The sequence below is a fragment of the Macaca nemestrina genome, chromosome 11 (assembly GCF_043159975.1).
Source record: "Macaca nemestrina isolate mMacNem1 chromosome 11, mMacNem.hap1, whole genome shotgun sequence".
NCBI lineage: Eukaryota > Metazoa > Chordata > Mammalia > Primates > Cercopithecidae > Macaca > Macaca nemestrina.
The window spans coordinates 130,776,178-131,064,535 of NC_092135.1; the positions used below are offsets into that span (position 1 = coordinate 130,776,178).

Genomic DNA, 288,358 nt, shown 5'->3' on the forward strand with positions numbered 1-288,358 from the left:
GCAGAGATGGTGCCGCTGCACTCCAGCATAGGCAACAGAGCAAGACTCCATCTCAAAAAAAAAAAAAAAAAAAAAAAAAAGAAATGAGAACTAGAGGGCTGTTTTTCACTCTATAGGATTCAGAGTACTGAGCTTATCTGTTGCACTCCCCTTCCCTTCTGTGAGGATGCCTTCAGCTGCAGGGAAAAACCACAGCTTCATTTCTTTTGCTTCTTAGATCCCTTGAAACTGTGATGAGAGCCAATGCCCCTCCCCCGTATGTATAATCCAGGATATTTGGGCTACCCATGCAAGGACCTCTGTCCCAAGAGAACACCCTTTGCTCCTCAGGAAGGATCATTCTGTGTTACACAAATCCAAGACCTATGCTTTGCAGACATCATTTTTCTAGCTGGTGTCACCCTCTAGTCTCCCTACCAGAGGGGACGGACATGAAAAAGGAGTAGAGATCCTTACCATATGATACAGCAATCCTACTCCTTCCTATTTCTTCAGACTACATGAGTGCTTATGTCCACACAAAAACCTGCACATGAAGCTTTTATTTTTTTATTTTTTTTGAGACAAGGTCTAGCACTGTAACCCAGGCTGGAGTGCAGTGGCGCGAAGATGGCTCACTGCAGCCTCAACCTCCTAGGCTCAAGTGATCCTCCTGCCTCAGCCTCCCAAAGTGCTGGGATTGCAAGCATGGGCCACTGTGGCCGGCCTGCACATGAATCTTTATAGCAGCTTTATTCCTAATTGCATAGACTTGGAAACAATCAAAATGTTCCTCAATAGGTGAGTGCATAAACGATGATACATCTGCACAGTTGAATATTATTCAGTGATGAGAAGTATTTACCAATAGAAAGAAATGAGTTATCAAGTAATGAGAAGGGAGGAAACTTACATGCATACTGCTAAGTGAAAAGCCAGTCCTAATCTGGGTGTGGGGCACTTGTTCATGGTGTTCTAGCTGCTCGTGGCTGAAGAGGAAGGATAACTGGAGCCTCGGAGTTCGAGTGTAGCCTGAGCAACATAGTGAGACCCCATCTCAAAAAAAAAAAAAAAAGCCAATCTGAAAAGGCTACATACTATTTGATACCAACTATGGTATGACATCCTGGGAAAGGTAAAAGTGTGAAGACAGTGAAAAGATCAGTGGTTGTCAGCAAGGAGAGGGGGAGGACTTTTAGGGCAGTAAAACTTATTCTCCATGATGCTATCGATGCTGCTGGATGAATGTCATACATCTGTCAAAACCTATAGAATGTGCAACACAAAGAATGCACCCTAGGCCAAGTGCAGTGGCTCATGCCTGAAATCCCAGCACTTTGGGAAGTGGAGGCAGGAAGATTGCTCAAGCTCAGGGGTTCGAGACCAGCCTGGGCAATATAGTTGTACCCTGAGTCTACAAAAAACTTTTAAAAAGCCAAGCTTGGCTGGGAGTGGTGGCTCAGCACTTTGGGAGGCTGAGGCAGGGGGATTGCTTGAGCTCAAGAATTTGAGACCAGCTGGGGCAATATGGTGAAACCCTATTTCTATCAAAAATTCAAAAAAAAATTAGCTGGGCATGGTGGCAGCCACCTGTGGTCCCGGCTACTCAGAAGACTGAGGCTGAGGTGGGAGGATTGCTTGAGCCCAAGAAGTGGAGGTTGCAGTGAGCCGAGATCGTGCCACTGCACACCAACCTGGGTGACAGAGTGAGACCGTGTCTCAAAAAGAAAAATAAAGGCCAAGTGTGGTGGCATGCACCTGTGCTCTCAACTACTCAGGAGGCTGAGGTGGAAGGATGGCTTGAGCCCGGGAGGAGAAGGTTGCAGTGAGCCAGGATCATGCCACTGCACTCCAGCCTGGATGACTGATTGAGAGCCTGTCTCGAAAAGGAAAGAGAAGAATGCATCCTAATATTAACTATGGAGTTTAATAATGCGTCAATATGGGCATGTCAATTGTAACAAATATACCACATTAAAATAACATAATAATAGGGAATGGGGAGTTGGGGTGAGAGGGGTACATAGGAACATGTACTTTTGGCTCCATATTTCTGTAAACCTGAAACTTCTCTAAAAAATACAGTCTAGGGTGGGTGTGGTTCATGCCTGTAATCCCAACACTTTGGGAGGCCTAGGTGGGCGGATCACCTGAGGTCAGTAGTTCGAGACCAGCCTGGCCAACATGGTGAAACCCTGTCTCTACTAAAAATGCAAAATATTAGCTGGGAGTGGTGGTACACGCCTATAATCCCAGCTACCCGGGAGGCTGAAGCAGGAGAATCGCTTGAAAACCAGAAGGCGGAGGTTGCAGTGAGGTGAGATCGTGCCACCATACTCCAGCCTGGATGACAGAGCAAGACTCCATCTCAAAAAGATAAATAAATAAATAAACATCTAATGGTGAAGGAGACAAGAAAAAAAAAGCCTATTAATTTAAAAAGAAGGAAGAGAATGGAGATAGCAGTGTCATTACTTGAAGCATCCGTTTGCCTTTCTGGACAAGTGGGCCCACGTGAGAACTAAAACTCTTGATTGCTTGTTACAGACTGTGAAAATAAAAATAAACGGCCGGGCGCGGTGGCTCAAGCCTGTAATCCCAGCACTTTGGGAGGCCGAGACGGGCGGATCACGAGGTCAGCAGATCGAGACCATCCTGGCTAACACAATGAAACCCCGTCTCCACTAAAAATACAAAAAAATTAGCCGGGCGTGGTGGCGGCGCCTGTAGTCCCAGCTACTCGGGAGGCTGAGGCAGGAGAATGGCGGGAACCCGGGAGGCGGAGCTTGCAGTGAGCCGAGATCGCGCCACTGCACTCCAGCCTGGGCGACAGAGCGAGACTCCGCCTCAAAAAAAATAAATAAATAAAAATAAAAATAAAAATAAACAAATAAGGCTGGGTGCAGTGACTCATGCCTGTAATCCCAGCACCTTGGGAGGCTGATGCAGGTGGATTACTTGAGGTCAGGAGTTTGAGACCCACCTGGCCAACATGTCAAAACCTCATCTCTGCTAAAAATACAAAAAAATTAACCGGGCATGGTGGCATGTGCCTGTAGTCCCAGCGACTCGAGAGGCTGAGGCAGGAGAATCCCTTGAACCCTGGGAGGCAGAGGTTGCAGTGAGCCAAGATCACGCCACTGCATTCCAGCCTGGGTGACACTGTCTCAAAAAATAAAAATAAAAATAAATAAATAAAACTTTTGATTGCAAGCAATAGAAAATCCAACACAAAAGGACTTCAGACAAAACAGGACACATTGGACCATGTCACTACAAAGGCCAGGGAGAGGATGTCGTTCCTCCCTCTTGGCCACAAAGTCCCCCAGAGGCTGCTCCCTTGTGCCTCCCGCCCTCTGTCTCCAGTGCCATGATCACAGCTCAGACCTTCATAGGTTCCTTCCTGGGTCTCTACCGTGGGCTCCTCACTGGTTTCTCTGCCCTCATTATAACCTGATTGTCTACTTTGCAGCTGGAGTAATCCTTAGAAAATGCAAACCTGTTCCTAACATCTCCCCTTCAATTTTTGATTCCCCACTTTCAGGATCTGGCCCCAACTCATCTCTCCAGCTCCATCTCTTGTCCCTCCTCCCTGTCCTGTCTCCTTCCAAACTCTATACTCCTGGTATGTGCAATGCCTAACCGATCCTAGAAAATTCCACACCTCCAGGCTTTTGCATATGCAGTTTCCTCTGCCTGGCACTCCCTCCCTCCCTTCCACAGGTGGGCTACTTCTCACTGTTAAAGACTCAGCTCAGAGATTATCTTCAGGAAGCTTCCTTGATGCTCCCAGCCCAGGTAAATTGTCCCTTCTCAGGGCTCCCATTTCCCCCTGAGTTTCTCTCTACTGTAATCCTGACAGCTTGAGGCAGTAGCCCTCTTTTTACTTCTCAGCCTCCCTGTTTGGACTGTGAACTCTTTGCAGGGCAGGAAGTTTGCCTTGCCTATGCTATAGGCCCAGCATGCTGCGTGGCATGTAGCAGGCAACCCTTGCATGATGGTTTTACAAGGACATGCCAGGTTTGTTAGAGCAGACAGATGGGCAAGGCAGGATCATTACCACTGATGTCAGAGATCTTCTGAGTACTCCACCATGAGAGCCTGAGGGGCCAGCTCTGAAAGTGGAGACTGGCTGGGTGCGATGGCTCATGCCTGTAATCCCAGCACTTTGGGAGGCCGAGGCGGGCGGATCACCTGAGGTCAGGAGTTCGAGACCAGCCTGACCAACATGGAGAAACCTCGTCTCTACTAAAAACACAAAATTAGTCGGGTGTGGTGGTGCATGCCTGTAATCTCAGCTATTCGGGAGGCTGAGGCAGGGGAATTGCTTGAACCCAGGAGGTGAAGATTGCTGTGAGCTGAGATTGTGCCACTTGCACTCCAGCCTGGGCAATAAGAGCGAAATTCCATCTCAAAAAAAAAAAAAAAGAAAAGAAAAGAAAAGAAAAGAAAGAAAGGAAAAGAAAGAAAGTGGAGAGAGCAGAGCTTGTGGGAATATCTTTCTCACTGGAAGAGAGAGAGGTCACTCCTCAGGGCCCTCCTTTGACTGAGCAATAGGAAACACAACACACCAATTAGTCTTGCCTAGGCCCTGGAGGCTGTGTGATGTAATGGAATTTGGACTCCAACACTAGGCAAGTAATTGAACCTCACTGAGCCTCCGTTTCCTCACCTGTAAAATGGGCACGATGATGACCTACCTGGAAGATTCCATGCCTGCCATATATTTAGTGCTCAGGACACATGGGTCCCCTTTCTCCCCTCCCTCCTCCACTACTGTAACTCTGTCTCCTCCTGAGCCCTGAGTCTCCACAGTTAGGTCCAAGAGTCTTAGGCCAGGGTAGCCCAGAAGTGCTCAGTCCTGGCTGCTGTCTTGGCTACAAGTGCAGATGCCCATGGACCCAGGTTCTCTGTTATTTTGAGACCCCTTTCCTGACCAGCCCAGGGAATTTCTGCCATCTGCCGGCTCACTTGCATGCTCCTGGCGGCTGCCAGTTACTGAATGTGGCCTGACAGCTGTGGCTTTGTCGCTACTCAGATTTCTCCTTGTCTGCCTGTCCACAAGGCCAGATGCTGGCACATCCCTGCCCACCTGGACTGACTGTACTATACAAGAATGATGATTCCATAGCTGCCTTCTGGGTCCTGTGATGGCAGTGGGGCTCTCAGGAGCCAATTCAGAATTCTACAATTTAGAAAGTCTGGGCATGGTGTCTCATGCCTGTAATCCCAACACTTTGGGAGCCCAAGGCAGGAGGATTGCTTCAGCCCATGACTTCAAGACCAGCCTGGCCAACACAGCAAAACCCCATTTCTACAAACAAATACAAAAAAATTTAGTCGGGCATCGTGGTGGGCACCTGTAGTCCCAGCTACAAGGGAGGCTGAGGCAGGAAGATCACTTGAGCCTGGGAAGTCAAGGCTGAAATGAGCTGAGATCACACCACCACGCTCCAGCCTGGTGACAAAGCAAAATTCTATAACTTAGGGAGGCACTAAGGATGAGACCTCAGCAGGGGTCAATTTTTTTTCCTCCACTCCTTTCCAAAACCAGTGGCTTTTGTCATTCTGCCATGGGGTGTTGAGCATGTACATTGCTGTTGCCATCTTGTTATTAGTAGTATTTTTTCTTTTTCTTTTTTTGAGATAGGGTCTCGCTCTGTCACCCAGGTTGGAGCGCAGTGGCACGATCTCAGCTCACTGCAACCTTCATCTCCCAGGCGCAAGCGATTCTCATGCTTCAGCCTCCTGAACAACTGGAACTACAGGCGCATGCCACCATGTCCAGTTACTTTTTGCATTTTTGGTAGAGAAGGGGTTTTATCATGTTGGCCAGCCTGGTCTCGAACTCCTGAGCTCAAGCAATCCGCCCACTTTGGCCTCCCAAAGTGCTGGGATTACAGGTTTGAGCCACTGCACCTGGCCTCTATTTTTCTTTACAGAGTCAATCAAGTTAAAGCTGTTGCCTTGTTGGTTTTTTACTTATTTTTATTTTTGTAGAGACAGAATCTTGCTCTGTCACTCAGACTGGAGTGCAGTGACGTGATCATAGCTCACTGCAGCCTCAAATTCTGGGACTCAAGCGATCCTCCCACTTCAGCCTCCCAACTAGCTGGAACTATAGGCACAGGCCACCATGCTTGGCTAGCTGTTACCTTTTGAAGGGCAATTTGGTAGACTGTTAAAATTAAAAATTGTATTTGTATTATTTATGTTTATGTTAACAAATCACATTGTGACTTAGTGGCTTAAAACAATGATTAATATTTATTATCTCACACAGTTTCTGAGGGCCAGGAATTTAGAAGCAATTTGACTGGGTAGTTGGTTTGGGCTCAGGGTCTCTCATGAGGCTGCAGCAAAATGCCAGCTGGGACTACAGTCATCTGAAGGCTTGACTGAGACTGGGGGACCTGTCTTACACAACTTACTCCTGTGATTGATGCTGGCTATTGGCAGGAGGCCTCAGTTGCCTGCCATGTGAACCTCTCCATGAGGCTGCTTGAGTGTCCTCACAGCATGGCAGCTGGCTTCCCCCAGAGCAAGTGATATGAGAGAGTAAAGGGCAAGCCTTTTAAGACCTAGCTTCCTGAATCACACTCTGCTATTCTACTAGTCACATAGGTCAGCCCTATTGGCAAAAGTCATTGGGAGTCATCTTAGAGGCTGGCTACTTTGGAATCAGTCAGAGTTCTTAATTGCAAGTAACAGAATCTAAACCAGACTGATTTAAGCAGAAAAGGAATTGATTGAAAAGACAAGGAGGAGTCCCCAGAATCACCAGCAGGGCTGGGGGGTGCAGGCTAAGGAAGCAGGCAGGAGGCCAGGAGGCTGGGACAGCAGCCAAAAGCACACCATGGGAACCAGTTGCTGCCCTGGCTGACAAGCGTGCTGTGGTGTCCTGCTTCTTCAGGTCATTTACTCCACATCAGAATCTGAGTCTGAGCCTAGTCACATGCCCACATGTCAGGAGTGGGACAGGAGAGTATCTGGGCTTTTTGTGTTCTGTAAGGGGAGGCAAGCTCTGCCAGCCACCAAGATTCTCATTTTCCACAAACATGGGAAAGAATTTCAGTATTTCAACTGAAAGTAATTCACTATCTTAGTTCAGCAGAACTGTCATAAAGAACGGCAGGTGTCCACTGCAGAGATACTCATGAGCTTTGGCCCAGAAATGTATCCTATAGGTATGTATAAAAATGAACAAGGATGTATTTAAGGGAATACTCATTACAGTGTTGTTTGTAATAGCAAAAATGCTGGAAACAATCAGCATATCCATCAGCAGGGGATCGGTTCAGTATATTAGATACATCCACGTAAGCGTGCACTGATAAGCAGCCACTGAAAAAACATGGATGCCACCAAGACATCTTGTTTCTTGGAAACAGGCCAGGAGCAGAACAGCATGCACAGTAATGCTCAGGTGTTCCGTTTTGTTTTGTTTTTTAGCTGGGAGGAATAAAGTCATGTGTATTAGTCCATTCTCATATTGCTATAAAGAACTACCTGAGACTGAGTAAGTTATGAAGAAAAGAGGTTTAATTGGCTCATGGTTCCACAGGCTGTACAGGAATCATGGCTGGGGCAGGCCTTAGGAAACTTACAATCATGGAAGAAGGTGAAGGGGACGCCAGCACAAAGCAGGAAGTGCTACACACTTTCAAACAACCAGGTCTCCTGAGGACTCTATCATGAGAACAGCAAGGTGGAAGTCTGCCTCCATGATTCAATCACCTCCCACCAGGCCCTCCTCCAATATTATGAATTACAATTCAACATGAGATTTGAGTGGCGACACAGAACCAAACCATATCACTCTGTCTCTACCCAAGTGGACTGTAAGCTTTATAAGGTGGGTGATCAGGTGGATTTGGGAGCAACCATTGAATCTCCAGCACTTAGTGGTACTGAGAATGAAGGAAAATGCCATACTTGTTTTGTTTGTTTGAGACGGAGTTTTGCTCTCGTTGCCCAGGCTGGAGTGCAGTGGCATAATCTCGGCTCACCGCAACCTCCGCCTCCTGGGTTCAAGTGATTCTCCTGCCTCAGCCTCTTGAGTAGCTGGGATTACAGGCATGTGCCACCATGCCCGGCTAGGTTTTTTTTCTTTTTTTGTATTTTTAGTAGAGATAGAGTTTCTCCATGTTGGTCAGGCTGGTCTTGAACTCCCGACCTCAGGTGATCCACCTGCCTCAGCCTCACGAAGTGCAGGCGTGAGCCACTGCATCGGGCCTTTTTTTTTTCTTTTTTCGCTCTGTTGCCCAGGTTGGAGTGCAGTGGCATGATCTTAGTTCACCTCAACCTCTACCTCTCGGATTCAAGTGATTCTCCTGCCTCAGCCTCCCAAATAGCTGGGACTACAGGTGCTCGCCACCACACGTAGCTAATTTTTGTAATTTTAGTAGAGACGGGGTTTCATCATATTGATCAGACTGGTCTTGAACTCCTGACCTCAGGTGAGTCACCCGCCTCGGCCTCCCAAAGTGCTGGGATTACAGGCATGAGCCACCGCACCTGGCTGGAGAATGCCATACTTGTTAATGCATGCAACATTTTTGGGGAGACCACACAAGAAATTGATGGAAGGAGAACCTGAGGGTCCTAGATAGGTCTTGCGGCAGGGAGGATTTAAATTTTTTCCTTTATATGTGTTTGAATTCTAAAAACTATGAAACCATAAACATGTATTGCTTTAGTACTACAATGACTACTACTACCACCACCACCAGCACCTCAATTGTTAATAACAGTTAATAAAAAAGACAGGGGGCTGGGTGTGGTTGCTCATGTGTGTAAACCCAACACTTTGGGAGGCCGAGGTGGGTGAATCACCTGAGATCAAGAGTTCGAGACCAGCCTGGCCAACATGGCGAAACTCTGTCTCTACTAAAAATACAAAAATTAGCCAGGCATGGTGGCACACACCTGTAATCTCAGCTGCTAGGGAAGCCATGGCAGGAGAATTGCTTGAACCCTGGAGGCGGAGGTTGCAGTGAGCCAAGATTATGCCACTGCACTCCAGCCTGGGCAACAGAGTGAGACTCTGTCTCAAAAATAAATTAACAAATTAAAAATAAATTAAAAAGAGAGGGGAATGTCTGACCACAAAGAAAACAAGAAGAGCACATCCCACTTGAATGTGCAAGTGGGAACCCTCTGGGATAGCAGAAATATGAAACCCTAAAGATGGAAAATTCTCAGATAAAAATGAATAACATTTTGGGATGCATCATGGGACATTAGTTGAAAGGATACATTTATTGTATTACAAGGTTTTTTTAAAAAATGATTTGATGTCTTGTACATTCAGAGGTTGGAAATGAGAACAGAATTAAAAATATGCAATTACATTTATAATAAAAATGTTTTTCTAACATAAAAATGGGTTTCTTTTCATAGTTATTGTCTGCATAGCCTTTCTTGTTTGTTCAGTTCTCCGGTACAATTATCTTTTTTTTTTTTTTTCCACCTAAGCTGGAGTACAGTGGCATAATCATAGCTCACTACCGCATGAAACTCCAGGACTCAAAAGATCCTTCCACCTCAGCCTCCCAAGTAGCTGAAACTACAGGTGTGTGCCACCACACCCGGCCAATTTAAAAACATTCTCTTTATTTATTTAGAGATAGTCTTGTTCTGTTGTCCAGGCTGGAGTGCAGTGGCACAATCTCGGCTCACTGCAACCTTCACCTCCCAGGTTCAAGAGATTCTCACGTCTCAGCCCCCAAGTAGCTGGCATTACAGGCACACACCACCATGCCTGGCTAATTTTTGTATTTTTAGTAGAGACGGGGTTTCTCCATGTTGGCCAGGCTGGTCTTAAACTCCTGGCCTCAAGTGATCCACCTACCTCAGCCTCTCTAAGTGCTGGGATTACAGGTGTGAGCCATTGCACCTGGCCTAAAAACACTTTGGTTTTTTTTTTTTTTTTTTTTTTAGAGATGAGGTCTAACTATGTTGCCCACATTGGTCGTGAACTCCCAGTCTCAAGCAATCTCCTGCCTCAGCCTTTCAAGTAGCTGGCATTACAGGTGCAAGAATCTGCACCAAGCATGGGGAACACAGTTCAATCCATAACAGTGATGTTCCAGCTACTGTTGGTGTAAACAAATTACCCCAAAACATAGTGGCTTATAACACCCATTTTATGATGCTGACGGTTTTGGTGGATCAGGAATTCAGAGAAGGCACAGTAAGGACACTTGTCCCTGCTTCTTGATGTCTTAGGCTTTGACGTCTGGGTGTGACTAGACAGCTCAGGGCTGGGATCATCTGGTGAGATTTTTCACTCAGACGTCTGGTTGTTGATGCTGTCAGCTGGGACCTCAGTTGGGGCTATTGATGGGACAACAACGTGGACCTCTCCGTGTGGTTTGTGCTTCAGGCAGCTTCAGGGACTGCCAAACTGTTTTTGCTTCAAACAAGACTGTTTCAGGAAGCAAGGTGGAAGGCATATCACCTCTTATGATCTAGCACTGATGTCAAGTCATTTTACTTCTACCACTTTCTATTGGTGATAGTGTCCAAGGGACCGGGAATTAGACTTTACCTCTAGAAAGGATAGCGAAGGTGCTAGAGAAGTATGTCAAATGGAAGATATTCTTGCAGCCATCTTTAGAAAAATACAATGTTACAGGTGATTTTTTTTTGAGACAGGATCTTGCTGTCTTTTTTTTTTTTTTTTTTGAGACAGGATCTTGCTGTGCTGCCCAGGGTGGAGTGCAGTAGTGTGATCCCAGCTCACTGCAGCCCTGATCTCCCAGGCTCAAGCAATCCTCCTGTCTTGGTCTCCCAAAGTGCTAGGATTACAGGTGTGAGCCACCACGCCCAGCTATGTGCTTATGACAAGTTAAACTTGTTTTGGATTAAACTCCTTACCTTCCTACCATCCTCAAATGATCTATTATTCTCAACTTCTGTTTCTATAAATGACGCACTATAGCTAAAACTTTATTATCCCTGACAAAAGCATGCATCAGTCTATTGTTGTAATTTAATACCACTATTTAGTGAAACACTGGAAAGACAGTTACTAAAAGGAGAAGAGAAAAGAAAAGCCCCCTTCCTAAAGAGTAGATAATCAAGTATCAATTGGGTTTTATTGGTGTTTGTTGAGCATTTACTGTGTGTCAGGGTAATAACAGCTGCAGAGGTTGCTGGATGGAATAACGCAGCACGCACAATGGTTAAAAGCAGGGATTTTTTTCAGCCTTTTTTTTAGACAGGGTCTCACTCTGTCACCCAGGCTGGAGTGCAGTGGCACACAATCTCAGTTCACTGCAACCTCTGCTTCCCAGGCTCAAGTGATCCTCCCACCTCAGCCTCCCGACTAGCTGGGACTACAGATCTACATTACCACGCCCAGCTACTGTTTTTTGATATTTTTAGTAGAGATGGGGTTTCTCCATGTTGGCCAGGCTGGTCTTGAACTCCTGAACTCAGGTGATCCGACTGTCTCAGCCTCCCAAAGTGCTGGTATTACAGGTGTGAGCCATCATGCCTGGCCACCTGTATATATTTGTCTCAAATTGCAGAACTGTGCAGTAAAAATGCTAAATTTTACTGTGTGCAAATTATATCTTAATTTAAAATAATATACATATAGGCAATGTACAGATGGCATGACAAGTTGGTTAGGGACATGGGCTCTGCAATCAGCCAGCCTGGGCTTGGAAATCCTGGTTGAGATTCGGAGACGGTAAGCACTTCTCTCAGAAGCCTTGTTGGATTGCTCCATAGCTCTCTCACTAGGATCACAAGAGACAGTGCAAGGAAAGCATTTAATGAGGTGGTCAGCACATAACAAGTATTAGTATTACTTTTTTCCTTAAAAACAGCTCAAGGGGTAAACTCTTTGGTCTAATGGAGGCACAGAGGCAGTAACACATGGACTGGCAGGAGTTGTAGGTTGGGAAGAAGTGGGGTAAGTGTTGGGAATGGCATTGCAACAGGATGGAACAGCATGCGCAAAGGCTAAAACAATGTCTTGTTTATGAATCTTCTGAAATGGTCCTATTTGGACCACTTAGTTCAGGGGGAAGATCAAGGAGAGGAGAACAACATGGATGATGGGGTAGAGTTCTTTTGATTGTTTGTTTTAGAGACAGGGTCTTGTCCAGGCTGGAGTGCAGTGGCACAATTATAGCTCACTGCAGCCTTGTATTCCTGGGCTGGTGATCCTCAGCCTCCCAAGTAGCTAGGACTACAGGTGCACGCTACCATGCCTGGCTAATTATTTTTTATTTTTATTTTTTAGAAATGGGATCTCTCGGCCGGGCGCGGTGGCTCAAGCCTGTAATCCCAGCACTTTGGGAGGCCGAGATGGGCGGATCACGAGGTCAGGAGATCGAGACCATCCTGGCTAACATGGTGAAACCCCGTCTCTACTAAGAAATACAAAAAATAGCCGGGCGAGGTGGCAGCGCCTGTAGTCCCAGCTACTCGGGAGGCTGAGGCAGGAGAATGGCGTGAACCCGGGAGGCGGAGCTTGCAGTGAGCTGAGATCCGGCCACTGCACTCCAGCCTGGGCGACAGAGCGAGACTCCGTCTCAAAAAAAAAAAAAAAAAAAAAAAAAAAGAAATGGGATCTCTCTCTGTTTTCCCACGCTATGGGGGTAGAATTCTGCAGAATGGGATTGTTAAGGGCTCCTTTAAATTTCTGTATTTCTAACAAGTCTCCACATGATGTTGATGCTACTGTACCACTTTGAACAGTAAGGGTATAAAAGTGAAGGGAAGAAAGTGTTTCAGAAGGCCAGGTGTGGTGGCTCATGCCTGTAATCCCAGCACTTCGGGAGGCCAAGGTGGGAGGATCACCTGAGGTCGGGAGTTCAAGACTAGCCTGACCAACATGGAGAAACCCTGTCTCTACCAAAAATACGAAATTAGTCGGGCCTGGTGGCGCATGCCTGTAATCCCAGCTGCTCAAGAGGCTGAGGCAGGAGAATCACTTTAACCTGGGAGGCGGAGGTTGCAGTGAGCAGAGATCGCGCCATTGCACTCTAGCCTGGGCAACAAGAGCGAAACTCCGTCTCAAAACAAAACAAAACAATACAAAAAAAGAAAGCGTTTCATAAAGTAGGAAGTGGTCAATCATACTGAAGACAGGGAAACACGAAGTCAAGATGAGGACTGAAAGACTCCAGTTATCAACCTGTAGGATGGGGTGTTCTTAGGGCAAGCAACAGGCAGATAGGAAAGAACAGAAGCCACCTAGGAGTGGTTGATGATTGCATGCCAGGTGTGGAACTGGAGAAAATGCATATAAACAATTCTTTGGTGCAACCTGGCTTTGAAAGGGAACAGGGTCGCAGGAGGGAGAATTGGAGTTTGTTTTGTTTTGTTTTGTTTTGAGACGAATTTTCACTCTTGTTGCCCAGGCTGGAGTGCAATGGCATGGTCTCTGCTCACCGCAATCTCCGCCTCCGGGGTTCAAACGATTCTCCTGCCTAAACCACCCGAGTAGCTGGGATTATAGGCATGCACCACCATGTCCGGCTAATTTTGTATTTTTCGTAGAGACGGGGTTTCTCCATGTTGGTCAGGTTGGTCTCAAACTCCCGACCTCAGGTGATCTGCCTGCATCGGCCTCCGAAAGTGCTGGGATTACAGGCGTGAGCCACCATGCCCGGCCGAGAATTTGAGGTTTTTGTTTTTGTTTTAGACGGAGTCTTGCTCTGTCGCCAGGCTGGAGTGCAGTGGCGTGATCTCGGCTTACTGCAACCTCCGCCTCCCCGGTTCAAGCGATTCTCCTGGGACTGCAGACGCGTGCCGCCACACCCAGCTAATTTTTTTTTTTTTTTTTTTTTTTTTGTATTTTCAGTAGAGACGGGGTTTCACCGTGTTAGCCGGGATGGTCTGGTCTAGATCTCCTGACCTCGTGATCCACCCGCCTAGGTCTCCCAAAGTGCTGGGATTACAGGCGTGAGCCACCGCGCCCGGCCTGAGAATTGGAGTTTTTAACATTCCATTTTAAGACAGGAGACAAAAGTAATCTTTAAAACTGACAGGAAGGATCCTGTAGGAAGGAAGAAGTTGGAGACACAGGCAAGAATGGGATGCCTAAGGATAGAGTTGCTAGATTTAGCAAACACAGGACGCCCAGTTAAATTCGAATTTCAGAAAAACAACGAACAGTTTTTCAGTGTGTGCCCCAAATATTGCTGGGTGTCTTATATTTTATCTGTCCATTCCAAAACAGTTCATCTCTAGGTAAAAGGGCTATAGCCTCAGATGTCCTAGGAAGGAATCAGAGCGCTCAAGTCCTTCCCAGCTGTCCCAGTACAACACTCTGGAATGAATTCCCAGTTCTACCAGAACTGTTAACAAGTAGAGAAGCTGGTTTGAATTTCAGCTTTTGCGGCTTTCCCATTCTCTCTAGGATGGCAACTGGGCAGGAAAATGCCGGACTAAAAGCTGTGGAAAAGTTCTAATTTGAAAAACCAGTCCGTAGGTGATGCAGAGGCTTTTGAACTGCAAAAGGGCTCTGGGCATACAGGACAGTGAGTCACAGGGTGCCTGGTCCAGGCCCAACTCTGGGCACCAAGTCCACTCAACTCAAGGGCAGGTACCCAAACGCAGCCAAGGGGTCAACAGGCGCCTGCGCATTGCCGCGACCCCGCCCTCTTCCAACCTTTCATCCGGGTCTCGGGCAGGGGCGTGTCTGGGCAGAGGGGCGGGTGGCGGTGGAAAGGAAGGATGTCGTGGGAGACTGGAGAGTGGGGAGGGAAGCGGGAAGGGGCGGGGGCGGAGCAGGGGGCGTGGCGGAGCGAGCGCGCGGTCACGTGACGTACGTGGCGACGTGTCGGCCATCTTGTGTTGTTGAGGCTGAGGACTGACTTGGGTTTTGAGACTCCCTGTCCCGGACCGCAGGTAACGAGCCATTCCGTGTCGCTACCCTGCTCGGCTCTGCTCCGCGCCCTGGCCCCGCCGCCTCGTCCTGGGCCGTCTGTGCCTCCGGTCCGCGCTCGTGTCCCTGCCTCTCCTGCTTGAGCTGGCCCGGCCGCATGGACACCCACAGGCCGCTCCGGCCGGCTTGGGCCGTCAGGCGACGGGACAGGTCAGGTGCAGGGCCGGAGAGAGCCTCCTCTCGGGCGAGGGGCGCTGGGGGCGCTGAGGGCCCTGGCGCGTCACGGCCGCAGGGATCCGAGGACCCCCTTGGCCAGGGCCTCTTGGCATTGCGAGGGGAGCCGAACAAGGCAGGAGGGTGGTGGGGTGGGCAGTGTCAGGCCGGCTTGTTCGGAGCCGGAGGGCTCGCCTTCCTCTGCCTGCTTTTCCGGGCCAGCCACTCGCCCAGCCTCGGGGTGCCCCGCTAACAGCTGCTGCGGCCAGACAGCTGCTTCTGCCGGCTCTCCTGTCCACACCTAGCCCCTGGGAGGTGCGCTCCTGCTTTCCCCACGGAGCATCTGGACGAAGGAGACTCCTTCCGTGGCGAGAGTACTGGGTCTGGACCAGGCCTGAGGCGAGGTGGAGCCACCATGATCGGAACCTTGGGACCGAGGCTGGGAAAGTAGAGCCCATGGCAGCCTTGGGGACCCGAATGTTCACATCAGGTTGAAATGGGCATTAACCTTAAGTGTCAGCAGTTTCCAAAAGCACTCTGAATACTTGTTTTGTGACTGAAACATAAATCAAGCGAACATGGAATGGGGGCCTGAAAGAAGCGGAGTGTATGATCGTATTCGAGAAGCAATAACGTTGTTTTGCAGTTAGTTATCTAGTACCGTGTTTTTTATTTTGTTGTTTTCATTTTCCTGCAAGTCAAAGCACTTAAACACACGTAGTCTCTGTGTAAGAAAGGTAAGTATTCCAGTTTAACTTGCAAGAAATTGAGTATGGGGCCAGAACCTGTGAACATCTTCCTATCTAGTGCTGTATACCTTGAATTAAGGCAGTTTTGATTCCCAGTGTTGTGTCTGGGGAAGGTATTCTTATATAGTATTTCCTTTTTAGAATCAAATGACTTCCTAGATTAGAAAAAATTTTTTGTCATTCTGTACTTTAATTTTGATCCTTCTAATATTTGTAGCTTTGGCCTTACAAATTTTGTCCATTTTGCCTAGAACACAAATACTTTCTCTTATTCATTGATGATTTTACGTGTTTTACTAGTTAGTATAGCAGTTTCTGGTGTGCTCAAACTGGAATATGTACTTTGCTTTTACATCAGATGTTGACATCAGAAGAGCACACTAGAAAAGTATTTAAGAGTGGCACGTAACTGGAAAAATGTCACATGGTGTTTCTTTCGAAATTTAACATCAATGAATACACTGGTGATGGTAGTGATTCACCAGAAAGGAGAAGGCTTCATGCCTTTTTGATACCTGACAAAGCATTTGAGAGTCTTGAGGCTGGAGAGGGAGAAGGGACTATGTGCTTCCATTCATTTGTTTATTCATTCATACATGCGTTTATTTGACAGATACCCTATTGAGTACTTACTACACCGTTATGTGCTGGGAGCAAAACAGACCAAACAATTCCTGTCTGTATGGAATTCATTTCTAGACAGATAGGTAAAATACATGATGTAGTGGTAAAATACATGATGTAGTGGTAAGCGATGTGAAGGAAAAAAATGAATCAGGGAGATAGAATAATAGGGATTTGGGGAGGGGTTAATTTTAAGTGTCCCGAGAAGGCCTCATGGAGAAGCTAACACTGGAGGAAAAACCCAACAGAGGTGAAGGTGCTGTTTCTTTAGCTTTACTGGGGTAAAAGTGCTCTAGGCTAGGGAGCAGCAAGAGCGAAGACCCAGAGACAAAAACTTAGTTGGGAGCGACTCAGGAGTAGACTGGGAAAAGCATGGAGGCTAGCCTAGGCCGAGAGGCAAGGGTGAGAGGGAGACTGGTGGGAGATGTGTGTACTTACCTCTTTGGTACTAAGATGAGATGGATTATTTGCTCTCCTGAATTCTTTTTTCTTACCTCTTGTGATTCTTGGAAAGGGATATCAGATTCTGGAGATTTGGGCCAGCAGTCAGCCTATGCAACCCCCTTCCCCTATGTAATTCCCCTCCCCATCCCCTAATTTGGAAAAATTTAGGATGCTCAAATATTTCAGGAAATTACAATGAATTATCTTTCTCAAAAGTAAATGTTTTAAAATGAGATTGGTGATAAACTGCTTGAAAGTGCTTTTCAAAAGCACTTGCTTTACAAGAAGGGGTATCTTTGGAAATTTCAGGATATTTGCAAATGTAGGGAAATGAGAAATTTTCCGTTGGCATTTAGACATATGATTAAGGAACATAACCAGGAAGAAAGGTGGAAACAGTGTATTAACTCAAATTATCCTTAATCTGGTTAGTAAAGAATTCCCTTAATAATGTGCTATCCAGCCCAGAGACTCTTCCTCTAATTCGTGTGCATATCCTTTACATTTTACACGTGTAGAACTTTGTGTGCTGAGTTTTTTATTCCTCCACTTTTACCTTTCAGACTAGTTCTCTAATCTGATACTTAATAGACATTTTTTTTTTGCAAAAAACATTTTCTGATTTCCTTCCAGCTTATCTCTATATTATTTTTACTGAGCTTTCATAAATGTCCTCGTCATTTTAGTTCAGCTGAGAAATTTTAATATTTTGGGTTTGAAATGCTTTTGCTGGTGAGATGCACATGTGAAAAACACTTTGGAGTAGGTTTACCTCAAAATCATGAGAAGATGGGAATTACAAGGTCAGTGTGTGAATGCAACTCCTTGTCTAAAAGGGAGGCATAGTGATGGTAGTGATGAGGTAGGGTTTTAACTAATTGCCTTTCTCCCTCTTGTTTTTCTGTTGTGTTTTTGAAATGACATTTCCAAATTATAATGTCTTTGATGTCGTATCAGCTCATTTGTTTTCATGACTCTGCATTTTAGTACTCCATATGTCTATTCTCTTTTTGTTGACCTTCACGTTGGAAGATGAAACTGTTGATAGTGATTGCTATCTGGGAGAACCTTTTTGGTTAAAAAGATTACTACTGTTGCTTTTATGATTGCCCTTCTATGGGATCTTTGACTTGTGCCATTTTCAAATTCTGACTTTGTTTGCAATTCTCCATTAGCCTCTGCTGATTAAATTTTCCATACTTTCTGTTTTATTCTATTTCTTATAGATTATAGTGGGACTAGTCTCATTAGGTTGAATCTACAGCCTATGTTGGTGTTAACCCAGGTCTCTTAGAGGCAAGTCAAATGTCCATTTTCCTTCAGTTTAAATTACCATGACATATTGTTTGGTCATTGTTGTAAAAGTCTGAACTCAAGCTTTTTTTCACTGCTTGACTCCCACTAGGGTTTTATGGTGATAAAGTCCTATGGTTTTTGCATGGGAGAGTATTTAAGAATAAAAGGAAAAATATATAAAATGAAAAAGAAATAAATAGAAGTTTAAAATAAGGTTAAAAAGTTCTAGAGTTTCCATTGGTTTTTAATGCTTTGAAAAATTACATCTCTTTAAAACTAGAGATTTTTATTTCATGTATAAACTTGCTAATAGGTAGCATTGCAGTGTTTCTTGACCAAATATTGTTTTTACATTTTATTCATGCTCTCAGATGAATGAGAAATATACTAAATTAATTATGTAGGAATGTAAAGTGATACGTTTATTGAATTGCCTATAGTTTTGTGTGAGGTTGAAAGAGGAGAGAGGTTTGAAAAACAAAGAATGTTCTCTTAATTGGCCAAACTTCATTTTATAAAAATATTTCAAAGTATTACATACTTCCCTACTTTAAGTAAATGAGGAACACAATTTTCTATTTTCTTATTAACTATGGGGTTTCGTTACCTTAATTATTATTATTTGAGATGGAATCTCACTTTGTTGCCCAGGCTGCAGTGCAGCGGCCTAATCTCGGCTCACTACAGCCTATGATAGAGCAAGACCCTGTCTCTTAGAGGGTTGAGGTTGCAGTGAGCCGTGATTGCACCGCTGCCCTCCAGCCTAGGTGATGGAGCAAGACCCTCCAAATAAGACAGAGTCTTGCTCTGTCACCTAGGCTGGAGCGCAGCGGTGCAATCACTGCCCACTGTAACCTCAACCTCCCAGGCTCAAGCCTTTCTCCTGCCTCAACTTCCTAAGTGGCTGGGATTACAGTTCCATGCCACCACATCTGGCCAATATTTTTTGTAGAGATGGGGTCTCACTGTGTTGCCTAGGTTGGTCTTAAACTTCTGGTCTAAAGTAATACTCCTGCTTCAGTCTCCCAAAGTGTTGAGATTATAGGCATGGGCCACTGTGCCCCACCAAGAATGCAATTTGAAAAAGTCACATCCACCTCTGATTTAATTTTGCAAAAAAAGTAGCCATGTTATAATTTCCAAAGGTCATATAACTTTACCCACTGAACTGTGTAATTTTTTAAGGGCAGGAGGAAAGGGAAGGAGAAGTGGATAATAAACTCTTCTATGGCTGGGTGCAGTAGTTCACACCTATAATCCCAGCACTTTGGGAGGCTGAGGTAGGAAGATCACTTGAGCCCAGGAGTTTGAGACCTGCCAGGGCAACATAGAGAGACCCCCATCTCTAAAAAAAGATTTTTAAAAAATTAGCTGAGTATGGTGGTGCACGCTTACAGTCCCAGCTACTCAGGAGGCTGAGGCTGGAGGATTGCTTGAGCCCAGGAGGTCAAGGCTACAGTGAGCTCTGGTTGTACCACTACACTCCAGCTGAGGGAACAAAGCAAGACCCCATTTTGAAAATAATTGGCTAGGTGCAGTGGCTCATGCCTATAATCCCAGCACTCTGGGAGATCAAGGTGGGCGGATCACTCAATGTCAGGAGTTCGAGACCAGCCTGGCCAACATGGCGAAACCCTGTGTCTACTAAAAATACAAAAATTAGCCAGGCATGGTGGTGCACACTTGTAATCCTAGCTACTCGGGAGGCTGAAGCAGGAGACTCGCTTGAACCTGGGAGGTGGAAGTTGCAGTGAGCTGAGATTGTGCCACTGCACTCCATCCTGGGCAACAGAGCGAGAGTCTGTCTCAAAAAAAAAAAAAAAAGAAAGAAAAAATCTCTGTCTGTCTGTCTCTCTACCTAGTGGCTTTCCTGTAGTTAATGGAATTGTCAACTTTAATTGTTAATTATTGTTCTTTGACTTTGTATAGCAATAAGGTATCATTTGATTTTAGCTGAGAAACTACTTGAAGATACTATACTTAAGTTCACTCCTTGTCACTTGGAATATCACCAACTTGTGAATTTTTAAGATACTGCCCCAACAGAGCATTAAAGGCAGGTTGTGATTTCGCAACTGAAAGCACACTTGGAGCTTTGCTCCCTGGACATTTTGGCAATAATCATATTTCTGAGGGTTCAGTGATTATTTGTGTAGGATGCATATTGCTGTGATGCGGCTTTTGTTTTTCTGTTAGATATATATTTTTTGAGATAGGGTCTCACTCTGTCACCCAGGCTGAATGGAGTGGTGCAGTTGCAGCTCACTGCAGCTTTGACCTCCCTGGGCTCACGTGATCCTCCTACCTCAGCCTCTCGAGTAGCTGGGACTACAGGCATGCGCCCCATGCCTAGCTAATTTTTGTAGAGATGGGGTTTTGCCATGTTGCCCAGGCTGGTCTTGAACTCCTGGGCTCAATCGATCACCTGCCTTGTCCTCCCAAAGTGTTAGGATTACAGGCATGACCCACTGTGCCTGGCAGTAGGTTTTAAAAGTTAATACCAAGTCCCTATAATGGAGTTTTGAATGAAAACCCCAAATAATCACTTCCCTGAAACCTCATGGTGGTCTTCATTTGTCAGCTTCGTAAGAATCACTTGGGACTTTTGTTAAGAAATATATAGTTTTCATTTCCATTGTAGAACTACTGAGACTTTTAGATGTTAGGGAATCTAGTTTATAAATACACCAGCTGAGCTAATCTTTTAACCAGGTTTGGAAGCCATTTTCTGCAGAATATATTCATGATGAAAAATTGTGCTTTTAAAGTTTCCTAAGAGGTTGCTGGGTGATTTATATTAATATTTTTATTATTTACAGTGTTAAAAGGATCTGAACAAAGTCTGCTCAAATCTCCTGCTGCGAACCAGCAGAATTTTTGAACAGGTAAGTGTGGAAGGGAAGCACAAAGCCTGAGGGCTTTTGCAAATAGGTAATTTCTGCTTTTAGGTTTTAGTTATTTTTGCCCTATTATTTCTCCTGAGGTTTTGGGTAGTGAGTAGAAACCTCTTCCCTGGTGCCTGTCAGATCCTTTATGAACAGTAAGAGTAACGTACCCTTTCTGCATTGATCCTGGTGTGAATTTATGTCTTAAACTGTCATAATAATTTTTTGTTGGCAAGAAACAAGGAGGAATGCTTTGGAGGCAGGGGTACTCTAAAGAACCAAAGAGCAGTTGACTTCATGAGGGATGTGAACCAGAAACTGGGAAGCTTTCAGGAGCCATAGTACTTGTAGATAGCACTTTTCTACCAGCTGGCCAGTGTCCTCTCTTGTCTCTTTTTGTCCTGCTTTAGTTGTGTTTGTGCATTCTGACCTTTCCCCCTTTAACAAACACAAACTCATGGTAGCAAGTGGCCACTTAATTCTTGGAGCCACATATGAACTTAGGCTCTAGTGCCAGTAGCCAACGGATTGCTAACACAGTGTTCATGTTTCAGATTCTTGGGAGGGGAGATTTGACTGGTTGAACTTGGCTCAGTTCTCCATCATTGATGAGACCAGTTATGGACGTAGGGTTGGAGTCTAGAAGTGCACACACAGTTAGCTGAAAGGTCCCACTCCTCATGGCGGGGGCAGGTCTCAGAGAAGGTAGAATGGTGACTGTTCTAGGTAGACTCCCAGAGAAGCTTTAGACATTTTTCCTTTTCTAGCATTCTAGAAAAATGTCCTGTGTATAGCTCTGCAGTTTCGATTTCTCTGTTCTAAAGAGTTAATGTATATGCCTATCTATCTTTTGGTGAATGAGGCCAGTAGGTCTCACCAGGCATACTTGTTGAAATTTATTAGTGCTGTTTTTGTTTGTTTGTTTGTTTGTTTGTTTGTTTTTTAGACAGTCTTGCTCTGTTGCCTGGGCTGGAGTGCAGTGGCACAATGTCAGCTCACTGTAGCTTCTGCCTCCCAGGTTCAAGTGATTCTCATGCCTCAGCCTCCTGAGTAGCTGAGATTACAGGTATTCGCCACCACATCCAGCTAATTTTTAGTAGAGATGGGGTTTTGCCATGTTGGCCAGGCTGGTCTTGAACTTCTGGGCTCAAGTGATCCACCCGCCTCGGCCTCCCAAAATGTTGGAATTACAGGTGTGAGCCACCACACATGGACTTCTTAGTGCAGTTTTTTAACAAAAATTCTTGATTTTGGAGGTTCAGAGGAGTGGCTGGGTAAAGGTTTAGCAAGCAGACATAAGCAAAGGAGAAGCTTTATGTGGACAAATTCGTTGGTTATTTCCATTGTTTGTTTTTTATAAATTTTAACTTCTCGATACTTTTTATAGTATTAAGCTACACTTGAGTATTAGGAAGCCATATAGAATTCGAAAGGTCCAACTTTATAGACTCTATTCACATTATTAGAGTAGTAATGGGGACCGTTACATTTGGGAAAGGATCAGTGAGACAGTGTAAACTTTTGAAATAATACATTTTTGTATTCCAGAATTATTAAATAATACTGAAGCAAACTTTTTTAATGGAACATTTTGAAGTCCTGTGTATTTTTTTTATTTTTGTATTTTTTTTTTTGAGACAGAGTTTCATTCTTGTTGCTGAGGCTGGAGCACAATGGCGCCATCTCAGGTCACCACACCGTCCGCTTCCCCGGCTCAAGCAGTTCTCCTGCCTCAGCCTCCCAAGTAGCTGGGATTACAGGCATGCGCCACCACACCACGCTAATTTTGTATTTTTGCTGGAGACAGGGTTTCTCCATTTGGTGAGGCAGGTCTCAAACTCCCGACCTCAGCTTATCCGCCCGCCTCGGCCTCCCGAAGTACTGGGATTATAGGCGTGAGCCACTGTGCCTGGCCTTAATTTTTGTTTTTTGAGATGGAGTTTCACTCTTGTTGCCCAGGTTGGAGTGCAGTGGCACGATCTTGGCTCACTGCAACCTCCGCTTCCTGAGTTCAAGCGATTCTCCTGCCTCAGACTCCCAAGTAGCTGGGATTACAGGTGTGTGCCACCACACCCAGCTACTTTTTAATATTTTTAGTAGAGACAGGGTTTCACCATGTTGGCCAGGCTGGTCTCGAACTCCTGACCTCAGGTGATGCACCTACCTCGACTTCCCAAAGTGCTGGGATTACAGGCGTGAGCCACTGTACCCAGCCCCTATTTATTATTGTTTGTAGCTCGTATATACTTGGTGACACCTAATTGCTTAGCTAATATTTTATTACTTACATTTTACTGTATTATTATGTCTAGATTTTTGATGCAAAGGCTAGGAACTAATAAAAGTGATTTATTATAGAGTGATATGTCTAATGACAGCCCACAAATATGACCTCTGATTCCTCTTTTTTTTTTTTTTTTTTTTTTTTTTTGAGACGGAGTCTCGCTCTGTCGCCCAGGCTGGAGTGCAGTGGCCAGATCTCGACTCACTGCAAGCTCCACATCCCGGGTTCACGCCATTCTCCTGCCTCAGCCTCCCGAGTATCTGGGACTACAGGCGCCCGCCACCTCGCCCGGCTAGTTTTTTGTATTTTTTTAGTAGAGACGGGGTTTCACCGTGTCAGCCAGGATGGTCTCGATCTCCTGACCTCATGATCCGCCCGTCTCGGCCTCCCAAAGTGCTGGGATTACAGGCTTGAGCCACCGCGCCCGGCCTGATTCCTTTTTTTTTAACCACGGTTGTTTTTAGCAGATGGTAGCTGAATTCATTTTTAAGGTAGAAGAGTTCTTTCTTATATTGTACGTTTTCTTAAATCTGGATGTTGACATAAGACGTATTCAGAGCTTTGTGAGGTTTAAAAGGATTTCTGCATAATTTGTGTAAAATTTTCACGGGCTGGGTGCGGCATGGCTTACATCTGTAATCCAGGCATGTTGGGGGGTTGAGGCTGGAGGATCACTTGAGTCCAGGAGTTTGAAACTAGTCTGGGAAACATAGGGAGATCATGTCTCTACGAAAATAAAAAAGTTTGGCTGGGCATGGTGGCTCACGCCTGTAATCTCATCCCTTTGGGAGGCTGAGACAGGCGGATCGCTTGAGGTCAGGAGTTTGGGACCAGCCTAACCAACATGGTGAAACCCTGTCTCTACTGAAAATACAAAAATTAGCCGAGTGTGTTGGCACGCGCCTGTAGTCCCAGCTACTTGGGAGGCTGAGACAGAAGATTATCTTTTGAACCTGAGAGTGGAGGCTGCAGTGAGCCAAGATTGAGTCACTGCACTCCAGCCTGAGTGATAGAGCAAGACTCTGAGCAAGACTCTGTCTCAAAATAAATAAATAAAAATAAATAATTAGCTCCGTGTGGTGTAGTGCATGCCTTGGTCCCAGTTCCTTGGGAGGCTGAGGCTGGGAGATCCCTTGGCCTGGGAATTTGAGGCTGTACAGCGCTGCGATTGCACCACTGCAATCCTACCTGGGTAACAGAGCAAGACCTTGTCTCAAAAAAAAAAAAAAATTTTTTTTTTCACAGGATCTAGGGAATCCCTCTGTGGAAAACATTGGCTTATGGTAAGATTATCAAATGATGTGGCAATGTTGATGGCATTGTATTTTTTCCTAAAATATTTCATTTTTGCTGATTTTATTCTTTTCACCAAAAGGAGGAAGAAAGAAGGAGAAATGTTTATATTGTTCAGAAACAGTAGGAAGAATGATAATATTAGCAATATGTTTTCTTCTGTGGTGATATTGTGGCTAGTATCTTCTTTGGGAACAAAGTGCCTTTTATTCAAGTTCTGGGCATGGAGGAAGTCTTGGGAGCTCTGGTCTCTTCAGTATTGGTCCTTGGGTTATACAGATTGACGAGGAATTGGCAGAAGTTTTTGAGGTTTAAAATTCCTCCTGTACAACAAGAATTTGGTTGTACAGACTGACAAGGAATTGTCTTGGTACTTTCTATTTGATAAATCATGGCTTAGGTCTCCAGGAGTAGCCATAACCAGGGGCTCTCATGATCAGTTTCTTGGGAATTGATGTGTGGTGCTCCCCAAACCATGACCAGATGTTTTTGGTTAACTGGATTAGCAGCCGTCCTTCAAGATCAGTGAATCAGAGAGCCCTTTAGTTCTGGAATCTGACCCTCTTCTTAGCTTTTTATATTACTTCTACCATTGGGATTTTTTTTTTTTTTTTTTTTTTTGAGGTGGGGTTTCGCTGTTTTGCCCAGGCTGGAGTGAAGTGGAGCCATCTTGGCTCACTGCAGCCTCCATCCCCTGGGTTCAAGTGATTTTCCTGCCTCAGCCTCACTAGCAACTGGGATTACAGGCACGTGCCACCATGCCTGACTCATTTTTGTATTTTTAGTAGAGACGAGGTTTCATCATGTTGGCCAGGCTGGTCCCGGACTCTTGACTTCAGGTGATCCACCTGTCTTGGCCTCCCAAAGTGCTAGGATTACAGGCATGCGCCACCGCTCCCAGCCTTTTTGTATATTTTTTTAATTAAAAAAAACTTTTTTTGAGACAAGGCCTTGCTCTATCCCTCAGGCTGCAGTGCAGTGTTGCAGTCGCAGCTCACTGCAGCCTTGACCTTCTTGCACTCAGGTGATCCTCCCACCTCATCCTCCTGAATATAGGAGTACAGGCTTACGCCACTGCACATGGCAAAGTTTTCTATTTTTTATAGAAACTGGCTTTTGCCACATTGCCTAGGCTGGTCTTGAACTCCTGGACTCAAGCTATCCTCCCGCCTTGGTCTCCCAAAGTGCTAGGATTACAGGCGTGAGCCTCCATGTCCAGTGTTTGTACCTTTATTAATGAAGTTTCCCATAATGTATTTTATAAGAACATACACTCTTCCTTAATTGAGGGCAACTATATTGTTTAATTGTGTGGTGCAAGGGGGTGGGAGTTTGGGGACAGTGAACAGAATGGAGATTGAGAAAAGGAAAGAAAAGTGACTTTGTACAAAATGAATTCTTCTGAAAATTGCAAGGAACTGGGGAAAAAAGCAATATTGAGTACCGTATCAGTATGTAGTGAAAAGCTTGAGGGCTTTTGAGCAGGGAGATGTGGGTTTGATCTTTTGTCGCTTGGCCAGGTGCAGTGGCTCACGCCTGTAATTCCAGCACTTTGCGAGGCTGAGTGAATTGCTTGAGTCCAGGAGTTCAAGACCGGCCTGGGCAACATGGCGAAACCTCATTTCTTTAACAACAACAACAAAAAAGTAGCTGGGCATGGTGGCATGGGCCTGTAGTCCTAACTACAGCCTCACTGCAGCCTCAGCCTCCCAGGCTCAAGTGATCCTCCCATTGCACTCCATCCTGGGTGACAGAATAAGACCCTGTCTCAAAAAAAAAAAAAAAAAGAAACCAAAAAAAATTTTCTGGCCAGGCATGGTGGCTCACGTCTGTAATCCCAGCACTGTGGGAAGCCCAGGCAGGTGAATCACCTGAGGTCAAGAGTCGGGACCAGCCTGGCCAACATGGAGAATCCCCATCTCTACCAAAAATACTAAAATTAGCTGGGTGTTTGTGGTAGGCACCTGTAATCCCAGCTACGCAGGAGGCTGTGGCACCAGAATCTCTTGAACCTGGGAGGTGGAGGTTGCAGTGAGCTGAGGTTGCACCACTGCACTCCAGTCTGGGTGACAGAGTGAGACTCCATCTCAAAAAAAGAAAAAAAAATTCTGTTACTTATTACATGTAACTTTAAACAGGTTAACCTTTTGGAGCCTAACTATCTTTATCTGTAAAGTATGTCCTATGGTTATGGTATCAATGAAAAATCTAAGTATAATACCTGGCATGCACTAAGTAGGCCCTCAGTGAGTGGTGGCTTTTATGTTGCTGTTACTATGTAAATAGGTAAATTTTGATTACAAAATTTCATCTTTTAAATTGATTTTTTAGATACAGGGTCTTGCTCTGTCATGCAGGCAGTTTGCTGCAGCCTGGAACTCCTGAGCTAAAGTGATTCTCTGACTTCAGCCTCCTAAGTAGCTGGAGCTATACACGCGGTCCACCACACCAAACTAACTTTTATTTCATTTTACTTTTTAAAAATTTTTTGTAGAGGCCGGGCGCGGTGGCTCTCACCTGTAATCCCAGCACTTTAGGAGGCTGAGGCAGGCAGATCATGAGGTCAAGAGTTCGAGACCAGCCTGGCCAACATGGTGAAACCCTGTCTCTACTAAAAGTAGAAAAATTAGCCGGGTGTTGTGGTGCGGGCCTATAATCCCAGCTACTTGGGAGGGTGAGTCAGGAGAATCCCTTGAACCCGGGAGGTAGAGGTTGCAGTGAGCTGAGATTGCACCACTGCACTCCAGCCTGGGCAACAGAACAAGACTCTGTCTTGCAGCGGGGAAAAAAAAATTGTAGAGATGAAGCCTTAAGCCTGGTCTTGAGCTCCTGGGCTCAAGTGATCCTCCTGCCTTGGCCCCCAAAGTTCTGGGATTAGAGACCTGAGCCACTGTGCCTGGGTTACAGCTAATTTTTTAAAAGTTATTTATTTATTTATTTAAGACGGAGTCTCACTCTGTTGCCCAGGCTGGAGTGCAGTGGCGTGATCTCGGCTCACTGCAAGCTCCTCCTCCCGGGTTCACACCGTTCACCTGCCTCAGCCTCCCAAGTAGCTGGGACTACAGGCGCCCGCCACCACGCCCGGCTAATTTTTGTATCTTTAGTAGAGATGGGGCTTCACCATGTTAGCCAGGATGGTCTTGATCTCCTGACCTCTTGATCGCCCGTCCTGGCCTCCCAAAGTGCTGGGATTACAGGTGTGAGCCACCACGCCCGGCCTAAAAAGTTGTTTTAAGAGGGGGTCTCGCTGTGTTACCTAGGCTGGTTTAGAACTCTTAACCTCAAGCAATCCTCCCACCTTGGCCTCCCAAAGTGCTTGAGGTTACAGGTATCAGCTACCATACCCAGCCATCTTTGTGAGTTTCGAATAGACATGTCAGTGAGTTCTGTTTGTGGGTCTTTTGTCTTTAAAAAAATATTTAAACCCAGCAAATATTTGAATGATTGCCTTGTGCCAGGTGCTGGACTAGCCCTGGTGGTTGAGCAAAACACATGCTGTTCTGTCTTCACAGGCCTTACAGCCCAGTGAGAGAGGCAGCCAAACAATCATTTAAGTAAAATCCAAAATGTGAAAAGTCTTTTTGTCCTTGGAAAGGGTACAGTTTGAAAACACTAGATACTTTCTGAATAAGTGTCACGTTTTGGATCTTGGTGTTCTTTTTTTTTGGAGATGGAGTTTCGCTCTTGTTTCCCAGGCTGGAGTGCAGTGGTGCGATTCTCGGCTCACTGCAACCTCCATCTCCTGGGTTCAAGCAATTCTCCTGCCTCAGCCTTCCAGGTAGGTGGAATTACAGGACCATTACATGTCCGGGTAACTTTTTGTATTTTTAGTAGAGACAGGGTTTCACCATGTTGGCCAGGCTGGTCTCGAACTCCTGACCTAGGTGATCCACCCACCTCGGCCTCCCAAAGTGTTGGGACTATAGACATGAGCCACCACACCTGGCCAGATCTTGGTGTTCTTATTGTCAGTGATATTGTATGCCCTTTGATATGCTCTATAGGGTATTTATGTATGTTTTAAGTTTATTTATGTGTTTTTAAGTTTTTGTTGTTGTTGTTTGTTTTTAAAGAGAGTGTCTTGGTCAGTCACACAGACTGGAGTGTGATGGCACAGTCTTGGCTCCCTGAAACCTCTGCCTCCTGGGCTCAAGCTATCCTCCCACCTGTACCTCCTGAGTAGCTGGGACTCCAGGCGTACGCCACCATGCCTGGCTAATTTTTTTTTTTTTTTGGTATTTTTTTGTAGAGATAGGGTTTCACCATGTTGCCCAGGCTTTATTTTTGGTTTTCATTTTTTCTTCTTTCTCTGAGATAGATGTTAATCAACTTTTTGATCTTAGGACCTCTTTACCCTCTTAAAAGTTATTGAGGGCCCCAAGGAGCTTTTGGTTTTTTAGTTATATCTGTTTATCATATCAAGAAATTTAAAAAGTATTAGTTCATTTAAAAATAACAAACTCATTACATGCTAACATAAATATATTTTTAGTATGACATAACTATTTTCTACACCATTTCTAAAAATTTGTTGATAGGATTGGCATTGTTTTACCTTTTTACAGATTTCTTTTATGTCTTGCTTTATGGAAGGCAACTGGGTTATATTTGCTTCTGCATTCAGTCTGTTGCTATTTATTACTTTGGTTGAAGTATATGAAGGAAAATTATCCTCACAATGATATTATATATATATAATATATATATAGTTGTAATAGAGAATTTTAATAGCTTTTACAGATAATTGCAGATATTCTTTGATATTACACTAAAATTTGACTAGCAGTGTTTTTTTTCTTTTTTTGTATTTTAAATTTTTATTGCTTTACTTTAACACTGGGTAACCAAGTAGTGTTTTTTTAAAAGGTTAGTTGTGATATGAAATCTGAGTTATATCAATAGTTTGCCCTCTGTAAATATAAAATCCATTTGTCTAGCTTCCATGTTGAATGGATATCTTATACAGTATCAAAAAATCACTTTCATTGAAATCAGCACTTATCAGAAAAGCCTTTAAATATTGGAAAACTTTCTGACTCATGGTGACGAATAGAAACTTTAACAAAATTCTAAGTTTTGCTTGAAAGGTCAAATTTTTTTTTTTTTTTTTTTGAGACGGAGTCTCGCTCTGTTGCCCAGGCTGGAGTGCAGTGGCCAGATGTCAGCTCACTGCAAGCTCCGCCTCCCGGGTTCACGCCATTCTCTTGCCTCAGCCTCCCGAGTAGCTGGGACTACAGGCGCCCGCCACCTCGCCCGGCTAGTTTTTTTTTGTTTGTTTGTTTGTTTTTTTTTTTTTTTTTTTGAGACGGAGTCTCGCTCTGTCACCCAGGCTGGAGTACAGTGGCCGGATCTCAGCTCACTGCAAGCTCCGTCTCCCAGGTTTATGCCATTATCCTGCCTCAGCCTCCCGAGTAGCTGGGACTACAGGCGCCCGCCACCTCGCCCGGCTAGTTTTTTGTATTTTTTTAGTAGAGACGGGGTTTCACCGTGTTAGCCAGGATGGTCTCGATCTCCTGACCTCGTGATCCACCCGTCTCGGCCTCCCAAAGTGCTGGGATTACAGGCTTGAGCCACCGCGCCCGGCCAAGGTCAAATTTTATAATTGGCCACAAGTACTCTGAATTGTTTTTCTTGAAGTCTCATTCGTTTTGAAAAAAAATATCTGCTACATACACAAGTCTGGACAGCCGTATTGTGTGCAGCTATTCTTTCAAGTCAAAATTATGTTCTGTGGAAAAAAGCAACTAATTGAGCTTGTAACCCAAAACAGTTGCATTAAATATCATTCTTCATGACTTTGTATGCAGTAGAAATGCATATTTCCCATTTCATCATGTAGAATATTAAAAAGATGTGTTCCTAGGGATCAAGATTAATACAATTAATATTTTTTACTCCTTCGTCATGGGCATTCATAATAAAAGTGGCTTTTCCCCCCTCTCTCTTATGAGTATGTGCCACATGGCAGTGAAGAATACAGTGACTGCTGGTACAGTTTGTTGCAATTAACTTCAGTCATGCTGTAGTGCCAGCAGTTTTCCCCATCACTATACAGTCTGTGCAAGTGTCAACACATTGAAAAATGCAAATAATATTTTAGTTTTTGCAATAGAAAATTCTCAAACTAGCAAATGAGATCACAATAGTATTTTGTAATAGTATTATTAAGAAAATACATCATGGATGCCCTGAAAGAGTTTGGAGGTCCATAGATTGTACTTTGTAAACTGCTGCTTTGAGGAGTAGAACACTTTTCAGTGTTACATTTACATATGTTACATTGATTTTTTAAAAACTGATTTTAAAACATAAGTGTTTGAAATTAGAATAAACACATCACTGAAGGTTTTTAGATATTACTGAGAATTTTTAGTGCTGAGTAGATAAGAATTTGTTTATAAGTTAGGATGAGTTGTAATTTTCTGCTATGAAGAAAATGTTCTATGAATCTCCACCATCCAGTACTGTAACTACTAGCCACTTGTTTCTGTTGAGCACTTGAGATACTACTAGCTCGTGTGACTGAGGAACTGCATTTTTAAAAAGTGTAGAAAAAAACTTTTTTTTTTTTTTTTTGAGAGGGAATCTTGCTCTGTTGCATAGGCTGGAGTGCAGTGGCACGACCTCTGCTCACTGTAACCACTGTCTCTCGGGTTCAAGCTATTCTCCAGCCTCAACCTCCCGAATAGCTGGGATTACAAGCACCCACCACCGTGCCCAGCTGATGTTTTGTATTTTTTATTAAGAGACAGGGTTTCACCATGTTGGCCAAGCTGGTCTTGAACTCCTGACCTCAAGTGATGAGATCGCCTTGGCCTCCCAAAGTGCTGGGATTACAGGCGTGAGCCACTGGGCCCGGCCTTAACTTTTAAATTGTAACTTTTTTTTAAAATAATAGGCTTTAGTTTTTAGAACAGTTGTAGATTTATAGAAAATTGAGAAGATAGTGCAGAATTCCAGTTATTAACATCTTACATTACTAGGGTACATTGTTATAATTAATAAACCAATATTGATACATTGTCATTAATTAAAGTCCCTCATTTATTTACATTTCCTTAATTGTACCTAGAGTCTTTCTCTGTTTCAGAATTCCATCCAGGATACCACGTTATACCTAGTCATGCATTCTTAGGCTTCTCTTAGCTATGACAGTTTCTCTGACTTTCCTTGTTTTTGATGACCTTGACAAGTTTGAAGAGTACTTGTTATTTTGTAGAATGACTCTCTTTTAGAATTTGATGTTTTTCATGATTAGACTGTGATTATGGATTTTTAGAGAAAGATTACAAAGTGCCATTTTCATCATATTGAGAGTATATATGTCATCATGTTTTATCATCCTTGATGATGTTGACCTTCATACGTTGTTAGGTTTGTCCACTGTAAAGTTATTCCCTCTGGTGCCTTTGAAGAACTGATTTTTTTTTTCTTTTTTTTTTTGAGACGGAGTCTCTGTCTGTCATCCAGGCTGGAGTGCAGTGGTGCGATCTTGGCTCCCTGCAAGTTCCGCCTCCCGGGTTCACGCCATTATGCTGCCTCAACCTCCTGAGTAGCTGGGACTACAGGCACCCGCCACCATGCCTGGCTAATTTTTTCTGTATTTTTTAGTAGAGATGGGGTTTCACCATGTTAACCAGAATGGTCTCAATCTCCTGACCTCGTGATCCACCCGTCTCGGTCTCCCAAAGTGTTGGGATTACAGGCGTGAGCCACCGCACTGGGCCGAGGAACTGATTTTAAAATTTTAGTTAATCTTAATTTAACTTTACATAGCCATATGTGGCTAATGGGTGCTGTGTCAACAGTACAATTGTAGATAATGTTCTTCAGTTTTAAATTTTAGCTAAAACTTTAACATCTGTTTTAATACCTTTAAAGAAGGCAATTTAACATAAAAGAAATATTAAAGCTTAGTCTTGGAATACATTGTTTTTTGGGGGGTGCAGTCTGTTTACTTTTAGTAAGTTTAGTCTTTTTTAAAAAAAGTTTTCTGAGGTAAAATTTACAATAAAATACCTTCATTTTAAGTATGCTCATTAAGTGTACATTTTGATGAGTTTTCAAAAATGCACACACTGATGTAACTATTACTGGAATCAAGATAAGTAACATTTTCATTATCCCCAGAAGTTTCCCCCAGCTGTTTTGTAGTCATTTTTCCTCCTCTACCACTATTTTCTGTGACTTACTGATTAATAGTTGCATCTTCTAGAATTTCATGTAAATGGAAATCATTTTTAGGTCTGGCATTTTTTCCCCCTATTTTAATACTTTTATGTTCGGGGGTAAATGTGCAGATTTGTTACATAGGCAAATATGTGTCATGGGAGTTTGTTGTATAGATCAGTGCCCATTAGTTATTTTTCCCAATCCTCTCCCTCCTCCCACTCTCCACCCTCCATCGTCTGAGAGGCCTCAGTGTGTGTTGTTTCCCTCTGTGTGTGCATGTGTTCTTATTATTTAGCTGCCACTTTTAAGTGAGAACATGCAGTATTTGGTTTTCTGTTCCTGCATTGGTTTGCTAAGGATAATGGTCTTTAGCTCCATCCATGTTCCTGCAAAGGACATGATCTTTTTCTTTTTTATGGCTGCAGGATCTGGCATCTTTTGCTTAACATAATTATCTGTGATTCATCCATATTGCTGCATGCAAATAGTTTGTTTTTTAATGTCAAGAATATTCCAAGGTATGACTTTACAGTATTTGTTCATAATATTATTTATGAACATTTGGATTGTCCTCAGTTTTGGGCTATTAGAATAAAGCTGACCTTAATTTTATGGCATAGGTAATGATTCAGAATTGTATTGGGTTGCAGTGTTTATCACAATACTATAAATAGAAATTTAAATTCCTGTTAGGAAGGAGAAAAGGCAGCAGAGTATCTGTAATTTTTTTGAAGACATGCCATAGAAAGGATAATTCACATAGAAATAATGTTTTGCAAGGTTTTATGTATAGTGTATGGGCCAGGTAGGTGTAGACAATTCCTTGGACTTTTGTTGGCTTTCTAGGGGGAAAAAAAAGTTCTTTGTTAATTCCTTAGGTAAAATGTTTAGTAATAAAGTGAGTATTGAAGCCTAAGTTTGCTTCATGAGGTTTTGTCGTCAGTAAATGTGTTAACAGATCATATTTTAAAAATTACTCAGAAATGTTGGTGTGTTTATTAGTGGAGAGATTTAGTGTCGCCAGATTAGATGGAGGCGTAAGGAAAAGGTGTTTTCTGCTATAGTAGATGGGAGAAGACTTTCCTTTTTTTTTTTTAAACCTTAAAATTCTTTTTAAACCAAGTTAAAGTTGAAAAGAGTGATAACTTCCTATGACATTTATGTTGGGACTGTAAAAGTATTTCAGCAGGCCAGGCCTCTGCTTTTTGTGATAATTAAAATACATTTTGTTATAAAGTAATGAAAGAATATTATTGCAAGTTTTGAGAGTAGCGGGCAAGTCATTAATTTCACCTCACTAATATTCCTTTGTCTTGTGTTCTTTTCACCTTTTTTTGGACATATATATAACTATACTGTGTGCAGATGTTACGATAGCTGTCTTTTGTTGAGCGAATGTGCCACTTTTACAAGATTGCTTCCAGTCTTTTACTATTATAAGTAATGTGGGTCCCCCTCATGTTTGGACTTTTTCCTTTTCATCTTCTTACTTAGCTGTTTTCTGACATTTGAAAAAAAGCATTCGAAGATCTACATTCTTTTAGCCTAGTACATGAGTCTTGCTTCGTTTGAATGTAGACCTTTTTATGGTCTTAGGAGCTGACAGATTTGAAGATTATTTTGTCAAGATAATGGTGTTTTTTGTTTTGTTTTGTTTTTTGAGACAGAGTCTTACTCCATCACTCTGACAGCAGTGGCGCAATCTTGGCTCACTGCAACCTCCACCTCCCGCGTTCAAGCAATCCTCATGCCTCAGTCCTCCCTTCTAGCTGGGATTACAAGCATGTGCCACCACATCTGGCTAATTTCTTTTTGTATTTTTAGTGTAGAGATGGTGTTTCACCATGTTGGCTAGGCTGGTCTTGAACTCCTGGCCTCATGTGATCTGCCGCCTTGGCCTCCCAAAGTGCTGGGATTACGGGCATGAGCCACCGCGCCTGACCGGTGTTTTTTTGTTTTGTTTTTTAATGGCAAAAATTTAAGCAGGGAATGCATTTAATATGTCATCGGAAGACATGCATTTTAAATAGTTTAGCCGGGCGTGGACCGCGCCCGGCTAAACTATTTAAAATGCATGTCTTCCGATGACATATTAAATTAGACCATCCTGACTAACACGGTGAAACCCCGTCTCTACTAAAAATACAAAAATTAGACGGGTGCGGTGGCGGGTGCCTATAGTCCCAGCTACACGGGAGGCTGAGGCAGGAGAATGGCGTGAACCCGGGAGGCGGAGCTTGCAGTGAGTAGAGATCGCGCCACTGCACTCCAGCCTGGGTGACGGAGCGAGACTCCTTCTTAAAAAATAAAAAATAAAATAAAATAAAATAGTTTAGATAGCTTTGTTTCATGCTCACTGAAGTTTTTTTGATCCAGGGTCTCACTTTGTATCCCAGGCTGGAGTGCAGTGTCACGATCACAGCTCACTGCAGCCTCGACCTCCTGGGCTGAGGTGATCTTCCCACTTCAGCCTCCCCAGGAGCTGGGACCACAGGTGTGCACCACCACACCCAGCTAATTTTTTTTTTTTTTTTTTTTTTTTTTGTAGAAATGGGGTTTTGCCATGTTTCCCAGGCTAGTCTGAAACTCCTGGACTCAAGTAATCCAACTGCGTCGGCCTCCCAAAGTCCTGGGATTACAGGCGTGAGCCACCATGCTTGGCCTTGAAGTATTTGTAATTGCTAAACCATTTATGGTTTATTTAACCTTTATTAAAAACAACTGGAGCTGGGCCTAGTCGTTCATACCTGCAATCCCACTGCTTTGGGAGGCTGAGGCAAGAGAATCACTTGCACCCAGGAGTTTGAGGTTACAGTGGGCTATGGGTGCAGCCCTGCACTCTAGCCTGGGCAACAGTGAGACACTGTCTCTAAGAAACAATAATAATAATTGATATGTAAAATATGGTAAATACATGCACAAATGTGAAGTTTATCGTTCAATACATTTTTACATGTGTATATACTTTTGTAGTCACCACTTCGATCATGATAGCGAACTTTTCCAGCACTCCAATTCCCTCTCCTTCCTGTGTAGTAGTCCCCTCTTCCCATGATGAGTACGTTCCTGACATCTGTCACCATTTATTATCTATTTGTCTTAGTCTGTTGGTGTTGCTATAAAGGAATACCTGAGGCTGGGTGATTTATAAAGAAAAGAAGTTTATTTGGCTCATTGTTCTGTAGGCAGTATAAGAAACGTCTACTTCTCGTGAGGGCTTCAGGCTGCTTCCACTCATAGTGGAAGGCAAAGGGGAGCCAGTTTGTTTAGATCTCATGGTGAGGGGAGCAAGAGAGAGAGAGAGGAGGGAGGTGTCAGGCTGTTTTTAACAACTAGGTCTCTTGGGAACAAATCAAGTAAGGACTCACTCATTACTGTGAGAGTGGCACCAAGGCATTCATGAGGGATCTGCCCATAATCCAGACACCTCCCATTAGACCTTGCCTCCAGCATTGGTGATCAAATTTCAACATGAGATTTGTAGGGGTCAAATACCCAAACCATAGTACTCTTCTTGAACATCACGTAAAAGAAATCATACAGTATATATTTTTTCCTAGCCAGCTTGTTTTTCTAAACATGGTATCTGGGTGATTTCGCAGTATCATTGTGAATATCAGTAATTTTTTTTGTTATTTGTTTTTTGAGACGAAGTCTCACTCTGACCAAGCTAGAGTGCAATGGCATGATCTTGGCTCACTGTAACCTCACTACAACCTCTGCCTCCTGGGTTCAAGCAGTTCTCCTGTCTCAGCCTCCCGAGTAGCTAGAATTACAGGTGCCCACTACCTTGCCCAGCTAATGTTTGTAATTTAAGTAGAGACAGGGTTTCACCGTTGTTGGCCAGGCTGGTCTCGAACTCCTGACCTCACGTGATCCTCCCACCTCAGCCTCCCGCAGTGCTGGGATTACAGGCGTGAGCCACCACACCCGACTGGTTCTTTTTTAAAAATTGCTGAGTAATATTTCATTATGTGCGTATACTGCAGATTGATTTGCCTGTTGATGTACGTTTACATTGATGGACGTAATACCCAAATGTCAGTTTTTGACAATTATAAATAAAGCTACTATGAATCTCTTGTCTTTTGGTAGAAATAGAACTTCAGTTCCCTTGGGCGTATGTGTAGCAGTTTGTTATGGGATCACAGGGTAGGCATACAGTTTAGATTTAATGGATATTGCCAATTTTTTTGAAGTAGTTGAACTAATTTGCACTAATAAAGTTATTAATCTTGTGTTATCTTAATTCATGTCTGGCTAAACTAAAAATCACTGACTGCTGTAGTGGGGACAGAACTACTAATTTGTTTAGTATATGTGGAGAGTGCTAGAGGAGTTGGTCTTTTTTCAGCTTTTGGAAAAACGTAGGTAGGGAATGGGAATGGGGGCAGATTCAGGTTCCTTGGTATTCATTCTGTGTTAGTCTTGTGGCAGACTATACATAGTACTGGCTGGATTCCATCCCAAATTTCACCATATTTTTTCTGGGTAAGTTTTGTGTAGCTAGGAAGTAGAGATTTGTAGTAGCACTTTTTTTTTTTTTTTTTTTTTTTTTGAGACAGAGTCTTGCTTTTTTGCCCAGGCTGGAGTGCAGTGGCGTGATCTCAGCTCACTGCAACCTCTGTCTCCTGGGTTGAAGCAATTCTTCTGCCTCAGCCTCCCGAGTAGATGGGATCACAGGTGTGAACCACTGTGCTGGCCACATAATTTTTATAATAAAGATCCAGGGGATTTTCAAAGGTATGTATGTTTTGAGTTCTTAGTGAAATAGTGGTGGTAGCTAATCTGTCTTCAAGACTTCTGGGAAGCAGTATTCGGGAACACTGTCAAAGTTGAAGTATCAGACACTGTGCTGGAGTCTGACTCAGCATCTGCTTTGGCTTCTTCTTGCTGATTTTACCCACATGGGACTTACTATGTAGATTTGCTACCTTTTTTGTTGAAAGTGATTTCCTGAGATCAGAAGTTGCTTCGTTCCTCTAGGCTGTGCCAGGCTGTAAGAAAATGGCAGGCTAAGAGGGAGAGGTCAGAGTCTGTCTTTTCTTTATAATAAACTCAACAATAAGAAGGACCTAGGTTGATTTCTTTTTTCTCCTGTGAAAATGTACTTAGGCCCACGAAGTGATAGATGAGGTCCCAAAGAGGAGATGAACAGTCTTAAAGAGGAAGTCATGAAAATTATAGAAAAATATAGGGAGAAAAAGAAAAATCATTATACTAATAATCAGATAAAATAACTTATAGTAAGGTCTAAATTTAGCTCAGTTATTTAGAAGTTGACAAAAAGTCTAGCTTATATAATATTCACTGCCAAGTACAAGGATACAATTTATTGAAGAAGACAGCTTATTGGTATTATTGCATAAGGAATATATTACTTGAAGTCACTTATGTGTAATTTTGAGTAATGGACAAAGTCTGAAAAAGCAGTTATGTAGAAATATTCTCTCAGCTGTTTTTTTTAAAATTATACTTTAAGTTCTAAGCTACATGTGCACAACGTGCAGGTTTGTTACATAGGTGTACCTGTGCCATGTTGGTTTGCTGCACCCATTAACTTGTCATTTACATTAGGTATTTCTCCTAATGCTATCCCTCTCCCAGCCCCCCATCCTATGACAGGCCCTGGTGTGTGATGTTCTCCACGGTGTGTCCAAGTGTTCTCATTGTTCAATTCCCACCTGTAAGTGAGAACGTGTGGTGTTTGGTTTTCTGTCCTTGTGATAGTTTGCTCAGAATGGTTTCCAGCTTCATCCATGTCCCTGCAAAAAGGACATGAATTCATCCTTTTTTGTGGCCGCATGGTATTCCATGGTGTATATGTGCCATGTTTTCTTAATCCAGTCTATCATTGATGGACATTTGGGTTAGTTCCAAGTCTTTGCTGTTGTGAATAATGCTACAATAAACATACGTATGCACATGTCTTTATAGTAGCATGATTTATAATCCTTTGGGTATATACCCAGTAATGGGATCACTGGGTCAAATAGTATTTCTAGTTCTGTATCCTTGAGGAATTGCCACACTGTCTTCCACAGTGATTGAACTAGTTTACACTCCCACCAACAGTGTAATTTTTTTATTGTTGTTGTTGAGACGGAGGCTCACTCTGTTGTCCAGGCTGGAGTGCAATGGCATGATCTCAGCTTACTGCAACCTCCGCCTCCCAGGTTCAAGCAATTCTGCCTCAGCCTCCTGAAGAGCTGGGATAACAGGCATGAACTACCTCGACTGGCTAATTTTTGTATTTTTAGTAGAGACCGGGTTTTGCCATGTTGGCCATGCTGGTCTCAAAACTCCTGGCCTCAAGAAATTCACTCACCTTGGCCTCCCAAAGTGCTGGGATTACAGGCATGAGCCACCGCGCCCTGCCTCTCAGCTGCTTTTAAGTCATGTCTTTAAAATATGCGATAGAACTTTCTTTGAAGTCCTTATCCCTAGTGTTGGAATAGCCAAAGAGAAAAGGCCAGAAGAGGGAGGGAAGAACCCGATTATCTTCTCTGTCAGAGTTGCTTTCAGCATGAGAAAGGTATGCTAATAGAGTGGTCTCAGAACTAACAATATTTTGCCCACATTCCTTCAGAGGCACTGTCTTTTTCTGACTCCTTCCTCAGAGATGTGAGGGTAAGTTCTCAGAATTCCTGAGACCTGCCAGTTCCACTATGCGATGCATTCCTGTCATCATCTGTCCTTGTCCAGAATGAAAGTCTCTCTATTTATTCATCCTTTTTTGTAGTCTGATCTTCATACCAACAGAGTTTCTTCTTCCCTTGACCAAATCTCTTGTTTAATTCCTAAGACTTTCCTCTTGAATTCTCTGAAATGTTATTTTTGTGTTAAACCTCTCCCTCGTGTTCATAAGATGTTTTTCAGCTTTCTTGTGGTAACTGAAGCCCATCTGCCCTGGTAATCTTACCTTCCCTTTAGTCCTCTGAGGGTAACAGTAGATTTTTTTTTTTTTTTTTTTTAGACGGAGTCTCACTCTGTCGCCCAGGCTGGAGTGCAGTGGCCAGATCTCAGCTCACTGCAAGCTCCGCCTCCCGGGTTCGGGCCATTCTCCTGTCTCAGCCTCCTGAGTAGCTGGGACTACAGGCGCCCGCCACCTCGCCCGGCTAGTTTTTTGTACTTTTTAGTAGAGACGGGGTTTCACGGTGTTCGCCAGGATGGTCTCAATCTCCTGACCTCGTGATCCACCCGTCTTGGCCTCCCAAAGTGCTGGGATTACAGGCCTGAGCCACCGCGCCCGGCCTGATTTTCTTGCACTGTGATATGTCAGGATGCAGAATCAGGGTCTTCATCCTTCTCCATTCACAGGCTCATTCTATTCCTTGATTAGTGTGGCTCTTCTGCCTAGCTTGCTGCTGTTCCTCTATGCAGTTCTTAGTATCCTTTCATACATTTTCTAGTTTAGGTGATAGATCATATGTGGTCAGGTTAGCCATTTTTTCTCTATCTTTGTGCAAAACTCTCTTTCTTCTGAAGTTCATGCTGTCTGACAATGCATCTCTCTTCCCTTCCTTAGTATCAGAAAAGGACCCTGTGGTCTTACCCTTTGATTCATTGTTTTTTCTATTTTCCTCTCTGCCATTATCCTGAGGTTACTTTAGAGTCTATGTAGCTGATCCATCCAGTCCTCCCAGGTTCCTGGTTTCTTGTCTTTTACTTTAATCTCCAGTTCTGGTAGTGCATTCATTTTTGTTCCTACTGTACTTGCTTTTTGGCATTACCAACATCTTAAATTTGTCAACTCTCTTCTGTTTTTACACCCTTCCCCATAGTGTCTAAATCACACTTCTGCCAGCACTCTCTACTTTGCCTCTTATTCTTCCCTTTACCATGCTGACAAAACCCTAACCCTGGTTTCCTGTGGGCTCTCTGCCCCATACCCAGGCTGCTACGTTGGAGAAAGAAGCCCACAACCTTGCAGATTAGCTTCCCTCTTGTATTAGCCCATTTTCATATTGCTGTAATGAACTGCCTGAGACTGGGTAATTTATAAAAGAAAGAGGTTTGGCCGGGCGCGGTGGCTCAGGCCTGTAATCCCAGCACTTTGGGAGGCCAGGACGGGTGGATCATGAGGTCAGGAGATCGAGACCATCCTGGCTAACACAGTGAAACCCCGTCTCTACAAAAAATACAAAAAACTGGCCGGGTGAGGTGGCAGGCGCCTGTAGTCCCAGCCACTCGGGAAACTGAGGGAGGAGAATGGCATAAACCCGGGAGGCGGAGCTTGCAGTGAGCCGAGATCTGGCCACTGCACTCCAGCCTGGGTGACAGAGCGAGACTCCGTCTCAAAAAAAAAAAAGAGGTTTGATTGACTCAGTTTTTCATGGCTGGGGTGGCCGCAGGAAACTTACAATCATGGCAGAAGGAGAAGGGGAAGCAAGGCACCTTCTACACAAGGTGGCAGGAGAGAGAAGTGCCAACGGAAGCAGGAAGAGCCCCTTATAAAACCATCAGATCTGATAAGAACAGCATGGGGGAAACTGCCCCCATGATTCAGTTACCTCCGTCTGGTCTCTCCCTTGACACGTGGGGATTATAGGGATGACAATTCAAGATGAGATTTGAGTGGGGACACAAAGCCTAACCATATCACTTCTCTATCTTTATTGGGTCTTTAGAGATACTGTAGCTAAGTGCAACAAGGTGTCCTGAATTGGAGACTGGCACGGAACAAGGATGTTGTTGGAAAAACTGATGAAATCTGAATAAACTCTGAAATATAGGTAATAGTGATGTACCAATGTTGGTTTCTTAGTTTTGACAAAGTATTGTGTAACCTAAGTTGTTAACATTAGGGGAAACTGACGGTACTTTCTGTTTTATCTTTGTAACTTTTTAATCTATAATTATTTCTCAAGTTTATTAAAAAAAAAAATCTCTAGCATAGAACACAGCAGCTATCAATTTCTTTAGTTTCCTCAAACCCTACCTTATCTTCTGTGTCGTTTACCTACTTTTCTGAAAAGATGAAGCCATCAGTTTGATGAATTCCCTTCCGTTTCCTTTATTTTTGTTTTTGTTGGTTTATTTTAAAATTATTTTTTATGTAGGTTTTGTAGATATAGGATCTTGCTGTGTTTCCCAGCCTAGTCTCAAACTCCTGGGCTTAAGCAATCTGCCTACCTCAGCCTCAGTGCTGGGATTCCAGGCATGGGCATTAGCTTGGTCTCAATTTCCTTTTAAATTCCCCTACCCCCTTCAGTAAAACCCTACATAACCTTGGAAGCATTCTAAGTCATTTGGATCTACTTTCCTCTGGTTACAAGTAGATAGGAGTCGTTTTTGTTTCTATTTGTTCTGTGAAACCCTCATACTTCCTGCCTTCTCAGAGATTTCATTTACATGACATTTTTGTTGAATTGTTTCTTCACCTTTTGACTCTGCTAGTAATTTTTCATTGGGGATATATCTAAAATAAAAAAATGGAAATTTTCTTTCCATTCTACTTTATTTCTCTTCTCCCACAGCTAAGAATCTTTTTTTTTTTTTTTTTTTTTTTTTTTTTTTTTTTTTTTTGAGGTGGAGTCTCGCTCTGTAGCCTAGGCTGGAGTGCAGTGGCATGATCTCGGCTCTCTGCAACCCAGCCTCCTGGGTTCAAGCGATTCTTCTGCCTCAGCCTCCCAAGTAGCTGGGAGTACAGGCGCACGCCACCACACCCAGCTAATTTTTGTATTTTTAGTAGAGACGGGAGTTTAATTTTTAGTGGAGACAGGAGTTTCAACATACTGGCCAGGCTGGTCTCAAACTCCTGACCTCGTGATCTGCCTGCCTCGGCCTCCCAAAGTGCTGGGATTACAGGCGTAAGCCACCGTGCCTGGCCATTTTCTTTTTTTTTTTTTTTTTGAGATGGAATTTCGCTCTAGTTGCCCAGGCTGGAGTGCAGTGGCGCTATCTCAGCTCACCACAACCTCCGACTCCCGGGTTCAAGTGATACTCCTGCCTCAGCCTCCTGAGTAGCAGGGATTACAGGGTTTTGCCACCACGCCTGGCTAATTTTTTTTATTTTCAGTAGAGACAGGGTTTCTCCATGTTAGGCTGGTCTTGAATTCCCGACCTCAGGTGATCCTCCCGCCTTGGCCTCCCAAAGTGCTGGGATTACAGGCGTGAGCCACTGCACCCAGCCTTCCACAGCTAAGATTCTTAGTTTTGAGATGGAGTCTTGCTCTGTCACCCAGGCTGGAGTGCAGTGGTGTGATGTCAGCTCACTGCAACCTCCGCCTTGAACCTTCTGGGTTCAAGAGATTCTCCTGCCTCAGCCTTCGGAGTAGCTGGGATTCACGGGCGCCCGCCGCCATGCCCGGCTAATTTTGTTTTGTTTTGTTTTGTATATTTAGTAAGACAGGATTTCACCATGATGGCCAGGCTGGTCTCGAACACCTGACCTCGAGTGATCCACCCATCTTGGTCTCCTAAAGTGCTGGGATTATAGGCATGGGCTTGTGCCGGCCTCACATGTAAGATTCTTGAAAGAGTTGACTGCATTTGTGGTCTTCCCTTCCTCACCTCCCAGTCATGCCTCACTCCATTGAAATCTGGCTTTGTCCCCCACGGTACTCCTAACTGCATTCTTGCAGGTCATCAGTGAGTTCGTTTCTGAAGCCAATGAAGAATTTTCAGTCTTTCTCTTTTTTGACTTAAATATAAATAGAAACTTTTTTTTTCTTTTGGAGACTGTCTCGCTGTCACCCAGGCTAGAGTGCAGTGGTGCTATCGTAGCTCACTGGAGCCCTGAACTAGGCTCAAACCATCCACCTCAGCCTCCCAAGTAGCTGGGACTAAGGCAAGTGCCACCATACCTGGCTAATTAAAATTTTACTTTTTTGTAGAGATGAGCTCTCACTATGTTGCCTAGGCTGATCTCAAACTTCTGGCCTCAGATAATCCTCCTGCTTCAGTCTCCTAAAGCTTTGGGATTACAGTCGTGAGCCACGGCACCTGGCCTAATATTTGAAACTTTCAAATACTTTCCTTAAAAAAAATGTACCACTACCATCTTTGTTGTATGCACAAATTAGAAACTTAATAGGAAAAGAGAATTATCCACAATCCTACCACTTAGAAGTATTAACATTTTGGGGCATATTTATATATATCCAATGTATTTTAAAATGTTTTAAATATAATCATATTCTCTGTATTCTGTAACTTGCCTTGAACACTTAATATGTTGTTGGTATCCTTTCATGTTAGTGAAGTTTAGTTACTCATCACCTCACTCTTCCCTACTAGATCGAATTCATTCTCCTCCAAGTAACTATCCTCAGTCATCTTTCTAAAGTACAAATTTTATCCTGGAAATATGAAATGCAAAGACTTTTGTGATGTAGCCACTGTTTTACCAGTCTTCACATTAGTTTTTTAGCCTGTTGAACAAATTATCTTCCAAAAGAACGTAGGTCTTTCTCCTTTACCCTTTCCTGCACCTCTCCCTCTCCCCCTTTACCCTTAAAGACTGCCTCATTCTTAGTGTCTGGTTTTTGGAGTCCTTATAATATGATTTGACCTTGTGCAAGCTGCTTAACTTTTCTCTGTGCCTCATTTCCTCATCTACAAAATTGGGCCAAAGAATCTATGTCAAATTAAAAGAATACATATAAAGCACTTTGAACTCTTAGTAAGCACATAGTTAGCTCTCAATAAATGCTAGCAAATACTATAATTCAACAGATCTTCAGTGTTATGCTTCTCATTTTAGGATAATCTTCCCAGTATTCCCAGAGCTTACTTTGCATAGTTCATTGTAGTCCTTATCAGGTGGTACTCATTGTTTTTTTTATTAGACTGGCGCCTTGAGGGCAGGAGTTGTCATTGTATTCCTTGTTCATAATGCATCCAAGTAGTCTGGTTGGGGTTACCAGATAATATTAGCAGTATCCATTAGATTTTTGTATTGGATCAAAGAAATTATTTCATGGGATTCTGTTTAGAAAATCTGCTCTTACTTATATATTTCTGTATATGAAGTGTGTTACTCTGTAGAATAGGTTGGGGCTACTAGTAAAAATTTGGGACTGGGAGAGTTTAGGACATGGATCCTTTGGCCAGCCCTTCAGGTGGCCAGTAGTAGTAATGGCTTTTAACTTTTTGCAGTTTGGAGTTTAAAAGTAAGCAAGATGAGGCTGGTCACCATGGCTCACACTTGTAATCCACCTGTAATCCACCACTTTGGGAGGCCAAGGCGGGTGGATCACTTGAGGTCAGGAGTTTGAGACCAGCCTGGCCAATATGGCAAAATCCTGTCTCTACTAAAAATACAAAAATTACCTGGGTGTGGTGTTTGGCACCTGTAATCCCAGCTACTGGGGAGGCTGAGGCAGAAGACTTGCTTGAACCTGGGAGGCCGAGATTGCAGTGAGCTGACATTGCATCACTGCACTCCAGCCCCGGTGACAGAGCAAGGCTCTGTCTCCAAAAAAAAAAAAAAAAATTCATATGGGAGCACACCCTTCTCCCCATCCCCAAATACCCTTTGTTAAAAGTTTTAAAAAGAGTAAAGTAAATAAGCCACAGTGGTGCATACCTATAGTTTCAGCCACTGGGGAGGCCAAGGTGGGAGGATTGCTTGAGCTGAGGAGTTCACGTCCAGCCTGGGTAACAGTGAGACCCTGTCTCAAAAACATAAAAGTTAAAAAATAAATAAATAAAATAGTTGGTTTTTTTTTTTTTTTAATTTTTAAATAGGTCCTATAGCTTTTGAGGATTTGAGATTTCTTCTAGGTGAAAATTTATTTTAAAATATACGTGACAAGATTTCAAAAGTACAAAAAGGTAACTCAATGGAAGATAGATCTTGCCCACTCCATACTTCCAGTTCCTCTTTCTAGAGGACTATCACTTAGGTGAACTTTAATTTTCTGTAAAGAAATCATATTATACACTAAGCAACTGTGATTTTAGAATTCTGTCTAGTAGAGATAAAGGCATAAATATATGAATAAAAGGTTGTTTATTGCAGCATTGTTCATAAAGGCAAAAAAGTAAAAGTTATCCATTTCTATGGAATGTTACACAGCTTGCTTTTTTTTTATTTTGGCACAGAGTCTTGCTCTGTTGCCCAGGCTGGAGTGCAGTGGTGCGATGTCAGCTCACTGTAGCCTCTGCCTCCTGGGATCAAATGATTCTCATGCCTCAGCCTCCTGAGTAACTAGGATTACAGGCGTGCACCACCACACCCAGCTAGTTTTTTGTATTTTTAGTAGAGACAGGGTTTCAGCATATTGGCCAGGCTGGTCTTGAACTCCTGGCCTCAACTTGATTCACCTTTCTTGGCCTCCCAAAGTCCTGGGATTACAGACATGAGCCACTGTGCCCGGCCCATTTTAGCTTTTAAAAACTGCAACTTAACTCTGTATCTGTTTATTAGAAGTTTGTCCATGCAAATATATTGAGATAATTGCCTGTCTCAGAATAAGGTATATAGTATGATTCTTGCTTTATAATAGCAAATAGCTAATCCCCTTTCCCCACCACATATATATGAACATGTTTGAGTGTGAAGTATGGAGGGATACACACTGGTCTGTTAACATCTTTACCTCAGGAAATGGGAATAGCGGAGAGGCAAGAGGAATTGTGAACTTCTTGGAGGTTAGTATGGGTTCTATTTTAGTTATAGAGAATGTGGTGAGAATAGTACCTCGGGGGAGAAGATTAGAGTCAGTGAATTTGAGTTTAGTGAAAGGTTTGGGCTAGAGATCTCTACCTCTGTGGTCTTTCTCTTTCTTCCTGTATCAGCCTGTACAGTGATTGCTGAGGCTTTGTTCTTGTTCTTAAGATTTCTGCTTTGGGGTAGCCTTATTCAATTTTTGATTGTAACTTTATGGATTCACTTCCATTAAATCTGTATCTTTCTATTATGACTACTCTTCAACTCTAGGTCTTTTGGATACCTCCTCAAGCACCTTGCACTTATTTTGTTCAAAACCATCCTCAGTATTCATCCCCCCAAATTCATTTTGCTGTTTTCTGCTTCCTTTTAAGCTTTATAATACATGTTTGAAAAATACCCCCAACATTCAGTCCTGTAGATTCCATTCCATTTATGTTATCCTGTGTTTTAGATTTTCCTTTCCAGAGGGAGCAGTGCTTTTACTGCTTTGGGAACTATTTTATGGAGTGGGTGTTTGAATAGATCCTTGGTTTTGTACGAGCCATTCTAAGGGAGGGAGGTCGGGCTTCTGGGGGAAGGGTATGTCATAGCACAACTAAAGAGGAAGGAAAATTCAGTGGACAGTAGAAAGTTCTCATTTGGCCTTGAGTTGGGAGGTGAAACAATAGGAGATTGAGTTGGGGAGGGAGGCATGAGTTGTCAGATTGATGGTACATAGTAGGTGTGTTTGGACTTTTTTAGAGGAGTATAGGCCATGATCAGAAAGGTGCCTTAGGAAAATTGATCTTGAGGCCCAGTCAGGGAAGTGAATGAGAACTTTTGTTATAATAATCCAGACATGCATTAATAGAGTTTGGACTATAATGAAAGAGGAATGCAAGAGGCATCTTAAAGGAGAAGTAGGCTAAATTTGAGACAAAATGACTGGATATAAGGGATGGAGTAGAGAGAGTTTCAGATGATCTGGGCTTTTGAGACTGGCTGACCAGTAAACTGAAAACAGTAGTGCCTTGATGATGTGATCAGTTGTTGATCCCATGCCACATTGGTCATGGGAGAGAAAAATCAGATTTGTGATTAATTGCAGGGGTGGGATCATCTCTCCCAGCCAGTGGCCAGTTAGAAATTTGTGGGCAGATTTTTAATTGCTGTTGTTAAAATGACACTCCTACTCTCTGCATGTCCTCTTTGCCATTCTGTAATTTAGAGGGAAATAAAGATGGGCAGAGAAATACCAGGATAGTGCTGGTAATGGAGGAAAAGGGAGGTCATAGTTTCAACAAAAGACAGTCTGCAGAGGCAGGATAGCATGATGGAGCAGAGCGTCCAGAGTCTGGTTCAAATCCTGAATTGCTTTATAAACTCAGAGCCCTTTTCTTTTCCCTTTCCTTTCCCTTTTCTTTTTCTTTTCTTTTCCTTTTCCTTACTGGGTCTGGCTCTGTTGCCCAGGCTGGAGGGGCTCACTGCAGTCTCGACCTCCTGGGCTCAAGCAGTCCTCCCACCTCAGCCTCCCAAGTAGCTTGGACTACAGGAGTATACCACCACGCGCGACTAAGTTTTGTATTTTGTGTAGAGGTGAGGTTTTTGCCGTGTTGTCCAGACTGTTCTTGAGCTTCTGAGCTCAAGTGATCTTCATCCCTCCGCTTCCCAAAGTGCTGAGATTACAGGTGTGAGGCACTGCACCTGGCCTCCAGAGCTGTTTTCTAAAGGTCACAAGTCTTCTAGGAGTTTAAACTGAAAACATTTGGATAGTTGGAGCTTAAAATGTTGCCCTAAGCTCCTTTGAATACCTCATTACATCCTTAGAAAAGACTATTCAGAGATAATGCACAGTTTCCATTCCAACTAATTTATAATTTAGAGGCAGAGTGTAAGACCATGCCTCCAGTACATGTCAATACATTAAACCTGGACTCATTGAAATTGATTTGGAAGGAGCTGTCTGGGATGAGCAACTCAGAATTAAGAGAATACAGTATTTTTAAGTGCATAATTTAGATTTCTCCAGCATTCATGCCTCTTCGATTTCCTGTTTTGAATCATAAAGAAGAATGAGCAGAACACTGTTCTGAGTAATGCAGGTCTCTTTATTTGATAATTAAATCACTTGGTTTATAATTTTTAGGTTTTTTTTTTTAATTAACCTTTCAAGCTTTTATTTAAATGACATGATCCAGGATGGATTTTAGATTTTGTTGAAAGCAGCCCCATCCATGGACTGCATGCACATAGTCCTCAAAAGCAGTGATCTGCTTCTCCAGCATATCTGTTCCAACTTTATCTTCAACTACGCAACGTATTTGAAGTTTCTTAATTCCGTATCCCACTTGAACTAGTTCACATGAGCCCCAGACTAAGCCATCTGCTTGAATGCCTCTGATGCACTCCTCTAATTTCGCCATAACTGTCTTCTCATCCCAAGGTTTCACATCTAGTAAGATGGAAGACTTGATAAGTGCAGGTTTTTTGGCTTTCTTCGATTCATATTGTGCAAGGCATTCTTCCCTTAGCCTCTTCGCTTCTTCACTTTTCTCCTCCCATCAGATCCAAAGAGATCAATGTCATCATCTTTACTATTTAGCTCCTCTTCCTATAGTGTCTTCCACATCCACAGGACCATACTTGCCCAAAGCTTTCTTCAGTCCTGGAAGGCTGGCCTTTTCTTTTTCGTAAGACTTGATGTGATTATACCAACGAAGGGCATGACACAAGTCAGCAGGCGGTAGGCTTTGCTTCAAATACTGCCACATCTTCTTGTTATGGCAGATACCCCTCGATGTAGCTCTTGTCCACCAGGTAATTGTTGAGCACCTGGAGGCCGGCAGGACTTTTCAGGTCTCCAAAATCCATGGTGTCAGCTGTATCTGAGACCTGGGGAGCAGCAGAAAGAGCGCAAACTGTGGGCACCTTGCGCTGAGAAAGGAAAAAAATATTCTTAGGTTTTTAAGAGTTCTTCAGAAATCTTTACTTTAGGGGTCGGGTGCGGTGGCTCATGCCTGTAGTCCCAGCATTTTGGGAAGCTGAGGCAGGTGGATCACCTAAGGTTGGGAGTTTGAGACCAGCCTGGCCAACATGGTGAAACCCCGTCTCTACTAAAAATACAAAAATTAGCTGGGTGTGATGGTGCACGCCTGTAATCCCAGCCACTCAGGAGGCTGAGGCAGGAGAATCACTTGAACCTGGGAGGCAGAGGTTGCAGTGAGCCAAGTGCAGAGTGCCACTGCACTCCAGCCTGGGCAATAGAGCGAGACTCAGTCTTAACAAAAAAACAAGTCTTTACATTAGGAAATAATTTTCTTATGGAAACCATGTTGTAAATGGTAGTTGGTTTCCCAGCTCAAGACAGTGAAAAATCTTGTGAGCTCTTAATGGTTGTGCATTGTAGTAGTTTTGCAGTACTTAAAGATTTATAGGTGCAACGATAAAGTGGACCCAAACAGGATTTCCTTGCTTGTTGTTCCTTAGATGCTGCTTAAATCTGGGGCTTCGTTTATATTTCAAGACTGCTGCCTGTAGGGGCTTCATCTGTATCATTTGTGTTAATAGTGACCCTGGAGTTTTGTGCTTTGCAGAACCTATGTGGGCATATGTGATGGCCTTGTAATAAGTTAAAGGGGAAAATATTAAATCACTAACAATGAATTTAGTATTTTCACAAATAGCAAATACTTTGAATTTTAGTTGAGATTTACCTGCTTTATAAATGCAGTCTGATTTAAATCCTGACTTGCTTTATAAATGCAGAGCCATTATTCAATGCTCTAGAATCCTTTACAGGTTTGAGTTTAAAACGTTTGGCTAGATGGGGCTTAAAATGGTGGTAAAACCGTGCCTTCAGGATGTTTAGTATTAAAGAAAAACATTACAGTTGATGTTGTCTCTACAGCTCTAGTTGATGTAGTCTCTTCAGTTCTATTTGTCATCCAGATAGGTCCACATACTTTTCGAAAACACACTGAATTGATTTATGTTACAAAAGGTCATAAGGCTGATTTGTAAGCAGTGATACCTGTTTTAGTTTAACAGTGGGCACCTTTCCTGGGGTCTGATCATTGCTACCTTGACAAGTCATTCATTCATTACATTCAATTAAAATGTACCATAATTTTAATTGAATCTTAACATGTGTCAACTATAAGATTAATCATTTTGTGCATTACTGAGAAAGAAAGGAATACTGCCAAGACGACTCCGTTGCATCTGGCACAGGCTTTTCTTGTTAGAATTATTTTATATTTTTAAAAAAAGCTCTTTTAAACTTATTTAGCAAATAAGAATGGATTTTTATTATATAGTGTATCCTTTTATTGCATGTATGAAAATGAAAATAGAAGTAAAATACATTTGTTAAGATAGTCCTAAGATATCTGAGTATTTAGAGTCTGACTTTTCTAAATCGCTTTTCAACTTGGCGTTATAGAAGTCTCCTTGTGCTTTCTTCCTCCCTCTCCCCACCAGTCATTCAAAGTATTGGTGATGCAGTAGTTAAGACAATGCTCTATTATTCTGTCATCAATTTAAAAATTAGTCATTTGATGTTTGTGAAGATTTTAAGAGCAATATAAGCTGTTTAGTTTTTAACCCCTTTTAGTACTTCAGGGCTTCTGCATGTGGTCATATGGGTTGTGCAGTGTCATGTATCAATATCAATAGCAAACCATAACAGACTCCATTGGCTTGTATGGTTTTTCCCTCCTTTCTTTCTGAGGTCCTGTAAATCACTTGGAATCATTCTCTGAATGATGAATAGTTACTTCACTAATATTCCATGGCTGTATTTGCTGCTTTTCTGTTATACAATAAATTTAGTTTTGCTATAGAATCATATTATTTTGAAGACATTTAAAGTGGCAATTTAAAAATTGGCCCTTGTTCAGACAGCTGTAACACAACTCACACCCAGCCAGTAGCAGTTGTAACTTGGCATCAGTTTTAAGATTCATTCTAATTTCAGAAAATTAAAATGTTAAAGTGTGTTTTCTTTTTTTATTTTAATTTTTTTTTTTAAAATTGAGACAAGGTCTTGCTATTTTGCCTAGGCTGGAGTGCAGTGGTGCAATCGCAGCTCATTGTATTCTCGACCTCCATGGCATAAGTGATCCTCCCACCTCAGCCTTCCTAGTAGCTGAGACTACAGGTTCACACCATCATGCCCAGCTAATTTTTGTATATTTTTGTGGAGACAGGGTTTTGCCACGTTGCCCAGGCTGGTCTTGAACTCCCGGGCTCAAGCGATCCACCCACCTTTGCCTCCCAAAGTGCTGGGATTACAGGTGTGAGCCACCATGCCCGACAGTTATGTTTTCTTTGAATCACCAGTTGTTTTAAGAGGTGAGGAGGGGCTGGGCACAGTGGCTCATGCCTGTGATCCTAGCACTTTGGGAGGCCAAGGCAGGCGGATCATGAGGTCAGGAGATGAGACCATCCTGGCTAACATGGTGAAACCTTGTCTCTACTAAAAATACAAAAAAAAAAAAAAAAAAAAAAAAAGCTGGGTATGGTGGCACACACCTGTAGTCCCAGCTACTCAGGAGGCTGAGGCAGGAGAATGGTGTGAACGTGGGAGGCGGAGCTTGCAGTGAGCCTTGATCGCACCACTGTACTCTAGCCTGGGCGACAGAGCGAGACTATCCCCCCCCCGCAAAAAAAGAGACCAGGAGGGTACTAAGTTTACCTCAGTTTTAGTCTGGTTTGCACCTTTTGTGTGGTGGGGGAGCAGGGAGTCAGGGTCAAGTAAGAACATGATAATCTCCCTTGGAGTCTGCTTGGTTGACATAGGACTGGAAGTACCTTTCAGAAGGAAGGCAGATAAATGAATAGCTGATTATGAAGGTTAACACACTTTTACTTTGCTGTTTCTAAGCTTTAGACATTTGTAGTTTATTATTTTGTAGATCATTTAAACAGAGGCAACAGGGTGATAAAGGGAGAGACTCCTTAACGTGGTCCCCAGTGCCCTGTGTGATGTATATTAGAGATATTTTACAGTATACAGTTGTCCCTGAGTGTCCATGGGGTTTCGTTTTAGGATGTCCTTCAGATGTTAAAATCCTTGGATGCTCAAGTCCAAGGATAATGTAAAATGGCATAGTATTTGCGTATAACCTGTGTACATGCTTCTATATACTTTAACACCTCTAGGTTACTTATAATGCTTAATACAACAGAAATGCTGTGTAAATAGTTGTTCCGCTGTATTGTTTAGGGATTAATGACAAGGAAAAGAAGTATCTATATATGCTGGTACAGATGCAGTTAAAAAATTTTTTTCCATCCGAGGTTGGTTGAATCCATTGACCAGAACCCATGGATATGGAGGGCCAGTTATGTTTACAATTTTTATAGTATTTTCCATTTTTAAGCTCCCATATCTTAAAATTACTTTCAAAATGTCACTTGTGAAATTCGTTAGTTTATTATTTTAACTTGACAATCTGAGGCAACTTTTAAAAAGTTTATATTTTTTTTATTTAAAAACTTTTTTTTTTTAAAGAGATGGAGTCTCACTATGTTGCCCAAGCAGGTCTCGAACTCCTGGGCCCAAACCATCTGCCTGGCTTGGCCTCCCAAATTATAAATTTATTTTTATTTATTTATTTTGTAGAGACGGGTTCTCACTCCATCGCCTAGGCTGGAGTGCGGTGGCAGGACCACACCTCACTGCAGCCCCAAACTCCTGGGCTCAGGTGATCCCTCCATCTCATCCTCCCAGGCAGCTAAAACTACAGGCATATACCACCATGCCCAGTTGATCTTTAAATTTTTTTTTTAGAGACCACGTCTCCAACTCCTGGGCTCAAACAATTCTCCCATCTCGGCCTCCCAAAGCGCTGGAATTACAGGTATGAACCTGTAATACAGGTACTTGCCTGGTGGTTCCTGGCCTGATCCAAGATAATTTTTAAAAGAAGCACTAGGCTCGAGAGACTGAGACAGGAAGATCACTTGAGGTCAGGCCAGGAGTTTGAGACCAGCTTGAGCAACATAGTGAGACACACTGTCTGTTAAAAAAAAATCACTAGGGGGTAAAATGCTAAATGCAGAAAGTGAGGAGAGTTGAAGCTCTGTGATAGGTAAGGAGGGTCCTTATTTTAATAATCTTTGATGTACCTCATGGTGAGAGGGGAGCCATTACTAGGAAGTAATAGAAACTAAAATGTAAATATATTACCCTTCATTCACTCCCCATTGTTCCAGAGATAAAGGGAGAGAATCCTTAACTTAGTCCCCAGTGTCCTGTGTGGTCTGTTCCTACCTGTCTCTCTAGCTTCATCTTAAACTATGCCTCGTTCCCCCAGATTAACATAGAAAGGTGGGGAATCAGAATATAAGGGTTGATTTATTCATTTCGTTTTGCCTGCTATATTATTGTTTTAAGTAGTAATTTTAAAATCTCATTTTTGTGACTCTAGTTGAGAGAAGCATAAATAAAATGCTCTCTAGCTGTACTTTCTGGCCTGGAATTCCACATTTAATCTCAACTAATTGTATGGAGATATTTTTCTCGTTAACAGGTTTCTCCTCATAGAAAAATCTGTTGTAAAAATACGGAAAAGAATGGCAGCGGAAACGCAGACGCTGAACTTTGGGCCTGAATGGTGAGTTTTCAAAATCTCATCCTCTTTGATATTGGATGACTAATACAGTAGTAAAGTATTTGACAGGTGCTAGGTGGTTTATAAATGTGCATGTTTTTGAGACTTTTGCTTTATGTGCCTTGCTGAAAACAATGTGTTAGTTCAGGAATAAATTATATTTGGTAAATGAGTGTATTCTATACTTAATTAAAATTTTTTTTCTTTGTCTGGTTATATATGTAATGATGGCGGGAGTCTGACCCTCCTAGAAAATTATTTTCTGTTTATTTAAGTCGTTGTCTAGGTGCATATACAATTTTATGTAAGTATAATTATAACATTTTTATGTCTCTATGTTTTCTGCTACATTGTTTTGTCATTGCTATTCATAGATTCATTTGAGAAATAGTTTTCATTGAAGTACTATTTGAAAGATGGCCTAGGCAGGTAGTTCAGTGTTATACTAGCTGTTAGCAGTAGCCTGTCTAGGATTGAGTTAGCGTTGGACATGATAACAATTAATTGACCTTTGAGTCTCTTACAGATGTGTTTGGACCCCGAATATGGAATTCTCATGGAATTTTGAGATCCATCACATTGTAGTGTGACTTTCCCCCCTCCCCTCCTTTCTTTTTCCCCAAAGTCGGTGATTGAAGATCCTCTCTTCAGTGGCATCAATAATAATAATTAATTTTTCTATTCAAACCTTGGGCAACCCCTTTGGTAATATCAGAAGCAGTATCTAAAATAGATAAATTGGATTTATGTCTTAAACTCTTGGTTGTTCAGGTGGGTGTGGTTCAATAAATGATATAGACTTCCTAGACTTCCTGTAGTAACTCTGTTTGAGGAGTCTTATTAACTTACCCTATTAGAAACATTTCTTTTTATTAATATATGTGATCTTGAAGTTTTCTTAACCTTTATAGCCAGCATTTGGAGACTGAGGAGAAATCACTGTTTGAAGTTCTAAGAACTGATGGAACTCCTGTATTTTGAGAGTTTATTTAGAACATGTTAACCTAAGTAATGCTGTACTTGTTTCAGTTATTCCTTTATATTTTAAAAATGATTTTATTATCAAATTAATATGTTTCTAAAAAAATTAGAAATAACTAGTAAGCCAGAAAATACCATCGTAATTTCAACATCCATGGTACACACTGTAAATATCTTGGTGTATCGTTCCAGGTGGTTTTATGTATGCTTATTTGTGTGTGTATATATATATTTATTTTTTACAAAAATGGGATCATACTGTACCTTTAGTTTTGTAGCCTGCTTAAAGAAATAACCAAATCAGAAACATCTTTTTTTAATCAATAAATATTTTCTCTTGTATTAAACGGTTGCATTGTATGGATGTACCGTCATTTATTCAACTAGTCCTCTAGATGTGGCATATAGAAGCTGTTCTTGATTTTTCATTATAAAAATATTTTTAATGAACATTCTTATAGTTAAATCTTTATTTCTACCTTAATTCTTTTTATCAAGTGGATTTAAATTCATATAAGTTACTTTTTAAGCCATTTTGTGTGCATCTCATCCGCCTTTATCTAGAATTTGTAACTGCTTCTCTTTTATATTTACATACCTTCAGGTCTGTTTCTTTATAAAAACATGGTTAAAATTGTCAGCTAATTTAAGGAAGTTGTTTTTTTCAGCATCCTGCTGTTTATAGGTAACAGAAAGGGAACACCAGGAATTTAGACACATCAAAAGGGAAAAGAAAAACTGATGATGTTTTAGAATCAATATACATTCAGCTTGATGCCCTATAGTATGGGTTGGCAAATTGTGGCCTGTGGGACTGTAAAGTTTTTGTAAGTAAAGTTTCATTGAAAGACAGAGACGTCCATTTGCTTCCATATTTTCTGACTGCTTTCATGCTACAGTGGCAGGGTTAACAGAGGCCATTTGGTTCACAGAGCTTAAATATTCTCTGGCCCTTTACAGAGACAGTTTGCTGGCTCCTGCCCTATACCATGAGTTCTCAAGGTCATCTCAGTGTAGTATTGAGCATCTTTGAATAGCATCTTACACATCCTCCTTTTTATTGATACTCTGAAATTTTGTTTGATGGTATTTCACCTGAGTGGCTCAGTGTTTTGTACAAAATTTGAATTGAGGTAGCCTTAAACAGAGGGCAGTCACCATTTCCATGCTTAAACAGTAGACTCACCTAATTGTATATCTGTTACCTTGCAGACTAGAGCTTAGGAGCATTCCCTTAGTCATCTGAAATGCTGATGAACTGAGGAATGCAGGTGTAAGTAGGCATAGTGCCCTATGTGTATCATCTGTCACAATTCCTTCTGGCAAAGGGAATATATGAGGCCCTTTAAGTAATCCTGAGCTGGAAAGTTACAGTAGGTGTAGAGAGTACTACCTTATTTTTCTTCACATATGACGTTCTTTGTGAAACTTGAGGTAAAGAGCTGTGCCCAGGGTACTTGAGAATCAAGATTTAGATTGATGACATCGGACCAGTGTGCAATTAACTCTAAATGAGACAGAAGCACTAAGTGATACGGTGTTTACTAAGGTCATCATTTTTGTGAATAATGTAAAACATAATGTTCAATAAGGAATACTTAAAATGAACCAATTTATTTGTATCTTGGGGCAGTTGTGAAGATGGGAGAACATTTAAAATTTCGGTAGGGACAGACCATGAGTGGCTGTAAGCTTTAACTTTTTTTTTTTTTTTTTTTTTTTTGAGGTGGAGTCAGCCTTGCTCTGTCACCCAGGCTGGAGTGCAGTGGCGCAATCTGAGCTCACTGCAACCCCTGCCTCCGGGTTCAAGTGATTCTTCTCCCTCAGTCTCCTGAGTAGCTGGGATTACGGGCACCCACCACCACGCCCAGCTGATTTTTGTAATTTTAGTAGAGACGGGGTTTCACCATGTTGGCCAGGCTTGTCTTGAACTCCTGACCTCAGGTGATCTGCCCACCTTGGCCTCCCAAAGTGCTGGGAGTACAGGCGTGAGCCACTGCGCCCGGCCAAAGCTTGAACTTTTTAAGGTCTGTGGAATCATTAGGTCTTAGATTATTTTTCTACATAGAATAAAAAAATATATTACGTTATCATCAGAGCAGTTTAAAAGGGTATGATACATTCAATGCCAAGTATATCCTTTCTAGATATAAAGCAATAGTGTCTTTAAGCCTTTCCTCAAATGCTACCACCTTAGACCTTTCCTGACAATCTGTATAACTCTCCACCCTTTACTCCCTTCCTTGCTTAATTTTTTGTCATGTTTTTATATCAAAATGTAACATGCCAAATATTTTATACATTCATTTTGTTATTTATATCCTATCTTTCAACCCCCACTAGACTGTGAGCTCCATTGAGGGCAGGTACTTTGATATAGATTTTTGTACAGTTTGTTAACTGCTGTATCTCCAGTGCCTGGCACATAGCTACTGAATAAATATTTATTAAATGGATGAATTGTTGGAAAGTAAAGTTGTTTTTAATGTTTTGCTCTTGTAAATGATATGTATGTATACCCTTGAACAATTTTGTTTTTATCACTGATCATTTTATTTGGATTAATTTCTTGGAAGTGGAATTATTAAATCAAACGTTTTATTTTTAAGACTTTGGATGATATATGGACAGTTTGACCACTAGAAGGATTGTATGAATTGAATTATCATCTGTGTGTTTGCTCTTGACAAAACACTAAGCACCGACTTGATAATTTTTGTGGTGCTAAATTCCTTAGATTTAGGTCTTTTAGAGTTTTTTGTTGTTAGTTTCATTAACAAAATAAACACACTTATTCCAGAAAATCTGGTGGAAACAATACAAGAAGAAAAAGAAAAGGGTTAGGCATGGGCTGGGCGTGGTGGCTCACGCCTGTAATCCCAGCATTTTGGGAGACTGAGGTGGGCAGATCACTGGAGGTCAGGAGTTTGAGACCAGCCTGGCCAACATGATGAAACCCCATCTCTACTAAAAATACAAAGTTAGCTGGGTGTGGTGATGTGTGCCTATAATTCTAGCTACTCAAGAGTCTGAGACAGGAAAATCATTTGAATCTGGGAGGTGGAAGTTGGCAGTGAGCTTAAATCGTGCCATTGCACTCCAGTCTGGACAACAAGCCTGGGCAACAAAAGCAAAACTCCTTCTCCAAAAAAAAAAAAGAGAAAAGAAAAGGGTTAGGCATGGTGGCTGGCCCCCAGCTCCCAGCACTTTGGGAGGCAGAGGCACGAGGATCACTTTGAGCCCAATAGTTCCAGACAAGCCTTGGCAACACAGTGAGACACCCTTCTCTACAAAAAAATAAAAAAAAAATTAGCTGGGCTTGGTGGTGCATATGTTTGGTGTCAGCTACTTGGAAGGCTGAAGTGGGAGGATCATTTGAGCCTGGGAGATCGAGGCTGCCATGTTTGTGCCGCTGCACTCCAGCCTGGGTGATAGAGCAAGACCCTGCCTCCCAAAAAGGAAAGGAAAACAAAAAGACCAACAAAGGGAAAGATCTAGGTAGGACCCTAATCCTACCACCCAGAGTAGCTTTGCTAACGTTTTGGTTTGTATCCTGTTTGCAAATGTATCTTCAAAATATTTTAAAAAAAATATTTAGGCTGGGCGCGGTGGCACATGCCTGTAATCCCAGCACTTTGGGAGGCCGAGGGGGGTGGATCACTTGAGGTGAAGAGTTTGAGACCAGCCTGACCAACATGGTGAAACCCCATCTCTGCTAAAAAAAAGAAATTACAAAAATGAGCTGGGCACAGTGGTGTGCGCCTGTAATCCCAGCTACTGGAGAGTCTGAGGCAGGAGAATTACTTGAACTTGGTAGGTGGAGGTTACAGTGAGCTGAGATCATGTCACTACACTCCAGCCTGGCTGACAAAGCGAGACTCTGTCTGTAACAAACGAACAAATATTTGGTGATTTAAAACACTTTTGAGCATCAAAAATCTATTCAAGTCGAGTGTGGTGGCGTGCACCTGTAGTCCCAGCTACTGAGGAGTCTGAGGCTGGAGGATGACTTGGGCCTAGGCGTTTGAGACTAACCTGGGCAACATAGTGAGAACCCATGTTTAGAAACAAAAAACAAACAAAAAACAAAACAACAACAACAAAAACCTACCCGGATAAGTCTAGATAAGGACTTTATTATAGGGAGAATAATTATAGACATTATCTGGCTTTCTTGGAAGGAGCCAAGAAAGCTCCTTTGGGAGTTTCCTCTGTCTCATCATCTTGGTCTTAAGGAAGTTTTCCCAGGTTTTTCCTTGCAAGGATGAGGGAAGTACTTGTTTTCTTCCCCAAAGTATTTTATTTATACATTTGTTAAAATAGTTATGGCCTTGTGATGTACCTGTATATGTATTTGCGCCTTGCTCAAGAAGAGCTAATTCCATTAAGAAACGCACTGTATTTCTCTCTTTTGGTAAGCCCATTGTTGAGCTTAGTGTACTGGACATTGGCATTAATATTTAGTTAACTAATTTAGTTAATAAATGAATGTTGAATGAAGCCATTAGGGTCTTATGGGGGGCGGGTAAGAGAATGCAAACCTGAGATTGCTAGCTTACTGTCGATAATTGTGGGATTATGTGAAAAATGAGACATTCTGGAGGATGAGATGTGTTAATATTTCCAGTTTTCAGACAGGGTAAAATATTTCTATGTGAACTGAAGGAGTAGTAAATTAGATGTTTTTGAGGGTTATATTTTGGAAGAGAATATTTGTTCAGAAAACATTTTATCAAATGCTTGCTCTGTTTTATGTCTTGGGTTAGGTGCTAAGGCAATAAGGATGAAAATACACAGTAACTAGTTTTGAATTTAATGGGGAAGCTGACACTAAATAATTTCACTATGTCGTAATGCTGTAAAGGAATTATAATGCAAGCACAGGATATTCAGCTGCCTATTTGATTTTTCCACTTAGATTTCTTACAAGCATCTCATACTCCATATTTTCCAAAACTGATCTCGTTAGTTTTGCCTTTATATGTATTTCATCTTAATACCATATGTGCCCATTTGCTCAAGCTAGCAGTCTCAGAGTTATCTTTGATAATTCGTTTTACTTCTCTGTTCCTATATCCAGTCTGTCACAACATCACGTCAGTTTTATCTCTACAGTATCTCTGGAATCTGTTCATTTCTCTGAATCTCTGTTGCTATCACCTTAGTGAAAGTTGCCACCATCTCTAACAAATTTTGCACCAGTGGCCTACTGATGTTTCCTGGCTTTTTTTTTTTTTTTTGCTGGGGGAGATGGAATCTCACTGTGTCGCCCAGGCTGCGGTGGTGTGATCTCGGCTCACTGCAACCTCTGCCTCCTGAGTTCAAGCGATTCTTCTGCTTCAGGCTCCTCAGTAGCTGGGACTACAGGCATGTACCACCATGCCTAGCTAATATTTGTATTTTTTAGTAGGGATGGGGCTTTACCATATTGGCCAGGCTGGTCTTGAACTCCTGACCTCAAGTGATCTGTCCTCCTCGGCTTCCCAAAGTGTTGGGATTACAGGCGTGAGCCACTGTGTCTGGCTCCTGGCTTCCATTTTTATTTGTCTTCTATTTGTTTTCCTCACAGCAGCCAGAGTAATCTTAAAATGTAAATTAGAACAAGAATTCTCTAAAATCTCTTCAATATCTGTATGTCCACTTATATGACTTTATTATTTTCTTCCACTAGCCTCTTAGTTTCATGAAGGCTGTACAGGAACTTGTGTTTAGCAAGGCCTTGAGGATCTCAAATTCTCTTTTTCCCTCCCTTCCCCCTGACTCTTCTTCCAGCTCTCTATCCTCATTCTTCCTTTCTCCTTCCACTTAACCTCTCTTCTTCCCAGCACCTCTCTCTATCCTGTTGGTGATTAGGAAGAATATTCCTGCTAGCAGAAAGGACGCATGTGAAGATAAGGCAAGGAACTGATTTAAGAGAGGAACTTCATGATGCATAATGTTTACCTTTGTTATGTGAAGTGTGGGAGATAGGAGCTTGGAGGCAACCTTCTGTGTTAACAAGACTTGAATTTTATTGGTCATTGTATGCCAGTGAAAAAAGAATTGGGGCTGGGCGCAGTGGCTCACCCCTGTAATCCCAACACTTTGGGAGGCTGAGGCGGGTGGATCACCTGAGGTCAGGAGTTCGAGACCAGCCTGACCAGTATGGTGAAACCTCGTCTCTACTAAAAATAAAAAAAATTAGCCAGGTGTGGTGGTGTGTGCCTGTAATCCCAACTACTCAGGAGGCTGAAGCAGGAGAATTGCTTGAACCTGGGAGGCAGAGGTAGCAGTGAGCCGAGATTGGAGTGCACTGTGCTCCAGCCTGGGTAACAGAGTGAGCCTCTGTCTCAAAAAAAAAAAAAAAAAGAGAAAAAAAGAAATAAATAATTCTTAATAACGTAGGGGAGTAAGACTAGTAAAATCGTTTAGGATGCTTTTGCAGCAGTCCAGGCGGGAAATAAAAGTGTGTGAATAAAAATTAGGTTAGTTGGATCAGGGGAAGACTTGAGAGATGGAGAATTTAAAACTAGTAGGATGTGGTAGTTGGGTATGAGAGATGGTAGAAGGTGAGGAGTAAAGTATGAATCGCAGATTTTTAATCCAGTGGCTGATTAAATTGGGATATCCTTAACTGTGTTTGAGAATATGGGCAGTGAAGGGGTTGGATGAATAAATTGATGAGTAGGGTTAGGGTTTTGGGCATATTGAACCTGATGGGCTTTACATGGTTGTGTATGAAAGCCTGACTATAGGAGAGGTCACAGCTGGACTTGAGAATCACAAGCTTACATAGAGGTGCCTTTTGACTCCCATACCGTCACACTATTGATTGACTATCCAAATTGCTTTCATAAGCTGAAGTTTGGATTTTGGACACCACTTACCAAGCGAAGATTTTGGGAGTATCATGGGGATTTGACGGGCCTGCTGCTGCCACTTATTTACTACCCATGGTAGAACAGGGCCTCCTTTGTTAAACAGATCTCATTATAGGCCAGAAGGATGAAGGCGATGAGGACTGAAAATTTTCCTGTGAATTTGGCAGTGTTGAGGTTGTTGATGAGCAGTGCAGGAGCTAGTGGAGTGGCAGGAGAAGCCAGGCATGCTGCGTTTTGAAGTGACTAAGAAGCGAGGAAGTAGAGATGTTTCTGGATGAAGAGGAAAGATGAACAGTGCATAGCTAGAAGGGAGATGTTGCATCAAAAGTTTTAAACAAATGAAGAGATATGTTTAGAGACAGAAGAAAGCACATAGGGGTTAAATTTGTAGAAGATAGGGTTGTATGGAGGAGATAAAGATCATATATGGATTTTTTTAACTTTTAGGTTCGGGGGTACATGTGAAGGTTGTGTAGGTAAACTTGTGTCATGGGGGTTTGTTGCACAGATTTATTTCATCATCCAAGTGTTATGCCTAGTAACCAGTAGTTTTTCCTGCTCCTCTCCCTCCTCCTGCCTTCCACTCCCCAAGTAGACCCCAGTGTCTGTCATTCCCTTCTTTGTGTTCATGAGTTCTTAGGTGGATTTTTAGTGAAGAATATTACACAAATATGTTTTAGCTTTTCTAAGTATCTGTAGGTGAAGAGGGACTTGGAATTGAATTTGTCAATTGTTGAATCATAGTACAGCCATTATCCTAATTCAGGCAACTGTCTTTTAGTTTGAGTTACTGCCAGTTTGCCTCAGTTTCTTTTTATAGCACCTGAAGGAAATCTCTGATTGTGTTATTATGTTATTTTTGTATTTTTTATTTTTTGTAGATAGAGTCTCACTCTCACCCAGGATAGAGTGCAGTGTTGCGATCATGGCTCACTGCAGCCTCTACCTCCTGAGGCTCAAGTGATCTTCCCACCTTAGCCTTCCAAATAGCTGGGACTACAGGCATGCATCACCATGCTCTGCTAATTTTTTGATTTTTGGAGAGACAGGATCTCACTGTGTTGCCTAGACTGGTCTCAAACTCCTGGTCTCAAGTGATCTTCCCACCTTGGCCTCCCAAAGTGCTGGGATTTACAGGTATGAATCACCATGCCCGGCCTTTGTGTTACTCTTTTTTTTTTTTTTTTTTTTTGAGATGAAGTCTCGCCCTGTTGCCAAGGCTGGAGTGCAGTGGCACAGTCTCGGGTCACTGCAACCTCTGCCTCCTGGGTTCAAGCAATTCTTGTGCCTCAACCTCCCGAGTAGCTGGGACTATAGGCATGTGCCACCACACCTGGCTTATTTTGTATTTTTAGTAGAGATGGGATTTCACTATGTTGACCAGGCTGGTCTTGAACTCCTGACCTCAAGTAATCCACCCGCCTCGACCTCCCAAAGTGCTGGTATTACAAGCATGAGCCACTGCACCTGGCCTGTGTTACTCTTAATAGATCTGGTGACTATAAGAAATGTTTAGTCTTGGACATTGGAAAACCATTGGTGATACATTGGAAGGGACAGGGTGGTGAATACATTTGAAATTTTATTGTGAGCAGCAATTGAAGAAATTAGGAATATTAGGTCATGGGAAGGAGTCTTTGAGGAGTAAAGGTGATTATTTGCCAATACCAGAATGATTTTCATTTGAAAGAGTGCTTAGATGTGTACTCCTCTGGTAGAAACTGTTGGGAAACATTGGTTTGGTGTTAAGGAAGATATTTTAAAACAATTTCTAATAAAATATATGTATATTTTAAACTGTGGCTATTTTAAATAGAATTTTGAGACCTAATTGTTGTAAAGATTGTGGTTTTTTTTTTTTTTTTTTTTTGAGACAGGGTCTTGCATGGTCACCTAGGCTGGAGTGCAGTGGCTGTTCACTGCAGCGTTGACCTCCCAGGCTCAAGCAGTCCTCCCACCTCAGCCTCCTGAGTAACTGGGACCACAGGCATGAGCCACCATACTCGGCTAATTTTTGTATTTTTAGTCAAGGTGGGGTTTCATCATGTTGCCAAGGTGGTCTTGAACTCTTGTACTGAAGTAATCCACCCTCCTTAGCTTCCCAAGTGTTGGGATTACGGGTGTGAGCTAACCTGCAGCCGGTCAATTGTGGTCTTTTTAGTAATAAAAACCTCAGTTTGAATCTTTGTTCTGCTGCCTGTGACTGTGGACTAGTTGTTTAACCCTTCAGCTTTATTTTTATCTGTTACATTTGGGTTGTTGTGAAGGTTAAATTAGATTAAATGAGCTAGTTCCTATGTAAAATTTTCAGCTTCAGTGTTCAGTGGATGTTAATTCTACTTCTTTAGTAAAGAGCCCAACTTTACAGGAATCTAATAGAAAGCAGTTTCTTGGAAGGTACTGGAGTAGTGCCTTTCTTCTTGAAAGGAGTGATTGGACCACTCCTTTGTGGGTATGTTGTTTTCTTACCTGGTTGTTTAACCTGTTTTGTGGGGGTTGAACTAAATGACCTCCAAGCCCACGAATATTTGGAAAGGAAACAAAGAGTAGCAATGAGCACTCCCAGAACCCAGGTTGTGGTATTTCTATAAATGAAAGCGAATCCAGACCCCCTGGAAATGATTGATTTCAGGTCAGAGGCAAGAAAAATACAAGATGATCCTGGAACGTTCTGACATACCAGATAGAAAAGAAGCTGTTAAAGACTGCTAGGGTCATGTCAAAAGGACCCAGGAGCCAACCTGAAGAGTCTCCCACTTTTCAAAGATGAGACAATTGAAACACTGTTAATAATTGCTGTGGATTGAAATATATTGTTACTGTTGGACACTGTTGGACTGTTGTGCAAGTGAACCTAGTCATTATTTTGAAAACAAATAAGACTTAAGGCTTTTTCCCTCCTTTCTTGTATTAAGCAGTATCATTCGGTAACTAGACCAAGTAGTATAAGAGGAAAATTTCTTTTTGCAGAAGTATTCCAACTAATATATAAGGGAGGAATGAAAGAATATAATCACTTACAACCTTAGTGAACTTAGGGAACCAAGCATTGATCATCAGTTACTGCAAGTATCACAAACACGTCATCACAATGTGTGCCTCTTGATGGAATAATATACCCCTACATACGAAGTATTGCCAAAAAAGAACCCAAATTAATGAAAATCTCAAAATCTCTATACCCAGTCACCAATTTACATGAAATGCAAAAGACAGAAAAACGTTTAATTATATCATGGATAAAATCAGCAAAACCCAGACTTTAAAAAAATGTTTTGGGTCAGGCATGGTGGCTCGTGCCTGTAATCTCAGCACTTTGGGAGGCCAAGGTGGGAGGATTGCTTGAGGCCCAGTTGGACAATATAGTGAGACCCTGTCTCTACAGGAAATACAAAAAGTAGCTGGGCATAGTGATATGCGCCTGTAGTCCTAGTTGCTCAGGAGGCTAAGGTGGGGGAATCCCTTGAGCTTAGGAGGTCAAGGTTGCAGTGAGTTATGATCGTACCACTGCACTCAAGTCTAGGTGACAGAGTGAGACACTGTGGGGAAAAACAAATTCTTTGAGAAATAACATTCTTAAATATTTGTGTATGGAATGCTAAGCCAAAACTTTTCCTCAAAATAATATCAAAGGAAGCTTAGATAAGGTGGTGGAAAAAGCAGGATTCGCCATGGATTGTTGGTTTTGGGACTGAGTGATTGGTACACGGGAGCTTGTCATCTGCTTCTTGGTGCATTTATGAAAATACAAAAATTTTCCATAATCAGTAAAAAAAAAAAAAAAATTTGACCCCAACAGTCTCACTTTACTAATGCATATTTTTTCTTTAAATATTACTTTCTTCTTGTAAACACATTTTACTGTTTACTATGCATACGCTATTTTTAATGTGCACATATTTACTGTGCTTTACTTGGCCTTCATATTAATATTTAATGTGTCATAGTTTAATAGATTGTTCCCTTTTTTGTTTTGTGAATAAATCTTAGCAATTTGGGGCACATATTTCGATGCTTTTGTTGAATTTTCCCTCCATCTAAACGAGAATTAAAGTAGCTTGGTCCCTTTAACCTTTGATACCAGCTACTCCTGATGTTAGTTTTTCTACTTGCTGTCTGACACAGTGCTACAGTAGAATCTTACTTGCCGTTTTTTGCTGAAGTTTTCTTCCCTGTCTTTTTCCCCATAAAAATACATTATTTTAAAATTAAAATAGTCCCTTTTCCCCAAGTTCTGTTCTTTAGAGGCAACTTTTGTTATCAGTTTGGAGTATATTTTTTGTCTTCTTAGCAGTAAATGTAGTTTTCACTTTCTCTTTGTACTTTACTGCATTTTCAGATTCTCTACACTGACCATTAATTGCTTTTATTAAAAACATTGTGAAATGTTTCAGGCATATAAAAATATAAATTGTGATAAACACCTGTGTATTCATTGGCAAGCTGCAAAAATTAAACATTGCAGGTACAATTAAGGCTGCCTTTATAGTCTTATCTTTTGTGGATATAACCTTATTCTCAATGTTGTATTTGTCAATTTCATGTTTGTTTCTATGCTTTTGCTGCAGTTTGTATGTCTTGAAACAGTATAAACCTACTTGCAGATTTATGCATTATATATAAAAATTATTACTATAGGCTGTGTTTTGATTTTTGTTTTGTATAGCATACTTTATTAAATATTTTAGCCATTATCAAATTGCCAAATAGGTAATTAAATAACTATTATCAAATCATTCTTCGAAGTGATTGTTTCAGTTTATAATACCATAAACACTACTTGAAAGTTTCCATTGTTTTACATCCTTACCAATACCTGGTATTATCAGACTTATTAAGTTTTATGAATCTAGTGAGGGTAAGGTAGTATCTCACTTTTGTTTTAATCATATGTGCTTTTTAAAATTTGGAAAAATGTGTCCCTTTTTCATTCTCTAAGCTTCTGGGGGACACAGCCATGATGCCTTTTAAGTTGAGGAATTGCCACATGGTTGTCTAGTTATCTCTCAATAAACTGCCCTCTTAGTGTGCCATGACACACTAAGATTGTTATAAAGCTAGTCTGATACTTTGAGATAGTAGGATTTCTTTTTGCTTTTCTAAAGAACTAAAATGATTTTTTTTAACAGTGTATAGTATAAAAAGTCTGTAGCGCCAGAACATTTGACATATTCTTTGTCTTTTCTATTCTAGGCTCCGAGCTCTGTCCAGTGGTGGGAGTATTACATCCCCTCCTCTTTCTCCAGCATTGCCGAAGTATAAATTAGCAGATTATCGTTATGGCAGAGAAGAGATGTTAGCACTTTTCCTTAAAGACAACAAGGTAAGGAAGTAGGAAAAGAGTTCAAAATTATGAATGAGACTTTGGGATATATACCATGATGTATTGATACATGAAAATTGATTTATTTTACTAATGTATTGACCCATGCTTTTTCTTTCCACCTTACTGTTTCCCTGCTTTGAAGCCTGCAATGGTTAACAGAGGGTCTTCTGAGTGTTATCACACACTATATTTTAGGCAGCTTCATGGAAACAGGAGAGTAGTCAGCACTTACTGCCTTCTCTAGCTAACTTCCTCTTAACCCCCCTTTCAAGTCTATTTGTATCCTAGTTCAGTGGCTAAGAAATGAAGAATTTTTCCTTTCTCTTTATTGTACCTCTTATCCTACTTTCCAGTTAAGAGGAGGAGCACCTTTGACTATATAAAATTTTTGGTGGAGAGAAAACCTTAAAGTGTAACACTACATTTGTGTCACTTAGATCAAAACTGAAACAGTGTAAAGTATACTTTTATTATGACTTTTATCTTACTCACTGAGTGACTAGTAAGAAATAATATTTTGTATTTTTTCCCAATATGCTTTTTTTTTTTGAGACAGAGTCTTGCTCAGTCACCCAGGCTGGAGTGCAGAGGTGTGATATCGTCTCACTGCAACCTCTGCAACCCAGGTTCAGGTGATTCTTGTGCCTCAGCCTCCTGTGTAGCTGGGATTATAAACATGCGTTATCACACTTGGCTAATTTTTTTTGTATTTTTAGTAGAGATGAGGTTTCACCATGTTGGCCAGGCTGGTCTCCAACTTCTGCCCTCAAGTGATCTGCCTGCCTTGGCCTCCAAAAGTGCTGGGATTACAGGCTTGAGCCACAATGCCCCACCTCCAGTATACTTTGTTTTTCAGTGATCTAGAATTTCACATTTTAATGGTGGTTGCTAAGGACACATACAATTGCTTATAAAACTCTCCTTATCATCTTCTGCTTTGCATTAAATGTAGAGACTTTTATTCCTCTACTTTGTGCTCTGGAATAGCAGAGTTAGTGCTAAATCCAAAAGTGGCAATCACTTGAGAAAGCTGGGGAGTATTGACTGGGGTTTTTAATATTGACTCTCTCAAAATGTGTAAGGACTGTAGAAGTCAATTATGGCTGAATAAGCTTTAATCTGTATTTGTAATAACAATAAACAGAAGAGTATTTTTTCTTGGATTTATCTTCTTGTATTTCTTCTTATTGCAGGAATAGCATTAATCTCATGATCATGTGTTTGGTCCTACAGATACCTTCAGACCTTCTGGATAAAGAATTTCTGCCTATCCTCCAGGAGGAACCCCTTCCGCCATTGGCTCTGGTACCCTTTACAGAAGAAGAACAGGTTTGTAATTAGCTCTGAGCCCCAGCAAACCCTTATTCTTTTCCTGCTAAGGCATGAAAATAGGAAGTTACTATTTATGCGCTAAGGATTATCCTGCATCCTCATAGGTCTGCTTTCTTCTATTGGTATGTTGATGCTTATTAGTTGACTAGATTTTGCTGTAGTATCTAGCTGTTGAGTATTATTTGGAAACGTTTGTAGATCCTTAAGGACATTGGGAACCATTGTTTAAAACTTAAGTAGCACTTTTGGAGGCCGAGGTGGTCAGATCACAAGGTCAGGAGATCAAGACCATCCTGGCTAACACGGTGAAACCCTGTCTCTATTAAAAAATACAAAAAATTAGCCGGGTGTGGTGGCAGGTGCCTGTAGTCCCAGCTACTCAGGAGGCTGAGACAGGAGAATGGCGTGAACCTGGGAGGTGGAGCTTGCAGTGAGCCGAGATCGCGCCACTGCACTCCAGCCTGGGCAACAGAGCGAGACTCTGTCTCAAAAAAAAAAAAAACTTAAGTAGAGGAAGAGTGATTTGCGGAGAGGGGAGGAAATCATCTTTGCAAATAAACAGATGTTCAGAAGTAATTGCCAACTTGAATTCTTACCAGTGCATTTTACCACTAAGGGAAAAATGTAGATCTTCAGCTCAAAATGCATTCAAAACTCTTCTATCACCACTTTGTGTGTGTGTGTGTGTGTGTGTGAGAGAGAGAGAGAGAGTGATGTGAGAAAGTAAAACTTGTGGGCTGGAAAGTAGTGAATTTAGTGTTGTTCCTGTTTATAGTATACCTTGTCCTGTGCAAAGAAAATAAAAGAGTTTCTGATTTTAAGGAACTTAGGAGGAATGTAGAAAAATGGAAAAATAAGCCTTGTTGGAAAGCTTGAATGTTACTTTATGGGCATCCATATGGGAAGAAGAGAGTCCAGGGAGCCAAAAATATATCTGTTTGACTCTTAGGAAAAGCTAAAGCAAGAGGTAATAAAAATCTTTTCAAATACTCTATGAAATATTAAAATCCTGGGCATTTGAAAGAGAATTTTTCAAGAAGGTTTTAAACTATGAAATATTTTGAACTATAAAAATGTTGGGGCCAGACGCATGACTCACACCTATAATCCCAGCACTTTGGGAGGCCGAGGTGGGCAGATCACCTGAGGTCAGGAGTTCGAGACCAGCCTGGCCAATGTGGTGAAACCCTGTCTCTACTAAAAACAAAAAAATTAGCAGAGCATGGTGACACATGGACGTAATCCCAGCTACTTGGGAGGCTGAGGCAGGAGAATCACTTGAACTCGAAAGACAGAGGTTGCAGTGAGCCGAGATTGCATCACTGCACTCCAGCCTGGGCAACAGAGCGAGACTCCATTTAAAAAAAAAAAGAAAATGTTGGCATATGTCCTTTACACTTGGTACAAAAATGCAGAAGTGTGATACACAGGAAAATGCACCTCGGACATGGCTGTAGCCAAAGGTCTTCCTGGCAGAGGGGTAAAAACTGAGCCTTAGGGATTAGGGTAAAAAAGAATCCTGCAATTCAACTAATATTGTAATCCTTTCCATGCCAGCTGCCGCCTTTCCCAAAGGCAGCGAGTGTTGGCCATTTCTTATGTATTTTTCTGAGTAAATATGGAAATATATTTTCCTCCTTTTAATACAAGTGGTGCAGTTCTGTACTTCCAACGTCAAGTATTTTTATTCAAAGACTTCCCTGCAGTTTTGGAAAAATTTTTTTCCATCGTTTTTGTTTGCATTTCTTTGCCTGTAGCAGTAAACAGTTGTTTTTCAGATGTTTATTCATCATTTATATTTCTTTTAATATTTTTCGTACCTTTGCCAATTTTTCTTTTGGGATATTCATCTTTTTCTTGTTGGTTTATGCTATTTATATGAGCTCTGTGTGTGTGTGTGTGTTTTGTTTACTTATTTAGATTTTACTTTTTGAGATAGGGTCTTTCTCTGTCATCCAGGCTGGAGTAAAGTGAGGGTCTCAGTCTGTCACACAGGCTGGAGTACAGTGGCATGATCATAGCTCACTGCAAGCTTGAACTTCTGGGCTCAAGGGATTTTCCTGCCTCAGCCTCCTGCATAGCAGGGAGTACAGGTGCATGCCGCCACATTTGGCTAATTTCGTTTTTTGTAGAGACAGGTCTCGCTCTTGTTATCTAGGCTGGTGTTAAACTCCTGGCCTCAAGCGATTCTCCTGCCTCAACCTCTCAAAGTGCTGGGCTTATAGGCATGAGCCACCATGCCTGGTCTGGCTCCTCATATTTTAAGGTCATTGACCATAGCTGTGCCCAGTAAGTTTTCTAAATGTCAAAATTGCATTTATGATTTTATTTATTTCTTTTTCTTTTTGAGACTGAGTCTTGCTCAGTCACTCAGGCTGTAGTGCAGTATCACAGTCTTGGCTCACTGCAACATCTCCCTCCTGGATTCAAGGGATTCTTGTGCTTCAGCGTCCCGAGTAGCTGGGATTACAGGCATATACCAACACGCCTGGCTAATTTTTGTATTTTTAGTAGAGACAGGGTTTCATCATGTTGGTCAGGCTGGTCTCAAACTTCCTGAACTCAAGTGAATCCTCCTGCCTTGGCCTCCCAAAGTCCTGGGATTACAGGCGTGAGCCACCATGCCCGGCCACATTATGATTTTAAATACAAAAGCTAATTTTACGAGCTGCTTATACCAGTTTTATTCTTTTGTGATTATTCTTTTAATTTTTAGCTATTTACATATTATTTTTTAAAATTTCCTTTTATGTTTCTTTAAATGATTTCCTAGATGTCTTAGAGACTAAATGTGTCAGAAGAGGGAGAAGGACATGCTGCTACTAGTTACCAAAATGAGGTAGACTTTTATTCAACAGAATGAATAATTGAATTACCCAGAAACATCTTGTAACATTTTAAAGAAATTAGTGTGTAGTAAGTACAGAAATCACTTGGAAAATCAAAAATTATTTTGCAGATGTTGCTTGGAATCTGTTGGTTAACTGCAGCTGACCAGTAATAGTTGGTTAACAATTCAGAGAAGAATAAAATTCGATATACACTACACCTATACACCAAAATTAGTTCTAGAGCGACTAAAGGAGTGTGTTTAATTTTGTTCTTATGATGGAAATGTTTATCTTAAGGTCTGTATTCTGTGATCACAGCATCTTGATGCAAGGATTGGGAGGTTTTCACTGTAGCCACAGAAGATCATCAGGTCCGTTTTGAAGGCATTTAAAAATGCATCGTTTGGGATTTCCTGATGCATATTTGGTAGCCTTCATCATTTACCAAATATGTTGGAGTAGGACAGTGCTTAAAGATGGCAAAAAAGTCATCAAAAATTTGATGTTTGTCCTTTGAATGATCAGGTACCCCTTCAGAGATTAGTATTGACTAGATCTTCCTAGACTAGAGTTTTGTGTACTTTTTCTTTTGGTACTCCTAGGGAGGTAAATACTTTAATAACTTAAAGCAGGCTTCTTGCTGCATGTCTTTTTCCTGAAGTTAACTGAATATACTAACATACTCATTATACTGACATACTCATTCTCCTTCTCCCTCCATGTATCTATGTATCAAATATACTGAGGAAGAAAATGCATTACTCCTGCAATTTAGGTAACTGTTACAAGACTGGTGTATTTTATTTATTTGACATCAAAGAAATTACTTTATTTATTCATTCTTGAATAGATAATACTTGTATGTATACATAACAAAATTCAGAAAGCACAAAATGAAAAGCAAGTCTGTGACTCACCCAAACTCTGCCACCTATTACTCTTCCTCAGAAATAACCACTATTTCCATTTTCTTGTATTCCCTTCCAGGGGTGCTTACGGTGTCTGCAACTATCTGTATTTCCCTTAAACACTGCTTCACACACACACACATACACACACACACACACACACACAAATGGTAGCATGCTATGCACACAGTTCTATACTTGACAGCTTCTATTTATTTATTTATTTGTTTGTTTGTTTATTTATTTATTTTTTGAGACGGAGTGTCACTCTGTTGCCCAGGCTAGAGTGCAGTGGTGTGATCTCGGCTCACTGCAGCCTCCACTTCTTGGGTTCACGTAGTTCTTCTGCCTCAGCCTCCCGAGTAGCTGGAATTACAGACACCCGCCACCACGCCCGGCTAATTTTTGTATTTTTAGTAGAGATGGAGTTTTGCCATGTTGGCCAGGATGGCCCCGAACTCCTGACCTCAAGTGATCCACCTGCCTTGGCCTCCCAAGGTGATGGGATTACAGGCGTGTGCCACCATCCTCGGCTATTTTTTGTAATTTTAGTGGAGATGGGGTTTTGCCATGTTGGCCATGCTGGTCTTGAACTCCTGGCCTCAAGTGATCCGCCTGCCTTGACCTCCCAAAGTGCTGGGATTACAGGTGTGAGCCACCGTGCCTGGCACTTTACAGTTTTAAGCTAAGCGTCTAAGAGGTCATGACATACTTACTTAGCTTTTAGTATGTATTAGACACTGTTGTAAGCACTTAACATTTAATGTGTTGAGTGCTTGCAGTGACCCGTGAGGTAAATAAAAATATACCTATCTACATTATATAGATGAGGAAAATGAGGCACAGAGAAGTTGAGTGAGTTTAGGGGCCAGAATTCAGTCCCAGGGAGTTTGGCCTCTCCGTGTTCCTAATTACAAGTATGCTCCATATCCCTGTATATTAGGTTGACGGGACATTGCAGTTTTTGTTATCATACAGTTCTGCCTAAGAAATAGAGTTGTGGCTGGGCACAGTGGCTCACGCCTGTAATCCCAGCACTTTGGGAGGCCAAGGTGGGCAGATCACAAAGTCAGGAGATCGAGACCATCCTGGCCAACGTGATGAAACCCCATTTATACTAAAAATAGAAAAAATTAGCCGGGCATGGTGGCATGCACCTGTAGTCCCAGCTACTCTTGAGCCAGGAGAATCGCTTGAACCTGGGAGGGGAAGGTTGCAGTGAGCTGAGATCGTGCCACTGCACTCCAGCCTGGATGACAAAGCGAGAAAGAATTGTTTCTTTCTTTCTTTTTTTTTTTTTTTTAATCAGCAGTACGGAATTTTACATGTGGAAGACCATGATTTTTAAATTAGGATTGGCTAATACGTAGATGGCTTCCATATTTTGCCTTTATAAACAGTACTGTAGTTAATGATCTTTCTATTTATGTTAGTTTTTACTTGGGTAAGAAGTAGAATTGTGTCGAAGGGGATGGACATGTAAATAATTTTTAGAAATTGCCTTCTAGAGAGATTATACTAGTTTATACTTTCATCAGCAATGTATGGTGTTTGTGAAAATACATGAGTTTGAGGCCGGGCGCGGTGGCTCAAGCCTGTAATCCCAGCACTTTTGGAGGCCGAGGCGGGCGGATCACAAGGTCAGGAGATCGAGACCACAGTGAAACCCCGTCTCTACAAAAAATACAAAAAATTAGCCGGGCGCGGTGGCGGGCGCCTGTAGTCCCAGCTACTCAGGAGGCTGAGGCAGGAGAATGGCGTGAACCCAGGAGGCGGAGCTTGCAGTGAGCTGAGATCGCGCCACTGCACTCCAGCCTGGGCAACAGCGTGAGACTCCGTCTCAAAAAAAAAAAAAAGAAAATATATGAGTTTGTCCCCACGTGTACAAATGGGTGCATTTGGGTTTTATATATGTGATAATTTGGTTAATAGGTGTTCAACTGCATGGGATCCTAGCATACATAATGCAGTTAGCTCTGACCACCATTATTTCAATATTAGAGTATATTAATCTGGATTTTGGGACTTCATACTGTTGTTTAATTATAATAATACCCAGAGACATTATTCAGTACCCCACTGCTGACTCTGTTCTAAAAGGTAAGTTAATATGTATGTTTCAATCAGCTTTCTTTTTTATTAAGTACATTTTATTATAGTTTGCAATAGAAATATAATTTTTGAGTTTGGTGTCTTTCTCTTATTTTTGGTTGTCAATTATATCTTAAGTCTTTAGTTTTGAAGTTACTTGATTATATAATTATATACCTATGAACTGAAAAAAAAATCTTATTTACACTGATAAAGTTCCTAAAACTTATTGAACAAATTGTTGTGAATATTCTGAAAAAAGCAGCTAGGAGAAAATGACCTATTTATTACAACAAATTAAATAATGAAAGTAGAAGTTTTTTTTTTTTTTTTTTTTTTAGCAATTAGGTGTTGACTTCTTCAAAAGAAGGTGATATAGACATTATATTTCAGTTGATTTTGAATCAAAATAGAAAGTCAGTGGAAACCAGTTTGGACTAAAATATTAGTTGAATTGCAAGATTCTTTTTTACCTTACTTCTTTCTTTTTTTTTTTTTTTTTGAGACAGAGTCTTGCTCTGTCACCCAGGCTAGAGTGCAGTGGCGTGATCTCGGCTCACTGCAACCTCCGCCTCCCGGGTTCAAGCAATTCTCCTGCCTCAGCCTCCCAAGTAACTGGAATTACAGGCGCCCGCCAACGTGCGCGGCTAATTTTTGTATTTTCAGTAGAGACAGGGTTTTACCATCTTGGCCAGGCTAGTCTCGAACTCCTGACCTCATGATCCACCCGACTTAGCCTCCCAAAGTGCTGAGATTACAGGCATGAGCCACCGTGCTTGGCCTTTTACCTCAACTCTTAAGCCTAAGGTTTTCTTTCTGCCAGGAGAACCCTTGGCTACAGACATACCAAAGGTGCACTCACTATCTCTTTGTACTTGATCCTGTTCCAGATTGGCTGAAGTGCAAATGCAGGTTAATAACTGAGTGATTGGGTTTTACTTTAATTTATTAAGTATTCCCTTCATCTTCCCATTAATGTGTTATTTAGATGGTTGGTCTTATTTAGATCCTTGGCTCTTTCCCAGTCACTTCTGATTCCTGTCATTCTATTGAATACTACTTGGAGTTGCTAATTCACATTGATGTGCAGAATGTGTTATCCTCGCATCAGACCTTTTGGTAACTCCCTTTCATTTTCACCTTTCACCAGTTAAAGGCTTACAGGACCCTTTCAAACTAGATCTCTTTTGTAAAATTTTCTGTATTTATTCTGTTGTGTATTTTCCCTATCTACTTCTGCATACATAGAGCATTTAGTTTGTTTGCTTGTTTCCTCATCAAACCTAGCATAGTGTAAGACACTGGTTGTCAATTTTGTTGATCTGAAATGTTAATTTGCAATTATCAGGTAAAGTCAAGTTTTGGATCATCTCGTATGTTGTGCAGTTATGGTTTTCCATTGCTAGTAGTTAAAATTAGATGCCATTTTATAGATGCAGTGGGAATGTGGGGAGAAGCAACATGTAGTTTTATCTGTTTCATCCATTTTTTTCTTTCTTTTTTTCCTTTTTCTCTTTCTCTCTTTTTTTTTTTTTGGCAGAGAAACTTTTCCATGTCTGTAAATAGTGCTGCTGTCCTGCGATTGACAGGACGAGGAGGAGGAGGAACAGTGGTGGGGGCTCCTAGAGGTCGAAGTTCTTCAAGAGGGCGAGGTGAGCTTTCATGTGAAAAAAGTAATAATGGAGGAGGAGGATAGAGAACTTACTTTTAAAATATTTTAATGCCTGATTTGATAAAAACTGTTCTTTGACATTAACTGCATACTAAATGGCCTGAACATTTATATTCAGAACCATTTTTTTAAGGTATCTCCTCTATAATCCCTGATTTGCAACAGAGGAGTATAATTCTAGCTGTACAGATTTGAACATGAGGGAGTCTAGACAGTCCCAATTCACTCTGAGAAATCCATGTTCCTCATCCATGTTCCATGTTCCTCATCCCCAGGGAGCCTTATACTTTGGGAGCCAACGCTTCCTGAAGTGACTTAACTATGGAAGCAGCACTGAAGTACCTGCAGTCCTCTGTGACAGTTTCTGTGTGAGGGGCGTGTGCCAAGAGCTTCTCCAGCCAGAGAGGGGCTTTAACAAAAACCGCCTCATCAGGACTAGGTCCTTTAGGGGTAGAACAAAAGATAATTCTGCCACATTCATTTATTTAACCTATAGTTTTACAGATTTATGTCTTGGAAAAATAGTTCTTATTTTGATATTACTCGTTTCTTTGATATCTGCCCCCTATTTTGGGTTTGCTGATATTCTCCTGTATGAGGACATTCTTAATATTTGTAATATAAATATTTGCTTAATCATTTTGCCCTTACTTTGACTAAATCATAACAGTGGTCTAAATACACCTTGTAATTTTCTCTAAGAGACGCTTTAGAAATGGAAGAATTGGATGTCTGCAATGAGTGAGACCATTTTCTCTGCATATTGTGCCACCAAGATTGGCATGATCATGAGTATAGAATATTTAAATTCTTTATAAATAGAGTAATTTATCTACAGTCTTTCTAGAAAATGCATTCAATTGTGCATTCCTGGGAAGAAGTTTCTTTTAGTAGTCCACTCAGAATGTGGGAATCCAGGTGTGAAGTGTCTGATTCAAACTCTCCACTTGTTTTACTAGCAACTATTACCTAGTTGTGTTTTTTCCTACTGGCTTTATTTGTCCATCTTTAGAGAGTGTTTTTTTTTTTTTTAAACCTGAGGAGAGGTTAGACTAATCTGTAAAACTTACAGGAAATACCTGTGCAACAAAATTTTGGGTGGTGGGATCTAGGCATGTGTATGCTTCAAAAGCTCCACAGGCAATTCAGATTCATATACTGAGTTAGGTTCCATTGGTCCAGAATTTGAGATCCATGCATCTTGGTGGCATGGTGGTGGTTTCGAGTTGGGACTGACCACTTATGGCTCTGGCCTGCTACTTGGGCATTTCCTGTGTTTTTCCGCTGTGGGTTGGTGGCAAGGAGAGGTTGTACTTGGGCAACTTTGCCTCCAGTGCTTTTCAGGGTGAGCCAGGGAGAGATCGTCTTGATGAAGAAGTGTGAATAACACCGACTTTGTGTGCTGCAAATACCAACCAATCTCTAAACAGCACCCTCCCCCCCAATTACTTAATCGAGAAACAAGTGAATGATTGAATTTCTCCTTGCTTTTTGGTCTCTTTGAAATGAAGGGTTATCACATATGATAGAAGGCTTATTACATTCAGAATTTAATCAGGCTGTGTTAAAAAAGATAGATGTTGTGACATATGTAAGAAGTCGTGACTTTTTTTTACATACTGATGTTGAAGAATGGCATGAAACTAGTCAAGTGACTGAACTGAGTTGGTGTGAAAAGTACTTTTAACATTATGTCAACCACCTGTTGAGATCATTCTTTTTAATGATCTCAGTAGCTCATTTTCTAAAACAAGGTTGTAATTATAATCTGTGGTATTGTGTTTTCTACTCATTACCTAATTTTAACTTGCTGGTTAAATAATGATTATTGTGGTTTTTCTTTGTATAGACAGAGCTAACATTAGATGATTATCTTGGCTGTTTGCAACTTTCGGAAACTTTGATGTGGAAATTGACTGATTTCCAGACTGCTAAATATCATGTACTAGTAAAATTTAAATAAACTTAAATAGGTGGTAAGAACAACATGAAACTGTCATCTTATTTTATTTGGTTAGGTTGTTTAAAAATAAAGCGGATTGACACAACTCTCAACCCTTGTCTTCATCATTATTAAAAGGAAGTGTGTTTGAATTCCCAAAAAGAATAGGGTGAACTCTCAGTAGAACAGTTCTTTATTGAGTTTTACGATAGGTTCATCATGTTATATTTACTTCCTTATTCATATATGGGAACCATTCTATAGAAGAATAAAATTTTTTCAAGTTGGAAACCTTTAGAACCTGATCGTTGTAATATGTCCCACCATAAAGTTTTAGTATCATTAGCAGGGCCAGTGTCAGTGCTAGTCACAAGTGAGAAAATATTTTATATGTGTTTTGCTTGTTTTTCTGGTAAGCTGGGGGCTATTTTTTATATTTGTGTGTTTCTGGAATAAAACATTTTCTTCAAGGTGATACAAGTGTAATGGCCTTCCTGAGAAAATGGCTTTCTCTAAAAGGCGAGGAGACTTTTGTCCCCATCCGTAAATCTTCCTGTAGAGGACAGGTGTTATATGACAATTTGTATTACATTATTTTAGGATCTTAAATACAGTGTATACATTTTCTGAAGGGGAGAAGTACTTAAACTGTGAGTTGACTTTAAGTGAAGTTGACACAAGTGGAAGGGTAACTTTAAGATTATTATAGTTCCACCGTGCTTCTCACTTCCATTTGACAAATGAAGAAGTGGATACTTGCACTAGTCAAGAGGGTATCCATTGTTTCTAAGATTACCCACAAAATAATTTGGTGCATTATTTTGATATTTCATAATATAGCCATATAAAAGTACAACTGTATTCTGAGTTAATTCTTAATAAATTACAAACAAGAAATAAAATACTGCCTGGATATTTGAAGTAGTTAGCTCAATTATATTTAGCTTTGGGATGCATTCATCAAGATCCATCATCATTTTTCTTTGGGTCATTGTGCACTGTGAGAAAAATTGAGCTAAGGATGATGGCTAAGATTTCACCTGGTTATAAATACATCCTTAGACCCCCCCACCCCTCCTCCCCTCCTCTCATTTTCTCACCTGTGTATTGAATACAAATGTTTGTTGGGAAAACTGTACATAAAGTATAAACCTAAAAAGCTGAAAGTGCATATGGTCTTCTGCCTCCAGACCTAACAATTGGATATATAACCTTCCTGACCCTAATGGTGCAGCTATATCATTTATATAAATGGGGTAATTTTTATATGCATTGTTCTTCAGTATGTTCTTGTTCTTGAACAGGATAATGTTGGTACTTAATCCACTGTGGCATCATTGTGTTCTACTGTATCGTTTTATCAGAATTTATATAGCTCGTCCTTTATTGATTAGATTTCTAGTTTTTTTTAAATTACAGTGAACATCTTCATACATATATATTTGCATTTTTGTACAACTATTTCTATTAGGATAAATCCTAAGTAGAATTGTTGAGTCAAATGTCAATAGATCTGACCAAATTGCCTTCAGTAAAGGCCAGTTTACGCTTGAACCACCCGAGAGAACCTCTAAATCCTTGTACCCACACACTCTACCAGCTTTGTTTGTTCAAGTTTAGTCCTGATACATTTCTTTTTAATCTCAAGATTTGGGTAAACTGTACCTTTGGTTACTGTGGAATATACCCTGTATGGCGTTCATGAGATTTGATGGTTTTAGAATTGATCTATTAAGTTATCCTTTTTCTGGGATTAGATAAATTATTTTAACTTTTATGCTTGACTTTTTAACTTTAGCCCCTGTCGTCTTAAACTCTCTAAACCAAGATTTCTTCCATTTTTATGAAAATAAAACAGTAAAAAATTTAATCTACGGTAGTGTTTTATTGAACTTCTTAGAATTTCACTTTTCAACTTTTTGTTAAATAACTTTATACTTTCTTGTTCAGGACTGGGTCTATTACATTATATTACTTTAGTTTTTTAACTTGTTTTTTTCAGCCTCTTGTGGTCTACCTACTTCAATGCCATTGTTGGTGTCACAAGTCAAGATCATCAGGCCTCCTTCAATATTTAAATGTAGATGTCCTGCCTTGTATAGAGAGAACTTTACATGCTAATTTATAGTGGTGAATGTGTGCCACATGTTGACATCTATCATTTTTTTCTGTTTTCTTGTTTTCAGGTAGAGGCAGAGGTGAATGTGGTTTCTACCAAAGAAGTTTTGATGAAGTAGAGGGTGTTTTTGGTCGAGGAGGTGGCAGAGAAATGCATAGATCGCAGAGCTGGGAGGAAAGGTAACTAAAGGATCCACATATTGGCATAAAAATTTCTTGGCATATAAAAATCACTTATTTTGTGCTTTCTGTGGGGAGAAATGTTTTTGTACAGTTAAAGGGTTTCATTTTAAAAAATGCTCTTAAGTATTGAATATCAAGTTGTACGTTAGAAATTTTTAAATGATTCTTATTTAAAGGAAGAAGGATTCTAGATGGATAGGTTAATATATGAATGCCAGCATAGTTAATTTGATTTGGTATTTGATAGCAAATACCAAATTGTCATGTTATTGTTTGTTGGTATTAGTAAAAGTATCTTCTCTCTGTATTGTTTATGACTTTATATGAAGTCTATCAAGATGATTGGGAGCAATTGCACAAAGATGCATGTACAAGAATGTTCACTGTGATGATATTTATAATATAAAATAATTGGAAATAAGCCAAACATATTGATATTGCCCTTATATAGTTGTATATCCACAAAGTAGGATATTATATGAGCATTAGAGGTATTTTTGAAAATATTTAATGATGTGGGAAAAGATATTCTAAGAGCAGTATCTAAAACTGTATACTATGTATCTAATAAAAAAATAATATTTTGGGTCAATAGAAACAGCTTTTGGTAGGTGAGGGGATAGGTATTTTTCTTTTTATCTTTGTCCTTTTCTGTATTTTCCAAATATTAGGCAATAACTATGTATTTATTTGTTTTGTAATTTGAAGAGGAAATGCTTTTAGAAAAGTGGGAAAGTGAGTGTCACAAATAGGAAATCTATATCACTGTGAGACTTTGTTTGAAACTTATTTTTTCTTTTCCAGGGGTGACAGACGTTTTGAAAAACCAGGACGAAAAGATGTAGGTAAGGTTCTTACCTACACACATAAGGATAAATTTATTAAAAATGGACTCAGTTACCTGCACCTCTCCAGTAGATGGGGCTGCAGCATTTCCTGCATTTAAACTTCCATGGTTATTTGAAGTCTCTGCTGCATGAAACCAGAGATGAATACAGCCATTAGGATTTACTTGACTTACTTGGTCTGTGTGTTCTTTGCAAGGCATGTATTCTTTATTAAGGCCAGTTTGTGAACTGAAGACTCAAGTTAGGAAACAATCTACTAACTCTTTTTCTAGTGTCGATAGCATCTCACAGATGAGAAGAAATGGGCAAATGCTAAAATCTTTGCTTTTGTATCAGAGAACAAAGGCCAAAACTATGAATGTTCTTAATTTACTAATTTATTCATCTGGACTTTTTGCTGTATAGTCCTTTTTTTTTTTTTCTTGTGATGAGAACAAAAAAAATTAACTCAGATAAATTACAGTTAAGGTAGCCACTGAAGAGGAACATAATAAAGGAACAGGATTTCATTGTTTATGATGAATTAATCATAATTTATATTTAAATTTGTATTTAAATATGTAATTTATATTTAAAGAATTTATACTGTTAAGATGAGCTACCTAACTGATTAAAGGTACTGCCTTACAAACTACCAGTAGGTGTTAACATCTGAGAGAAAATAATGCCAATTCGTAGTACCATGAATTGGTACTATGAAAATTATCATTACAAGTTCCAAATCCTGCAAGTGCTAAAAAAGTTCTCCAGAGCATGATTATAACTGATAATGGTAATCATTTCTTGTTTGTGGTTTTTTTGTTTTCTTTTGTTTTGTTTTTGGAGCAGAGTCTCAAAGGCTGGAGACTCTGTCGCCCAGGTTGGAGTGCAATGGTGTGATCTTGGCTCACTGCAGCCTCTGCCTCCCGGGTTCAAGTGGTTCTCCTGCCTCAGCCTCCCGTGTAGTTGGGACTACAGGTGCGTGCCACCACACCTGGCTAATTTTTGTATTTTTAGTAGAGATGGGGTTTCACTGTATTGGCCAGGCTGGTCTTGAACTCCTGACCTCACGATCCACCCGCCTCATCCTCCCAAAATGCTGGGATTACAGGCATGAGCCACCGTGCCCGGGCAGTGGTAAATATTTCTTGTAAACGTATGTTAAATATGTAAATACCATTCACAGACTGATTTGCAGATTGTTTTAAAAACTAAGTAATTATAACAGCTTTGTATCACTGTTTCTGTTAAAAACTTAAAGATATTAGTAATTAAAATTTCTCATTTATGAATGTGGCACTGGGAATACATAGTTGTATTTACATTAATGAAAACCATTAAGGCCCAGTGTGGTAGCTCATGCCTTTATCCCAGTGCTTTGGGAGGCCATGGCTGGACAGCCTGGGCTACCTGGTGAAACCCTGTCTCTACAAAAAAGTACAAAAATTAGACATGCATGGTGGTGTGTGCCTGTAGTCCCAGCTGCTTGGGAGGCCATCATGGGATGAGAGGATAGCTTGAGTCCAAGAGGTTGAGGCTGCAATGAGCCGTGATCACACCATTGCACTCTGTAGGCCAGGTGGCAGAGTGAAATCCTGTCCAAAAAAAAAAAAAATTAAAGGTGTATAGCATGAAGAAATTTGGAACAGACTAGGTGGATAGTTTATTGTTAGCTTTAACCATTTTGTAGACTATTGGGTTAACATAATCATGGGGTGCTTGTCAAGACCTGTGCTCCCATCCTTGTCTGATTCAGTACTTTTGCCATGAATATGTAGAGGGGATGAGCAGTAGTTTAAAGAGTACAGGATTTGGAATCAGAAGATCATGGTTATTCTAAACTCTCAGATCTCATTAGTCTTGTAATAAAATGAGTGATAATGCCTTACAGAATTTTTAGGATTATAGTAGTTCTCCCACTTTATTTGTGGGAGATACATTTCAAGACCCCCAGTGGATACCTGAAACCACAGATAGTACTGAATCCCATAAATACAGTTTTTCTGTACATATATACCTATGATAAAGTTTAATTTATAAATTGGGCACAGTAAGAGATTAACAGTAATAACTAATAAAATAGAACAATTATAATATACTGTAATAAAAGTTATGTGAGGCCAGGCACAGTGGCTCACACCTGTAGTCCCAGAACTTTGGGAGGCTGAGGTGGGCGGATCACTTGAGATCAGGAGTTTGAGACCAGGTTGGCCAACATGGTGAAACCCTGACTCTACTAAAAATACAAAAAAAATTAGCCAGGCGTGGTGGTGAGCACCTGTAATCCCAGCTACTGAGGGAGGCTGAGGCAGGGGAGTCGCTTGAACCCGGGAGGTGGAGGCTGCAGTGAGCTGAAATTGTGCCACTGCACTCCAGCATGGCTGACAAAGCAAGACTCTGTCTCCAAAAAAAAAAAAAAAAAGTTATGTGAATGTAGTCTCTCTCTCTTTCTCAAAGTACTGTAATATTTTTGGATCACGATTGACCGTAGTTAACTGAAACTGTAAAGCAAAACTGTGGATAAGGCGGGATTACTGTAAATAAGAGCATATGAACTCATTCATTCAACAAATACTGAATTCCCACTTATGTGCTGGGTGTAAAATATTTCTTTAGAGGATATTGTGGTGTGCTGATCAGATTTTCTAATCATTAAATATTGTAAGGGATAGCTATGGAGTGGAACAGTAGGGACATGGGATCAGAATCAAGGTGAATCAAGAGACCAAATGTAATCAAATGGGGAGTTTTAACAGCAGAAATGAAAAGTCTTACATAAGGAAATTACAGAATTTAAGGAGTGGCTGCATGTAAAAGCAGCCTCCTGTGGAAAGATTACAACCGTCTCAGTGACTCTGGGCTTCATGTTCATCAGTGGTGTGCTGATGTCCTCTCAGCCATGGGCAGTATTTCCTAAAGTGTCCTCAGTGAGTCAGATGATAGGCCCATTGTCTTTTATGTTGTCAAGGCAAGTCTAAGCATTGTGTTCACTTCTGGGACCACACGTTGAAAGGGTCCACACATTGGAGTAGGATGGCTGGAGCATTTGAAGCCTTGTGATGGGAACTGTGTGAAGAAAATGGAGCTGTTTAGATAGGAGACAACATTGTGGACAGGGCAGAGTGGGGAGGAGGGCTTATAGGGTCACTGTCTATCAATACCTGCTTACTAATCATGATCATGTGAGTGAGGACTTAGACTTGATCTGTAAGAGTCTAAAGGGCAGAAAGAGGCTGACTGTTGGAAGGTTCAAGGAGGCAGGTATTGGACACAGTCTTAAAAGATCTAATAATTAGAGTTGTCTGAAAATGGCCTGGGTTGCCTTGGGAAAGTAGAGAGTTGCTAGAATAAGAATAGCCTGATTTTAACTATTCACACATATTCACACTTTGGTGGTTTGGAATGTTCAAGTTTAGTCATCGTTATTTGTGGTTTTCATATTTTAACTACATTAATCCAATGAGGGTAACTTTCTTAGCCACCCTCTATTAAAGGTAAAGGTTCTTTTCCTTACATCCCATTGGTATATATTTGAAAAGGCAAGTTCCATAAAACTAAACTGACATAAAGTATCTCAGAATATTAAGGATACTAACTTCTAGTTAGTATCTACTGTTATGTATTATAACTGCTAGTATACTAAAATATGGTAATTTCCACATGCATATATATTCTAATATGTCATAGTGACTGAATGTTTTTTGAAAAGATGCTCACTTCAGATTAACTGTGCTAAAAATTCTGAGCTTTTAGTTTTTGGAAGTAACCCACTTTTGTTGACGATAATGTAGATCTTTATAAAACATTGTTCATAATTATATCTTACACTCTCTAAGAGTAGCAATACTAAACTAGTTTGTTCAGACACACTGATATGTTGATCAGTGTGAGATCAATATGAGTATATTGTGAGATGTCCGATGACATCACATTAAGACAGTTAATCCCAGCACTTTGGGAGGCCGAGACGGGCGGATCACGAGGTCAGGAGATCGAGACCATCCTGGCTCACACCGTGAAACCCCGTCTCTACTAAAAAAATACAAAAAACTAGCTGGGCGAGGTGGCGGGCGCCTGTAGTCCCAGCTACTTGGGAGGCTGAGGCAGGAGAATGGCGTAAACCCAGGAGGCGGAGCTTGCAGTGAGCTGAGATCTGGCCACTGCACTCCAGCCTGGGCGACAGAGCGAGACTCCGTCTCAAAAAAAAAAAAAAAAAAAAAAAGACAGTTCGAGTACTGAAGGTTCCAGGATGATCTGTTCTTTTTAAAATTAGGAATTATGCTTACCATGTATTTGCTTCTTATGAAAAGAGAAATGGGTAGAATTACAGACATCTGGGTAAGAAGCTTACATAATCCCTGTGAACAACTGTAGGAGAATGTGAAGGTGGAAAAAGGTCTTTGATACTAGAGTTAGAATTCCTATTCAGTAGGAATTGATTGTGCACAGGGGGAGATCAGTTCTGGTGCTCATCTTGTAGTATAATAATGTAAGGGTGAAATGAAAGGATTATTAAAAAATAATCCAGATGATACCAGTACACTCAGCCCAGTGCAATACGAATTAGTGTATTTTGGTATGAAATACTTGTTAATAGACATAGCAGTTTTTGGTTATAGACTCTTCTGGTACTTGGTAGTATGGGCTTGTACATACATAAAACTAGGCCCCTAAGATTTTTGGTAACTACATGTCTCCAGTTTGTTGGAACTGTCATGCTATCTTTATCAGTTTCCAAAGGAACGTTTAACGTTAGTTCCAAAGTAGTCTTCCTGATCATGTATGCAAGACTCCATGACCAAGCGCCCAGATGATCCAGGTTAGTGAGCTGCACATCCAGGAAGACAGAGCAGCCATTCCTACCTCCCAGTAATTTCCCGCCTTTTTCCTTTTACTTCATTTTCCTCAGAGGATAATGGTCTTTCTATAGAAAACCTAATCCTTAACCTAGAAACTATGATTTGAAATAAGTGAAAGAAACAACGAACAGTCCTCCCAGAAGCTTTCTATCTCCTGCAAAAAAGTTTTGGATCGTGTTTCTTATAGATTTATAAAATGTTTATTAAATAACAGTAGTTTACCAATAGTTTTTTTTGGCATGTGTAGGGGAAGTCATATTTAGCTTTCAAATGCCAAATTTATGTGTAAACACTAAGTATAATACGAAACTCATTTGACTTGAATGGAACCTTAGATCCCAGGTTTTACTCATTCACTTATGTCACCCTGGGCAGCTTCACTTAACTAGCGAGAGTGTGATCTGTGTAAGTGATGTAGTCCCTTTAGGAAAAAACATACCATGTGAGTCTTCAATACTACTTTATTTTCACAGATTAGGTGAATCTTGTTAATTTATTATAGAAATAAGAATTCTTGCTGTCTTTATGTGTTACAGTAGTCTTGGGTTGGGAAAATCTGTTGGTCTGATTTCTACTTAAGAATGAATGTCTAAGATTTTCAAACAGCAAAAGCTCACAATAATTAAGTTTCTGTGTTCTTGATATTCTTCTGCTATTATCAGTCTTAGACCACTCCAGAGTTCTTCTTTATTTTCTTTTCCTTTCGGTCAAATAGTAGAAAAATGTGACTTGCTGCTGAGCCCTGCTCTTCACACCTGCTTGCCTTTACTCAGCTAGTATTTATTTCAAGAGATGATTCCTGCCTAGGTCATCACCAGTGGGGAAGGTTAATCTTTCATTTTTCCCACAGAAACCTGAATAAGGGAAATTTCAGAAAAGAACAGCCACAATTCTGTTTGAAACCTGATAGGGTGACTTTTGGTTTTTGTTTTGTTTAAGGACAGTTTCTGTTTTTTTTATTGAAATGAAAATCATGCAAATGATCATTTTAAACTGGACATAAAGGAAAGGGCTCGTTTTAGCATAGATAAAATAAAAAATGAAACAGGAAGCATAATTTTTATGGATTATTAGATTTAGAAAGAAATAATAGAGTTCATCTAGTCCAACCTCCTACTGGTGAGTAAACACTCATTTTGTGTTTATAGAAAAAACTATTTGAAGTTGGAAACAGGAATTTGGGTTTGAAAATGCTTTGTTGCCTAATTATCTTTTGCTTTATCTACTGTAGATTTTTTTTCCCTACTCACTGAAGTTATATCTAAGTAAAGCTTTATATCTATAAAGACTTAAATATATTTTTGTATTTATGAATTAGAGCCTTCATGGTGTTTTATGTGATCAAATCAATCATACATAGGAGGGGAATGTTTTTACTTAGGTTGCTAGAAGTCATTTAGATGAATCACTGTTTGATTATTATGAGGACAATTTTAAAGTAAATAAAATTTTGCATCTCCTTGCAATGCAAAATACCACCCTGCAGATTCCATTTGGGCTGGAGCTAATCTGATCACCTTTTGCCACAAATATATGAACATATGTATGTGTTTGGGTGTCATGTTGAAATGCTTTTAGGTTTATATATAAATCTGTACTTTGTTGCTTTTCTCGTTAATTTTTGTTCTTAGTTGTTAAAAATTAAGGAGGTAATACTTACTCAAGTTTCATAGTATAAAGAACCAAATGAATGATCTTTGTTGTCTTGAAAAAATCCCAGCTTTTAAAGGATATTCACTAAGTATAGTGAAGTCATCATTCCACCCAGGGAGCTAGGTTTGAAACTAAACTGTTGCTTCAATTTGCAGATGAAAATGAGAGATTAATGGTTGATTTTCTTGGAGTTCAGTTGTGTTAAACTTCACTGTCCATTTTGCCTTCATTACTAGTATCATACCACATTCTTATAAACTCACCAGCAACATTTCTGTATAAGTGTCTGTCAAGTTGAGTTACATTGATTTCAGCAAGTAACAAACTTTGTAATACAGTGTTATATTTCCAGAATGTGTATTGTTAGCTCAGCCATTTTTATGTGGGCGTAGGCATGATTACCATGATGTAATCAGAGAGCTGTAATTAGCATTGAAAAAAGAAAACATAAGATACAGTGAAGAAAAAGTAGCTGCATAACTGGCTGGGTGTATTTAATACATTAAAAAATGGATAAGTCTTATTCTGTCAGTCCTGTCTCAGAGATCTGAAAATTGTCAATGCTTTGTCCATTGATGCGGATATCCAGGTCAGTCCTGTTTGGGCTTTTAGAAACCAGAGGAGTTGGAAATTCAGGGACAGTCTTGTCAAAATTTTCCATCTTGATTTGATATTCACCTTTGGAACCTCGGGTCAACAGAGATGCAAAACAGTGATGTAACATGATCTCAGAGGGTAGGTAGGATGTCCTCCTTTGGCATATTTCTCCAGTACCCTCCTGCATTGCTGAAAGGAATACAACTAATTCAAAGTGGGAAGGATTTTCATGCTGGAGCAGAGTAGCCAGAGGACTTGATGGTGTAATGGAGTGATAGTAGGTTAGTGGAAAGATAAAGAATGGACATTCCTCAGAACTGATGCCATCAAGGTGGAAATCTACACTGGTCTGGTAGAGTTTGCCATTTTCTCTTTCCTGATAGAGTACAGCTGAGACCCGGACACTGGTTAGAGGACTAGGTCGGGTGTTGGCCACTTGGAAGATAAGATTAGGTTTGCCATCTATGTGAGCTACTACTGCCGTGTCAGTAAAGCGAATTGAGAAAGCTCGATTTTTTGGCCGGGCAATCTTCGCCACAAAGGCACCTAAATAAGAAATTATTGAATTTTTTTTAGCATGAAGACTTTAAACATCAATACTTTTTCTGAATGAGAAGGGTATATCAACTATTTACACATTTCTTGGTGCCATGCCTTTCAGTGAGTCAGGAATTGAAGTCATTGTTAATTTGGTTAGTCTTATTTGCCTGAAGCATTTTTCAAAGTATATTTCTGTTTAAAAACCATGATTTCAAAATGAATAAGCAAAATGATTTTGTTACAGAGAAATGTAAAACTTCGTCCTCTAGTGTCTTACCAAGTCAAAGAAGTGGTCACTTCCTATATTCCTGCCTGTGCTTAAGAAAAAGTAATAGAAAATAAATGCAACTTGGCTACAGCCAGATTAAGTTGAAGCAGAGACTAGGTTCAGAGTAGAATGATTTGGGATGGAGAGGGGACCAGTAGAATGAATGATATTTTGGCTGGGCACGGTGGCTAATGCCTGTAATCCCAGCACTTTGGGAGGCTGAGGCGGGCGGGTCACTTGAGGTCAGGAGTTTGAGACCAGCCTGGCCAACATGATGAAACCCTCTCTCTACTGATAATACAAAAATTAGCTGGGTCTGGTGGTGCATGCCTGTAATCCAGCTACTCAGGAGGCTGAGGCAGGAGATTGCAGAGAGCCAAGTTTGTACTGTACAGCTGCACTCCAGCCTGGGCAACAGAGCAAGACTCCATCTCAAAAAAAAAAAAAAAAAAAATGAGGGATACTTTGAAGAATTTTTAAACTTTGAAACGTACCTTTTCTGGGGCAAGGGAGGACTGACTATCAGGTAATTTCAGTGCACCTTTCAGGTGTATCTTCCTTGTGCCCTAAGCTATAGATAAGAGTTTCTTAAATCAGTTTTGTGCCACAGATTTTGTTGACAGGCTGTTGGTAAGGTCTAAGAAGTAAGTACTTATCAGAATTACGTTTTAAGTGCTTAAAATATAAAAGAAACCAAATTATTGAAATTCAGTTGAACATTTAAGAAATGATACCATAGTACCATATGTACCTTACTGATACATTAAATAACAGTCTAGTGGTGGGTTTATTACTGTGATTTTGAAGTATTCTGGTTTGATATGACAAAATATTTTTGATTTCTGTTTGAATCAAAGCTAGTAATACTGCTGATGATACTGTTTTTTGTTGCCTGTAGGAAATGCCAAGTTTCAATTAGTGGTTTGTGCCAAGAGATATAAGTTTTTCCCATCTAAGTTTATAAACCCCCTTAATTGTATCCAAAGAACTGACCCAGTGTAGGAACTCTTGTTGTAGAAGTTTGTGATTTGCGGGTTATAGAGCTGGTTGGTAGCACATTGGGATTTCATTCCAGATCATTCTGCATACGGCCCAATGCTTACCTTCTCAGATTATTATTGAATAGTATATTAAAGCCAAGTTTTCTTTTAAAAGTATGTATGTCACATAAAAGGGGCACTAGTCCTTCTTTAAAGGAAAGAGTTTTCTGTGTTCATGAGCAAAATTTCATAATCTTTGTGGACATATTTCCAGTGCATTTTGCTAAGAATGTGTGTACGTAACTTGTTCTCTACATATAATGCTGACTGTGGTGTTCTGGGCTCACTGGCATGAAGTAAATGTTGAAAAGATGAACTCATAGGAGGGAATTCTAGCCCAGTGAAGGAAAAAAGAACAAATTCCTGTGTTAGGTAAAATGACTGTCAAAATATGTATTGAATGTATTTATTCATTTGTTTGACAAAATGATTAGCTTCAGTGAAAACCTTTTAAACCTTTTGTTAATTTTTTTTTATATAGGATATGTCTGCAGTTTAGTGTCATACTGATCTCTTTTTTCTTAAGTAGTTCCAGTAAGTAAAATTTCGGCATTGAGACAGGTTCCTAATGCATTTCTCCTATTTTTTTTTTTGGCTCTAAACTGTTTCTTTTCTATCTTAGATGTTACCTGCTATTAATATAGATAAATTATTCTGTAACAGTATTACTTATAACTGACTATACCCTTTCCAAACACCTGTTTTTTTTTTTTTTTTTTTTTTTTTTTAAGAACAAAGACAAAATTACCTGTGATAAAAGCCTCTAGCATGAGGCCTAGGAGCATTTGTATGGCAAGTAAGGCGATTGCACTTGGACAGTCACCACTGGGGAACATGGTACCATAACCAATTGTGAGTTGTGTCTCCAGGGAGAAGGAGAATGCAGCTGTGAAACTGGTGATATACTTGACACAGATAGTGTGGTTTTCAGGTGGGGCATCATGATCTAGTTCCAGATCACCATTCATCTCAGCTAGAACATACCAGAGCACTGCAAAGACAAGCCAGTGGAGAACAAAAGAAGCAGAAAAGACCAACATCATCCAACGCCAGCGCATGTCCATTAGGATTCCCCAAGCATCTCGAAGATATGCAAGACCTCTTTGAGCGCCATCCATTTGAAGTGTGCTGTGGCCATCCTTGGTGACCATCCTCTGGTATCTTTGACTTAGGAGGGGAGCAATAACTTTGCAATTACTGCTGTCCATTTCAGGCTGTATTTCTCTGAAAACAAGAGTAAATTAGTAAGCTCTTAACTGTTTTACAGTTAATGTTTGTGAATTTGGAGACCTCATGCACTTTCTGCTTTCTTGGGAGTGCTTCTCTAACCACAGCTTTGCCAACTCTCTCGCTTTTCTCTTTATGTAAGGGGGCATTTACAAAGTCATTCATTTGGGAGCTAATAGTGTGTTACCTTAAAATATCTCTTCCATTGTTTCTTTGAATGACTGTTAAGATATTGTTTAACATTTAAACATTTTCTAAGTATATTTTAAAATTCCTGTGGGTAGAGATTATATACCCCTGTGTCCTCCTTGCACAAGTCCAGGTGTCAGGCATTTATTGATTTGACCAAATATTATGTGTAAAGACTGGCATTTCATAGTTAATTTATAATTATGCATTCATAATTAAAAGGAGTATGTTTAAATATGTAAGTGTTCTTCTGTGTAAATAATTAGAAGTCATTTGGAAGCTTATTTTTAAACTATCTGCAAATCTTTTGAAGCCAAATTTAGTGCTAGGACAAGGCTTGCATTTGTGGTAAGCGTTTAGAGGTCTGTGGTTCTAATGTATGCCTTATAATTAGCCTATTCAGAGTTTGATTTATTGATTTGTATTTTTAGAGGCAGAGTCTTGCTCTGTCTCCTAGGCTGGAGTGCAGTGGCACAATCATAGCTCACTGTAACCTCGGCTAATTTTTAAAATTTTAATTTTTGTTGGTACTGGGTCTCAATATATTGCCTAGGCTGATCTTGAACTCCTGTTCTCAAGCCTTCCTCCCACTTCAGCTTTCCAAAGCACTGGGATTACAAGGTTGAGCTACCACACCTGGCCTTGTTTATAGTTTTATGATTAGGCTTTATTTGTTTTTGTCATTTTGCAACCATGTTCGTGGATTCTTTCTGTCCTGGATGATAGATTGCTGTCTTTTTGCATATTCTAGGCTCTGATTAGATTGTGGGGTAGAAAGAGAATTGTTTTCTTGGCAAAATAAGAAATTCCAGGTAGACATTTCTAGATAGCATTAGCTTTAAAGGTAAGTAAACCAGAAGAAAAAGTTTTAAGAGTTTAATGAACTAAAATAATCATTAAGGGGTTAAATAAGAATTTTAAAAAGATAAAATTAGTATAATTAATTTTCTACTGCAAACAGTTTTCAGCAGTGCTTATCCTTTTCTCAAGGTGGTGAGTAGAAATCTAACGTATGCCTTCCTTGTAATCATCCTTGCGTATAAGAAAGGTGTCTTAAGACTTCAGTGTAGCAGTTATCAGGAACAGAACAGGAAATGCAGCTTTACTTCCCTTGAGTGAGCCTCTCTTCTTTGCTACAATCCAGGACTATGAGTTTATATTTGACTCTCCTTTGCTTCTTCCTTCAGAGGTAGATACCCTTGAGAGTGCTGCATACCCACTTCCTGCCTTTTAATGGGGCTTAGGAAGGGCACTACAAATGTGTGGAACTAGGTTGTTGCTTGGGTTTCCTAGTTCCTGTATCTAGGGACTTTGGGGCTTTAGAGGCTGCCTTTCTGTGTTGTTGGAATTGGATATTGGCCAGCTGGGTATATACAACTTGCTTCTTTTGCTCTGAGGTAACTTAACATTTATTGGTGATTAACTAGAGACATTTTCTTGTATTTTCTTCAGATTTGAGCTGATGAAACACTGGGATGATTTATTTATTTAGATTAGATGGCGATTTCAGTTTCATATGATAGACTTTAAAAAGTCTTAGTGCATTATTTTAATGTTTTATAGCTTATGACCCTAACAAGTTGTCATAATCTTTTAGTGTATTATTTTTTCTTGGCATAGCTACTTAATGACCCTTATTTTGTTGGATTATTTTTAAATAATCTAACCTGATCTCTATGCTTTGGAGACAACAACAACAAAATCTTCATAGGCACTGTGATAACTGCTTTCATACTGTATTATCTCTTAATTCTTTGGTATCTCAACTAGATAGCTATTGTTCCCATTTTCAGATGAAGTCACTGGTGCTCAGACAGATAAAATAAATTTACACAAGGCAAATTGGAGCTTTGGATTATTTGGATGATTCAAGTTTAGCTAACTTCAAAGCCAGTTATTTTTTTTTTAACTGCAGGAAGCGTTTGGTTAAATAAGTCTTTCCACAAATGATCGGTATTGCATTCTCAAGATAGTCTTTGACAGCCAAATTTCTAGCACCTTTAGTAGATGCCTTTCTTGCCCCTATAACTGTCTCAAGTATCTATATTAAACCATTGTTAACTTTATTCATGATTCTTATGATAGTAATGATTAATAATATTAGCTAATATATATATTGTTTAGCATGTGCCAGGAGTCATACCAAATACTTCATATGTACAAACTGATGTGAAGCCAGTGGCCAGTGTCTGGCACAGAGTAAGCTCTCAGTAAAGTATTAATTGCTTTATTGTTATTAAAAATGTGTCTGGCTCGCAGCACTTTGGGAGACCAAGACAGGAGGATTGCTTGAGTCCAGGAGTTTGAGACCAGCCTAGGCAACGTAGTGAGACTTTGTCTCTCTTTAAAGAAAAAAAAAATGTGTCTTAGGTTTCACAGTAGTAGAATAAGTACCACTGGTAGTCCCATTTTACAGATAATGAAAGTGAGGAACCAGGCATGGTGGCTCATGCCTGTAATGCTAGCACTTTGGGAGGCTAAGGTGGGAGGATTGCTTGAGGTTGGGAATTCAAGACCAATCTGGCCAACACAGCGAGACCCTGTCTCTAAAAAAAAAAAAAAAAGAAGGAAAATGAGGTAGTAAGTGGTGGAGATGAATCCCATATATTCTGAGTTCAGAGTTAGTGCCATATTGCCTCCAAAACAGACATTTGACCCTGCTTAGCTTTTGTAAATAATACTGTTTCATTTGATTAGTTTTGTTCAAGAGCCACTCCAGAATATTTGTTCTTCAGTAATGTTGGTTAGGTTCAGACCTGTTATTTGTAGGTTAAAAATAGATTTTCAGTGAAGAAAGACTTCTTTCAAGACTTGAAGATTATTACAGTCTGAATTATTAGATAGTCTAGTTGTGTTTTGCACATCAGTAAAATTAAAGCAATGTAGAGAGGAGAGTTATGACATAACATTGCCAAGTTTATATTTTGCCAGATGAGAAGACAATTTTAGAAGTATAATGCTGTCATAAATAAAATTATGACATAATAAAAGATTTTGACACTTGGAAGAAGGATATAACAATGAAAGGATATTTGGTTGCCTTCAGAATGGTGGGTGAACAACTTTGTCATTCTCCACTGTTGTTGCTTCCTGTCTGTGTGAAAATGCCCCTCATGCTCCTGGACACTGGTGCTTGTTCCACATGTGGAGTTACTCTCCTACTGAATGCTGCGAAATGCTTAGTGTTTCACAAAAGCTTGAGGAAGATAAAGCTCCATGATTCTTTTTTATTTTCAACCTACTTTATGAAAGTTCTAAAATTCCTTGCTTAGAGAGAGCGTTTCTGTGTAGACTATAACTAACAAAATTCATCATTCTCATTTGGGCCTTTTCAGGACTGTTGTTACTTCTTACCTACAACTTTTGTAGCACTCTTACTCTAGGCTTTTTACAATTTTATTTTATTTTTCTCTTGCAACTAAATACATGGAAAAACCTGTGAACAGGGAAGTCAAAAGGCTAATAATCAGAATAGTTAAGCAGCATTTTTTTTTTTTTTTTTAAACCTAACACTGCTGGATTTGATTTGGATTGTGCTGGCAAGTGGAGTAGTATAGAGAAGGAAGATTGATTTCTAATTCCCACTTAACCAATTACCCTGAGTAACTATTCTGTGGACTCCTACAGTCAGTGTGGTTTAGTGTAGAGAACGCAGGATAAGGGGATATGGCCTTCAGGCTCTGGCACTGTTGGTTACATAGCTGTGTTATTTTGGGCAAACCACTCAATCCCCTTTGCCTGGCATCCTTAGATTAAAACAAAGAAAGTGAAAAAAGAGGGAATTATGGTAATAAGATTTCTTAAAGCTCTACAGACTTATGTAAACAAACATATTTCCACTTCCTACAACGGATACAAGTTTCCTATATGATTTCTTTTATTTCTGTATAGCTTAATGTCTGCTTGTATAGTTTAAAAAATTATATTATTGTTACCTGATATTTAAGTCTCATCAACTGATCCCAATAGAAAGTGGAGTGGAAGGTTGGGGAGGTTTGCTTCTATTGCCGTGTGTGGGCTGTAAAATATTTCCCCATTTATAAATTATTTGGAGGAAAAATAGTACCTATTAAAAAATGATAGGCAGCTTAATTGATCATCAAAATTCATTCTACTCATTGGGTTGTAGCACTTACAATTATGTCTTTTCTATTGCCATGATATCAAATAGTATAGTTCATACTAAGGAGCCAAGATAAAGGCTATAACTAACAAACATTAAATGAACATGGTATTACTATGTATTTGTTCGCATCTGGTGTAAATACTTGATATTGAAAGTCTTATAATGATTTCTCCTGCCCTCCATAATTAGGGCAAACACTATGAGTTCTAACCCTATTATATAAGCTCAGAGATTCTGTTTTACTTTCTTAATTGCAGAAGTACCTACTAATTTCAGCAATAATTCCATGCTTAAAAACTTACAATTAGGATACTCATCACTTTCTTCTTAGATTAAAGAAATAAAAACAAAGTGGCTTATATCTTTTGGCATTTGTTTTTTTATGCTCATTTTGAGTTTTTGAAATTCCTTCCAAAAGAAAAAGACTTTTTCTCAAGCCACTGAATTTTTTTTTTCTAAGGCCTTTATCCTCTACTGGTATATTATAATAGAAAATAGTGTACACTTAAAACAGTTAAGAAGAAAATATCTAGTAATGCATTCAATATGGCTGTTATTCCATTTTTAAAATTTAAGGAAAAAGAATATAGAAATCTTAGTATACTACCCTATAGATAATGTCGTTGTTTTAAAAATCTATTGGAAGTAATCTAGCTCTGTTCCTATTCGCCAGTCAGTTTCTTTCCCTGTTTCCCATAAGGAAAGAAATAAGAGTGGATATTATTGCATGTACTCACCAGTTCTTTTGCTGGGTCAGCCTTTATGCCAAGGTAGGTCTTAAGGAAATTTATAGAGTCTGCCTTTTTGATCAGATAATTTTAATCTACAAGTCTAGTTTGTAGGTTCTCTTCTTGGACTGATTTTACAGCTTACATTCCTGTGTTTATAATGTTGTGGGGGCTGGTTTCAGCTGAAGTTGATGTGATTGGTCACTTAGCCTGCAGGGGGGCCAATTAGCTCTGATCATGTGGAAAAGAATGCTGGTTTGTTAGGAGGTCTTTCTTTACCCAACACAAACCTTAACAACTCTGGAGAAAGCCTCCAGAACTGACTTGGAGAAGGGGTGCATTTTTTCCCTCTAATCAGGACCGGTCTTTAGTAAGTTTGCATAATCTTACTTAAGAGTTTATTTGAAAGTTCAAAGGGATGAAATTCCCTGCAAGATTTATTTTCAGCCGTCTTTCCTTATATAGCATGTTGAAGTGTGAGATACTTCCTTTACTAATCTTTTTTCTTTTTTTTCCACCATGTGTTTGGGGAAGATTTATTTGGATAAAGACTTATTGGCATAAATTAATGCATTGATGTTCTTAGTTTTCTTCTCATGTGTCATCAGAATGGCTACCATTAGTTCCAGAACTAGTAATATAGATAATTTAGTTATCTGAAATCTTTTATTTTTTTGCTTAGGAAACAAACTTTTTTTTTTTTTTTTTAAGGCTGTATGCAAAGACCTTGAATAGAAATAAAATTAATTGTTCTGCACCTGACACTTTAAGAAATACACACCTGTGTGAAAGAACTGAAGAATTTTCTTAAGGCTTATTTTAGTGATGTTTAGGAGATGTTTCCCTGATCAGTGTGATGAAGTATAGTATTAATAAAATGTAGTGTACAATGTACAGAAAATGTAACACAACACTGAAATAGCGTTTAGCTGGAAAATGTGATCCAGCTTGTCGGAATCCTGAAACGTGCTGTGATATGGCTTTGTGCAATGCCTTAGTGAACAGTACTTTTCTCCTCCTCCGTTAGCTGCTGATTTTAAAACTTTGACCAGACCTCAGATCACATGTAAGAGGATCTGAGAAACAAAGACTGTGATTGTTCAAAGTAAAATCTTGGAAGGCCTGCTGGGAAAATTATTAATGTAGACTAATATAATGCTACTTAGAAAGTGAAATCCGCCTTTGTAGAATCCTCTCCGTCCCGCCCCCCCCATTTAAAAAATATATTAATTCCTTCTTTGTTTTATTAATACCAAATACTTCAACACAAGTTCAGACACAGCATTTAGAAATACTGACCTTCAGAACTAGGGAAGGTAAAGTATAAAGAAGGGATTTGTGGTGTGATGCTCATTCCCTGCTTGCACTGGTAGGAATTATAATGTATATCAATTCCCAGCTAACTAATTGAAGAAAAACAGAACAACACAACAAAAAAATACTAGAACAAGTATAGCATAATCCTGCTTATAGGAAGCAGAAGCACTTGAGTGTATCTGTCATGTGTTTTGAATATACATTATATATTTTTTATTTTCATTTTTTTAGACATAGAGTCTTGCTGTGTCACCCAGGCTGGAGTGCAGTGGTGTGATCACAGCTCACTGCAGCCTCGACCTCCCAGGCTCAAGTGATCCTCCCACCTAATCCCCCACCCCTGTAGTAATACCACCACATCTGGCTAATTTTTTATTTTTTGTAGAGGCAGGGTCTTGCTGTGTTGTCTAGGCTGGTCTTGAACTCCTGGGCTCAAGCTGTTCTCTCAGTGCAGCCTCCCAAAGTCCTGGGATTACAGGCATGAGCCACTTCACCTGGCCTGAGAATACATATTATAGTGGGCAAGACAGATAAGGATTTTATTAAACTTAAAAGTCTTTTTACATAGTATACTTGGTTTCAATATATTGAGACAAAAATGATTTGGCAAAATGATCTTCAATTAAGAAGGAAATGTCTTTAAGTGAAGCTTTCTAATTTCTGGATTTCTACAATTTGAAAGTCTTGCTATGGTCTATAAACAGTGATTCCTAACTGCTAACTGTGAATATTATAGACCAGCTCTGAAGTGCCCACTCAGGAGCATAGCACTCCCATTACAATAGCCTGAGCATTTAAAGTCATTTCTGGTTGAAGTTACCAGGTTAGCTGGTGTAGGGGAAAGAGAAGACCTTCTCTCTTCCTTTTGAAGGTTTGAATAATTGAGTCCAAAATATAAACCAACAGTAGGTAGACTTAACAGAAGAAAAACAGTTTACATGCTTATGCACAAGAGTCCCACAAAACATGAGACTCGAGGAAGGACCAGATGATTGAAGTTCTTATAGCATTGGAATAGGGATATGGAGGTCCTGGGGGAAGGTATTGACACGCTATGGGAAAATGAGGGGAGGAAATGTATGATGAACAAAAGTCGTCAAGTTGAGACAAAGTCTTTCAGGTATTAAAAATTAACTTGAGGAAGATTGTTACTGGACCTTTTAATCTCTTACGTGATAAGGTTAATCTTCCCTGATTGATGAAATTCTAGGGAGGGGACAAAGGCATTTTTTGAGTTAAGGGGGCATCAGAGAAGGCCCCTCCCTGTACTTGCTGTTCCTCAAGTTTTCTCAGTTTGCAGTAATGAGCATACCAAAGCAGCATATTTTGGGGTGGTATTTCCTGGGGCTCCTTCACTGAGATGACACGGATATTGGCACAGATGATATGCCACCTTCACCCAAAAACTCATGGTCCTTCCCATCTAGACAATTTGTTATTTCTGTTGTAGCTGTTTTACAGTAAGGTAATTGGAGATGGCTCTAAAACATTTCTTCTGTGAATGAACATAAATGCTAAATACCTGTTCATAGATTGATGGATTGTGTCTCCAAAATTATAATGATTAAATTAAGCAAGGTTCCAAGACCAGGTAAATTATTCTATATTAAGTCTAGTCCTCTGTCCCTAAAGACATTTGATTTTCTTTCCGACTGAAATAATTCACTATATATCTATAAATGTATCACATTTTTCTTGAGAACAATAACATCTTCAGTTGGAGTGTGATTTCTGGCCTATGTAAATAGGTAATCTCACAGCTTTAAAACTTTAGCCCTGGTCTCCATGTTCTTGCTTACATAGTGTACTTAGCTTTCTTTTGAAGATGTGTAGTCTCTTTCCATTTCCACATGTCCAAGCCAACTACTAATTGCCTTCCCACAGATTTCAGGCAGCCTCTGGGTGTGTACCAGCAGACAGCTGAGCATGAGGGCTGTAGGGTTATGGTACATATTCAAATGGCCTGAGGACCTTTTTCTGAGATTCTGATACACTGCAGCTTCTACAGTCTCTACTGTTTTTTCAGGACTCATATTAACCAGCTGAGCAGGTTATTTATTTCTCAGGGAGAAAGTTGTAACTCTCTTGGTATAGAATTTAAACTGCTCTGTCCTAGCCACCGTGAGTTTTGTGTATAAGTAATTGTAGGGGAGAAGGGTGGTAAATATCAACACTTGAGTGGGATGCCCTTTCACTGTTTACTTTGGTATTAGAATATTTTTTTGGTGTTGATCAGAGAATATATATCTGAATAGAGTAATACAAAGTCACTCCTTAAAAAATTTGTACATAAACAAGCTTCAAAGTCTGTCCCATAATTCCACTTTTGCTTGTGGAGATTGGGCAGTTGTAAGCTCCAAGTCTCACAGCTGTAGATTTTGTTGGCTGAGTGCCTCTTTGCTCCATCTGAAGTTTTCCATAAACACTATTTTTGGCCGTGGGTCAAACATGCACACAGGTGCCCTTTTACTGCTCTTTCTCCTTAGGAAGCCCACTCAGTTAGACCAGGCAAAAACCAACACTGCATTTTAATTTAATTTAATTTTTAGATGAATCCTATTTGGACTTAATACGCTGAGATTGTAACAACCAAGTGTTTATTACCACTGGGAAAATTATTTATATATGTAGTACATATGTATTTTAGCACCTTTACACAATTTGCTTTTAACATAAGGACAGAAAATATACGTTTTCCTCATAGTCATGTTTGCTGTATTGAACGGAAAAAAAGACATTTAAAATTTGTGTTTCTTTGCCTTTTGAGGGTCACAGACACCTTTAAAATTCTGATGAAAGCCGTAGACCCTTTTCCCTCAAAGAAGAAGAAAGCACGCCAGCACAGAGTGCACTTCCAGTGCAAGGCTTCACAGCCCTGAGCTCATTCACTGACTGTAGATTAGGAATATTTGGTCCAGGCATGAGTTTGTAAATAATTCAATACGGTTTACTTTAAAATCATCTTGTTTGTAAATCTGTTAAGATTTTAAAAATAAGTCAACTGAAATACAGTATTTGGTTAGTCGACTTAGTCATGGTGCTGACGTTACAGAAGGAGGAAGCCTTTGATTTTGAATGCTGAGGAAGGGCCATGTAACTCTCACTCAGTTTAGTCTTCGTTACTATGAATTGTTGGAATTTTTAGACGTGAAGGGAACTTAGAGGTCATCTTCTAAACTGCCCATGAATGACTAATATTTATCATTTATTTATTTTTATTTTATTATTATTTTTGGAGACAGAGTCTCGCTGTGTTGCCCAGGCTGGAGTGCAGTGGTGCAATCTTGGCTCACTGCAACCTCCATCTCCTCGGTTCAAGCGATTCTCCTGCCTCAGCCTCCTGAGTAGCTGGTACTACAGGCATACACTACCAGGCCAGGCTAATTTTTAGTATTTTTAGTAGAAACTGGGTTTTGTCATGTTGGCCATGCTGGTCTCAAACTCCTGACCTCAGGTGATCTGCTCGCCTTGGCCTCCCAAAGTGCTGGGATTATAGGAATGAGCCAACATGCCTGACCTATTATTTATTTTAAATTATATCAGGAATACATATACATATATATTTTTTTAAATTCAAATTACAAAGATGACGGTCTCCTTGGCACTCCCACCCACCCATCCAAATTTACACAAGTAAATCTGTAATCAATTTGGTTAGAAGGGATTTATTTTAATATTTTAGGGGATCGCTTAGATACAGTATAATTTTTAGTTATAGTAGTAGTAATTGGAAATGTGCGTTTTTATGACTGTGTTTGAAGTCACCTTCTAAATAATTTCTAGAATAAAATTTTTATATTGAGGAGGTTGGTCTTAACCATTTTTTTTTTCAGGAGCATACATTTTGAAATCATTCTGTGGGAAGATGAAAACAAATTTAGTTCTATGTCTCCCCTTTTTAGAGATGTTGACACTTTCCCCAAGATGTACCAGGCATGATTTGTCTACTACCCTTTTAGCTTGTTATACTTAAATCCCAGATCTCCTTCTTCCCATTTCAGTTTCTCTAGAATTTCTGGCTGCTTCCGGTGGGTCAAATTTATGAGTGAACCATTAAGAATCATTTAGTGTAGAAATAAACCATAGGTTAGGTGTTTGAACACTGCCTAGGTTCTGTTTCTGATTTGGTTATGATTCAGCTGTGTGGCCTTGGGAAACCACCTTACAGGTATCCCTGTCCTTGCAGAAGCAAGAGAGTTAATGATGGTTGACTTAATCTCTTGTGGTTATTATGAAGATCAGATGAGATATATTAACACATTTTGTCAGCTGAATTAGGTTGTTTATTTACCTGTGTGTCCATGGACCTGGAGATCAGGTGCTGGGTCTGAGCCTTATCTTTGTTTTTAATCCTGTGTCTCTAATTGTGTTTGTCTGTAAAGGAGTGAGTCATTTAATGATTGCTAGAGGTTTGAGTAAAACAAACAAGCAAACAAATGGTGAATTAGTACTATTTCTTTCTTAAAATTTTTTTACGTTTTAAAAATTATAGGTAAATATAGAGATGAGGTCTTATCATGTTGCCCAGCCTGGTTTCAAACTCCTAAACTCAAGTGATCCTCCCTCCTTGGCCTCCCAAAGTGCTAGGATTACAGGCACGAGCCACCATGCCTGGCTGGTAGTACTATTTCTTTGGAAAAATACTCAGTAGTAGTAAACTAAGTTGAGCATACTGCGACCTAGCAGTATTGATGCTAAATATATAGCCAACAGAAATCCAAACATATACTTACCAAACTCATGTCCAAGAATATTCATAGAAGCACAATTCTTATGATAGCAAAAAGGTAGAAAACAACCTAAATGTCTCTAAGCAGTAGAATAAGAGTAATACAGTGTGGTTTGTTTATACAGTGAGATCCTGCATAGCAATGTAAAAGACCAAAATATTCCCTGTAACAATGAGAATGAATCTCCCGTGCTTGCTTCGGCAGCACATGCACTAAAATCGGAACGATACAGAGAAGATTAGCATGGCCCCCGTGCAGGGAGAATGAGTCTTTCATAATGTTCAGCAAAAGAAGCCAGATATAAGTGAATATTCTATTTTATTAAAAAGTTTAAAAGCAGACAAAGCTAATATTTGGTGCTAGATACTAGGATACTAGGATAGTGTTTATCTTGGGAAGGGCTGATTTGGGAGGACACATGAAGATTTTTGAGGCTCCTTAAAATCTTTTTTAAAAATCTAAGGTGGTAGTTAAATTATATGTATTTGCTTTATGAAAACTCTTTGACATTTGTGATTAGTGTACTTTTAAAAAATGTTTTCTTAAAGAGGTGGGGAGATGAGTGAAGTCCATTTAAAAGTTCTTAAGGTCTTTTCACCCTTATGAAAATGAGCACGGCCCCTGGAGGCAGAACTTACATGGCTTGATGAAAAATGTGGCTGTACTAACAAAAGAGAAACAAATTTAAAACAACCTTGTGATTCTCAAACCGTTGGAAAACCTGTAGCTCATAAAGTTTGAATGACCAATTCTACATTCCTTGTTTCAAAAAGGATTTGAGGCAGAAAATTTGAAGATAAAGAGGAAAGCAACACCAAAGAAAGAATGATGAGATTTGGAGTCATTAGACCTGGTTTCAAATTCTGGCTCCAATTATTTTTTGTTTTGTTTTGTTTATTATTTTTGCTTCTTTTATTTATTTTTTAAGTATTTTGTTTTTTATTCTTTTTTTTGGCTCCAGTTCTTATCTGCACACCTTGACTAGTGAAGACCCATTTCCTCATTTGTGAAGGAGGGGGTGGAGGTGTTGTGGAGAATGAAGTAGCCTGAATTTACATGAATACTAGTTCCAAAGCATTCTACATGAATATTGGTTCAACCCATTTTGAACAATACTTGTTCAGAAATTTCTATAAAGGAGCTTAAATTTTGTTTCTAGGTGATTATTTACACATAATAACTTCTTTTTTTTTTTTTTAGTTTACTAAGTCAGATCTAGGGGTGTGTGTGTTTGTTTGAGACAGAGTTTCACTCTTGTTGCCCAGGCTGGAGTGCAATGGCACGATCTCAGCTTAACGCAACCTCTGCCACCCGGTTCAAGTGATTCTCCTGCCTCAGCCTCCCGAGTAGCTGGGATTACAGGTGTGCGACACCATGCCCGGCTGATTTTTTTGTATTTCAGTAGAGACGGGGTTTCTCCATGTTGGTTAGGCTGGTCTTGAACTTCTGACCTCAGGTGATCCGCCTGCTTCGGCCTCCCAAAGTGCAGGAATTACAGGTGTGAGCCACCACGCCCAGCCTCAGATCTTTTTTTTTACTTGTAGTGTCAATAAAGTTTACTTATGTACCAGTAACAATTACATACAAGGTTCAAAAATTTAGCTCCCTGAAATTCAGCATCCCTGAAATTCAATGAATAGGATTTTCTCATAACATGATCACATTTTTAAACAGCCTGTTTAGGGCAACAGTTGGAAATATGTGGTGAAGAAACTGAATAAATTATGCAGAAGTGCCGTTCTACATAATTTACTAAGAGATCAAGGCAGAAGGATCACTTGAGGCCAGGAGTTCAAGACCAACCTAAACAACATAGCAAGACCCCCATCTCTGCAAAAATTAAATGAAATGAAATTTTAAAATTAGCTGAGTGTGGTGGCATGTGCCTGAGGTTCTAGCTACTTACACAAAATAATTTCTAAAAGCTGCAATATAGTTTTTGATATATCAGATATTACATAATAGCCACAATAGATTTAGATTATGACTTCTCAGGTGATATAATTTGGATGTTTGTCCCCTCCAGATCTCATGTTGAAATGTGATCCCCAGTGTTGGAGGTGGGGCCTGGTAGGAGGTGTTTGGGTCATGAGGGTGGATCCCTCGTCCCCTCCCCACTGTAATGAGTTCAAGAGTCTGGGATCTCTGTCATCTTTCTGGTTCCCTCTCTCACCACGTGACATACTTGCTCTCACTTCACCTTGCACAACGAGTGACAGCTTCCTGAGGTGTCACTGGAAGCCATGCAGATCCTGGTGCCATGCTTGTATAGCCTGCAGAACCATGAGCCAAATAGACTTTTTTTTTTTTTTTTTAAATAAATTACCCAGCCTCAGGTATTCCTTTATAGCCATGCAAAATGGACTAATAAACCAAGGAAAGCCAGAATATAATTCTGACATTCCAGACACATCCTGCAGGTAAGAGCAAGGTCATAGATAATAAAACCCTTGCCTGGTGGTTGAAAACAGCAAACATTTATTATCTCAGTTTCTGTGGGTTGGGAATCTAGAAACATCTTATCCTAGCTGGGTGGTTCTGACCCAGGGTTCTTGTAAGGCTGCACTCAAGGTGTCAGCCCATGCTGCAGTCTCTCAAAGCTCAACTGGGGTTCCATCCACTTCCAGACTCACTCGTGTTTCTGGTGGTAAGCCTCAGTTCTTTGCCATGCGAGCTTCTCCACAAGGTCTGTGTCACTACATGGCAACTAGTGTCCTTCAGAGAAAGTGTCCAAGATGGAAACTGCAGTCGTCTTTAATATTGTAAGTGGCATCTCATCACTTCAGCTGCGTTCTGTTAGTCCAGCTCATAATTAGAGGTAGAGGATTCCACAGAGATCAGCAGGCTAGGATTGTTGGTGAGCTCTTAGAGGCTGCCCACCACAATAAGAAAGCAGCAGATCATGTCTTCCCATTCTTCCAAGATATTTTATCTTTCAATAGAATGATACCTTAGTAGCAGACTAACAACCATATGGGCAAGCAGGATGCTGAATCTCAATATATGTAAGATGGAATATAACAGAATGACCAGAAATTAGAATCTCATTTTCATATGCTGTTGTTCAATTTTTTTTTCACTTTTAGTATGGATTAATTAAAAGGATTGAGTTTGTCATTACGAGAACATGAACTTTTATTGTCATAAACTGAGGACATCAATGTATGTTATTCTGGATTTCTAACTATTTTGATGTGAGATTTTATGAATGTTATGAGTTATATATGTTAGCACATGTGGAATGGTGACTGAATAATTTGTTTGCACAATTTAGAATGATCTTGTCCTTTTAAAATAGCAGTTTAGTTTACTTGTTGTACCAGGCTCTCTTGACATTAATGTAACTTTTTAGATATTAAGTTAGATATACCTTAATTTTGAATTTTGTTCAAAAGCAATTTATGGTATGCCTGTATTGTATTAGGTGCTAGAGTAAATGAGGTTATACTACTTTTCAATTTTTATTTTTATTTTTGGGGGGCAGTGAGGGACGGAGTCTCGCTCTGTCGCCCAGGCTGGAGTATAGCGGTACGATCTCTGCTTACTGCAACCTCCGCCTCCTGGGTTCAAGTGATTCTCCTGCCTCAGCCTCCTGAGTAGCTGGAATTACAGGCACTTGCCACCACACCCAGCTAATTTTTGTGTTTTGAGTAGACACGAGGTTGCACTGTATTGGCCACGCTGGTCTCCAACTCCTGACCTGTGATCTGCCCTCCTCGGCCTCCCAAAGTGCTGGGATTATAGGCGTGAGCCACCATGCGGCCTACTTTTCAGTTTATAATCTGTTTTGGAATAAAAGAGGGCCTGACATGTACAGATACCATGTTTAGGCAGAATCACCAGTAGGTGTTGGTTATATAAAGTATGTTGTATAATGAAAAATATTGTATAATTTTAAAAAGTATGTGCTGGTAAGGAGGGATTGGCAAGATACAGTGTTAGTGAAAACAGCAAACAAAACAACATTTATAACATCCAGAGGGTGGCGTTTGTGCATGTGGATGAGGGAGCTATGTATACATGTGTAAGTGTACCCACAGACAGTGTTTGGAAGACTTTATAAGAAACTTGATGATGGTTACTTCTGGGGAATATGACTGTGAGGGTCTTGTGTAGGAAGATGGACTTTCCATTGCATGGCTTTAAAAAAAAAAAAAAACTGTACATAATATTTTTGTTAAAAAATAATTGCACAGTCTGTGAACATTCAGCCTTAAGAAATGTGTCTGATAATATATGCAAATACCCACAGTTATTTTAGTGATTTTTTCCTGAATATTGAAATGGACACATTTGCAGGAAAGCTTGATTTGAACTGTGAAGTTTGTTTTCAAAATCTTTACTGGCAGAGGCTCATGGTTACTTACCATATTATTTTCTTTATAGGGAGACCAAATTTTGAGGAAGGTGGACCAGCATCAGTAGGGAGAAAGCATGAATTTATACGCTCAGAAAGTGAAAATTGGCGCATCTTTAGAGAGGAACAAAATGGAGAAGATGAAGATGGAGGTTGGCGACTAGCTGGATCAAGGAGGGATGGAGAGAGGTGGCGACCTCACAGTCCTGGTAAGAATTCTGAGTAAAGGTCCATAGGGACTGAAATAAGGGGAAATTTGATGGAAATAGGGATTAAATGGAAAAGATAAACTGGCTTAAAAAAGGTGGGGGAGGATTCATATTATTTATGCTGTCACAGTTTTATTACTAGAAAAAATTGCAACATAAAAATTTCCTGCTACATCTGTTCAGTTGATTGAAATCACTTTTCTATTTTTCTGGGGCAAATAGTGTAGTTTAATGGGAAGCACCTGCTCTCAACTGCAAAAATGAGGGTTTCATTCAGTTTTGTCTACCTCTAAATCTTTGAATCTTTTTTCAGCATTCTTTAAGATTTATAAATGTATAAAAATTATACACTTGAAATATGTGCTTCCCTCCCCAACAGTGGGTGTTTTTCCTAACAAGAAAGGGTTTATTCTTCCATTTTTTCCCCTTGAAAATGTGATTTAACCTTATTTGAAGAATAAGCTTTAAAGCTAGGTCAGAAACATAATCACAAGTTCATTCTTATGTCCTTCTAACTTTAGAAGAAGGAGAGAGAATAGTACTGATTAGTGGTTTTTAAAGTTCTTCTGTTTGTCTCTTAAGAATGCTTCAAACTGTTCTTCTTGGACATTAGATATGCTGGTAATTGAAGACACTAGTGCTTTGTGTTAAAGTTCATATCCTACCACAGTGCTGATTCCATGCCTCATGATAATCAGATGCAACTGTAGTTCCAATCGTGGGGTCATGCAAAACTGAAGCACACAAAGTATGTGCATGCCCTATGAATTTCATGTGTATGACAGTATTTTATCAACCATGTGCCAGAGAGGCTTACCTTTAATACAGGAAATCATGATAATGTAAACTGTTTTCACTTTTAAAAATCAAGTTATTAGCAAAACCACTAGCTTAGATCTGGGTAGACATTATAACAGGCATTCAGAGTATTTTAAGGAAGTGGTAGGTAGATAGAAACATACTGAAGTTAATGTTTGGGTAGGGTTAGGATGCTTTTATACCAACTCTTCATGGCTGCCTCTTGGGTGGGTTTTCTGTCATTAGTGGGCATTGTTTACATCACAAGATCTAGACAATTTTCATTAGTCTGTGTCCTGAGCCAAATGGTATAGTTCTTTAAAAGGCATTTTATGCTGAGCTTGTCCGTAGGCAGAGGGTTTGTAGACTATGTTCCCAACAAGCATTCAGTGAAGAATGGATAGGATCTGGGTTGAGAGAGAAACGAAATTCCAGCTGGTCAAAAACAAACAAGGTGAATGTTTTGGAAGATGAACAATGTTTTTTGAGCCCTAATGTCTGATGTTGATTCTATTAAAGGGAGTTTATCAAAGTACCTCCCACCCAACAACTTAGAATTTGGATATATATTATTTTCTCATCTTTTCTAAATCTTTTTTTCCCCCTAATATTTGACTTTCATGTCATTTTTGTCATCAACTTGTGTATCTTCCAGAACTTTTAATCCATATACATATATGTTTTTTCAGTCACACCTGTGGCTGAAATCCATATTTTTTAAAAGATAGTTTGGGGGATACAAAGATATATGGGTCTGAAAAAACAGTGTAAATGCATTTTAAATAAAGAATACTATTCACTTTTTAAACCCAGTATATTCAAAGTATAGCCTGATTATAGCAGTTTTCATATGTTAACTCTTAACATTTGTTAGTTTATGGTTAATCTTTTATTAAGATTTGAGTAAAACTTTAAAGTATTTTAACTGCTTTTATCTTTATGAAAACAGGATCCAACTTTAGTTTAGATGCAGGGTCTGTAAATCAGCAGTCGGCCTTAATAAGTACCTTACATGTCTTACTTGCTGTATTTAGTTTTGTGAGTAAAATTTTATGAACTACTGGTAAGATAACATTATGGGATATAAAATAGGGCTTCCAGCTGGATGCGTATGGAGTTGGGACCATTAAGGACAGGAAGGCATCCAGTCTGGGAGCTGAACCTAAGAAACTCAGTAAGAGGAAGCATGAGCCAGGTACCTAGAAGGATAGATTCCTATCATGATGTACATTTAGACTGTTAGAAATGAAAGCAGTACAGAGGGCTCTGGAATTCATTTGATCATGAAGACTTTTTTCGCATAATGGCTCAAGGTTTCCATGTAAGCAGTCTGGGTATAAAATTCCTTAGTTCTCATAGGAATTAGTAAATAGTGTTTTGTTGTTGTTACATGAAGGGATGGGAGTGTGGGAATAAGATATTTTTTTTGTGAGTGGCTTATCAGATGCTACCTGTATTTGGCTTTTTAACATTTTGCCCTTTGTTTTCCAATTTGATTTTTAGATTGCTGGTTTTTGCAAATTTTGTCTCAATAGTGAGAACATTTAGCTCTGGCCACATTTCTTTTTCTTATCCCCCACAGAGAATGCAGTCAAGGATGGAAAATTCTAATAGGTTAAAGCCTGCTTTTTTTTTTTAAGACTCTTTAAGACTCTGTCAGAGTCTAGGTCTGTCAGATTTTAACAAGAGTTTCCGTTTCTTTTTTTTTTTAGAAAAATACCTTAAGTAGGATCTTTTATTATTAGGCAGTCTTTTTTTCTGTTGGGAAATGTAGATTTAGGAATGTCCCTGGGAGTGTTATATGGATAGGGAGAATTAAGAGATGAGAAAGAAGGGAAAGGAGAGTAAACATGTTATTGTGGAACAAGCAGCAGAGGGTACAGAATTGGATTTTAGTTCTACTTTGCCATATGCGAGTTACTTCTGCTGGCAAAGTTTTAGTTTCTCCTTAAACTATAAAATTAGGATAGTGGACTTTATAAAATCTCTGTGACAACTTTCAGCGCTGTAAATTTCATGAATTTTGGGGGGAGAATCAGAATTACAAGTGGGAACCTGGCATTAATAAATAGGCATGATGAGTTTGATATTATAAATCGACACAGGGAGCTGATTTTATCCATAAACGATATTTTCATGGGAAGAAAGAAAATGCTTTAAGATTGGGCAAAGGGAAGGTATAATCTTCAGTATGGAAGGATATCTAGTGCATTAAGTCTGGATGAGGATTTGGCGGCTAATTGGTATTTTAATCAAGTACCTAGGACTTATTAAAAGTGCTTACTTGGAATACAGTGTCCTTTAAATGTGCTTCATTTTAGATTTATCTTTTAAAGCTTTAGAGTATGTTGCATGGCTCAGTACTTAAGTACTGTTGTCGTCTCATAATGGTATGTATACTCTGAACTCTGAACTTACATTTAGTTGCCTAATGTTCTCTTTACTAGGTCAGTCCATTTGAGTTTGCAGTCACTTGTAGTTTTCTCCTTTATTTTCTATTCCTGATTTTCTTTTTCAAATACTGTCATAAAACTTTTCTAAGGTTTGTGTCCTCCTTCTCATCTCAGATGGCCCTCGTTCTGCAGGCTGGCGGGAACACATGGAACGACGTCGAAGGTTCGAGTTTGATTTTCGAGATAGAGATGATGAAAGGGGTTACCGAAGGGTTCGCTCTGGCAGTGGGAGCATAGATGATGACAGGGATAGCTTGCCCGAATGGTGCTTAGAGGATGCTGAAGAAGAAATGGGCACATTTGACTCATCTGGAGCATTCCTCTCTCTAAAAGTAAGAAATGTGTTTTAAATGTCATGACCAACAACCTTATACCAAAGCCAAATCTGCTGTTGATCTTTGGTTTTATTCTCTTGCTACAGAAAGTGCAGAAAGAGCCTATTCCAGAAGAGCAGGAGATGGACTTCCGGCCTGTGGACGAAGGGGAGGAGTGCTCTGACTCTGAGGGTAGCCATAATGAAGAGGCCAAAGAACCTGATAAGACAAATAAGAAAGAAGGAGAGAAAACAGATAGAATAGGAGTTGGTAAGGCCTCTTCTTGCCCTTTACCTTTTTTTTCCTCCATCAAACCAAAACTTTCCTAAGTTCAACTAAGATTACTTCGTGTTCCAGAAGCTAGTGAGGAAACTCCCCAGACCTCATTATCATCTGCTAGACCAGGCACTCCTTCAGACCATCAGTCTCAGGAAGCATCACAGTTTGAGAGGAAAGATGAACCAAAAACCGAGCAAACGGAAAAAGCTGAAGAGGAGACTCGGATGGAAAATAGTCTACCAGCCAAAGTGCCCAGCAGAGCGGATGGTATGTATTTGTGGGAATAGACAAGCTAAAATAGGATTCTGCTGAGGCCAGTGATCATTGATAAGATAGGCTTCTACTTATGCCTCCTAGAACTGCTTTTAGTGGGTGAATTATCAGAATAGATTATTTTACCAGTAAACCCAGTCAAGGAGGGCTTCTCACTTATGTGTCCGTCTCAGAATTTACCAAAACAGAGAATCTGCAAGGGTGGAGCTCTGGAATCTCCTGTCCTAAGGTGTTATGACATAGCCACCGTGTCATTACTAGTGAACTGGGTGTCAGATCCTTTGCATTAGTTTGATTCCCATATCAGACAGTTACCTTCCTTTCATGTGTTGACTGATTATGTGCCCAGCTTAAATTACCAGATGACACACCAAAATGCCATTGTTCTAAAAGAGGCCAAGAAGAGAACATATATTAATCTGTGGCACAATAAGCTTAAAATATATCTCTTTTTCAGTGTTAATGTATTGGTTTAAGTTGTTTATACACTTTATTAGGCAATATTAATGCTCATTTCCATGTTTCTTCTTGTACATATTAGAAAATGTCATTGTAATGCCTGACGTTGAAGGGTTGCTTGATTCATTTACCGTAAAAATTCATACCTTTTAACATGACATATGAGACACTGCACAATCTGGCATCTGCTTCCCTTTGTGCAGTTTCATTGCCAGCCTCTTTACCTCCCTCACATTCTACTCACCAGCCTCAAAGCCTTCTAGGTCCTGAAATATCTCCTGTTTTCTAGGGTTCATACCTTAGCGCATCGTTTTCTCTGTTCTTGAAACTCTCTTCCATCCAAAGCCCCCAGACTAGGGTAGGTGTCTTCTTCCTTTGTTTCTTAAACAATCAGCCTTATTTCTAACATAGCATTATAATATCATAAAGATGTTTATTACCTTTTTTCCCAGTAGACTGATACTTTGAGAACTCAAACCAAGAATTTTTCAATTTTTTAAATGTCTAGAACAAAGCTGATTTTTTTTTTTTTTTTTTTTTTAAAGAGATGAGATTCACTGGGTGTGATGGCATGTGCTTGTAATCCCAGCTACTCGGAAAGCTGAAATGGGGGAGATCACTTGAGCCCAGGAGTTTGAGAACAGCGTGGACAACATAGCAAGACCCCTGTCTCTAAAAACAAAATGAACAACAACAAAAATGAGACAAGGCCTCTCTATGTTGCTCAGGCTGGATCCGAACTCCTGGACTCAAGTGATCCTCCTGCCCTTAGCTTCTTGAGTAGCTCAGCAAGTACTTGAATCTGTACTCTACATAGCAGGCACTGTGAGACTGGTATATCTTTGAGACAGTTTGATTTGTAGTAGGATATGCCCCAGAACTACTTGTGGTACATTCTTTTGAATAAACATGCTTGAAGCCTTATTCAGGAGATTCTTGGATCAAGTCTAGATATGCATATTCTGAGACGGCTTCAGAGATGTACATTAAAGGTCAAAACTCCAGATTTATAGTGTGTAGGGGAGATAAAGCGTGCGTGTATCACTATTCCAGAGCACAAAGTAAGATAAGGGTTCACTGCTGGCAGACTCTTGGGATACTTCAGGAAGTAGGTGGTCTCTGAACACGTCTTGGAATAGTAAGTAGAATTTGGAGGTAAGTGTAGCTAGATGAATTGGGAGAAGGCATTCCAGTACTAGGGAGCAGTGAAAGCTGAAGTGAAGAAGTGGGACTGATCCAGGCTTGGGCAGGAAATCAGCTCTTGTTTTTATTTGATGAAATATGAAGTGTGAAAAGGAGGATATTGGGAAACATGGTTAGAACATGGATTTGACAGCGGGGTGTAGACTATCTTGTGATGACAGTTCGGCTTCACTCTGACCACTTAGACTCCTGAGCAGTCACTATGGGGTAGGTAGTAGTACACCTGTAAAGGGAAGTTGTGGCAGAGGAGATGTTAAAATAAGTATTGGCAGGACTCAGTCATTGACTGGATATCAGGTTAAAGAAGAGGCAAGAGCCAGAGAGGATTATAAGAGGATTATGGTGCCATTCTCATGAAAAGAAGAGGGAAGAGCCAAAGAGCCTGAGAGGATTAGGGTGCCATTCACCATAGAGTGGAAGTCGAGGAGCACACTGGGGAGGGAAGAGAATAAATTCAGTTTTGAACAGTAATTCTGAGGTGTTGATGAGAAGAAATTAAGTGGAGATGGCCAGAGAGCAGTTGTGAATGAGGGACTGTAGCTAGATGGGAAGAGTTTAGGGCTAGAGAGAGAATAAAAATTGAAAATTCTGCATGCACTTATTAGGGGTAAGAAGAAAAGTGGACTGAGATTAGAACTTTGAGTAAATCCCATTTTTAAAGGGTAAAGGAAGAGGAACCAGAGAAAAATCCTCAGAGGTAAAAGTAGAGATAGGAGAGTAGAGTGCAGGGAAACTAAGGAATGGTTTAGCTTAGAATTGAGTTGATAATGTCAGATGCTACTAAGAGATTGGATGAGGAAGACTAGGAAAAGCCATTGTATTTGGCAACTTTGTGTCACTGCTTATCTTTGAGAGAGGAACTTTACTGGAGAGATGAGAGTAGAAGTCCCCTTACAGCAGGTGTGCGTAAAGTGGAGACAGCATGTATAGACTATCCTTTTAAAAAGTATGGCAAAGAATGAGTCAGTGAGAGGAGCAGGAATTTGGAGAAGCTATCTGTAATTGAACAAACAAGATTTCAAAGGGGAAACTGTAATTATACCTAATTATTCCATCCCCCTTTTCCTTCTTAAGAGCCTGCACACTGAGAGGTTAGAAATAGGAACCAAGACAGAACCTCTTTTGTAATTTGTATTCCTATTGAGAAGAACATCCTGCGCTGTACAGGTAGACTCCAAGTGCTTCTCATTATCCTACAAGATGTAATGTATTGAATTATATTAATCATGACTTGAAACAGGTACTTAAGGAACATAATCATTGATATTTTCAGTAAAGGTTTTGATGAGAGATGACATATCTTTGAGAAGATTTAGGGTGCATTGATAACTATCCTTTACAATTGGAGACATGTTATGAAGAAAGGATTAGACTGATTGTTTTTAAGAGGTCAGCCTATAACTGGGTAGGTGCTCTGGTGACACAGGTAAGCCCTGGAGAATCACCTTTTAGGTACCTTTTAACTCTTACCTTTTGTCATTCTGTGTAGGTAATTTTGTCATTCTAGGAAGCAATATTACATTTTTCCATAGAAGTAGCTTCACTGTTCATGACAGGGCTCACATTTCTGTTGGACCCAGTTAGCTGGCTGTGCGACTTTATAATGTAGTTATGTAGCCTTCATACAAGTCTCTGTATTTCAAAGGATTTTCATCTTATTTTTTTCCCCCTAGAAATGGTTGCTGATGTCCAGCAGCCCCTGTCGCAGATTGCTTCAGATACAGCCTCTCCTCTTCTCATACTTCCACCTCCTGTTCCCAATCCTAGTCCTACCCTCCGGCCAGTTGAAACGCCAGTTGTAGGTGCTCCTGGTATGGGCAGTGTTTCCACAGAACCCGATGATGAAGAAGGTCTCAAACATTTGGAGCAGGTAGAAATCCTGTTAATTCTTTTTGTCTCCTCTTAAACTGCCATAAAAATTAGCAGGCATTACATGAATATTCAAATATAAAACTTTTGTCACTAGATTTTAAGTACTGGAAAAATTGGAAATTTAGTGTTTATTTGTATAAGTAATTGTCTTTCAATTCATTTCATGCTTATAAGTTTCTGCTATGTAGTAGTCATTATGTCAGGTTATTTTTTGCTCTTAGGTGGCCCCTAGCTATTTACTTTTCTTTTTTCTTTTTGGACATTAGTGGAATGCCAAAAATGGTGAGTACAAGCAGCTGTGGATGGTCACTGTATCTTCTGTAATTTTTGCTTCAAGTATAACGGGGAAAATAGTTCAACTGTCAGAGTATTAACATCTTATTCATGTCTCTAAATTTCCCCAAGATTGTGTATACCATTGTTATATGTAAAGTAAGTGATAGCTTGCTTTTCTGTGAAAGAATTTCTCTTCCCTTTGGGTTGGGATGGTTAGTGGCAGGAAATGTTGAAGAAAGGAAAAAGTGAGATAGTGTCTTAGTAAAACTTGTAAGAGATTTTATTTATAATTTATTAATTGAGCCTTTTGTTCTATTAACATTCTTTTTACAGGTTTAGTTTATACCGTTTAGAGTTGACCAATAGCTTATTAGTTTAAAAAGTACTCTTAGCCAGGCAAGGTGGTGCGTGTCTGTAGACCCAGCTGCTTGGGGAGACTGAGGTAGGTGGATCGCTTGATCCCAGGAATTCAAGAACAGTCTGGGTAGCATGATGAGACCTCGTCTCTATTAAAAACAAGCAAAGTACTCTTACTAGTGTTGATTTGAACCCTGGGCTTTGATCCAGAGCAGTTTTTGTTTTAATCTTAGTTGATTTGATTAGTAATTTTGAGACCTTGAGCAAGATTTGGCATCTCTGAGCCTTAGTTTCCCCCTCTGTAAAATGAGGATAGTACCTGTTTCATGGCATTGTTGGGAGAAGTTACCTGCCATGTCCTTTGCATAGTGACTTTCATAGATCAAGTAATCCAAAAAAAAAAAGGGAAGTCATTGTTACTATGTGTACAAGTACTAATTTAGGATCATTTGTTTCCTTGATTTCTGTTTTTCTGTTATTAGCAAGCTGAGAAAATGGTGGCTTATCTCCAAGACAGTGCACTAGATGATGAAAGATTGGCATCAAAACTGCAGGAGCACAGAGCTAAAGGAGTGTCAATTCCATTGATGCATGAAGCAATGCAGAAGTGGTATTACAAAGATCCTCAGGGAGAAATTCAAGGCAAGTTGTTCCTTTCTCCTTTAAGTACTGAAGTGTGTGCCATTACTTCCAGAATCTCTAAGAAGGGATTTGTTTAATTTGAGTTATAGTAGAAAAAGAAGTCAACAAGCACACGCGTGCACACACACGTAGACTAGAAGTGTTTCTGATTTCAGGTGTTTTTAGATTCCTTCCCGATTTTGGAATAATTGCATTGTACATACCAGTTGAGCATGCCTAATCTGAGAAATCCAAATTCCATAATGTTCCATTGAATGTTTCCTTTGTGTGATGCTCAAAAAGTTTCAGATTTTAGAGCATTTTGGACTTCAGATTTTTGTATTAGAGATAGTCAACCTATGTGAAAATAATTTGAATACAGCCTGGTGTGGTGGCTCACGCCTGTAATCCCAGCACTTTGGGAAGCCGAGGTGGGTGGATCACCTGAGGTCAGGAGTTTGAGACCAGACCGGCCAACATAGTGAAATTCCATCTCTACTAAAAATACAAAATTAGCCGGATGTGGTGGTGGGTGCCTGTAATCCCAGCTTCTCAGGAGGGTGGCAGGAGAACCGCTTGAACCCAGGAGGCAGAGCCTGCAGTGACCCAAGATCACGCCACTGCACTCCAGCCTGGGCGACAGAGTGAGATGCTGTCTAAAAAAAAAAAAAAAAAAAAAAAAAATTGAATACAAGGCAGAATGTGATGACAAATATGACAGGGATAATATTTAAGCAAATGTTTCAGACTTTTTAAAACTTAAGCAAAATGTTTAAGACTGTCAGCTCTGGCATCTCAGTTGGTTAAGGAGGCAGGTAACCTCCTCACCTTCTCTGTGTTTCCATTTCCCTGACTGTGAAAAGATGATGGCAGCAGTAGTGTTGGAGGACCTTAACTGTTTTGTTTTCAAGTGGAGTTGATAAAAATGGTAGAGAACTACTAAAAATGTCAGATAAAAGATAGTACTGTGTTACACATGAATCCCTTAGAAGATTTGTGTGGTGTATAAGTTCGATTAGAATGGGCACAGAGTGCTATCTGTCTATAAAGGATATTTGTTGATTCTTCATTTCTGCTTTTGAAATCTGTCCTGTTACCCTGAAATTGGTTGGTCACTTCATATTAATGTAATTTTAATGATAGCATTTTACTGTGTGCCTACCCTGTGAGCTCTCTCCAGTGAATTAACTCCCCATTCCACTCTCAATCTCCTTACCCTGCCTATTCTTCACAGCGTTTATTACTACCTGGCATTTTACATATTTGTTCATTGTTTACAGTCTGGTAAGATATATGAGAGCAGGGCTTTGTGTGTGTGTCTGTGTGTGTTTTAATCAAATTTATTTTGGGATAATCATAGCTATATATGTAATTATAAGGAATAATACAGAGAGATTACATATACCCTTTACACAGCTTCCCCTGGTGGTAACCTCTTGCAGAACTATAGTACAGTAACATAAATGGGACTTTGACATTTGTACAGTCAAGATTCAGAACATGGCTGATTGTGGTGGCTCATGCCTGTAATCCCAGCATTTGGAAGGCCAAGGTGGGTGGCCCACTTGAGGCCAGGAGTTCAAGACCAGACTGGCCAACATGGTGAAACCCCATCTCTACTAAAAATACAAAAATTAGCTGGATGTCGTGTCATGCGCCTGTAGTCCCAGCTGCTTGGGTGACTGAGGCATGAGAATCACTTGAACCCAGGAGGCAGAGGTTGCCACGAGCCGAGATTGTGCCACTGCACTTTAACGTGGGTGACAGAGTGAGATTGTGTCTCCAAAAAAAAAAAAGATTCAGAACTTTTCCATCTGCACAGAGATTCTTCAGGTTGCTCTTTTGTAGCCACCTGAGCTTCCCTTCTACCCCCGCTCCTTTGTTAGCCTCTAGCAATGACTCATCTGTTCTCCAGCTCTGTGTTTTGTCATTGCAAGAATGGAATGGAATCACACTTTTGGAGATTGGTTCTATTCACTCAGCATAATTCTCTGGAGATTAATCCAGGTTATTGCATATATCAATAGTTTGTGTCTTTTTATTACTGAGTAGTATTGTGTGATATGAATGTTATCAAAGTTTGTTTAACCATTCACCCATTGAAGGACATCTGGGTTGTTGAAGTTTTAGGGCTATAATGAATAAAGCTGCTATAAACATTTATGGACATGTTTTTGAGGGAACATAAGTGTTCGTTCCTCTGGGCTAAATGCCCAGAGTGCAGTTGCTGAGTTGTATGGTAGTTGTATGCTTAGTTTTAAAAGAAACTGCCAAACTGTTTTCCAGAGTGGCTATACCATTTCATATGCCCACCAACAATCTATGAGTGATGCAGTTTCTCCACATCCTTATCAGCATTTGATGTTGTTGCTATTTTTCTGTTTTAACCATTCTGACAGGTGTGTGGTGATATCTCATTGGGGTTTTAAATTTACATTTCCCTAATGGCTAATGATGTTGATCATCTTTGCATGTTCTTACTGGCCATCTCTTTGTCCTGTTCATTCAAGTTTTTCTTCATGTTTCATGTCTTTTTTTGTTCATGTCCTAATTGGATTGTTTGCTTATTTTACGTTTTTTTTTTTTAATTCATTTTAAATATTGTGTTAAAATACACATAAAATTTACCATCTTAGCCATTTTTAAATGTATGGTTCAGTGGTATTAAATACATTTTTAATGTTGTGCAACCATCATCCGTCTCCATAACTCTTTCATCTTCCCAAATTGGAACTGTATACGTTAAACGATAATTCCTCATTTCCTCCAGTCCCTGGCAATTACCATTATACTATCTGTTTCTATGAATTTTACTATTCTAAGCACCTTATGTAAGTGGAATTGTACAGTATTTGTCTTTTGACTGGCTTATTTCACTTAGCATAATGTCTTCAAGGTTCATTCATGTTGTAGCGTGTGTCAAAATTTTCTTCCTTTTTAAGACTGAATAGTATTCCCCTGTAGGTGTATTACACATTTTGCTTATCCATTTCATCTATTGATGGACACTTGGGTTGTTTTCATGTTGCAGTTATTGTGAATAATGTTGCTATGGGCCAGGTGCGGTGTGGTTCACGCCTGTAATTCTGACCCTTTGGGAGCCTGAGGTGGGAGGATTGCTTGAGCCCAGGAGTTTGAGACCAGCGTGGGAAACATGGAGAGACCTTGTCTCTATAAAAAAAAATTAAAAATTAACTGGGTGTGGGATGGTGTGTGCCTGTAGTCCCAGCTACACAGGAGACTGTGGCAGGAGGATCACTTGAGCCCAGGAGTTGGAGGCCACAGTGAGCTGTGATAGTGCCACTGCATTCCAGCCTAGGTGACAGAGCAAGACCCTGTCTTTAAAATAATAATAATAATAATAATAATACTGATTTGAACATGAAGGTACAACTATCTCTTTTGAGACCCTGTTTTCAATCCTTTTGGGTATATACCAAGAAGCAGAATTGCTTGATCATGTGGTAGTTATATTTTTAATTTTTTGAGGAGCTACCATACTATTTTCCACAGTGACTGTACCATTTTACATTCTCAAAAACAGTCCACAAGGGTTTTAATTTCACCAAATTCTCACCAACACTTTTTTAATAGTAGCCATCCGAATGGGTGTAAGGTGGTATCTCATTGTAGTTTTCATTTGCATTTTCCTAATGATAAGGAATGTTCAGCATCTTTTCATGTGCTTATTAGCCGTTTGTATACCTTCTTTGGTGAAATGTCTATTCAAGTCCTTTGCCTTTTTTTTTTTTTTTTTTAATTGGGTTGTTAATTTTTTTGTTGCTGAGTTTCAGTTCTCTATATATTCTGGATGCTAATCCCTTATCAGATACATGATTTGTAAATATTTTCTCCCATTCTTTGGGTTGCCTTTTTATTCTGCTGATAATGTCTTATCATGCACTTTTTTTTTTTAATTTTCAAGAAGTCCAATTTGTCTATTTTTGCTTTGTTGCCTGTGCTTTTGGTGTCATATCCTAGAAATCATTATTGTATCCAATGTTGTATAAAGCATTTGCCCTGTGTTTTCTTCTGAGAGTTTTACCGATTTAGGTCATGCACTTAGATCTTTGATCCATTTTGAGTTTTTGAATATGGTGTTAGGTAAGAATCCAATTTCATTCTTTTGCATGTAGATATCCAATTTTCCAAGTACCATTTGTTAAAAAGACTGTCCTTTTTCCATGGAATAGTCTTAGCATCCTTTTCAAAATATTTGACCATGTACTCTGGTTCATTTTGGGGCTCTCTGTTCTATTTTATTGGTCTATATGTCTGTCTTTATGTTGGCATTACACTGTTTTGATTACTCTTTGTAGTAAATTTTGAAATCAGAAAATGTGAGTCCTCCAGCTTTTTCTTTTCTTTTCTTTTTAGACAGGGTCTTTCTCTGTTGCCCAGGCTGGAGTGCAGTAGTATGATAATGGCTCACCATAGCCTTAAACTCCTGGACTTAAGTGATCCCACCCCAGCCTCTTTAGAACAAGCACACACCACCACATTCAGCTAATTATTTTTCTTTTTTAGAGACGAGGTCTCAGCTGACTTGTACTGGCTCATGCCTGTAATCCCATTGCTTTGGGAGGCTGAGACCAGAGACCAGAGACCAGAGGACTGCTTGAGTCTGGGAGCTTGAGATCAGTCCGGGCAACATAGTGAGACCCTGTCTCTCACTTTTTTATTGTATTTTATTTTTTGTTGTTGTTGGAGACAGAGCCTTGCTCTGTCACCCAGGCTGGAGTGCAGTGGGGCAGTCTTGGCTCACTGCAACCTCTGCCTTCTGGGTTCAAGCAATTCTTTTGCCTCAGCCACCCAAGTAGCTGGGATTACAGGCATGAACCATTGCGCCCAGCCAAGAGATCCCACCTCATCTTAAAAAGAAAAAAAGAGACAAATTCTTGCTATGTTGACCAGGCTGGTTTTGAACTCCTGGCTGTAAGTGGTACTCCCTGTCTTTCTTCTGCCATCTTGGCCTCCCAAAGGGGGATTATAGGTGTGAGCCACTGCGCCTGGCCAAAAAATTTTATTAATTACATTTTTAAATTGTCACATAAGAGACTGGGCGTGGTGGCTCATGTCTGTAATCTCTGCACTTTGGGAGTCTGAGGCGGGAGGATCACTTGAGTCCAAGAGTTTGAGACCAGCCTGGGCAACATAAGTGAGACCCTGTCTCTACAAATAATAAAAAATTAGCCAGGTGTGGTGGTACGCACCTGTATACCCAGCTACTTGGGAGGCTGAGGCAGGAGAATTGCTAGAGCCTAGGAAGTTGAGGCTGCAGTGAGTACAGCACTCGGCTTGAGTATCAGAGACCCTGTCTTTAAAAAAAAAAAAAAAAAAGACATATATATTATATATTTGCTGTATACGACATGATGTTTTTAAATATGCATACATATTATGGATGGCTAAATCAGTTTGATTAACATAAGCGTACTAATCATTTTTTGTAGTGAGAGCACTTAAAAATCTACTTGGCAGTGTTTTTTAAGAGTACAATACATTGTTATTAACTATAGTCATTGTTGCATGATAGATCTCTCTTGCTCTTTTTCAAGAAAGAAACATTGTTTTGGCCATTTGCCCTCTTTTGAGATTTCGTATGTATTTTAGGATGGATTTTCTGTTTCTGCAACAAACATCATTGGGATTTTAATAGGGATTACCTTTAATCTGGAGATTGCTTTGTAACATTGTAACAATGTTAAGTCTTCCAGTCTGTGAACATGGATGTGTTTCCATTTATTTAGGTCTTTAATTTCTTTTAGCAGTGTTTTGTAGTTTTCTTTGTACAAGATTTTTACATCCTTAGTTAATCCCTAAGTATGTTATTCTTTTTGATGTTATTGTAAGGGAAATATTTTCCTAATTTTCTTTTCAGATTGTTCATTGTTAGTGTATAGAAATGCAACTGATTTTTGTGTCTTGACTTTGTGTCCTGCCACTTTGCTGAATTTGTTTCTTACTTCTAACCTGTTTTTGGAAAAATAGAATCTAGAATTTTCTGCATAAAAGACTATATATTATCTGTGAACAGACTTCTTCCTAATTTGGATGTTTTTTTTTCTTCTTCTTTTTGCCCAGTTGCTCTGACTTGAACGTTTGGTACTATCTTGAATAGAGAGGTGGTGAAGGTGGGCATCCTTCCCTAGCTCCTGATGTTAGAGGAAAAGCTTTCAGTCTTTCACTATTGAATATGATGTCCACTGTGGGATTTTTATATATGACTTTTATTGTATTGAGGTAGATCTCTCTATTCTTAGTTTGTTGACCCTTATGAAAAGGTGATACTACTTCTGTGTCAATTAAGATGACCATGTGGTTTTTTCCCCCTTATTTTGTTAATATGGTAAATTACATTGATCAATTTTCATATATTGATGCCTTGAACCATCCTTGCATTCTAGGAATAAATAAATCCCACTTGGATTATAGTGTATAATCTTTTTAATATATTACTGAATTTGCTTTGCTAGTATTTTGTTAAGAATTTTTGCATCAATGTTCATAAAGGATATTTGTCTATATTTTTCTTTAGAACCTTTGTACTTTGATACCAGGGTAATTTTGGCTTCATAGAATTAGGAAGTATAGGCAGTCTTCCTTCCTTTTCAGTTTTTGGAAAAAGTTTGAGAGGGATTATGATTAGTTTTTCCTTAAATATTTGGTACGTTTTCACCAGAGAAGTCATCAGGGCAGGTCTTTCCTTTGTCCAGAGATTTTTTTTTTTTTTCTAAGACAGAGTCTAGTCAGCCAGGCTGGAGTGCAGTGGCACGATCTCAGCTCACAGCAACCGCCGTCTCCCAGGCTCAAGCAGTTTTCCTGCCTCAGCCTCCTGAGTAGCTGGGATTACAGGCGTGTGCCACCATGCCTGGCTAATTTTTATATTTTTAGTAGAGACGGGATTTTGCCATGTTGGCCAGGCTGGTCTCGAACTCCTGACCTCAGGTAATCCGTCTGCCTCGGCCTCCCAAAGTGCTGGGATTACTGGCGTGAGCCACTGTGCCCAGCCTGTTCAGAGATTTTTGATTACTGATTCTAGATACTAGTCCCTTGATGGATATGTGGTTTGCACATATTTTTTGTCAGTCTTTATCTTCTCATTTCATTCTCTTAATAGGGTCTTTCACAGAGCAAAAAGTTGTAAATTTTGATGAATACAATAGATAAATGTTTTTCTTTTATAGGTGGTTCTTTTTTGTATTAAGTTTAACAAGAACACTTTGCCTAAGCTTTAGATTCCAACAGTTTTTTTTTTCATGGAAAAATTTTATAGTTTTTATATTTTACATTTAAGTTCGCGGTCCATTTTAAATTAATTTTCGTGTAAGCTAGGTTTTTTTTTGCTGTTTTTTTCTCAGTGAGTGTCCATTTGCTTCAGGACCAAGAATGTCTTTTCTCTCTTAAATTGTTTTCTTTCACCTTTGTTAAAATTTAGTTAAGCATATTTGTGTGGGTCTATTTCTTTGTGGTTCTGTTTCTATTTCTACTTCTTAATTTTGTCCTATAGATCACTGTCTCTTCCTTCACCAGTACTATACAATCTTGATTACTGTAGCTGTATAATATGTCTTGAAATTGGGTAGACTGATTCTTCCCAGTTTAATCTTGTTTTTAAAAATTTTTTTTAACTTTGTAGTTCCTTTGCCTTTCCATAAAAATTTTTAGGATAATCTTGTCTGTATTTACTAAAAATCTTGTTGAGATTCTGATAGGAATTATGTTGAACCTCTGTATCAGTTTGAGAAGAATTGATGTCTTTACCATGTTAGTCTTTTAGTTCATGAACTTGGTGTGTCTGTCTGTGTCATTAGATCTTTGATTTCTTTCATCAGTGTTGTGTAGTTTTCAGCATACATTCTATATGTGTAGATTTACATCTGAGCATCTCAGTTTTTTTTTTTTTTTTTTTTTTCCCAGTGATAGTAAATGTTTGAGCTCATTTATTAGCTCAAGGAGTTCTTTTTGCTTTCTGTTCTTTGGGTAGTTTCCTTGAGATTTTACATAGACAGTCATATTTATCCATAAATAGGGGCAGCTTTATATCTTCATTTTAAATCTGTATGCCTTTTATTTGTTTTTGTTGCCTTATTGTGTGTTTGATCACTATATTGAGTGAGAGTGGTGAGAGTAGACATCCTTCCCTTGTTTTCCTGTGTTCTTTTAAAGGGAATACATTCAGTCTTTAATAATTAAATGTAATGTTAGCTGTAAGGTTTTTATAGATGTTCTTTATCAAGTTGAGGAAGTACCCATTCATTCCTGTTTTCTGAGAGTTTTTATTGTGAGTGGGTATTGGATTTTGTCAGATGCTTTTCCTGCCTCTGTTGATTGATCGTGTGATTGATCGTGTGATTTTTCATGTGGTGGGTTATATTGATTGCTGTTCGAATATTGAACTAGCTTTGCATCCTTGAAATAAATACCACTTGGTCATGATACATAATCTTTTGTAGATACTGGTGAATTATATTTTCCAATATTTTGGTAAAGATTTTTGTATCTGTATTCATGAGGGATGTTGTTTTATTTATTTTTTTATTTTTTTTTTTTTTGAGACTGAGTCTGGCTGTGTCGCCCAGGCTGGAGTGCAGTGGCCGGATCTCAGCTCATTGCAAGCTCCGCCTCCCGGGTTTACGCCATTCTCCTGCCTCAGCCTCCGGAGTAGCTGGGACCACAGGCGCCCGCCACCTCGCCCGGCTAGTATTTTGTGTTTTTTAGTAGAGACGGGGTTTCACCGTGTTAGCCAGGATGGTCTCGATCTCCTGACCTTGTGATCCGCCCGTCTCAGCCTCCCAAAGTACTGGGATTACAGGCTTGAGCCACCGTGCCCGGCTGAGGGATGTTGTTTTATAGTTTTGTTTTTTGTGTAGTTTTAGTATTAGGGTAATATTAGCTTCATAAAATGAATGGGAAAGTATGTCTTCCCCTTTTATTTTCTGAAAGAGGTTTTTTTAGAATTGGCGTTAATTCTTTAAATGTTTGATGGAGTTCTCCATTGAACCCACCTGGAGCCTTCTTTTTTGGAAATTAAAAAATTGTATTTTCTATTTCCCTAGTAGTTTTAAAGTTATTTAAATGATCTATTTTATGTGAGCGAGTTGTGGTAGTTTGTGTTTTTAAATGAATTGGTCCATTTTGTCTAAGATATCAAATGTATATGTGTAGAGTTGTTTGTAGTATTTCCTTATTATCCTTTTGATGTCTGCAGTTTCTGTAGTGATACCTCATTTCTGATATTGGAAATGTGTGTATTTCTCTTTTTTTCTTGTCAGTCTTGCTAGAGGTTTCTCAGTTATACTGAAATTTTCTAAAAATCGGTTCTTTATTTCACTGCATTTTCTCTCTTGCACTGAAATAGAGAGTTGTTCTTATTTTCAGTTTTATTTCTACTCATTTCTTTCCTTCTGATTGCTTAGGGTTTATTTTATTTTATTCTATTTTATTTTATTTTATTCTATTTTATTTTATTTCTTTTCTTTTTGGAGACAGTCTTACTCTGTCACCCAGGCTAGTGTACAGTGGCGTGATCTTGGCTCACTGTAACCTCTGCCTCCTGGGTTCAAGTGATTCTTGTGCCTTGGCCTCCCAAGTAGCTGGGATTACAGGCACGTGCCGCCACACCCAGTTAATTTTTGTATTTTTAGTAGAAATGGGCTTTCACCATGTTGGCCAGGCTTATCTCAAGTGATCTGCCTGCCTTGGCCTCCCAGAGTGCTGAGATTGCAGGCATGAGCCACCATGCCCGGCTTTATTTTGTTCTTTTTAGATTTATGAAGTGGGAGCTTAGATTATTGATTTGGAACTTTTTCTCTTTTCTAATGGAAACATTTAATACTATACATTTCTCTCTCAGCACTTCTTTAGTTGTATCCCACAAAATTAGATATGTGTATTTTCATTATTTTCATTTTGTTTCTTTGTTTTTTTGAGACTGAGTCTCACTCTGTCACCCAGGCTGGAGTGTGGTGGTGCGATCTTGGCTCACTGCAACCTCTGCTTCCCAGATTCAAGCGATTCTCCTGCCTCAGCCTCCCAAGTAGCTGGGACTACAGGCATGCACCACCATGCCCAGCTAATTTTTGTGTTTTTTAGTAGAGACATGGTTTCACCATGTTGGCCAGGCTGGTCTCGAACTCCTGACCTTGAGTGATCTTCCCACCTTGGCCTCCTAAAGTGCTGGGATTAGAGACATGAGCTGCTGTGCCCAGCCTGTATTTTTATTTCCATTCAGTTCTGTGTATTTTAATTTCCCTTGAGACTTCCTCTTTTACCCTTGGATTATTTTGAAGTATATTTTTGGGTTTCTAAGTGTTTGGAAGATTTCCTGTTATTTTTCTTGTATTGCTAGCTTGATTCTTGGTGGTCAAAGAACATACTATATGTGATTTTTTTTATTATTATTTCCATAGGTTTTTGGGGGAACAGGTGATACTTGGTTACATGAGTAAGTTATTTAGTGGTGATCTGTGAGATTTTGGTACACCCATCACTCGAGCAGTATGCACTGAATATGATTTCAATTTTTTAAAATCTTTTTATGTTTGTTTTATTGCCCCAAATATGTTCTATTATTGCTGTATGTTCTGTGGTTAGTTGAAAAGAATATGTATTTTTCTATATTTGGAATGTTCTGTAAAGTCATTTCACTTCTGTTGGTTGATTGTGTTGTTGAATTCTGTAATCTTGCAGATTTTCTGCTAGTTGGTCTATCACGTGGTGGTTACGTCTTCAAATTGTGGATTTGTCTGTTTCTTTTTTTCAGTTCTGTCAGATCCTGCTCCGTATATTTTGGAGATTTGTTGTTTGGTACATACATATTACAATTCCTGCATCTTCTATGTGTATTGACCCTTCTTTATTACATCTCTCTGTCTCCGATAATTTTCTTTGCTCTGAAGTCAACGGTATCAAACATGAAGATAGCTTACTTTAAGTTAATATTTGCATGATATATCTTTTTATCTCCTCAATCTGCCTACTTTGTTATATTTTGTGTGACTTTCTTGTAGATAGCATATAATTAGGTCATGTATTTTGGTTGCTGACTTCTTCATCTCCAAATCTGTGATATATGCTATCAAAAGAAAAACCAGGGAATTCATGATCATGTCATCACTGAGACCCCTAGTCAGCCTACCTTCTTCTCTCCACCTTTCAGTGTTACTTGTTTTATATATTAATACAGTGTCCAGGGTTTCTAGTTGTACTTAAAGGAGGAATAGGGAAAAGCACATCTACTTAATCTTCTGAAGTGGAAGTTCCAGGGCTTTGCTTTATTTATTGCCATATCCCTACTGTCTACATCGTATATCATCAATGTTAAGTAAATATTTGTTGAATGAATTAATGGTTTTTGATCAGAGTGAATTTGTATGTTAATTTTATGTATATGAAATACTTGATTATGTCTTTTTTGTATATGAAATACTTGATTATGTCATATTATAAAACATTCAGAGAATACTCGTTTTTTCCCCACTACCAAGGTCAGAGAGTGAATTATAATTTGTCTTAATTATTATTTACATTTTGCCCCACTTTCACTAATCTATGGCAGAAAATGAAAATTGGAGAACGTTTTCAGCCTTTCATGTTTATATTCTTTATGCCTAAATGATACAAAGTCTAGTAAATACTTAACTCTTCAATTGTATCATACTTTACTGACACATGAATTGTTGTGGAGATTGAGATAGAGACAGTTATGCTCCTTATAATTGAAGTACTGCTGATAATTTGGGATGTATAAACACAGACTTTATTTCTAAATTATTTTATTAGAAGTCTGTTAGCTACCTTTAGAGGTGAATTAAATTAGATGGTATAAAACCTTTTGACAGATGCCACCTCAATGAGGATCAGATGCAGGAAATATTTTTTTTCTCTGAATCTGAAAGATTTCTTATTGTCCTTCTGTTTAATTGGTGCTATTATAGGTCCCTTCAATAATCAGGAGATGGCAGAATGGTTTCAGGCGGGCTATTTTACTATGTCTTTATTGGTGAAGAGAGCATGTGATGAAAGCTTCCAACCTCTTGGCGATATCATGAAAATGTGGGGAAGGGTTCCCTTTTCCCCAGGTCCAGCTCCCCCTCCCCATATGGTAAGTACCTTCCACCTTACCTGAAATACATATTAGTCACAGAAACACTTGATTCTCTTTGAAAACACAACCCAGATATATCATCTAATGAAGGAATTGTAGTTCTTTGAAATGAATGGAAATAGTAAGGGAAAGTCTGAATGGAAGACTGAATACTTAGCTATAATGATCTTTTCAAAACTCAAGTAACCTGTGCCTGTCCTCTTCACACCCCACCTCCTCCCCAACAGAGAAATGGAATCCTTCAGTAACATTCCAGCAAATGTAAAATGAAGACCGACACCTTGTCCTGGCCTACCTACCAGGTCCTGCAATGCCTGGCACCTTACCTTTCTAAGCTCATTTCAGAGCTTTTACCTTTATCTGCTAGGCTTCAACACAGTTGACCTCTTTGACTTTCTTTGCTGCCTCTAGTTAGAATAAACATTCCCCTCTCTTCCACTTGATTTGCCTCTTGCCTTCTCACTCATAATGTTTCTAAATTTGAGGTTTGCCTTAAAATAAATGTTACCAGTGCTTCAAAAATATTTTGAGGACTTAAAAAAATTTAGTTACTGGTATTTTAATTAAAAAATGGAACCATGGCTGGGCACATTGGCTCACTTCTGTAATCCCAGTGTGGGAGGGATTTGGGAGGCCAGAGTTGGAGGATTGCTTGAGCCCAGGAGTTTAAAACCACCCTGGACAATGAAGTGAGACCTGTCTCTACAGATAGTAACAAAATAATAATCATAAAAAACTAGCCAGATGTGGCAATCAGTGACAGAGGTGGGATGATCACTTGAGCCTAGAAGTCGAGGCTGCAGTGAGTCGTGATTGCGCCATTGCACTGCAGCTTGGGCAACAGAGTGAGACCCTGTCTCAAAAAAATAATAATAAAAGGAACCTTAATGCTGGTGATCTCCCTAGGGCTCTGACACTGGGGTACTATTGGCAGGGACATCCTTCTTCCTCTTGCGGCTGCTCTTGGACTCTCTCAGTAGTGTTCCTTTTGGAGGTCTGTCACCTGTACCTCATTTTTTCTTCTCCAGGTTAGACTGTCTGGTGACGGGCTATAGTTAAAAGTTACCATAAACCTTTTTTTTTTCCCTGTTTTTTAAAGAGATGGAGTCTCGCCATGTTGCCCAGGCCAGTCTCAAACTCCTGGGCTCAGGTGGTCCTCGCACCTCGGCCTTCCAAAGTGCTGGATTTCAGGAATGAGCCACTGTACCCAGCCCATAAACCTTTAGTATGGACACTGCGTTTCTACAGTAAAGTCACCATTGACTTATTCATCAATTGTATATTGAGGGCCTGTGCCAGGCCTCCTAGTAGGTTCTTAGGAGATGAAGATGAGTAAGACCTATACTCTGTAGTCAAGGGAGTGTGTAGGTGAGGAAAGTGGCTTTTTTTCCATTTTTTTTTCTTTTAAATGTTGATCTTAACCCAGTATTTGATTTTAAAATCCACTAATGTGTTGAGACCTATAGTTTATGGAGAGCAGTGGTCTAGAATGGAAGATTCCTAGGTGAGAGGAATTTTTTCTCACACCATCCTAGTTGTTTTAAGTCACGAGAAAAATTATACTGTGTATTGCAGCATATAAATTTAACTTATATATCAAGTTTAAGCTTTATTTCCCTTCTCTGAAATTAAGATGGGCTTTGATCTTGCACATCGCAGAAGCTGAAAGCTCATCTCTTGGATATTGGTGTGCTTGCAGTAGTCCACTTCCCAGTTTCCAGTTAAAGGAGCTGAGCCTCAGTCATACCTGTGTAGGAGGGAAACTGTGCAAAGCCCTGCTTCCTGTCTGTTATTGTCTTTGCCCTGAATATTGTTGATTAAGAGAGCCCCCCTTCATGATGAATGTATACCTTGAAACTTAGTTTTTCATGTAGACATTTTAGATGAACCTAAGGTACTAGCTATCCTCCAGTATTGAACAAGCAAGATAAATGTCTCTGAATTTCAGATAATCCCTACCCCAAGAAATTGTGTATCAAATGTCTTATTTCAAACTATAATCAATATATAATAAAGATATAAACTTATGATTTACCTAGTCTGTCATACTTACACTTTTTCTTCTGTTATCTTATACTTCATATTTCTTTCTCCTAATTGTAACTTTTCATAATTTAAATTCCAGTCATATTATTTCACATATAAGCTAAAAAAATTGGTTTTATTTTACTGCAACTTATTTTTTCTAACTCATGATGTATTAATAGCAACAGAAACACTTCATTTTGGGGGAGTTATAGTTATCAAAGTGTGTGTGTGTGTGTGTGTGTGTGTGTGTGTGTGTATATATATATATATATATATTTTTTTTTTTTTTTTGGTTTTTGAGATGGAGTCTTGCTCTATCACCCAGGCTAGAGTGCAGTGGCACAGTCTAGGCTCACTGCAACCTCCACCTCCCAGGTTCAAGTGATTCTCCTGCCTCAGCCTCCTGAGTAGCTAAGACTATAGGTGTGTGCCACCACACCCAGCTAATTTTTGTATTTTTAGTGAAGACAGGGTTTCATCATGTTGGCCAGACTGGTCTCAAACCCCTGACCTCGTGATCCACCCGCCTTGGCCTCCCAAAGTGCTGGGATTACAGGTGTGAGCCACTGCGCTTGACCTCTTTTTATATTCTTAACATCTTTAAGATAGATACTGGCTCCCTGCATTCCTTATATACCATTATAAAATTATATAGCATTTCCTTTGACCTTTAGATACTTTTACATTTTTCTGTATTATATCAAGTTTATCTAATTTCTGCATTATCTAATTATACAGTCTTTCAGTTACAGTAATAACTCTGGAGTACAGTTGAACATTCAGCTTTAAGGGCAGGAATGGAGAATGGCAGCTGAAATAAGGACCCTTTGTCACTTCAGGGAATCTTTTATAATATTTACACCACTGTTTCCACTAGAAGGCGCTGTTTAGTTTTTAAAGATGTCTGAGTTTTTACTCAAGTGTTTGGGTAAAAGGGTAGAGTGGGAGGTAAAGATCTTAGATTTATTTTGATTTCAGATACCTGTACTAGGTGGCTTTTAGGTTCTTTGCAGTTTATTTAATGGTATTTATTTCCTCACCACTTTATTCCTAGGGAGAACTGGACCAGGAACGATTGACCAGGCAGCAAGAACTCACAGCCTTATACCAGATGCAGCACCTGCAGTACCAGCAGTTTTTAATACAGTAAGAAGAGTTATGCAGTAGGATGTACTGCAACATGAAAACAGACTTTAAATAGAATCTGCTCTCAAGTCTCACCTTTTACAGCAGAGAGAACTAATGGCTTATATGGCACTTCAGTTGGCCAGCTAGTGGCATCTTACTGCCATACATTCTAATTTTAGTCTTGTCATTTATTTGTTTGTTTGTTTATTTATTTATTTATTAGAACCTCACTCTGTCATCCGGGCTGAGTACAGTGACATGATCTCGGCTCACTGCAACCTCCACCTCCCTGGTTCAAGTGATTCATGTGCCTCAGCCTCCTGAGTAGCTGGGACTAACAGGCATGTGCCACCACGCCCAGCCTATTTTTGTATTTTTAGTAGAGATAGGGTTTCACTGTGTTGGCAAGGCTGGCCTCGAACTCCCACCCTCAAGTGATCTGCCTGCCTCGCCTCCCAAAGTGCTGGGATTACAGGTGTGAGCCATCACTCCTGGCTTATCTTACTTTTAAATACCAGAAGTTTAGAAGATGACACATAACTTTAATTTTGTAAGCTCTTTAGTTTCTAAGTGCCTCCTGAGTGGCTCAGCTTTGAATGCCACAGAGGAAAAAAAACATATATATATATATATATAAAAAATATAAGCGAGAGGGTGGGAAAGAAGTTAAGGTTAATTCTTTTAGGAGTGGTGTGGAATGACAGCAAAGTCAGTCAGGTTTTGTTGTATCCCTTTTGTAGAAGAAATGAGACTTGCAGTTATGTGGTGCAGAGGTTGGCAAAGTCTGACCTTTGGGCTAAATCTGGCCTGCTCTGTATTTTTATAAGCAAAGTGTTACGGAAACAGACACACCTTTTGGTTTGTGGGATGTGTATTGCTGCTTTTGCCTTACGATGGTAGAATTGAGTAGTTGCAACAGACAGTATATGACCTGCAGCGATGAAACTATTTACTCTCTGGCCCATTACAAAAGTTTAACCCTGATCTAGTGAAGAAAAATTACCTAAATTTTTCCAAGGTGAAGACTATCAATGTATGAATTTTTATAGAAGTGTTACATTTTTTACAAAGGGTGCATCGTATGGAAAAAGCTACTAATTTGAATCTTTTGTTTTTCATTTGATTTCTGATAAAAGGTTATCTTTGGAGTTTACCGGTTTTTGACATTTGTGATTTTTAAAATATTTTCTCTGAATAGACCACTTTGCACTGAATTGTGAATTTTTTTGCTATCCTCTTTCACCTGGAAACATGCCATCTATGAGTTCACTTCTTTCTAGAATGAAGCATTTCTATATGTCTGTTATAATGAAGAATTATAAAATATATTTGATAGCTATTTCTAATAATGTTTCCAGGGGCGGGGGGGGGGGGGCGCTTTGAATGGAACTTTGTCTTTCAACATCTCAGCCATGTGAAATAAATGTGGATTGACAGATTATACCTTTTTTTACTTTTTGAAGACAACAATATGCACAGGTTTTGGCCCAACAGCAGAAAGCAGCCCTGTCTTCCCAGCAGCAACAGCAGTTGGCACTTCTTCTTCAGCAGTTTCAGGCCCTGAAGATGAGGTTGGTGGTCATTCCATTATGTGTCATATTGGGTGCATGTGTTGTGAAAGAAAGAGAAGAAAGGAGAAATTCTGGTATAGTGTGTGATTTCTGGGACTGGAACACTCCCAACACATAGCTGCATGTTGTATGTAAAAACAATACATTTTAAAAAAATATTTCAGGTAGAGATAAGCGTTTATTTGGTATTTTACTCATAGAGATAAATTTTGATTAATCAAAAGACCTAAGAGTAATGGGCACACTTGAGAAACAGTGTCATCTTATGGAACCTGCAACAGAAAAACTGTAGCCTAGGATTTTAATTTCACTTTTACCCATAGTATCTCAAAGTATTAGCCACACCACACAAGGTTTTAATTTTCTAGAACTCAAAAGCCATTAAGGTAGGTCTAAGGAAAAGGAAATTATGCTAGAAGTCTAGAAGAAATTTCTGCTGTTTCAGATTATCATTCAGAGTAATATTTCTCCTGAACAAGTATCAGTCACTGCTCTTAAAAATCTTATTGTCTCATTCAGCCAAAACTGTTTGTATTTCTTTTGAGCCTTAACACATCCTGTGAGGTAGGCAGTTTACGTGGTAGGAGCTCCATTTTATGGATGGGCAAACTGGGACTCTGAGAGGTTGGTTATAGGACTTGATTAATATAACACACAGGAAACTCAGGCTAAAATGCAGACCTTTTATCTTAAAGTGCATTGAGTTTTTCATTATAATATGCTGTCTCTGTGACTTCTATTGAGATGATTTGGTTTTTTTTTTTAAGATATGGATATACAGTATCTTTAAGGTATACATATCTTTAAGATATGAATATACAGTAGGTATATCCATCATTTAGAAGTCAGTATTACCATAGAGGATTCCAGAAGTGTGATCATTGTGCCCTTCTCTTTGTTCCACTCTAAATTGCTTTGGTGTAGTGTTAGGTTTTAGTAAAAGAGTGAAGGCGTTTTCTAGCCAGATAACCTGGAGAACCTACATATAATCTAGAAATTCCTCTTCCTCTTTTTTTTTTTTTTTTTTTTTTTTTTTGCAAATGATAAGAACAAGTTAATTTTTTATTTCCCTTTTGCAGAATATCTGATCAGAACATCATTCCCTCAGTAACTAGGTCTGTGTCGGTGCCAGATACTGGCTCTATCTGGGAGCTTCAGCCAACAGCTTCACAGCCTACAGGTAAAAACTTAGATTAACCTTTAGTACCACTCTGAGGATTTAGATATTATTAATAATTTTACAATTCAATTCTTAAAACATATATTAGGTTTCTGAATCCATTTGTATTTGATGTTAACAAAAAGGTTCATTTTTTACTAGATCCAGGCAATATTGAAGGTGTTACTGAAAATATACTTTTAAGGATTTGTTTGAATTTATTTAGTGGATTTTTTTTTTTTTTTTTTTTTTTTTTGAGTCAGCGTCTCTTTTATGTTGCTGTGATCAGTGTGGAAAAATCGTTTAAATTATTTTCGATCTTTTTAGCCAGATGGGGAAAAAAAGCTTACCTAAAAACGTAAGTAGTGGTAATCTATTCTCTTGAGTTAGAAATTAACACAAGCTAGGCATGGTGGTGTGTGCCTGTAGTGCTAGCTACTCAGGAGGCTGAGGTGGAGGATTGCTTGAGCCCAGGAGTTCCAGGCTGCAGTGAGCTATGATCATGCCAAGCCTTTTTAGCCTTGGCAACAGAACAAGGCTCTGTCTCTAAGAAAGTAAAAAAAAAAAAAAAAAGAATTGATGTTAACAAACACTCTAGGTACCCAGAAATTTTGGGAAAAGAAAAACCTGCTATGAATTGAGCACCTTTTCTCACTTTTATCTTTTTACATCGAATTAGAAAATTTGGGGTTGAGATTTTTTAAAGTCTTGGTATTGGTGGAGGACCACTGTTTTTCTTTCTTTTTTTTTTCCTGAGACAGACTCTTGCACTGTCGCCCAGGCTGGAGTGCAGTGATGCGTTCTCAGCTTACTGCAACCTCCACTTCCTGGGTTCAAGCAATTCTCCTGCCTCAGCCTCCTAAGTAGCTGGGATTACTTACAGGTGTACGCTATCACCCCTGACTAATTTTTGTATTTTTAGTAGAGACAGGATTTCACCTTTGTGGCCAGTCTGGTTTCAAAGTGACCTCAAATGATCCGCCCACCTTGGCCTCCCAAAGTGCTGGGATTACAGGTGTGAGCCACTGCGCCCAGCCGAGCACCTCTGTTTCTTATGGTCTGAATACCTGCAGAGATGGATAGTTTGATCCATGGGTAGTCCTTTCAAGAGATTATAGTTGGTGTTGAAGATCCTCAAGAATTATAGGCCTTGGTGGAGTTTTTCTAGAGCTGTTGAGCCGTTCAGGTCATGGTTCTGTTGTTAACATTGACCCTGCAGATTTTTGCAGAAGGATGATTGTCTTCCCTTATCAACTTTCCTTGCTGTTTGTACCTTATTTTTTCTTGGTAGCCATTTATAGTTAGGATGTTAAGAATAGAGGTTGAGCACCCATCCCTAATCCAAAAGTCCACAATCCAAAATGCTTCAAAATCTAAAACTTTTTGAGCATTGACATGATTTCACAAGTGGAATTTTTTTTTTTTTTAGACAGTATTGCTGTGTTGCCGAGGCTGGCATGTAGTGGCGCAATCTCGGCTCACTGCAACCTCTGCCTCCTGGGTTCAAGAGGTTCCCTTGCCTCAGCCTCCCGAGTAGCTGGGATTACAGGCACCTACCACCACGCTTGGCTAATTTTTGTAGTTTTAGTAGAGATGGGGTTTCACCACATTGGCCAGGCTGATCTCAAATTCCTGGCCTCAAGTGATCTGCCCGCCTCGGCCTCCCAAACTACTAGGATTACAAGCATGAGACATGGTGCCCAGTCCACGATTGGACAATTTTACACATAAATACTTAACACAAACATTTTTTTCATGCCCCAAATTATTTAAAAATGTTGCATTAAACTACCTTCAGGCTGACTGGGCACAGTGGCTCACGCCTGCAATCCCAGCACTTTGGGAGGCCGAGACAGGTGGATTACGAGGTCAGAAGTTCAAGACCAGCCTGGCCAAGATGTTGAAACCCCGTCTCTACTAAAAATAAAAAAAAATTAGCCAGGCGTGGTGGCGGGCGCCTATAATCCCAGCCACTCTGGAGGCTGAGGCAGGAGAATCGCTTGAACCCTGGCGGAGGTTGCAGTAAGCCGAGATCGCACCACTGCACTCCAGCTGGGGTGACAGAGTGTGACTCCATCTCAAAAAAAAAAAAAAAGTACCTTCAGGCTGTGTCTACAAAGTGTATATGAAAGATTAATGAATTTTTTGTTGGATCTCATCTCAGAGATAGCTCATTATGTATATGCAAATATTTCAAAATTTGAAATGCTTCTGATCCCAAGCATTTTAGGTAATGGATACTCAACCTGTATTCTGCAGTGTTTTGGAAACTTTTAAGTACTGTATTAAACTATTTCTCTCTTTGGATTTATATGCAGTCAAGGTCCTTTAAAAGTAGTCCATTGGTTTCATACAGACAGTATTTGATAGTGTATAATTAGACTATGGTAGGAATGTAGAAGACAGAGAATGCTGAAAAATGGTGCTAGCAAACTTCAAGCCATTATCTGTTTACTTCCAAATGTGATCTTGCAGTGCCCTTCAGGTTAGCAGGACCAGGTCTCACTTGTAAGACTTGCCTGGCCTTTCCAGAGGTCTCCACAGCTCCAGCTGTAATGCTTACTTTCACTCTCTCTTTATTGAGATGAAATTCACTTAACACAAAATTAACCATTTTAAAGTGAACACTTGAGTGGCATTCACAATATTGTGCAACCACCTACTTCTCTCTAGTTGGTGTGCAGTAAGAGGCTATATGGTTACTGGAAATCTATGTGGAGTCTTAATACATTGGGATTTAAATCCTGGCATGGCCACATGCTTGCCATGTGCCCTTGGGAGTGTTAGAAACTACTTCTGACCCTTAGTTTGTTCATCTGTAAAAATGAGGGTATGAATAGAAACCTTATAGAGCTTTGTAAGGATGCAGTTAATTCCCTAATAAATGCCTGGTACTTCCCTTCATTCTAGATGTGTTGAAGGATATTCGTAGAAACTAGAGTCCATTGGCAGTTCAGTCTACTCAGAGGCAAAACAGATGTGTTTGGTGGAGCTCGTTTAGGCACAGGGAAGCAGCTTTTTTCATGATTCCTATGGATATGTCACCATGTGTGTAAGCTCTGTCATCCCTCGTTCTTTCTTTTGTTGTCTTACAGTTTGGGAAGGCGGTAGTGTATGGGATCTTCCTCTGGACACCACGACACCAGGCCCTGCCCTGGAACAGCTTCAGCAGCTAGAGAAGGCCAAAGCTGCAAAGGTCTGAAACTCATTCTTATACAACAGTGCATTGTCATCTGGCTACAGGACATGAACATTGCTGTTTATTCATCTCTCTAGCTAGCTATAGTTTTTACTTTTTACTTTCAGTTTACTGCTGCTTAGCTGTTGTAAGTACATTCATATTGTATCTTTACTGTGCTCTCTTCTCCCCCCAAAAAAAAAACAACCTCAAAACAGAATTTAAATTAATATGTTTGGTTTGATTAGTTGGCACATTGTTGATTATAGACACATACATATTTTAGTTACGTTATTCATGGTATGAACATTTGTTATAAGTAACAAGAATGTGAGAAAATATCCACTACATTATTTATGAGGCTCGTGATATGTGGCTTGAGTTCTCCCATTGAATCTTTATAGTGGTATTTGTTTATATTTCTTAGTATCCACAGATGTAGCAGACAAAAAGCCCAACATCAACATTAGATTGTGTGTTCCATTCACATTTTTTGGAGGAACTAAATCTTGAATTTTGGTTTTAGTACTTGACAGAATAGAATGTCTACATCAATACCTAGTGTCATTGTAATGATTTCTAGGTTCTCATGTATGCAAGAGAGTGTTGTTGCTGTTTTATTCTTAATGCATTCTTATCCCCTGAGGTTGTGACAGCCCCCTTAGAGTGCCCAGAATGTGGAAAGGTTCATGCAACATTGCTGTTAAAACATTACAGCCACACTGTTAAATGTTCAATCAGAAAATGATTTGTAGGGATGAGTAAAGAAGTACCATCCAAGAGCATTCTGATGTTACTCTCTTGTGTGGTAAAATGGTAATGTGGAGTGTGGAGGCAAGTACAGGTGGGAGGAAAGTGCGTTCAATTGAGACAATCATAAAATTCTTCTAATTACTGTGATGTGTCACAGCTTAGAGTTGTTATAGGGTGTTCATGTTGTAGCATATGTCAGAATTTCCTTCCTTTTAAAGGTTGAATAATATTAATATTCCATTGTATGTATATAACATATTTTGTTTATCTATTGATCTTTTGGATCACCTGGTTGCAGTACAGTACAAGCAGCTGATTGAATGAGCGAATATTACTGGTCAGTGCTTTTGGAGTGTTCCTGTGCTTGGTTTCAAGTTTCTAAGAACACTCTTGTGTAATCACAGCTAGAGCAAGAAAGAAGAGAGGCAGAAATGAGGGCGAAACGGGAAGAGGAAGAGCGAAAGAGGCAAGAAGAACTCCGAAGACAACAGGAGGAAATTCTTCGGCGACAGCAGGAAGAAGAAAGGAAAAGGCGAGAGGAAGAAGAACTTGCCCGAAGGAAACAGGTATATGTCTGGGGACTCTGATCATAGGATTAGTGCTTGATGAGGGCTTTCAGGCTGCCTTCTTTCATCATTTCACAGATACTCCTGAAGGCCATAGGATTGGGGTTAGAACCTTAGAATATTCACTCACCTTTGGAAAGAATCTCTGTTTTCCATCAACCCACTGTAGGGATATTCATCAGTCCTAGTAAACCACTGGAATTGATTTGCTTTGCATATTTCCTAGGGTTTTATAAACCAGTTAGATTTCAGAAGTTCTGTCCTTCTGTCTAAAAACAATGAGAAAGTAACTTTGATGTGCAGCATTAAATGTCAAAATTTAAAAGTTACATGGGCTTTAAAAAAATTGTGCTAACATATACATAACATAAAATTTACCATTTTAAGTGTACTTTCAGTGGTGTCAAGTATATTCATTCATATTGCTGTGCAACCCTCACAAACATGTCTGTAGAACTTCTCCAGTTTTGCAAACTACATACCCATTAAACAAGGAGCCCCACTCCCTCCATCTCATAGCTCCTAGTAACCACTATTCTTCTTTCTGTGTCTGTGAATTTAAGCTAAATCAATTTCTTATGTAAGTAGAATTATACAATATTTGTCCTTTTGTGTTGGGCTTATTTCACTTAAGGTTTATTCATGTTGCAGCGTGTATCAGAATTTCCTTCCTTCTAAAGGTTGAATAATATTCTGTTGTGTGTTTATCCATTCCTCTGTTGATGGACATTTAGATGACTTCCACGTTTTAGCTATTGTGAATAATGCTGCTGTGAACATGGGTGTATAGATATCTGTTTGAGTCCTTGCTTTCAACACTTTTGCATATATAACTAGAAGTGGAATTGCTGGATCATATGGTCATTCTCTTTTGAATTTTTTTAAGAACTGCCATATTGTTTCCCACAGCTGCTGCACCACTTTATATTCCTACTGGCAATGCAAAGCAATTCCACTGTCTCCACATTCTCACCAACACTTGTTATTTTATTTTATTTTTTTGGTTTTGCTTTGTTTCTTTTTGATAATAACTTTTTTAAATGGGTATGAAGTGGTATTTCATTGTGGTTTTGATTTACATTTCTCTAATGATTAGTGTTGTTGGGCATCTTTTCACATGCTTATTGACCATTCAAATGTACTTTAAAAAAGTATCTTTGACTAAGACCTCTACCTTCTCTTTATTCTTTCCCTTAATGAACCTCTTCTCTCTATTTTAGTGTTTCTAAATAGGGAGCAAAAAAACCTCTACACATATATTTGCTTTACAACGTTTTCCCTGTATAACTGAGCAAAAACCAGAAAGATAAGACACGTTTTATTTTTCCCCTAGAAAGCAGGTTTTCATTTGAAGAAATTTAGACAGAAATCACCCAGCAATAATTTTGAATGTAATGATTTTTGTATATGGTGTGAGATGAGGGTCTGATTTCATTCTTCTGCCTGTGGATATCCAGTTTTCCCACCACCGTTTGTTAAAGAGACTGTCCTTTCCCCCATTGTGTGTTTGTGGCATCTATGTCAAAAATCAATTGAGTATAAGTGTGTGGATTTATTTCTGGGCTTTGTATTCTCTTTTTGGTTTCTTCTTTTTATTTTTTTGGAGACAGAGTCTCACTCTGTCACCCAGGTTGGAGGTATATATTATTTGTACTTACGTTTTATAACCCTCCTTTTGACATGAATTATGTAATATTTCCATGTCAAATGTGTATCTAAAAATCTACATCATCATATTTGCTAGCTGTATTAAATTTCATTTTATAAGTAAATTATAATAAGTTAACCAGTTCCCTATTGTTGGACATGAGGGTTGTTTCTAGTTCTTCACTGTTAGATAAGTGTTTGAATGAAAGTCCTTGTAGCTAAGTCTTTGCTTAAGGATTTATAACTAGTGAGGCATAACACTTTTAATGTTTTTTGGTTTTTTTTTTTTGGTCGGGAATTCACCATTCATGTGCTTGGCTCATTTTTCCATTGGGGTTTTCCTAGACTTCGCTTGAAAGGATCCACTCTCTTAATAGCCCCACAGTCTAGCCTTTACCACTTGTTTCCTACTTTTTGGCCCCAAGAGGTGCTCTGTGAAAAACAAAAAAGATCCATGCTGAGATGAAATGAGAACTACTGTTAATTCTTAGCGTCACACTACACCGCAGCATATAGAGGCTCTAAGGAGTATTGCAGTAAAGAAGTATGTTTAATTCTGTGTTGCTCAGTTTTCCATAAATGGTCTCAACAATGGGACCTCTTTCTGTGTAATACTTAATAGTATTGGTGGAACTTTTGATCTTCAGAACATGTTCTGCCACATGGCTTTACTCAGTACTTCTGACTGGGAGAATTTATCTTACACCAAAATTTTTGGTGGCCATGTTGATTTGCCCACTCTATGCCTTAAGTTCCCAGTTGATTAAAAAAAATAGGGATTAAAAATACCAAAGGAGAAACCAAAGCTTTAATTCTAATGTAGCTCTTTATAGGGTTAATCAGTAAATGATGTGGCTAATACAGAAACCAGGATAGACTTCGCAGTTTATTGTAATTTAACTACTAATATTTTAAATTCAATTTTCTTTTTATTGTAATGTGTCCAGTTCCCCAATTTACATGTATACTTTTTACTCTAGATCATGATTACTTTTATGTTTACTGTTTAACAGAGTCTTAGCAGCACATAGCCTATTACTTTCCAAATATGACATAATAAATTGAATGATAGACCTGAGTCCCTCCCCCACCCCCCACCCTCCATCTTTTTTCCTTAGGAAGAGGCTCTGCGTCGCCAGCGGGAGCAAGAAATTGCATTAAGGCGACAGCGAGAAGAGGAAGAAAGACAGCAGCAAGAAGAAGCTCTTAGAAGACTGGAAGAGAGGAGAAGAGAAGAGGAAGAAAGGCGGAAGCAGGAAGAATTGTTACGCAAACAGGTGACCAGATGGTTTTCTCTTCTATTGTTCCTTTGAAGCTGGGAATTAGTGATTTAGAAAATACTAGGACATTAAGATAACCTATCTAAAATTTTTTCAGGTTGCTGAAAATTACCAAAAGAAACCTAACTGGCTCTTACTACTTCTGTCTAAATTTCTTCAAATGAAAACCTGTTTTCTAGAGGAAAAATAAAATTTGTCTTATCTTTCTGGTTTTTGCTAAACTATATAGTGGAAATGTTGTAAAATACATGGTTTTTTTTAAAGCAAGTTTCAGACTGAAGCAGAATAGTAGTACAACAAATTCCCATAAATCACCCAGCAATAATTTCTTTTTCTTTTTCTTTTTTTTTTCTTCCTGACACAAGTCTCACTTTGTGGCCCAGGCTGGAGTGCAGTGGCGTGATCTCGGCTCACTGCAAGCTCTACCTCCTGGGTTCATGCCGTTCTCCTGCTTCAGCCTCCCGAGTAGCTGGGACTACAGGTGCCCACCACCTCTCCCGGCTAATTTTTTGTATTTTTAGTAGAGACGGGGTTTCACCTTGTTAGCCAGGATTATCTCAATCTCCTGACCTCGTGATCTGCCCGCCTCAGCCTCCCAAAGTGCTGAGATTACAGGCGTGAGCCACTGCGCCCGGCCATCACCCAGCAATAATTTCTAACGTAATGATTTTCATGTATGGTATGAGATGAGGCTCTGATTTCATTCTTCTGCCTATGAATATCTAGTTTTCCCACCACCATTTATTAAAGAGACTGTTCTTTCCCCATTGTGTGTTTTTGGCATCTATGTCAGTGAGCATAAATGTGTAGATTTATTTCTGGGCTTTATATTCTCTTATTGCCTTTTTTTTTTTTTTTTTGAGATCAAGAGCCTCACTCTGCTGCCCAGGCTGGAGTGCAGTGGCGCCATCTCGGCTCACTGCAACCTCCACCTCCCCAGCTCAAGCGATTCTCGTGTCTAAGCCTCCCAAGTACCTGGGACTACAGGCAAGCATCACCACGTCCGGCTAATTTTTTTGTGTTTTTAGTAGAGGCGGGGTTTTGCCTTGTTGGCCGGTCTGGTCTCAATTCCTGGCCTCAGATGATCTGCCTGCCTCGGCCTCCCAAATGCTGGGATTACAGGTGTGTCTTTTTGCTTTCTTGACAGTGTTCTTTGAAACATGTAAATTTTTCACTTTAATAATGTCCAATTTATCTTTTTTATTTTATTTTATTTTTTATTTACTTACTTACTTTCTTATTTTAAGACACAGTCTCGCTCTGTTGCCTAGGCTGGAGCGCAGTGGTGCGATCTTGGCTCACTGTAGCCTCTGCCTCCCAGGTTCAGGCAGTTCTGCCTCAGCCTCCCGAGTAGCTGGGACTACAGGCATGTGCTGCCACGCTTGGCTAATTTTTGTATTTTTGATAGAGATGGGGTTTCGTCATGTTGGCCGGGCTGGTCTTGACCTCCTAACCTCAGGTGATCTCTCACCTTGGCCTCCTAAAGTGTTGGGGTACAGACATGAGCCACCGCGCCTGGCCAATAATGTCCAATTTATTTTTTTCTTACAAGTTGTATACTTTTAGCCCTTACTTTTAGGTTTGGATTCCTTATATTCTCAGTACATGTTCTTTGTTAGATAAATGTTGTGCATACTTTCCTCCAGGCTATAGCATGTCTATTTATTTTCCTAGGGGATCTTTTGATAAGTACAGATTTTTAATTTTGATGAAATCCTATTACATTTGTCTTTTATTAGTGTTTTTTTGTTTCTATATAAGAACTATTTGCCAGCCTACAGATTATTAAAATATCTCCTGTATTTTTTTAAAGCTTTATAGTTTTGGTTTTACAAATAGTTAGAATTGTTTTTTCTGTATGATATGAGGTATGAGTTGTTCCAGTGCCTGTTTTTGCAAAGTCTTTACTTTTTCTATTGAATTTTTGGTGCTTTTGTCAAAGTCAATTGTATAAAATTTTTTTTTTTTTTTTACTGGACTCTTCCCTTTTGTTCCACTGATAAGTTTGCCTGTCCTTAAACGAGTATGCACTATTCGATTACTACTGTAGCTTTATAGTAACTACAAGTAAGTCAAATATGTCTTCGAGCTTTGCCTTTTTATTCAAGACTGCTGACTAAGATCTTTTCCCTTCCTATTAAAATTTAAAATTATCTTCTTAATTTCTGTATAAGTAAAAGCCTACTGTGATTATGATTTGGATTGTGTGGAATCTAAATTGAAGAGAATTCACATTTTAAGATATACTGAGTCTTCCAGGCAATGAACATGGTATATCTTTCCATTTATTTATGTTTTCCTTGTTTTTTTCTCAGTGCCATTTAGTTTTCATTATACAGGTTATGTACATCTTTTAAAAATTGAGTTTTTTCTTTTTTGCTATTATAAATGGAATTTTAAAAGTTTATTTTCCCGCAGGTCAGGTGTGGTGGCTCATGCCTGTAATCCCAGCACTTTGGGAGGCCAAGGCAGGCGGATCACGAGGTCAGAAGTTCGAGACCAGCCTGGCCAACAGGGCGAAACCCTGTGTCTACTAAAAATACAAAAATTAGCTGGGCGTGGTATCGCGCTCCTATAATCCCAGTTACTTGGGTTGCTGAGGCAGGAGAATTGCTTGAACCTGGGAGGCAGAGGTTGCAGTGAGCTGAGATGGCATCCCTGCATTCCAGCCTGGGCGACAGGGCAAGACTCCGTCTCAGCGGGGGAACTGTTTATTTTCCAGTTCTATATGGAAATGGAATTGATTGGTTTTCATATATAGATCTTATATTCTGACACTTTGTGAAACTCAACTTACTACCTCTAATAGTACTTTTGTTGATTCCTCAGGATTTTCTATGGAATCTTATTGATAAATGGGAGCAGTTTTAATTCTTCCTTTCCAACCTTGGATAGAAGTGGTTAAAATGGATAATAGCCTTATTTCCAGTATTAGGGAGAAAATGTCCAGTATTTCACCATTAAATATGTTGATCGTTTTTCATAGGTATCCATTATCCAACTGAAGAAGTTTCTTTCCACTCCTAGTTTACTGAAGGTTTTTCAATGAATAGATATTGAGGTTGTAAAATGCTTTATCTGCGTTGATTGATAATCATTTACTTTTTTCATTCTGCTCATATAGTGAATTATTAATAATTAATATTAATAACAGTTATTAATAACTATTGATAACTGAGTTTTGAAGGTTAAGCCAACTTTGTGTTCCTGGATTACCACCCTACTTGATACATATGTTAACCTAATTTGGTACTGTTTTGTTAAGAATATTTACATCTATGTTCATGAGGGAGAGAGAGGTCTATAATTTCCTTTCTCTTTTTCCTTTCTTTTCTTGGCTCACTACAGCCTCGACCTCCCATGCTCAATCAAGCCTCCCACCTCAGCTGCCTTAGTAGCTTGGGCCACAGGCGCATGCCACCACACCTGGCTAATTTTTTTATTTTTCGTGGAGATATGGTTTCTTGCCGTGTTGCCCAGGCTGGTCTTGAATTCCTGGACTCAAGCAGTTTTCTTGTCTTGGCCTTCTAAAGTGGTAGGATTAGAGGAGTGAGCCACCACACCTGACCTATAATTTTCTTGTAATGCTTTTGTCCCCTTTTGGTGTTAGGTTTATACTGGCCTCTTAAATTAGAATGTGATACTTTCATTGTTTTCTGAAAAAGTTTGTATAAGATTAGAATTATTTCTTCATTGAATACAGGCATACCTCATTTTGTTGTGCTTCACTTTCTTGTGCTTTGCACGTATTTCATTTATTACAAATTGGAGGGCTTGTGGCAGCCCTGCATCGACCAAGTCTGTTGGCCAGCAGCGTGTGCTCACTTTGTCTCTGTGTGACACTTTGGTAATTCTTGCAATGTTTCAGATTTTTTTTACTGTTATATCTGTTACGGTAATCTGTAATAAGTGAGTTTTGATGTCATTATTGAAATTGTTGTGGAGTGCCATGAACTGTGCCCACATAAGGCAGCAAACTTAATCCATACCTATTGTGTATGTTCTGACTACTGACTGGCTATTCCCTGTCTCTCTTCCTCTCCTTGGACCTCCCTATTCACTGAGTCACATCATTATTGAAATTAGACTGATTAATAACCCTATAGTGGCCTCTAAGGGTTCAAGTGAAAGGAAGAGTCATGTCTCACACTTTAAATTGAATGCTAGAAATGATTAAGCTTAGTGAGGAAGGCATGTCAGAAACCAAGATAGGCCAAAGGCTAGGACCCCCTATGCCAGTTAGCTAAGTTGTAAATGCAAAGGAAAAGTTATTGAAGAAAATTAAAAGTGCTACTCCAGTGAACACATGAATGACAAGAAAGCGAAACAGCCTTATTGCTGATATGAGGTAGTTTTAGTGGTCTGGATAGAAGATCAGACCAGCTGCAATGTTCCCTTAGGCCAAAGCCTAATCCAGAACAAGGCCTTAAAACTCTCTTCGATTCTGTGAAAGCCAAGAGAGGTGATGAAGCTGAAGAAGAAAAGTTTGAAGCTAGCAGAGGTTGGTTCATGAAGTTTAAGGAAAGAAGCCATTTCCATAACATAAAAGCACAAGGTGAAGCAGCTAGTGCTGATGTAGAAGCTGCAGCAAGTTATCCAGAAGCCCTACTTAAGATCATTGATGAAGGTGGCTGCACTAAGCAACAGATTTTCAGTATAGATGAAACAGCCTTCTAATAGAAGAAGATATTGTCTAGGACTTTCATAGCTAGATTGGAGAAGTCAGTGCCTGGCTTCAAAGCTTTAAAGGACAGGCTGACTCTCTTGTTAGGGGCTAATGCAGCTGGTGACTTAAAGTTGAAGCCCATGCTTATTTACCATTTGAAAATCCTAGGGTCTTTAAGAATTATACTAAACCTACTTTGCCTGTACCGTATAAATGGAACAGCAAAGCCTGGATGATAGCACATCTGTTTACAGTGTGGTGTATTGAATATTTTAAACTCACCGTTGAAGACCTACTGCTCCTTTCAAAATATTTCTGCTCTTTGACAATGCCGCGAGTCATCCAAGAGCTCTGATGGAGATGTACAAGGAAATTAATGTTGTTTTCATCCGTGCCAATATTCATTCTGCAGCCTATGGATCAAGGATTAATTTTGATGTTCAAGTGTCATTATTTAAGAAATAATGCTCTGTGTACCATGGGTAGTGATTCCTCTGATGGATCTGGGCAAAGTAAATTGAAAACCTTCTGGAAAGGATTCACCATTCCAGATGCCATTAAAGAACATTAGTGATTCATGAGAGGAAGTCAAAATGTCACCATTAACAGGAGTTTGGAAAAAGTTGATTCCCACCCTCCTGGATGACCGTGAGGGGTTCAAGACTTCAGTGGAGGAAGTAACTGCAGATGTGGTGGAAATAGCAAGAGAACTAGAATCAGAAGTAGAGCCTGAAGATGTGACTGAATTGCTATAATCTCGTGGTAAAGTTTGAATGTGTCAGCAGTTGCTTCTTATGGAGTCAGCTACTTTCCATAAGCGAAGAAAGTGGTTTCTTAAGATGGCATCTACACCTGGTGAAGATGTCGTGAACATTGTTGAAATGACAACAAAGGATTTAGAATGTTACATAAACTTAGTTGATAAAGCAGTGACAGGGTTTGAGAGATTGACTCCAGTTTTTTTTTTTTAATTAAGTTTTAGTGTACATGTGCATAATGTGCAGATTTGTTACATAGGTATACGTGTGCCACGTTGGTTTGCTGCACCCATCAACTCATCATTTACATTAGGTATTTCTCCTAATGCTATCCCTCCCCCAGCCCCCCACCCCCCAACAGGCCCTGGTGTGTGATGTTCCCTGCCCTGTGTCCACGGGTTGTCATTGTTCAACTTCCACCTGTGAGTGAGAACATGTGGTGTTTGGTTTTCTGTCCTTGTGACAGTTTGCTTAGAATGATGATTTCCAGCTTCATCCATGTCCCTGCAAAGGACATGAACTCATCCTTTTTTATGGCTGCATAGTATTCTATGGTGTATATATACCACATTTTCTTAATCCAGTCTGTCATTGATGGACATTTGGGTTGGTTCTAAGTCTTTGCTATTGTGAATAGTGCCACAATAAACATACGTGTGCATGTGTCTTTATAGTAGCATGATTTATAATCCTTTGGGTATATACCCAGTAATGGGATCACTGGGTCAAATGGTATTTCTAGTTCTGGATCCTTGAGGAATTGCCACACTGTCTTCCACAATGGTTAAACTAATTTACACTCCCACCAGCAGTGTAAAAGTGTTCCTATTTCTCCACATCCTCTCTAGCATGTTGTTTCCCTGACTTTTTAATGATTGCCGTTCTAACTGGCATGAGATGGTATCTCATTGTGGTTTTGATTTGCATTTCTGTGATGATCAGTGATAATGGGCATTTTTTCTTTTGCATAAATGTCTTGTTTTGAGAAGTGTACAAAAGCCAAAATAGACAAACGAGTTCTAATTAAACAGCTTCTGCCCAGCTAAAGAAACTGCCATCAGAGTGAACAGGCATCCTACAGAATGGTAGAAAATCTGTGCAGTCTACCCATCTGACAAAGGGCTAATATCCAGAACCTACAAAGAACTTAAACAAATTTACAAGAAAAAACAACCCCATCAAAAAGTGGGCAAAGGATATGATTGACTCCAATTTTGAAAGAAGTTCTACCCTAGATAAAATGCTATCAAACAGCATCACGTACTGCAGAAAAATCTTTCGTAGAAATTAGAGTCAGTCAATGCAGCAAACTTCACTGATGTCTTATTTTAAGAAATTGCTGCAGTCATCCCAGCCTTCAGCAACCACCACCCTGATCAGCAGCCACCACCCTGATCAGCAGCCATCAACATCAAGCCAAGACCATCAAAAAAGAATACAACTCTCTGAAAGCTCAGGTGATTGTTGCATTTTTTAAGCAACAGATTTTCAATGTAGGTGAAACAGCCTTCTAATAAAAGAAGAGATCATCTAGGACTGTCATAGCTAGAGAGGAGAAGTTAGTACCTGGTTTCCAAGCCTCGAAAGGACAGGCTGACTCTCTTGTTAAGGGCTAATGCAGCTGGTGACTAAGTTGAAGCCAGTGCTCATTTATCATTTTGAAAATCCTAGGGATTTTCAAGGTATAGACATTATTTTTTAAGACATAATGCGGTTGAACACCTAATAGACTACTTTAGAGTATAAACATTTATATGCACCGGGAAACCAAAAGTTTCGTACAACTTGCTTTATTGCAGTCTTCACTCTATTGCAGTAGCCTGGTACTGAACCTGCAGTATCTTCGAGGCCTGCTTGTTTTTGATAGAGTTCACCATTGAGACCATCAGAGCTTAGTGTTTTCTTTGTGGAGAGATTTTTTATAAAGTTCAGTTTCTTTGAATTATGTGGCTAATCAGGTTGTCTTGTCAGTGTTTGTAATCTGTGTCCTTTTAACAAAGTTGTCAAATTCAATAGCACAGTTTTATTCATTGTTATTCTTTTTATGTTTGTTTGGTCTGTAGCAATAGTCCTCCTTTTATTCTGCATATTGGTAGTTTGTGTTCCGTTTATCAATCTTTTGAAAGATTGAACAAAGAACCAACTTTTGACTTTGTTACTTATTTATCTTTTCATTGATTCCTGCCACACAGCTGTTTTCTGTCTTCTACTTTGAGTTGAATTTGCGTGTCTTTTTCTAGTTTCTTAAGACAAAAATTTAGAGAATAAAATTTAAACCTTTCTTCCTTTTTAATAAATACTTGTAAAGCAACATTTCTTTCTGAGCACTTCTTTAATTACATGTCACAATTTTTAGTATGTTGCATTTTTATTATTTAAAGTACTTTTGAATTTTTTTTGTAATTTCCACTTTGGCTTATGAGTTATTTGAGAATGGGTTATTTAATTTCCAAGTATTTAGGAGCCTTTTCCAGGTAATCTTATTTATATTCTTTTTTTTTTTTTTTTTTTTTTTTTTGAGACAGGGCCTCGTTCTGTCATCTGGGCTGGAGTACAGTGGTATGGTCACAGCTCATTGCAGCCTTTACCTCCCTGGGCTCAGGTGATCCTCTAACCTAAGTCTCCTGAGTAGATGGGACCACAGATGTATGCCACTACACCTGGTTAATTTTTGTATTTTTTGAAGACATAGGGTTTTGCCATGTTTCCCAGGCTGGTCTTGAATTCCCAGGCTCAAGCAATCAGCCCTCCTTGGTCTCCCAAAGTTCTGGGATTACAGGCTTGAGCCATGGTGCCTAGCCCCTTACTTATATTTAGTTCTAACTTAGTTTTATGTTGTAGTCAGAGAACATAATCTGTAAGATCCCAATTTTTAAAAATGTATTGACCCCTTTTGGTTCAGTATATGGCTTGTCTTGGTGAATTATTCCATGTGCATTTGTGGGTGGTTGGTTTGTTTGTTTGTTTGTTTGTTTGTTTGAGTCCAGGTCTCACTCTGTTGCCCACAGTGAAGTGCAGTGGTGTGATCATAGCTCACTGCAGCCTAGAACTCCTTGTCTCAAGCTATTCTCCCACTTCAGCCTCCAGAGTAGCTGGAACTACAAGCATATACCACCATGCATGGCTAATTTTTTAAAAAGTTTTTATAGAGGCGGAGTCTTGGCTGGTCTGATGGTAGTGAGTTATCAGAATTTATTAAAATTATTAGTGTCACTGAAGTTAGTATATAACCCCCCCACTATTAATCTAACTACTTTTTTTAAAAAGGAAAAACATTTAAAAATATATAGAGTGTGTAGAGATGGGGTCTTGCTATATTGCCCAGGCTGGTCTTGAATTCCTGGCCTCAAACAATCCTCCTGCCTCAGCCCCCCAAAGTGCTAGAGTTGTAGGCAGGACCTACCAAGCCTGGCCGCCTACATTTGTAAAGAATCCATATTTCTCCATTGTTGAGTGTAGTGTTTCATGAATGACAATTAGGTCAGGGTGGCTGATAACATTTAAATATTTTATATCCTTACTTAATTTTTATCTAGTTGTCATATTGATTCCTGGGAGAGATGCTAAACTTTTTTCAAAATTAGCCATGCATTTTCATCTTAAGAAAACAGATGCTAAAATCTGAAACTGCAGTTTTTGATTTGTTCATTTCTCCCTTTAGATATTAGTATTTGCTCTTGTGTCTTGAGGCTCTGTTATTACTCGCATATACATTTATATAGTTCTGTCTTCTTAGTGAACCTTTTATTGTTACGAAATGTTCCTATTTACCTCTGATTGTATTCCTTGTCTTAAAGTCTATTAAATTGATGTTAAGGTTGCCATTCTAGTTGTCTTTGGTGTTTGCATGGTATATATTTTTTCATTATTCCATTTTTGTGTATATCTAGTGATTTTTATAATAAAAAAATTGTATAAGGAACATTCTGAATGGTAGATTATAGAGATTATGCATTCTGGTTTGTCCCTTTAAAGAGAGAGTTTAGTTCTGGCTGGCACTTACCTTGATGAATTCAGTCTTCAGCATTGTACCACACTCATGGTAGAACAGCAGAAATCTCTAATCTCAGTTACTGAGTTTTTCCAGCTTCCAGCTGCACCTTTTAGCTTGATCCCGAGGTCTACTTCATGCCTGTAGTTTGTGAGCCAGCCAAGGATTTCTGCAGATTGGGGGCTCATCTCTTTTCTGGTTCCCTTCCTTCTGATGGTCCCCCTTCCAGATTTTCCCCCAGGTTAATGTCTGCTTGTCTATCCCAGAACTCTCTCTTTAGACCAACAGAACTGCTAGTAATGCTTCGAGTCCCTTGCTGGTGAATGGGGGAGTGCCCTTAGGCAAAACATAAATAAAAATCTTACATGTATTTTTTCAACGGTATGCTTTTTGATTAATAGACAGTTGGCGGGTGGGGAAGGGTATACTCTTCTTTGATTTCTGTCTGGTGTTTGTTTGTTTTTATTGACGGTATCCCACTCTGTCACCCAGGCTGGAGTGCAGTGGTGTGATTATAACTCACTACAACCTTGTATTCCTGGGCTCAAGCGATCCTCCTGTCTCAGCCTCTCAGGTACCTGGGACTGCAGGCACATGCCCCATGCCTGGCTAATTTTTACTTTATGTTTTTGGAGACAGGGGTCTCACTGTATTGCCCAGTGTGGTCTCAAATTCCTGGCCTCATGTGACCCTCTCGCTTCAGCTTCCTTAGTAGTTGGGATTACAGGCGCAAACCACTGGGCCTGGCTCAGTATACCTGTTCTTTTTTTTCTGTTTTTATTTCACTGGTATTTAGTTCAGCTTTTATAATTACGTGTGTGACAGTCCAACCGTGGTACTCTGTCGTTACAAGAAACTAGAACTCCCAAATCATTTTATTTTAATGTTTAAGAACATAGTTTTTTTTATTGATAGACTTTATTTTTAGAACAGTATTAGATTTTCAGAGAAACTGGGAATATAATACATAGAGCTTCCATATTTCCCCTTGCACACAGTTTCTCCTACTATTAATATCTTACATGAGTATGGTACATTTGTTACAACTGATAAACCAGTACTGATGGCATTATTATTAACTAACATCCATTGTTTATTGAGATTTTTAAAGCTTTTCCCTAATGTCCTTTTTCTGTTCCAGGATTCCATTCAGAATATCATATTAGCTGGGCACAGTGGCTAACACTTGTAATCCCCACGACTCAAGAGGCTGAGGCAGAAGGATCGCTGAGGCCAGGAGTTCGAGAACATCCTGAGCAACATAGCGAGACCCTGTCTCTACCAAAAAAAAATAATAACTTGTAAAAAAGAGAATATCATATTGCATTTAGCTGTCATGTCTCTTTAGGCCCTTCTTGGCTATGACAGTTTCTTAAACTTTCCTTGTTTTTGATGACCTTGACAGTTTTAAGAAATATTGGTTAGTATGTTATAGGGTACCCCTTGATTGGAATTTATCTGAAGTTTTTCTCATGAACTGTACTGACTCCTTGGAAGTCACTCTGTGCAGTCCACACTTAAGAATGTAGAGTTTTGCTTACTTTTGCCTGTGTTCTAAATTGAGATTTTTTCAGAAACCTGAATTCTATTAGAGATAGATAGCTTCCAAGTTAGATTGTGTGTTGATTCATTCTTTGGTTTATTCATTTAACAGTTAACAACATGTTTAGTTAATGTACTACTTGCTAGTTATTGTGCTTGTTTTCTGGTGGAGTATAAGACTTTTTGGGAAATTATTTCTGTCCTCAAGAAGCACAGCCTATGTGTGTGATGAATACACAAGAAGTAAGCGCCATCATTAGGATACTTTCAGCTCCAAAATAAAAATACCCATCTAAGGTAGCTTAAATAAATGAAATTGTTGCCTCACACTCTGAGGTGGTCTGCCCATCAGCCTGTTATACACTTGCTTCAGTGACTCAGTGAATGCTATTAAGGATTGACAGCCTTTGCGTACTCCTCCTCTGCTATTTCCTGGTGTGTTGACTTTTGAGTTCAGATGTTTCATGTCATGGTTAAGAGTTTTGGATATCACACTGTTTGCAACCTGTATCCATATAGGGAATGGTCCTTCTCTCATGCTTTCTTCCTTTTATCTGGGAAAAATTTCTTCCTTAGAGGTCTCCCAGTAGACATCTCTTTGACCCCAATTGGATCACATGGCTACCCCTAGTTACACTGGGAGCTTAAAAGCAAAATCTGACATTTTAAACCTCTGATGTGGCAGGAGGCTTTGTCTACAAGGAAGAAACCTGACAAAGGTAGTGGTTGTTGAACAGGTAGAAGCAGGAGCTGCCATAGGTGGACTAGAAGCAAATAGATAAGGACAGGGTATAGTTGACCTTAATCAAAAGGCAAAGGTGAAGTATACCTCCTAAAGGCTAGGCGAGTCTCCGAGTGGCTGACTTCTTTCTGACCTACGCTTTAGAGAATGAAGCAGAGGAATGTGATATGGGTAAGACAAAGCATTGCAGGCACAGCAGACAGACTGCACAGATGAAGGGAATTTCTTAGTGAAATGAGTTTCGCGGGGCACAATGGAATGGTTTTGAGGGAAGGAAGCAGAAGGAAAATGAGCCCAGGTGAGGGCAAATGTAGTAGATGGTGGAGGACTGCTTGAGGAGAGATGTTCTGAAGGGCCTATAAGCCACAAGGGGCAAGAGCCAGGGATGGAATTCTGTGGTCTTGGAAAGTTGCTTTGGTTCCAGAACTGGCTGATGCTTTCATGGTAATCAGCATCCTTACAAGGTATTGGTAGCTCTTAGTGCTCAGCACCCTGAAAGGCTTGCTCACCTCAGATGTTGAAGCAGTGTTTCCAGGAGACTTTCTTGCAGTTGATGGTGAGCTGCTTCGAGATCAGGGCTTTGACTGCACATGTTTAAAGTGGTAGTCCTTTAATTAAAATTTCGTCCTGTAAGCATACCAGGCCTTTGTGGCTACTATGAATATATTTTAAAAGAAAAGTTACTTCTACCTTGCGTCATCATGAACAGAGTTTCTGCTTTCTCTGTCATTTCTATAGCCATTTGACAGAAGCTTTCAAAAGTGAGTCAGATTTTTTCCCCCCACAATTAATAAAATTTTTATCTCTTTAATTTTTCCTTCTGGAAAGGAAGAGGAGGCTGCAAAATGGGCCCGGGAAGAAGAAGAAGCCCAGCGTCGATTAGAGGAGAACCGGCTGCGGATGGAAGAGGAGGCAGCCAGACTCCGGCATGAGGAAGAAGAAAGGAAGAGGAAGGAGCTGGAGGTCCAGCGGCAGAAGGAGTTAATGCGCCAGAGGCAGCAGCAGCAGGAGGCTCTCCGGAGGTTGCAGCAGCAGCAGCAGCAGCAACAACTGGCGCAGATGAAGGTAAAGCCCGAGGCATCAACCTTAGGAGCTCCTTGCTAACATTTTTTAGTTAGGTAGGTGCTGGCTGTACCAGTAGAAGTAAAACTGTACTTTCTTTCTTTTTTTTATATTAAAGTATTTGAAATTATTTATTTATTTTTGAGACTGGTACTTACTCCCATCACCCAGGCTAGAGTGCAGTGGCATGATCTTGGTTCACTGTAACCTTGACTTCCTGGGCAGCTCATATGATCCTTCCACCTCAGCTTCCCCAATAGCTGAGACTACAGGCGCGCGCCGCCACACCTAACTAGTTTTTTATATTTTTAGTAGAGATGGTGTTTCACTATGTTTCCCAGGCTTGAACTTCTGGACTCAAGCAGTCTGCTCACCTCAGCCTTCCAAAGTGCTGGGATTACAGGCATGAACCACTGTGCCCGGCACTTTATCATTGAATATTACTACTTTGGTTTTTTGATCATCAATAAGATACATAATGCACGTACTTTAAATGAGAGTGGAGTAAACAAGAGGATAGGACATGAGCAACAATTTGTTGCAGACAAAACGTGTAAATCTGTTTGGTTCGTAAATTTAATGTGGCCCAGTAAACACCGGAGTGCCTATTCTGTACCAGTTCAGCACTGCTGAGACAAAGATAAATGAGACAAGGCAGTTGCTCCCAGAGAGCTCACAAACTTAAAAATATAGTCATGTAGCCGGGCGCGGTGGCTCAAGCCTGTGATCCCAGCACTTTGGGAGGCCGAGACGGGCGGATCACGAGGTCAGGAGATCGAGACCATCCTGGCGAACACGGTGAAACCCCGTCTCTACTAAAGAAATACAAAAAACTAGCCGGGCGAGGTGGCGGGCGCCTGTAGTCCCAGCTACTCTGGAGGCTGAGGCCGGAGAATGGCGTGAACCCGGGAGGCGGAGCTTGCAGTGAGCTGAGATCCGGCCACTGCACTCCAGCCTGGGCTACAGAGCGAGACTCCGTCTCAAAAAAAAAAAAAAAAAAAAAAAAAAAATATATATATATATATATATATAGTCATGTAAACATTCATATGTGTAAATGGGAACTAGAATATAGGGCTTGAAACAGAGTTGGCCATGGGCATTTATTGAAAGTTACATTAAGAGGTGATATATACAAAGTGTTGTTTTAAGGAGGATTCAAAACTTTTTTTTTTTTTTTTTTTAATAAGGAGAAAGTGAATACTGGGTAAACACAGCCCAGTAAAGAGGCTATGTTGGTGCTGGTGTGAATGAATAGGAGAGGCCAGCAGGAGGGAGCTGGCCTGATAGCAGTCAGCAAGACTTAATTACTCTCTGGAGCTGAGGGAGGAAGGCAGAAGCTGGGGTGCCTGCCAGAATAAGTTTCAGGACTGAGAAGATAGTGGAACTGTTGATGGAATTGGAGTAATTGGGAAGGGAGGAGCAGATTTATGGCAGGTTCTGCTAACTTCATGCTGGGTCTGCAGTGAGCAGTAAGGCTTAGTGTCCCCTATCTTCAAGGAACTCACAGGTTAGACATATAAACCAGAAAGTAGAATACAGTATGGTGAATGTAGTGGGAGAGGTGGCATGGAGTCAGTCATTCTCAGAGTTCCGTCACTTGGGAACTTGTGAGATGTGCAGATTCACACCCCAGACCTATTGAATCAGAACCTCTAGGGGTAGAACTGAGAAATCTTGTATTTAAACAAACCCATGCTCTCCAAAATGTGAGAACCACTGTCCATCTGGGAAGTTTGGAAAGGATTCTTGAAAAAAAGGTAACTTCCAAACTGAGTCTGGCTTTCAGCATTTTTACTATGATATGTCTGTTTATGAGTCTCCTTGTGTTTAATCTACTCAGAAGTCATGGCACTTCCTGAATGTGTAGATTAGTGTTTTTCCATAAAGTGGAGAAGTTTTTAGCCATTATTTCTTCAGTTGTATGTTCTGTTCCTTTCTCTCTCTCCTTCAGGCACTTGAGTGATGCTTATGTTGATGTACTTCATGCACTTAGTGGTGTCTCATTTCTCTAAGGCTCTCTTCAGTTTTCTTCATGTTCTTCTCTCTGTTCTTTGTCTAATCTGTATTGATCTATCTTTAAGTTTATTTCTTTCTTTTGCCAGTTCAGATGTACTGTAGTGTACCTCTAGTGATTTTTTTTTAACTAAAAAATTTTTATATGTATTTAGGGCATACAAGTGTAGGTTTCTTAATTGCATATGTTACATAGTGGTGAAGTCCAGGCTTTTTGTGTACTTATCTCCTAAATAGTGAGCATTGTATCCAGTAGGATACTGGATTGTTCACCCCTTACTTACCTCCTATTCTCCCAGCTTTTGGGGTCTCCAGTGTCCATTATTCCACTTCATATGCCTATTTGTATCCACTGTTTAGCCCCCACTTATACGTAAGAACATGTAGTATTTGACTTTCTGTTTCTGGGTTACCTTACTTAGGATAATAGTCTCCAGTTCCATCTGTGTTGCTGTGAAAGACAAGATTTCATTCTTTTTTGTGGCTGAGTAGCATTCCATGCTTTATGTAAACACCATATTTTCTTTATCCAATCCTCCATTGATGGGCAGAGTTTTTAATTTCAGTTATTATACTCCAGAATTTCCTTTTGGTTTCTTAAAAAATGTCATCTATGTCTTTATCAGTCTTCTTTATTTGGTGTGACACTGTCATCATGCCTTCCTTTACTACTTTAGTCATAGCTTTCTTAGGTTCCCTGAAACAGCTTTTATAACATATGTGAAGTCTTTGTTAAGTCTGACATCTTGTTCATTGTCACAGGCAGTTTTTGTTGCCTGCTTTTTTCCCCAGTGTATAGGTTGTACTTTCCTGTTTCTTGCATGTCTCGTAAGTTTTTATTGGCAGCTGGACTTTTTGATAATGTCTTTTAGCAACTCTGGGTATTTCCATCCACCCCTCCCAGCTTGATTTTCTTGTTTGTTTATTTGTTTTGTGACTGGATAGATTATTTTAGTGGAGTCCAACTCTCCCCTCCTCCCCCTGACCATGTTGAAGACTTTGCTGTTGCCCATGCTGGGAGTACAGCACTGGGTGTGCCCAGAGTGACTCCGAGGTGACATTGGGTTTGGCAGGGCTCTCTTTGATTGTCTTTTCCACACTCAGCTATTTCACTCCACTTATTGCTAGCCGATTGCTCTGTTGTTCTTAACCCGTTTCCTGTTTGCCCTGAGAATATTCCTGGTGGTGCATGTGGCTGCAGCGCTGACCCTGAGGTAACTCTCGGGTTACAGTCCTAACCTTACCCCTAAATGCTTTTCAGAGAATTACATCCAAACAGCACTGATGCAGTTAGGACAGCTTGTTGGAACAGAAAACAGATGCCAAATGATCTAGAAAAAAAAAACCTGCGAGTTAGCTCTGGGTAAACGCTGCAGCTGCACATGCTGCCAGCAAATATTCTCAGGGCAGATGGGAAATGGGTTAAAATTGTCCTGGGCTGGGTGCAGTGGCTCACACCTATAATCCCAGCACTTTGGGAGGCCGAGGCTGGTGGATTGCTGGAGCTCAGGAATTCAGGACGAGCCTGAGCAACATGGTGAAACTCCATCTCTACCAAAAAAAAAAAAAAAAAAAAAAAAACTTACTCAGGCATGGTGATGTGTGCCTGTGGTCCCAGCTACCTGGGAGGCTGAGGTGGGAAGATTGCTTGAGCATGGAAGACGGAGGTTGTAGTGAGCCAAAATCACACCACTGCACTCCAACCTGGATGACGGAGTAAGACCCTGTCTCCAAAAAAAAAAAAAAAAAAAGTCCCTTGGAACATACACTGACAGACTGATCCACTTAAATTCAGGTTTCTTTGAAAAAATAGCTCCTGAGGTCTATATATGAAATTTGTTTTGACTCCAGGAGGATTTCTTCCAGTTTTCTTTAGTTTTCTCAGATAAGGTAGCAGCCTCCTACAGTTTAGCCTGTATCTCCTATGAATCTACCCGTCTCCTTCCAATTGCCTTTTACCCCAACTTCTACTGTTTCTGAAAACACCATTAGGCTTGAACTCCTCCACTATCTGTTGCAAATAAAGTCACTTCCTTTGGGAAGAAACCTGGAGCTTTCTGTTTTCTACCTGTTTCCTACACTCCTACCCTCAGACAAAAATCTCTCAGTCAGCTCTGGAAGTGGGCACAGTGGTCTGCTTTCCTCTAACATTTGCTGAAGGGTGAGCAGAATAGTAGCCTCAGGTCTCCTTGGCTTGCTTCTCCTGGTGACTTGGCCCAGCCAGCCCTATTGGTGATCACGGCCCTAGTGTTGGTGTTGCTGTGGTCAAGAGTTTCCATCCTATGAGTGGGGCTGGGCACAAGAAGAGAGCCCCCACATCAGTTGCACTTGTTTGGAACTTAGCATTTGTCACAGGTAACTGGCAGCAGGGTGAGACACACTGATGTGCTTTTCCCAGGAAGAAAGCCTACTGACTGATGACTGAGAGGAGAAGGGAGCCGTGTCTTGACTGTACCAGTCTAGAATGGAGTTTCTGTCTCATTAAGCTGAGAGGAGAGAAGGAGAGAGTAGGTCTTGGTTTAAGTATCACAAACTCTTGCTGTTCTTACTGAGTTTTAGCAAATACTCTTGAATAAACTTTTTTTTTTTTTTTTCCATTTGCTTTATGTCCTTAGGAGTATTACCAGAGACTTTATTTATTTTTTTGAGACAGGGTCTGGCTCTGCTGCCCAGGCTGGAGTGCAGTGGCACGATCTCGGCTCTCTGCAACCTCCGCCTCAGCGATCTTCCTGCCTCAGCCTCCCGAGTAGCTGGATTACAGGTGTGCGCCACCACACCCAGCTACGTTTTTTTTTATTTTTAGTAGAGATGGGGTTTTGCCATGTTGGCCAGGCTGATGTCAAACTTCTGACCTCAAGTGATCGCCTGCCTCGGCCTCCCAAAGTGCTGGGATTACAGGTGTGAGGCCCTGCTGCCAGTCAGAGAGTTTAAATGATTATTTTAAAAATGATCTTCACCAGTTTTGCCAGGGAGCAGGTCCACGCAGCTCCTCATGCTGTCATTCTGACAGTGAAACAGTTATTTCTTAAAGCAAAACCAGTGTTGAAATGTAAGGTAGCAATGTCAGGGCAGAACAAGAATATAGTTTCAAAAATCAGTGAAGGATATTAGACATTCAGGGGTCCCTGTTTTCTTTTGATTTGTCAAAAGTTTGTTCTGAGAAGCATGATTGACACACTGCAGTTCTCCTGAGTGGGCATTATAGGGTGATGGTTGGGCTGGTAAGTGTCATGAGGCAATGTTGAAAGAGTTCTGGGATATTATTTCCAATATACAAGGAAGATTTAAGGAAAATGAAAGCTATCAACAGACATAAGTCTATATAAGGAATACTTAAGTTTGGTCTGCAGTTACCTTAGAGAGCAGACCTATGAAATATGGAGTATGTACTTTGTGTGTATATATACCTAGAGAGAGAGCATGTGTGTGTGTGTGTGTGTGTGTATGTGTATATATGTGTGTGTATAGAGAGAGAAATAGAGAGTAGGGCCAGGGAGGAGGAGAGAATAAATATATATTGGCACAGCAATAGGAAGGTTCTCAGAGGTGCCCGTGAGGATAGATGGCTGTTTCTGGAGGCATTGCCTCTATTCCTGGTGCTGACTGAGTTCTGCTGAAGTGGGCTTGAAAGATTGTTTCCTGGTTATCATGGGGTGACACATCTACTGTGATATTAGACAGCATCAGTGGTTACTGGCTGCATCAGAATGATTAAAATATGCTGATTCTCCTGCCTTCCCTTCTGATCTTCTGATTGATTAGGTGTGGTGGAGCCAGGGCCTCTACATTTTTATAGGTCCCTTCAGGTTATGCTGCCAGTTTGAGATCTACTGCCTTACTTGATCTTGATAGTGCCTTCAAATGAGTCATTTCCTATGGAGAAAAAGTTAATTTTTGCTCAGTTTTGCCTCTCAACACCTCCCTCTGCACCCCTCCCCAACCCCAGGGCAGGTGCATTTTGAGAGAATTGCCCTATTGTCTATCTTATTGGCCAAAAAATGTTAAGGGTTGATTATGTTCAGTAGTGTTGAAGACATTCATTTGATGAGTTGTTTGGCAATATCAGTGGTGGTTTAAACTGTTTATACCTTTTATCCTATCAGTAGCCACTGTTACAGATTTCTGCTGTAGGTCCATTCTTTTGGGGGACTATTTGGGATTTTTTTTGTTTTGATCTATATGCGTGTATTATTTTTATTAAACACATTTTTTAAGTCTGGTTAGGTTTCTTTTTTATTGTGTTTACTTGTTTGATGCCTCAGTATTAAAAGTGTATCTTTTTCTGGCCAGGAAGAGCAAGGGTTTCTCTGAGAATAATCAGGCTTTGAGAATATTGAAATATTCAGGACCCAGATATTTATACTCTATTTTAGTCAATAATCTTAAGGGATGGGAAAAATAAAATTATTGATTAAAAGCAGCTTAATGCTCATGACTAGAAGCTACAGCCTAGTTAACAGTGGCTCCCTTTCATAAAGGCTGATCAAGAACTATGCCAGCATCTCTCATGAGATGAGAAATCTCACGGTGCTACCCTCAGAAATCATGCCCTTAACCCTTTCACTGGACAGCAGCATATCATGTCCTTTGTTGCTTTTGTCAGTTAAAAAATCCTTAAGCCAATTTAGTGATTCTTTTGTTTACTCCTCTTTATGGTTGTATATTGCTGTTTATGTCAGTACCAGATGTAACAAATTTGTTGTCACCAAGTGTTAGATCAAATATAAGTGTATATGTGTATTATAAGTTGTTTTAAAATAGGTTTGGAGCAGTGACAAAAACTTAAGCAAAAGGAGCTGAGAGGATAGTAAGTAAAAGCAATGAAGAAGGAAATTTGAATTGAATGTGGTAAATGGAGTTGAGAGAAATGCATTTGTTCTGGGTGTACATAATGCATTATTGCTTCTTTGTTTCCTGTCCACATTTCCTCATGAACTTTCCTGCCTTCCCTTTTTTGTTAGCTTCCCTCTTCTTCAACGTGGGGCCAGCAGTCCAATACAACAGCATGTCAGTCCCAGGCCACCCTGTCGTTGGCTGAAATCCAAAAACTAGAGGAAGAACGAGAACGGCAGCTTCGAGAAGAGGTAAAATTTTAAAGTAAAAGGGATCTAGTCAAGCAATGTTCCAGAATATCTAGTGTGCATTATGGATTAGTGGTTACTGAGGACAGTTACTGTCAGAATTGTTGTGTGTCTGAATTGGACTTTCATTATTAAACTTCATCTCATAATTTGGTTACCCTAGCAAATGTGAAGTATCTCATAGGAATAGCATGAAGATTGAGAGATTGAGTAACATAACTGTCAGTTTTCTTAAGCATTTTACTGTAGTTTTTGAGAAGACCTCGTAAATAAAAGTGCATGGGTTGTTCAAAATTGTGGGTGAGTTGTGTGCAGATAATCTTTTTTAAGTCTGATGTCTAGAAAGTAGAATATATTTTTCTCCAAAGACACTGGGTTCCCTGACTAGTCTAGAAAAATATGACAGAAATAAAGTACCTCTGCTTTTAAGTGTATGTCCTGCAGTTTATCATTAGGGAAAGAAGGATACAAAAGAGTGTAAAAGGGAAGGGGAGTAACACAGCTTTTGACAGAGAGGAGAAAGTGAATAATTCATAGTTTGGTTCAGTATGCCATTTGGTACCTCATTCATTCATTCATTCATTCAACACATTACTGAATACCTACCTACTTACTTAAGGTCTGGGGATATAGCTGAGTCTAAAACAGGCAAGATTTTCTGCATTCATGAAGCTGACCCTCTGGTTGAGGAGAGAAAAGTAGAAAATATAGTGTATGAGAGGTTGATAAGTGTCAGAGAGATAACAAGGGAAGGTGGGTAGGGAGAGTGTTGGGAATCAGGGGTGGTGATGGTGTGGTGGATTGTCCAGATTTAGGTAGTGTGGTCTGAGAGGGCCTCTGAAAAGGTGACATAATATAGCAGAGTCCTGAAGAGTATTTATGTGGATATGATTTGAGGTAGAGCTGTCAATTTGTTAGAGAATGTAAGTTGTCATTTTTGGATTTGGGTCATGTGGTTTACTGAAATTAGGAGGGCTTTGGATACACAAGGAGAAGTGGAAATTATCTATATGTGTTTACCATGTAGTGTGTTTGAAGTCATCCAGTAAGAGAAGATGTTTCTTCACACTTGAAGATGACCTTATTTCCTACCTTTATTTAAAAAAAAAAAAAAAGGATTGAACTTTCTGGAATCATCTTTCTCTAAAAGGTTATCAACAAATGGATGCAGAACAGAGTATATCTCTCCCTTCATGGCTAAAAATTATTCCACTGATTTTGGTCCCTACCAAATGAAAATATAATAATAGTGGTGATGACAAGGAATCCCAGGTCTCCTCCCGCCTGCCAGAAGTTAATAATTATTTCATTTGTATTTTATTTTTCTTTTTTTCCTTTTAGAGACTGAGTCTCGCTCTGTCACCCAGGCAGGAGTGCAGTGGCACAATCTCGGCTCACTGCAACCTCCACCTCCTGGGTTCAAGTGATTCTCCTGCCTCAGCCTCCCAAGTAGCTGGGATTACAGGCACTTGCCACCACCACCAGCTAATTTTATTTTATTTTATTTTATTTTATTTTTTTATTTTTAGTAGAGATGGGGTTTCACCATGTTGGCCAGGCTGATTTCAAACTCCTGACCTCAAGTGATCCACCCGCCTCAGCCTCCCAAAGTGTTGGGATAACAGGCATGAACCACCATGCCCAGCCTTCATTTGTATTTTCATTTAATTTTCTTGGAACTTTTAAGTCTTCCCATACCCTTCATAAGGGTGCCTCTTAATACATATTTCTTACATAGAAAAACCTAAGATAATTTTATTTCATTGTCATCCCTGGAGGCATCCTTTCTGGGGGCCTCTAACCTGTTCTAATCTGGACACTCTCAGCTTGCTACATAGCTGCTGTTTTATTTTTCTTGGGTTCTTGTTATTTACATGTTTCTCCCAGGACTGATTTTTACTTTCTCATGTTTTTTTCTCCCATTTTCCATCTCTGTGCGTTTATCTTTTTTGATAAAGTCTCGCTCTGTCTCCTGGGCTGGAATATAGCTAGGACTACAGGCGTGTGCCACCGTGCCTGGCTAATTAAAAAAAATTTTTTTTTTTTAAGACAGGTGTCTTTTTTTTTAAGACATTACCCAGGCTGCCCTCAAAATCCTGAGCTCAAGCGATCTTCCCACCTTGGCCTCCCAAAGTGTTGGGATTATAGGCACGAGCCACTGCACCCTGCCCGTTTTATCTTTTCTATGGGGCATTTTCTCAGTTTTACCTCCAGTCCTTCTATTGGGCTTCTCCTCTTAGAAACAGGGTCTTGCTCTGTCACCCAGGCTGGAGTGCAGTGGTGTGATGGTAACTCACTGTATTCTTGAACTCCTGAGCTCAAATGATTGTCCTGCCTAGGCTTCCCTAAATGTTGGGTATTACAGGCATGAGCTATCACACCCGACCATGTTGAGCTTTTAATATGTGCTATCTTATATCAAACGTCTGTGAGTCCTTATTTTGTTCTTTTAAGTATTTTTTATAGCCTTTTATTCTTGTTTCATTGAATACAGCATCTTATCTCTCTAAGGATATTACTTACTGATAGCTTCTTAAAAAGCCAACTCCTATTTTCCTGTTCTCTTATTTCTATTTCTGCTGAATTATTTTTGTTTGTTTTTGTCTTTGGCTTTTATGTTAGAAGTTTATGTCAAATGTTAGGTAATTCTGGGCTGTTTGTTCCTATTTACAAATAAGGCACTCAAAAGCTGATTGGAGATTCTGGTATGTGCAGCACCTTGATGGACTTTCCTGTAATCGTTTCTGGCTGGGTTGTTCTGTTGGGGACGTCCACCCCCCACCCCTGCCCCAATTTGTTGGTACCTACCTATAGGTGTGTTTTCTTGTCAAGCTGGTTGGCTTCCCCACAGGATAATGTGCCAGTCTGGTTTGGCTTCTTCAGACAGGGAATGTTCAGTTTTCTGCTGTGTTGAGGGAGAGGGAATTGCCTAACTGCGTAGAGTGCAGGAGGCAATTTGGAGTCTTACTGCTTCTTTTTACAGCCTTTCAGCCAGTCTTCCTCTGTTGGAGAGACTCAGCACGTCCAGTTTCTGAGCCTTCTTTATGAATCTGCCTGTTTCTGAGCTCCTTTACTTAGATTTTAATTTATTGGATCTGTTACATTGGTTCTCATTATTTATCTGCTTTTCAGATTTTAAAAAATCTGTTGTGTATTCTTTGTCCTTATGGGTTTATGCTGTGTGTGTGTGTGTGTGTGTGTGTGTGTGTGTGTGTGTGTATAAATTGTCATTTTGGTGGGGGTTTTAGGAAGTAAACATGTGTTTTATTTCCATGCTTAACCAAAGGCCTACTTAATTTTTAAGAAGTAATTCTGGCCGGGTGCAGTGGCTCACGCCTGTAATCCCAGCACTTTGGGAGGCCAAGTTGGGTGGATTACGAGGTCAGGAGTTCGAGACCAGCCTGACCAACATGGTGAAACCCTGTCTCTACTAAAAATACAAAAATTAGCCAGGCATGGTGGCAGGTGCCTATAATCCCAACTACTCAGGAGGCCAAGGCAGGAGAATCACTTGAACCTGGGAAGTGGAGGTTACAGTGAGCTGAGATCGTGCCATTGCACTCCAGCCTGGGTGACAGAGTGAGGCCCTCTCTCCAAAATAAATAAATAAATAAAAAGGTAATTCTGAGGCCAGGCACGGTGGCTCATGCCTGTAATCCCAGCACTTTGGGAAGCCGAGGTGGGTGGATCGCTTGAGGCCAGGAGTTCAAGACCAGCCTGGCCAATACGGTAAAATCCCATCTCTACTAAAAATACAAAAAATTAACCGGGCATCGTAGCTTGAACCTGGGAGGCAGAGGTTGCAGTGGGCTGAGTGTGTGCCACTGCATTTCAGCCTGGGTGAAAGACTGAGACACCGTCTCAACAACAAAAAAAGAAGTAATTTTGCATTTGATGTTTTTATTCTCCTTTTTAATACTGTTAGCGATTTACATTTTTATTTGCAACAGCAGAATTTAATCCCATCAAGTTAATTTTATGTAGCTACTATGTGTTTGTATTCCATTTAGTATACTGGATATTTATAACTATTATCTAAAAACAAGAATCCTCAGCTAGGTTCTATTTTCATGCAACAGCAAAGGCGCCAGCAGAGGGAGTTGATGAAAGCTCTCCAGCAGCAGCAGCAGCAGCAACAGCAGAAACTGTCAGGTTGGGGGAATGTCAGCAAACCTTCAGGTACCACGAAATCTCTTCTGGAGATCCAGCAGGAAGAGGCCAGGCAAATGCAAAAGCAGCAGCAGCAGCAGCAGCAGCACCAGCAACCAAACAGAGCTCGTAACAATACGGTGTGTGCATTTTCCTAAGCTGTCGTTTTATGGACTAGTATTATCTTTTCTGACTGTCTTTTTATCTTTTTAACATGATTAACGATAATCATTTTTCTCTTTTTCTTTAACAGCATTCCAACCTGCACACCAGCATTGGGAATTCTGTTTGGGGCTCTATAAATACTGGTCCTCCTAACCAGTGGGCATCTGACCTAGTCAGTAGTATTTGGAGTAATGCTGACACTAAAAACTCCAACATGGGATTCTGGGATGATGCAGTTAAAGAGGTGGGACCTAGGAATTCAACAAATAAAAATAAAAACAACGCCAGTCTCAGGTAGGGCTCAAAATGACCACACCTATGCACCTTGGTTGGTTGGGAGGTGAGGATGGAGGAAGTTTGATGTTGGGTGGGCAGGAAAAGGTAGTTATTTAGTTTTTACTTACCGTTTTCATCTGTGTTCAAGCACATGCAGTCATAATTATGGTGATTGCTTTCTTCCCCATAGAAACATATTTGTATTATTTCTTGGGGCTCCTTCTGCTGAGCACTTATTCTATCGCCTAGCGCATGGTAACCACTTAATAAATATTAGGAATAGTATAATGTTTTTGTTGTGTTGTTGAACATTTCTCCAAGGTATTCTTTAGATACCTTAGCATTTTTCCTAAATTTGTATTTTTAAGTGATTCATACTATTAATATGAGTATTATAAAATACCTCTGTAATGACCTTAAACCTATTTATTTTTATAAGTTAGTTACATTTTCATCTTCATCTTTCTTTCCTCAGTATACAGTGTTGTTGAACGAGCATGGGTTTTAGTGTTAAATACATGAACTCAAATCCCAGCACTACCACTTATTAGCTGTGTGACCTTGGGCAAGAGGGAACCTCTTTGGGCCTCAGTTCCCTCATCGGTAAAATGAAGATAATAATAACAACTTTATGCATGTAATTGCAAAGATTAAATGAATACATGATAAGTAGTAAGTGCCTGGCACATAGTAACTACTTAATAAATGGTAGTGTTGTCAGATTGTTACTTCTTGATTTAGGGCCTAACATATGAATATAGGACAATAAATTTTTGTTAGTTTATTGAGCATCTTTGCCAGGCACTGTGCTATAGGCCTTTTCATACAATATCTATTACTTATGATAACCCAAAAAAGTGTTAGTACCATTTTACAGATGAGGAGACTGAGGCTTAGTAAAATTAAACAACTTACCTAAGGACACATAGGAAGAATTTCATCCTTTTTTCTAAATAGATGCCCTTTATCCAGAAATTAAGATATATTAACTGAGACTAGATGTTAAGGGTATATCCAATCCAAATATTTGAATTTTTTTCTTTTTTGGAGCCAAGCATTGGATTACTGGACATCCATCCAGTGTTGCCAAGACATTATTTATGGTGTTGTGCTATAATCATATAGTAACAGTTTCTGGGAATATAATATCGCCCTATTGTTTTGCTTTAGTAAATCTGTAGGTGTGTCTAACCGGCAGAATAAGAAAGTAGAAGAAGAAGAAAAGTTGCTGAAGCTCTTTCAGGGAGTAAATAAAGCCCAAGATGGATTTACCCAGTGGTGTGAACAGATGCTTCATGCCCTTAATACGGCAAATAACTTGGATGGTAAGAATTGGGGAGGGAAACCCGGCATGTGGAATGACAGAGCAGGACCCACAGAGAGGCTGGCAAATTTGAACAGTGGTCCAGAAGTCAAAAGATGAAATCTAAGGAGATCAACTCCTGCACCTGCCGTGGGAACTTGACTCTTTAATAGTGTTACTTGTGAGAAAAGTCTAGTAATACTAAACTCAAATAGGTTATTGGTGGTTGTCAAAAATTAAATGCCATCTTAGACTGCCTTAATGATACACAGGACAGAGGAGGTCTTAGTTCCATACTGTTCATTTTATGGGGAACATTGCCAGCTATGTCAGGTTAAAAAAAAAGTAACTGTCATGCTGGAGACAAAGGTCAACCTGGACAGGTGATGGCTGAGGTGATGTGACATCATTCCCTTTCTACCTTTTGGGGAGGGAGTGGGAATTGTGATAAAGCAAGTACACTTATTTTGTGTGAGGTAAAACTAGGACCAATGTGCAGAAGTGAAAAGGCTTTGGCACAGTTTAGAGAAAATCTTGCTGATGGTTAGCTGTTTACAAACAGAACTGTCTCCCATCCCTGAATGTTTGAAGAGAGACTGGTCATGTCAGGATTCCCATAACTAACAGGCTGAGTTGATTAGTCCACCTCTGATACCCTGTCTAAAACCAAGAAACTGTGAAAAACAGCAGTAAAGGATTTAAAGGGTTCCTTTGCAGCAGTGTAACAATATCTAATGATTTAAAAGTCTACAGAGAAAACAATTTTAAATAACAGTAATGGCTGCCATGCATTAAGCACCTACCATGTGCTAGGCACGCTCTTGAAGTTAACATGTAGTATCCCAGTTATTTGATTAGCAGTGATTTTTGAAGATACCTTTACAAGATAGGTGATATTATCCCCATTTTATAAATTAGGAAACAGAGGCTCAGAATGGTTAAATAACTCATCAAGGTCACACAGCCAGCAAATTTCGGAGTCAGGTTTTAAACCCATGTTTGTCTAACTCTGATACTCATGCTTTTCTCCTATAACACACACTGCTTACATTTTCCATTTGATTTCTCTCTAAAAAAAATCTCAGTGGATTGAAAGTTCCAGGAGGATATAGCTGTTTTCTTTAGTATATGTTGTAGTGCCTGGCACACATCATAGGAGTTAATAAATACTTATTGAATTTGGGGATTTTTAAGGAAAGGATGAATCCCCAAATTACTTCAGCCTTAGTCAAATAACTGTTTCAGTCAGTGTAACATTCAGTGAAATTAAACATGTGATATGGGTGTTATGATCATAGTGTTTTTTTCATTTCTGTAGGGTAGATTAAAGAATATTTAAACACAATTGCTGCATACTTATCAAGTTTCTGTCGTTAATGTTTGATTAGGTATAAAGATATATTAAAAATGGAAACTGATTTTTATATGTTCTCTTTCGTTATTTCATTGTTACCCTTGTCTTCTCCCCTCCCGTTTTGCAGTTCCCACATTTGTTTCTTTCCTGAAAGAAGTAGAATCTCCTTATGAGGTCCATGATTATATCAGGGCCTATTTGGGAGATACTTCTGAGGCCAAGGAGTTTGCCAAGCAGTTCCTTGAGCGCCGTGCCAAACAGAAAGCCAACCAGCAGCGGCAGCAGCAGCAGCAGCAGCAGCAACAGCAACAGCCACCACAGCAGCCACAGCAGCAGCCACAACAGCAGCCGCAGCAGCAGGTATAAAGTAGTGTAGTGTATGCAGTACCTCTGAGGATTAATACCTTTAGATGTTGAGTAACCCAAGAAATGAAAATTAATACAAAGGTACCATTTTTGTATATCCAGTAACCATGCTTTTAAAAATGTGTAGACTTCATATTTTCAAATTATTTGTCCAGATACCTTTGTGTATCTCCCAAATAGCAAGTTACGACCATTCATTTTACACTAGGTTTACCAGTTGCATTTTTCTTGGTTCGTATTTGTGTCATAGTTAGATTGCACATTTCAACGTGTCAAACCCATAGATCTGGTTTTGAAAAGTTAAAACTTAAAATGTTGAATTCTCCAGTGTTCAGGATGCACTGTACTCAGTACTGACAACACTGCAGCATGCCAGATACTTCATGTTGCTGGGGATGTAAAAGATACAGCAATGATTCTCATTATTCACAGTAGTTATATTCTGTAAAGTCCCCATGAACACTGAATTTGAGCAAATACTGAACCATTGCTCCTAGGGGATATATAGGGTTAGGTTCCCATAAACCTCTAGTCACAACATTTTCCTCACCTGATCAGTACATAATCTTGTTTTGTGTGTGTGTCTTTTTAAAGACACCTCATTTCATATATGTTGATTCATTAATATTGAGCTCACAACCAATAGCACTACTATTCCTGCCCAAATGAAGCTTATCCAGCACACATATTTTCTTCCTAAGGCACCTCACAGCCTTCCTGTACTTAGGAACACCAACCAGTTCCTCAGCACTATAGTTGAGGGCCACTTTAAACAGTGAAATCTGGTGGCTCATGCCTGTAATCCCAGCAGTTTGGGAGGCCAAGGTGGGTGGATCATGAGGTCAGTAGTTCAAGACCAGCTTGGCCAACATGGTGAAATACCATCTCTACAAAAAATACAAAAATTAGCCAGGCATGGTGATGTGCTCTTATGGTCCCAGCTACTCAGGAGGCTGAGGCAGGAGAATTGCTTGAACCTGGGAGGCAGAGGTTGCAGTGAGCCAAGATCTCACCACAGCACTCCAGCCTGGGTGACAGAGTGAGACTCTGCCTCAAAAAAAAAAAAAAAAAAGTGAAATCATTAATAAAAAGCGCAAAAATTTGGAAAACATGGCACTTTAGACCACAAAAAGAGCACTTGTTGGCAGTATTGAGAACTGTAATAAGAAGGCATTGTTTCCTTATTCTATCTTGACTGGGAATATATGCCTTTAGCATCTCACGTTTTTTGCTCTGAGTATGTGTATTTCTAGAATGACCATAAAAGCACTACAAGTATTCATTTTGGGGTTACAAATACATTTTAACAAGTAGGTGAATTCACAAATACAGAATCTGTGAGAATCAATTGTACAAGTTTTCTGAAAGACAAGTTGGCAAGGCTTATGGAAGGGTGTAAAGATATTCATATCCTTTCCTCCTGTAATTGTTTTTCTAGAGAGAATCAGTATTCATTATGGGTCACTTCCAGTGAGGATGTGGAAGATACAGAGAAGTACAAGGCATTTAACATCCAACTGGGTAATGGGCTAACAGGCATAAATTGAAGGAAAGTGAAAGATGTAAACACTGAAACACTAGGAAAGTATTTTATTTATTTGTTTTTTTTAGACGAAGTGTCACTCTGATGCCCAGGCTGGAGTGCAGTGGCACGATCTCTGCTCACTGCAACCTCCAACTCCCAGGTTCAAATGATTGTCCTTTCTCAGCCTCCCGAGTAGCTGGGACTACAGGCACACACCACCATGCGTGGCTAATTTTTTGTATTTTTAGTAGAGATGGGGTTTAACTATGTTGGCCAGGCTGGTCTTGAATTCCCGACCTCATGATCCGCCTGCCTCAGCCTCCCAAAGTGCTGGGATTACAGGCATGCGCTACCACGCCCAGCCCTAGGAAAAATACTTTAAGGAGAAGGCATCATATAGCAATATAGAAGACTGTTTGCATTTGTGAAATGGCTCCACTGTAGGCTAAAACAGGAAGGTGGAAGCCCAGTAAGCACTTGCACCCATGGGCGCACGCATACACACATGCTCACACCAGGTTTGTCCTTCCACAGAGCTTTTTCCACTTCTCCCCCACTACTACCACCTGTGCCTTCAACTAGCTCATTGGCTAATAAGAGGCATGAAGGGCTAGTAGGCAATTTCACAGTGTAACCAGTTGGTAGAAAGTATACAAACAGTATTTTGGGGTCAGATCCTTTCTGGGATTGCTGATAGGAATAAGGTACACGACTTTAACTTTGGTAATATGCCACCCCTGTCCTCTCTGTCCTGGGGCCCAGGGAACAAAGAGGTTTTCTGCTCTTAGTTAGGTGAGAGATGTATATTGCTAGGGTGCAGTGATCTGCTCATGATTATTTGCAGTATTCATTTCCTAGTGTTTGGTACAGACTCTGTATATACCAGAGAAGTTCTGCCATCACAGCAGGGTAGAAACCCAGAGTTAGCCAGGACAGGCTTTGTGGAGGCACTGAGCCCTGAGTGGGATGTCTCAGTCTAAATAGAGGAGAATGGTGGCTCAGTGGCCTGCTCTTGGTTTTATTATTAGAACATGTGATGATAAGCTTTTTGTTTTTCTGCTTTTAAGCTTGTACTTGATTAGGTGAGGACAAGCCAAACATTTTCCTAAGGTGAGCCAAGTCTGAATCTGCTGCGTAATCTCAGTCATGCTGCTTATTTTGCAGGACTCTGTGTGGGGGATGAACCACAGTACACTCCATTCAGTATTTCAGACCAATCAAAGCAACAACCAACAATCCAATTTTGAGGCTGTGCAGAGTGGCAAGAAGAAGAAAAAGCAGAAGATGGTCCGAGCAGATCCCAGTTTATTAGGTGAGCACAGTCTTAAAGTCTTAGCTGAGTGTTGGAGGAGTGCAGGTGATACCAGTTATCCTGTGTGAGTCTCCATGGAGCATTGTTTTTCAAGAAGGAAAATATTTCTTTTTATCAATAACTAATGTTTTAACTGGTTCAAAATAAGTAGCCAGTATTTACTGGGCGTTTCAGTGCAGGAGCTGTGCCTCATCTAATAACAACTTATATTGTATGGTGCTTTAAAGTATTGTTTCATATTTAATATGAATTTCCCTGGAGGACCTTTAGTAATTTAGTTGGAAAATGATGCTAATAATGGATGGTACTAAAAGTATGTTAAAAACTTAAATGCTTATTTGTATTGAAAGCAGACCATTAATCCGATCAGGTGTTCCAAGAAGAGAACCAATATGTGTTTGTAATCACTCTATATATCATATATATCATATAATTACTTTGCATTATGAGGTGACATCCCAGTTTTACCAGTAATGAGTAGACCAAGGCGCAGAGATTCAGAACATTTCCCAGTGTTACATAGCTTTCTGCTATGGGAGGCTGGGCTTTCAGGACAGGCCTGTTTTCTTTCCACCCTTCTGTGTTACCCACGGCTATTTTTGTCTGTCTTTATGGACCATGCAAGGCAGGCTTGGGCACAGTGGTTCATTTTGGGAAGCTGAGGTGGGTGGGTCACTTGAGGCCAGGAGTTTGAGACCAGCTGGGATAACATAATGAGACCATATCCCTACAAAAAATTTTAAAAATAGGCATGGTGGTGCACACCTTTAGTCTCAGCTACTTGGGAGAATGAGGCAGGGGGATTCCTTGACCAGGAGTTAAAGGCTGCAGTGAACTGTGATCATGCCACTGCACTCTAGCTTCTTGGAAAAGGTGACATCTGAATTTGGGCTTTGAAAGAATGGCAGAAAGGATGGGGAATACTGCTTCAGGAATAACACAGTATAGGCTGCCCATGTTTTTTGCAACAGTGAAACTAACTTTTTTTTTTCTTTTTCTTTGAGATGGAGTCTCACTGTTGCTCAGGCTGGAGTGTAGTGGCGTGATCTCAGCTCACTGCAACCTCTGCCTCCTGGGTTCAAGTGATTCTCTTGCCTCAGCTTCCTAAGTAGCTGAGACTAACAGGCACATGCCGCCACACCCGGCTAATTTTTGTATTTTTAGTAGAGATGGGGTTTTGCCATGTTGGCCAGGCTGGTCTTGAACTCCTGACTTCAGGTGATCTGCCCGCCTTGGCCTCCCAGAGTGCAATAGAATATATTCGCAAAGATGGAAGTTCCGGTTGTTGTCCTGTCAGGAGGGCAGAACAGTGAGGAGGCTGCTAGACTAGGTAAAAGATACCAGTGACTTGGAATAGGGTTTTGGTAGTGGGGATGAAAAGGAGTTAGATGGATTTCAGAAATGTAGGGAATAGAATTAACTGGACAAGAAGAGTGGAAAGGTCTCAGGCTTGGGGAGCAGGATGGATGGATGGTGTTGCCATTTGCTGTGAAATGGTAAGCGGTGGAACATGGAACAGGCTGAGGGGAATTGAGTGTTGACTGGGTTGAGTTTGAAGTCCCTATGGGACATCATGAAGAGCCTGAGACCCCCCCACACAGTGAGAGGCAGGCGGTAACCTACTGTGCCCTTGGTAGGATTCTCTCTTTCCCTCAGAGCCTTCCGGCCCTGGTGAAAACAACATGACAGTAAAACCTAACTTTCAGGACTGTCCTTTAGAATTGGTGCCTAAAGCCAGATGCAGTAACTCAACGCCTGTAATCCCACATCTTTGGGAGGCTGAGGCGTGTGGATCACTTGAGGTCAGGAGTTAGAGACCAGCCTGGCCAACATGGGGAAACCCCGTCTCTAGTAAAAATACAAAATTAGCTGGGCATGGTAGTGGGCACCTATAATCGCAGCTACTCTGGAGGCTGAGGCAGGAGAATCACTTGAGCCTGGGAGGTGGAGGTTGCAGTGAGCTGAGATCACGCCACTACACTCCAGCCTGTGCATCAGAGTGCGACTCCATCTCAAAAAAATAATAATTTAAAAATAATAATATTTAAAATATTTTAAAATAATAGTAATAAAGAATTGGTGCCTGAAAGCCGGGTTTGGGAGCTTGTAGATCTGGTGTGATTCTGTTTTCGTCTGCTTATCTCAAAAGTTGATGTTAAGGATGGATGGAGCAGCCTGAAATTTTTTCCAATTTGTATGGAAATAGGTGAATAGATTTTAAAACATTCCTTAAATTCTAACTGTGGTTTCTAGCTAAGAATCTTTCGGACTTGAGGATAAGCTGTTAAGGAAAAGGTTGCTCTGAAAATGAAGTCAGACCGTTTGGACTTAAATATTCCCTTGGATCTCATCTTCTATTTATAGATCTAAGAAAGGAAGGGACTTTAAAAACCTCACTATAAGGGTGGGAGATAGGTCATCCTAGGAGTAGAGTTTAAGGAATCCATATACCTTGAAGGGGAAGAAAAACAAATGTTGAACAAAGTATTGAGGATACTCACTGAGGTTATGAAAATTACTGCTCACCTAAACCTCAGTCTGGAAATTCCTCTCATAATTGCTCATTTTTGTCCTGTACTTAGTCATTTCATTTTCACTTATTATTTTTTAATTTACATATTTCATATAATTTGTATACTGAGAAAAAATTATCCATTAGCTACACATTCCCCATGCATAAAATGGGAAAATGGGAAGTCTTCATTGAAAAAGCAGTCACTGATGGAAAGAGAATTTTGCTTCTAAACAAACCAGCTGAGGGGGGCCACAACCTCATTTTATTTACCAATATTCTCCAATATCTCCTATCTCCAATAGTCTTCCTCTTTTTTTCCCTTTTTTTTTGAGACAGGAGTCTTGCTCTGTCGCCAGACTGGAGCGCAATGGCGCAGTCTTAGCTCACGGCAAACTCCCCCTCCTGGGTTCAAGTGATTTCCCCTGCCTCAGCCTCCCAAGTAGCTGGGACTACAGGTGCATGCCACCACGCCAGCTAATTTTTGTATTTTGGTAGAGACGGGGTTTCACCATGTTGACTAGGATGGTCTTGATCTCCTGACCTCATGATCAGCCCACCTTGGCCTCCCAAAGTGCTGGGATTACAAAGGTGAGCCACCACGCCCGGCTGGCTTCCTCTTTTTAGAGCTCTTCTGGTGGTCATTGTGAATCAGCAGCCTGCACTCGGATGTGATAAACACACAATACAGTTTCCCCCAGACTTTCCTTATAAGGACAACTTCACAAATCTTAAAGAACTCATGTGAGTGAGACTATGCTCTGAACCTCACAGAATATCATCTTTAGAGCCAGGCATAGTGGATTGAATCCTTGTTTGTGTTGCCTTGGGTTTCATGGTACCCAGAACTTTCCCTTACATCAAATGGCTGAATTTGATAAAGAATGGCATTCAGCCAATGCATACCTTGCCAGTTTTTTAAATGACAGTTGAATGAGAATGTCTGTTTGCTAAAAGCCTAGACTGATAATTAACATATTAATCAACTTTTTTTGGCCACAGACTTTTCCCTTCCTGTCTTTGCATGAGTAAAATTAATTTAGCTTTTAAATTATACTTCCACTTCTTTTGCATGTAGTTCATTATTGCCTTTTATCACATTTTATCTGTTTTTAAGATATACATGAAGTCAATGAAAAGCCTGCCTCAGAATAGAGTAATATTTTATTTCACAGACTGTTTGGCCTTTAGGTTCTTGTACTTGCCTAATTAACTGTTACTTTAAAAACATAAATATTAGGGCCAGGCATGGTGGCTCATGCCTGTAATCCCAGCACTTTGGGAGGCCAACTTGGGCAGATTGCTTGAATCCAGGAGTTGGGGACCAGCCTGGGCTACATGCCGAAACCCTGTCTCTACAAAAATTACAAAAATGACTTGGGTGTGGTGGCACATGCTTGTAGTTCCAGCTACTGGGGAGGCTGAGGTGGGAGGATCGCTTCAGCCAGGGAGATGGAAGTTGCAGTGAGCCAAGATCGCTCCAGCCTGGGTGACAGAGTGAGACCCTGTCTTTAAAAATACATACATATATATAAACACTAAGGCTTTCATTATTTTCAAGGAGGAAGAAAAAGACTGTGTTATTGGAACACAGTTGATGGGGTCAAACTCAGGATGGGGTTTGGAATCCTAGCCTCTCCCTGTATTTGGTCTTGTAAGCAATTTGTACCACAACTTTTTTGGTTGATAAATAGGCATGTTTGTTTTTTTGAATCATGATATTTTTGAGTCAGTTAATTAAGGTATTTTTATGTAAGGCATTTTTGTTTGTTACTGTTACATTTCAAATGTGTATTTATTTGAAAACTTGAATTTTAAAAAACAAGAGGCTGCAGAAAACCCAGCTAATATTAACAGAACTGCTTTTAGAATAAGGACATTGCCTGTTTACTTTTTGGTATTCAAATAGCTAAAACAATTTGGGATTTTATTCAAGGTAGAGGAACTGGAACATTTTTGGGGAGTCAGTCAGTTTAAAGAGGCATTGTTCATCATAATTTTTATCAACCTTCAATTATAGAAGTTTTGGAAAAATTACATACATGTGACCATTGGGCATTTGGCATTAGATTTTCATTTTTTCTTTTCCTTTTTTTGAGACAAGGTCTCACTCTATTGCCCAGGCTGGAGTGCAGTGATGTGTTCTCAGCTCACTGCCTCCTGGGTTCAAGCGATTCTCGTGCCTCAGCTTCCCGGCTGGGATTTCAGGCATGCAGCATCACGCCCAGCTAATTTTTTGTATTTTGAGTAGAGACAGGTTTTTGCCATGTTGACCAGTTGATCCTGGCCTCAAGTAATCCACCCACCGCGCCCAGCCAGCATTAGGTTTTCAACTGTCTGTTGTGTTTGTGAGTACTGCTTATTGCCTTCAATGGGTATGCTAGTACTGCTTTTTCTAAACCAAATTCTGTTTGGTTAATCAGATATTACTAACTGAAATCCTTTCCTTTGCAGATATATTTACAGTAGATCGAGTTAGAGTACTTTAGTCTTCTTGCTTTGTCTACTCTGGGAAAGAGAATATGCGAGGACTCTAAGGATCTTATAGTGTGTCTTCCCTGGAGCCTCTCACCCTGAGTGTCAAAAGCTCTGGGCCAGAACTTTCATAAAGTTTTTGACTGGTGGGAAGAAGTATTCCCATTAAAGTGGGTTGAGGTTTAAAGGGGTATTAATCCCACTCAGATTTCAAAGTTATATGATCAAGTAGTTACAAAGAACTTAGTGTGTACAACCCTCCATGGTAACCCGCCTGCCCACTCCCATTTCTTTTAAGGTAGACCTCCTGCATGAACTTTCCCCCAGGGTCTGCCCAGCCTGTCCTTGATACATACTCACGTCCTATTATTTTCTCTGATTCTCTAAAGCAGTGGTTTGCAGGGTTTTTTTTGTTTTGAGACAGAGTCTCGCTCTGTCGCCCAGGCTGGAGTGCAGTGGCGCGATCCTGGCTCACTGCAAGCTCTGTCGCCCAGGTTCAAGCAATTATTCTGCCTCAGCCTCCCAAGTAGCTGGGACTACAGGCACCCACCACCACACCCAGCTAATTTTCTTCGTATTTTTAGTAGAGACGGGGTTTCACCATGTTAGCCAGGATGGTCTTGATCTCCTGACCTCGTGATCCGCCTGCCTCAGCCTCCCAGAGTGCTGGGATTAAGGCATGAGCCACCGCGCCCGGCCTGCAGTTCTTTTTAATTGGTGCGATGTTATTTTGTTTTATTTTCCTTCCTAATTAAGTTATATCAGAACCCTAAGAAAATAAAGAATTTCTTTCATTGGAAGAACAGAAAGCTACTGCTGTGACCTTTATCTTTATTTTGTCTTATACTTCTTGGTATGCTCAAAAACAAAAGACTGGCCAGGCGCGGTGGCTCACGCCTGTAATCCCAGTACTTTGAGAGGCCGAGGCAGGTGGATCATTTGAGGTCAGGAGTTCAAGACCAGACTGGCTAACACGGTGAAACCCTATCTCTACTAAAAATACAAAAAAATGAGCCGGGCATGGTGGCATGTGCCTGTAATCCAGCTACTTGGGAGGTAAGGCATGAGAATTGCTTGAAACCAGGAGGTAGAGGTTACAGTGAGCTGAGATCACGCCACTGCACTCCAGCCTGGACAAACGAACACAGACTTACATTCCAGCTCACTGCCTAGAATTTGAGCAACTTGGTTGCCTGAGTGTGGTCACTCATAGCCAGTTTTTGTTTTGTGTTTTTTTTTTTTTTGCAGGATTTTCAGTCAATGCATCATCGGAGCGACTCAACATGGGTGAAATCGAGACGTTGGATGACTACTGAGCACCTGCCAGTGGACTGGCCATCCCTCTCCTGTCTGCCGACTATGGAGTCTCCACCTTTGGACACAACACTTACTCACCATTTACTCTTTTTATCACTCTGCAACAAATCACAGAACCGATCATCTCAGGCTTTTTCTTCTGGCCCTTTGTGTCCAAGATTCTTTAATCCATTTTTGTTGGTGAACATCTCAGACTATAGATAAGTGGACTGGACCCTGTGTCTTGCGGGTGGCAGTTGGGATTACTCCCCACCAAGGCTGATTTTAGGCAGCATGTGTTCACTGTGCTGTGATGTCATCTACTGTCTCCCAAAAAGTGTGTTGGGATCGGCCATTAGCAGCTTGCTTTCTCTTGTCACTTTTTTTTCTTCTATTTTTTTTCTTCTTCTTTTTCCCCCTATCAGGGCAAGAGGTCTAACTGGTGCAATCATGAAGAGAGTTAATGGTTAACAGACATTGGCCAGTAACAAAACACCCCATGGACTGTGACTCGAGTATCCAGCAGGCAGTCAGAGCTCTCCTGGTCTAAAAGTTGCATTGCCACTGCTAACTTTGGGATTGCATCAGAGAGGCCCTGAGTGGGGTTGAGATGAGGTTGGATTGGTTTGATGTTACACACTCCTCACCTGTTCTTTCTGAGCGTCCTTTCTCTGAAAGGATTTGTGTTTTTCTTCGTTAGATAGTGACTTCTGAGCAAGCTGATCTCCCCTGGCATACTCCAACCTGATTGGACAAAGGAAACTGTATGGCCTGGGAGAGAGACTATTCTTAATTTTTCTTTCTTACGAAAACTGATTTTTCCCATAAATATTTTTACTTCAGAGGACTAGGACCATTTTGTTTTGGGCCCTTCTGCTGAAAATTTGTCTCGTTTAAGAGGCAGCTAGGATCTTTACCATATGTATGAATTTGTATAATTTCATTTTTGGATAGGGATAAACTTTTGCTTCCGATAAAAGCCTGGAATTTCATCTGGTCCTCAGAGCATTGCGTGTGTGTCTTGCTGTAGCCTGGAAAAGGTTTTGTGTAAAGATTCTGGGATGGCAAGTTGCTTGCCTTTTCTGAAAAGAGAACATACAGAACCTGTCCATCTTTAAGACCTTCATCCATGGAATCTACTATACAGGAGGATGCAGTGGGCTGGAGGGGATGGGCGAAAACGGGAGTGGGAAGCCTGGCCTGGCTTCTGGTCATGGCCTCCTAATACCTTTCACTTCAAGTAGAAATGTACTCAAGCCCTATTTATAAACAAATACTCTTCCTGCCTCCACCAGACCCCTACAGAACATCACCTGGAATTGCCACTCACACTGGGTTGGAGTCATTGGGCAGCTGTGCCTGTGCGAGAGGTGCTGTGGTCTGGGCAGCCCCTGGAAAAGCACCTTTACTTCCTGTCATTGTTGCCTGAAGAAGGCTGGAGTTGCTCTGAGGGCAGTTTGGGTTTGGAGTATTATATTTGGCTTCTATTTTTATTATTTTGGATCACCAGTCTCCCTATCCCTTCTTGCCTCCCTCCCTTCTAAACATGTATAATAACTATACAGAGACTGCTACAAAATTGTATATAGTTTTTGGATCAAATAGCATGAGGGGAGAGGAAACCATTAAAAATTTGGGCTCCTACTCTCCTTTGCTTTGTAAATTCAAAAGTTGGGGGTGGGTAAGAGGGATAGTTAAAATGTTTACAAAACTTTAGGCTCCCTCGGAACTTTTGCCAGTGTGGAGGAAAATAAAAAAGAAGTTAAATAAAACCTGATTGTATGCTATCTGAGTGCACCTCTTGTACTCACCTTTATGGAGGGTGAGTTCTGCACTAAACTGTTCCTCTTGGTACCATGGAAAAGCTCCAAGCACCCAAGACATGGAGGCAACCATGGCTTCTTTCTCTGCCAGACCACATAGCACTGGCTGGTTCTGTATTTGAGAATGTAGAGGTCAAGGCAGATGTCGGTAAGTTTGACCAAATATCTTTTTTCTTTTGACTGTCCCTTTCTGCTACCATGTGGATCAGCTCCTGCCCTCATGCCACAGACACACCCCCTCTGAACACACGCCTCCAGAGCTTGCCCACACCTTCCCAACTAGACTCTGTGTGTGTATTCAGGAAAAATGAAAATAAATTTTAAAAAATTGGGAGTGGAATGGGCAGATAAGGGGGAACAAAGTCATTTTGGTCACAGAACATCCATTTGCTTAACCAAGGAGACTTGCTTCTATCTGAAGAATTTCCCACTTAGTAGAAATAAACCACTCTTCCTTGGGAATGTTTGTTTCTCTCTCTCTCAGTTCTTCTCTCTTTCATATTCTCATTTGCTCATCCTTTCACTTAGAGCCACTGTTTTCTCATCCCATTCTATTAACTTATTTCCAAGTTCTCCTAACTCTTCCTGAGTTTTGAAGTATTTATTTTGTACACTCTTTGCTTCCAGTTTTTTGTTTGGTTGACTTTTTTGGAGATGGGGTCTTGTGTTGTTGCCCATGCTGGTCTCAAACCCCTGGGCTCAAGTGATCCTCTCACCTCAGCCTCCTGAGTATCTAGGACTACAGGTGTGTGCCACCATGCCCAGCTCCAGTTTTGTTGGTTGATTTGTTTAAATTCAGAGATGTAAGAACATCCCAGACAAGATAGTTTGATTATGGAGACCGTCTGCAAGCAGATTGGTGTGCTGGTGGCTGCTGTGCATAACAAATTCCCTCCAGATTGGCTTACAACAGCCCTTCATTCTGTGGATCAGGAATTTGGATAGGGCTCAGCTGGGTGGTTCTTCTCCTGAGGTCTTCTTTGATTGTGGTCAGATGTTTTCTGGGGCAGCATTCCTATGAAGGCTTAATGAATTAGGGCAAGCTGTCCAAGATGGCTCACTCATGTAATGATAGTTGGCGTTGGCTGTAGGCTGGGAACTCAGCTGGGTTGATGACTGGAGGAGCTATGTGTGTCCTCTCCGGAATAGCAGCTTCAGAGGAGTTGAACTTGTTAAGTGGTGATTGGCTTCCCCCAGAGAACCAGGTAGAAGCTGTGTTACCTTTTTTGAGCTCTTAGCTCAGGAGTCACATAGAGTCACTTCTGTGACACTTTATTCCATCAGAGTAGTAACAAACCCACTCAGATTCAAGAGAAGGGAGTATGGGCCTCTCACTGCAACCCCCCTTGATGAAAGGAGTGGCAAGGTCACATTGGAGAAGAGCATGTGGGATGGGAGATATTATAGCCATTTTGGGGAAATATCTGCATAAAATGAGTTTATGCATACATGAAGGACTTTATTTTCATTGGCTTTAAGTTGAGGGTTTTTGTTTTTGTTTTGGAGATGGGTTCTTACTATGTTGCCCAGGCTGGTCTCAAACCCCTGGGCTCAAGTGGTCCTGCTGCCTCAGCCTCTCAAGTAGCTGGGACTACAGCTATGTGCCAGTGCACCCAGCTTGTTTTTTTAAATTTTAGGATAGATAATGGTACTTCTAGCTTTATTTAAATAATTTTTTTAGGGAAACCATTGTATTTATACATGCATATATTTTTATATATACAAATATGTATATAAAAGTATATGTTTTACATTTTCAATATATATATAATATATACATATATGTTATATACGTATATATATTGCATCCTACTTTAAAATTCACTGATAAGAAAATTGGTAATTTTGTAAAAAATGCCCAACTGTGCATTATTAATAAAAGTATGTGAATGACTCTAATTAAACAGAAGTGATTCTTTGAAGTGAACGTATTTCTATACTTCCAATATGTGACTTAGACCATTTTCAACAGAGTAGCAGGCAAGCGCATTCTACAGGGAGTAAAGTACAACCAGAGCACATTCCAAATGGAAGTTGACCTTATAGTTGATGAGTTTCTTAGAATACAAAAGCCCAGCTATGAAGGGTGAGTTTGGTCCTGCATGAGTTCAGTCTCTGGTGAGGAAGCTGCAATGCTTTCTAGGACCCTGGAGAGTCTGAGAACCTTGAAGCAGCCAGATGTGTGATACTTATTTGCAGGTGTTGCCTGAGAACGATGGACACGTATAGCTTTTGGTAGTGCTGGTTCTGGCCTGGGAGCCTAAAACTTTCAAGAGGACAGTTTCCCTCCAAAGAATTTATCAGTGGGAATGTTTTGCAACAGAAGTATCAACCATAGCAGTGGGGCACCACATGGGAGAAACAGCACATAGATGCTGGGAAGGAAGAAGTGGGCTCTTTACCTAATAGCTGATCTTCAACCTAAAAGCTGTCATTGCGTTCCCTTTCATTGCTGCCAAAGTGATGACATCCTGGAGATGGAACTCACAATCACCTTCACACTTGGTTCAGTCCACCTGATCATAAGAAGCAGAGACATCACCTCTTAAGGACTGTTTATTGTCCCCCAATTGTAGGAGTAGAAGGTTAGTTTCCCTTGGCAGCAAATTGCCTTTTTATTCGAATTTCTCCTTTAGCATGAGGCATGCTCCTGGGAATGGTCAGTGGGTCAGTATTGGGTTTGGTTGCATCTGACAGAAAATAAAAAGTCAGCAGTAACAATAAAATTGCTTATTTTCAAGTGAACTAGGTCATTGGTCCAAGGCTTGTGGGGTGGCCCAGGGACCCAGATTCTTTCTGTTTCAGCATCCTGATTGTGGCTTGCTTCTTCTGACTCATGATCCAAGGTGACTGTTACAGCACCAGGCATCATGCCTATATTCCAGCAGGAGGAAGGAGTGGGGTGAGGCAAACAGCACACCTCCCTGCTCAGCCCTGTTTAAGGAGCTTTTTGGGGAGCCCTATCCAACATCTTAAGTCTTACCAGCCAGAATGTAAATACATAACTACAGTTGTAGACGTTTTGGGATTTTAGTTGAGTGCTTTCATCCCCAAATGTCATTGGGATCCTGTTACTGAGAAATTGGGAAAACGGATGCTACATTGGCAGTTGCAGTCTCTACCACATCCTTTGCAGTCTTCTGTTTTAAAGTGGGCAACGTGGGATAGTTTGTGCACGCTAATCATGAGATAAGAGTCTTCCTGGGTACGCTAGTTTTGCCTGTGGACTGAGGATCTTAGGCTTTCCCAATGAGGGGACTCAGTAAGCTCTGGTTTCTGTTTCTGTGCGGTCAGGGACCCAGAGCAGGTGCCAGTGACCCAACCTTACTGTGTATTTTATTTCCTAATTCTACATAGCATCTGGGTTTTTTTTTGTTTTGTTTTTTGTTTTGTTTTGAGACAGTTTCGCTCTGTCACCCAGGCTGGAGTGCAATGGCTCGATCTTGGCTCATTGCAACCTCCACCTCCCAGGTTCAAGGGATTCTCCTGCCTCAGCTTCACAAGTAGCTGGGATTACAGGCACCCACCACCATGCCTGGCTAAATTTTGTATTTTTAGTAGAGACAGGGTTCACCATGTTGACCAGGCTGGTTTCAAACTCCTGACCTCAGGTGATCCACCCACCTTGGCCTCCCAAAGTGCTAGGATTACAGGCGTGAGCCACCACGCCCGGCCTGGGGTTTGTTTAAGTACCCTATGGAGTGAACCTGGGACTGGTTTTGTGCATGGGAGCCCTGGAATCAAAACTGTCAGATTTGCATGTTGATCAGTTACTTGGGGCAAGTTTCTGTCGGTATTTTTCTCCCATCTGTGAAACGAGAACTATCGGGGAGTTGTGATCAATAAAATTGTTATTACATAGTACGTTCCCAGCACAGAAATGCTTGACAAGGCTGGGAGCAGTGGCTCACATCTGTAATCCCAGCACTTTGGGAGGCCAAGGCGGGTGGATCACCTAAGGTCAGGAGTTTGAGACCAGCCTGGCCAGCAAGGAGAAACCCTGTCTCTACTAAAAAATTGCAAAAATTAGCCGGGCTTGGTGGCACCGCTTATAATCCCAGCTACTCAGGAGGCTGAGGCAGGAGACCAGGAGGTGGAGGTTGCAGTGAGCAGAGATCGTGCCATTGCACTCTAGCCTGGGCAACAAAGCGAGACTCTGAAGAAAAAAAAAAAAGCTTGACAAATACTTTTTTTTTTCTTTCCTTTTTTTTGAGAGAGTTTTACTCTCTCGCCCAGGCTGGAGTGCACTGGTGCGATCTCGGCTGACTGCAACCTCCACCTCCGAAGTTCAAGCCATTCTCCTGCCTCTGCCTCCCAAGTAGCTGGGATTGCAGGCATGTGCCACCACGCCCGGCTAATTTTTGTATTTTTGGTAGAGATGGTGTTTCACCATGTTGGCCAGGCTGGTCTTGAATTCCCAGCCTCAGGTGATAAGCCTGCCTCGGCCTCCCAGAGTGCTGGGATTACAGGCATGAGCCAACAGGCCCGGCGACAAATACTACTTGTAGGCCATTTTGCAAGTGAGAAGGGCGTTCATGGGCACATATGTAGATGCAGTAGAGCATATGAAATCAGATTAAACACCTTCTTAGATGTCTTATAATTAGTGCAAAGAAGTAACCCTTAGGCAGTGTGGTATAGGTTCCAGGAGGCTGCATGTAAGTACTAGCCTCATTATTAACCAATTTTTTTCTGTCCTGTCTCTGGTCCTCAGTTTCATTGTTAGATGAGGTGGTTGGCCCAGATCACCTAAGGAACTTGAAATAAAAATCAGTCCCTTAGCTCCATGTCCCAGAGTCTATAATCTGGGGTGGGACTGTGCATTGGAAATTATTTTCAAATTCCCCAGAGTTCTAAATGGACAGCCTCAGTGGGGACCCACCAGCCTCGCCTAACTCTGAGATTTCAGCTCCAGCTTCCTTCCAGTAAACTGCTGACACTTGGCCTCTTGATGGTGCGTGACGAGTAACCCTTTGCAGTTTTACTGAAGGAGACCCAAGTTGAAAGGCAAGCATGGTGAGCCTTGCGCAGGGGGACAGTCACCTGCCTGGATTTTATGACTTTGGTAACATGAAATGGGGCCTTAAGCAGGTCAGGGTCCTATCGTGAAACAGAAACCACCCTAGATGAGCACAAAAAAGAAAAAGAATTGGTGTTTGAAGTGTTGGGAGCAACATGGGGGAAAGTTAATGAACGGTTAGTTAGTAACGGTAGGGAAACCATTAACACTCTGTCCACTCGTCCCATCCATCAGTTATGTCCATTTTTAGGTGATACTAACTTCAAGTTCAGTCTCACCTGACTATTTGATATCTTAAGGAATACATTGTATTTATGTAAATTAGTAGGGGAAAGTAGAGAAAAGTTGGTTCGTATCTGCAAACGTGTGTATATATAAGAAGGAATAAAATGCACATCGCTGCCACGGTTCTTGTTTCTGTCCCTGGTCACAAGGTTGTGGAGGGTGTTGGCTTAAAGCCTTTACTAAGTTCCACTCACCCTTTGCCAGCCCCTCATCTGTTGGGTGGCCTGAACCTTCATTTGTGAGCGGTCTGAGTCTTCAGCAGTCCTGAGGTCACAGGGTTGTGGTCATCTTCAATTAGTTTTTTCCCAAGGCCATTTTTTCTTTTTAATGAAAATATTCTAGGGAGTGATGGAAAATGTGAAAGCTGGAAAAAAAAAAAAAAGAAAGAAAAAGAAAAAAACATACATAGAAGTAGACTAGTGTAACAAACTGCTACCTAATATAATCTGGCTTCAACAATTATCGACATTTTGCCCATTTTGTTGTATTTATCCCACTTTGTTCTCTTAGAATATTTTAAACCAAATCCTAGGTATTATGTCACTCATGAATCTTTTAATACATATGATAAAAGAGGACATCTTGGAAAAAGCAACCCACAGTGCCTTATCACGTTAACAACTCATCAGGTCCGTAGATGACTTTCTCAGATTGTCTCACAGGTGCCTTTTTACAAAGTCTGAATGCAAATCAAAACAATGTTCATTGCATTTGGTTGATAGACTTTAAGTCTCCTTTAGTCTTAACAGTTCTCTCTACAAAAAAGAAAAAGTTGAAAAACTGGATCATTTATTCATAGCACATTCCATATTCTCTGGATTTAGCAAGAAGTGTCTTAATGGTGTCGATTTCTTTATCCCCCCCCCCCACCCCCGCACCTCGCCATGTTTTCTGTGAATTAGAAAACGTGACTTGAGCCATTAGAAGCCATTAGAAAACTGGCTTGACTAAAACCAGATTCTCCCTTCCCCACCTCTCACAAGAACCCTTTGTTGGTGGTGTGGTGTCCTTCCCACTGTATCGCAGTCACACTCTATTCAGTCTGGTTGTTCCAGTTTTACTAATGTCACAGTTCATCAGTTCTGTTGCTATCAGGTTGATTCATCCATTATAAAAGTCCTATTGCTCTTACATGTAGCAGGTTTAACATTCCTTAAAGACAATTGCCTAGATATATAATTAGTTGAAAAATTGTGATTTTTGGTGAGGAGAGTTACTTTTATTTTGGAATAATTTGACTTTAAGTTGCAAGAACAGTACAAAGGACTTGCACATAACCTTCAACCAAGTTCTCTAGTTGTTAACATTGGACCATACCTGCTTTATTTTCTCTCAATAACTATAATCTCATGATAACATTTTTTTGTAATGTGAACCATTTGTGACTAAGTTGCATACATCATGTCCCTTATCCCTGAACCCTGGTGTGTTTCCTCAAAATGAGGACATGCTCCGACATACCACAATACAGTTATCAAAATTAGTAAATTAACAATATGATACTGTTAATAGCCAAGCTTCATTCATATTTCATCAATTGTTCCACTATTTTTTTTTTTTTTTCCAAACAAGGTCTCAGTCTGTCACCCAAGCTGGAGTGCAGTGGCCTGATCATAGCTTATTGCGGCCTCGAACTCCTGGGCTCCAGCCATCCTCGCCTCAGCCTCTTGAGTAGCTAGGACTATGGGCGCATGCCACCATACCAACTAACACTATTATTTTTGGTAGAGACAGAGTCTCACCATGTTGCCCAGGTTGGTCTCGAATTCCTGGCCTCAAGCAATCCTCACACCTTGGCCTCCCAAAGTGCTGGGATTATAGGCATGAGCCACTGCACCCAGGCCACTAACATTTTTAATAAAAGCAAAAAGGCACCGGATGTCATTCACGATCACTTTTTGTGTTTAGTTGTCATGCTTTTGAATCTCCTTTAATCTGGAACAGGTCCTCAGTCTGTCTGAATCTTTCACATCTTAACGTTTTTTTAAGAGTAGAGGGCGGTTGTTTTTTAGAATGCCCTCCATTTGGATTTGTCTGATATTTTCTCATGATTTGATTGTGATTCTGCAGTTTTGACAGGAATACTACAGAAGTGATGTTATGTCCTCAGTTCATCACATCAGGAGACACATGAAGTCCATTTGAGCCATACTGGTGATGTTCACTTGGTTTAGGTGGTGTCTGCCAGATGTCTGTACTGTAAAGTAACAATGTTTGTCTTTATGAGAGACACTGTTGAGACTACATTTCTTCGTCAAACTTTTACCCATTGATGGTTCTTAATTGAACATTTACCAAGGTGCTTGCCAAGCGCTGGGATTACAGGCATGAGATGGGCTGGAAAGCCTGGCCAGGAAGAGTTTTTCATACACGCACGCATGCATACCCTCTATATATTAGCCACAATCTGTTACTATTCTTCATGCACACATTGTCCATTTGGAGCTGGCTTCTGTGTCCTTTTGCCATATTCCCATCATTATTTAGCACTTTTTCACTTTGGCACCAGAAATTGTAGGCCTATCATCTACTTTTCCTTTATCGTATGTGGAATTAGTCATTTCTCCAAAGAGTACTGTCTCCTTTTAGTGGGAAATGGTAGCTGAAAACCAAAACCTGGCCACTGGATGGGCTCATTGCTAGTGTGGTGTCATTGCTTCTAGACTGTCCACAGTGAGATAGGGTGTTGATGTATGCGTATAGGTACAGAAACACTTGTGTATCAACAGCTCTCTATGTATTCATGCTGAGATCTGCAATTCCAGTACAAATGCTACAGGATTCATTCTAATCTCTTCTTTCCATATTTGTAATTCCCTTCAGCAGTGAGAAACCTCACACTCTCTCAGCCTCAGTGTTTTTGCTTTTGCTCGTTAACACAATTTTATTGGCTTTATCCTTGCTTTCTTACTTGCCCCACTTTTTTGCTTGTGCTTTCTGGGATCACCACCTATATAAGTTCCCTGTGCCCAGGTCTTTGTCTTAAGGTCTGCCTTAGGGAAACCCAAACGCAGATAGCTCCCAGCAGTTTCCATTGTTAAATTCGTTTCGTGGGATATATTGACTTTGGCCAAGGACTACACCCTTCCTTTGGTAGCTGTGTAACTGCACTCAATAACTGCTTATTGAATAACTGATACGTTTTGAGAAAAATTTTAGTATTTACCAAGAATCTAAGTTTTTAGTAAGTTAAAGGAAATTCTATGGTATTTTTCTTTTTTTTTTTTTTTTTTTTTTTTTTTTTTTTTGAGACGGAGTCTCGCTCTGTCGCCCAGGCTGGAGTGCACTGGCCGGATCTCAGCTCACTGCAAGCTCCGCCTCCCGGGTTTACGCCATTCTCCTGCCTCAGCCTCCCGAGTAGCTGGGACTACAGGCGCCCACCACCTCGCCCGGCTAAGTTTTTGTATTTTTTTTAGTAGAGACGGGGTTTCACCGTGTCAGCCAGGATGGTCTCGATCTCCTGACCTCGTGATCCGCCCGTCTCGGCCTCCCAAAGTGCTGGGATTACAGGCTTGAGCCACCGCGCCCGACCTCTATGGTATTTTTCACCATAGCTTATGAGATTAATTTTCTCTTTGCTCCTATTAGGTTCCAGTTTGGGACACACATGCACAAAAGTCTGAACATGCTTTGAAAAGAAAAATACGGTTTTTGTTTTTGGTTTTGTTTTGTTTTGATACGGAGTCTTGCTCTGTCCCCCAGGCTGGAGTGCAGTGGCACGATCTCAGCTCACTGCAACCTCTGCCTCCCGGGTTCAAGCAATTTTCCTGCCTCAGCCTCCTGAGTAACTGGGATTATAGGTGCCCACCCCCATACCTAGATAATTTTTATATTTTTAGTAGAGACTATTATAAAGACATTATAAAAATGTTTGTATTTTTAGTAGAGTCAGAGTTTCACCATGTCTCTCAGTAGAGATGAGTTTTACCATGTTGGCCAGGCTGGTCTTGAACTCGTGACCTCAAGTGATCCTCCCATCTCGGCCTCCCAAAGTGTTGGGATTACAGGCATGAGCCACCGTGCCCAGCCAAGCCTGAACTCCCTTTGGAAAATTTAGCCTAGGTACTAAAACGTGTGAAAATGAGCCATAAATTGGGTTTATTTCTAAAAATATCTTCACACTTCCCTTGGTGTTTTTGTTGGGGAATCACCTGTCTATCGAATGGCTAGTACTACTGTGCACTTCCATAATCCTCAGTATTTCCTTATTTGCTAAATTCTAGGATATACCAAAGTGGTTACAGAATTGCTAACCCATACCAAGAGAGACAAGCTTTCTAAACTAGAGTTCTATACCTGTTAGCTCTAACGAGAGACGAGTTTTCCAAGTAGAGTTCTATACTTGTTTAAAGACACTCCAACATTATAAAAATACATATGTACAGGCTTATTCATTGCAGCTATCTGTAATTTTAGACTTTTTGTCTGGTCTAAGAATATTTTTTTCTATCTTTAGCATGGTTATAATAATCATTTGAAATACAATTCATTGTCTTGAAATTCTTAATTTTATCTTTGAAATTTGAGTTCTATAAGTAAAGTCTGATGGACTCGTGGAGCACGCAGCAACAGCTTGCAGCCTTGGCTCACGCCTCATCCTGCCTCCCCAAGATGGGTTCTCAGCCCACTCATGCCCCTGGGCAGCCTCCCTCCCTCCCTATCATCCATATATCACTTGACTTCCATACATTCTCACTTTGGTAAACACAGTGGCATTTTGAGTATCCAAAGATGAGTGTCAACAAAAAGCCAATGTCTAGTGATCCCTGAAATACATATGCATCTGCTTTCCACCAGTGCTCAACTATTCTGGTCCACGACTGCCTAAACCTTTGAGGAAGATTTGGAAAAGATTTACTGTCTATGCTTGTGGCCATCTTGCCAGGGTCCTTCCTAAAAGATAAATTGCCTCCCTTTCTATCAAGAGATTTTGGTTCTGGGAACCAAGTGAGAACCTTGATGCTCCATTATAGTAAATACAGATTTCTGCTCACCTGTTTATTTTTGTAGATCAAGTAATACATTAGTAGACTGGCTGTCTGTTTTATTCCTAGGGATCAAAATATTCTGAAGGTCATTTCATCTTTTTTTTTTATTTTTTTGAGATGCAACCTCCGCCTCCTGAGCTCAAGCAATTCTTGTGCCTCAGCCTCCCGAGTAGCTGAGACTACAGGTGTGCACCACCACGCCTGGCTAGTTTTTGTATTTTTAGTGGAGATGAGTTTTCGCCATGTTGGCCAGGCTGGTCTTGAACTCCTGACCTCAAGTGATCCGCCTGTCTCGGCCTCCCAAAGTGCTGGGATTCTAGGCGGGAGCCACTGCACCTGGCCAGGCCATTTCATCTTCTCCATCCATGGCAGGGTTTGCATCCACCCGGCCTCTGACAGTTCAGTGCTGCCGCTTGGCCTCTGTAGCTTCAGAATTACGTTATTTCCTCTGAAATCAGTGATCCCATCATCAACTCTGGCCTACAAAAAACAGCCACAACCTATCTTTTTAAAGTTGCCGGTCTGAACTAGTGCATCTCTCAGTGCCTCAGTGAATAGAGTGTACTATGGGACCTCCTGAGAACTTAGTTGGATCGTCGAAGATAAATCTACCCCAACATTCCTTTGTTACTAAGCCATTGCTATGCCCTTCTTCATTAAATTAGGCTTCTCAATCTCATTGCATCCAGGCTATTATTGAGCCTAGGTTTTGGTCAGCCAGCCAAACAGAGCTGCTCCTAGATGCTTAGACTGAAACATTAAATTCAGACTTCACTAAGCACATCCCTGTCTAGAATGTGGCCTGATCTAATGTCATACTCACATCCTGCCTAGTTAGTCTGACACCTTAGAATTCATTCCCACACCAGGTTTCTATTAATATAAATTAGCAAAATTCGTATCTTACTAACTTGATACTAATTTATTGCTAGCAAAGATTAACAGTAGTTTTAGTTTTTGCTGATTTCCTCCTAAGTCAGACTTTGTGCTTACTCTCCCTAGGAATGCTGATACCTGATTCTAGTTATGGATATGGAGGCAAGGAGAAGTTGTTAGGGTAGGTCTTGACAACACCCTAAAATGGGGTTGTCCCTTGCAACAACCCTATTTTCTTGCAAGGGAACTTAACAGATTATTATTCAAACAACAAAAGGCTATTCAGACAGGGGAGAAGTGCCTGTTGCTTCTGCAAGGGAGGCCTGAAGATTTGTGGGTGGAAGATCCTCATATTTACATTGTAACTCTCAATATCTCACTCCTTTCCAATCAGTGACTTAAGGGAACTTTGGGCAAGGCTATGAATTTGTCTTGACATTGCAGTTCTGCAACATGCATAATTAAATTTTGGGACTGATTTGCTGCCAATCATGCCATTTGCTACAAAAAAAAAAAAAAGATCTTGGCTGGATGTGATGCCTCACACTTGTAATCCCAGTGCTTTGGGAGGCCAAAAGTTGGGCAGATTGCTTGAGCCCGGGAGTTCGAGACCAGCCTGAGAAACAGTGAAACCCTGTCTCTACAAAAAATACAAAAATTATCCAGGCAGGGTGGTGCGTGCCTGTAGTCTCAGCTACTTGGGAGGCTGAGGTGGGAGAATGACCTGAGCCCATGAGTTTGAGGCTGCAGTGAGCTGAGATCATGCCACTGCATTCCAGCCTGGGCAATGGCAGTGAGACCTTGTGTTAAAAAAAAAGAAAAAAAGATATTTAAAAGACTACCATAGAAATGCTCTAGTTATCTGATCATGCCTTGACCTTAGAATTGAAAGCCTGAGCTTGTCATTTTCTTTCTGTGAACACGCAAAGCTGTAAAAAGTAGCCAGTTTACTTCACTATCCTTTTGCTCGTTATCACCACCATAAACGTCAAGTGCAGCATCCTTGGTTCTTTAATTCTTGTCTTCAGTGGATACTTCATGCTGAGCAGCCACAAATATTTACATATTGACATGCCATATATTGCCAGTATCTCATTTTTCACTGGCAATGAGTTCTTCACTACATTCAACCTCAAGCCAGAAAGAGATCTTTGAGGGTCTCTCTTCTGGGGCCATTCCGGGTACCAAGTATAATACTGTACTGGTCAGAGTCTGAGGAAACAGAGACCACTTTAAGTATTTCAAACAGAAGAGATTTAACACAGGAATTTGTTACAACAATGTTTAAAGGACTGAAGGAACAAAAGAGGGAAGGGAAGGTTACTCAAAGTCACTTTAGGTCAGGCGTGGTGGCTCACACTTGTAATCCCAGTGCTTTGGGAGGGCAAGTCAAGGGGGATGGCTTGAGCACAGGAATTCAAGACCAGCCTGGATCACAACAGAGTGAGACCCCATCTCTACAAAAAACAAATAATTATCCAGTCCCAGCTGAGGTGGGAGGATTGCTTGAGCCCAGGAGTTCAAGGCTGCAATGAACTATAACTGTGCCACTGCACGCCGGCCTGGGCAACAGAGAAAGACACTGTCTCAAAAAAAAAAAAAAAAGAAAAAGAAAAAGACAACTGGCCGGGCAATCTGGCTCATGCCTGTAATCCCAGCACTTTGGGAGACCAAGACCCGCAGATCATTTGAAGTTGGGAGTTCAAGACCAGCTGGCTAACATGCTGAAATGCTGTCTCTACTAAAAATACAAAAATTAGCTGGATGTGGTGATGGGCGCCGTGATCCCAGCTACTAGGGAGGCTGAGGCAGGAGAATCACTTGAACCCAGGAGGCGGAGGTTGCAGTGAGCTGAGATTGCGCCACTGTACTCCAGCCTGGACAACAGAGCAAAGTCTCAATTAAAAAAAAAAGTCACAGTAACTAGGAAATCAATAACGCCCTGGACTGAGGAGCAGCAATTACTCAGAGGCCAGAACACTGTCCACTAAGGCTCCTGGTGTCACAGTCCAGCCGCTTTGAGGAGGATCCAGAAGCCTACACTTCTAGCTGTCTGTCGCTGTCCCTGCAGCCACCACCACCTGACTTTTTGTCATTGATGTTGCTCTAGCCAGTGCTGCTGCTGCCACCCAAGACGTCAGAAATCTGAAGCAGAGTCACGTCTCCCTTCCCACCTTCTGTCTCCTGCCACTGCCTTCCACCGGCAGACCCTAACAGGCAGGCAGCTGGCAAGAAAGTGTCAGGAGTGTGACTCCACGTGGCCTTGCTACAGTACATAGTAGAGCACGGAAAGAGGGGCAGGGGATGAGAGCAAACAAGCTAAGAAATGAGTAAACGACGGCCAGGCAAGGTGGCTCACGCCTCTAATCCCAGCACTTTGGGAGGCCAAGGCGGGTGGATCACCTGAGTTCAGGAGTTCGAGACCAGCCTGGCTAACATGGTGAAACCCTGTCTCTACTAAAAATACAAAAAGCAGCTGGGTGTGGTGGCGGGTGCCTGGAATCCTAGCTACTCGGGAGGCTGAGGCAGGAGAATCACTTGAACCCGGGAGGCAGACGTTGCAGTGAGCCGAGATTCCACCTCTGCACTCCATCTTGGGTGATAGAGTGAGACTTAAGTCTCAAAAAAAAAAAAAAAAAAAAAAGTCCGGGCATGGTGGCTCATGCCTGTAATCCCAGCACTTTGGGAGGCCAAGGCATGCGGATCACGAGGTCAGGAGATCGAGACCATCCTGCCTAACATGGTGAAACCCTGTCTCTACTAAAAATACAAAAAAAAAAAAAAAAAATTAGCCGGGTGTGGTGGTGGGTACCTGTAGTTCCAGCTACTCGGGAGGCTGAGGCAGGAGAATGGCGTGAACCCGGGAGGTGGAGCTTGCAGCGAGTGTAGATCGTGCCACTACACTCCAGCCTGGGTGACAGAGTGAGACTCCGTCTCAGAAAGAAAGAAAAAAGGAAAAGAAAAAGAAATGAGTGAGAAAATATTTAATGTTAAATCTATCCCAGAAGTTCCTGCTGATGGGATTCACATATGAAGTTTCTGCTGGGAGGCTCGGCATGGTGCTAGATTCTGGGACTGCACTGGTAAACACAAAAAGCCCCCACTCTCCTTGAACAATCACAGGGTGAAGACAGACGAAAAAGCAACCCTTCATCTGGAGGCACCATTACATACACCTGACAAAGGATTTTTACCTGGAATATACCAAAAACTCTCAAACTAAATTTTAAGATGTAGACCACCCTAAGAAATACATAGGCAAAAAAGTGGAGCAGCCCCTTCACATAAGTGAATATTCCTGGGGCCAATAAACACAGGAAGGTGTTCAACTTTATTAGTCACGGAAGTGCAAATTAAAACCACAATAAGATACCACTACATACCTATCAGAATGACTATAGATAAAAAGACTGGCAATGCCTAGTAATGATGAGGATGTGGGGCAACTGGAATTCTCCTGCTGGTGAGAGCAGAGACTGGAGCACACACTTTGGAGAACTGCTTAGCAGTATCTAGAGCATCTAAGCATGTACTTACCCTTGACCTAGCTATTCCATCTTTAGTTATACAACTGAGGGAAATTAGCACCTCCATCAACAAAAAGACATGCACAAGAATATTCATTAGAGCTGCATTCATAAAAGCCCAAACCTAGAAACAACTCAGATGGAGATGGAGAAATAAATGCATGAAATGGGTAAGAGAATGGGTAAACTGGCATATTCATATAGTTGAATACTATTCAGCAGGAAAGATGAATGAGCTACTGCTACACGCAACAACGTGGATGAAGCTCATAGACAATGTTGAATTAACACAGCCGGACACAAGAGTTCGTATGAGTCCATTTTTTGAAGTTCCAAGAGTAGACGAATGAAGCTGTGGAGGTAGAAGACGGAAGAGAACATTGCGGGTATGACTGGGGTGGGCACAGGGAGCCCTGCTGCTGTGCTGGGAAGGGCCTCTATTGATTTGGGTGGTACTAAACCTCATCAATCGGTAAACATAAGATTTGTTCAGGCTGGGCGCGGTAGCACATGCCTGTAATCCCAGCACTTTGCGAGGCTGAGGCGGGTGGGTCACCTGAGGATGGGAGTTTGAGACCAGCCTGACCAACATGGAGAAGCACCATCTCTACTAAAAATACAAAATTAGCCGGGCGTGGTGGTGGGTGCCTGTAATCTCAGCTACTCGGGAGGCTGAGGCAGGAGAATTGCTTGAACCCGGGAGGCAGAGGTTGCCGTGAGCCGAGATCGTGCCATTGCTCTCCAGCCTGGGCAACAAGAGCGAAACTCTGTCTCAAAAAAAAAAAAAAAAAAAAAATTTGTGTGCTTCACAGAATATGTGTTGCTCCTCAAAAAATTAACAAAAAAGTACAATGTAATTTCATATAAATATGCACGCTAAAAAGAAATTAAAAGTGAAGTGATGGTGGGATCAAGGGGTTGACTTAGCAAGCTGAGGCTGGAATGGAAGGGGTGGCCACATAATGACCACAGGGACTGCCTTCTGGGAGAGGGAGAGGGGAACGTGCAAAGGCCCTGAGGCAGGATCGGGGGGTTTGTTGGGGGAGCCTAGTCACGGCCAGTGGACTGAAACATAGAACTCGTGGGTGGGGAGCTGAGCAGGGCTGAGGCAAGACCTTAGCGCAGTGGGAAACCATCAAGGTGTGAAGTAGGGGGAGCTGGCAGAACTCTGAGGGCTGGGACGTGGGAAGTGAGAGAAAGAGAGACCTCTGATGACTTCATTGTGTGGCTAGAACATCTGGGAGCAGGGAGACTGGGATTCCATTGACTGAGTGAGGGAAGGGGCAGTGGAGTCAAGGTTTGCTTTGGACACTGTAAGTTGTAGCCGCTCGTCAGATACCCCGTGGAGCTGTTGAGGAGCAGTGGGCAGTGGGGCTGAGTTCTGAGCCAGGCCCAGCCTGGAAATGGATGTCGTAAGTGCACAGGGGTCTAGGGGAGCAGAGAGCAAAAGAGGAGACAGGAGTGTTTTAGGAAAGACTAGAGCTGCCTGAGGGTTTGGATCAAAACTGCTTTAAAAGTCCTTCTTCAACAAGCACTGAGCACCTACTCTGGGCCAGGCATGGAGAACCCAGAGGTGAACGAGTCCATCCTGCACTCAGTGCTGCCTGCTTCAGGCCAAATTTCCCCAAGCCCAGGCCACAGGCACTAACATGCAGATTCCCTGGCCTACCCAAGCCCCACTGAAACACTGTGGCCAGAGGCAGTTGCATGTTTCAAGTTCCCTGGGTGATTCTTTTGCACAAGAAAGCCTGAAAACCTTTCACTTTCAGTGGTCCAGGAGTAAGTGTGGGAGGCGCGTGTGTGCTGGGGGATGGGGGGAGAGAGAGAGAGAGAGAGAGAGAGAGAGAGAGAGAGAGAGCGAGCGCACAGGCAATTTCCTCTTTCCCTCTCCAAGAGTAGGGCTGCTCCCAGGTTCAGGAAAGCAGGTCTGTTCTGTAAGCTCTTGCTGTGTGTGTGGGGGTGGGGGGGGCGGGCACGGTGTCCCAGGAGGACAGAGTTTGCATTGATGAAAACCCTTCCCAGCCCTTTGATGCGTCTTTCTCACTGCCCTGAAGTTAACCAGCGCAGTCCTCCCTGCGTCCCGCTCGCCGCTGCGCTCACTCCCGGCCAGGATGGCATCCTGTCTGGCCCTGCGCATGGCGCTGCTGCTGGTCTCCGGGGTTCTGGTCCCTGCGGTGCTCACAGGTAAGGGGTGAAGGCCCTTGTCTCTGCCACCACTAGCCTCCCAGGGCCGATAACTACCTTGGGGCCAGATTCTTCAGCGTTCACTGGGGAGGAAGCCCCTCACAGGAGATGGGACGACTGTTTGGGGCGATTCTGTGAAGAGCTCTTGTGAGGCCGGCTGGCAGCAGCTGTGTGGCATGCATGTCTCAGGAAATGGTTAGCAGCAGGGATAATGGCCTCTGAAGAAGGAGGACGACTTGCGGGGCAGGCCCAGGGATGTTCTGCTGTTGGGGGGACATGGGAATTGCTCTAGCACTTTAAAATCTGAAGTCTCCCAGGTCGGGGAGGAAGCCAGGGGTACCAGGCACATGACAAGTGGCTGAGGGGCCAGAGGAGTGCAGAGCCTTGCTGATCACTTTCAAAAGCTTCCCTGCTGGTTTCTGCGATGTCCTTAGAGAATGAGGACCCAGGTACTGTCCCCATCTTGGGAAAGGCTCCAGAGAGAGGGAGAGAGAATACAAGGCCCAAGATCCCTCTGCAAAACGGTGTGGACCTCTGGACTGAGATCGAAGTGGCCAAGTCTGGGGTCCCACGAAAGGGAGGCCTCCAGCAGGCTCCCAAGAGCCCTGTGGGGAGGGGAAGACTGGCCCAGGCTGGCTTCAGAGCCTGAGAGACAAAGGACACTGACGGGTTACAGGTGGTCTTTGCTCCTGTTAGCCAGGAGTTGGACCAAAGGGCAGCCGGCTTCTGTGTCACAGTAGCAGGTTTCAGGGACCCTGCACCCTGGGCCTTCTGGAGCGTGCCCGTGGATCTGTGAGAAAGGTGGACTGTAAGCATGAGAGCATGGCCTGGGGAGAGCTTCTGGGGGACGACAGGCCTGGGGAGGCCCCCTTGGCCACACCCTGGGAGGTCTGGGTGACAGCGAGGAGCCCCGGGGATTATTGGCTTCTCCCTGGATTCCCAGGAAGAAGCTGGAGGCCAGGGTGTGCTCAGTCTTGGCCGGGCGGTTCCTTAAACCTCTCTGTGCCTTCTCATCTGTAGGATGGTGACACCGCCACACTTTGCCTCATTTGCAGGGGGCTGTAAGGCCTCGTGAGTTCAGATGTGCGGAGCTTTTGGGACAGGCCCCACATCCAGTTAGGGCTCAGTGAGCATCAGGGGAATGCGGATTCCGTGGTCTGAGCCCCTCCCTGGCGCCGGGTGGTTTCAGCAGAACTCTCCGTCCGGGAGGGCGCCAGCCTCCCTCGTGGCGGAAGAGGCGCCAGCCTAAGCGAGCCATGCGGTGTCTTCAGGAGTTGGGGGAAGGGACCTAAAGGGGAAGGTGAAATCTTCTATGGCTTGGATCCTGGGGCTGTGATCTTTGCAGCCCCCTCACCGGGATGAAGCTGCTTCTCCAGCCTGGTGGTCCACGTGGGCGGAAGGGGAGGCCCTGGCTCCCGGGCTGCCTGTGGCTCCTGCCCAGGTTCCTGCTCCTGTGTGGCTGACCCTCCCGGCCCAGGCTGCCGGCCAGAGTGCCTGGGCCAGACTGTCCCTAATCAATGTGGGTGGATGGGCTTCCTCTGCCACCGTAGGATGCCTTGGGGACAGCCAGGACCTCACCTGGCCTCACTGCCCCACTTCCCTCCATGTGTTCTACCAAGAGCAGGCGGCTCCCCACAGGGGCCAGACCATGCCATCCCAGCCCCTGAGTCTCTGGGGTTCTGGCTGTTGTTCTTGCCATTCTGGGGGGAAGAGCGTTTGGGAGGCTCTTAGCACCCCACCCCTGGGCTGGGAGCTCTGGGCAGGTGTGTACACGGCCCTCTGCTCTGTGGGCTGGGGTCCTGTAGCAGACAGGAAGGGAAGGAGTGGCCTTGCGGGCCGAGGCCCAGGCCCCATCTGAGGCCCAGGCCCTCCCTGTTGGGAGCCTGTGGCCTCAGCCACTGAGGTGGTAGCGGGCTGGGCTGAGTGGGCAGGAGGCCAGGGCAGGGATGAAAAGGCCCTTCACGGCCCACACAAAGGGTGTCTGTGAGCACAGGCGCCTGGCCTCAGGGCCCTGTGGTCAAACAAACTTATTTACCAAAAGGCAGGGCGGCTGGGGCCAGTGGGGCTGGGAGAGAGCCCGTGGTGCCCAGGCCTGTGGCAGTGCCACCAGCCCCCGCTTTCCTGGGTCAGAGCGCGTAGTCACATCACATGGCTAATTCTGGTCAATGGATTCTGGGCCTCGGTACCGCCAAGGCAGATAGAACTTTCTTGGGGTCCTCGGTGCCCCCACCTCTTTGCCACCCTCACTTTCTGTCACCCTGGCCTATTCACTGCCTGCCTGGCATGCCATGAGTTCCGTCCTCCACACCTTCGCTCCTGCCCCATCTCCGCCTTCCCCGGACAGGACTCCTGCTGGGAAACTGCCCTGCTCCCAGCTTCCCAGAGGATGGATTTGGGGGAAGATGGGAACTGCCTTTCAGCTTTGCTTTCCCTTCTTACTGGAGCAAATTCTAGAAACACAGATGAGGATAAGAAGTGCCTGGGCTCCTCCATGGCTGCGGCACCCCTTTTCCTGGTGGGTCAGTGACTGAGTGCAGGCTGTCATTTCGAGCCCATGTGTCTGCCACTTGGGCACCAGACTAGGTTGGCAGAGAGCTGGTGGCCCCTGGGGCCCTGGCTGCTTGGGTACAGATGGGTCCTGGGCCAGCCTGTGAGGGATTCCTGTGGTGGCCAGCGGCTGCAGACCCATAGCAACTGGGCTTGCGTCCAGAGCTGTGCCCCAGGCCAGAGGCAGCAGCTGAAGATGCTGGTGTTCACACAGTTACCTCCTTGTGCAAGATGCTTGACAGCATAGTCTGAACCCCCATCTCAAAAGTCAGGAAGGTGGATTGGGGCATGAAGTCCAGGGTGAGAGCCTGATGGAGCAAGGATAGGCCCCAGCCCTCCTGATTAGGAAGCTTCATGGCCTGGCTAGGCAGGAGGGGGCTGTGTACAGTGGGAGGAGGCCAGGGCAGGTATGTCTGGTGGTGGGGGCAGCAGAGACAGGCTGGGTCATGGGGGACAGACAGGGACAGGGCCTGAGTGGGGCTCCCCACTGCCCTGCTCAGAGGATACCCTCATGGGTGGCAGCTCACCCCTGCTGCGCTGGCCCGGGGACTGAGCCCTGCCTTCGCAGGGGCTGGAGGTCTGCCACTCCTTGGCTGATTCCCACAGATGCCACCCGGGTCAGCTGGGCCTGGTACCCAGCAGCCCTGTCTCGGCCTCCAGATGCAGGGAGGTGCCTGCCTGCCAGTCTGTCTTGGGTGTGTCATTTGTGCCATTTCTTTGGACATGTTCAGGCAGTCAGCGAGCCTAGACACTGGCGCCTGCCAGGCGGTGGGCACACTCAGGCCTTTTACCTGCCCAGCCCCCAGAAGCCTGAGGCAGCATGCCAGGGGCCTGAGGCCTTCCATGGGGGCTGCATGGCTGCAGACCCCTGCCTCTCTGGCTGCGACACGGGAGGCCTGGCTGGGCCACTTCCCCTCCTCTCAGGGTGGTCTTCAAGGTTGGTGGGAGGCTGGACAGACATCAGTGCTGCAGTCCAGCCTTGGGCCCCTCGGGAGGGAAGCCTCCCCGACTTGGGGGCCAGTGGGCCTTCCACCCCCGGGGCCTCCTGCCAGAGCTCTTTTCTGGAAAGGGGTTCTCCCTTGGGCCAGCCCTGGGGAATGTGGCAGGTCAGTTGAAAGGTCAGCAAGCTGAGTCTCGGAGCTGAGCCTTGCAACTGACCTCTCCAGGCTTGAGAGAGGCCCGGAAGCCAGGGACCTGCTAACATTTTATTGTGGAAAGATGTGAACTTTACAATCCAATGAACTCCAGGAGTCCATCCACCTAGTCTCACCAACTGCCAACATTTTGCTACATTGCTGACTCCTCTTTCTATCTGAATGCTGAATCATTTGAGAGTAAATTGAGGCCGGGCGCGGTGGCTCAAGCCTGTAATCCCAGCACTTTGGGAGGCCGAGACGGGCGGATCACGAGGTCAGGAGATCGAGACCATCCTGGCTAACACCGTGAAACCCCGTCTCTACTAAAAAATACAAAAAACTAGCCGGGCGAGGTGGCAGGCGCCTGTAGTCCCAGCTACTCGGGAGGCTGAGGCAGGAGAATGGCGTGAACCCGGGAGGCGGAGCTTGCAGTGAGCTGAGATCTGGCCATTGCACTCCAGCCTGGGTGACAGAGCAAGACTCCGTCTCAAAAAAAAAAAAAAAAAAAAAAAGAGAGTAAGTTGCAGAAGTCATGTTCCTTTGCCCCTAAATTCTTCCTAAGAACAAGGACATTCTCGTACACACCAGAGTCAGCTATCAAAATCAGGAAATAAGCACTGAGGCAGTCCTAAGCCACACCCTGTTCAAACTTCACCAATGGACCCCAGCGTGTCCAATCACAGGCCTGTCCCTCCCCGTCCAGTAACATTGAGTTGTCTCCTTAGTCTCTGATCTGGAACCTTTCAGTCTTTCTTCATTTTTCCTGACTTTGACATTTGGGAAGTCCCATTTACTTTAAGACTGACCCTGAGTCTGGATTGGCCGATGTTTCTGCGTGGTTTGCCCTAGATGGACACAACTGGCCGGAAAACCCAGGAAGGACCTCTGTGTCCTCTCGAGCATCCCCCTCTCTGGGTGCTGGTGAGCCTAACAGGAGGGCAAGTGTCTGGCTTCAGTCTTGCCCCAGCGCTCAGGGATGGAACCCGCAGGGACAAAAGGTGCCCTAGGGTCACAGGCTGGCCAGCAGGGTCTGTTCACAGAACGGCAACCTCCCTACACCGTTTCTGGGCAGCACAACCACTCCCACAACCGTCCAAGGGCTTCAGCCCACCTGTGCTCACCATCGTGGCACCTTATCCCCAAGCCTTGGCTTTCTTGTCTCTGAAATGGGATAAAAGCAGTTCCCACACCACAGAGTAGCTGGAGTCAAAGAGATGAGGTGTCAGGACATCCCCAAGCTCATCCAAGGGACCTGTTTGAGGGTCGAGTGTCCCTGGATCAGTCTCTATCCCAGTTGAGATTAGGGCATGGGGCTGGCTGCAGTGGCTCACACCTGTAATCACAGCACTTTGGGAGGCTGAAGAAGGCGGATCACCTGAGGTCAGGAGTTGGAAATCAGCCTGGCCAACATGGCAAAACCCTGTCTCAACTAACAATACAAAAATTAGCTGGGCATAGTGGCAGGTGCCTGTAGTCCCAGATACTCTGCAGGCTGAGGCAGGAGAATCGCTTGAACCTGGGCGGCAGAGGCTGCAGTGAGCCGAGAACCTACCACTTCACTCCAGCCTGGGCGACACAGCAAGACTGTTTCAAAGAAAAAAGAGAGAGAGAGAGAATCGGACATGGGCAGGCCCTGCTCTGCCAACACTGTGATGTCTGATGGTCTGGCTGGGCTGGAGAGGCCAAGAGCCGACCTACCATCCCCATCTTGAGCTTTCCAGCGTTTCTGGGGCCTCCCATCTGGTTGCGGGGGATGGATGGCCCAGCGTTGGGATGATGGGCGGGGGAGGACAACTGAGGTGGGCTGACTGGTGAGGGTACAGGGCGGGGGTTATCAGGTAGGCGTCTCAGCCTGTGCTTTCTGCGGGACTGAGAATGTCTCCTTCCTGCTCTCTGGTCCCTGGGTACCCCAAATCTTGCCAACTCCCAACCCTATGAGCAGAGAAGGGTTTTCGGGGGGCACCTCCCTTACACTGACCAGACACTCCTGCCCACCCACCGGCCTTGCCCTACAGGAGGCAGCAATGCACTGGCTTCAGCTTCCCAGCCTCGGAAATGTCCGGGCTAGTGCAGCGCTGAGCCCAGACCCCTCATACAGCGCTACCTGCAACTTGCAACTTGCTTAACCTAGAGGTAGGGGGTGACGTCCCTGTCGGCCCTGTCACCTGGGGCCCCAGCGCCTCCCGTTGGCTTTGCAGATGATGTTCCACAGGAGCCCGTGCCCACGCTGTGGAACGAGCCGGCCGAGCTGCCGTCGGGAGAAGGCCCCGTGGAGAGCACCAGCCCCGGCCGGGAGCCCGTAGACACCGGTCCCCCAGCTCCCACCGTCGCGCCAGGACCCGAGGACAGCACCGCGCAGGAGCGGCTGGACCAGGGCGGCGGTACGAGCGGGGCGGGGGAGGGAGAAATGAGGAGGGGCGGGAGGCGCGGGGAGGAGGGCCGGCCGGGCCGGGGCTGGCAGGTGACGTGGTCCTCCGTCCTCCGCAGGGTCGCTGGGGCCCGGCGCCATCGCGGCCATCGTGATCGCCGCCCTGCTGGCCACCTGCGTGGTGCTGGCGCTCGTGGTCGTCGCGCTGAGAAAGTTTTCCGCCTCCTGAAGCGAATAAAGGGGCCGCGCCCGGCCGCGGCGCGACTCGGCTGCACTCCTCGCGCGCCCGTATGTCTGCGCGTGCGTGTCCGCGCGTGCAGGTGTGCCAGAGAGTGAACGCGCGCAGGCGCGGGCTCAGGACGGGGGTGGGCGCGGGTGGGTGCCGTGCGCGCGCGTGGGGCCGGAGTCGCGCCCGAATTCCCCGCAGGGGCGCCGGGACATGCGTGAGCACACAGCGTGTCCCAGCCCGCGCGCGTGTGGCGTGCACGTGAGCGCGCGCAGGGCCGCGCGGCCCGGCGTCCGCGTGCACCACGGCTGGAGTGCCGCAGGAGCGCGCCGCATGTGCGTGCGCGGTGCGCGTGCGCCGGGGCCGCCAGGGCATCGGAGCCGGTGTGCGGCCAGCGATCTTAGCCCGGCCTGGGGCACCGTTACTGCCGGGGCCACGGGTGGCCCGTTCTCCCGGCGCCGCCTCCTCTGCCTGGGCCCGGGCCGAGGCGCTCACCGCGCTCCCCGGGGCCTGCCCCCCATCCCGCTCCGCTGGAGTTCAGAGCGTTCCGTGAGGAGGGAAGCGCGAGGGCAGGAGAGGCCGACGGAGACCCCGGGACCTGCCGCTCCCTGAGGCCGGGCTTGGGGAGGGCGGGGGCCGTCGGCGCTCCCAGCCAGAGGCCGCGTTATTTTGGGGGACGTCTTGTGACTCTGAGTCCCGCAGCCAGGGCCCCATCCGAGGGCTCAGACCCGCAGCCCCAGGACCCCAGGTAACCCCTCTGCCTAGGGAGCCTCAGGAGCAGGATGAGTCGAGGGTGGATGCTGGACGCTACCCGCCCCTGCTTCCTACTCTCCCCCCCTGGCCTGGCTGGGCCGAACCGGCAGCCCCCACACCTACGGTTCGTCTGTTCAGGGAGAGAAAACGGCTTTCCCAGCTCTTCTTACCCCACTTCACTCTCAGAGCGTCGGGGCGGAGTGAGGGTGAGGAGCCTGGTCCATGGTCCCCACCTCGGAAGCATTTAGAGATGTAAACTTCGATCCTTTGATCATTTAACCTGCTCGGCGCAGCAGGGAAGCGGGAACTTGGGCCCTACCCCCGTCCCCAGAGACTTTGGAGGGAAGGGCTGGACAGTTTGGAGGCCAGCAGACCCCTTGGGGACAGCTTAATGCTTCTGAAGATTCCTGAGTGGTAATGCTGCTGGAGGGCAAGCTGCTCCTCTTTTTCAAAAACTCATTTTCTCTAGCAGCTGTTTTGGCCTCTTTGGTGTCCCTGAGCTCCCCATGGCAGTTTCCTGCCATGACTTTCTCCTCCTGGACACTCGGGGAGCCCAGGTGGTGCCCGCGCACCTCTCACACACTGGGGGATGGGGTCCAAGGCCTCATCCAAGTCTGTTAACAGCTTCCCACTTGACCAGTCTCCCCAAAACACACTAAGTTAAACGATTCTGCTTATAAAGGAGTGCTATGAAACTGACCTATTTTCCTAATTGGTTAACTTCATCTCACATAACCTTGAGTAACCAAAGCCTTCATCAGACCGGATGATCCAACTCAACACGCTGTTTTCCAGCCTCAAAAGGCACGGGGATAAATGGCCACCCAACTCCTTCCCAACCCTCCCCTCCAGGGACAAGAGATGGCCCCCTCTTTCCCTTTCCTCACTCTGCAAGCACTCTCCTACCAACGGGTGCATCACAGCCCCTCACTGGGACCAGGGGGGCCTCCCTCTCCAGTGGAACCAGTGTCACATGCTTGGCATCCCTGTGATTCTCAGAGGGTCTGAGGTCCCAGGACCAACAAGCACCCTTTTGTGGCCTGTGGGAAGACGCTACAAAGTCCCACTGGATCTGAACCAGAGGCCTGTTCTGGAGAGCAGGGAAACTGTGTCCTGGCAGAGAGTGTGGTCCTTGGCACACAGGACCCCTTGGCAGGCTGAGGTGGAGCTGGGGCGAGGGGCGGGAGTGGAGCTCTGGGTAGCTGAGGGTGTGAAGGGCCCAGGGCCTGTGTCTGGGCAGTGTGGAAGTCCCAGCCCCACGCCTGTGGTGAGATCCCCATAGGGCCCCCCACCATGGACACTTCGGGGCCTCTGCGGTCTTCCAAAGCTGTGTCCTCACTTCCACTGCAGCAGAGGGGCGTCCACGGCTCTGTCAAACAGCCCTTTCTGTTTCTGGAGTCCTACAAGTGGAGGCCCAAATCTGCTCCCATGCTGAGACAAGGCCCCGGCTGCTCCTTTCTCCTCGGGAAACCGCCTCGAGCCCTTCCTTTGGGGAGTGCCTCCTCCACCCGCCTTGAAGGGGTGCCCCTCTCTCACTGCCTGGAACCAAACACCCCCTTCCTTTGTGTACCAGGGCAATAAAGAGTAGACCTTCATCTCTTTTATTTTATATATGATGCTTCTTTTAATGCAGCCAAAAGTGATATTTGCTTTTCTCAGAACCATAATCGATACAAGATGCAGTGACCAATTCATTCCTTAAAACACCTGGGCTCCTTAAGGGGCTAGAAGACACAAGTTACCTCCAGCCCATCAGGGAGCCAGAGGTGGGAGGGGTCCCCAGCCAAGCTCTGGCAGGCCTGCTGTGGAGCAGGGCCTGACCGTGCAGCCAGAGGCTGGCAGAGGCCCGGGGAAGGGTGAACAGGGGCAGCTGGGCTCTCAGTCCTGGGAACTGGAGACCAAGGGCTACTCATCAAGCTCCGTCAGGCAAGGGCGGCCCCATCTGTGCCTGGTGGATTCTAACTGCTTCCAAGGTAGAGGAGGACGCGTGCAGGAAATCATGTCAACTGTCACCTTCTGCCGGCCTCCCACGGGGACACTCTGGGTTGGGAGCCTCTTCTAGTCCCGGGGGCCAGGGGCGCGGGGGGCCCTGGAGCGTGCCCACCCCCTTCCACCCCCTCGGAGGCACGAGAGAGATGGTGTAATACTGCTGAAACCTTCTTGTTTACAAATGCATCAGGAGAGGCTTGGGCACCCTTTATCCAGTTTGCGAGCAAGGGGCCAAGACACGTGAGCACGCACTGTGTGGGCAGGGATGAGGGCCGGGCACCCCAAGCCAGATCCTGCCACCTGGGGAGGTGCTGGCCTGTGCTTCCCAGAGCCCCCACCTTCTGTCAGGGTCTCATGCAGGCCTTGCTCGCGCCAGCCCCCTGGGGGGGGGGTCATTGCCGATTCCGGCTGCCCAGCTTCCTGCGGTCCTTGTTCTGGCTGCGCTGAGGGTCATCCATCTTGTGGACACGGAAACATTCCTTGAGGTTCTGGGACCGGATCTTGGGATTCAAGATCTCCTCAGTCATGGAGCTGGGGAACCAGCCTCTCTCCTGGTCGTGCAGACGCTCGCCAAAGATCCACCCTGTGCAGGGAGGGGAGGGAGGGAAAGTTAGGTGCCCCTGCAGGGCGCAGGCTGCACAGAGGCTCCCTCCCAGCCAGGGCCCCCATCTGTGTGCAGGACACTAGGGATCCAGCTGGCCTTTCCCAAAACGCAGCAGCTCTGCACACCTCTGCCGAGATGCTCAGACCGGATTCACCCCCATAAGCTGGGAGGTGCGTGGGCATCTGCACAGAACAAGATCTGCTCCGTGCCACGCAGTTCCACATTGACTTTGGAACCCGCTCTGGGACCCTCGGCAATTCTGTGCTGCCCTACATGAGCCCAGGAGACCCAAGGGCCACTCCAAAGAGCTGGGGGCATTCAAGGGGCTGGTGGGGGTGGCAGCTGAGTGCGTGGTTAGCCGGTCTGGACTGTGTCATTAGCCTCTTGCTGAGCAGATCCTCCCAGGCTTGGCCTCCTCAGGGCCGGTGTGGTCAGTGGAGAGGGCCCATCGTGAACTGGCAACACCAGTAGTCTCAGTGTCACCTGGCTTCTCCCTGCCCTGTTTCTCCACCTCTCCCCTCCCCTGGAGATCACCAGGTCTTTGCTCAGACCTTGTGGCTGATCGGAGCTAAGAAGCCTGGGGCATGCCCTCTGCAGGTCTCATTTGGGAGGGGAGCAGGCTAGTTATATTCCATGGGAAGAGGGCAGAGCCCCTGGGCCTTTGGGAACAGCTCACAAGAGGGACTCCTTGGAGAAGGCCTCCCCTGGAGGTCCCAGCCTGAGGCCTTCCACCAGGACCCAGCAGGAGAGGAGGAGGCGGGGAAGATGCGGTTGTATACTTTGGGGATTTGGATCAGGAGCAATTACTGTAGAGACAGGGATGTGATTTGAAAAGAGAAAGGGGGTCCGTGTTCAATTCTACAGGGGCTGGGAGGAACTTCACTTGGTACTGATGACACCAGCAGGGGTGGCCAGGAGCTGGGGGCGGCTTCTTGGCCCACATGGGGCACCGAGCCTGGTGGTCACAGGCTTACCTGAAGCTGCAAGTACGGGTCTGGGTGAGGGCAGGGTCGGGTCTGGGTGAGGTCAGGGTTAGGATGTTCCTGGTTGTCCCCTCACACTGTGATGGAGGCGCTGAGGCCAGGACCAGGGGAAGGGGACACGAAGCCACCCGCTTGGGCTGGGCCCACTGTGAAGGAGGAAAGGTGGGGCCTCCCGGCTCTAGGGGAGGACAGGGAGACACTGAAAACAATTCCTCCTTTATGCTGAGGAAAGGCCAATGAAGCCAGGATGGACGGTGTCCAAGCAGAACGTCTCAGGGAGCAAGAGACATGGCAGGGCACCCGCCCCTCAGCCAGTGGTGATGCTTCTCCACCTCCCCGTCATCTCTTGCCGGGCAAGGCTCCGTGCGGCGTCCCCTGGGGGCCCCGAGGGGAGGTCCCTGGGCCTCACCGTCGTCAGTCTTGTCCAGGATGTTGAGGATGTCGGCGAGCTCCAGCGTCAGCTCGTCTGGCTGCTGAGCCACGTATGGGTGCACGCACTGGACCTGGGGGCAGTCTGAGGGACAAGAGGCACAGGTACGTCCCCACCACCGCGCCACCCACCTGCCTGCTCCCACCAAGCCCGCAGCTGAGCTCTGCCTAGAATAAGAAAACTCCCACAGCAACTGGAGAAGGGCTCATCTGAGGAAGAGGAGGATTTGTTTCCAAAGAAAACGTTTTTAACATAGCCAGGAGTTCTGGGAAGAAATACATGCATAAAGGCTGTGAAGGGCCTTAGTTTCCACTTCAGAAGGAACTTTTTGTACCTGGGATATGGCCCTGGGAGTGGTTTGGGGTGGTCAGGACAGGGTTCATGTGATCAGGGTTAGCAGCTTCTCCATAAGGCTGCTGGACTTGTGCTTTTTTCTTTTTGAGACAGAATCTCCCTCTGTCACCAGGCTGGAGTGCAGTGCAATCTCAGCTCACTGCAACCTCCATATCCCAGGTTCAAGCGATTCTCATGCCTCAGCTTCCAGGTAGTTAGGGCTACCGGCACGCACCACCACACCTGGCTAATTTTTGTATTTTTAGTAGAGACAGGGTTTCGCTGTGTTGGCCAGGCTTGTCTCGAGCTCCTGACCTCAGGTGATCCACCCACCTCGGCCTCCAAAGTTCTGGGATTACAGGCATGAGCCACTGCACCTGGCTTTTTTCTATTTAATAAGCTTTTCGGACAACTGGCAAACCTAAAAACAGCAGTGGAGTTTAGTCCAAATTCCTCCTGGTGACTTGGTGGTACTGTCACCTAAGGCCCATCCAACATTCACACAGCGTGGCCATGCCGCGTTGCTGGCCCGTACTAAGCTTCCAGTAGGAAGCAGCCCCTGGAGGCCCGTGCAGGCCTCTAAGACCACCAGCTCAGGGAGGTCTCCCTCCAGGCAGGGCACACCGTGCACCTGCGGCATCAGGCAGGGCCAGCCCAAGCACAAATGGCGCCCCCTTACCCACCGGTGACTTACCCAATAGCCGGGATGTGAACGAAACAAACTTGGTCCTCCTGTTAGGGGCCAGCGAGGTCATCCAACGCTTCATCTCACTCCTGGCGCAGGGAAGAAGACAGTGCCCCAGCTGCAGCTCAGCGGCGACCCCCCACGATGTGGCACGAGGCTTCCCAGCTAGCCGCCCCTCAGATCTGCGTCCACCATCCTGAGCACCGCTCCAGCCCACCCCAGGGACAGCTTGGGGGAGCCACAGAAACGGGCTGGTCCAGGGTCTGACACACACACGAACCCACGGAAGGGCACGGGGGAGCCCCTCAATTATGTTCCCGTGTGATGCTTTCAAAAGTCAAGCAGTAAGAGTGAGGCCACAAGGTAACAAGTCCCACCAAGTAACGCGTAAGAGCGCATTCCGTGGCCACAGCCACACCACCAAAGCCACAGTTTCTCATCCCGACAGGTCAGCCCCAGGTCGGGGCAGGGGAGGATACTGGTGAGTTGTGCGTAAGGGGCAGCCTTGGGGCCATGGCGGGAGGAGGGCAGAGCCTCAGCTCCGCAGGCCACAAGGGAGTTCCACTCCACGAGTGCAGTGCAATCTCAGCTCACTGCAACCTCCACAGTTTCAGGCTCAGGGCCTGCAAAGCATCTCTCCCCACATTTAGCTTGCTTGTCCCTCTTGGGGGGCCTAGGGCTGCAGGGCAGGGGTCCCAGCTGCTCAGAGAGGTGAAATGAGCTCAAGGCCACAAGCAAGTGGCAGCAGGAAGGAGGAGGATGGTGGTTCCCTACTTAGCCTGACTCAAGGGCTCTAAAAGGGCTCATCCAAAAAGAGGGACTTGCCCAGAGTCTGAAGCCCCACGGGAATGAACACACACACACACACACACGTGCACACACAGGTACACACATGCACACACACACGTGCACACACAGGTACACGCATCCAGGAACCTGCAGCCACCCCCAGAGGCGCCACAGAAAGTACTGGCGCAGGGTCTGGATGGGCAGGTTGGCCCCATGCAGAGCGTGTGGTGCCTTGTTCCACCTGGGGACAGGCCTGTAGGGATTGAGGCCACACGGAAAGGTGCCACGGGTGGCACTGGGCATGTGGCGGCGAGGCACTCACTGAGAGGATGCCTTTAGCATGTAGGTGGCCTCCCGGTCATCTGCGTTCTCCAGCAGCCGCAGGATGAACACATTGGCCAGCGTCTGGCCCTGGTCCTCCAGCTCCTCCACACGCAGCAGTCCCCGTGGAGCTGAGTCGAATACCTGGTACTTGTCTCTGGAGATCAGGGAGAAGGGCAGGTGTGTCAGCCCCAAGGAGGCCCATGGAGGTCCCAGGAGAGCCCCACTTGGCAGGCCAGCAAGCCTGGCTCCACGGCACTGGCTCATCTTCACCTCCTTCCGAAGCTCCCACCTGAACGCCTGTCTCCCGCACCCCAAAAGGGCGACCCGTCCCAGGTGCGGACAGTGGACAGCACCATGGTCCTGCCAACCCTGATGACCCTACCATGGCCACCCTGCTGCTGGGCTGGGCCCTTCACGGCCCTAGCAGTAAAACCCCCACTTTACAGGAGGGGAAACTGAGGCTTAGGAACGTGAAATAACCTTGGCTAAAGGCCCAAAGCTGGGCCTCAGCAGAACAGACCTTTAAACCCGATCCAAAAGTCCAAGCTCTGTCCCAAACCCCCAACCTCCGGGCCCCGATCAAACCCAGTGCCCAGCACACTCCTCCGCCCACCAGAGTGCCTGGTGCCCTGGGCCCCAATCAAACCCAGTGCCCAGCACACTCCTCCGCCCGCCAGAGCGCCTGGCACCCCAGCCCCAGTCAAACCCAGTGCCCAGCACACTCCTCCGCCCGCCAGAGCGCCTGGCACCCCGGCCCCAGTCAAACCCAGTGCCCAGCACACTCCCCGCCCGCCAGAGCGCCTGGCACCCCAGCCCCAATCAAACCCAGTGCCCAGCACACTCCTCCGCCCGCCAGAGCCCCCAGCACCCCGGCCCCAGTCAAACCCAGTGCCCAGCACACTCCCCGCCCGCCAGAGCGCCTGGCACCCCAGCCCCAATCAAACCCAGTGCCCAGCACACTCCTCCGCCCGCCAGAGCCCCCAGCACCCCGGCCCCAGTCAAACCCAGTGCCCAGCACACTCCCCGCCTGCCAGAGCGCCTGGCACCCCGGGCCCCAACTCACCCTGGAATCTGCCGGCAGATCACCAGCAGGTCGTTGAACAGGAAGAGGTAAATTTCGTGGAAGAGCTTCTTGGTTCGCAGGGTCCGGGAGGTCTTGGGGCCTGACATCTGCTGCAGCTCACCCTGCTTTAGCAGCCAGCGGGAGTGGGAGATGATGGGTACCGACTGCAGCGGGGAAAGGGCGTCAGGCGGGCTGTGCCCACAGTGTCCCTCCCCAGGACACGCCCCCAGTGCTGCATCTGTCACATTCCCTGACACCTGCCCAGGGCCCCGACACATGAGGCACAAGTGGGCAGAATGGCTGAGTTCTGGACGGATGCAGAGAAATGGCAGGACTGTGTGTGTGCTGTGCGTGTGTGTGTGTGAGAGAAGGTGCACCCTGCGGGCATGGGTGTGCTGTGCGTGTGTGCGTGTGTGCGTGTGAGAGAAGGTGCACCCTGCGGGCATGGGTGTGCTGTGCGTGTGTGTGTGTGCGTGTGTGCGTGTGTGCGTGTGAGAGAAGGTGCACCCTGCGGGCATGGGTGTGCTGTGTGTGCGTGTGTGTGTGTATGTGAGAGAAGGTGCACCCTGCGCGCATGGGTGTGCTGTGCCTGTGTGTGTGCTGTACATGTGGGCTTGTGTCTATGTGTGTGGACTGTGTTCTGTGTACCCCCATGTGAGCTTTAAGTGTATGTGCATGTGTGTGCATGTACACTGCTGTTTACGTGTGTGCACTGCTGTGTGGATACCGTGTGCCTGTGAATGTGGCAGCTAGTGTGTGTCATCATTGCCCCCACCAAGCTCTGCCTGTGGGATGCAGAATCAGAGAAGGGGCTGAGTTCACAGTGGAGAGGAAAGAATGGGACCCACGGGGCAAGGAGGCCAGGCCTGCAGCTGAACGGCCGCTCGGCAGGTGATACAACTCAGGGGCAGGCGCCTGGCACCCAGCGGTCAGCCGAGCTCCATGGGATGCCCAGAAGACCGCCTCTGCCTCCTCGAGTGGGGCTCAGCTCCCAAACCAAGCCTGGTCTCAGGGACCCGCTGCGGGCAGTGTGCTGCTGTGGCCGAGTTCCCAGAAAGTCAGGCCCCAGGGGACCTTAGGGGCTCACAAGTGCCTGAAGTTTCCTGTGAAGTTTGGGGGAGGCTGGTCACTTCCAAATCCTCCTGGTTTGAGGATCCCTGGAGTAGCCCCCACCACGTCCTCCACGTAAACTGACTGCTCCAGGCCACGCGGCTGGCAGGTGAGAGCAGGATCCACACCCCGTACGGCTCTAGGCTGCACACTAGCCCTGCACTCCCGTCTCTCAGGAGACAGGTCTGGGCCACCGTGGTGGTGTTTCATGCCTGGTGGCAGGTTGGGTGGCTTCAGCTGGGGAGGGGGCAGAGGGGACCCTAAGTGTGTCCAGTGACCAAGGACCTAAGGAAGGCCAGCCAGGCGTGGTGATCTGTGCCTCTGGGGCAGGGCGGGGCCAGGGGCCCGTGCATAGGTACAGGCTGACACCAATCGCTCCAGTTCACCTTGATCTTGAACTCCATCTTCTTCTGAATGCAGATCATCTGCTCCGTGCGGCTCATCTTCCTCACGCCCTCATTGCATGCCTTCACCACCTGGGACAAGAAGGAGGGCCCATCAGGCCACCAGAGCCAGCTGTCCCAGCCCCTTCCTCCCGCTCCGTCAGGCCACAGAGAGGGCTCAGTGACCACTGTGACCAGGCACTGTGCCCACAGCTGAGGCTGGCCGGCCAGTCTCAATCGGGCTGGAGCTCCTCTTTCTAGCACCTTGTGGCACAATGGCAAGTGGGAAAACCTGTTAGTTTCGGTGGAGAAAGTTGGTGCCTTGTCCTCGCTAGGAAGCAAACTCCAGAAAAGACACGCGTGAGGCAGCCCTCCTCCTCCGCAGGCTGGACGGCCCGGCAGGGCTCCGGGCTGTTCTCCCCACACCCTCCTGGGAGGCAACCCAGGCACCAAGGGGCCTAACAATTCCACACTTTCTGGGACTCCTGAGGACTCGTACTGAAGAAAGAAAATTCCGCACTGACGCATGGGCTCTGGCACAGGGCCAGGCTCGCCGCAGGCTCTCAGTCAGGCACATAAATGAGCACCATGCCCTGAGAAGTGTGCGCAAGGGGCTCCCTGCTGTGTTGTCTAGAATGAGAAACACGATTGTCAGCCTCAAGAGTCAGCAACAGATTTGATTAAAATGATTATGATCTATGCATATATGCAAGGACAGAAATCCAGGACAGAGGCAGGGACTCCGCGTGAATGCGGGGACTCCACATGCTCCACTCGAATGCAGGGCACAGCTGTTTCTAAACCACAAGCCCTTTTTGTAAAGAATACAGTGGTGTGTGTGTGCTGTGTGCCATGCGTGCCGTGGTGCATGCATGTGCTGTGTATATACAGTGTGTGCTGAGCATACGTGCAGGGTCATATGTGTATGTGTGCTGTGTATGCATGTGCAGTGTGTACTGTGTGTGATATGTGTGTGCCATGTGTGTGCATGTGTGCTGTGTATATGCAGTGTGTGCAGTATTATGTGTGTGTTGTATGCATGTGCACTGTGTATTGTGTGTGATATGTATGTGCCATGCACGTGTGTGCTGCATGTACTGTGTGTGATAAGCATGTGCTGTGTGTATGTGCAGTGTGTACTGTGTGATATATAGGGGCCGTGTATGTGTGTGTGCAGTATGTACTGTGTGTGATATGTATGGGCATGTGTGTGCTGTGTGTACTGTGTGTATGTGCAGTGTGTACTGTGTGATCTATAGGGGCCGTGTATGTGTGTGTGCAGTGTGTACTGTGTGATATGTACGTGTCATGCATGTGTGTGCTGTGTGTACTGTGTGTGTGTGCAGTGTGTACTGTGTGATCTATAGGGGCCGTGTATGTGTGTGTGCAGTGTGTACTGTGTGATATGTACGTGTCATGCATGTGTGTGCTGTGTGTACTGTGTGTGTGTGCAGTGTGTACTGTGTGATCTATAGGGGCCGTGTATGTGTGTGTGCAGTGTGTACCGTGTGTGATATGTATGGGCGTGTATGTGCTGGGCGTGTGTCATGTGTATGTCTGTTTCGGGGCGAGCTGCAGCATGTCCGCGCCCTGCGAGTGTGCGTGCACAGGTGTCTGTTCAGGGCGAGCTGCAGCCTGTTGGCAGGGAGGGCGAAGTGGTACTGAAGTTTATTGTTTTCTTTTTACTTACAAGCATTTTCTGAGTTTCCTGGTATTGAGTAAAATTACTTTTATAAATCAGAGAAAAAACAAACCTTTATTTTAAAAAACAAGCCTGTTAGAAACAGAGAATACCTTTCATTATAAGGAAAATGAAGATGAAAGTAGAAAAGAACTTTAAAAAGGGAAGCTCTGCTTCCAGAGGTGGGCATGGGCCCCTAGAGATGCTGCCTGGCTCACAGGTCACGGATGTCCCCTGGCTACCCTGCTTGAGGCACCAGCCTTTCCCCACTAGGCACAGCGTGTCACTACCAGAGGAATTTTGGTGGCCAAATGGTCTGGGAAAGGGACAGGAGGAGAGGCCCGAGGTGGGAACCAACTGCATTAGGGTAGGAAGTCCTCATGTCTCAGTGTGGCTGAGAATGACCATCAGATGCCCACTGAGGGTGATACTCTTTTTGCTAAGCTTCTGCCACGGGGTGACAAAGAAGTGGAATATGGATGTCCCCCACCTTGCTCTCCACCATGACGGCATCACTGGCTCAATGGAGGTGCCCTAGCACAGCTGCCAAAAGCTGGCTCTCAGCTCCAGCTGATGCCAGGAGCCAAACGCGGCAGAGCGCATGGTAAGAGCTCCTGAGGACTGAAACGTACTCGCTGGCCCTTCCTGCACAACCCCTGCTCTGCTCCAAACCTCCAGGAGGAGCCGTCTCTCTCTGAGAGTCAGGAGATGGTCCTTGCACTCTTGGGCAGCGCCAGTGAATCTCCTCACAGAGATGCACAGGTGCGACTGAGCTCCAGGGAACGGGAGAGTGGCGTGGAGGGATGGGTTCAGAGTAAAGGGCTACGTCAGGGCATAGGGAGAGTGGGAACCAGCCTTGGTGAGCCTCACAGGAGGGAGGAGAGACTGCTTCTGACATGGAGAAACAGGCAAAAGCAAGCCTGGGGTCTGTGTGCACCCCAGATGCCTGCATAGAACAATACCAGGCGGCTGATGAGAGGAGTCAGGGCCTGTGCATGATCGCAGAGCTCCACACCGGTGTAGAGTGTCCTGAGGGCCGTGCTGCGGTACAGTAACAGACAGGGTATGTAAGGCTGGAGCCAGGAAGCAGGGTGAAGAAGGCTCTACACAAGCCACACCTGGTGTATATTTTTTAAGTCCCAGTGACTCTTCTGGATTGTAAAAGTGAATTTTAAAATAAATTTGCATTTTCTAAAAAGACACATGGACACGTGGGGAGCAGGGCCGGAAAGGTGCTCCTGGATGAGGAAAGCAGTGCATTGGGATACAGCACAAGAGGCGGCGAAACTCACCATTTCCAGCTCCTTGTGGGCATCCAAGGCAGTGCACTCCCGCTCAGACCTCTCTTCTACCCTCTTCAGGATGTTCTACGCACAGGGAAAGGCTGCGTTAACTTTAATCTTTTCTGATCTTTCCTCCCATTTCTCATCTTGACCGTAACTGCCTCCCTACTGCACCAGTCCAGCCCCATGCTGCAGCACGCACACACACACATGCATGCAGACCTGTGTGCACACATACGTGCATACATACTTGTGCACACATGCACATGATGCATGCACACCTGCAAACACACAGTGCACACACAAGCACACGTGTACAAACATGCATACAAGCACACGTGCACATACATACATACATGCACCTACACACATGCATACCTGCACACACACATGCATGCACACACCCACATGCACACAGTCTCCATCTGACAAATGGAGGGCAAGAGAGCCCGCATCCAGCATCCAGCAGTGAGGACTGTCACGCACTCAGTCAGGGTCAGCTCTGTCCCCAAGGGGAGCTAAATGCTTACGGGACAGGGGTAGGGAGACCAAGGGCTTCCCTCTCCTCCCTGGGACTGTCATTGGGCCCCGAAACTTTGTTAACTTTGGTCTTATCCATGAAAGTGTATGAAAGAGTCTTTTCTCCAATTGTTCAGTTTTCTTCAATTAACGAAAAATTATGCCCACACTGCTTTCACCTGTAAATTATGATTTTGGCATTGCTCTATAAACTCTACATGGTTTCCTCCTAGCAATCACCACCATGCCCATGTTTTCCAACTGGCTTTTGTCCTGTAGGTAGGCTGGGTGCATCTGAGCACCAACCACCTGTCCTCCCGGCTGCTGGGTGCCACGGCAGCACAGACGCCTCCCCTGACAGCAGCCCAAGCCTCTCCTGTGGTCACTTGCCCACCTCTGCCTGGCAGCCAAGCCAGAGACCTTTGAGACCCACAGCAGCCTTCCTGTTTCTTCCGCCCTGTATGTGGTCACCTCGCCTGTCATTAACTGTCCCCCTACTTCCAAATCCTGGCTAAACAGCACAGTCCAGGCGCATCTTTTCTCACAGGCATAAAAGCTGCATCTGACCAGGTGGCATGGGTGGCCTCAAATGGAGGACAGTATGGGTTCCTTAGCCTGGTGCGTGCTCTCCCACGCCAGCCTCCTCTCAGTATGTCCCCAGCATGCTGCCTGATGCGGAGACTTGCTGTTCTCTCTGGAATGGTCCCTGACCCACCACCCCTTTCTCTGAGCCCTTCCCTGAGCGCCCACCCCAGCTGTCCCCATTCCACCATTTCCTAATCACTGCATTCCCATTGCTTTTTTTTTTTTTTTTTGAGACGGAGTCTCGCTCTGTCTCCCAGGCTGGAGTGCAGTGGCCGGATCTCAGCTCACTGCAAGCTCCGCCTCCCGGGTTCCCGCCATTCTCCTGCCTCAGCCTCCCGAGTAGCTGGGACTACAGGTGCCCACCACCTCGCCCGGCTAGTTTTTTGTATTTTTTTAGTAGAGACGGGATTTCACCGTGTTCGCCAGGATGGTCTTGATCTCCCGACCTCGTGATCCGCCCGTCTCGGCCTCCCAAAGTGCTGGGATTACAGGCTTGAGCCACCACGCCCGGCCCCCATTGCTTTTAATCTTATTGTTGGTTTTCATCTTACAGAAGCTAAGGTTTTAATATATCCATATGCACTTTCCCTATAAAGTGTCCTAAAATATTTTTCACTGCATAATTAGGAAATGTTACTGTCTTCTGTTTCACTTTTTCTAAGTTAAAAAAAAATTCCCATGGAATTGCGTTCATCACAGGTGTCTTCTGGTTTGGGGTCGCCGCCCCGGCTGTGCCTCACGTTGGTATCTCTGTTAGCTTCTCCTGACACCTGCTTCCTTGGCCTCATGCTCCCAAGCCCTTTCCTCCTGGGACGGGCCTCCTCTCTAATTCTGCTCTTTTGGAGTAGCTGCCTCTAGGTCTTTGGCCGCTCACCTGTCTGACCTCTGACCTCTGCTACCTGTGGCTCTAAGGTCCCCCTCAGCTCATGCCCCTCAGGACCACAGCTGCACTCTACACCGTCCACTTCACGAGCCCAGCTGCCAATGGCTCCCTCTGCCCAGGGCATCAGTAGACAGGGCCCCGGCACCTGTGAGGCGGAGGGGGTCTCTGTCCTGCCTCACTGGGCCTGTCAGGCGGAGGGGGTCTCCATCTTGTCTCACTGGGCCTGTCAGGCAGAGGGGGTCTCCGTCCTGCCTCACTAAGCCTGTCAGGCGGAGGGGGTCTCCATCCTGCCTCTGGGCCTGTCAGGCGGAGGGGGTCTCCGTCCTGTCTCACTGGGCCTGTCAGGCGGAGGGGGTCTCGGTCCTGCCTCTGGGCCTGTCAGGCGGAGGGGGTCTCGGTCCTGCCTCTGGGCCTGTCAGGCGGAGGGGGTCTCGGTCCTGCCTCTGGGCCTGTCAGGCGGAGGGGGTCTCGGTCCTGCCTCTGGGCCTGTCAGGCGGAGGGGGTCTCGGTCCTGTCTCACTGGGCCTGTCAGGCGGAGGGGGTCTCGGTCCTGCCTCTGGGCCTGTCAGGCGGAGGGGGTCTCGGTCCTGCCTCTGGGCCTGTCAGGCGGAGGGGGTCTCGGTCCTGCCTCTGGGCCTGTCAGGCGGAGGGGGTCTCGGTCCTGCCTCTGGGCCTGTCAGGCGGAGGGGGTCTCGGTCCTGCCTCTGGGCCTGTCAGGCGGAGGGGGTCTCGGTCCTGCCTCTGGGCCTGTCAGGCGGAGGGGGTCTCGGTCCTGCCTCTGGGCCTGTCAGGCGGAGGGGGTCTCGGTCCTGCCTCTGGGCCTGTCAGGCGGAGGGGGTCTCGGTCCTGCCTCTGGGCCTGTCAGGCGGAGGGGGTCTCGGTCCTGTCTCACTGGGCCTGTCAGGCGGAGGGGGTCTCGGTCCTGCCTCTGGGCCTGTCAGGCGGAGGGGGTCTCGGTCCTGCCTCTGGGCCTGTCAGGCGGAGGGGGTCTCGGTCCTGCCTCTGGGCCTGTCAGGCGGAGGGGGTCTCGGTCCTGCCTCTGGGCCTGTCAGGCGGAGGGGGTCTCGGTCCTGCCTCTGGGCCTGTCAGGCGGAGGGGGTCTCGGTCCTGCCTCTGGGCCTGTCAGGCGGAGGGGGTCTCGGTCCTGCCTCTGGGCCTGTCAGGCGGAGGGGGTCTCGGTCCTGCCTCTGGGCCTGTCAGGCGGAGGGGGTCTCGGTCCTGCCTCTGGGCCTGTCAGGCGGAGGGGGTCTCGGTCCTGCCTCTGGGCCTGTCAGGCGGAGGGGGTCTTGGGCCTGCCTCTGGGTCTGGCTGGAGCCTCCCTTTTCTGGAAGCCCCATGCCCCGCAGTCTCCCACGCCTCCAGCTCTGTGGGTTTCCTCCTCCCTCATCGCTGTTCCTTCCCAGGCCTGGCTACGTCCCTGAGTTTGGTCTCAGGCCCCTTTCTCTCCTTCCTTGGCGGTCTCTTCCGTTAATTACCACCTTGATGCCAACGGGTCCTGCCCGACTTCTCCCTTTAACTCTGACCTCTGACACTGAACTGTCCAAAGTCACCTCAAACTCAGGTCATCCTGCCCTGAATCCCGAGTCCTCCATGCCCCAAGACTTCCCCATCTCAGCAATGGCCGCACACCCCCAAACTGCTCAAGGTAAAAACCGAAGAGTCACTCTCGGTCCTTCTCTCATCCAGTCACTGATTTCAATTCCCTGACATCCCTGCCGGGCCCCCACTCTCCGGCCCAGCCCCACAGGCCAGTGTAACCCCTTCCCTGTTTCCGTCACCCTCTGGAGCAGCCAGGGCCAGCTCCTAAAAGTGGGTCCGATCAGGTGACTCCCGTCACACTGAGGACAGGACCCCATGTCTTCCCTGGACCTGCCTCTGTCCCCATCTCCACACCCACTCCCATCCCCGTCATGCTCCCGAGCTTGCTGCTGGCCTTTCTGGCCATGAACCTTGAAGTCTCGGGGCCTTTGCACAAGCGGTTCCCTCTGCGTGGAATGTTCTTTCCTCTACCTGCCCCCACCAGCTCCTCCCTGTCAGCCAGGTCTCAGCTTACACGTCACGTGTCTTTCCTGATCCGCCCCCACCCCTGCAACTGGCAGTGGCCAGCCAGCCACCCCTGTCATGTGGGCCCATTTGGCTGTCCCCACAGCCATGCCCACTTCCTGGCTGTGTATGGATCAGTCTGTCCCCCCTGCGATGGGGCTCCCTGGGAGCAGGGGTGGTGCCCTCACTGCCCAGGAACGTGCTTGGCACGCATGGGAGGAGCTTAGATAGTATCTGTTGAACCAACAGACCTCCTAGAAAGCCAATGACCCGGAACAGGGCCCCGGAATGACCACAGGAAAGCCTGGGAAACCCCGTCTGTGGGTCAGGTGGAGGAGGCTGTACCTGGACCAACAGCTTGAGGCGTGTGATCCTCTGGAAAGGCAGGATGAGGAAGGAGGAGAAGGGCAGCCCCTTGCACTTGGGGTCGAGCTCTAGCTGCGAGATCAGCTCCCGAAAAGCCGCCTTCTCCTGGCTGGGGACACAGACACGTGGAGTAGGTCTCTGGGCTGCAGGAGGCATGAACTGGAGACTCCTCCTCCCCGTTCACAGCCTCCCAGGATCCAGACGACCCACGGGCTCAGAAAACATGTTGATTTCTTTGTGATTTTTTTCAAAAGGAAAATAGACTGTTCACATACAAGTCAAATAACAATAGTGGTTTCACATGCCTGGCCTTGAAGACTTGGCACAATATGCTGTCTGTGGGAGGACAAGGATTCCTCGTGTGGCCAAGACGCACAATTAAATGATTTCACCCAGCAGGAAACCGTGGCAAGGTAAACCCACATAGTGACAGGAATGGGCAGCAGGCTATAGACATCGACAGGACAGCCTGCACTATTTCTGACAGGGGGGCTTGGAGGTGGGCCGGGCTGCAGCGCGGATGAGGGCTGGGAGAGCTGGAGGTGAGCTCAGCCCCATGCATGTCAGCAGGAATGGCAGGGACAGCGGGACGGCAGGGACAGTGGGAGGGCAGGGACAGCGGGACGGCAGGGTCGGGCGCTCTGCCTGTCACTCAGCCTCTGTGCTCACGAGGCCTGGCGGGGGCCACAGCATGGGCTCTTGGGAGCTGTGAGTGCTTCCTAATCTGCCATGTGCTTGCCTTCTCAATGTTTATCCCCCAAAAATTGCATCCTGATTCCCTCCAGTTCCAATTTTCCTTCACCAACTGTTAAAATATCCAAATGCCCAAAGACTCAGGCTCGAAACGGGCACCATGAACTCCATGTCTTGGTGGAAAAGCCAGTGAGGTGCAATGTGCAGACGCTGCGACTGGAAAAATCCCTCGGTGCTTCTGTGCGGAGCCGGGATGGCCTCCCCAGCTAACCCCAGTCACTGAAGCGCGAACCTCAGTGCAGAGAATTCAGAAGAGGCACGCTGGCTGGAAAATTACCTTGTCAACTAAACCTCAGAGAAAGTTTTCAAAACGGGCAGCTTAGCAATCAATGCCCCGGCGCTGCTCAAGAGCCCCACCAAGGCTCCTTCCCACCCCGTCCCTGCCCCTGTCGCTAGTTCAAACCCAGTCTCTGATGTCCAGGGTTCTGAATTGTCCACGTGACATCACTTGACCTCACGCTGTCTTTTCTAACTGCACAGTGCTCTGCTCGGCCGTTGGATCCAGGTCCAGTGAATGCTACACTGATTCTCTTGGGGACTGGCTGGGCTAATGTTTCTCTAGTGACACCAAAACACCCTGGAACGTGCTGGGTTGGGATACTGTCACCAGCCTGGCCAACTCGGGTGGCCTATGTGGACCTTGGGAACACAGAGGTGAAGGACCATGAAGCACCACCGTGTAAGGAGCCTGGGCCAGCACTGGTATGGCTGTGCTGGGCGCCGCCCCTGCCCCAGCCCCTCGCCAGGCACACTCACAGCAGCTGCTTGTAGGCCCGCTCCTGGTAGGTCTGATTGCTGACATAGGTGATGTAGACGGAGAAGTGGTCGGCCGCGTAACGGTACACGATGTCGCACACGTCGGAGATGACAATGTTCTCCTCCATCCGGTGCTCCAGCTCCAGGAGGAACCTGCGAGAGGCAGCGGCTTGGGGTGGAGGGTGCCCAGGGGGGAGCGTGGGGGATTGTCTCACCAAGGGCAGCGTGAGAGCCTGACTGAGACATACCAGTGCGCGTGGTGAGTGTACAGGCCGACAAGATCCGTCGGCAGGGCCACCGAGCACTGGTGGTGTATTTGGTCATCTTGAAGAATTACTGTGTTTTCACAGGGCTGATAGCGCTGGGAGCACCGAGAGCCCTTACCTTTCAGGTGTGTGCTGATGTGTTTGAAGATAAAATAGATGACCACGGGAATCTGCTTCAGAAGGGTCCCCTGGGGGGTGGGGACTGGCCCCTGGGCTGACCACTGCTGATGCTGGTGTCCAGCGCACATGGACGTCTACCTCTGCATGCTTGGAATTTTCCACAGTAAAATACAAATAAGTACATAAGACAGAAGTGTCGTGGCAGGGCCAGGCGCGGTGGCTCACGCCTGTAATCCCAACACTTTCAGAGGCCAAGGCTGGTGGATCATCTGAGGTCAGGAGTTTGAGACCAGCCTGGCCAACATGGTGAAACCCTGTCTCTACTAAAAATACAAAAAATTAGCCGAGCGTGGTGGTGGACGCCTGTAGTGCCAGCTACTCAGGAGATCGAGGCAGGAGAATTGAACCCAGGAGGCGGAGATTGCCATGAGTCGAAATCGCGCCATTGCACTCCAGCCTGGGCAACAAGAGTGAAACTGTCTCAAAAAAAAAAAAAAAAAAAAAAAAAAAAAGTGCCGCGGCAGAAGCCCAGGGGCCTCACAGGCCACTCTGACCCCAGTCAGCCATCACCTCCCAAATCCACTAGAATAGGCTGCCATGAGGGGGTGAGGGGGCTGCAAACAGAAGTGAGAGTGTCAATGCGGAGAAGAGACCCACATGGAGGCCACAGACAGCGAGCAGCTCCCAGGGTGCCACATGTGATGCTGAGCAGATCCCCACTGCTCAGAGCGGGGCTGCGCCGGGCCCTGCCTCGGTTTCCCATCTGATCACCAGGCCCTGTCCCAGCTGAGCCCATGTGGCTTCTGGCTGCAGAACTCCGTGGCCTGCCCTGGGGAAGGTAAGTGCTCTTTCACCCTGGCCACACAATTCGGTTCCTTTCCTTTTCACAGGATTCAGTGGACAGATGTCTGTCTACTCTTCCTCCGCTGCAGCTCAGCCCAGGCTTCACACAGTCCCAGCTCCCAGACCACTTCCACCAGTCATGGCAAACGCACTCAGGAGGTGAGGACGTGGGAATCCAGGGCTGCACCTGCACAGGGCCTGGGGGCCCTGCATGCGCCATTGGGACTTTCTGCTAGGGTAAGGAGCAGCTTACACGGACACCTTCTGTCCCTGTCACAAGACTCCCGTGGACCTGCCTGGTTTAAACCTGTCCAACCATGGGTATGATGCTTGAGAGAGCTGGACTCAGTGTCACTCCACCCTGGGGCCAGCAGGATGCTCAGCGCAGAGCTTTGTGTGGGGCACAGGTGCTCATGAGAAGGGACGCAAGGGGACGTGACTGGCCACCCTGCCAGGAGACGTGGTGAGGTTTGGATTTATGTGTTCATTTATTTATATTTTATTATGGAACATTCCAAACATCTGGACATAGAGAAGCCAGTATCAAGCACTTGTCACCAGTGTCTCAAGCATGTGCCCCGGGATGAAGAAGGGCCCTGAGGGAGGTGACTATCTCCCCCGTCCTCACCGCTCACTGACGGCCAGCACGTCCAGGACGTTGGAGAAGAGGATGTGCGCCTCGGACGGGTGCAGGATCTTCCTCATCCGCTCGTTCTCCATGAAGTGGGACACGAGCAGGTTCAGGCTCTTGTAGTAGGACGCCTCGGAAGTGACCAGCTCAAACATGGCCTGTGGCAGGGAGACCCCACGGTTACCGCCCGAAGTTGGCCTTCCACGAAGGCACTAGCCTCGTGCTGAGACAGAGAGGAGCAGAGAGACGCTCAGCAGGGCGCTGAAAGGGAAAAATCGCCTCCTGCTGGGGCCTGGGATGGCTGCTGCGGGAGCAGCTGGTAACACCTGCGGCCGGGGATGGCAGTCAGGCCGCTCTTCCTGGGGAGCACACTACCCCTAAGGTGACAGGGCACAGAGGCTACTCCCTGTGAGAGAACACTTACCACACTGACACCTGCACACAGCCTAAGATCCAAAATATGAAACAAGACAAAAACAAGACAGGTCAGACTGGGCGTGGCGACTCACTCTTGTAATCCCAGCACTTTAGGAGGCCGAGGTGAGCAGATCACTTGAGGTCAGGAGTGCAAGACCACCCAGGCCAACATGGTAAAACCCTGTCTCTACTAAAAATACAAAACTTAGCTGGGTGTGGTGGCACGCGCCTGTAATCCCAGCTGCTTGGGAGGCTGAGGCGTGAGAATCACTTGAACCTGGGAGGCAAAGGCTGCAGTGAGCCCAGATTATGCCACTGCACTCCAGCCTGGGTGACAGAGTGATACTCTGTCTGAAAAAAAAAAAAGAGAGACGTCAGCCACACAATAGCTGCCAAGGGTGGCTCGGCCCATGCGCTGGGTGTGGTGGTTCCGCCTGTGCGCTGGGTGTGGCAGTGGGTGTGGAGCTGGGTGTGGCGGTTCAGCCCATGAGTGGGTGCACACCCACAGGTAGGAGGAATCCTGTTCTTCCACACCCAGAAAAACATCAGGAGGAAACGGGCCAGTGTCAAGCATGAGCATCACAGGGGTGGAATCTGGGGGGATGTTTACTCTTTTTACCTTTTGAATCACCTGATAATTTAACAATGAACATGTATCATGGTCTGATTTTATAATGGAACCAATAAGGCAATTTTCATTTTGGAAGAGAGAAAGAAATCCATACATAACCTGATCAATTTTCTGGAGGTGCCTTTATTTGATGTCATTATTATTACCTGAGTACTGAGCCTCTGAATAGCTGACTAGGAACTAACAGCAGCTCTGCATCTCACCAGTCATTCTGTAAGGGCAGGTGGCAGATCCCGGCTCACCTTCCTCCCTTGTTTACAAATCAACACAATGACCCACCTTCCTCTTCCCCATCACCCTCTGATACTCCTCGACTTAGGGCAGGTTCAGGTCCCTCAGTCGCTTCCCAGGAGGGACAGCATAGGGGGTTGAACTGTGGCCCCAGCAGAAGCTACATCCACGTCCTAACCCCAGTGCCCGTGAGTGGAACCTTATTTGGGAAAAGGGTCTGTACAGACATAATTGAGTCAAGGAGTTCAAGATGAGATCACCCTGGGTTAAGGCTGGTCCCAAACCAATGATGGGTGTCTTTATAAAAGAGACCGAGGGAGATCTGACAATGTGACACAGACACAAAGAGAAGGCACAGGCAGCAGTTGGAGTTGGCCAGAAGGATCCTCCGCAGAGCTGTCGGAGGGAGCACGGCCTGCCCAGGCCGTGGGAGAATCAATTCCTGTCATCTTCTGCCACCCGGTTTCTGATAATTTGTTATGGCCACAGAGGAGGGATGGAAACAGAGCAGTGAGGAGCCCGGGGTAGGGGGAAAGGGTGAAGGTGAGGGTAGAGGTGAGGGTGGGGATAGGGGTGAGGCTGAGAGTAGGGGTGAGGGTGAGGGTAGGGGTGAGGGTGAGGGAGGGGGTAGGGGTCAGGGTGGTGGTAGATGTGAGGGAGGGGGTAGGGGTGGGGGTGGGGTAGGGGTGGGGGTGAGGGTGAGGGTAGAGGTGAGGGTGGTGGGGGTGAGGGTGAAGGTAGGGGTGAGGGTGAGGGTAGGGGTGAAGGTGGGGGTAGGGGTGAGGGTGAGGGTAGGGGTGAGGGTGAGGGTAGGGGTGAGGGTGGGGGTGAGGGTGGGGGTGGGGGTGAGGGTGGGGGTAGGGGTGAGGGTAGGGGTGAAGGTGAGGTAGGGGTGAGGGTGGAGGTGAGGGTGAGGGTGGGGTGAGGGTAGGGGTGGGGTTAGGGGTGAGGGTGGGCATGACGGTGAGGGTAGGGGTGGGGGTAAGGTTGAGGGTAGGGGTGAGGATGAGGGTAGAGGTGAGGGTGGGGGTAGGAGTGGGGATAAGGGTGAGGGTAGGGGTAAAGGTGGGAGTAAGGGTGGGGGTGAAGGTAAGGGTGGGGATGGGGTGGGTGCAGGGGTGAGGGTAGGGGTGAGGGTGAGGTTAGGGGTAAGGATGAGGGTAGGGGTGAGGTGGGGTAGGAGTGGAGGTGAGGATAGGGATAAGGGTGGGAGTGGAGTGGGGGGTGAGGGTGAAGATGAAGGTGGGGATAGGGGTGGGGGCAGCGGCGAGGGTAGGGGTGGGGCAGGGTGAGGTTTGGGGTGGGGTAGGGGGTGGGGTGGGGTCTGGCCCCTTCCCCAGGGTCCTGCCCATCCCCTGCCTCACTCCTTTTAGGGCCGCCCTCCGGTTTCCCCACTCATCAGAGCCTGACCCAGGGCTCAGGGCTTTGGCATGAACGCAGGAGCTCCAGGATTAGAGGCATTTGTTCCCCGAACGCATGGGCTCTGGAGTGGTGGGGTTTTGCAGGCCGTTTCACTTAATCCTCGCAGGTCCCCCAGGAAGGACAGACAGAAGCTCCCGTTTTACCAAAAGGAAACAGACACAGAGAAGTTGAAGTTGCGTCCCCAAAGTCACATGGCTGGATGCTGGAGGAGCAGAGATGCTGCCACCTCCCAGGCAGCGCAGGGGTTTGCTGGGCATTTGATGCCCGCCTGCGGGAGCTCTCACTGCTGCTTCCCTGCAAAGCTCTGCCCACCCACCCACCTGACAGAGCACTCTAAAATAAGCGACAAATCTGGAAGCTGGGAACACCCCACAGAGCGTTCACAGTGATGTTATTCCAGGACCAGCGGCCAACTGCAGACCCCGAACCACCATTAGCAGCCAGGGCCCACCCGGACCCCAGGGTCTGCACCTGACTTGAGTCAGCAATGGTCAGAGATGAGACACTCAAATGAGCCTGTGGCCTCTCCGTGGCCATCCCCATGTCACGTCTGCCTCATCTACCTAAAAAGCAGCCACAGCAAGCACACACAGCGGGCCTCAGAGCAGCAGACTGCAGCCCAGCGCTGACTGGCAGCAGACCCCGGGTCGGCCAGTGTCCGCCAACACAAAAGTGAGGCTATGATGGAGAGCCAGTTTCCCGGAAGCTTCTCTGCTACAGATGCTGTTATGAATTCATTTTCCTGCTGCTAAATTTAAGTCTCCTAAGAAAATGTCAAGCAGTTACAGCTCCCAAGTTCTAAGCAAACATAACTCACAAAACTGATACTAACGATACCAAGGGGAAACCCCCATGCCCACAGTGCCACATCATAGAAAAGCATGCCATTAAACCATATGGCCCCGAAGGACGTGTGCTAGAGACACCTGGGGTGACACCCTGGCTCTGGATCACCCAGATCTTCTGGCCGACAGTATCTCTGTCCTGATCTTCAGGGCCGGGGGCAATGGCAGGTAGGGCCTTTCAGCTGTGGGCCTTGGCCTGAATCCCCGCTAATCGGTATGGCTGAATCTCATTTCCTGGACCTCTCACCCCTCCATATCCACTTACAGGCAATGTCACCTGTGAATTTTAGCTTCCAGGCTGTTTGTCTTCATTTTGTATGTCAAATTATTTGTCATGTCGATATGGCTATCTTTCCCTTGTCAGTATTACTGTTGCTCTCATTTAAGCCTCTGCATGGCATCAGAGCGCTGACAAGGGATCCAGGCTCTGCTCACTCTTTATTCACTCACTTGTTCATTCCTTCACTCCACAAATGCTCAGAGCATCTGCTGAGCACCAGGCACTGGTCTAGGCACTGGGCACTCAGCCATGAACACGGCAAGACTGCCCTCCCATGGCACTTTCGTCCCAGGGTAGTGGAAGGCAGTGTGAGCCTGTGAGGGCGAGTGGGAATGAGCGTATGTGTGCATACACATATGCGAGTCAGGGTGTGAGTGTGAAGGAATGAGAGTGCGTATGTGGGAGATTGTGGGTGAATGAGTATATGGGTGTGGCTGTGAGAGCGTGTGTGATTGTGGGTGAATGTGTATATGAGTATGTGAGAGCATGTGTATAAGTGATTGTGGGTGAATGTGTATATGGGTGTGTGAGAGCATGTGTATAAGTGATTGTGAGTGAATGTGTATATGGGTGTGTGAGAGCATGTGCACAAGTGATTGTGAGTGAATGTGAATATGGGTGTGTGAGAGCATGTAAGTGACTGTGAGTGAATGTGTATATGGGTGTGGCTGTGTGAGCGTGTGTGATTGTGGGTGAATGTGTATATGAGTGTGTGAGAGCATGTAAGTGAATTTGAGTGTGTATATGGGTGTGTGAGAGCATGTGTATAAGTGATTGTGAGTGAATGTGTATATGGGTGTGTGAGAGCATGTGTATAAGTGATTGTGAGTGAATGTGTATATGGGTGTGTGAGAGCATGTGTGTGAGTGTGTATATGGGTGTGTGTGTAAGTGAATGTGGGTCAATGTGTATATGGGTGTGGCTGTGAGAGTGTGTAAGTGAATGTGTGTGTGGGGGCACGTAGTAGTGTGTATGAGTGTATAGATGTATGAGTGAATGAATGAGCATGCACGTGACTAAATGTGTATGAGGGTGTGAATGTGTGTGAATGCGTGTATGTGACAGTGTGTGAATGAGTGTGTACTAGGGTGGGCGTGAATGTGAGTGAATGTGTATGTGTGACTGAGTGTAAATGAGTGTGTATGAGACTGGGTGTTAATGTGTGAATGGGTGGTGTATGAGTGTGTGAACATGTGGGAATGAGTATGTGAGTGAATGTGTGTATGAGGGTGGGTGTAAATGTGTGTGAATGCATTATGTGTGACTGTGTAAATGAGTGTGTATGAAGGTGGGTGTGAATGTGTGAGTGTTAATGTGTGGCTGTGTGTGAAAGAGTGTGAGCGGATGACAGTGGGTGAATGTGTATGGTGTGAGAATGTGTGTGAATGACAGTATGTGACTGTGTGTGTGTGAATGTGTGTGTATCAGGGTGCGTGTGAACATATGTATCACTGCTACAGAAGCTCCTTCTCAGGGAATGCCCAGGTAGCCTGGACCCGACTGTCTGAATCTCCGTTTGGTCTCCGAACGGTGCTCTCAGCTCCGTTGCTATCTGCCAGTATTCTTGTCACACTTCCTGGCTTTCCTAAGCCCATTCCTGGCTTGGATTCCTCGTGAAGATTAAACTCCGATCAAGCCTGGACTTTCTTCAGGGGGCTCAGCCCAGGTGGCCCTGCAATTCGCCAGGACTGAGGCACGCCTGGAGTCCACCATGGGCAGCTGAACAGCAAATGGCCACAGCCTTGACCTTGGGACTGAGCCAGAGTCTCTGCTATGGATGGACCTTGGGACTGAGCCAGAGTCTCTGCGGTGGATGGACCTTGGGACTGAGCCAGAGTCTCTGCTGTGGATGGGATTCCTCAATCCCGCTAAGCCTCAGTTTCCATGTTCTTGCCAAACGGGAAGAACAGTCCTGGCCTCATCAGGCTGTTGCCAGGAAGTGGGGTGCACAATGAGAAACGCTCAGCCTGGGGCCTGGCCGTCTCAGAGCCCTGACAGATGTTCTGGGGTTATGACTGATCCAGCATCTGGGAACCGCCTTCACCAAGGGTGGGATGGGACGCTGCTCTGGCATTGGGGCTGAGTTCCAAAGACGGGCAGGAAAACCCATTCCCAGGGACACCAAGGCCTGTGCAGAGAAGGGGCGGGCGCCACGAGGGGCGGGCGATGGACGGCCGTGGGGGAGGCGGGAGCGGGTGGGAGGCAGGGGCGCTAGGCACGTGCAGGTGCGACAGCACCACCACTGTGAGGACTGAGCAGGGACCTGCAGGCTCTGGCTCCCAATTTTAAGTCCATCCCCTCTGACCGCCGTGTGAGGATGGATCACAGATGGCTGGAATTGCACGGCCTGAGCTAGTGGCCAGCCGGCCCAAGGGGAGAAGCCGGGTCTGTACCCCGTGGCGCTCACCTGCCACATTCAGGGAGAGCTGGGTTGTATTTTTCTCAGGAAATCTTGATTTTCTCTGACTGACACGACTTTGCCCCTCACTGTGGAGAGTCGCAGATAACAGGGGGTTAGCCTCATTCAGGGAGCATCTCCCCGGCCCTCCAGTGACAGGGAGTCCAGAGGATTCCAAGACTGGGGACCCTGGGCCAGCATGGCGCCCATGGGATGGAGAGCGGCCCACAGAGGCACCGGGAGCCACGCCGCCTGCGGGGGCAGGACCAGGGCCTGAGGCCAGGTGGGCAGGCCCCCTCTCAGGCAGCGCGAGTCACTGGGCTGCTCTGGGGTGGTGACGCCCTGTGGCCTCAGGACCAGCCAGGTCCCGGAGTTAGGGCCGCCTACACCACCCTGTTCAAGTGACACATTTGAAAAACAAAGGAGACCCCCAACCCATCAGCAGGAGGTCACAAAAGAGGAACCCGGACACCAAAAAAAGTCTGGAGGAAGCTTACCTACTTCTGCTGGAGAAAGGCGGAAGGCCAGGCCTAACACCCACAGAGCGATGGGCTTTCACGCAGCCCGCAGGCCCCAACCCCCTGTTATTGAAGGCGGTTCAGCTTGTCCTGCAGGTCACGGTCAAGCACGGGCCATGCTGCCTGGCCAGCCAGGCCCACAGTGTCTGTCCTCGGAGTCCCACTCCTACCTCCGCACCCAGATCAACCCTTCGTTCCCCACCATCAGCAAAGCTCGAGGCCGCACGATTTCTCCTCCCGGCTCTTTACCTACACGGTCTCCTTATGATACAGGGTTCACCGTGGACCCCTGAGCCGTGCATTCCAGCCTGATTTGGGTTGTTTTGTGGCTTCTCCTGACCCCTGTGTTAACAAGTCACTGCTGTCTCTGATGCTGCAACCTTCGATGCGCTGTGATGTGGTGATGCGGCTGCCCCACCAGGGTGACATCTGCCGGGGTCGGAGCCAAAGGCCGGCAGACCGTGGACTGAAGGGCGGGCGCACTGGCTGCCCCCCACCTTCCTCACGAGCAGGAAACAAAACGTAGCCCCTTCCCTGCAAGGGTTCTGGGAGGTCCCTTCCCATCCACCCGTGTGCCAGGCCCTCCCCACACGGGTCACCCCCAGTCCTGGGCATCAGGGTGCTGGCCTGGAGCCCAACTTAGTTCACTGGCTTTTGCCTGGAGGGAGGGAGGGGACGAAGAGAAGGCCAGGCAGAATGCTGAGGGTCTAAGGCGTCCCTCCTGGGCTCCCTTAGAGGCCGTGGGGATGTCACCGTGGCACCTCATCACAGGCCCTACCATCCAGGCTCCCTGTCTCCAGTATGCTGGTGGGAGCTATCAGGGCCACCTGGGCCTGCTGAAGATCTGGCCTGAGTCTGTCCTCCGCAGGGCAGTGGCTGGGGTGTGCTGAGGGTTGCTAAGGCACAAGGGGAGTCGCATATTCAACGTAGCCATGGGAGGCAGGCGCTGGGGGCCCAAACCCAAGCCTCAGCACTCACACACATCACAAATGCCAATTACTAAGTTGTGGTGTGGGGACCACCACAGCCCACTCCTCTCTCTCCTCTAGCAGCTGGGGACAGAGCCAGAGCCAGGAGTGGCCAGGCGCTCCCAAGCTCTCCACTCTCTGCTCCGGCCCCTCAGGGTCCTCTCACTGCAGCCGCCCTGCCCCTGCGGTGATTCATATCCTCTGTTCCCCAGGATGACTCAGCAGCAAGGTCACAAAGTTGCCTCGGTGCCTGCTGCTGGTGCAGTCATTTATACGCTGCAGGCATCTGGATGCACAGAAGTGACTTTAAAAGGCTTCCAGTTAAGAAGAAACCCCTCAAAGGCTATCCTTCTTCTGCAAACAATGATGATGAAGTCGAACTCCAGAGCCCGAGCCCAGCCGGCTGCAGTGCAGTCTTTAGTGAATTCAAGGCTGGACTGAGCAGGTCCCGTGAGCAGCGTGGGGAGTGGGGGCTCGGCTGTCTGATGGAGGAGCGACAGCTACCCCCTCGGGTTGCTAAGGGATGAGGGGAGTCACATATTCAACGTAACCATGGGATGCTGGCGCTGGGGGCCCGAACCCAAGCCTCAGCATTCACACACATCACAAATGCCAATTACTAAGCTTTCTCAAGATGACCTGTTAATAAAATCATTTGCAAAAATGTTTACATACTAAAATAAGTGTGTATACATTTAAAAAGACACATGCTTGAGAACATGTCCATCCTGCCTCATGGCAAGAGAAATGTTATGTTAGGCCGGGCGTGGTGGCTCAAGCCTGTAATCCCAGCACTTTGGGAGGCCGAGACGGGCAGATCACGAGGTCAGGAGATCGAGACCATCCTGGCTAACCCGGTGAAACCCCGTCTCTACTAAAAAGTACAAAAAACCAGCCGGGGGAGGTGGCCGGCGCCTGTAGTCCCAGCTACTCGGGAGGCTGAGGCAGGAGAATGGCGTAAACCCGGGAGGCGGAGCTTGTAGTGAGCTGAGATCCGGCCACTGCACTCCAGCCTGGGTGACAGAGCGAGACTCCGTCTCAAAAAAAAAAAAAAAAAGAGAAATGTTATGTTAAAACCACAACGAAGCCGGGCGCGGTGGCTCACGCCTGTAATCCCAATACTCTGGGAGGCCCAGGCGGGTGGATCACCTGAGACCAGGAGTTTGAGACCATCTTGGCCAATATGGCAAAACCCTGTCTCTACTGAAAATAGAAGAAATTAGCCAGGCGTGGTGGCGGGTGTCTGTAATCCCAGCTACTCGGGAGGCTGCAGTGGAAGAATCGCTTGAACCCGGGAGGTGGAGGTTGCAGTGAGCTGAGATCGCGCCACTGCACTCCAGCCTAAGTGACAGAGTGAGACTCTGTCTTAATACAAAACAAAACAAAAACCATAATGAGATACAATTTTTAATCTAGCACATTGGGTAAAGATGAAACAGCTGGGTCATGCACCACGTTACTGGCAGGGGATAGGCACACTCACATGTGGCTAGTGTGTAAAGGCAATTAGGTGATACCCTCTCAAAATTTAAAGAACATTTAACCTTTCACCCAACAATCCCACTTAGCAATTCCCTTAGCATTCCACTGTGTAGAGGCTCAATCTTCCATTAGTAAAAATAATGCTGCAACGAACACCCTCGGTACCCGGTATTTCCATCAACGGGGATGGGTTAAATACATTATGGAACATCTAAACAATGGAGGCCAGAAAACTGCCAAAATGAGGGTGCTCTATTTGGATGGAGATGGAAAGTTATGATGAATATTTTGATAGTAGTTTACATTTGTGTGGCATGAGGGCGGGCACACACACACACACACACACACGCACACCTGAATATGTGTCCGACAACGGAACTGGGTGGCCCAGGGACAGGACTGGGAGACTTTCACTGAGAGTCCTTTTGTACCTTTTGAACTTCCTATCAGGTGCATACATTTGTTAACCAAAAGATGATTTAAAAAAAAAAAAAGCTACTTGCCTACTTTGCTACTTTGTTAAAATAGGTATTGGTATTTGCTTTCTAATGCCTAGCTGATATTTTAGGTAATGGCCACATCCACCTCAAAGCATCAAGAAAAACTCCCAGCCATCTGCCACTGTAGGACTCATCTGCTGAATTGCTGAGGGTTTAATCTAAACAGAAAAACATATAATTCAGTAACAGTTGGTAAATTAAATAATAATCACAATTTAATTTTTTGGATAGAGGAACATCATATTAAAATCCTAAGTAATTTCTGTCTAAAAGGCACAATTTTCTTTTGGGAGTGGGGAAAGTAAATACGTTTAAGTTCTAAGTTGTGAAAACAGGCTAGAAAACAACCCACTCTGTATGTCAGAGGCTGCACAGATGCAGACTGAGCTGCATCGCAACTTACAGCTGCAAAAACTACAGTCCGGGCAACACAGCAAGACCCAGCATCTACCGAAACAAAAGACAATTCGCTGCCCTGTGGTTAGGCTGCATGTGTGGTTAGCCATGAGTCCTGTCTGGGCGTGCAGGGGCCAAGCTGCACCTCCAGCCTGGGCAGGCTGTGCACATGCGAGCGTGTGTCCCTGCTCCCCTGGAGAGCCTCACATCACCCCTGCTCACTTTTCCAGCTCCATGCCCAGCCCACCAAGACCAGGGACCGTGGCAAGTCCATCTTTCTGTAGCTCCTTTGCAGAGGCAGGTTCTTGCAGAGGCTGGGGACGTGACCCAGCATCACCAAAGGAGTGGCTGCTCCGGGCACCTCCAGTTTCTCCTTCATTTCTTGACACCAGGTTCCCAGTGTTGGAAGGGTTGAGTGCAGCTGACATTCCGTCAGCTGGGATGATGGTCCCCACCCCCCGTAGTCCTACTCTCTTCTCTTTGCCTCTTATTGTCCGTCAGGACAATTCTGTGTCCCTCACTTCCCACCACTTTCCAGGAAAGCCCCCTGCCCTCCCATCTTGGGACACCCTACCCTTTCTACACTTGTCTCCTTCCGAACCTTTCTTTTTCTTTTTTTGAGATGGAATCTGGCTGTGTCACCCAGGCTGGAGTGCAGTGGAGCAATCTCAGCTCACTGCAACCTCTGCCTCCTGGGTTCAAGTGATTCTCCTGCCTCAGCCTCTGGAGTAGCTGGGACTACAGGCACGCACCACCACGCCAGGCTAATTTTTGTATTTTTAGTAGAGACGGGGTTTCACCATGTTGGCCAGGCTGGTCTCCAACTCCTGACCTCAGGTGACCCACCGCCTTCGGTCTCCCAAAGTGCTGGGATTACAGGTGTGAGCCACCGTGCCCAGCCCCTTCCCAACCTTTTAATTTGAATCTATGCCTAATTATTTCCTCCAACTGTTGGGTTCTCAAACAGTAACTAAAACACCATCCCCAAAAGGGTGGGACCAAGAGCTTCAGGACAAATTAAAAAACAAAAACTGAGGCCTAGCATGCTGGCTCACACCTATAATCCCAGCGCTTTGGGAGGCTGAGGCAGGAAGATTGCTTGAGCCCAGGAGTTCAAGAATAGCGCGGGCAACACAGCAAGACCCTATCTCTTCAAAAAAATTTTAAAAGTTAGCCTGGGGTGGTGGTGGTGCACACCTGTAGTCCCAGTTACTTGAAAGGCTGAGGCAGGAGGATCACTTGAACCCAGGAGTTCAAGGCTTCAGTGAGCTGTGATCACACCACTGCACTCCTGCCTGGGCCACAGAGTGAGACCTTGTCTCTAAATAAAAAAACAAACAACAACAACAAACTATTAATAAACTGAAAAAGTCCTACACGGGAACTCTTTCCCATTTCAACTAGATAATCTTTACTTTAAAAGGAGGGAAACATACTATAGTATTTTGTTCTGAAATTCTGGCTCCCCCGTGACTGATTACGCCTACCAAAAGGCCATCATTGTAGGGTGTTTTCCTTGTGTGAACAGTAATTCAGCGCGACCTGCTGCTTTTGTAGCTAAAGAAAAAGAGGAGAGTTCCTGACAATAGATTGTGCTGGCAGTCCAAGTTGCCTGTCTTGCTTTGATAAATAGACTGAAAAAAAAGATCTGATACAGAAGTCACTGATTTGGAACATGCAATCTGAAGATCCCGGTTTTGTGTCCATTATCAGATATTAACAAAAGAGAAGCACATGAAAGGTCTTTAACATAAAAAGTCAGATGATAAAAAATCAGAGTGACATGCTGAAGCCCACGTGCTCACATTATTCACTACGAAATGTGACTGGATTGCGCATCAGTTCGGTCATCCTCATTTATTTTTAAAAATCTACATTTGATTAACTGGAATTTGCAAACATGCATAAAAGGAAGTAAAAAAATCTTTATTTTCTACGCTTTCTCACTATAGATGAAATGTTCTATTTTGCTTTTTAAAAAACTTTGTATATCTTGAACATTCACGTTATTCATTTTTTAAAAACACGTTTTTAAACGTTTGCCTCTTTGGGCCGGGCACGGTGGCTCACGCCTGTAATCTCAGCACTTTGGGGGGCCGAGACAGGAGATCACCTGAGGTCAAGAGTTCGACACCAGCCTGGCCAACATGGTGAAATTCCATCTCTACCAAAAATACAAAAAATTAGCCAGGTGTTGTGGTGAGTGCTTATAATTCCAGCTACTCACAAGGCTGAGGCAAGAGAATCGCTCGAACCCGGGAGGCGGAGGCTTCAGTGAGCCGAGATCGTACCACTGCACTCCAGTCTGGACAACAGAGTGAGACTCAGCCACAAAAAATAAAAATAAAAAATAAAATAAATACAATGTTTGCATCTTTAAAAAACTGTATATCATCTTACTAAACAATCCCCCTGCCATTGGGCATATAGGTTTCTTCTCCTTATTCTTCCCGTAACTTTTTGCTGTGATGAATATGCTAATAAATATTTATACACGTCTGATTATTTTGCAAGATAAATTTCTAGAAATAGAAGCACTAGAAAGTAAGCAAATATACTATTACTGGAGTTTTGATACAAATATACTCTTTTTATTGGCTGTGTCTGAAAGTGCTCCTTTAGAGTCCCTCAACACTAGGTTTTAAATATATATATTTAAGTCTCTTGTCATTTTGAGAAGCAGAAGATGGTACCTCAATACTGCTTAAGTTTATATTTCTATGACTGTTAGTGAGTTTGATTTTTCTTTCTTTTTTCATGTACTCATTGGCCATTTGTATTAAAATTTTATTTATTTATTTATTTTTGTGGAGATAGGGTCTTGCGATGTTGCCCAGGCTGGTCTCGAACCCCTGGGCTAAAACCACTCCTCCTACCTCAGCCTCCCAAAGTGCTGGGATTATAAGCATGAGCCACCATACTCTGCACCATTTGTACTTTTTTTGCTTTTGTTCTTGGGTTTTTTTTTTTTTTCATTGCCAGGATATATTCTCATCTGACCCATTTGTACTTTTAAAATGTGAATTGCTTTGCCCAGTTTTCTTTGGGGTACTCATGTTTTTCTTATTGACAGAGCTTTTTAATCGACTGAAATCTGGGTTTTGCTGATGTATATGAAAACAACTAATTTTTGCATGTTTATCTTACAACCAGCACCTCCTGGAACTGCCTTACTAGGTCCGGTACTTTTATTTGATTCCCTCGGGTTTTTTAAGTAGGAAACCATAACTGGTAGATAATGGTAGATAAAGACATTCCTTCTTTCTGGCTTTCTCTCCTACTCCTTTCCTCATCTTATTACCTTGGACAGAGCTTCCAGGGCAACACTGAATCGTGTTAGTAGGCACTGCGTCTTGCCTTTATTGCCACCAACAGTTTTTTATTACGTATGATTTTAGCTATAAATTTGAAATTTTCCTTATAAATCTCAAAAAAGTATCCCTCTGAGTTTTATCTAGATGATAATAGTGTACTCCTTTCTTTTTCATCCTCTTTGAAGATCCATGCATTTTTCTCCTCTGACCTATCAGTATGAAATTTTGGCCCCAAATATCTAACTATTAACCTATCTTTGCATTAATTCATCCTTACTTAATGTATATTATTCATTTAATCTATCTCCAGATTTGATTTGCTTATGTTTTATGTATTTTTTTTTTTTTTTACCTTAACTCACGGCGAGATAGATCTGCATTTTAATTTTTTTTGGAGGGGGTAATACTTATTTTGTTAGGTCATATACAATAAAATGGAACATATTCAATCTTTTTGATGTTTTACTGCATGATAAAATTATCATGCAGTAAAAAGTGGACTTTTGGGGGGTGTACAGTTCTATGAATTCTAACATATCTGCAGGTTTGTGTAACCCACAATATAATCAGGATGCTCAACAGTTCCAACACTCCCCACAACCCACTCAGCCATCCCGGTCTCCCCATGCTCCCCCCACACCTAACCCTTGGGCAACCATCCCATCTCCCCACGTTCCCCCAACACCTAACCCCTGGGCAACCATCCCATCTTGCCACACTTCCCGCATCCTTCACTCCTGGCACCCACTCTTTGCCAACGAGATCTGTTTTCTGCCACTAGTGTGGTCTCTTTCAGAATGTCACAGAAATGGAACCACACCGTGTGGAACCTTTCTCGTTTCTTTCGCTCAACAAGATGCCTTTGAGAAACGTCGATGTTGTCGCATATGAGTAGTTTCATCCTTTTTATTGCATGGTACACACCACCATATGGATGTACTGGTTTATTTTCTCTCTATCTGTTGAAGGACCTTTGGCTCGTTTCCAGTCTTTGGTGATTATAAGCATGCATTCATGTACACGTTTTTCTGTGAACGTAAGTTATTATTTCTCTAGGGCAGTGATTCCCAACCAGGAGCAATTTTGGTCTCCAGGGGACATTCAGCTAAGTTTAGAGACAATTTTGCTTGTCATGATTTGGGGGAGGGTTGCATCTAGTGAGTAGTGGCCAAGGATGCTGCTAGACCAATGGTCCCCAATTTTTTGAACATCAGGGACTGGTTTTGTGAAAGACAATTCTTCCACAGACCAGGGGTTGGAGGGGGCTGGATGAAACTGTTCCACCTCAGATCATCAGGTATTAGATTTTCATAAGGTGCAATTAGAGTCTCATAAGGAGCGCACAACCTAGATCCCTCGCATGTGCAGTTCACAGTAGGGTTCGCGCTCCTATGAGAAATATAGCCGTAAATACAGATGAAGCTTTGGTTGCTCACCTGCCACTCACCTCCTGCTGTATGGTGAGGGGGGAGGGCGGGGGGGGTAATGGGGGTGGGGGTTGGGGACCCCTGTGCTAGACATCCCATGACACACAAGACAGCCCCAAAGTCAACAGGGCCACTGATGAGATGCTGCTACAGGGCGGGGCGGGGCTGTGTGGTAGTATGATAAATGCATGTTTAACTTGGTAAGAAACCACCAACTCTCATCGTGGCTGCACCATTTTTGTGACCTCACCAGCCATGTAGGAGAGTTCCAGCAATGTATGCTGTGTGTGCACACCAGCACTTGGGACTGACCTGATTTTAAAGCTTTTTGTAAGGAAGTGTGTAGCACTTACTTGCCTTCTGTATATCTCCTTTGGTGAAGTACCTATTTAAGTCTTTTGCCCATTTTTAAACTAGATTGCTGTTTTTTTACTGTTGAGTTTCGAGTTCTTTTGTGTATTCTGGATGCAAGTCCTTTATCAGTTAAGTAATTTACAAATATTTCCTCCCCATCTGTAGCTTCTCTTTTCATTCTCTTAAGTGTCTTTTGCAGAGCAAAAGTTTTTAACTTTGATCAAGACCAATTGATCAATTTTTTTTGTTTAACCTCAGGTTATAAAGGTTTCTCCTATGTTTTCCTCTAAAAGTTTTAAAGTTTTACATTTTACATTTAGATTCATGATCCATTTTGAGTTAATTTTTGTATAAGGCATGAGGTTTAAGTTGAGGTTAATATTTTTGCATATATGTATCCAATGGTTCCAGCACCAACGTTCAATATTTGTTGAAAAGACTGTCTTTTTTCCATTAGTTTGCTTTTGTCCTTTTGCCAAAAATCAATCAGCCATATTTGTGTGGGTTTATTTCTATATATAAATCTAGCCATATTTGTGTGGGTTTATTTGAACTTTCTATTCTATTTCACCGATCTATGTGTCTGTAATTTCATGAATACCCCACTGCCTTGACTACTGTAAACTTGTTAGTTGTCTTAAAATCAGATAGTATGACCCCTTTGGCTTTATTATTTTTCAAAACTGTTCAGGGCTATTCTAGTTATCTTGCCTTTTCTGATAAATTTTAGGATAATTTTGTCTATGACCAGAGAAAAATACTGAGATTTTTTTTTTTTTTTTTTTTTTTTTTTGAGATGGAGTCTCACTCTGTCCCCCTTGCTGGAGTGCAGTGGCCGGATCTCAGCTCACTGCAAGCTCCGCCTCCCGGGTTCAGGCCATTCTCCTGCCTCAGCCTCCCGAGTAGCTGGGACTACAGGCGCCCACCACCTCGCCCGGCTAGTTTTTTTGTATTTTTTAGTAGAGACGGGGTTTCACTGTGTTAGCCAGGATGGTCTCGATCTCCTGACCTCGTGATCCACCCGTCTCGGCCTCCCAAAGTGCTGGGATTACAGGCTTGAGCCACCGCGCCCGGCCAATATTGAGATTTTGATTGAGTTGCATTGAGTGTATAGATCAATATGGGAAGAGAATTAACTTTACTATGTTGAATCTAGTTTGTCTCTTGATTTATTTACATTTTATTTGATTTCTCTCCTCACTGATTTGCGGTTTTCAGCACAGAGATCCTGTACATGTTTTGTTAGATTTATGCCTAAATATTTCATTTTGGGAGCAGCTATTGTAAATGGTATGAGAATTTTAATTTCGGTTTCTAATTGTTCACTGCTAGAATACAGAGATATGACTGATATTTGTATGTTGGCCTCGTATCTGGCAACCTTGCTAAAAATCACTGTTAGTTCTACGAGGTTTTTGTGGTAGATTCTTCGGGATTTTTCAAGTAAACATGTCATCTGTGACTGGGGCAGTTTTACTTATTCCTTTCTAATCTATATGCCTTTTATTTCTTTTTCTTGCCTTACTGCACTGGCTAGGATTTTCACAATGATGTTGAATAGGAATGGGAGCGGTGAAGGAACAGACAGCCTTCCCTTGTTCCTAATCTTACGGGAAAAGCATTCAGTCCTTCACCATTAAGTATGAGGTTTGCCCTAGGTTTTTGGTAGATGTTCCTTATCAGGTCCAGGAATTTCCCTTGTTTTCCTCCTTTGCTGAAAAATTTAATGATGGTTGAATACTGAATTTTGTCAAATGCTTTTACAGCATCAATTGTTGGAGTAACCATGCAGTTTGTTTTTTTTTTTTCTTCTTTAGACTGTTAATATGGTGGGTTACATTAATTGATTTTTCAAATATTTAACTAACCTTGCATTCCCAGGATAAACTCCACTCAGTCATGCCATATTGCTCTTTTTATACATTGCTGGATTTGAATTGCTATTATTTTTTTACTGAGAATTTAAAAATAAACATTCATGAGGAATATTGGTTTGTAGTTTACTATTATACTGTCTTTCTCTGATTTTTCTATCAGGTGATGCTGGTCTTCTAAAAAGTTGGGAAGCATTCCTTCTTCCATATTTTGGAAAAGAATGGGGAAAACTGATACTATTTTCTACTTTAAATGGTTGGTAGAATTCACCAGTGTAAACTTACAGGCCTAGAGATTGCATATTTTGAAAGATTTTACATAAGAAGTCAATTTCTTTAACAGTTACAAGACTATTCAGGTTATTTATTTCATTTGGGGTGAGTTTTGGTAGCTTTCAGTTTGGGACATTGGTCTCTTTCATTTAAGTTGCCAAATTTATGTGTGTAGAATTGTTTATAATATTTCCTTATTACCCTTTAAATGTCTCGAGGATTCATCCTGTCTCCTTTTTCGTTTCTGATATTGGTCATTTATATCTTCTTCTTTTTGGTCAATCTTGATAGAGATTTATTAATTTTATTAATCTTTTCAAAGAATTCAATTTTGGTTTCACTGATTTTCTCTATATTTTAAAAAATTTTCCACGTTGTTGATTCTTGCTCTCATATGTATTATTTCTTTCCTTCCACTTGCTTTGGTTTTGCCCTTTCCCCGGCCCAGTTTCTTAATGTGAAAGCTTAGGTTATTGTTTTGAAAGCTATCTGCTTTCCTAAATAAGTATAATGCTATAAATCTGCTTCAAAACATTGCTTTTGCTGCCTCCCACCAACTTTGGTATGCTGTGGATTCATTTTCAGTCATTTCAAAATATTATAACTCTCCTTGCAACTTCCTCCTTGACCCAGGGATTATTGAGAAGTGTGTTAATTTCCAAGTGTTTGGAGATTTTCTGTTTTCTTTGTTACTGATTTCTAGTGTAATTCCATTAGGGTCAGAGAACATACTTTCTATGACTTCAGTTCTTTTAAATGTGTTAAGGAGAGTTATGCTTTACCTTGGTGACAGTTCTCTTTGCACTTGAAAATAATGTGTATTCTGCTACTGTTGGGTAGAGTGTTCTAGGAATGTTTATCAGTTCTGTTTGGTTGATGGTGGCCCATTCTTCTATAACCTTACTGATTTTATGTCTCCCAGTTCTGTTGATTACTGAGAGAACAGTGTTCTTGACTGTATATTGACTATATATATACTCTTCTATTATTATTGTGGATTAAAATAATTTTGTAACCGGGTGTGGTGACTCACGCCTGCAATCCCAGCACTTTGGGAAGCATGAGGCAGGCGGATCACGACGAGGTCAGGAGATTGAGATCATCTTGGCTAACAAGGTGAAATCCTGCCTCTACTAAAAACACAAAAAATTAGCCAGGCATGGTGGCATGTGCCTGTAATCCCAGTTACTTGGGAGGCTGAGGCAGGAGACTCACTTGAACCCGGGAGGCAGAGGTTGCAGTGAGCCGAGATCCTGCCACTGCACTCCAGTCTGGGCAACAGAGTAAGACTCTATCTCAAAATATAAAACTAAAATAAAATAAAATAATTTTGTATGTGTTTGTACTTTAATTTTCAGATTTGGTTATCAATATTATACTATGTTCAAATAATTTGTGTATTTCTCTCATTTCCATGCTTTAGACCAGGGGTCGGCAAACTACAGTCCATGGGCTGGCCACTTGTATTTGTAAATAAAGTTTTACTGGAACACAGCCATACTCATTCCTTTACATAGTGTCTATAGCTGCTGTCACACCACAACGACAGAGCTGAGTAGTTTTGACAGACGGTATGGCCCACAAAGCCTGACGCATTTATTATCTGGCCCTTTAACAGAAAGTTTGATGATCTCTGCTCTAGACTTAATGCTGATCAATACAGTAGCAACTAATATTTGTTGAAACTGGGTGGAATTAAACATTCTGTTCCTTAGTTGCACTGACCAGTTTCAAATGCTCGGTAGCCACATGGAGCTAGTGACTATTGGAGACATGATGTAGAACATTCCATCATTGCCAGGCATGGTGCCTCACAACTGTCTCAGCACTTTGGGAGGCTGAGGCAGGCAGATCACTTGAGTTCAGGAGTTTGAGGTCAGCCTGGTCAACAAGGCAAAACCCTATCTCTACCAAAAATAGAAAAATTAGCCTTGCGTAGTGGTGTGCACCTGTAGTCTCAGCCACTCTGGAGGCTGAGGCATGAGAATCGCTTGAACCCAGGAGGCAGAGGTTACAGCAAGCCAAGATTGTGCCACTGCACTCCAGCCTGGGTGACAGAGTGAGACTGTCTCAAAAAACAATAATAATAAAAATGACATACAAAAGAACATTTCTGCCCAGGTGCAGTGGCCCATGCCTGTAATCCCAAGCACTTTAGGAGGCCAAGGCCGGGGCATCACCTGAGGTTGGGAGTTCAAGACCAGCCTGAGCAACATGGAGAAACCCCATCTCTACTAAAAATAAAAAATTAGCTGGGCATGGTGGCGCTGTAATCCCAGCTACTCGGGAGGTTGAGGCAGGAGAATCACTTGAGCCTGGGAGGCGGAGGTTGTGGTGAGCCGAGATCAAGCCATTGAGCTCCAGTCTGGGCAACAAGAGTGAAATTCTGTCTCAAAAAAAAAAAAAAAAAAAAGGCCAGGCGCAGTGGCTCAAGCCTGTAATCTCAGCACTTTGGGAGGCCGAGGTGGGAGGATCACGAGGTGAGGAGTTCAAGACCAGCCTGAGCAACATGGTGAAACCCCTTCTCTACTAAAAATACAAAAATTAGACGGGTGTGGTGGTACACACCTGTAATCCCAGCTACTCAGGAGGCTGAGGCAGAAGAATCACTTGAGCCTGGGAGGCAGAGGCTGCAGCAAGCCGAGATCATGCCATTGCTCTCCAGCCTGGGTTACAGAGCAAGACTGTCTCAAAAAAAAAGGAACATTTCCATCATGGCAGGGAATTCCACTGGACAGCTCTGCTGCAGGCCAGCCTAAGTAACACCAGACTCTCCTGGGATTTGAATATGAGTCCTCTGGGTGCAACATCTTTCCTGTAGGTGGTTTTTTGGGGTTACTGGTATATTTTTACGTATTTAAAATTTTTACTTTTGATTCCATTGTTAGTAGCTTATATTTTCCTAGAAAATCATTCATCTGTTTTTTATCTTATCAAGACTTTTGCAGAGTATCTTCTTGGATCTCTGTCCTCTCTGTTCTCCTTCGGTTTGTTGTGTGTTTTCTCCTGATGTCTCAAGGTGGCATCTCAGAAGTTCATTTAATTTTGTATTTATCTCTTTTGATTCTTTCTATTCTTTGAAATTTGGTGTGCATTTTACACACACACTGCAAGTCAACTGGACTCACTACATGTGCTCAGCAGCCACGTGTGGCTAGTGGCCGCCAGAGCGGGCAAGGCAGCTCCAGAGAGTATAAAGTTCAGTACAAATCTTTTCAACCAACCTAATTATTTCTTTCTGATTCCCCATCTCCCTGCTCTGTCCCACTCCTGTAAGATAGTGGAATGTGCATGGCAACGTCTCCTCTTGTTTCTGACAGATTCTGCTTTTTCTTTTTGGGGGGGTGGAGTCTCGTTCTGTCGCCCAGGCTGGAGTGCAGTAGTATGATCTCGGCTCACTGCAACCTCTACTTCCCAGGTTCAAGCGATTCTCTTGCCTCAGCCTCCCAAGTAGCTGGGACTACTGGTGCACATCACCACGCCTGGCTAATTTTTGTACTTTTAGTAGAGACAGGGTTTCACCACGTTGACCAGGCTGGTCTCGAACTCCTGACCTCAGGTGATCTACCTGCCTTGGCCTCCCAAAGTGCAGGGATTACAGGCGTGAGCCGCTGGGCCCAGCCTTCTGCTCTATTTTTTTGTCCAGTTCATAACACTCCCAGCTATTACCTTTTCACTGTAAAGTGTACCTCTTGGGAATAGCCTTTCTAATCATAAGACACAATATCTGAAGATTAGGTTTAAATGAATAAAAGTACTGACAGATTTGCTATCAAAATGGAAAAGAGATTTTTATCCAAAAAGAAGATGTCGTGGACCAAGTGAGAGGGCACATAAGCTCTTGATAATGTCAGCTTTTTGCCGCGCACTGTCTTCAGCTCCTTATCTGTGTTACTTATTCAATCTGCACAAGCCTGAGAAGTAGGTACTAGGATTCCCATCTTACAGATAAGGCACAGAGAAGTTAAGTAATTTGCATAAGGTCACACAGCTAAGAAGCAGCTGAGCTGAGAAACCTAGGCAGTTGGGCACCAGTGACTCTGTGCATAAATTGCGTCCCTTATATTATCGTACAGGAGAAAACATCTGAAAATCTTAAAAAAAGAAAAAGAATATCCAGAATGTATAAAAAGCTACTACAAATCAAGAAGATAAATGTAAAGAACCCAATAGAAAAGGGGGAAAAGATAAGAACAGGAACTGATATATACAGAAATGGATACAGCCAGTAAACATGTGAAAAGATGCTCAAATTTACAAGTCATCAAGGAGGGCAGGGTAAGGCAAGATACAATGTTTCACCCAACAGGTTAGAAGTTTGACAGCAGGGCTAGGGAGGGTGAATACAAATAGCCTCTCTTGCACTGCTGGTAGCAATGTGACACTTGTACTGCCTTTTTGAATGGCAATTGGGCAGAGTCCATCACCATTTAAAATGCACTTCATTCGGGACCAGCAGTTCCACTTCCAGGCTACAGCTGGTCTGAGACGAGCACAGAGATGTTCGCGCACACAAACTCTCCTGAGCAACCTCCACTCAACTCACTGGCTGAATACCCCGTACTCTGCTACCCCCCAGGCGCTCAGGGCAGAGGCTACCTGCCTGCCTCTCTCCCCATCTGGCGAGGATGCACCCACTGTCACTTGCATTCCTCAAACTTACTCAAGCCAGTGGCACCTGTGATGCAGTTGTATCATTTAATGATAAAAACCAGTGAATTCTCAGTGGAAAGGGAGTTGTTTTAATGAAAACTGAGCTGAAAGCTCTGACGAGTCCAGGAAAGGCAAGTTGCTAAAAAACCATCACCAAAACCAAGCTGCTACAGAATGTGCTGAAACTAGAAGAAGTGTAAAACACTGTAAAAATCTATGAGGATTTTGCCCTTAGCCTGCATAGGCATCAAAACTCCAAACTTAAACGGTGCATTCTGGCTGTGTCTAATCAGGAGAGAGAAAATAGATAAAGCTGGTCCTCCAGTGAAAACCCATGATCCAAGCAACGGGCTGGACGCATTTGCAGTTTATGTTTTTTTAAACAACGAAAATACACAGAGGAGTCATGTATTTCATTGCAAAACTCTTTTTTTTTTTTTTCTTCTGAGACGGAGTCTTGCATTGTTGCCCGGGCTGGAGTGCAATGGTGCGATCTTGGCTCACTGCAACCTCCGCCTTCAAGCGATTCTCCTGCCTCAGCCTCCCGTGTAGCTGGAACTACAGGGACCCGCCACCATACCTGGCTAATTTTTTGTATTTTTAGTAGATGAATAAGATGACAAAACAAGATGACTCTGTTCACTTGGGTAATTTTTCTTGCCCTGAACTCTACTCTGATAATATAATGGGTTTAGATTTCTAATCAATTGGATAATTTCATTTTTTTTTTTAATTTTTTTCGAGACAGAGTCTTGCTCTGTCACCCAGGCCAGAGGGCAGTGACACCATCTCGGTGCACTGCAACCTCTCCACCTTCTGGGTTCAAACGATTCTCCTGCCTCAGCTTCCCGAGTAGCTGGGATTACAGGCACCCGACACTATGCCCGGCTAATTTTTTTTTTTTTTTTTTTTGAGACAGAGCCTCACTCTATGGCCCAGGTTGGAGTGCAGGTGTGTGATATTGGCTCACTGCAACCTCTGCCTCCTGGGTTCAAGGGATTCTCCTGCCTCAGCCTCCTGAGTAGAGTAGCTGGGACTATAGGTGGGCACACCATACTAGGCTAATTTTTGTATTTTTAGTAAACATGGTGTTTCACGACATTTGCCAGGCTGGTCTTGAACTCCTGACCTCAAGTGATTCACCCACCTCGGCCTCCCAAAGTGCTGGGATTACAGGCATGAGGCACCGTGCCTGGCCCACCCGGCTAATTTTTGTATTTTTGTAGAGCTGTGGTTTTGCCATGTTGGCCAGAGTGGTCTTGAACTCCTGACCTCAGGTGATCTCCCACCCTGGCCTCCGAAAGTGCTGGGATTACAGGTGTCAGCCACCACACTGAGCTTCAGTTGAAGAACTTCCGTCCTTTAATGGAGGAGTTTCAGCCGTTCGCATGTATTGTTGTAACGGATTTGTTTGCTGTTAAATTTGCCACTAATTTGGTGCTGTTTGTTTTTCATGCTTCTTCACTTTTTGCTGTCCGTTTATAACAAGGGCCTTTTCTCTGCTTTCAGCTTTGCTTATGTTGTAAAAGGTTTCTAACATGTGTTTAAGTTCTACTAGGATTTATTTCTAAGTTTGTTTTTTTTTTGAGATGGGGTCTTGCTCTGTCGCCCAGGCTAGAGTGCAGAGGCACGATCTCGGCTCACTGCAACCTCTGCCTCTGAGTTCAAGCGATTCTCCTGCCTCAGCCTCCCGAGTAGCTGGGATTACAGGCGCCTGCCACCATGCCTGGCTAACTTTTGTATTTTTAGTAGAGACGGGGTTTCACCATCTTGGCCAGGTTGGTTTCGAACTCCTGACCTTGTGATCCACCAGCCTCGGCCTCCCAAAGTGCTGGGGTTACAGGCGCCTGCCACCGTGCCCGGCTAACTTTTGTATTTTTAGTGGAGACAGGGTTTCACCATCTTGGCCAGGCTGGTCTCGAACTCATGACCTCATGATCCACCAGCCTCAGCCTCCCAAAGTGCTGGGATTACAGGTGTGAGTCACCGCACCCAGTCTTATTTCTAAGTTTTACATTAGAAGTTTTATTAAAAATAAATCGATGTAGCCATTTACAAATCACTGCTCACAAGTTAGGAAGGATGCCGAAGTCTAAACATTTTCCATACTCTACTGGGCACGACACCCAGGTGAAGTCTAGGTGGCCCTTCAAAAATCCACTTTTATCAAGCCTTCCCTAGTAGCAACTCCATTCATCGTAAAACCCAAGTCTCAGGTATATGATGCTGGTCAGGAACAATTCACGGTTTTGGTCATTAATAGTGTATATAGGCTACTGTTTCATGTTTTAAATAAACAAGAGCAAATGTTTCTGTAGAATCTAGCACAGGAGTAATGGGGGGGTAGGGAAAGGCAGGACTTCTGGAGCCACAGCTGCCACAAGAAACAAGCACAAGGATGAGCTTGGACAAGCACGTGAGAGTGCTCAGGAATGCAGGTGAGTGTGGTAGGGGTGAGACGGAGCGGAAGAGGACACAGATGATGGAACTGGGTGGACCAAGTGCTTATAAAAACCAAATCTCTTCTTTTGTTTTTCCCTTCTGTGCCCACTTTCTAAATTTCACAATTAACTCGAACTTGCATATTCACAATTTCTCTTCACCATTCTTCCTGTTTACTCCTGACCATATGCTTGTTTCTCAATACCACAAATTTTCCCTTAATACTCAAATGATCTTTGTTCCGCTAAAACAAACACTTAAATTTCTTATTCATTTGTTACTGTTTTTAATTGATTATTTCTCCCTGCTAGCAACAAACCATCAGGCAACTCAACGATTTCGCCTCAGCCTAATTGACAGTCACTGAAGTCCACCTGAACCATCAAACGAAGGGGCCAGAGACACGAATCCCAGGTTTCTGCAGCATTTCAGGAGCAGGTGGGCAAGCTGAGGGACCTCCTTCAGAGACCCATTCATCCAAAGTTCAGACAGCCCCAAAAGAAAGTGGTGCGATAAGATCGCGAACGCAAAGAGATATGGCAGACCTCCGTCAACCACAGATCACTGCAGCTATGGCACGGTCACAGTGAGCTCAGCATTGCCTAGTGCCGTGGCATTCACGTGTGACGGAAATATGCAACGATGATAACGAAGGGTGGAAAAACTGCGATCAGACAGCAATGCTTCAGATGCTCAATATTGGGGGTGAGCTATCCTAGAAGGTAAATGGGTGTCTCTTGCTGCCTGTAAAGCCGTGTTTATTTTTCTACATGTTCTAGATGGACAACCCTGTCGGCAATTCCTCTGGTGAACCAGCTAGGGCACCTCACCCCCTAGAGGAAGCCTCACCCCCAGCAGTGAGGGTCACTCCTGTGTGCTGTGGGGGAGCCCCCACCCCTCGGCGCTTGTTACCTCTTGCAGCTTAATCTCCTCAGGCTGTAGGATCTCAAGCACCCCACTGCTCCGGATTTCGGGGAGATCCTGCCAGAGGTTGAACCTTGAGTGAGGGTTACTGAGCAGGCAGATCTGGGGCAGAGCCTTCCTCTCTGGTGGGCTGGCCGGCTCCTCCTCCTCCTCTTCCTCTTCCTCCTCCGGGGTGTCCTCACTGGCTGGGGACCCATTGGTATTGTCTTCTATTTCTGCGTCCTGTTGCCTCCTGGTTTCAATTTCTTGGAGAGTCGATTTATCTCGGTATTCCTGATACAGGAGCCCTGAAATCAAAGAGTTGTAAAAAAGAAAAGGAAAAGATCTCAGATGACAATCATTCCAAATCCCTAAGTCAAGGCTTCATGTTCTTATCAAGGGTGGCTGCTGTGTCCAGGAATACACAGTGCAAGCCAGCCCCGCACCTGTCTCAGCGGCAGGCTCCAGGCCACCGGATACACTGCCGTTGTCTTCATTTCTTGGGAAAGACATGCTTATGTTTTTTCCCAACACATAAAGAAATGCCCGAATGGACTCAAAATCCAATATATGCTTTCCCCACACACACCTGGCAAACAAGAACCTAGAACCTGATGTGTCCACCACCAAGTTGATGGGAATGTCCCAACTGTGTCTCATTATCCCAGCAGGGTAATTTCCGTAGCCCTAAATGCTTCAATATTCAAACTCAGGAATATTCATTTGTGCAGTGAGGGTAGCTGTAAATTCTCATTTTGAAGGAAAAATCAGCATTTTATCAATCTTATGATTTAAAAAGGGAAACATTCCGTTTTTGCTTTCACAGCTGCAGACTTCACTGACCAACTGTACTTGCAATGAATGCTTTCCAGTCTCTCAGGTAGATTTGGGGGTGCGGCTGAATCAGTGCAAATGGAGCACCTCCAAAGGGATAACCCCATTTCCGATGTCCTGGCCTTGGGACACAGGGACTTCCTCTCCGCACAGGCAGCCATGTCAGGGTGGGGGGTTGCCATGGCTGGGTGGGACAGTGAGGGGTAATCCTGCCTGCTGCAGGCTGGGAGGAAAGAGGTCAGACCCCAAGGTCTTGTCCACGGTGCCACAGAGGCAGGAGGCTAGCCCGAGGGCAAGGGCTAGACAGAGCAAAAACACTCTGTTCTACATTTTATTGTTTTAAAATGTATTTATTTTGAGATTGGGCCTCACTCTGTCACCCAGGCTGGAGGGCAGTGGTGCAATCATAGCTCACTGCAGGCTCCATCTCCTGGGCTCCAGTGATTCTCCTGCCTCGGCCTCCTGAGTAGCTAGGACTACAGGTGCGTGCCACCATGGCCAGCTAGTTTTCTCCTCTTTTTTATTTTTTGGTAGAGATGAGGACTTGCTATGTTGCCTAGGCTGGTCTTGAATTTCTGGCCTCAAGCCTCAGTTCCTGGTCTTGAACACCTCTCCCCTCAGCCTCCCACAGTGCTGGATTACAGACCTGAACCCCTGTGCCTGGTCCTGTCTACATTTTAGAAGCATGGACTGGGAGAAATGGGCTGCAGCAGCTCCCTGGAAGAGCCAGGATGGAGGCCTGCACTGAAGGACTGGGAAGGGGATGAAGCCAAGTGCCTGATTCGGGGACAGTTACAAGATACAGGACAGGCCCCGGGCCATGCATAACATTCAGGTGACCAGTGAGGCAGCAGAGACCAGAGGTCCCACTGGAGCAGATGAAGGTCTGGCTGAGGGTGGCGTCGGGGCGGTGAGGATCGAGATGTACCCAGGCACCCAGGTGGAGGTCTCGTGGGTATCAGGATGTCCTGGTCTGGCCCTTGGGACAGTGGCCGAGGCCCCTTGATATGTGCAACTATGAGACAAAGATGATTCCCAGAAAGTTGCAATATGGATGAATATAGCACTTGATAAGCACTTGCTCTTACAACGCAGTACAACTGTTAGCTATTGTTCCTTCTTTAATTGTTAAACATATCTAAACTGTAGAAAAAGGAAGAAAAGAAAAACAGACCACCTTCAAAATCCTGAATGAGGCTGGAGAAATTATATTCATGAACAGGAACCTAATAAGGCGGCCCTATGGATTAAATGACTTGGTTTCCAGGCTCTGTAACTCCAAATTACAAAGCTTCTCTGCCAAGGTAACCAGAGCGTCCACTTCAGCAAGCTAAAAGCCCATGCTTTGCCAATGATGCAGCCCAGCCGGATACAACATGGAGTTGATTCGACAAAGGAATAAAAAAGAAAATCCAACTCTAAGCTAAATGCAACCCTGACTGAAGACCCATAAAGACAGGTCTGACGTCACCACCCACATCAGTTCAATAATGAGCCTAAGGTAGGCCGACTGTTGCGACGTCAGGCTATCACTATCCTGTGATTCTGACACTGCGGTTACAGAGGTTTAAAGAAACCAAGTTTCAGGGGTTGACTTGAATTCACTTTTCAGTGCATAGTGCAGTGTCTCCTACATGGTAGGTACTCAACTACTTGTTGAACACCTTTTAAAAATGCGGTTGCCAAGGCTGGGTGTGGTGGTTCACGCCTGCAATCCTAGCACTTTGGGAGGCTGAGGCAGGTGGATCACTTGAAGTCAGGAGTTCGAGACCAGCCTGGCCAACATGGCAAAACTCCATCTCTACTAAAAATACAAAAATTAGCAGGGTGTGGTGGCAGGCATCTATAATCCCACCTACTCAGGAGGCTATGGCAGGAGAATAGCTCGAACCCAGGCGCCTGGTGGAGGTTGCAGTGGGCTGAGATCGTGCCACTTCACACTAGCCTGGGCAAAACAGCAAAACTCCGTCTCAAAAAACAAAACAAAACCAAAAAAAAAAAAAAAAACAGTTTCCAAGCTTCACAAAAGTGTCTCACTTGGCATATTTTTGAAGGCTCAAAAATATGTCTTATGTGTGCTATAGTCGGTAAATCATGGGTGAATACTATCTTGAACATCTCACTGTGATACATATGCTGAACAAAGACAAAAATATCAGCATTGTGGGTAGCTGGGTTGAAAATAATAGTTCTTAAGTCACCCCATGGCAGACGCTGTTGACTGCCTCTCCCGCACCCCCTCGCGCCCCTCTCACCGGTTGTAAGGGGAGGGCCTCTGTTTGGGTGCTGACCCAATCTGTGCTCGGAGAAGTGAGTAAAGACTGACTGATCAAAACCTACCATAAGGCCGGGGGCAGTGGCTCACACCTGTAATCCTAGCACTTTGGGAGGCCAGCGCGGGCAGATCACTTGAGGTCAGGAGTTCGAGACCAGCCTGGGCAACATGGAGAAATCCTATCTCTACTAAAAATACAAAAATCAGCCAGGTGTGGTGGCAGGCGCCTGTAATCCCAGCTACTCGGGAGGCTGAGGCAGGAGAATCACTTGAATCCAGGGGGCGGAGGTTGCAATGAACCAAGATTGTGCCATTTCACACCAGCCTGGGCCAAAGAGTGAAAACCTACCAGGATAGTTCCTTGCCCCTTGCCAGTGGTGGGTTAGACACAGGCATGAGGCATAGCCTGGCTGCAGTGGTGTGAGTGCTGGTGTCCCCCTAGATTCATACGTTGGAACCTAATACCCAGTGTGAGACTTTTAAGAGATGGAGCCTTTGGAAAGTGACTAAGACATGAGGGCACTGCCTCTGTGAGAGGGATTCATGCCCTCCCTTATAAAAGAGGTGGATAGGGCCAGGCAGAGTGGCTCATGCCTGTAATTCCAGCACTTTGGGAGGCTGAGGTGGGTGGATCACGAGGTCAGGAGTTTGAGACCAGCCTGGACAACATGGCAAAACCCCATCTTTACTAAAAATACAAAAATTAGCTGGGTGTATTGGCAGGCGCCTATAATCCCAGCTACTCAGGAAGCTGAGGTAGGAGAATCGCTTGAACCCAGGAGGGGGAGGCTGCAGTGAGCCGAGATTGCGCTACTATACTCCAGTCCGGGTGACAGAGCAAGGCTCCGTCCCCAAAATAAATAAATAAATAATTTTTTAAAAAGCGGTGGAAGGGAGCTGCCTGGCCCCTTCCGTCCTGTGAGGATGCACCAAAGAAGGCATCATTTTTGAAGCAGAGAGAGCCAGCCCTCAGCAGATGCTGAATCTGTTGGCACCATGATCTTGGACTTCCCAGCCTCCAGAACCGTAAGAAATAAACTTCTGTTATTTATAAGCCATTCTGTATACGGTATCTTGTTACAGCAACTGGAACTGATTAAGATACTGGTCAAGGAGAGTAAGGGCACATCTTCTAAAGGCTTGTCAAAAAGCTGTCCCTCCCCTACAGACACTTGAAGACAAACTGCCCTTCCTGTTTCACACATGGCTCCCTGAGGATGTGATGCCTGGAGCTATGGCAGCCATCTTGTAACATAAGGCCCACCTGGAGGAGGCAAGCAGCCAGGTGACTGTTTGGCTGCATGAACCAACTCTGGAACTTCCTACCTTTGGACTCATTAACTGAGATGGGGCATTTTGTTGTTTAAGATCACTTTTTGTTAGATATTGTTACCTGCAGACAAAGACTGTCAATACAAGTAACCTTAGAGTCTTCTCAAAACTTTATACTTTTTTCTGCGGTATTGAGAATACAAATTTAGACATCAATGTTTCTGGAGTTATGGTGTTAGACAGTTACCTGATACAGTGTGTAACCATTTCTCATAACCTTTCATTTTTATTTGCCTTAAATTCAGATTACAAAACGAATAAGTTTTCTTTACCTGAGAAACTATACTAACATATTAAATTTCTGTAGTCAATGTACTGTCAATAGATCATGCTTTCCTATTTTATGTATTGTACATTTAGTCGGCACAACTTTAAATGGAAATAACCTTTACCTGTAAAGGTTTGCACTTGGAATTACCTCCAAGTGGAACTGAAGACTCCCACTTTTCTTCCCCCTTAATCAGCTTTAGGAAGCTGCCGTCCTTTCCTAACACTTGGCAAAGAATTGCTGAACTCACAGAGCTGAAGGCAGCTAGGCTGTTGCAGGGATCTGTTTAGCACAGACCTCAAGTCTATGACAGAGGTGAGAAGAGGGCAGGGACAGCCCTGGGCTGTCAATCAACACATCTGTTGAGCTACTATGGGTCAGACCCAGGAGCCAGGAAAAGACATTCACCATGACAGCAGCAGACAGCTGCAGGAGGTAGCCGGAGGAACATCAGAGGCCCTGCTGCTTCCCAGTTGAGCACAGTGACGCCCCAAGCGACCAGGCACTAGAGCTCGGGACCCTGCCTGCCAGCTTCGGACTTCTGCCACCAGCCCAGCAGGTTCAGCCGTCTCCAAGAAAGATAGCTCCACATACCCATAGTGCAGAAGGGAGGCGCGATCTCCTCCCCAACCTGGATGTTCTTCCTGGTCATGACACTGATCTTAGCAGAAGAGGAGCCCTTTCAAGAGGGTGGAGGTCAGTCTACAGTGTATGCTAAGTCAGATGTGACAGCGTGGCAGAGCTGGGAGAAAGGGGTTGTCAGGGGCCTTTGTTTTAAAATAAGGATTTTCTAATTGGCATCAGTTTCAGATCAGACCTTCTCCATTCCCCCAGCAAACAAAAGGAAAAGCCGCCACCGCCGCCGCCACCACCACTACCCAGCCTGACACGTGGAGGGGGCCCACTGGGAACAAAATTCCTGGAGTCAGCGCGGCTTAACAGCATGCAGTGTGCGCTCCACCCCCTCAGCTTCGCAAGGGCTCAGCTCCTCTCCGGGCTCAGTTTAGCAAGATCCCTGCTAGGGAAGAGTGGGCTGCCCGGGAAAGGACTCCCAAGCACGGGGTCTCCTGTGGCGATGGAAGCTCCACTTCCCCACTGGAGACACGTCGCGTCTGTCCAAGCATTTGGGACTGGAGGACAGTAATTATACATTTAGTGAAGAAATTTTCCAAACCTAGAATTTTTGTTTAACAGATAGACTGTCGGCTGCTCTGACAACAATGAAGAACCAAAAGACTTTCTAAGCAGCCGGAACCATTTTCAGAGTAAGGGAACCTATATTATTCATTCCCGGGTGCCTCTCGTGACGACATGAGAACTAGCTTGATGTCACTAGTGATTTTTTTAAATGCAAGTATTAAAGTTCTTGGGTCACTATTTGAATCCATTTTTCCCTATTCACAGCGCTTCAGGTGCAGTTATGTAGCAGTTGGACCACACAGGCTGAGCCTCGGCTTCCCTTCCCGGCCGTATTCCTGGAGAGGCTTCCCTTCCTAAGCCAAGGGCCTCTGGGGCTCTTGCTTCCTCCCTGCTTCGCCTTTCCTTCCCCTGTGCAAAGTTGGCCACCGCCTCCTCTTCTTGAATTGCACCAGGCTTTTCCCAGAACCCCTCCACCCCCTTCACACACCTCCCCCTCTAGCCCAACTCTGCTCCCAGCAGCCAGTTTGGCTCCCAGGTCTTCCCTGATGGGGGATAGTGGAGTCCTCCCCACTACACAGCTCAGCAGCGCTGCTTCATCCCTTCTTTCTGGCAGGAGTGATAAGGGGTCAGAGAGTCCTCCCACCAGACAAAAGCTGGGTAAATAGACCTCTCCGCAGAGAGCAGGACAGAAATGTTCGCTAAAGCCCCCTTGTGCAGCGCTATTAAAATGCAGCAGTTTTGCCTGCGGAACCATTTAGAGCCAAACATGTCAAAAGCTTTCCTTACCCATGTCAGACGCATTCCTTCGTATGAAACACAACGGCTTCCCATGAGCAGGAGGACCCTCAGAGTCCTCCAGGGACCCGCGTTTCCCAAATAAAGCCCAGCTACCGCGAAGACACCCACCTATTTGTTCAATGAGGTTTCTCCAGGAGTCGGCGGGAATGGGGTGGATCATCCGCAGGGCCTCGGTGAGCGTGGTGGGGCTGTCGGCCAGGGCCGGCCACTCCTCGGGCGTGGCCCCATTTCCCGGGGTGGAGGACGACTCGCTGCCAGAGAAGGAGGACAGGGACTGGTTATTTTTAAGCGAGGATTCACCTCGGCTGGCTCGCGAGGGGCGTGGGCACAGGCGGCTGCTGGCCAGCCGGACCTTACCCGGGACCGTCCAGGGGCAGCGACCACAGCCGCCGCAGCCCCTCCCGGCCGGGCGGGCCCCAAAAGCCCTTTTTGTCACCGCACCAGGGCGCGACTGGGTGATTCATTTCCACACCAGCCCGCCCAAACCTCCATGGTTTTGGAGCTCCCGGGCAGGCGGTGGAAACTTGGCGCACCGTGCCCACTCTCCGGCGCCGCTCCGACAGCCCGACGGGTCCCGCGGCCAGGAAGCCACCCGGCGTCCCTCGCCGTCACTCGGTTCCCGGTCCCTTTCGGATTCCGATCCTCCCGTCCCCAAGCCACGCGGCACGGAAAGGGGATGCCGAGCGGGACGCGCACGACCAGGGCGCCCGGGACGAGGGCGCTGGAGGAGACTCCGGGCAGGGACCGGGGTCCCAGGGGCCTGGGTCGGGGCTCATCACCCACCGGATGGGGTACGGGCCCGACGAGGCCCGGGGGTGGGAGCGGGGGCGGCGGGGGCCCGCGACGGGGGAGTGGGGATAGGCCTCGCAGGGGGTGCCCGGGACCCGGGGCGCAAGCTGGTAAGGAGGCACGCGGGGGCGGCGCGCCGGGGCCGGGACGGGCGCCCGTCCTCACCTGCCGGGCAGGTGTCCCGCCGCCGAGTCGCGCGCGTCGCTTTCCGAGGTGGAACTGTCGTGGTCCACGGCGCAGGCGGCGCTGAAGGCAGCGGCCAGCAGCTCCATGGGGCCGGCGGCGGGGCGGGTGCGGGGGCCTGGTTGGGGGCCACGCCGGGGCCAGGGGCTGAGTCAGGGGCGACAAGCGGGCTGCGGAGCGGGGTCGCAGCGCGCGCGGCTCGACCGGAGCTGCCGCCGCCGCCACCACCGCTGCCGAGCACTCCCGCGGGCGGGCGCGCGCCTGGAGGCTCCCGGGGTTGCCACGGCAACGGGGGAGGCGGGAGGGGCGCGCGCGGCGGGGGCGGGGGCGAGGCCGGGCGGCGGCGGGGCGGGGGCGCCCGGGCTGGGCGCGACCCGGCCCCGCGGGCGCCGACTGCGGGTCGGGGCTTCCCGCGGGCCCGCGCCTTCCTCCCCCTCGCCGCCGTGCCCCGACCCGGAGAGGGGCAGAGCCGTGGGGGCCCAGGAACTGCGCCTTTGCCTGCCCGCTCCCTCCTCGCGGCGGGGCGTGCCTGGAAGGGGCGGGCGAGGCCACCCTCGGCCCCTCAGTCCCCTCAGACCTCCTCCTTGCCCAAGCCGGGCACCCCCTGCGGTCTCCCGCAGGGTCGCAGCTCGGTGACCGGCTCTGAAGCTTCGAGCCTGGCCTCGGGGAATGTGTCCCCGCTGGAGAGGGTCTCCGTCTTGTCTCTGCTCCAGGCGGAGACTGGGGTCTCAGGGGCTCCATGCAAGGCCGCTCCTGAGCCTCTCGGTGGGGAGGGGGCCAGCGCGGAGGTCTCTCCCGGGCGAGTCTGGTCGCACGACGAGCTACCCTCAGCTACGCATGACCCTGGTGGGTCCGGGGTGGGTTTGGGGGCACGAGAGGAGGAGAAACCAAGTGCCCGAAACCTCTGCCGGGTTGCCCTGCCCGGTGACATCGACTCCTGGACTCTGCGCCTTCGCGTTAGCTGGGTCAGTACGCTCGCGGATCAGAAAGAGCAGAAAGGCCAGCTGGAAGAGCGAGGCCTGGAGGTGCCTGCGGACCGAGCCAAGCCGCCCTCTGCTTAGGGATCATGCTGTCTGCTCAGGTGTGGCGAGGACATCTAACAAGATGCCCCCTCCACCCCGCCCCGCCGCCCAAAGGCCCCTGGCACGCTGCCCCGGTGTCCTTTTCCGGAGGCCTGCCGGCTCACCTGGGTGGGCCCTTGGGTGACCGCGGCCTGCGCCTGCAGCCGGGCCCGGTCCTGTTTACGCCCCGAGGATACCCCAGGGGCAGGGGTGGAGTGTGGAGCATAGTCCCCTGCAGGCTCCACCCACCTGACCTTTGTTTAAATTAACAAATTCTTAGTTGGGGGGATGTAAAAGTTCCTAGTGGCAGCGGTGCAGTTACTCGTTAATTGTTTGGCTTTAATGGATCCTTAACTAGTCTTGAATGAGGCAGTTGTGATCACGGGAGGGTTGGGGAGGAAGCTGAGAAGCATTAAACTTTTTGCCTGGAAGGGAGGTCTCCTTCCCACTTGGTCTGACTTCCCCAGCTCTGACTCTAGAAAAGCGTGCTCGTGCTCCGGTAGACTCAAAGCCAGTCCGTAAAGCTGCCACTTAGCCCTGGTTCCTCGTTTGGGGCAGAATGGGCAGGTCTGATCGCTTCATGCCCTTACGGCCTGAGAATATTCTGAGAATATTTGAGACAACCATCTTGTCTTTTCCCGAGCCAAGCACCGCCCTTCCTTGACTCATGCTCATGGACCCAGGTACCTCCATGCAGCCATCTCCTGCCCTTGGTGTGTTCCTGTTCACTGGCCATCTCCATCCGGCCATGACACATCTTAGGCTGTCCTGGCTGCTATAACAAAATACCATAGACTGGGTGTGATATGGTTGGCTGTGTCCCCACCCAAATCGCATCTTGAATCTAGCTCCTATAATTCCCACGTGTTGTGAGAGGGACCCGGTGGGAGGTAACTGAATCATGGGGGTGGTTTCCCCATACTGTTCTCCTGGTAGTGAATAAGTCTCACGAGATCTGACGGTTTTATAAAGGGAAACCCCTTTTGCTTGGTTCTCATTCTCTCTCTTGCCTGCTGCCATGTAAGACCTGCCTTTCGCCTTCTGCTGTGATTGTGAGGCCAAGTGGAATTGTGAGTCCATTAAATCTCTTTTTCTTTATAAATCACCCAGTCCCAGGTATGTCTTTATCAGCAGCGTGAGAGCAGACTAATACAGGGTGTCAACAGAACCCAGTGTAAACAACAGACACATTTCTCTTAGTTCCAGAGGCTGGAAGGCTGAGCTCAGAGTGACACTATGGTCTCATGCTGGTAAGGCCCTCCTCTGTGTCACCGACTGCCGACTTCTCATGGTGCCAACTTCTCATGGTGCCAACTTCTCATGGTAGCCCCATATGATGCAAAGAGAGGGCGAGAGCACTCTGGGCTCTCTCTCTCTCTCTCTCTTTTTTGAAATGGAGTCTCACTCTGTTCCCCAGGCTGGAGTGCAGTGGCTTGATCTGGGCTCACTGCAACCTCCACCTCACGGGTTCAAGTGATTCTCCTTGCCTCAGGCTCCCCAGTCGCTGGGACTACAGGCGCCCGCCACCATGCCTGGCTAATTTTTGTATTTTTAGTAGAGATGGGGTTTCACCATGTTATAGAGACGGGGTTTCACCATATCGGCCAGGGTGGTCTTAATCTCCAGACCTTGTGATCCACCCGCCGCGGCCTCCCAAAGTGCTGGGATTACAGGCATGAGCCACCGCGCCTGGCCTCTCTGGGGTCTCTTTTATAGGGTACTAATCCCATTCATGAGGGATCCACCCTTATGGCCTGGTCACCTCTCAAAGGCCCCACCACCTAATACCCATCACCCTGGGAGTTAGGATTTCAACATGTGAATGTTGGGGGAAGGAGGGAAACAGACAGTCAGTCCATAATGTTCCACCCCTGGTCCCCCAAAAGTCATGTGCTTCTTGCATGTAAAATACATTCATTCCATCTTAACAACCCAAAAGTTTTAACTTGTTCCAGCATCAACTCTAAAGTCTGAAGTCCAAAGTCTCATCCAAATATCATCTCAATCAAATGTGGGTGACACCCAAGGTGTGATTTATCTGGAGGCAAAAATTCCTTTCCAGCTGTGAACGTGTGAAACTAGACAAATTCTATGTTTCCAAAATGCAATGGTGAGACAGGCAGAGGATAAAAAATCCCATTCCAAAAGGAAGAAATAGAAAAAGAGAGAAAGAGAGAGAGGCAGGAAGGAAGAGAACAGGAAAGAGGTGACAGGTCCCAAGTAAGTTGAAAGCCTAGCAAGGCAAATTCCATGAGGAAGACTCTCCAAAGCTGGAGAATAATGCTGTCTGCCTTGATGCTCTGCCTTCAGTGCTCACTGGTGTGGCACTGTCACCCCCACAGCTGGGCAGGGCACTGTCTACTCTGTGCCTGTCCATTATTTGGTGGCTCATACTATGCTTCTCTGTCAGAGGTGTGAAGCTATCGTGTTTTGTGGAAAGTAGACATTGGATATTTAGTTGAGTGGATTTCTGGGCAAAGTGTCGAAGGAGTGGCTTGGTTCTTCCTGACAAACAGTAAAATTTGAGAAGAGAGAAATAATTTGAGGATGCAACTGTTAGGCAAAAAGTAAGCAGAACTCAAAGATTTGAAAGAATTCTCAGCCTTTCTATATTACAAACTATGAGAAAACATTCAGAAGAAAACACCAAGCGTGTGATGGACAGACCATTTGATAAGGAGATGAGTGTGGGTGTGAATCACAGACTTAACCGTCCCAACAAAAGCCAAGAATAGAGGTGAGATTCTACCAGCAGAAACAGTGCCAGCTGGGCCTGAGGAAACTGAGAAAGTGGGACAAAATGAAGGAAGGAAGATTGTTGGACTTCTTAGACCCTACAGGACTGGACATAGAACCATTTGGCTGAAAACACATGCGATTCTTCCAGACAAGGGGAGAATGACTCAAAAGGCTATTCAGAAATCATTTGGCTGCCACTCCTTCAACACTTTGCCCAGAAATCCGCTCAGCTAAACATCCAATTTCTACCTTCCACAAAGCACAATTCAGCCTGGTTCTTTGCCACTTTATAACAAGGATGGCCTTTTCTCCAGTGTCCAATGACATGCTCCTCATTGTTTTCCGAGGCTTCATTAGAATGGTAACTGGTATGGTAAACTCCATACTTCTACCAACCAACATTCTGTTCACGATGAATTAGTATTGGCTAAGAAGATACAAATGTTTTTGACAGCTCACCTCTATTCTTTATGGGTTCTCTCCTGAATCACCTTTCTTTTTTCTTTTCTTTTTTTCTTTTTGGAGACAGAGTCTCGCTCTATTGCCCAGGTTGGAGTGCAGTGGCACGATCTTGGTTCACTGCAACCTCCACCTCCTGGGTTCAAGTGATTCTCCTGCCGCAGCCTCCCGAGTAGCTGGGATTGGAGGTGCGCACCATCATGCCTGGCTAAACTTTTTGTATTTTTAGTAGAAACAGGGTTTCACCATGTTGGCCAGGCTGGTCTCGAACTCCCGACCTCGTGATCCACCTGCCTTGGCCTCCCAAAGTGCTGGGATTACAGGCATGAGTCACCAGGCCTGGCCCAGAATCACCTTTCAAATTCCATCCATGGCAATCTAGGCTTTTTTCCTAGCACGTGCCTCAAAACTCTTCTAGCCTCTACCCATTACCACTACCACATTTTAAGCAGCACCTTCACTTCTTAGTATCAATTTATGTCTTAGTTCAGGCAAAGTGCTGTAGTCTGGGGGCCTATAAAGAATATAAATTTATTTCTCCCAGTGTGGAGGCCGGAAGTCTGAGATCATGGTGCCAGCATGGGCTGGTTCTGTGAAGGGCTCACTTCCTGGCTGCGGACAGCTGACTTCTTGTATCCTCATGTGTTAGAAAGAGGGCTTGGGAGCTCTCTGAGGTCTCTTTTAAAGGGCACTAAGGGCCGAGTACGGTGGCTCACACCTGTAATCCCAGCACTTTGGAAGACTGAGGTGGGTGGATCACCTGAGGTCAGGAGTTCGAGACCAGCCTGGCCAACAAGGTGAAACCTTGTCTCTACTAAAAATGCAAAAAAAAAAAAAAAAAAAAAAATTAGCTGAGCATGGTGGCAGGTGCCTGTAATCCCGCTACTCAGGGGGCTGAGGCAAGAGAATCGCTTGAACCCAGGAGGCGGATGTTGCAGTAAGGTGAAGTCGTGCCATTGCACTCCAGCCTGGGGAACAAGAGTGAAACTCCATCTCATAAATAAGTAAGTAAGTAAATAAATAAATAAATGGCACTAAACCCATTCATGAGGACTCTGCCTTCTAAACCCAACTTCTCAAAGTCCCTACCTTCCAATATCATCACCTCATGGGGTAGGATTTCAACAAAGGAATTTTGCAGGAGAGATAAATATTCAGTCCACAGTAGCCCCTAAACAACTAAAACTCAGTATACCTGACAGTGCACCCACCGTCTCCCCCAGTTCCCCTCCCCTGTGGCAAACCAGGAGCCACATAGAACTTGGGCGGTGGCCTCCGCTTCTGTACTTCCTGTCACCCGGTGTGCCAATGGCTCACCAAGCTCCCTGGATCCCACAAGTGGTCTCTTTCCCTGGTATCTGGACTATTGCAAATCCCTCTTCTCCCCAGGCCATCCTTCTCTCTGTCCCTTTCGGGCAATATGGGTCTGATTTTGTCCCTCCCCTGTTCAAACATCTTGGTTGGAATTCCATGCCACCAAGGGTGACGCCCGGCCCCTTGTGCTCTGACAGGTCCCTCATCGGCTGTCCCATGCCTTTGTGATCTTGGTGGGGATTACTGGCCTCCCTAGCTCTCTGAGGCTTTGGCCTCTCCACACTTTTCCAGGTTCTGGCTTTTCCAAGTGCTGTTCCCTCCCCTAGGATTGTGCTCTCCTATTGACACCCTCGCCCTTCCAGGTCTAGGCACATTGGGTATCCCCACCAGGCCCCTTCTGCTCTCTGACCTGCAGTTGCTGCCTGGCACTGGGATGTTCTGTCACAAGGGCATCCTTCCAGGAAGCCATGGGCTCCTCAGGATGGGCACCCTGCTGCCTCACTCATCTTTCATCAGGGGCCAGAGAAAAACACTTTATGAGGCCAGGCACAGTGGCTCATGCCTGTAATCCCAGCACTTTGGGAGGCCGAGGCAGGCGGATCACAAGGTCAGGAGATTGAGACCATTCTGGCCAACATGGGGAAACCCTGTCTCTAGTAAAAATACAAAAATTAGCTGGGCGTGGTGGCACGCACCTGTAGTCACAGCTACTTGGGGGGCTGAGGCAAGAGAATCGCTTGAATCCAGGAGGCAGGGGTTGCAGTGAGCCGAGATTGCACCACTGCACTCCAGCTTGGGTGACAAAGTGAGACTCCATCTCAAAAAAAAAAAAAAAAGAAAAAGAAAAAGAAAAGGAAAGAAAAAGAAAAACACTCTATGGGCAAACATAGGACCGCCTGGTTTGTGTGGCTTCACCGTCCCTGAATTTGGTGTAGCACTAAATGGGAGCTATTCCTTTTATGCTCTGGTGCACCAAAGAGGAAGGTTCTTTTTTTTTTTTAAAAAAAGAAAATATTAAAGTGAAATTACGTATATTAAGATGAGCATAAAGTCTTCCAGTAAAAAATAAGCTAAAAATATCTATGTAATTATAAAATCAGTTTAGAAAGTCACTGAGTTCTAAGGCATGTAACCTTCAGCTAAATTCCACATGTTCCATTTTCCATTGCGTTTAGTGCTTATTAGGCAGGCTGTTATTAAAATCTCCTTTTAACTGACATTTTGTTCTGAATCATTCACAAAATAAAGTACTGATAAATATTTCAAATATTTATACCTGACTGGCACGTAGTAGGTGCTATATAAATATCTGAGAATGGGCCGGATGCAGTGGCTCACACCTGTAATCCCAGCACCTGGGGAAGCCAAGGTGGGTGGGTCGCTTGAGCCCAGGAGTTCAAGACTAGCCTGGGCAACATGGCGAAACCTCGTCTCTAAAAAAGAAAAAACGACAAAATTAGCCAAGCATGGTAGCGTGCGCCTATAGTTCCAGCTACTCAAGAGGCTAAGGAGAGAGGATCACTTGAGCCCAGGAGGCGAAGTTTGAAGTATGCCAAGATCGCACTACTGCACTGCAGCCTGGGCAACAGGGTGAGACTCTGTCTCAAAAAGAAAAAAAATAATTGGTGAATGAAGTAATGTTATATTTTTAAAAATAAGTATTTAGTTATTTTAGGTGTTTTATCTAAAGATTTTTTTTTTCCTTTGGGTTATAAAAGTTAAATATTGGAAGCAAAGTGCTTTCTTATTTACGTAGTAACTTCAGCCTTCGGGAGTTCTTGGTTATTGTTATACAGTTTTTCTTGATTCTGAGGGAGAATCTCTGGAATTGGAAGGAAGTGGATGGAAGCTGAGATTATCTGGTTCAATACTTTTATTTTACCAAAGGAACAAGACCAAAGAGTTAAATTAGAAACTCAAGACCTGCCAGGCTTGGTGGCTCATGCCTGTAATCCCAGCATTTTGGGAGGCTGAGGCGGGCAGATCACTTGAGGTCAGGAGTTCAAGATCAGCCTGGCCAACATGGTGAAACCCTGTCTCTACTAAAAATACAAAAATTAGGCAGGTGTGGTGGCACATGCTTGTAATTCCAGCTACTCGGGAGGCTGAGGCAGGAAAATTGCTCGAGCCCAGGAGGTGGAGGTTACAGTGAGCCAAGATCGCACCACCACACTCCAGCCTGGTTGACAGAGTGGGACTCCATTTCAAAAAAAAAAAAAAGAAACTGAAGACCACATAGCTGGCTAATGGCAGATCTGGAAATATAGGATAGTGAGTCAACACTATATTGTATAAAATAAGGAACTGCACATTGCTATTCACTTATTCTATTTTCAGGGTCACATGGTATGTCACCAGACTATCGAATGTTTAAAAACATTTGTATTGTTATATTTAGTAGGAAAATGCATTGAATTTTCTTTTTTTTCTTTTTGGTAGTGAGAAGACATTTCTCAAATATATATAGGAAATGTGGTAGCTTTTAATTAACTGTGTCTTTTAAATCCATAAACACAGTAGTTTATTTTTATCACTCTCAGAACACATTTTCTACTTGCTTTGAAAATCAACAAATTTAATTCACAGAGGCAGAACCAGCAGTCGACCCACAGAAGGCTATAGCATCAAGAGTTAAATGGACCCCCAAATCTAGGGGGAAGGTGAGGAAAAGGATAGGATAGATGCCCAGGAAGGGACCGCCTCTGTCGCTGCGGCACTGAGGTACCCAGAAACCCGCACTCTGTGGATGAAAAGATTTCGCCACAAGGAGACTTTCCAAAATAAACTGTTCTGTTGGGTGGCTGGAAGTACTTTACCGGTGAGGTGGAGGTGGAGATTTTCCCTTACTTTTCATCAAGAAGATAATTTATCAATGTGGGATCGTATCATGTTATGGAAATAAGTTAAAAACAAAATCAGTCTATCCCTGTGCGATAAAGAATTAACTTTACCCAAAGAGAGGTCTGGCTTTTGCCCTGGGCTCTTGGGAGGTGCTCTCTAAGCTGTTGGAATGTGGTGTCTGAAAAGAGGGTCTTTCCTTACCCAGGAGCCTTGGGCCACACTGGATAGGGTGGGGTCTCTGGGTCATGTGATATCAGCTTTGCCTCCAGAACGGCTGGAGACTGAGGTCAGCCACCTGGGCAGCCAACCAGATCTTTGTGACCAAGCCCCAGTAAGAACTCTGGACACCAATGCGCAGGTGGGTGTCTCTGGGTGATGATGTGCCATGCATGTTGTCACACATCGCTGAGGGGAAGGTTAGCGCTGTCTGTGACTCCCCAGGGAGAAGACCACTAGAAGCTTTGTGAGTATAACTTTTCTGGATTCTCCCCATGCATCTCTTCCCTTGGCTGATTTAACTCTGTATCCTTTCACCGCAATAAACTGTAATGGTGAGTATAACAGCTTTCAGTAAGTTCTGTGAGTCCTTCTAGCAATTTATTGAAACTGAGGGTGAATTTGGGCACCCCCAAACTCTGCCATTCATGTCAAAAGTGAGAGTGGTCTTGTAGACTGTCCTCTAACTTTGCAGGTCTCTAATCTGATTTATTTAATTAATTAATTAATTTATTTTTGAGACAGAGTTTCACTCTTGTAGCCCAGGCTGGAATGCAATGGTGCAGTCTCAGCTCACGGCCACCTCTGCCTCCCGGGTTCAAGCAATTCTCCTGCCTCAGCCTCCTGAGTAGCTGGGATTACAGGTGCGCACCACCATGCCTGGCTAACTTTTATATTTTTAGTAGAGATGGGGTTTCACCAATTGGTCAGGCTGGTCTTGAACTCCTGACCTCAAGTGATCCACCTGCCTCGGCCTCCCAAAGTGCTGGGATTACAGGTGTGAGCCACTGCACTCAGCCTGTAATCTGATTTAGAACACAGTGGCCACTTTCCTCTAATAGCCTTCCTTTCCTCTGGTCTCTTTGTCCCTCCCTCCGTCTGTCCTAAGTGCAGCTGCTCTGTTAATTTTCCTCACACATGTCTGACCCCACACATCTGTTATCTTCAGTACCTTGTAGGTAATTCATTGCTCAACAGAGTTAATGGACGATCCAGGCTGGGACTGCCCAGATGAAAGCTGAGTCACTCCTGTCCTCTGTTAGTACTGCTGCATTCTCACCTGCCTGCACGGTTTCTCCTCCCAGTGAACCTGAGCTTTTTGGGGGCAACTATGAAGAGGCCGTTGATCTCTGCTTCCTCAGCACCAGCACTTCTAGGAGGCATTGGGAAGGGGCTGACTCATGAAGGGGAAGCTGAGTCAATACGGGGAAGCCAGTGGACTCGGTGGTGCCATGCCCTTGGTGTGAGTCTTTCTTCTCTGCAGTTACTGACTGAAGCATCAGCATTTGCTTGGTATCCCATCTTGTGTGTCTTGGGTCAGTGATGATTCTTCAACCGATCTCTTTAGGAACTAGCAGGTAATGGCTTCTGAGATTGGTGCCTAAAGCTTGGAGGAGGTAGCTAGTTATGATCTGTCTTTGTGAGTCCAAAAAAACCATCAAAACTGGATTCAGTGTTTTAGTGAAGTGAGGAATGTTTTTTGTTCTTTTGGGATGTGTTGCTCTGGTGGACGGTCATGCTTTTGGTTAACTAGGGAAAAGGCCAGAGAGATCAGGAGACACCTACAAACCCTCGTCTGCTTTAAGGAGAGATGGTAGCACTGGACGAGTTTCGATGATCATGGGAAGCAGATCCATCATCTCAGGGCTTAATTGCTGAAGACTGGAGATTGCTATGCTGAATACATTTTCTGAATCAAAAATAGATGATGGCCAAGAATTTTGCTCTGTTTCTGGGCATTAGAGGCAGCCTGGAGGATGTTGCTTGGCTAGTGAAACATTGGAATTTCCTAAGCATTTTGATGGTTCGTGTGTCCTTAAAAGGCTTGGACAAATTGCAGCCATATCACCAATTATGAGATGCAGACTATAGAAATAGCCTTCATGGAAACGAATTACCTAAAACAGGCTGCCCCAGATAACTCGTGGATAAGATGCTGGGATGCTTATGTGTTTATCTGAAACTGTGGAAAACGAGGGACGTCCTGAGATATTGGTTTCTCTGGAATATTCCTAACCAAGGATCCTGGGATACATAGGGTCTGGGGGTTTGGCTGTGGGCTTTCGACCAATAGAAGCATCCTGAAGCAAGGAGCACCTAAGGGGTAAATACTATAGGCCAGGTGTGGTGGCTCATGCCTGTAATCCCAGCACCTTGGGAGGCCAAGATGAAGGATCACTTGGAAGGATCCTTGAGCCCACGAGTTTGAGACCAACCCGGGCAACATAGTGAGACCCTGTCTTAAAAAAAAAAAAAGGAAATAAATAGTGTAATTTATTGGATATGCTGAGGGTGAAATTTGAAGTGAATGAGATCAGGAGTTGCCTAGGTACACATAATTTGGATGTCTGGTTGTGGCACAGGGCTCTTATATTCTTAATTACAACTCAAACTAGGCCAGGTATGGTGGCTCACGCCTGTAATCCCAGCACTTTGGGAGGCCGAGGCAGGTGGATCATGAGGTCAGTTCGAGACCAGCCTGGCCAACATGGTGAAACTCCGGCTCTACTAAAAATACAAAAATTAGCTGGGTGTGGTGGCAGGCACCTGTAATCTCAGCTACTTGGGAGGCCGACGCAGGAGAATCCCTTGAGCCCGGGAGGCAGAGGTTGCAGTGAGCTGAGATTGTGCCACTGTACTCCAGCCTGGGTGACAGAGCAAGACTCAGTCTCAAAGGAAAAAAAAAAGAAAAGAAAAGAACTCAAACTGTAAAGGAATGAATAGTCCCACTTCCACTTCCTTGCACTCAGAGTTATTCATCTTAAATCACCTCATAAACTATATAGTTATATATAATGTAGTGAGATCAATTTGTAAGTTAACTAAACAAATAGAAAGTGATATTATTATTATTATTTAAGTAGCCTACATTTAGTGCTAAAATGCATTCACTATGGTAACAGAGAATGCATTGCCTTAACCATTAACCAAATGGAGCGAAACTTTATGAAACAAGAAAGAAAAATATTCACTCATAAACAAAGTAGACTTAAAGAAGTAGCATGTATTTAATAATTAGAAATTGTTCCTTGAAAATTACAAATGACTGGATTTTGGAAAAGTATCTTCCATAATGAAAAGCTAGTAGGTAATATGAAAACTTTACATTTCCTATTGAAACAGAAACAACTACCTTGCCCTTAACGTCCTGTAGAATGTTCTTTGTTGAGTTACCAGGACTAATTGTTCAAGAATTTGGTGTCTCGGCTGGGCACGGTGGCTCATGCCTGTAATCCCACCACTTTGTGAGAACGAGGCAGGCAGATCACCTGAGGTCAGGAGTTCAAGACCAGCCTGGGCAACATGGTGAAATCCCGTTCCTATTAAAAATACATAATTAGCTGGGTGTGGTGGTGGGTGCCTGTACTCCCAGTTACTCAGGAGGCTGAGGTAGGATAATCACTTGAACCCGGGAGGCGGAGGTTGCAGTGGGCCGAGATCATGCCACTGTAATCCAGCCTGAGCAACAGAGTGAGACTCCATCTCAAAAAAAAAAAAAAAAAAAAAAAAAAAAAAAAAAACCAAAGAATTGAGGTCTCATTAGAAGACGAGTGTTTCGGGTAGGGATGGGTCCCTCTAGGAGAGATGTTTGAGATACAGGTGTGACGTGCCACTGAAATGCTTGTTTCTGGGTCCTTGACTTTGTAATGTTGACAGAATTCCTTTCTTCCCAAGAATTCATAGCTTTTCACTATGATTAATATTTCTCTTTCAGAGTATCTCATAAGGAAACTGGTGATGGCACCGTACAAATTAGCACACAATAAATGAATATCACCATAAAGAAAAACACTGTATTTCAAAAGCATATCAGAAACACAGCAATCAAAGAGTTTTGAAAATGAACAGCCAGTGGTTGCCAAGATGTGGAGGTCGCCAAGGCATGGAGGTCACCACAGTGTGGAAGTTGTCATTTGCCCCTGGGGGCAGGAGTGTGAATGGATACAACCTTTCAGAGGGCAGTCTGACAACGCATATCATAAATCTGCAAATACTCATACTCTTTGGCAAAGAGATTCTACTTCTAGGAATATATCCTAGTGAACTATTGAGAGTCTGTGCAAAAAAAAATGAGCAGCAAGGAGTTTTTCACAGTGTTATTTATAACAGGGAAATATTTAATGTCCAATAATAGATTGACTATTTAAATGATCACATATTTCTCAAATGGAATACTACAGCATTAAACATTATTTTAGAAGAACATTTAATAATCTGGAAAGACATCCATAGTATTTTAAATAAAAAAGCAGATTGCAAAACTGGAATGGTAGTGTGCTCTTACTTTGTTTATAAATAGACTTTTATATGTGGAATTTTAAGCATGCACATATACTTTTTAAAGGACTAGAAGACTGATCACCAAAAATATTTCATAGTACTTGTTGCTGGTTGGTTGGATTCTAAGGGAATTCTCCTCCTTTTGTAACCACCCAAGGGGTTCACCTTGCTGGCTGCCTAGACAGAGTCGATTCATCAAGACAGGGGAATTGCAATAGAGAAAGTAATTCAGGGAGAGCTGGCTGTGCGGGAGACCGGAGTTTTATTGCTACTCAAATCAGTCTCCTGGAGCATTCAGGGAGCAGAGTTTTTAAGGATAATTTGGTGGGTGGGCGAAAGCCAATGAGCCAAGAGTGCTGATTGGTCAGAGATGAAATCATAGGAAGTCGGAGCTGTCTTCTTGCGCTCAGTCATTTCCTGGGTGGGGGGGCCACAGGATCAGATGAGCCAGTTTATTGATCTGGGTGGGAGCAGCTGATCCATCAAGTGCAGGGTCTGCAAATATCTCAAGCACTGATCTTAGGAGCAGTTTAGGGAGGGTCAGAATCTTGTAACCTCCAGTTGCATGACTTCTGAACCATAATTTCTAATCTGTGGCTAATGTTAGTCCTACAAAGGCAGTCTAGTCCCCAGGCAAGAAGGAGGTAACAGAAAGGGCTGTTACCATCTTTGTTTAAGCTATAAACTATAAAATAAGTTTCTCCCAAAGTTAGTTCAGCCTACGCCCAGGAATGAACAAGGACAGCTTGGAGGTTAGAAGCAAGATGGAGTCAGTTAAGTTAGCTCTCTTTCACTGTCTCAGTCATCATTTTGCAAAGGCGGTTTCACTTTTACTCATACGTGTTTTTTTTACCATAAATGTGTCACTTATGTAATAAGAGGGGAGGAAGTTACTTTAAGAAACAACATCAATCCCTTAATGCGCATAAATTTAGAGCATGGGTTCAAAGCGTTCACGTAGCCATAGGGAGCCTGGTCCACTTGAAAATGATGGGCTGCTATGTAGTCTCCAGATTTATTTGGGGGAAAAACACCGCAATTCACTACATAAATCTACCTCCGTAAGAGCTCTTCATATTGCAAAGAATCACGAATTCAAATTTTACAGTAAATTACTTCTTGGCATCGTCAAAATTAAAGCACTTACCTGATATTCTAATCTGCCTGGTTATAAAAATAGTCTGTTTTCCAGAAATTCCCCTTTTCCTTCCAGAAATCCACATATATAAGTCCTAACCAGAATGCTTCTTCCTTTTAAACAGAAGCCATAGTCCCATCAGATGAGTCATCAAAGAAATCACCACCTCCACTCAAAGGCAGGTTTCCCTAACACCACAAGCCCTTCCCTGCCCTCCTGCATGGCTACATCCCACCTTTACTGGCTCAATGCCACCTCCTCCAGGAAGTCCCCCATCCCATCCTGTGGCTGGCTGTGTTTGTTCACTCTTAGGTCTCCTGGAGCACTTCATCTGGGCTATCAGAAACCCTGGTCACTTTATTGGGAAGTTAACTCTGTCCTATTAGACTGGGCAAGGAGACAGGACCTGGCCTGAGTGAGCCTGCCCCACTTGTCGCTGTGAGGGGCAGAGCACCTAGTATGCTTTTGAGGCTTTCTACGTACTTGCTGAATCAGCAGATCTGGGGGAAGCTTGAAAGCACGTCTACATTCTTTAGGGATTGTCAGACTTCTCTCGATAAATAATCACAGGGACATCTTCCAGACCCTTTTCCTTTCACTTATTAATGTAAATCTTCTCTCCTTCCTACTCCCTTAAAGGATGGGTGTACCACCGGGTACGGTGGCTCACGCCTGTAATCCCAGCACTTTGGGAGGCCGAGGCAGGTGTATCACGAGGTCAGGAGTTCGAGACCAGCCTGGCTAACATGGCGAAACCCCGTCTCTACTGAAAACACAAAAATTAGCTGGGGGTGGAGGCGCGCGCCTGTAATCCCAGCTACTTGGGAGACTGAGGTAGGAGAATCGTTTGAACCTAGGAGGTGGAGGTTGCAGTGAGCCACGATCGCACCACTGCACTCCAGCCTGGTGACAGGGTGAGACTCCATTTCAAGAAGAAAAAAAAAAAAAAGGAAAAGTGATGAGTGTGCCTTGAGCTCAAGTAGTACCATTATTTTGCAGGGGGGATATCAGTTTACCCGCAGAGAAGTGAAATTTCTTTTTTTCTTTTTTTTCACTTACTATTCATCACTCCCCCGAACTGACCAGTTGCAGCTGCTTTTTCTAATTTTAAAGCCATGTCTCATTTTTTCCATGCAGTGAAGATTGCATGTTAAATTGCTACTGTTTCTAAAATGTTGCTGAGCCCTTGGAGTAGCTTTTATTTGTCACAGAGTCAGCGAGCTGTCTAGGCCTGCTTCTCTGTTTAGCTTTGGCTAAAAAGACAGATGGCTCTTAATAGGTCTCTCCATCCTTTCTTTTTTTGTGGGGGTCTCAGAGGAAAGTCTTGACAGAAATACAAGTTTCTATTTGAAATTAGCATTTGTTCTTAAAAAAAAAAAGAGTCTGTAACCTGTCACCAGCTGAGTTTTCTGTTAAGAAGTGATAGATTCTTACCAGGAGAAAAGGGAGCCTTCTCCACAGGCATAAGTCAGAGCAATGACAGAAGAGAACAACAAAAGGAAACTTCTTCTCGTTGAAAACTCCTGAGAATATATCCTGTCCCTTCCTTAAAGCCAGGGCCTCAGTTTCTGTACTTCCTGTGCTGTCTCTACTGATTGTATAGTTGCTTGAAAGGTGGAATGCTCTACATTTTCAAGGTTGAAATCTCTTGTGATTACCAAACTAAAACTCAGAGGAAACGGACACTGAAATACATTCCTGATTGGAGAACAAAACTATCCAACCTCATAGGGAAGGGAATTTGACACTAATAGAACTACGAGTGCAGGCCGGCGTGGTGGCTCACGGCTGTAATCCCAGTACTTCGGGAGGCCGAGGTGGGCGGATCACCTGAGGTCAGGAGTTCGAGACCAGCCTGGCCAACATCATGAAACCCCATTTCTACTAAAAGTACAAAAATTAGCCAGGTGTGGTAGTCGCACGCCTGTAATCCCACCTATTTGGGAGGCTGAAGCAGGAGAATTGCTTGAACCCAGGAGGCAGAGGCTGCAATGGGCTGAGACTGCACCACTGCCCCCCAGCCTGGGTGACAGAACAAAACTCCGTCTGGGAAAAAAAGAAAAAAAAGAAAAGAAGAAAAAAATAACTACAAGTGCATTTACCCTTCCACCCAGTGACGCCACGTCTAATAATTGCCCTGCAGACACACACTCTGAAATAAGAAAAAGATACAGACAGAGTTATTCATTGTGGCATTATTTTTGAAAGTAACATATTAGAAACAACCTAAATACCCGTCCTAAGGAGACTGGTTGAATAAACCATGGTATAGTCACCCAAGGGAGTGCTATGGCGTTGCAGACATAAGAATGAAGAAGGTGTGTTGGGACTGAAAGGAAGTGATTTCCCACCATCGGTGAGAGAAGCCAAGGATACAGTATCTGTGTTGTGTGCTACTTTTGTGAGCTAATGATGGAAAGGGAAGTGAAACAATTATATACACACTTCTTTTTTTTCCAAAAAGAAATAAGGAAAGAAAAAAAGAGAAATTAATAAAAATGGTTACTTCCAGAGTTGGGTAAGACTTTTCTGAGTATATACATATATATATATATATATATATATACATATATATATATATATATATATATATATGTATATATATATCTCTTTTTGGAGATGGAGTCCTGCTCTGTCACCCAGGCTGGAGTGCTGCGGCATAATCTCGGCTCACTGCAACCACCACCTCTCTGGTTCAAAGTGATTCTCCTGCTTCAGCCTCCCAAGTAACTGGGATTACAGGTGCCTACTACCACACCCGCCTAATTTTTTATTTTTAGTAGAGACAGCATTTCACCATGTTGGCCAGGCTGGTCCCGAACTCCTGACCTCAGGTGATCTATCCATCTTGGCCTCTTAAATTGCTGGGATTACAGGCATGAGCCACCACGCCCGGCCTATAGTTTTGACTTATAAGCCACGCACATGTTTTAAATGCTTCAAATAAAAGAAATCTAAAAGTATGAAAAAAACTCTAGAATTGAGAATAAACCAAAACAAACGAACCCAAGTGATTATGTCATTGATAACATAACCCCACAGGAAAAAAATACTTAGTTCCAGTAATTTTTCAACATAGTACTCTATTTTTCTACCCTGACTGAGGTCTATTCTAGGACTAAAAAAAAAAAAAGATAAATTTTACACTTTGTTTAGCTGGTGGTGTGGGTTGTGTTCCCTAAAAATATATGCTCAAGTCCTAACCCCAGTACCCATGCTTGTGACTTGATTTGGAAATAGGATCCTTGTTGAAGTGGATTAGAGTGGGTCGTAATCCAATGGCTGATGTCTTTATAAGAGGAGGGAAATTTGGATGCACAGACAGACACAGAGAAAGGAGAATGCTATGTGAAGACATTGGCAGAGCTTGGGGTGAGGCATCTGCCAGCCAAGGAGTGCCAAGGGTGCCAGCCGCCACCAGAAGCCAGAGAGAGGTGGGGAGCAGCTTCTCCCCACAGCTCTGAGAGGGAGTGTGGCCCTGATGATGTCTTACTTTGGCACTTCTCGTCTCCAGAACTGCAAGAGGGCAAATTTGTGTTGTTTAAAAGCCACCCAGTTTGCAGTGCTTTGTTCCAGAAGCCGTGGCGACCAAGAGAATAGATTTACTGCTGATTATGGCACAGGTGGAGTCATTCTGAAATTGTTCTGTGTGCATTTGTAGAATAGAACAATGTCTCACAACATACTGATTGTTGAGGACCTGGTTCTCACTGTTAGAAAAGCAACATGTGCAAAAAAGATACTTGCACACCCATGTTTATAGCAGCACAATTCACAATTGCAAAAAACTCAAATGCCCATCAATCAACTAGTGGATAAACTGTGAAAATATATATATATATATATATATATATATATGCAATATATATATATGCAATATATATGCTATATATATGCAATATATATGCTATATATATGCAATATATATGCTATATATGCAATATATACACTATATATGCTATATATGTTATATATGCAATATATGCTATATATATGCAATATATATACACAATGGAATACTACCCAGCCACAAAAAGGAATGAATTAATGGCATTTGCAGCAACCTAGATAAGACTGGAGACTATTATTCTAAGTGAAGTAACTCAGGAATGGAAAACCATATGTTCTCACTCATAAATGGGAGCTAAGCTATGAGGATGCAAAGACATAAGAATGACACAGTGGGCTTTGGGGACTTGGGGGGAAGGTTGGGAAGGGGGTGAGGGATAAAAGACTACAAATTGGGTGCAGTGTATACTGCTCGGGTGATAGGTGTACCAAAATCTCACAAATCACCACTAAAGAACTTACTCATGTAACCAAACACTACCTGTTTCCCAATAACCTACAAAAATAAAAAAATTTCAAAAAAAGAAAAGTGAGATACAGAATCAGGGAGTAACCATCACTGTGTATAGGATTGGAATTAGGATATGCATGTGAATTCACACACACACATATATGGGTACAATTTCCTAGCTCTGATTGCTGAATAGTCCTAGAAGCAGTGACCTACCAGTAGTAATGAACACATCTAGTGCCCAGATCTTGGTTTCTAAACACCATTCTCCACTAAATGGAGCTAGGGCTCCTTGGAAAAATGGCTGATTGCATGTCCGAGATACAGAAAGCATATGAAAGCATGCTGTGTCTGAAAGCAAGGAAGTGTTCAAAGACAGCTAGGGAGATATCAAGGGACACTGTGGCCAGCTGGGAGGGGCTCCTATGTGACAGTTTGAGCCTCAGAAGGAATATGACAATCATGGATTAAAACACATTGAATTAAAAATGTAATGACCATGAGTCCACAGTCATACTCAAAAACAAAAGAAAACAAACCACAAAACAAAGGAAGGGTCTTCTTCACAGAAGAAAATCAATTAATGTAAGTATGAGGAGTGCTAGAACATTCCCATTTTGCAACAATGTAATAGTTGATTCAGGAAAGATTGATAATGGATGTTAAAAGCCATTGGTTGAAAGGCTAATAGGAAAGAGTGTATTTGTGCTGTCTCAAACCATCACTCTACAGATAACTTATTAGTCACAAAAGGAAAAATGGTACGTTTACTCTGGAGCAATCTGGCAACTTCCAAATTAACCAAATGATCAAACATAGCATCAGAAATAATGGGCCAAGCTGACATGTGTGCCTTTAGATGGGATGCAGCTTGAAGTACACATCACCTGGATGCGTTCTTGCTGAAAATGTTTAACCTGAATCCAATCAAGTGCGTAGACGCAACTCCCAGTTGAAAGGAGACATAGGGCGTGATATGGGTTGGCTCTGTGTCCTCACCCAAATCTCATCTCTAATTGTATTCCCCACATGTTGAGGGAAGGACCTGCAATCTCCGCCTGTTGAGGGAGGAAGTGATCAGATTATGCGGGCGATTTCCCCCTTGCTGTTCTTATGATAATGAGTGAATTCTCACGAGATCTGAGGATTTTATAAATGGCAGTTTTTCCTGCACTCTCACACACTCTCCCTCACCCGCTGCCATGTAAGACATGTCTGCTTCACCTTCTGCCATAATTGTAAGTTTCCTGAGGCCTCCTCAGCCACGTAAAACTGTGGGTCAACTAAACCTCTTTCCTTTATAGATTACCCAGTGTCAAGTAGTATCTTTATAGCAGTGTGAGAACAGACTAACACAGGGAATAAAGGAACAAGTTAACACAGGGAATAAAGGAACAAGTTAATAAAGGAACAAGAAGCAGACAAATTCATAATGGGGCCATTCTACAAGGTGATAGGCCTGTATTTTTAAAGAGTCAGTCATGGAAAAAGAAAGATGAAGAGGCCATTATCGATTACAGGAATCTAAAGACAGCATACCAACAAACGCAGTGATTGAAACTTGACTACATCTTTTAAAAAAGGTATTGACACATACTTATAGGGTACATGTGATATTTTGTTACCTATGTAGAATGTGTAATGATAAAGTCAGGGCATTTAGAGTTTGATTCAATCTTTTTAATATGGCCCAAGTGGCATGACCAAATTTTGATTCACAAATACCAGCTGTGAAAGACATTTTGAGGACAATTGGGGGCCATGGGGTCATTTGAATATAGCCTAGAGATACATTTGTGTATGTGTGTGTATCTATCCGTGTACGTGTGTGTGTGTGTGTGTGTGTGTATATATATATATATAATTAGTATTTTTTTTTGAGACAGAGTCTCACTCTGTCACCCAGGCTGGAGTATATTGCACAATGTTGGCTCACTGCAATCTCCGCCTTCTGGGTTCAAGGGATTCTCCTGCCTCAGACAATCCCAGAGTAACTGGGATTATAGGTGTCAGCCACCACGCTCGACCAGCCTGGATATTAAATATAGAACAATTGTTAACTTTCTTAGGTGTGATAATGGCACTGTGGTTATATAGAAGGATGTCCTTATTCTGAAAAGCTGTATGCTGGGTATTTAGGGGTGAAGAATAATGACGTCTGCAATTTAGTTTCACACAGTTTAGGGGAAATAAAGGAAGGAGAAAGAGAAAAGAGAATGCCAACATGCGAGGAGCTAATAAATTTTTGACTCTAGATTGAGGCCATATGGGAGCTTATTGTGCTATCTTTTGATTTTTCTGTATGTTTAAAATTTTTTCTTTTAAAAAAGTTGGAGGTAAGGGAAAACAAGTATTTAAAGAAGCAGCACTTTGATGGAAAGAAATGGATTAACAATCAAGTTTGGCCAGGCACGGTGGCTCACTCCCGTAATCCCAGCACTTTGGGAGGCTGGGGCGGGTGGGTCACTTGAGGTCAGGAGTTTGAGACTAGCCTGGCCAACGTGGTGAAACCCCATCTCTACTAAAAATACAAAAATTAGCCAGGCGTGGTGGTGGGCACCTGTAATCCCAGCTACTCAGGAGACTGAGGCAGGAGAATCACTTGAACCCAGGAGGAGGAGGTTGCAATGACCCAAGATCATGCCATTGCACTCTGGCCTGGGCAACAGAGCAAGACTCCGTCTGAAAACAAAACAAAACAAAAACAAAAAACAAACAACCAACCTCCCCCCCCCAAAAAAAAAACAATCAAATTTAAATGTAGTCAGATGTTTGGCATGAAATGTTGAGGTTGGTGTGTCACAGAGGCCAAGGGAAGGAAGAGACCTTTGCCAGTCACTGCCCAGCTTGGGAGCTCTGTGGAGCCAGGACCTGCCTGAACGGGAGCCCCACGAAGGCGGAGCTCTTGGTCCCTTTTGTTCACTGCTAAATCCTCAGTACCTAGAACAAAGCCTGGATCATAGTGGGCGTTCTGTAAACATTCGTCATCTGACTCAATGAACTGCAAATAGCTCAGTGATATTAATAAACATCTTTATCTGATTTCTGAGTATCTCTCAGGACTCTGGGCCAAAGATTAGGAATATTTTTTCTTCTTTTCACATATGTTATGAAATTACAAAAGATTATGCTGGTTTACACTCAACTAGTGTCTTTCTCTGCACTCTTTCTTTTTTTTTGAAATGGAGTTTCACTCTTGTTGCCCAGGCTGGAGTACAATGGCGCGATCTCGGCTCACCAAAACCCCACCTCCTGGGTTCAAGGGATTCTCCTGCCTCAGCCTCCCGAGTAGCTGGGATTACAGGCATGCACCACCACACCTGGCTAATTTTGTATTTTTAAAGTAGAGATGGGGTTTCTCCATGTTGGTCAGGCTGGTCTTGAACTCCTGACCTCAGCTGATCCACCTGCCTCAGTCTCCCAAAGTGCTGGGATTACAGGTGTGAGCCACCATGCCTGGTTCTCTGTACTCTTTCTAGTACTCAGTGTTAGAAATTTTTGGTTTGTGTTTTTAGACCAAGTCTCACTCTTGTTGTCTAGGCTGGAGTGCAATGGTGAGATCTCGGCTCACCACAACCTCCACCTCCCGGGTTCAAGCAATTCTCCTGCCTCAGCCTCCTGAGTAGCTGGGATTACAGGCACCTGCCACCATGCCCGGCTAATTTTTGTATTTTTAGCAGAGACAGGGTTTCACCATGTTGGCCAGGCTGGTCTCGAACTCCTGACCTCAGGCGATACACCAGCCTCAGCCTCCCAAAGTGCTGGGATTACAGGCATGAGCCACTGCACCCAGCCAGAAATAATTTTTAAAGTACCAGTTTGATGAATGAAAAATGTTGTCGCTTTAGTTTACATTTCTTTCTTTACTAGTGAAGTTGATTTTTTTGGTTCATCCTGTTTTATTCTTTCTTTGTGAATGATCTCTTCATGAGTTTTGCTGGTTTTAATTTCAGGAATGTTCGTGTTTCTCTAACTGATTTGTGAATACAGCATTTGGTGTTATTGGTATGAGGATATGTATATTTTTTTAACACAGGCCGCTTTGTGGGAAAGGAACTTATTTCTAAAGGATATGTAGATCAAAGTATCAGTGATAGGCTGATAGGTGCTAAGTGTGGCAGTGGGGCCCGCACCCCCACATCCCGGCCTCCCTTTGCCCCTGGACTGTGTGATAGGTGCATGTGACTCTCCATCACTCTCCCTGTCCCAGGAGACCAGGAGCTGGGGCAGAGAGGAGCCTCCCAGGGCTTTTGGTCCAGCCCCTGCCTTCAGGCAGGCAAGACAGCAGTGTTCTGATTTTCCAGAAAAGACTACCAACGGGCAAGGCCTCCTCTTGGGCCTTGGACATGCCCCATTCCAGGTGCACGTGGACTGGGTGGAAGGAAGGAGACTCCTCATTCCTGAACAGTTGCTATGACTTCAGGTCACTTCCAGGAGGTCCCGTCACCACTGCCTGTCCCTCAACCCCTACCTGAGAGTTTGATCTGAAACCCTCCAAGCCAGACTTGCCTTGTCTGTCAGTTTGGTGTCTTTTTTGCTAACATATGGTTGACTTCAACACATGCTTCAGAAAAAAACATGGAAGGGGAACAGCTGATGAATGTACATTAACTGCCAACCGCTCAGTAATTTATTTATTCAATGCATAGCTATTGAGCATCCAGTATCTCCAAGCCCTGACAGATGATCAGGCCTCAGACCCAGTGGCGTCCAGCATGCGGCTGGCTGTTACTGACTTGAAACAATCAGTGGGCCGTCTTAGAGGCTGGCGCCTTCAGCTTTTTGCCAGGAAAGGTGTGAAGACAACCAGTGCCACTGCCCCATTTTGTGAGTGTGGCACTCACCGGAACAGCAACTCCAAGATGGGCAGACACCAGGACCGTCTGCCTTTAGCCTCTCTGGTGGCCATGTGATACCTCAATGTCCAGGGCTTTTCAGATGTGCATCGTACGGTCCCCTTTCCATATCACAGCCTCTCTCTGTAAAGCGAACCACCTATCATTTGATGTTCTGCCTTGAACTGGGATCCAGCCATTCCACTGATGCTGTGCACCCGCAGATTCTTAGCTGTCTCCCCAGTCCAAGGCACGACAACCTTCTCTCTGCAGACACGTGAATTTGCAACCTGGGAAGACCTGAGTCTTGGCATAGTAATTAAACCTGGCCAAAATAGAGCATGCTATTATTCTACACTGTGGAGTCAAGGTCTTAATTTGGAGGTTTTACAATTGCATAACTGGCAGTGTCAGGCTATAGGGGCCTCCAGCACCAATTACCCTTGTGAGAGACAGAAAGGGAATCAGAGAGGTTTCACACTTCCTTTTAGGGCTTGGCTGCACTTAGGAACCACCAGGGTTCCTCGGTGCACATCACTTGTTCTTTTCTGTCTGTGCAGTCTGAAAGCCCTCCCCATTCCCCCTGTGCAAAAGAAATCCCAATATGTTGTTTAGAAGCGAAACCAGTAATTTCTCCCATGGTTTCTTGTACTGCATGAAGAATGACATGTTCAGTGGTATTGCTACAGTCAATGTAACAGGGAATTTTGAGTGGCAGGTTTACTATTTTTTTTTATAGCATTTCTTAACATAAGCCAGGGGCATGCTATCAAAATACAGCTCAGTGGAGACATTTCTGCCACAGTTGAAGGGTGAAGGGAAAGTACAAAATGATAAAGTCCAAGCACACAGCCCTAGGAAGGCATGGTGTGGCCTGGGGATAAAACGCAGATCATCAAAAGGATAAATGGGCTGTAAAGCCTTCAAGCCGCTTTAGCAGGGCTCTGTTGGAGACAGGGTGAGGGTCACGCCTCAGGCAGAGACCTGGAATGGACTCGCCCTGCATGGTGACTCAGGCGGATCTTCAGATGTAAAGGCCGAGTACTATCAATGGGAACTGGGAATATGGATATACATTCCAAGGACAATACTTAAGAATCATGTTGATGCAAGCATTGTAGAGGAAATTCAGACTCCAACAGACATCTATTTACAGAGCACCTATGTGGCAAGAATCATTTTAAATGCATTCTTTCATTGAATTCTCCTGGCAACCTTGTAGAGTTAGCATAATACTTAGGAAGTTCAGGAACTTTTCAGCTCATCACCATTCACTTCATTTTCTTGAACATTGTTTTCTCTACCAGTAGACGTTAAGTTCCAGGATTTCTGGAAGATGAACTATCTATAAGAGTAGCAAGTGCCTTTTAACAGAGGTATTGATTATCCTCCCAGTGGTTACTACATTTTTCTCATCTTAGATCTGTTAACTCCACATACCAATTTCTACATGGAAGTGCTATTATTTAATAAACTATATATTGAGGGTATCTATTTTCGGACCCTGCCATCTTCTTGCTGGAAAGTCTTGGAAACATAATCAATTGCCTTGAACAGTCTACCTTTGAAAAGTGATCAGCGGGCTGGGCACGGTGGCTCACGCCTGTAATCCCAGCACTTTGGGAGGCCGAGGCGGGCGGATCACCTGAGGTCAGGAGTTCGAGACCAACCTGGCCAATATGATGAACCTCCATCTCTACTAAAAAATACAAAAATTAGCTGGGCGTGGTGGCAGTCGCCTGTAATCCCAGCTACTCAGGAGGCTGAGGCAGGAGAATCACTTGAACCCAGAGGCAGAGGTTGCTGTGAGCCGAGATCGTGCAACTGCCCTCCAACAAGAGTACAGACAAGAGTGAGACTCCTCTCAAACAACAACAACAACAACAAAAAAGGACAACAAAAAAGAAAAGTGATGGGGCCAGGCACGGTGGCTCACGCCTGTAATCCCAGCAACTTTGGGAGGCCAAGGTGGACAGATCATGAGGTCAGATGTTCAAGACCAGCCTGGCCAAGATGGTGAAACCCTGTCTCTACTAAAAATACAAAAATTAGCCAGGTGTGGTGGCACGTGCCTGTAATCCTAGCTAGTGGGGAGACTGAGGCAGGAGAATCGCTTAAACCCATGAGGCAGCAGTTTCAGGGAGCCGAGATCACACAACTGCACTTCAGCCTGGGTTACAGAGTGAGACTCTGTGTCAAAAAGAAAGAAGGAAGGAAGGAAGGAAGGAAGGAAGGAAGGAAGGAAGGAAGGAAGGAAGGAAGGAAGGAGAAAAAAGAAAGAAGGAAGGAAGGACGGAAAGAAAGAAAGAGAAAAGTGATCAGTGTATCTGCCTCTTGATATTGTTCAGTTTTAATAAGACGGCTACTCCTACACACCAACATGCTCAAAAAATAAAAAAATAAAGCCAGAAGGTAGTTGACTTACATTCTTTTTTTTAATTTTATTTTTAATTTTAATTTTTATTTTTTTTGGGGGGCGGAGTCTCGCTCTGTCTCCCAGGCTGGAGTGCAGTGGCGCAATATCCGGTCACTGCAAGCTCCCCCTCCTGGGTTCACGCCATTCTCCTGCCTCAGCCTCCCGAGTAGCTGGGACTACAGGCGCCCGCCACCTCGCCCGGCTAATTTTTTGTATTTTTAGTAGAGACGGGGTTTCACCGTGTTAGCCAGGATGGTCTCGATCTCCTGACCTCGTGATCCGCCCACCTTGGCCTCCCAAAGTGCTGGGATTACAAGCGTGAGCCACCTCGCCCGGCCCATTCTTTTTTCTTTTTTTTTTTTAAAGAAAAAGTGTAAGCAACATTGTTGGTGACACTGATAGACGTTCCTTTATGAAAATCAGGAAATGGGATCAAAACCCCCTGTATCCTGGCTGCCTGCCTAGGGCGAGATCTGCCCGGGGCCAGGGTCTTCTCCCAGAAAGCAGTTCTGGTGCTCCAGGATGTATGCGGTTTCTTTCTTGGAGCATAACTGAGGTGACTGGGGCCCGGGAGCGTTTTCCAGGAGGAACGCAGAGGGGCCACATGACTAAGGTCCAGGAATAGGCTCCTGGAACACCGGCTTTGGCGCACCGGAGCTTCCTGGGAAGCTGCCAGGGGAAACGGTAGCTAAATGTCTCCTTGAGCCACCAGATAAGACATTTTCTGATAGAAACTGGCACTCAGGACAGTGGAGGTGATTGATAAATATTTATTAAATGAATGAACTCATAAATGAATGATACCTCAAGTTTGCAGGGGTGAAGCATTTGCCAAAAATAGAGCTACTAACTACAAAAAAATCCTTTCTTCCTATTGATATGTGGATAACAGAACCAATTGTCTGCTGAGGGAACTGCATTTAGAGTCAGGCTGCAGTGTCAGGTGGCTCAGGGTGTGCACTGTCCAACTAAGGGGTATCTTTTACATAGGTGACACTGTGAATGGAACCCTCTCGAGCTGGGCCCTGGAATCACACCCTCGACGTAAAGGAGGGTGCTTTATTCTTTTCTCTCTGACAGGGGAGGTGGGTATCCAGGCTTTCATTCATTCATTAACTGTCTTAGGCCTGGGGATATGACAGTGAATAAGACATCGGTCCAGCCCTGGAGTTACTGTCTAATAGAAAAGATGGATAAGTTGCCTGAAAATGGTATGTTAATCTAGGTGATGAGATATTGTAGGATGCTGTGGGAGCTTGAGAGAGGGGTTCCTAATGCCATCTGAGGCAGGGAGCATGAAGGAGGGGTGGCAGGTCGAGAAAGCCTTTGCAGAAGAAGCTAAGTGAGAACTGAAGGATGAATAGAAACTATCCAGGCACCAGTGGGGGTGGGGGAACAGCAGGTGCAAAGGGCTTGTGGTGAGAACACTTTCCAGCCATCGAGACATAGTAACAGGTCACGAGACATAGTAACAGGTCACGAGACATAGTAACAGGTCACACACATTGGGGGCAGATCGCTGTTCCCAGCACTTTACAGACATCAGCTCACTTTTTGTTTGTAATATGCTTATTCATACTCTAACTCTCCCCAACTTAAGGTGAGGACCCCGAGGCAGAGAAAGCCGAAATGACCTGCCTAAGGTCGAGCGTGGGAGTCTCCCTCCAGAGCCTGCAGTCTTTTTTCCCTCAAGATATTAACTGTTTTTTACGTTTTAAAAGAATACCAAAAATTGCAAGTACAGTACAAAGAACTTTTTAGAAACTTTCCCTGAGCCATTGGAGGGTCAGCTGCCGACCTGACATCCCACCATCCCCAAATACTTCAGTGTGTATTTTCTAGAACCAAGGCTAGTTCCTATATAACCCGAACACAACCATCAAAACCAGGAAGTCAGTTTTGAAATATTATCACCAGTGACTCTCAGACTCCATTCAGCTTTTTGCTATTGTCTGCTATGATGTCCTTTAGAGTAAAAAGACCCAGTCCAGGATCGTCATGGCAGCCAGCTGATCAGTTCTTTGCTGTCCTTTAACTGGGAGCAGTTCTTCAGTTTTTGCTTGTTTTTGTTTGTTGGCTGGTTGGTTTGTTTTTGAGACAGAATCTCGCTCTCTTGCCCAGGCTGGAGTGCAGTGGTGCGATCTCACTGCAGCCTCCACCTCCTGAGTTCAAGCAATTCTTGTGTCTCAGCCTCCCGAGTAGCTGGGATTACAGGCATGTGCCACCACGTCTGGCTAATTTTTGTATTTGTAGTAGAGATGGTGTTCCACATGTTGGCCAGGCTGGTACTGAACTCCTGACCTCAAGTGATCCACTCACCTCGGCCTCCCAAAGTGCTGGAATTATAGGCTTGAGCCACCAAGCAGGACCTTTGCTTGGTTTTTGTGACTCTGACACTCATGAAGATTTCAGACCAATATATTTTGTAGAATGTTTCTCAGTCGGGACTTTTCTGGTGTTTTCTAATATTAGATTAAGGGTTTGCATCTCGGGCCGGCTACCTGGTTAGTTTGGCGTGTTTTTGAATTTTGCAGAAATGAAACTGTATTGTACATATCCTTCCTCGATCTCCCCCAAACATAACTGCAGTTTAGCGTGTGCTTGTATGTGCTGGGCCCTGTTTGCTGTGTTTTCTGGTTTCAGATGCCACTCCTTTCCTTGTAAATGTGAGGTAACTGAGGCTTGGAGAGAGCAAATACTTATTTACCCAAGGCCATATGCTGCTATAAGGAGGATCCAGGGCTCAACCACTCTGAGTGGTTGTCCCTGAGGGGACCTGGCTGGGTCCTGCTAAGGTCAGAACAGGTGGGGTTTTGAGAGAATTTGAGAGAAACAAGCTTATGGGTCCATCGGTTCCAGCTTCTATCACTTCCCCAGAGTCAGCCCATAATGTAAACATCTTAAATTAAGAATTCTAAAGAATTGGAAAAAGATTTGGCTGCAATATAAGATTGTGACTAACAGAAGAAACAGTAACTAATATTATCCATAAAGTATTGATAGAACCAATAAAATAGGAGTTTAAGAACCAGAATTAGACTGGGCGCAGTGGCTCACACCTGTAATCCCAGCACTTTGGGAGGCCGAGGCGGGCAGATAACCTGAGGTCAGGAGTTTGAGACCAGCCTGACCAACATGGCGAAACTCTGTCTCTACTAAAAATACGAAAAGTAACTGGGCGTGATGGCAGGCGCCTGTAATCCCACCTACTTGGGAGGCTGAGGCAGGCAATCGTTCAAACCCAGGAGGTGGAGGTTGCAGTGAGCTGAGATTGTGCCACTGCACTCCAGTCTGGATGACAGGATGAGACTCCATCTCAAAAACAAAAACAAAAAAATTAGGTTACTGAAAAGTTACAGTTATAAACAGTCAAGTAAAAAAAATAAATAAATAAAACAGCACATGAAAGACTATGGTTAAAAAGAAATAGGAAATAAAACAATAAATCGAAGACCAACCCTGCCCCAGAAGCTTAGGAATTTAAATAGGCAGATAAAAACAGAATTAAGGGGGAAAAAAGATTTGGCATTAAGAATTAAAGCCAGAAGTGCTGAATTTTAATAGTGGTAATTATGATAAAGCTAAAACACAAAGGGAGAACATTTAAAAGGTTATTAAAATAGAAAATAAGAAGGAAGGTAAAAGGGCAAAGTAAGGAAGATTGAAAATTAAAAATAAGTATGATAAGCTAGAATAACCAAAATACAGCAAAATAAATCTAAATGGGCAATTTAACAAGGGGGAAGATGTCAAGAGTTTTTTTTTTTTTTTTTTTTTAATTTAATTTTATTTTATTTTATTTTTTTTGAGACAGAGTCTCGCTCTGTCGCCCAGGCTGGAGTGCAGTGGCCAGATCTCAGCTCACTACAAGCTCCGCCTCCCGGGTTTACGCCATTCTCCTGCCTCAGCCTCCCGAGTAGCTGGGACTACAGGCGCCCGCCACCTCGCCCGGCTGGTTTTTTGTACTTTTTAGTAGAGACGGGGTTTCACCGGGTTAGCCAGGATGGTCTCAATCTCCTGACCTCGTGATCCACCCGTCTCGGCCTCCCAAAGTGCTGGGATTACAGGCTTGAGCCACCGCGCCCGGCCAAGAGTTTAAAAACTAAAGATGTAATTATAGGTAGAGAAAATCCACACTTCAAGCTCAGACCCCCAGAGCCTGTGGTTGCTATTATTATTATTATTATTTATTATTATTATTATTATTTTGAGACAGAGTCTCACTCTGTCTCCCAGGCTGGAGTGCAGTGGTGCAATCTGGACTCACTGCAACCTCTGCCTCCCAGGTTCAAACCATTCTCCTGCCTCCGCCTCCCAAGTAACTGGGACCACAGGCACCTGCCACCATGCCAGGCTAATTTTTGTATTTTCAGTTGAGACGAGTTTTGCCATGTTAGCCAGGGTGTTCTCGAACTCCTGACCTCAGGTGATCTGCCCGCCTCGGTCTCCCAAAGTGCTGGGATTGCAGGTGTGAGTGACCATGCTGGGCTCAATTATTATTAATATTAATGTTAAATGTGAAAGTAGTCATAAGTCCCAGAGACCGTCCATATGATCCCATAAGACCTGAGTCACACGCAAGTCTCTACATCTGTCTGGTCACCTCTGGGTGTGGGCCTCTGCCCAGCAGGGGAGGGAGAGCTGGGACTGTGTCCTCCTCCAGTGTTACACCTAGAGCCACCTGCCTTGCAGCCCGGTCACCAAGGCCCATGGAGAGGTGTGGGATATACCCCTTCAACTTCTCATAGGGGAGAAACTTTTAGAACTGCTGAAAATAAGACAGAGCTGTCAAAAGTATATGAAATTAGCTGCATAAACTGTGAAACATAAGTCACAGTTATATTTGTTCTGAGACAGTGTAAAAATAGAAACGGTTTCACAGATAGAAAATCCAAACCTCTCTTCAGTCACCGTGTCCATGTAGCCTGAGATCCTTCCGATGCTCCAGTGTCCTTTGTTTCTGCAGAACTAGGAGGCCAGTGCTGGTACCTCAGCTAGCATCCAAGCAAGGGATGCCAGAAAGGAAATTAATTTATGATGCTCCATTTGTATTTTTATTGCTGAGGGTACTTGGTCTCCTATATTACCAGGGGAGGTGGAAAAATGGGTTATTACCAAAAGGCAGCCGGGCAGCAAACCCCTCTGAGTTAGAGATACTGTACTGCTGCCAGAGCTGCATGGAGTATTCATCTAACCTGGTGACACTGTGACCTCTTTGCAAGAGCCTTGGTCTGCACAGTTCCAGGATGCTTCTGGACCAGTCTGCACAGGTGTGTCTTCAAGAGGTCAGTGGTTGAGCTCCTAGATCTCAGCCTCTGCCCGGGAGTCGGCATGCATGCATTCATTCGTTCATCAATCATTTGCAATTATCGAGGCCCTCTGGTGTGTTGCACTGTGCCAATTGCTCAGGAAGGAACAAAACTTGGCATGGTCCTATGTGTGAGGAACTTACAGTCAATGCCACCTGGGCCACCATGGTCAATGGTAAGAGCTGATGATCCTGCCAGCCTCCCAGAACCGGGTGGGCAAGACTGAAGGGTCTCTATACTCAAGCTTCTGTCTTTTTTTATTTAAAAAAAACAAGCTTTTAAAAATTAAACATAATAAAAACTGAAGTTTTCATTATGGAAAATTTCAAACATATACTGAAACAGACAGAAAAGTATAATGAATTCCCCCAGTACTCATCACCCAGCTTCAAGAGTTCTCATCTCACGGCCAGTCTTTTATCTCCACTCCCACCCACTCCTCCCCGGGCCTGGATTATTTTGAAGCAAATCCCAGACATCATATCACTTCAGCCAAAATATTTCAGACTGTATTTCTATAAGATATTGAGAGTTCAATATAGGTTAAAAATAACTACAATACCATTAGCATGCCTAAAGAGATTATTGATAATTTCTTAACATGATCAAATATTGGCTCAGACACCCCTCCCCACAGTGTGTTTGAAAAAGGATTCAGATAGGATCTGTATAATGCAATCCACTGATATTTCTTTAGTCTCTTTTAATTGCTTCCTCTCTTTCTTGTTTTTCTCTTTGCAGTTTTCTCCTGAGAAATTGGGGCATTCATCGTGTTTGGATTTTATGATTGTGTCTGCATGGTGTTGTTTAACCTGTTCCTCTCTCCCCTGTGTTTTCTGTAAATTCCTAGTTAGATCTGGAGGCTTGATTAGAGTCAGGCTGCATTTCTTCAGCTCCTGTTTTACTCAGTGTTTGTCCCTGTGTTTAGACACTCTCACAGAACAACCCAAGCTAGCTTCAATAAACACCTGACAAGCTGCCCCAGGCTTACTGAACACTGACTGTACATTTTCATAGAAATACATACAAGGAACAGGAACAGTATGGAAACTGGACATTGCCCAGCATCAGCACTTGAAGACTCACCATGCTGTGCGTGAGCCATTGGTGACAATGGGCGATTCCATAGCAATGGCCTTTTTTTTTTTTTTCCCCCCAGTCAGAGCTTCACTCTTGTTGCCCTGGCTGGAGTGCAATGGCGCAATTTCGGTTCACCACAACCTCTGTCTCCTGGGTTCAAGTGATTCTCCTGCTTCAGTCTCCTGAGTAGCTGGGATTACAGGCACGTGCCACCATGCCCGGCTAATTTTGTATTTTTAGTAGAGAAGGGGTTTCTCCATGTTGGTCAGGCTGGTCTTGAATTCCTGACCTCGGGTGATCTGCCTGCCTTGGCCTCCGAAAGTGCTGGGATTACAGGCGTGAGCCACTGTGCCCGGGAACAATGGCCATTTTTTAGGTGGATCCGTGGATGATAGTCACAATGTTTAACAACCAGGTATGGCACCAACCAGCTAG

At 43.6% G+C, this 288,358-nt stretch overlaps 4 protein-coding genes, 1 long non-coding RNA gene and 2 pseudogenes across 20 annotated transcripts in view; 4 read left to right on the plus strand and 3 right to left on the minus strand.

Annotated features, from left to right (window-relative positions):
* The first annotated feature begins 14,763 nt into the window (after positions 1-14,763).
* LOC105473906 (GRB10 interacting GYF protein 2) lies at positions 14,764-178,835 on the plus strand. 10 transcript variants are annotated; one of them, XM_071073568.1, is made up of 31 exons: positions 14,764-14,853; positions 18,087-18,156; positions 20,976-21,041; positions 24,571-24,608; positions 53,926-54,009; positions 67,041-67,170; positions 68,407-68,502; positions 75,876-75,987; positions 80,136-80,247; positions 81,055-81,095; positions 106,738-106,917; positions 110,283-110,500; positions 110,590-110,752; positions 110,840-111,028; positions 114,370-114,566; positions 115,684-115,843; positions 127,762-127,928; positions 131,014-131,105; positions 132,551-132,658; positions 133,738-133,838; positions 136,913-137,013; positions 138,153-138,314; positions 141,080-141,238; positions 153,769-154,005; positions 160,980-161,102; positions 165,179-165,388; positions 165,502-165,707; positions 166,860-167,014; positions 168,474-168,706; positions 171,402-171,549; positions 177,785-178,835. In XM_071073568.1, the coding sequence occupies exons 5-31, from the start codon at positions 53,969-53,971 to the stop codon at positions 177,850-177,852; spliced, it is 3,909 nt and encodes a 1,302-aa protein (XP_070929669.1). In that variant the 5' UTR covers positions 14,764-14,853; positions 18,087-18,156; positions 20,976-21,041; positions 24,571-24,608; positions 53,926-53,968; the 3' UTR covers positions 177,853-178,835. The 10 variants fall into 10 exon arrangements, with proteins under 10 accessions (XP_070929669.1, XP_070929667.1, XP_070929668.1 ...); XM_071073566.1 differs by lacking the exon at positions 24,571-24,608; XM_071073567.1 differs by lacking the exon at positions 18,087-18,156.
* LOC105473904 (elongation factor 1-beta pseudogene) lies at positions 48,530-49,261 on the minus strand (annotated as a pseudogene).
* Positions 85,720-96,434, minus strand: LOC105473905 (potassium inwardly rectifying channel subfamily J member 13). 3 transcript variants are annotated; one of them, XM_011728093.3, is made up of 3 exons: positions 96,314-96,434; positions 91,019-91,258; positions 85,720-88,732 (listed from the first exon to the last, which is right to left on the minus strand). In XM_011728093.3, the coding sequence occupies exons 2-3, from the start codon at positions 91,240-91,242 to the stop codon at positions 88,672-88,674; spliced, it is 285 nt and encodes a 94-aa protein (XP_011726395.1). In that variant the 5' UTR covers positions 91,243-91,258; positions 96,314-96,434; the 3' UTR covers positions 85,720-88,671. The 3 variants fall into 3 exon arrangements, with proteins under 3 accessions (XP_011726395.1, XP_011726392.1, XP_011726393.1); XM_011728090.3 differs by having other exon boundaries at positions 90,783-91,258; XM_011728091.3 differs by lacking the exon at positions 96,314-96,434 and adding an exon at positions 95,386-95,455 and having other exon boundaries at positions 90,783-91,258.
* On the plus strand, positions 102,540-102,634 carry LOC112425238 (U6 spliceosomal RNA; annotated as a pseudogene).
* A 17,505-nt stretch (positions 178,836-196,340) lies between the features above and the next one.
* SNORC (secondary ossification center associated regulator of chondrocyte maturation) lies at positions 196,341-205,157 on the plus strand. Its single transcript, XM_011728085.3, has 3 exons — positions 196,341-196,535; positions 202,417-202,599; positions 202,706-205,157. Exons 1-3 carry the CDS (start codon positions 196,463-196,465, stop codon positions 202,813-202,815), a joined length of 366 nt encoding a protein of 121 aa, XP_011726387.1. The 5' UTR covers positions 196,341-196,462; the 3' UTR covers positions 202,816-205,157.
* Positions 205,158-205,719: 562 nt separating this feature from the next.
* Positions 205,720-288,358, minus strand: part of LOC105473903 (neuronal guanine nucleotide exchange factor) — a 136,526-nt gene continuing 53,887 nt past the window's right edge. The window contains exons 1-13 of one of the 2 annotated variants that reach the window (XM_071073576.1): positions 255,917-256,176; positions 255,071-255,213; positions 248,325-248,623; positions 222,985-223,145; positions 221,128-221,280; positions 219,598-219,727; positions 215,232-215,306; positions 212,262-212,351; positions 210,766-210,929; positions 209,701-209,856; positions 208,599-208,678; positions 207,551-207,655; positions 205,720-206,137 (exon numbers count right to left, since the gene is read on the minus strand). In XM_071073576.1, the coding sequence (XP_070929677.1) occupies positions 205,947-206,137; positions 207,551-207,655; positions 208,599-208,678; positions 209,701-209,856; positions 210,766-210,929; positions 212,262-212,351; positions 215,232-215,306; positions 219,598-219,727; positions 221,128-221,280; positions 222,985-223,145; positions 248,325-248,623; positions 255,071-255,213; positions 255,917-256,023 (1,854 nt within the window). In that variant the 5' untranslated portion in view covers positions 256,024-256,176 and the 3' untranslated portion in view covers positions 205,720-205,946. Of the gene's footprint in view, positions 206,138-207,550; positions 207,656-208,598; positions 208,679-209,700; positions 209,857-210,765; positions 210,930-212,261; positions 212,352-215,231; positions 215,307-219,597; positions 219,728-221,127; positions 221,281-222,984; positions 223,146-248,324; positions 248,624-255,070; positions 255,214-255,916; positions 256,177-288,358 lie in introns of those variants that run through there. The other variant, XM_011728089.3, reaches the window with a different exon arrangement.
* On the plus strand, positions 263,170-268,886 carry LOC139357248 (uncharacterized). Of its 4 annotated transcripts, none has more exons than XR_011610143.1 (4): positions 263,170-264,167; positions 264,554-264,899; positions 265,514-265,922; positions 268,280-268,886. It is a non-coding gene; the product is annotated as an uncharacterized lncRNA (long non-coding RNA). The 4 variants fall into 4 exon arrangements; XR_011610142.1 differs by having other exon boundaries at positions 263,175-264,706; positions 264,790-264,899; positions 268,280-268,882; XR_011610141.1 differs by having other exon boundaries at positions 263,181-264,899; positions 268,280-268,878.

Bases quoted from the DNA above. Each gene is read 5' to 3' on its own strand.
- LOC105473906 (XM_071073568.1), top strand. From the start codon at position 53,969: ATGGCAGCGGAAACGCAGACGCTGAACTTTGGGCCTGAATG. The intron at 115,844-127,761 runs GCAAGTTGTTCC...GTGCTATTATAG, and splicing joins TCCTCAGGGAGAAATTCAAG to GTCCCTTCAATAATCAGGAG. The intron at 133,839-136,912 runs GTAAAAACTTAG...GTTGTCTTACAG, and splicing joins AACAGCTTCACAGCCTACAG to TTTGGGAAGGCGGTAGTGTA.
- LOC105473905 (XM_011728090.3), bottom strand. From the start codon at position 91,242: ATGGACAGCAGTAATTGCAAAGTTATTGCTCCCCTCCTAAGTCAAAGA. The intron at 88,733-90,782 runs GTAATTTTGTCT...TTTCTTATTTAG, and splicing joins GCTAGAGGCTTTTATCACAG to GTGCCTTTGTGGCGAAGATT.
- SNORC (XM_011728085.3), top strand. From the start codon at position 196,463: ATGGCATCCTGTCTGGCCCTGCGCATGGCGCTGCTGCTGGTCTCCGGG. The intron at 196,536-202,416 runs GTAAGGGGTGAA...TTGGCTTTGCAG, and splicing joins GGTCCCTGCGGTGCTCACAG to ATGATGTTCCACAGGAGCCC. The intron at 202,600-202,705 runs GTACGAGCGGGG...CGTCCTCCGCAG, and splicing joins GCGGCTGGACCAGGGCGGCG to GGTCGCTGGGGCCCGGCGCC.